Genomic DNA, 288,358 nt, shown 5'->3' with positions numbered 1-288,358 from the left:
ACAAAGAAAGCAAATGTTCTGTTCGGTCATCAACTGGGTTCATACTGTGCAGGGGGTGGGGGTTACCAAAGACATTTTCCCAAAGCTAGGCCTGCTCTAATTGACTTATTACATGTTAGAATCCCTAGGAATATTATTGCATGTGGCCATGAGAACTCAATCAAGGAATTGGTGTGGTGAGAGAGTTAGGGATGGCTGAATGGAACTGTGAAAAATAAGGGTAAAGAAATATCATTTAGGGAGAAATAATTGATTTATCACATCGATAACTAAACTACTCTATTAAGAGTTACCAGTTGGGATGTTCAACTGCATTTCCGTTTCAAAGTGGAAGGTTTCCCCAAACTTTGTGTTACAGATATGCAACTTACTAAGTGTGTGCACGCACACATTTGTGGTTTTTTGGGGGGGATACTTGGGGGTGTGATTTGAAGAGCGGGTGGAGTGAGGAAGAAAACAATTTCTATTTTATAAATCACTGTTTGGAATTTTAGCATTTAAACAGATTCAAACTATTAACAGTGGATTGAGATGCATAATCCTCTTGAAGACTAGGTTTATTCATTTACAAGGGGCAATATTAACCAATTCATGGGTAAGAAGATACGTGTAAAGCACTTTTTATTGTCTATACAGGAACAAATACATATTAATTCCTTTTTTTACCTCTCTGTCCTGATACTACTTTGAATAACCCTCCTCTTCTGCAACTTATCAAGGAAAAAACAAACAAGAAAATAATCCACAGTAACCTACTGAATAGGAGAATTAACATTTATTCTTCCTACATCTGAATATATAGAGTATTGGGGTATGGTAAAATAATGGAGAAATATATAGTTAGCAGATTGTTGATTTTCAGTCTAATTTCCAATCTATTCCACTCTGATTATTTTGATGCCCTTGGTGGCACAATAGGAAAATGCTGCTGCTAATAAATTGAGGTTTGGAGTAAAGAGAACTTTTAAAAAGCTCTACATTCTTTTTCTTGTCAAGACTATTGAGCTAATTAGTTTAGAGTACCAGCATAGAGAGAGAATTCCTAAAAATAGATAGTTATTAAGAGCCTTGGGGAAATATTCTACTATAATTTGCTTTCTGGATAAAAATTTTAAGTGGGTATACAAGAATTATTGCTCAATTATAATAAAATTCCTATGAAGTTACACATACTATGTTAATCAGTGTGAGCTCATTTTGGCCCACATGTTATTATAATGAATACCAAAGTGTGGTGAAGGGTCAGACAAGACAGAGAAACAGATGATGCAGTAACCAAGAAGCCAAAACTGAAAGTAGAGAAGCTACAGACAACAACGGATCTCAACAATGGATCTGAGAAAAGGAAGGGAACCTGGTGGTTTGTGCAATCCAACTTCTTTGTACTTTAAAGCTTCATACCCTGAAAATGTTGCAATATCATTTCCATCTCCAAAAGAGTAAAGTTCTAGGCTTGGTAAGGAAGGAGTAAATGGAAATTGCAGAAAGATCATTTTCTTCCCGGAACAATATAAAAATTTGGCTGCCTTTTCTGGCAGAGAAATGTTGAATTACAGTATATTTCTTTTTCATATAATATATGGCCTTTCTATGAGATAAGTCTTTAGGGAAATGAACCAACATCCTTTCCCACCCTCACAAGCTGTCAGATTATTTTATTTGTTCTGCAAATTTGAATTTGCTACAAGTTATCCATTGAGATGGGCCAAGTTGAAGATATCAAAGCAGTGCGCCACACACAATCACAATCAACCCCACGTAACTGCAATTTCTCAGACTGCCATTTCCAAATTTCATCCATCAGCAGTCAAAACAACTTGAGACTATTTAGTTTAATTTTATCTGCTAAACAGGGTCTCGTCTGGACAGCACCTTAAAGAGAGCTCTTCAGGAAAAACAAAGCTTAACCCAGAAAGTAATAATGTTAAATAAGTTTCACCTTTCCCTGTCAAGTTGAACCCATGGAGAGGGTTATTTGATATCCTGGATGAATGCAACAGAACTGGAATTCTGGTTCATTTTTCTTAAGACTCCATGTCTCCGTGTGCTTTCTGCCAGTTTTTTTTTTTTTTTCAATACTATCTGAAACTCATTCCAAGTGGTTACCCATATTCAAACCAGAAAATTCTATATTCTTTGCACTACTGGTCCACTGCTCTTGTACAATGATTTGAGGGTTTTGTTTTCTTTTTCTGTTTACAATGCCTCTAAGTTTTATACTAAAATACTCCCCAGAAAGCTCCTCACATACATTAGACATGCTTTGAGTTACTCTGTCAATAATGATGTAAAATAACCAACAAAATAGTTTTCTATTAATAACTGAGCATTAGTAATAAGATGTGCATTAATGGGAGACTCATGACTAGAAATCTCAGAACATTTAATCCTTTAGTTATATCATAAAAATTTATCTGCAGTTTGATTCATCATTGGAACCCCTAAAAACAGGCATAGCATGTCATTGGGTCTTAATACATATTAGTAGAGTGAGAACTTGTAAGGCTAAGAACTTTAAAATGCTGTTTTGTGAGTTGCCACCAAATTTGTCCCCTAAGTGCCCTTTTCTACAACAATGCATTAGTTGTAGATAATGCCTGATTACCTTTCAGTGTAGATGGAGAGAAAAGACATAACTACAGAATTAATAAAAACCTGAGTAGCAAGTTGGCATTAGAGAAAGCTTAAAGGTAGTGTGAGGAGAGTTCCGCAAAGAAAGATTACAATTAGTTCAGAGAATCAAGAAGGAGAGGATGTTTACGAACAGTCTTGAAGACTAGGTAAGTGTGGTGAAAAGGCAAGGATGAGGTATAGCCTAGACTCTGGAGCTGGACACCTAAGATCAAATGGTAGTTTTATCTAGTCAACTTAGTCATTTACCGCTGCTGAAGCTATTAACCACCCTGAGAAAAATGAAGGTGATAATAGATTTTGTTTTACAGCATAGTTGTGGAGATCACTGAAGTTATCATATGGATCTTCCTAATAAAGGCACAATATCAGGTTCACCCCTACTAACTGGTGATCTTGTTTTTATAATACTTAGCTGACCGTCTTTAGTGAGATGGTATATTGAAATTATTCAAATGACATCATTAATGGCATATCTTAGAAGGAAATGAACATCACATCATCTTTGGGCGTGTGATTCCGGACTCTGCAAACAGCTCCAGCCGCCTTTTGAGGGACACTCTTCCCTGCATACAGTGTCGACAGATCTGGTCCTCAGCAGTATTTCTATCACCTGGTGGAAGTCATTACAACATTTGCAGCCACAGTAGCACTCAAATGCTTCATTTGGCAACTAGCACACTTGACAAGAGTATAAAACCCCAGTGATGATGGGAGCTGGGGAGGGGGGAGTGGGGTGTCTAGTGTTCAGGTTTAGAAACCTGTGCTGCTCTTTTGAAACATCTCTCCAATAAATATATGTTCCCTTTGTGCCTGCAGGAAACATTTTCCACAGGACGTAAAGAACCCATAGTGAAACCCTCCTCATTTGAGATTCCAGGAGGCAACCCTGCAGGATCCAGTGCATTTTTACTTAAAACTTTTAAGGAACTGCAATTGAAATGGCCTAAGGTTTCTGAAACCAAAGCAGAGCGTTCCTCACCAGCCTCTTTGAGTGCTACCCAAATGACCGTGCTGTTCACTGAAGTTCTTCTGACCTACCTGCAATTTCCACCCTAATTTGGCCTTTCATACCTAGCACAAAGAACGGTGTATATTTTGTCCACTTGTAACCTCCTGAGAAAAATCAGAAGGCTAGAGAAATGGTAAGTAAATGTCCTTTAAAATTCAAAGAACCATAGCATGTCCTGTTGTGCCGCTCCATTACTGAGCAGCAACCGGGGAAATTACTGGCTCCAAACAACAGGCATGTTTGTTGGTTTTCCTTCAATTGTTTTTAAAAGAGTAAAACTCAGAATATTATTATTTATAGATTTAGCTCTCCGGGAAATTAGAATTTGTTTACAGTGCAGTCATTTCAGTCAAAATAAAAATGAAACACATTTTAAAAGTCAGATTTACTTGAATTCAATGTACCCTCTCAGATTAAAAAATAAATAAATTAAAACTGGTGTCAGTGTTGTATTATAAAGGCTATCATTTTAACTTTTTATAAAAAAAAGTTGTGGTTCATTTTAAACTTAATTTTCTTCCAGTAAATGCCTCTTTTCTTAATGAAACATCATGTATTTATACACCATATTTTCAAAGAAGGAAGACAAATAGTTTATAATATTAGAGGTGGCTGATTTTGTTGCCTGCTATAGAAAGAAAAGTCTTTGTTTAGTAAAACTGGGTGGATATAAGGGAATGCATGTATTTTATTTATAATTGTGCATAATTCTTTTCAACTGCTAAGTAATTGATTTTAAAAATCCTTCATGCATTTTAAAAATACTTTTTAAAAATGGTTTAAAATGTATTTTTAAAAATGTAAAACTAATAGAAACATTGGTATAAACGTACCATTTTTTTTTATCAATGAAAGCAAGCAGAAAAAGAGAATTTTTGGAAGATTACTATAGACACTTTATTACTTTAAAGAGGTTTGACAAGCAAATTCAAGTAAGAACAAACAAAAAATCTTTTCTACTCAGCTTGATTTTAATTCAATAGAAAAAATAAGCACTTAAAAATACTATTTGAAAAGAATAAGAAAGACTTTTTTTTAAATCAGAATTTGACAGAAGCTATATTTTGACTTGAAAAGAATGTTCTCAAGCTGAAAACCTGGAATCAAAGTTGCTAGCATTTATAACGGAAAAGAATGGGGTCATCTCAACTCTGCTTTTAGGAGAGGCCTGCACCCATTCCCAAGGGCAACATAATCCTCCCCGGAACCAGCCCTGGAGGCTGGGGCCTGGGCCACCCGTGGTGCCACAGGTCAGGAGGGAGGTGAGAGGCAGCGCCTGCTCCGCACCCTGGCTGTGGCTGGCACTTCTCGCCCCCACTGCCAGAGTATTTCATGTCAGGACCATCTTCCTGAAGAGGATCGTGGAGTTCTGCATTTGAGGGGATGATTTCGCTTTTCCTTAAATCTTTCGGCTGCAAAGGGTTAAATATAAAATCCCAGTAAAGAGCCTTTAGGAAGATATTCCTGGGGACCTCAGAAGGCAAGGAGCCCAGGGAACAGCATCCTTATTCAAAGATCAAAATGGGGGGCAAATAGCCAAAAATAATCAGAAGCTTCAAAGCAAAGGCATAAATCAGACATTTTTTTCCCCTAAAGATAGAGGATTACTCATTGTCATTTTTCCCACAAATATTTGGTTCAGAATTGGAGAATAAGTCATAACTTTTGCTGCCTTCAAATATCCTAATGTTTTTTTCTTCTTCAAGTTTTACCTTTTATAATGTTAAACACTCAAAACCACAGGGAAACAGCATAGTCTCCCAGTCAATTTCAGCTTTTATCAAGACAGAGTGCTCTGCAGAGATGCAGATACATTTGTGGGTTTGGTCTTGTCGCTTATTGATCCTTACACGATTCTCTTAAATTGTCGTAATAACAGCTATTACTTCTGACACATTATCAATAGGAAATGAGTATTCAGGACGAAAAAAATGGTAGTGATGTGAAAGCAAGATCCATTTATTCGTTCAGACCTACAACAATGGGCAGTTGGAGACAGTGAGTGAAGAGCAGTGGAGGTGATTCGCCATTTATTGAGAGAGCTTACTGAACATTCACCTATCACACCAGGTCAAGAAAAGAAGAGACCTCAAAGAGATATGAAACAGAATCGCTATATCAATTTTTGTGGCCATGATTCTCAAATTTTTGGTCTCAGAATCCCTTTATACTCTTAAAAGCTATAAGGACACTAAAGAGCTGTGGGTTATATCTATCTACACTTACTATATTAGAAAATAAAATAAATATTAAAACACTTATTAACCTAGTTTTTAAATAACAATAGTAAACATTTTCTTAGGCAAAATAACTCCATTCCCCCCAATTAAATTAGGTGTAAGAATGGAGTTGTTTTATAGTTTTGAACATCCTTTAAAGGTCCAGCTTAACAAAAAATTAGCTAGATGCTCCTTTTAGCTTCTGCATTCAATTGGTTGTGATGTGTTATTATGGTTGAAATATGTGAAGAAATCTACTCTCACACATATATTGGGAAAATGAAAGAATATTTTACTAGCCATTTTACATAATCATGTCTGTGCTTCTTTTATACTACATCAAAATTCAAAAAGTGGTAATTTCTTAAAGATAAGTTTCCATGTGGGACCTGAAGCCATAATCATGAACCTTTTTGTAGTCTGTTACATTGGCCTACTTTGCACCTTGAATGAGTTTTTTTTTAATCAATGTACGGTTTTTACAACATCAAGATTTGTTATTTAGAATATATTGGCTCATTTTTTATGTAGATCTTCCAATGTACAGTGGAATGAATACTCCACTGCATGCACACTCATGAGAAAATGTGCTTTTAGAGGCAAATAATATACGAGCATTATTACAAAACTTATTGGACTCTGTAGACTCTTTGAAAGTATCTCAGGGAGCCCCAGCGGTCCGTCTCTTGGAGAACAGCTGCCCTGTTCTTTTATTTATTTTTTTCTCTACATGGTTTCATCTCATCTGTTGCCCCCTTTACTCTTTCGCCTTCTTTAGATTCACAACATTCATGTCACACTTCTCATCAGAACTTTGGCTAACTTTCACTCAGCCTTTAGTAAAGTTTTAGTTTAGATGCTAGTTTTTCTAAAAACCATACTCTGACTTTCCTTAATCTGCACTAGATGCCCTTTCCTATAGGTATTTACCTATAGATAAAACTATGGCTTATTTACTTTCCTGAAATTTCTAAATGGACTAAAACCCCTAATGGACAAGAATCGTGACTGTGTAGACCTCACATAGGCCTTATATTTTTAATAAATCTGGTTTTTTTTCAATTTAAGAATAAAAATCAAGAAATAATGATATGGGAGTGGAAATAGAGAGTTTTCTACTGCATTAAATTCTACTTCCCTCAGCTTGCTATTGGACTCCTAATATAGCCTGAGTATGTTATGTGGAATTTTCTTTTTGTAGGTAAAGATTATCTCTCTGCTAACTCTTCCCATTTTTCAAGGTACAGGTCAGGTTACACTTCCCCTAATAAAAACAACAAGGAAACAAAAAACAGTATTCCAGCCCACCTCCATTCAGTAGCACTTACTCATTCCTTTGAACATATATAGCCCTAAAAGATTTTCATACTGCTCATTTGGCAACTTACCCCATATTCATTACCATTTAGCATTGGTTATCCAGAGTTATATTTTCCCAGTAAGCAGTGAGTTTCATGAGAGCAGCAATCATGTCCGTTTTATCTCAGATCCTGCCTTCACATGTCATGTTTCTTGACACCCAGCAGATGATTAGTAATTGGTCTTAACTGATTAATTGATTTGTCATTGGGATTTCAGTCTGCTTCTCTAAAGGATCATTCCAAAATAATATATCATTCATTTAGAACTTGCAGGAAAGCTTTATTTTACACTTTGATGTGGAAAACCTGTGCACTATACGGCACTAGCTATCTATAAGAAGAAAAGTACACTCCAGTTCAAATTCTTCTTCAGTATACCCTCATTAAGTTGGACAGGGCTGTGCCCCAAAGAATGTGTACTTTTTGTAGGCATCTTATTGTGTAAGCTATAGTTGCAAGTGACAGAAACTCAAAACATCTTAAGCAAAAGGGAAATTTATTGGCTCATGCAATTGTTAAGCCCATGGGTGGAGATGTTTGCGTTTAAGCCTGATTAAATCCAGAAGCTCAAACCATAATAGAAGCTTATCCGTCTTTTGGATCTATCTAAACATCTTTTTATGTTCTCGTCTCTCTTCCTGTTGGCTTCATTGTCTCATGGCTTAGGATTTCAAGGAAACCCAGGTTGGTAATGCTTGAAGCCTGCAGTTCACCAGGAACAGACATTCCAGCATCTACATTTGGAATCTCAGTGGAAGCACTCTTATTGGCCCAACTTAGTTCATGTGATCATCCCTTAGACCAATCATTACCAATAAGATATTACAGTTCTGTGGTCGGCCAGTCTCCAGTCCTTTGCCCACTGCTGTTATCCCAGGGTAGCTGTAACCGAACAGTGTGGGGTAAGGTCAAAGCCTAGCAGATATTGAGATGCTGGGCAGAAAATGATTATAAATACAACTATGTGAGTTTTCACAGATTTCTCTGCAATAATAGTAAATTAGTATTTGGTCAAGGCAAGGAACGTTTAAAGTTGGATACAAAAATTTTATGTTTGGATTATCAGATAAAATATTGGTTACTTGGGAAGAAAATAGTATTTGCTCTCTAAAAATAATTAAATTCTAACTTGGAAGAGGTACATTTTAATCGACATATTAGGGAGTTATAGGTGTATCATTTACCCTCTCTGCATTTCATTTTCCATTCAGTAATGTTAAAGAATTTTATATTATATTTTTCTCTTATGGTTTTAGGGAGAAAATTAGATAATGTACTTGAAGTGCCTAAAATGGACCTGACATGTAGCAGATACTCAATGCATGTTAGATCCATCATTCTTTATTATTTTCCCCTCTTTTCCCTCCTCTCTGCTGCAAAATATGAGGAATGAACTGGCCAGCTCTAGGGCATTCAAGGCCCAAATATGCCTGTGTCCGCCTGTCCCATTTACACTTGCTCTAAATCAGTGGTTTCTAACTTGGGCTACACATTAAAATCACCTGGTGATATCTTAAAACTCCTGATGCTTGGCTGCACCCTCCACAAAGTCAGCCGGAACGGGGGCAGGGGCTCCGAGCAGTACTTTTATAATTCCCCAGGTGATTCCAATGTTCGGCCAAGGCTGAGAATCACTTCTCTGAATTCTTCAATTCTTTTGTTATTATACAGATATTACTGGTAAATTGTGTTATGTTTACCAGGTTTTTCATTGTTTCCTGCATTAACCGTGTCTGTTATTTTCTGTTTTCTGATGCGTTGACATCTGGGGCTTTGCTGACTCTGGAGGGACTGCTCCCCCCAGATTTAGCCAGTTCCTTGTTGGTCTTGTTGGTCAAGAACTCCCCCGCAAGAGTGCTTTTCAAATGCAACCTAAGCAATGCAGAGTTCCCACCCCGGCCACGCCCTTCTTCGGGCTCTCTGGTCCGCTGCTTGCCCCAGTCACCTCCGGGCAAGGCACCAGACAACTAGGCACAGCTGTTATGTCTTAAAGACGCTGAAATTATTTAAATTATCGATCCTAAATCTGCTTGCCCTGCCTCACCTGTTCCCGAGCCAACCATGGTAAAGGTTCTTGCCCGCAGTTCTCCCTCGCCCCGCCTCCTTGCACATACTCCTCTGTGGGTCCTCCTGGCCTGACGCGTCCCCTCCGCTTTGGAACCGTGAGTAACAAGCTATCTTTTTAAATTGTATTTGTCTCCCAATCTTTTGGGCTTCCTATACCTCAAAGTTTCTACGAATGCACTGCCTTTTAAAACAGCTTTCATTAAGCACAATGTAAGCACTTTACAGGAAAAGACTACATTAGTATTCTCACAGTTCATAATTTATTGTGGCTAGTGTTAGTTTTTCCATGAACACTTGTTACTGGATTCAATTTAGAAACTATGGATTTAGAGTATTGTGCTAAATGGAAAATAATTCACTGGAAAGGCCCAAATATTTACTTAAACCATGTGAATTGCAATCTACTATAGTTCTTCGGGAAAATTGGTACAGAACAATGTGCAAGATTAATATTAGGGGTTTCTAATTAACTCTCTCTAGTTTTTTCCTTTACTGTAAATCTCTCTCATTCTTGCTCCTTTAAAAAGAAAGAAAAAATGAACTAGGCTCATGATTTGATGTTTTCATAGCCTTTTAGAAACAGGTTCTCACCTGCTTTGAAATCCAGCACATACATGAAGCCAAGAGCAGGTTAAAACCTGGTCACCTCATTAATACCTGTAGTGGGGGCCCAAATCGGCCCGGGACTGGGTCACCTCATTAGTACTTCATTTAGGCACCTCCAGTTTAGTAGCCAGGGAAGGTATTAATGAGGTGGCTGAGTTCTAATCCACTTTTGCCTCTAGCAAAGGTGCAGCATTCAAGGCAGATTAGGACATGTACAAAATCCTTGTTAGACATCAGAAATGCACCCCAACTATAGAAATAGTATGGTTGAAAGACTGTTATGAATAACATTAATTCCTTTTTACCATGTGTCAGACTTAAAGCAGACTGTCTTGCTGGCATTTTGCCATTTCATGCACGCAACAACTCTATGGAAGATTCTATTGCTATCATCATTTGACAGATGAGGAAACTGAAACAGAGGGAGGCTAAATAAGTTACTCAAGGTCATACAGCAAATAATGGGGTGAGGGATGGGGAATTGTCTGCCTGCCTTCCTGCCTTTAGTAGCACTTCCCATTCCCCACTCCCCAGGCTTGGCTTCTGGTTTTGAAAACACTCCCCAGGGGATTTGATGCACAGCTGGACATGAGCGGTGTTTTATCAACTGTGGATCATGACACATTTGTGTGTAATGAAGTCCATTTGGTGGTTTGCATCAACCATAAAAAAATTAAACAGAATAGAAACTATCAAAGTGCATCACATATAGTAAGGGTAAATATTTTTCATGACGCTTTTGCGTACATATAGTGTATCTGGATGAAAATGGATATCTGGTTGTGATTATGGGTTCCAAACAATTTGAACAACACTCACCTAGGGGTTATGGATTAGCAGGAGAGGCCGAAGGAGAGCAGATCGCACGGCTTTTGGAGGAGAGCACTATATCATTGGGAGAAACTCCCTAACCGTTTCTCATCAGAGAGTCTTTGAGGGGTGAGGGGCCATGAGAGCTACAGGAATGGGACAGGCTTGTATAGTAAAAACTGCTCTGTTCAAAAGAGAATGTCTCTCTCCTTTGTCCTTTAAATGTAGAAAGCCTCATGGTTTTGTGGTTACACTTCTCTGCTTATTAGGCTGAACGCTCTTCAGCCAACATGGCTCATGTAGAGACATGTGAGTTTGATTCTTACATGACAAAGCCGAGGTAGTCCGCATAAAGCTGGCTCCCTGTGAGTTACACGCTAATCCTCTCCTGGCAACAGACAAGATGTTTCCTTATTTTTGCAGCTGCCACTGACTGGTCTGAACCAAACCACTATCAGCTGCACAACTGACACAACCATAATTTTTAATACTAATAAAACTAATAGAATTCAAGAAGATGGGCAAAATAAGTTGTACCAAATGTTGCAGTTTTGGGTTTTTGTTTTTTTTTTTTTCCTGGGTAATATTCTCTGGCACTTTGGGAAGTTGGTTCACTTTGAGGTTTACTCCAGGGAATTTCTTTCCTTTATTACCATTTAAAACGGACAAAGTTGAACTAGTTTAACCTGACATACAACCCACACAGTCAAATTTTAGGGTTAATAAGGTAGCTGTTACTTTAAGACAGGAAAAAGGCCAACTGCCTTTATTTACTTCTTAGAAGAAAGGAGAAATTAAAAATAATTAAAAGTAATATTGGACAAATATTGCTATCAGTATTTTCCTGAAAGCTCTACTGCAGGTTTACAAACATGTTGCCCAATACTTGGTCACTTTGCCAAAAACTGTCTTCTAACCAGATGCATACACATACATGTTCATTCTGACCTAACCTTTTATTAGTGCTTGTGACTTGAAATACTTCTTGTTCCCTCAGCAATTCCCCTCGCCAAATAGGTACCAATCAAATTCAGGTTTTCAAGTGGTACCACAACAGGCAAAATATGGTGCCTTATTTCTCATATTCCAAAAATTGTAATTAAACTCAAAACATTAGGTTAAGGATTGTAGAGATCAAAATTAGTCTAACCTCTTCCCAAACATCCTCCCTGTCCTTACCCCAGATGATATCATACAGTCATTGAAGTTTATTAAGTTATTCCATTCAAAATTGCATTCAAGTTCTGCTAAATTAACCTGTAGTCATTTAAGCACTTTTTATGTAAAGCCCTGTTCATGTAGTGGTTCCAGACACACTAGCACACAACCGCACACAGTGGAATGGGGCTGAAGAGCCTCCACGGCATTTCTGGCCTTGCTCCACACCTGATGGTGTGAAGTCCCCTAAAACTACCTAATAGCCTAGGCCAGTCATTTTTTGGTTATGAAAAATAGATCAAAATTCTTATGAACTAAAAAATTATACAGTGTTTTTTTCCTACCATTTTGCTTCTTGCTTCTTTTGATTTAAACATTTGTACTTAAAATCCAAAATAGAATAAAACATTTAAAAGCAACAATTTGTTACTAAAAAATATTAAAACATATCAAGGTTTCAGTTTTTGTCAAAATTTCATGTGTCAAAATAGCCCAATTATAGCCAAAACTTGTTAAATAATTTACATGTTGGTGTGTTGAAGGTGTTATCACCAATTTGATCTTCTGTGGTGGTTGCCACTACAATGTGCCATATGTAATTATTACTGTAGGCGCAACACGAAAGAGAAAAGGAATAGGTCGGCTTACTTCTCAGTGCTTGTTATTAAAAAGTCACACGATAGTTTATATTTTTAAGTGGAGGTCAGCACATGTATTGACAAATGATCTTGTCGAATATAACACATTGATTGTGCCAGAAGTTTTAATTAAATGGAAAATACTTAGATCAAAAAACCTCTGCAAATAATATACAGGTTCCCTCACCATCATTATCAAAAGTGCAACTTGACTATTCATTCAAGCTTTATAAAATATATATTTATTGAGATTATGCTGTATGCTTTCTCTATCCCTGGAATGTATTGTATGTTAGAAATAAAACAATAACTAAAAAAAAAAACCCACAAGACAGCACTGTGTATATAAGGAATCCAAGACAGAAGGGAATTGAGTGATGTATTCATGGCCTAATTATGGAGTAAAATCTGCTGTTAGCTACATGCTTCTCTTGAGTTTGCTCCTCCATTATAAAATGTACCCTTAAATGTTGGCTAAAATATCTATATTCTATGCATAACTCTGAAACAGTACCTACTATACAGTATCATAATTGCTTATTTATTTGATTCATTAATTTCTTAAAGACAGAGAATGTACCTTATTATTTTTTGTATCCAGTGACTGGTACATAATTATTTTAATGGGTATTTTTAGTCAGTTAATAAGCTCAAACCAATACACACAAAGTATATGTTATATAAACACATTGTATTATACATATGTCTATATACAAATACATACTTATATAATAGCATACCATTTACAAATAATGAGGTAGCCTATTAAAGACACTGTCCCACCAGAGATTAAGGGTGTGTGTTTTTCTCAATGAGAAAAATCCCCAGCAATGTTAAGTCACAGAGGAGGATAAGAAGACTCTTTGGGATTGCTGGAGTCAGCCCCTTTGAAGGGGAGTTCTACCAATTCTGGGAAAGAGGAGTGGCCTCAGTGGAGTGCGTGTGGTTGCCAGAAAGAAAAAGGGGGTGACTATTCTAGGCTTATGAAGTGGTAGCTGCTGGAAATGTGAACTGGAAGAGGTGAGTGATTAAAGCTGCACCCTGTACCAATGTGCTAAGGAAGTGGAGTCATCCATCACAGCAGTGGACAAGCACTATCTGTTCGCACATTGCAGGGAATAAAATAGCACATGGTAGTGAGAAACAAGAAAATGGAGTAAGCCCTCTACAGCAGCCCCAGAGTTTTTAGACAATTAAGAAATGGGTGTGATACTGGATTTCCTGCTAATACAACACCTAATGACCAAAGAAATTAATTTTTTAAAAAAAGGATTGTGATTGTATTTGTAATTAGAAGGTATGAAGCTATTCATATTGGAGAAAACTGTGTGAATATTTAACTTTAGTTACCAATAGTCAGAAATATACAAAACTTTACATAACTCCTCATCATTTCCTTTGAAGAAAAAGAGCCAAGGGTGAGTTTCAAAAGTGTCTTTCCATATCATTTGTGTTTGTAAGGAAGATGGAAAACATTTTATGGCTAAATGTGGATTTTTATAATATTGGAGTCTTAATTTCTATGAGAATTGCTGAATCATCGCTCAACTATTTGAGAAAAGTTGAATTTTGCCAAAGCAGAGGACAAGTATGGGAGAAGTCTGCAGTGTGCTGGGAATCTTAATTCCCTGAGACAGAAGGGAGTTAAAGAGCTGTTCTCCTCAATATACTGACATTCCAAGAAATTTTCTAATAAAATAGGAAGCAATTAATCTATGCCAGTTATATCATAAAGAAAAAAGCACTTACACGTTTCTCAGGGCTGGAGAAAGTTGTCAAACTCAACAGTAAATGGTCTGTGGATGAAATAGTACATCTGAGCAGGAAGGAGGAGGAGGGCGGGAGACAGGGGAGTGTGGTCAAAGTGAAGCCCCAAGGAGAGCCTCAGGGCCTGAAGGAGGAGTCTGAGGCCACCTTGTCCCACAGCACACTCTGCAAGGAGGAGACCTAAGCGATAATGTCAACCAACACAATCACTTGGGCCACAACTGCCTATGAAAAGCCAGGGCAAACTGAGATGTTTACATCCAAGAGTAAACCAATTATCTCATCTTATTCCCATTTTCACTCTTCAGTTAACTCTGTCCTACTGAATGAGAGGTAAGTGTGACATGTTCAGTAACAGGAGTTCCAAATAATTTCAGGTAAAATGATACATTTACAAAAAAGTGAGTGCTGAATAAGGCATATTCCTTTAAATAACACATGGATAGCGATAGGCACAGGGCATAAATTCAGTCACTAATGTTTTAATGGAGTCAATGGATTGCTAAATATTTATTGAGTTGCCCAGTAAAATGAAGAATGGGCTAAGGTCATATCCCAACTCTGTCCCCTATACTCACAGTGAACTTCCAAATATTTTTAGCATTCATCCTCATGGAAAAAACAATTATTTGAGTCTTTCAACTAAAATATAAGTTACAGGAAGGTATATACTGTGATTAATTATTATATCTCTATTAACATATGATATGGTAATGGAGTGTTGAAGCTTTTAGTGTCTCTGAGCCACACTGGAAGACGAAGAGTTGTCTTGAGCCACACATTAAACACAAACACTAACAAAAACTGATGAGAAGAAAAAACAAAAAAAACTTTTAAGTAAATTCAGTTTTGTGTTGGACCATGTTCACAGCCATCCTGGACTGAGGGTTGGACACCCCTGGTACTGTTATACATACATAGGAACTTTTCAAATCTTTAGCAGATTTATTCAATATTAAGTGAATTAGTTTATTCTTATCTCCTAGCCCCACCTCCATTGCTGTACTATTTTGAAGTTACTCAAGTTTGAAGTATTCAGAGTAATACTAAATTTCGTTCCCCCTCCCCATCTCTTCTCCTCTCACCTCTCCCATCCCATCTTCCTCACTTTCTTTTCTCCCCTCCCGCTTCCCAAAATTTGCTAGTACTTAGAAATTGCAAAACATTTAATATTGATCTTACATTCTATGAACTTGCTAAATTCTCTAATTATTTCTAGAGGTTTTTATGAATTCCTTAGGATTTTCTTCAAGATTATTATATTGTCTATGAATTAAGATATCTTTACTTCTACCTTCCCAATCTAAGACTTCATGTACAATGCTCAAAAAGAGAGCCTACTTTCTTGATTTGTTCCTGATTATATAAAGAAAACATTAAGTATGATGCTGTAGGTTTATATTAGATAGTCTTTATCAGGCTGAGAAATTTTTCTTCTATTCTTGTTTTCTTGTATTCTCATTTACTGAGAGTATATGTTTTTCTTCTTTAGTTTTTTTAATATGGTAAATTGCAATGATTGGTTATCAAATGATACAACTACCTTGTATCTCCAAGATGAACCCCACTTAATAATAATATATCATGTGATAAAACTTATTTCTAAGTTCTACTTGCTAAATTTTCTGAAGAATTTTGCATTCTTTTAAGGTCATGACGTGTATCAGTCTGTAGCTTTTGTTTCACGTAATGTCTTTAAGTGTATTTGGTGTCTGGGTATTTCTGGCCTCATAGAATGAGTAGGGATGTGCCCCCTCCTCTTAAAGTTTCTTGTAAGATCATTTGGAGAAAATAAATTCTATTAGTTCCCTAGATTTAGAAATAAACAATATAAAGTGAGATTGGAATTCTGTATCTTATAATGCTTTACAATATACACACTCTAATGTTACCTATAAAAGATATATAAAAGTCATAAGGTAAAATTACAGATGAACATTAAATCAATAAAATATGTTACCTAGGTATTTTTGTTATTGTGTCTTCTACAGAAATGAATTACAAATCAGAGCAACCTGAAGAGAAGCTCTCTTGTGTCAACAACTTAATAGCAATATTTTGAAACCAAATCCTATATTACATCAACAAATAATAGTAAATGGGCAGGGCGTGGACAGGAAAGTAAAGAGATGTTGACTTTCTCATCTTATATAGGGTGGAGTTCTGCTAAACCTTTTCATTCCTAGCTTTCAAAATTATAGAAACAAGCTTAAAGAATGTTTTTGCAGTACTTAAATTTTATTACTAGTAAAACTAAAAGCAGTTTATATAACTACCAAATTTCTGCTGAGTTTAAAAGAAAATAAAAATGGTCCATATGTTGTTTGTACATGTGTGTATATGTGTGTATCCATCCACACACACATACTAGTGAGTGAAAAAATTAAATTCAAATAAGAACTACAATTTTAAAACTAGAATTTATTAAAGAAAGCAGTAATGAATTCTACTCCATTAAATTTTAAAAACCACATTTATTTTTTAAAAATCTATATGTTTCTTAAGCAGGTATTCTAAAAATAAATGTCAGAATGTTCAACCACCACAATGAGAACAACAAAGGGATGCTCAAGAATTATCAAGCAAAGACAAGCAAAAAGAAAACGAGTGTGGAAGTTAGATCATAAGACAACACTTAAGTGGGGCAAGAGAGACATAACAATACAATGTAAACAGAAGTGAAGAGAGAACAGTGATATATTAATAGAATAAATAACCTAATTTCAGGGTAAATTTTTTTAAAACCTTAGAGAAAACTAACCAAACAATTTGTTACATACCAATGTCATGCTAATTACATTACACGCCAATTTCAGCTTCTAACAAGTCAAACTGGCATAAAAAATATAAAAAATTGAAGTTATATAACTAGTGAAGTTAAAAGGTGTTTATGAATTTATATGTAACTTATTATAGCACAAGTTATAGCCTCACTGCCTTTACCTTACTTAAAATACAGGGTCCAGCAAAAGTAACAGCTGCCTGAGTGTGGTTAGTAAGGTAATAGTATGGGTATAATAACTTATAGGAGTTTTTTTTTAAGATTTTATTTATTTTTAGAGAGAGGGGAAGAGAGGGAGAGAGAGAAACGTCAATGTGTGATTGCCTCTCACACGCCCCCAAGTGGGGCCTGGCCTGCAACTCAGGCATGTGCCCTGACTGGGAATTGAACCACGACCCTTTGGTTCACAGGCTGGCGCTCTGTCCACTGAGCCAAACCAGCCAGGGTGTAACTTATACTTTTAATTTGAACATTTCACCTAAAATGTCATGTGGTGTGCTTGAGTGTGATATTGTTATGTTACAGAATTACATGCTTATGATTTTGTAATAAAAGATTTTATACTAAAAAAGGCATTATTTGTGCTGGACTCTGTATTTTAAATGTTTCATTAAAAAAAATAGTGAAATAAACCTCCATGTGTCCATCACTCAACTTCAATAGTTGTGGACACATAAATTACATCACATCATCCCTGGATTATTCTAAAGCAAATCATACCATTCCAGCTACTAATATCACTTTTTATCTCTAGTATATAATTTCAATAATATTATTACATTTTAAAATTAATGATTCTTATTAAATGCGATTCAATTCCCCAACTGGCTCAGGCATTAAAACAAAACATTTATTTAAATCAAGATAATTGTAAATAAAAAAAGAGCTATAATCAGAAAACCAACTAACTGTACACACATACAGGAAAAACTTTAAGAGGAAATACATCAAAATACTAATAATATTTATTTCTAGTGAAATTATAGCTTTTGAAAGCTTCTCTTTATGCCATCTAATGATTTTCTAAATTTCCTAAAGATACCCAGGAGACCATTGCAGTCATTCATCATTATGATTAAACTAAAAGTGTGTTTGTTAAGCAAGATCAGTTTAATCTGCTTAGAAGGGTAGCTAAATTGTTAGGCAGTTAACTATTGCTGCCTGTTTTCCTATGTTATTTTGTGAAGGATTTGTCTGTGTGTAAAATACAAACAAAAATAGAAGGGATTATAATAGAAACACATTTTTTTCAAATATTATTTTGACCCTAAATGTAATTTTAAAGCATGGTCCCATTAGCCATACTGTATTAAGCTTCCAGAAGTAACTCTTCTTAACCAAATGCATTGCATTTTCAAATTCATTTCAAAACAAAGTCCAGAAACTCTGACATCAGTAAAAAGTATGTATATTTGTATTACTATGCTATTTATATCCAAGAAGTTCATTTCAGGAAATAGTCTAGCTACTTTATGGTATATTTGAACCATAGGTCTATTTTATACCTTGTTTTTGCTGAGCTGATGTTCTGTATAAAACTACTGTATTTATTTTTCTCTCCCTGGGCCCTCGCTGAGGCTTCTTAAGATATTGTTATAAGGATCTGCTATGTGGTCTGTCTAAAGGTGTCTCTTATTTCTGTGGCATTAAGGAGGCAAAGTGACTTGATGGAGAGCGGAAACACAGATGCCTAGGCAGTTCTTGCCCTTCATCCCGCTTGAGCATGCCTAAACACACACACCCCTTCTTTGTTCTCTAAGGCTTTCTGAGGACTCCCAAGGACCCAAGAGTATTTTTACCTTACATTCAGCTCAAAGTTTAAGCTGAGGAGAAATGCTTCAGGGTAGAAAATAGAAATATATCCCACATATTCCAAATTCTTTGCTGGATACCTCATTTTCCCGCAATACTACTGTGTTGATAGTAATCTAATATTCTTTCTTGCCCAGATGTTTTCACATTTGAGATCTGGAGTTGAATTTTCATGACAAAGATACATATTTATAGAAATCTGAGTTCTAGAATTTGAGGTTCAGTCACAGACCAGTTGGGGAAGGAGGGCAGAGTGGAGATGGTATACTTGGGGCCAGCAGAGGGGATTTCCATCGTCTCCCCTAAGCCAGGAGATAGAAGTAGCCATCAGTTCTTCTGGACATGGGCAGGGAACTATTTTAGCTAGCAGACCCTCTGGAACTCCACTATCTTCAATATATTCAGTCACCCAAGTGCACACACCTAGTATGAGACAGGTTTTGAACAAAGACAGGCGGGTGCCTTTCCACAGCCTGTTTAAGCAATTGCTCCTGTGCGTGATTTAAGGGGCACTGGCAGTAAGTAACATTCGAGTAGCTCCTTGGAGTTATGGCAGTTCAGTCCAAATGAAAGGAATAACATTAACCTATTAGAACCAGCTGAAATACTTGTATTGTTTAGCTTAAAAGATGAGCTGACATCCATCTAGAATAAGTGGGCACAAAACATACTTTGTACACAACTCGCTTTTTCTCCCCCTATCAGAAGGGGTGTCACCAGGAGAAGCCCTAGCCAACCCAGAAAGCATGAGGGTGGTGGCTTTCTTGAGAGAGCGTTGTCTGATTAATTAATACAATGTTTTGCTAGCCTCTTTCTGGAAAAGTCAGTGTTGTGTTTCTCTCCAGATTATGTTTAAATCTTGGTTACGTTGCTCTAGTCCCATTCTCCAGCGCTTTTCTTTTGGTTTCTCAGTTATGTTTCTCTAACAGTTCTGGTGATTTCTAAGTCTCAGAAAATAGTTTGAACATGAAATGGAGTAAATATCTTGGGTTGAGCAGATTGTAAATATTTCCACATATAAAATGAGATGCTTTCATGTTTTGTGTTCAAGTTAGATGTAAATGGTATAATAAAATATAATAACCTGAATGTATATCATCTTTGTTTATACAACTGAGCTCTCAATTTGATGTCTACACAAAAACAGTTAAGTCTTAGCCGAGCAAAGACTTTTATGTTGGCTTGTCTGTGGGAAGGGATTCCCTCCAGTGTGTGTACCCGGAGAGCATGAAGCTGTCTCTCAAACAAACCCCAATGAAAGACAGGTGGTGAGAAAGGAAAGTTACCTTCCCTGGAGCCATTCCCTCGAGGAGTTTTCTTTCACATGCTAAATACATGCTTATCTGTAAAAGCTGTAGTCAAATGCCCTGGCTGGGTGGCTCAGTTGGTTGGAGCATCGTCCCCTACACCAAAATGTTGTGTGTTCAATCCCCAAGCGCACATGCCGGAAGCAACCAATCAATGCCTGTCTCTCTTTTTGTCTGTCTCCCTCTTCCCTTCCCCTCCCTTCTCCTCCCTTCTCTCTCTAAAATCAATAAATATATCCTTGGGTGAGGGTTAAAAATTTTTTTAAAACTAAAAGCTGTAATAAAATTATTTAATCCAACCCAATATGTCTTCCTATTTAAAAACAACAAAAATCCAAAACAATATATTAAGCAAGTAGTAAAATGAAGCTTTCTTCTGGCGACAGACAATAGCAATCTGAAAAAAATAGCCAATCTCATATAGTTTCATAAAATATAGTTTGATACAATATAGTTTCAATTCTAAGAGGCTTATTTTAGGATTTAATGTTTCAGAAATTAGGCATGTCCCACAGTTATGGGAAAACGTTTAACAATTTCCTGGCCATCAGTCAGAAGCCTATGTCACGTGCTTATTGTACCTGTATAGAACAAATCTATCTCTCAGGAGAATTGCTTAGTCTCTTATTTTCCTTTTCTGGCTCAGATAAAATTCTTTAAAAGAAAATGCCCCTCTGTTAGTGTCCCAAGGCTACTGCGTTTCCATCACATTGTAATTCCCGTTTAGTTGAGTCAAACAGATTCAAATTTCACATTTCCTCCTTTATTAGTAATATCGCCTTGATCAGATAATCTCACCTATCAGAATTGTAGTTTTGTCATCTTAAAATGGAGGTGCATGAACACGTATTCCAGGGATGTTTTAGTGTTTAGGAGGGATGCATTTGTGAAACATCTTGCATTATAACTGATGAGTTACAGCAGCTCAGTAAATGGTAGTCATTATTATTTCACCAGATGCTCTGCTATCATGATATGCTACAAAGAAGGGAATGATGCTAAATTATATTAAAATCAACTTACTACCTACCAAACTCTACTCATCATATCATCACCTCCACATTTTTTTCCACGGCAGCTTCATTTCTGGATTGCTTTATTCCAGCTAACATTGTAAACTTTCCATCCTTTTTTGATTTCCCCATCCCACTAGAATTCCAACATCAGCTGTTGCTAAGTCTTACCTCTTCTGTTTCCAAAATGTTGCTTATATTTGTCTCTGTGTTTTCATTTTTATTCAAGTCATCATCAACTTTTTAACCATCAGCACCTTTAACTCATTGCAGAAGCCAGCTAACACATTACCCACTTCTGTCCTCGCATCCCCAGCTGGATGCTTCCACCTGGTCTTTCACCTCTGGTCATGTTGCTGTATTCTCTCTCCAACATTTTAGAAGTTTCCCAACAAATAGTCACACTCGCCTTTTAAGCCCTTACATGTCCTGTTTACACTTGACCCTTATAATCTTATTTGTTTCCCATCATTCTCTTACAAGGACTTCATAGCTCAGCAGTACTAGACTAAGAACCACTTGACAAAAACCCGGAATTTTCTTGTTTGAGTCTTAGCTCTTATTTTCCTTCTGCCTGGACATCTCACTAAAACCAGTGACTGATACCTTTTCCTTGAGGTTTTACTAAAATGCCCATTCTTCTGTAATGCTTTTTTCCTTAATTCAGCCCATTTGACTCACCAAATAGAAGTCTGCTTTCCTCTGAAACTTCTTAGCACTTTTGACTTCATATATACCCTGCAGCCTGTAGGGATTTGCACTGTAACTTTATAATTTATATATCTCTCTGAGTCTGTGTTATTGTACAACCTGTAAGTGCCCCAGGAAGCTAATCATTTTGTGCTTGTTCAAAAATACATTTTTTTGTTTAATCCCTTCGCCTTTTTCCCCCAGCCTCCAACTCCCTTCGCCTCTGACAGCTGTCAGTCTGTTTTCTGTAACTATGAGTCTGTTTCTATTTTGTTAGTTTATTTTGTTCATTATTTTGTTCATCTAAGTGAAATCACATGGTGCATGTCTTTCTCTGACTGGTTTATTTCACTTGGCATAATACTTCCCAAGCCCATCCATGCTGTTGCAAAAGGTTAGATTTTCTTCTTTTTTATAGCTGAGTAGTATTCCACTGTGCAAATGTGGCACAGCTTTTTTATCCACTCATCTACTGATGGGAAAAAATACATTTGTTAGGTAAGCGTACCCCATTCATTTGGAGAAGAGCATGAGTGTCGCATGGAGAATGGAAAGAAGTAGGATACCGTGACTCAGACTGTTCGTGCAGCCTGGGATCCCCAAATCACATCTCACTCTGTAAGCAAAAGTCAATACCCTTATCTTAAAAATACCCCCTTGGAAGTGTTCCTCATCAGCCAAGCTATCCTATGAAAAGAGTCCCTTCTACTGCTTAATACTTCTCTGTATAAGGATCTCTGGTATACACATTTTAAATAAAAAATTTTTTTAATTGTATTACATGTATTATGCCCCATTGATAATTTTAGTAAAACCCTACATAGACTTGTATCCTAGGCAAGTACCTGGCTCCCTGGGGAACTTTCAGGTCCTGAAATAATCATTTCAAAAAAGATTCCAATTCTTTGAAGCAAAATAAATGATGTCATAAATAATTGCTTGTTTTTAGTGTATATCAGTTCAATTAATACCTATTTTGGGGGGACAGTGTGAGTTCAGTGAACATCTAAATAAGCTCTCTGAAGATAAAGCATGAGGGTGGGGGAAATCGACTTAACTGGGTACGAATTAATTGCCTCGCTTAGCAAGGCATAGCCCAACCTGACATCTTTTTCTCCTCACTGGTGGCTGCAATTTTCATTTTATTATTTGATTGTAATATTTAAGTTTCTGTATGTGAACTCTTATGCCAATGTTGCATATAAACGATCAACTATTCTGAAGGATTGTTGACATGCGCACATTCAAAATGTTTGTTTTAATTGTACTGTGGTATTAGTGTGATACAAGGATGAAAACAGTTCAGATTAATGACTCTCTCATTTCCCATTTTGACAGCCCCCCTTTTCAAAGCACAAGTATTAGCCACTTAGAAAGTGGATTGATGCCAATGCTCAGAGCACTGCTACTTCAGTATCCAGATGGTACTAAAAATTCAAAATATTTCGTACAACAGCTGTATCTTTGACAACAAAATTAATACCAGTCGAAAAACGACTGCTATGTGAAGGGCATAATGATCAGGCTCTTCAGTCTAATAAAACGAGGTACGTTATAGGGTAGAGGAAGAAACAAAAAACAACAAAAACCAAAAACCGATTTGATAATGAACTCTTGCTAGACGTCAATCCGGTGTTCTGCCAGGTATCGAAAACCAGAAGTGTAACCCCCTGTACATTTATCATGGAACATCTGCTCCTCTCAGGCTGTGAGTTACACCTTCCCCTGGAGCAACCATTAATCCATTCACACATTTTCATCATGAAGCTTTCCCAAAGAGCATAGTATTTGTAGTTTAAGTTCTAACTTTGTTTGAGGAAATAAATCTTTTAAGGAGAATTTGACTAGAAGTTCATCTTCCATTTTTTAGGTTGGAAATACAATTTTTTTCTCAAGATTTCAAAGATTTTGTGAAAAATATGAGGACTTTGAGCCTCTTTTAAAATCAAGCTCAAAATGTGTAACTGGAATCGAACGGTTTGATGAACCTTACATCTGATTTGTGCATCATCATAAAAATATTACAGATTATGAATTTGAAAGTCAGAGAATCAGAAGGTAGAGGTGATGAGGTTGAGTATTTTAGTATTGGTGCAAAGGTAATTCATTTAAAGTAATAATAAACACTTTACAGAAGGTGGAATAATAGTAACAAGGATACAATTCCTTTCCTTCACTTAAGTGAAAAAATGAACACACTAGGTAGGTGTTCCAAATGGTTGTAAGAAAATAAAGAAATGCAAAATTCTAAGCTTTCAAAGGAACAAATTAGATGGATACTGTTAGCCTTTTAAGAGAAATTTTGCTTCAACAAAAAATTAACTTTTAGGTTATTTTGTGATCTTATGAATTCAGTATATGCATGTCTCACATAAAGAAAAAGCGCATTGTTGTGGTACATTAGATAATTTCTATACTAACTCTTATCTACATAGACCCTAAAGAGAGGATGTTATAGATTATGAAAATGTCTTCATTTGTAATTTTATCACTAAGAATAAGGGAAATCAGACTTCCTTAGACATACTTTAAATGATAATCAAAAAGCAGTCAATAAAATATTCTTTTGGTGTATGGGAGAAGGCTCCAACCAACTTAGCCACACGGCCAGGGCTTGTAAAATATTCTTGATAAGGGGAGTGAAGGTAGCCAACTGCAGTCCTAAGATCCAGGTTTCTGAGCAATAGCACTGTTGATTTTGGGGCAGGGTAACTCTCTGTTGCTGGGGGAGAAGGGCTGCCCTGCACATTGAGGATGTTTAGTAGCACCCCTGATTTCCCCACATTACATGCTAGCATCATCCTCCAGCTGTGACGACAAAAATATCTCCAGGCTTTACCAGATGTCTCCTAGGATACAAAACTGTCCTCAGTGAAAAACCACAGCTTTATAATGACAGTTTGTAATTCCTAGGTATGAGTTTTATTCAGGTGAATCAAAACAATGACAATACCATCTGACTATATGCTCCTTGAGGGTGTAGACTAACTTTTTACCATGGCTTCCTGGAGTTCTTTTTTTTTTTAAAAAGGGGGCAATTAATGAAAGAATTATTAGTTTTGTAATGAGGCACACAACATATAATGATGTAATATTAACAACAGAAAAGGTGGTCATGGAACTCTGAAAGAGACTTTTTGTCTGGAACATATAGCAAGGACTCATGGACAAAACCAAAGGGGAAGAGCTGAGGGAGGGAAGGAGGGAGGGGGCAAGGGAAAGTGGTGGGGGGTAGGCAGAGACAAATGTATTTGAAAAAATAAATTACAATAAAATTTTAAAAAATAAAAATAAAAAATAAATAAAAAATGACATGAAATTAAAAAAAAAAAAGTTATTATCCCCTCCTTGGATTGATCCCTTTATCATTATTAAATAACCTGCCTTGTCTCTAATTATACCCCCTGTTTTAAAGTCTATTTTGTTGATATAAGTATTGCTACCCCAGCTTTTTTCACCTCCTTTTGCATGAAATATCTTTTTCCCATCCTTTTACTTCCAGTCTATGTGTGTCTTTCTCTATGATGTGGGTCTCTTGTAGGCAACAAATTATGCATCATCTTTTTTTTTTTTTTTTTCCCATTCAACTGCCCTAAGTCTATCAATTGGAGCAGTTAGTCCATTTACACTTAAAGTAATTATTCATAGGTATGTAGTTAGCACCACTCTATTTTCTGATTACTATTGTAGTTCTTCTCTGTTCCTATCTTGTTCTTTTACTCCCTTCTCTTGTTCTTTTATTCCCTTCTCTTGTATGTTGATGAGTTTCTGTAGTGCTATTCTTGGATTCCTTTCTCTTTATTTCTTGTATATATCTTGCAGGTTTTTGGTTCATGGTTAAAATGTATTTTACATATATCAAGCTATGTTTATAGCAGTCTATTTTAAGTTTATGGTCACTTAAGCATGAGTACATTCTAAAAATCACTACAATTTTTACTTAACTACTCCACATATATGTTTTTATCATGTTCTGCTTTTGTGTTTGTGCATATCCCTTAATTTATTATTGTAATTATACATGATCTTCTTACTTTTATCTTTTAACTCTGTACTAGTTTTAAAGTTTATTGATCCATTAATTTTATGAATTGTTTGACTTTGTTAGTGAGAATTTTTTCTTCCCTATATTTTCTTTTTTTTTTTTTGACAGTTTATTTTCTATTTAAAGAAGTTCCTTGAACATTTCTTGTAATATTGGTTTAGTGGTGATGAACTTTAGCTGCTTCTTTTCTTGGAAACTCTTACCTCACCTTCAATTCTGAAAGATAGCTTTGCAGGGTAAAGTAGGTCCTTGCTTTTCATCACATTGAATGTTTTGAGTCCCTTCTTTTTTAAAAATATTTATATATTTTATTGATTATGTTATTACAGTTGTCCCAATTTTCTCCCCTTTGGCCCCTTCTGCCTGGTACCCCCACTTCCCTCCAACAATTCCCCCACTTAGTTCATGACCATGGGTCATGCATACAAGTTCTTTGGCTTCTCCATTTCCTATACTATTAACATCCCCCTGTCTGTTTTGTTCCTACCAATTATGCTTCTTAATCCCTGCACCTTTTCCCCCATTCATCCCTCCCCGGTCCCAGCTGATAGCCCTCCAAATGATCTCCATGTCTGTGATTCTGTTCCTGTGTTGGTTGTTTGCTTAGTTAGTTTTTTTTTTTTTTATAGATTCAGTTGCTGATAGTTGTGAATTTGTTGTCATTTTAATGTTAATAGATTGGATCTTCTTTTTCTTAAATAAATTCCTTTAACATTTCACATAATAATGGCTTGCCGATGGTGAACTCCTTTAGCTTCACTTTGCTTGGGAAGCACTTTATCTGCGCTTCCCTTCTAAATAGTAACTTTGCTGGATAGTGTAATCTATGTTGTAGGTCCTTGCTTTTCATCACTTAGAATATTTCTTGCCAGTGCCTTCTTGCCTGCAAAGTTCCTTTTGAGAAATCAGCTGACAGTCTTATGGGAACTCCTTTGTAGGTAACTCTCTGCTTTTCTCTTGCTGCTTTTAAGATTTCTCTCTTTATCATTAACCTTTGGTGTCTTGGTGTGTTCCTCTTTGGCTCCAACTTGTTTAGGACTCTCTGCTTCCTGGACTGACATGTCTATTTCCTTCACCAAATTAGGGAAGTTTTCTTTCATTATTTTTTTTTCAAATAAATTTTCAATTTCTTGCTCTTCCTCTTCTCCTTCTGGCGCCCCTATGATTCAGATGTTGGTACGTTTGGAGTGTCCCTGAGGCACCTTATACTGTCTTCATTATTTGTTTTGTATTCTTTTTCCTTCTTGCTATCCCAGTTGAATATTTCTTTCTTTCTTATGTTCCAAATCATTGACTTGAATCTCAGCTTCCTTCCCTTTACTGTTTTCTTTTATTTCACTTAGCATAACCTTTATTTCTTCCTCTATGTTGTTGCCATACTCAATGAGTTCTTTGAACATCCTGATCATCAGTGTTTTGAACTCTGCATCTGATAGGTCAGCTGTCTCCATTTCATTTAATTCTTTGTCTGGGTTTTTTTTTTCTTTTCTTTCATTTGGGCCATATTTATTTGTCTCCTCAATTTTGCAGTCTCCCTGTGTTTGTTTCCATGTATTAGGTAGAGCTGCTTTTACTCCCTGTCTTAATACCATGGCCTAAGTAGAAAAGGCAACTGTAAATTGTGTTGGGGTGGAGCCTTAGGTAATTGCCAAGGTGAGGCAACTGGCTTTACCACTTTGTAGCTCTGTGTGGGGGGAGGGTTTGAAGAAGGGAGAGTGCCACTACCTGGTTTCTAGAGGTTTGCCCAGTGCTGGCTCTGTTTCTAGTTACTTCACTTACTCCCTGTATGCAAATGGTGCCCTTCTAGCTGTTGTCCTGGTGCTGAATTCCAGAGGGGCATGGTCTGCATACGTTCTAAGTCTGTGCAGGCCCTTTAAGTGGTGTCTCCTGAAAATCCATCAGTTTCTTCTGCCATTCCAACCCCCACTGGTTTTTACAGCCTGAATTTAAGGGGACTTATCTTCCTAGTGCTGAAACCCTTGGCTATGTGGTCCAACCTGGGGCTGAGGTCACTGGCTTCCAAGGTATCCCTACCGATTTTTATCCACTACACATGAATGTGGGACCACCACCACTGCCTCTCTGTGCAACACCACATCTCTGCACCTCTCCACCCATTTCTATGCCTTTACCTGTCCTACACATCTGGATGAATATGGCTTCTTTAAATCCTTGGTTGTCGGACTTCCATACAGCTTGATTTTCTGATGGTTCTGGGTGTTGTTTTGAGGTGTAGTTGTAATTCTTTCTATGGTTGTGCAATGAGGTAAAGTGTGTTTACCTGTACCTCCATCTTGACCAGAAGTTTCTCAAGCCAATCCCTTCTGACCTGAAATGTTTCTGTTGAGAAATCAGACTGTGGTCTTAAGGGAACTCCCTTGTACTTGACTAATTGCTTTTTTCTTGTCACTTTTCAGATTCCCTTTATGTCTTTAATAATTGGCTTAATTTTAATTATGATGTCTTGGGGTAGGCCTCTTTGGATTCTTTTTGTTTGTAACTGTGCACTTTCAAGACTTGTATGTCTATTCCCTTCATCAGGTTAGGGACACGTTCAACAATTATTTCTTCAAATAGGTTTTCAATACCTTGCTCTCTCCTTTTCCTCATACTCCTATAATGGGAATACTGCATGTTTGATGTTGTTGTAGAGGGCCCTTAAACTATCCTCATTTTTTTTTTTTACTTTCTTTTTTCTGTTCAGATTGGGTGCTTTCTGCTATCTTGTCTTTCAGATCACAGGTTGAATCCTCTGCTGCTTCTAGTCTGTTGTTGACTCCCTCTAACATGTTCTTCATTTCAGTTATCATATTCTTTATTTCTGATTGGTTGATTTCCCTCTCTGTGAGAGTTCCCTTCCTGCAGAGTATTCCTGGCTGTAGCAGATGAAAAAATGAGTCATTCCAGACACACTTGGTCTGCCAGGAGAAATGGGTGATGATTCCATCTAGTGAAGAATGCCCTGAACCCTTCCCTGAAGTTGCTTTTTTGGAATCAGTACTTTCAGGGGCATAGAGCATGCATGCAGAGCTTATCAATCAATGCCTAAGGGCTATATTTACAGAAAACAGATAGGGATGATAGATAACAGTTGAAGGAATGCAGCAATTTGCCTTCAGTCAGGGTCTGTTAAACATGCTGACAGCAGATGGTAGTCAAGGTATGGCTCCTGAATTCAGGAATTCACTCCTTCTGTTTGGAACTTAAACATCTGGTTTATATTAACAGAGCTATATAAAGCAAAGTAAGTTACAAAGGGCACAATGCATTGTCCAGGCCTGATTTCCCAGAGGAACCCTGTGTGCTAGCATCAAATCATGTCTGCCTCCCAGCATTCCCAGTTTTCTGATTGAGACTTACAGGCCACTTTCAAGGCCTGGCTCATGCTGGACTACAATTCCCAATACCATACAAAGTGGCCTCCAACACCTCTTTATTAAAGTTCTCACTGAGATCATCTGTTCCTCCCCTAAGTTCATTGAGCATTCTTGTAACCAGTGTTTTGAACTTTGTATATGGTAGATTGCTTGCCTACATTGGGTTTAGTTGTTTTCCTGAAGTTTTGTCCTGTTCTTTCATTTGAGACACGTTTCTTTGTCTTTTCATTTTGGTTGACTCTCTGTGTTTGTTTCTATGTGCTAGGTAGAGCTACTACATCTTTCAATCTTAACAGCTTGGCCTTATGTAGGAGGTGTCCTATCAGGCCCAGTCACGCAGTCTCCCTGGTCACCTTAACTGGGTGCTCCAGAGGTGTCATCCCTTGCATGGGTTGTGTGCCCTACTGTTGCAGTTGAGCCTTGATTGTTGTTGGCACATTGGTGAGTGGTATTGACCATAAGACCGACTGGGTGTTGGGGAGGCCTTGACTAAAGTGGAAAATTGTTGTATGAGGGCTGATGCCACAAGCGTGAGAGTTACTTTTGCAATATTCTGGTGCCAGCTGAGTCTTTTCTTCAGGTGTGTCATTTGTGGAGCTGTTTGGATGATTCCCTTGTGTGATCTGAAGCTGGCCACCAGGGTTATTGGTTCTATAGTCTCTTTGCAGGGGCTCTGGTGCAGACCAAATTCAGCTACTATTTGTGGCCTTCTTGGGGATGCCTGGTGGGAACTTCAAAGTGATCTGTAGTTGGTTGCTGCCTGTGCTGCACTTGGAGACACATGGCAGAGGCTGTGGTACAAACTGAAGTTGGCTGCCATTAGTTCCAGGCTATGGACTCTTTTGTGGGCTCCATGATGTGAGCTAAGGCCAGCCACCATATGTCCCAGGCTAGTGGCTGCTTAGCTGAAGCTACATTCCAAGATAAAGTGGCCATAGCTTATGTCAGGTTTGGGGCCACCAGATGGGAGTTACAATGCAAGCTGAGACCAGTTGCTACTTGTGCCAGGATTGGGGCCACTTAGCAAGAGGTACCGGGCATGATGGGGCTGGCCACTTCTTCTTTGATGTTTGTGGACCTTTGAGAGATTTTAGTCAAGTCAACAGTGTGAGCTGAGGCAGACTGCTTATGTGGAAATGCCACCAGAAGAGGTTTAGGCCTGGTGTGTGAAGAGGCTGGGGCGGGGGTGGGGGGGTCCCAGGAAATCATTAGTGTAGGTTTAACAGTGTTAGTAGAGAGCTCAAATCTGGTACCACCTGTGCCTGACCTGCTGAGTTGAGGGAGGGCTCAACAAAGGAGCATTGGTGCCTGCTTTTGCTTCTTCCCCACAAAGAGCTTCCCTGACCCTTGCCGCTTCCATCCGTGCCTTGAAGTTGGTCAGTTTAGTTCATCCCTGTGTGTCAGTGGTAGTTTTCAAGCTGGCGCACTGCAACCGAGAGTGAGTGAATGGGTGAGTGAGTCAAGCACGAGTCTCTCAAGGGGAATGCCTGGGACTCCAGCAACCCTCCATCTCACTCAGACTGAGTTCCTGCTGGTTTTTGCAGCCAGATGTTATGGGACTCCTCTTCCTGGCACTGGTGACCTAGCTGGGGAACATGCCTGGGGCTGGGATCAGTCCCTCCTCAGGGGAGACCTCCCCAGCCTGGATATCCTTTCTGATTCTTAATCCCCATGTCATGGGTATAAGGCCTGCCTGTTCCATGTTTCCGTCTCTTCTACCAGTTTTGTCCTGGCTGCTGCTTTATATCCTTAATTATAGGTCTTCTGTCCAGCTAGCCTTCGGGAGGTTCTTAAGAGTAGTTCTATAATTTAGTTGTGATTTCGATGTAGTCATAGGAGGAGGCAAGCACAGCATTTACCTACTCTGTCATCTTGACTAGAAGTTGGCTCTGTTTTATTTTTCACCAAGTGATGCAACAATGGCTTTATTGAATAGGAAGTTAAAACTGCCAGGTTACCATTGGGGAATTTTCATACCATTGGCTGAATGGGCAAAAACAGGTTTATGTTTGTTGAGGTCATTGATTCTTACCATCAGGGACAGATGGGAATCCTGGTATTCAGTGAGGGCTGGAAGGACTATAGGTGGAACACAGGTAATTTCTGGGGATGCTTTTTATTGCCATGTCTGGTACTGTAAGTTGAAGAATACACAAGAGGGTTAGATTCCCAAGCACATGAAATTATATCAAGGTTAAAGGAACCTGGAATATAAAGTAGAAAAGAAAAAGGAAGTCAAGTATGCAGCAAAGACTGACATACTGTAGAGATGACAATTATAATCACTTCATAAGTGTGTGTATATGTTTATATACATACATTTATTTGCAGATGTATTTATATAGTCATGTGCATGGATATATGTATATAAGTTCATATACAGTGTATATATGTGTATATAAATATGTATACATGGGTGTGTATGTGCATACATATACCTTCACATTTTTTCTCTGTCAATTTTGTGCATAGGGCACATAAAGGGATTGTTATTAACTTTATAATTTTGTCCCTAGATGATATGATATTCAATCAGAATCTTGATTTAACTAGAGTAAAAATAAACATCACCCTCAAATTCTGAACATGAAATTGAGTGCATCCTCTAATGAGTAATTGATGTGCTCCATTTGTAGAGAGACTGAGAGTGCTTGGGTTTGCATGAGCAATGGCGCATTTTGCTTATGAAAGAGTAATTTTTTTAAATTTGAAGTATGAATAAAAGATAATATTGTGCTAGGATGGACTGAAGTGGATATTTGTTGGCTTTTCTTGGGGAGAGAGGAGTTAACTGCACCTACTGTAGATCTAACGGTGGAAAATTTATTTGGGAAAAGTACTGTTCGAGCAGTGTTCAGTTTCTAGAAGTGAAGTACAGGAGTATCCTCAGTTACAGGGTCATGTCCAGAGCTCAGCCTCAGTGGGGCAAGCTGGGCATCTGGTGCTCAATAGCACAACCCTGCTCTCCTGCTGGCCTGCAGTTGCAGCACGGTTTGCCTGGGATTCTAGCCACACAGCCTCCCTTCCATTTTGAGGCACAGCTCTAGCTTCCACATACTTCTGGGTTCCTTTCAACATATTTTAAATAAAGTTTTTTTTTATTACTTTAACTGACCTGAATCACTGAATCAGTTTCTGATGTTTGTCTTTGGACCCTGATGAGCATAATGCTTACTATTATATTATTTTTATCCGCACCTGAGAATATTTATTGGTTTTAGAGAGAGAGAGACATTGATGTGAGAGAGAAACATCGATAGGTTACCTTCCATACGCATCCCGACTGAGGATCAAACCCACAACCTACACCCTCTTGGGGTACAAGATGGCACTCCAATCAACTGAGCCACCCAGCCAAGGCAAGCATAAAAATCCTTTATTCAAAAAATTCAGTGCCCTCTCCCCCAAATTTCTATCATAAAAGTGAAATTATGCAAGAATGTATTTGGGTTATTTTCCAGTTTTCTAGAACAGACTTTTATTTTCTGCCAAACTATATTGATGCATTCGATGTAACATTTCTATTCAAGCTCCGTTTTGCCTCATAGTGAAAATCCTTCAGAGGGAGGGATTTATATAGTTCAACTTAGCTTTTGTGTCACAAACAAGAAATGTGAATTTTGAAGTCAAAAAATATACTTAATAATATCTTTATAAACCATAACTCTACAATATGATATCTATTATATTTGGCAAATGTTTTATTGTATTAGTCATTTTTTTTCCTGGTTTCTGGAAGTCTTGTATGTCTCATTAAAAGAAACAAAAATGAGTAGGAATAAATTAATTGCACAGTTTAGCAATTAAAAAACATGCGTTGCTTCAGTAGGTGGTCTGAGATTAAGCAAAACAAGCTCCTCATTTCTGAAAATTCCTGGCAGTTTTTCTTTGACTGTTGGTTAGAAATAAATAGTAGCTCTTCCTGTCATCTGCTTTAATGCTCTTGTTTCCAGGGTCACTTTGTTGTTTTCACTGAGGCCCTAACTAGTTTGTTGTCATCGAAGAGGAGGAAGTTGTCAACATAAACCTATCTTTGATATTAATGACTGCCAGCTTTGTAAGGACTCAAAGCTGATAGCATACGAATTTTGAAATCCAGGCTATTGTCATTATTCCGGACTTAATCGCTGGGTTTAAATTATTTTCCATGAACGTGTAGGATGCCATTCTCAAATTTTATGGGTTTTTACCAGTGACACAAGAACAGATTGAGCACTTTTCAGCTGGAGGATAAAGTGCCCATGAGAATAACACTTGCACACCTGCTCTCCAGCCACCCATCCAGACAACAGGCGCTCTTTACGGGCTCATGGGGGTTTTGAGACAGAGAGTCCCCAAAGCTAAGGCAGAAATGAAGGCATTATTCTTTCCCACAGCGGATGGCATTTGACAGTGGGGGTTCAGGTGAAAGATGTAGCACACAACACAGCCCCTTTAAAACAGCTTGACAAAGAATGTGTGCTCCCTATGTACTAATTGTTTTTAGACTTACTCATTTAATAGGTTATCCTCCCAAAACAAAAATAAAAGTTCTGTTGGTCCCATAAGAATCGGACTCCTAAGTGAGCAGATGGTGAAGAAAAGTCCATATGTGGTACCACTGGAAATAATTTGCTTTATTTCAACAAATACAGTAAAGGGGAAGAAACTTTGTACCATCAATTTGCTTTTCAAATACTTTATTTTGCCCTATTCTTTCCTGTTTTTAATCAGCTTACAAACCAGTTGTCTTGACTACTTCAGTAAGTTTTAGGCAAGAGATTGCGCAGCATCTTGGCCAGTATGTCAGAGGAAAGGATCCAAAACAAAATGTGTCACTGCATAGTTCCCCATCCATTGATTCTTCTGTAATCGTGTATGAATTTATTTACTGCGAAATAAAACTTTTGGTATTCTGATCCTGCAATACATATACAATCAAATAAAGGGTGAAAGTGGATATTTTACAGAGCTGATATTTTAATAGACCAGACTAATTTGATATTGCTAGCTGTGAGTTGGCAACTTCTTTAAACTTAAACACAATTGAATTGTGAATCTACATTATTCATTTCAATTAGGTAGGTGAGGATGTTTATGTCGGGGAAAAACAGGCAACTATGTATAACTTTTTAAACTGGCTTATCAATTTCTTCAAAAATGCCTATTAGCTATAGGATTGCACTGAATCTATAGATTAATTTAGGAAAGCTTGCCTGGTTAACAAAATTGAATGTTCTAATTCATAAAAAAACAGTCTTACCATTCATGAAAATATCCCACCATCATCTGCTTAGATCATCTTTATTTTATAAGTTTATTTTTCAGTTCTGGAGATTACATTTGGTTCTGCTTAAGATTTCTATTTCTTTGCTGAGTTCCCATTTCTCCACTGAGATTTCCATCCATTGAAACATATCTTGTCCGGAGAGAGATTTATTTATTTATTTATTTATTTATTTACTTACTTTTATTTATTTTTACATTACTGAGGATAATTATAATATCACTTTAAAATCCTGGTCTGATAGTTCCAACATATAGTTAATCTTAGGTTAAGACTGAATTTTCTTTTCTCTTGAGAATGCGTCCCTCACACCTTGGTTTTTCATATTTTGGGTAATCTTGTATCCTATACATTATAAATTTTATGTTGTAAAGATTGTTATTTTTCTCTGAGCCTTGTTTCTTCTGTTTAAGAAAGTAATGTTAGAAAGTGGCCTTGAACTGCAAACTCTTCCTGGATTTCTCTTGAATCTCGTTATTTTGCCTTTCACTGGACTGTTTTGAGTCTGCTTTGTGTGTGCATGGTTCAGGGAGCGGTCAAAAAGATGAGCAAACAGAATTTGGGGATCCCATTTTTTGGTTTTTACCCTTGAAAGGTTTATCTGCTCTCTTCAGTGGGACAGGTTTTGTGGCTCCATATTTCTAGCTTCCCTGGCCAGAAGATCTGGTTCTTTCCATGGGAACGCCCTTCTGTGTGTAGCTCCTGGACCGCGCTTAACCAGGATAAAAGCAGTAGAGAGGGGAATTCACTTGAAAAGAGCTCCTTGTGTTCCCAGCTCCAAGTGAGCATGAAATCCCCACCAGGTCTGTCTTCCGTTCACTACCAATAACATCAGGTCATTGTTTTATGTGTAACTTCCAAGAATTATAATTACTTTATGCAGACATTTTTAGTTTGGTAGGGTCTTAGTTTATCATTCTAAGAAAAAGAACACCTTCCCTAGAGAAGCCATCTTTCAAACTCCAAAAATATCATTGTATCTATGAATTTGACTCAGACTTGAAATATCTTCTTTACCCTGCTGGGGATAACTCCTTTTTGTGTGAACCCCGCATGAATAAACTCTCTCCATTATTCAGTGTTGGCCATTCTTGAATATTCCAAAAATCCCTCACATTACAATTATATCTTATTCTTTCCTTCATCAGTAGGGCTATTAACCTACAACATGAAGTGGTAAAATTGAAAGAATAAACTCTTAGTGATTGTTTTTGTTTTAAAGCAAAGAAAACCTGGACAATTTTGACTGCAGTGAGATATAGAAAATTCCACAGAATCTGGTTTACCATGATACCCCTGCCCCTGTCCGTTTTTAGGGGTATAGCCTATCCTTCCAACTTTTCTTTTGAAACTGATTTTAATCTGTTTTTATTAGGTGGATTCATCTGTTTACCCATTGTATATTTTCTAAAATTTTACTTCTTCTCAATTGTATTTTTTTCCCTGCTACTTAATTCTATCTCTCACATTCACTTCTCACTTAATGGGCCACCCACCAGGACTATAGCCTATTCTTAATATAACTTCTTAATCGAGCTGTTCTTGCGTCCTTCTTTTATTCTCAAATTTCTACACATTTATTGCAAAGACAGGTTACAAAAGACTACATTTCTTCCTTTCCTTGATATCGTCCATTTTCATTTTCCTTCAACAACTGACTTAGAGTTGTTCTTGGAAAAGTGTAAATATTTGCTTAGGATTTCATCCTAATACCCCACTCAGTGAGACATCAGTGCTAATAAAACAGCAGGAACATGTCACAGAGAATTTTCTACATTCTACAACTTAACTACTCAAGGGAATCTTTATTTAATTAAAATTTTATATCTGTCTTATTTCCGCTCATAAACAACACTGAATTTCTCAGGGCCCTTATTTGCATTTTCCATTTCCTTTACATTAATGATGCCTTGAATTTTTGGCTAGACCTCTTCAGAAAAGTCATTTTCCCTTGAGTTAAGTAGCAAATGGGGTGTACCTCTTAGACATAGTCTAGATTTCCCAATAGTTTCAGGATGAAGCAAGTTGCTGCCAGGGTCATTATCCAGAAGTATCTAAAATACCGCAGGTCTAGACATTTAATCAGAGAAGTCAGACAAAGTACAAATTAGCTGTCAATTTTTAAAATAGTTTTTACCTGTAGGTTAAAAGAGCAATATAGTTCTGCAATAGTTACTCTGTGTCAAACCACTGTTCAAGCAGTTCACCAATATTTACTCAACTGCGGCGGTTTCTGTTATCCTCATTCTGCTGAAGTGCAGGAATTTGTGTGCATTATATTATATCACATCCCTAGATTTTGGCCAAATGAGAGGTTGAACCCTGGTATTCGGCTCTAGAGTCTGTCCCCTCAACCGCTGCAGAAGACTGTGCTGTCTTGGTAAAATGTCATTTATGTCCTAATAGAGGAGTACTCCAAGAAAGAACTCAAATCCAACAATAGAGAAAATAGAGATGCCAGACTAAAATAAGTGGCTTAAAATATCTTAGAATATATAGGTAAATATAAAGGGATGATAAAGTGAATGAGAATGCATTATGTATTAGATTAAACCATATGAAATGGCCATTTTTGTATATAAAAATATCTGAATATCAATGATTTCAAAGGGCTCAATCAAATATTAGATCATGCACAAAGGGAAACCCTAGTAGTAGCAGGTTGAGATGAAAAATATTAGCTGATTTAGTAAGATCTATAGGGTAGTGAGATGTGGCTGGGTGAGAGGGCAGAAGGCAAACATTCCCACAGGCCTCCTCTGTCAGCGAGGAGGCCTGGGGAAGTGTTGGGTTGGCCAAAAACTTTGTTTGGTTTTTTTCTGCAAGATGGCTTTAGTAGTGCCTAGTCGTCTTTAACTTCATTCAAAACAATCTTGTTAGATTGTGTTATAACAGCTGTCATATGAGCATGCATTTAAAAAATTATCAAAATTTATGAATTTTTGTGTAGCCATTTTAATATTGAAGATGGAAGAAAATATGCAACACTTTTGGCATATTATGCTCTATTATTTCAAGAAAGGTAAAAATGCAAAAACAAAAACCCACATAAAAAGATTTGTACAGTGTATGGAGAAGGTGCTGTGACTGAGTGAACTTGGCAAAGGGGTTTGTGAGCTTTTGTGCTGGAGATTTCTCGCTGGACAATGCTCCACAGTCAGGCAGACCAGTTGAAGTTGATAGCAATCAAATTGAGACATTAGTTGAGAACAATCAACATTATCCCACGCAGGAGGTAGCCAACATGCTCAAAATGTCCATATCAATAAATTTACTGGTGAAAATGAAAAATGTCTTATTTTATGGAAGAAACTAAATGGACTTTTTGGCCAACCCAATAAAAATGCGCTGAAAGTGTTATCTTAGTGAGGAGACACACAGCTGGGAAAAAGAATGCCTTAGTGTGGTGGGCAGTGGGTCAGTATCTTATTTTTGTAGAAGAGTGAAGAAATATGTGTTTGATTACAAACTTCAAAAAAGGAAGAGTGTTTCTGGGAAACTGACCTTCACTGCAGGCATATGCAGCCCAGAGCCTGCAGAACAGGGCAGGTCAAGAAGGGTGGTGGGCGTTCAGGACCCCACCCTGTACAAACCCCTTTGGGAACAGCAAAAGGAATTTCCCACACCTGGTCAGAGCCTCTCTCTCTCTGTGGGTGGTATCACCCACAGCTGTACATAATCTAAGTATGCTACTGTCTTTTATGAGCTGACTCTGGTGGAACACAACATGAAAATATTGTGACCTAAAGAAATTGCCATAGCTTTGAACTCTAGGCAAAGTTGTAAACATTGCTGACATTTCTTGATGTCATTTTGATTGTACTTTCTGACATTCTTTCTTAATTAGTTTTGACTGGACTGAAGCATATTTATGTTTAAAGTATTCTTAATAAGTACACATCCACAATTGTCCAAAATCTTTTAAGAAGCTAGAGCACACTACTAAAACTGCTTGAGATAAAAATTTAAAAGTGACTTCAATGCTCATGGACATGAATAAATAGAAGAGAGTTTTAGGTAAAATCTGAAGAACTGTATTTCCTGTTATGTCCTTTCCCTTTCTCTTGTCTGTTGAGCAGGGTGTTCCCTCAGCTATCAAGCATTCTATGCATGTGTAGTGTTTGGAGTGTACTTGGCGAGGGCTGGAATTTCTCTTTTTTTCCCCACACAAAATTAGCATATTTCATGGAATTGGTGCACCTACATCTAACTCCAGGGTTATTGAACAGGGAAATGGAGGATTCAAAATTGGGGAAAACACTAATTTGAGCACATTGTTTCCTAAGCCTGTTTTAGCATGGCAGACCAAATTTAATGCAAGGAGGAGAAATGTATAAACTCCTATAATAGAGCAAAATAAAATAAGAAACTTCCTTGAACTGGAAGTAGAAACATGGCTTATGACCTTCTGGAAAAAGGGACTAATTGGAATTGACTGGGCGTGTAATAGGTTACATGTCCATGAGGATGCTTGAAAAAGAAAAAAGATTATAATGCGTGCTGAATAAAAGGTATACCTAGTGATGGGAGTCAAGGAATCAGTGCCCAGTTTTTACTCAAGATAGCAGTGGTTCAGAAAGGACAAATTGTTCTATTAATAACAATGATCAAATACTTTGATACATCATTCTTCCTATATGCTTTTGCTGAGATGTAGTAAATATTGAGGAAACAAAGAGAAATGTATTAAGGAGATAAAGAACAAAGAGAAGGAAAGGCCTGCTGAGGTGACCCAGGTGGAATTTTCAACCCTGGGCTGAATAGAAAGAGCTGACTACAGACAAACCAAAGCCTGAGTAGCTGAGGAGTGCTCTGGGTTTTTGAGAAATTGATCTTTGTTTTACCTAGTATCTCAGTAAACATTCTGGAATGTGCTAGAATTCTTTATATCAGCTACTTGCTTCTGATGAGCAGGCCAGTCTTCAGAATAGCCAGATGTGAGGGAGAGCTAGGAAAAGCCCTCCTTGAGAACTGCAGAAGGAGGTCCTTATGCCTAGCGGAATCCTCACTCCTTGTTTGTGATAATCATTCATGTTCCATATTCTTTCTCATTAAAGACATTTTGAATTTTCTTCTGTTGGAATTTCTCCATCAAGTACCCCATTATCCCAGGGTAACAAACATGATAAAGTTTGCTAGTAGAATTGATAGCAGAATTAACTTGTAATTCTGCTTTTAAAAATTTAATATCAATGTCAAATAAACTAATATAATAAAGGAAGAAATAAAATCAAATATATTTGAAAAAGTAAAAGTGACCAAGATTCATTTCCCTCTTAAAAGATGGAGACTAGGAGATTGGGTTTTTTTTAAAAAAGTACATTTTTTTTTTAGGTGAAATGAACTAAAAACTTAGTAATAATGAATAGATGAAAATCATGAAATGGACAAAAATCTATCTGATAAGTATTAAAAAGAAACAGAAATGGCAATATTGATAACAGATAAGGTAGGACTTTGAGTTCAAAGCATGAACTAGAATAGTGGCATCATGTACTTACCAAAAGTCATAACCCATATATACCGCAAAATGGAATGTAAATAGCAAAACAAAAACATCAAATATATAGGTAGAACTCGATAAAAAATGAACTTATAATGACATTTCATACAACTCTTTCAGGATCAGATATACTTAGTAGAAAACAAAAAAGAAATGGTGTAAGATATATTTTTTTAAATGCCAACCTACTTGACTTAGTGGTGTGTATGGAGAGAGGGAGAGAGAGAGTATTGCTGCCTGATAATCAAGCAATTTAGTTTTTACGTTTTACTGATATAGACACAAAATCAATTTATTTTGCCACAATGGAAACCTAGATGAAATCAAAACAGTCGAGATTTTACAGACGCCAACTCCTGACTATATGTCATAAGTCAATAACATATAGAAGGTAATGGGGAAATAATTATGAACTATTTAGAAATTAATAATTAATCTTTCTAAAGAAATTTAAATCAAAGCTAAACACTGAAATTATAAAACTATGTTCAGTAAAAGATAAAGCATTATACCAAAGCCTTTGGTGTAGCTAAAGCTGGAACACCTTCTAATTTAAAGAAGGAATACAATGTAAATATTAGAAAAATACCAGCAACATTAATCAAAGGAAATTGCATAAACCAAATTAATAAAAGTTTTGGAGAAAGAGAAATGGAAACAAAATATTCAAGATAGTAGAGTTATACCCAAATTGCATTATTTGAAAGGCCAATAAGAAAACAACAAATCCTAGTAAACTTGATTAAGGAAAAAATACAGAAAAAAAAATGATACAAGTTTAGAAATGAGAAGAAGACCTAATGCAGTTGGTAATATAAGAAATATATAATAATGCCATTTATAATTTATGGTTGGCATTTTTAAGACCCAGAGAAAATAGATGATTTCTTTGAAAAATATAAACATTTGACCAAGGAGGAGTAGAATGCTTGCATAAACTGATTACAAAAGGAAAAAATGTAAATGCAATGTACAAATTCTTCATGCTACATATATCCACGCCATGGTCATTGTGTACTTCTTTACCTCTCGACTTGAGCTTAGCTGTAAGACTTTCTTTAACCAGTAATACATGGGTGAAGGGAGAGTGGGATGGTCTACGCCTAGCCTTTCAGAGGCTTCAGGTGTTTCTTTGCACCCTGTCTTTGCCTCTGACTTAACCATGAAAATAATATGCCCTGGCTAGCCACCTCTCTAAGGAGGGTGTAGGAGACATAATACAGAGGTGCCAGCCGAGCCCAGTGGACATTAGTGATCCCTACAGATGCGCAGATGAATAAGCGTGGTCCACGGAGATGAGTAGAGCTGCCCCCGATGATCTGCAGACTTAGAATAAAACAGTTTCAAATCTCTAAACAGGAGGTTGGTTGGTTATTCAGGCATTAAAAGCAAATACTTAGCAACATTATTAAAGTTCTTCTACCATAAAAGGCACAAATGCAAGAAGGTTTTACAAATAAGGTTTTACAGCAAAAGAATGTAAAGCCTTCTTAGTTAACTTTATTAAATCAGCCTTCTTAACACCAAAACCTGATATTGTACCAAAACAGGGGAATTTGTTTTGTACCAAAACAAGACAGACGGGGAAAGTGAGAGTGATGGAAACAGACTCTAGAGAGAAGGGAAGAAGGGAGGGAGAGACGAAACTATAAGTCAAACTCATGTTTTAATATAGAGCAAAATTTGTAAATAAAATATTTGTTTTAAAAATCTGATTAGTAACTGTAGGGTAAGTGGCAGTCTGGCTTCCTCACCCAGGTGCGTGGGTGACTAGGGGGAGCAGCTTCTCACAACCCTGAAGGAGTCTGATAAAGCAGTGTTCTCATGGCCTTGAGCCTGGGTCTCACGGCCTTGAGTCTGGATGCAGTAAACTGCCCCTTAGGCTTTGGTAGGCTCGCATGCGCCGCTCTTCACTTTTTGGCCTGAAGCTGGCTTTTTTGGGGGGCTAGGACTTAAGGAGATAGGGACTTCTCAGAGAGAGAGAGAGAGAGAGAGAGAGAGAGTCATGGCACCGACATAGACATGGGCTTGTGACCTGTGGGACTCTCCCGAATAAAGGCATGCCAAGCGTCCCGATGGCTCCACGCATCATCTTCTGTCTACCTGACTCTCAAGTGAACCTGCCCAGCCTAGGGAGGCTGCAACACAGTAACTCAAAAAATGAACATTTCTTGACCAAGAACAGTTTGTTACGGACTGCAACATTAGTCCAATCCTCTCTCCTTCTGACATACCGATTCTATGTTTATTTGACTGCCAATATTGTCCCACAGCTTTCAAATGCCCTGTCCTATTCTTTTCGATAATGTCTCTTGACCTACCTTGAGTTCCCTAACGCTTCCCTTAGCTGGTTGAGTCTACCACTGGGTGCTCCTCAGAGGCATCATTCTTTACTGTTACCATGCTTTTTATCTCTATCATTTCCATTGATTTTACGTTGACAAATGTACCATGTATATACTTGAAGAAAATGTGATTGTGTTGTTGTTAGAGGTTGTTTTCTATGTGTGTAAACTACTTCTTTACCTTCCAGATCTAATTGAGAAAGATGCATTACAATCTCCCACTAAGGTTGCAAATTTGTCTATTTATGTTTTGAAACTACATTATTGCATGCTTTCTGCAGTAAGATATCATTATAAAATGTTCTTCTTAATCTCCAAAAATGTTTTGTGCCTTAAGTTGACATTTTCCATTATAAGTATAGTCCCATCAGCTTTTTGGGGTAGTGTTTGCGTGATACAGCCTTTCCCCCCCCCCGCCCATCATTATCTTTTTGAACTTTCTGTGTGTTTATATTTAAGAGGGCTCTTGCAAGCTGATGTAATTATCATTTGGATCTTTATGCAGTCTGACAATCTTACTCTTTTACTTGAACGACTTAGTCCATTCAGTGACAGACACATACATGTGTTTCCCAGATCGTCCCAGGCCGTGTTGCCCTGCTGTAGGGAGTGTTATCAGCAGACAGCCTCCTGCTCAGCCCCTTCAGGTCTGCTTCAGCTCCAGAAAAGCAGTTTGCCCCACATATTTCTGCTTTTTCTAGGGCAGCATACATCCAATCATTGAGCAAGTTCCATAGACCTGGCCCGCAACATAACTGTAATGGCAATACCTGCTCCCCAGCTCCCTGCCAGGTTAGAAGGGCACATATTGGACCTGAATTTCAACCTCTCCTTCTGCCCATATAATCTACCACTGGGTCTTCAATATTCCTAAGAATTGGCCTATGATGAAAGCCTAACGGGTCTGTCACCTCAACCCTGGCTATTGGGAATCCAGCTCTGCTGTTCAGAGTTTGCAGCCCCTGCCCAATGCAGCTTCACAACTTGTCAACTCTCTTGAGGGGGAGGCCCATGGAATGGTTTAAAGCAGGTCTTTGTTTCCGGAGCACCAAGGTACTGCAATACTTCATTCTGCCCGTAAAGTCTGTAGGTCTAGCTCCTGGACTCCTGAACAGAGCAGAATTCAGCAAATATGCTCTCTGCTTGGGTAGACTCTCAGTTTACCTATGGCCATGCTCAGAATCCCCAAAATCTGCTAGCAGAAACAAAGAAAATAACTAGAGAGCATCGGCTCACTTCAGAAAGTTTCTTCCTCTGAAATTTTAGTTGTTCTAATAATTCTCACTTATAGATGCCTTTAAAATAGAATTTTAAAAACTATACAGCTTTTCTTGTTGTTACAGTAGGAGCATTGGTTTGCTGTGACCTCCTACACCTGACTCAAAGTGCAAGTCTCAGTAACCTATTGATCCTCCCTTTATTCTTCTTTCTTCATCCATTCAGCTGCCAAGTCCCCTTGATTCCATTTCCACAAGACTGCTTGGCTCTTGTCCTGTCTTTTTCTTTCCGTGGCCACTTTCCACCGCTGTGGTTTGGTTATTCCAGGGTAAGAAGTCACACTAGTCGCTCTCTGGCACATCCCGCTAGTCTCCTCTGTGGACTCACCATTATTAAGCACGTTCTCATGACATGAGTTTCCAGTTAAAACTTTTCTGTGTCTTTTTGCCACAGTTTAATATTAAGTTTTGTCCCAAGAGATCTCTTCTTTTATGATTCTTATTGCTTCTGCTTCACCCAAACAAGACTATTCAGTGCTCCATTAACATGCTTCACAAATTGCCACTATGTGCCCATTGTCCATGCCACTTCCTCTACTTGACAAGTTATATTTAACCACTTTCCCTTTAAACATCTGCTTGTAGAAATGCTACCCATTGTTCAAGTCATCATTTAAATCCTGCCTCTTCCATGAAACCTTCATTTATGCTCCAACAAATCTCATAATCTATCTGCCTCTAACTCTTCCTCTTATATAGTTTTACCTTGTCTTTTGGAGCTGACTTAAATTCTATCCAAACTTGTATTTTTTGTGTGTATCTCCATGACTAAAAATGTAAAATTTCAAGGTCAGGTACCTACTTGTCCTATCTGGTAAAATATACATTTATTGAGCGCATTTTAGACAGCAAAGTATAAACATTTGTATATGAATGAAAGAGTGAGTCACATAAATGATCAAAAATAAGCTGATGTTTGATTGTATAAAGAGATGTTCTAATGTGGGAACCTGTTCTCTCCCTTTTCCATTTTTTTTACATCCTATTTCTGCAATATTGGGGTGGGAAGTGTTGAGATTACCTGTAATGAATGCTTGGATCAATGTAGGCCTCCTTCTTGTCTTTTCTGTCTTAGCTTGATCACATTCAAAGCCACTGTGTAGAGAGACATGATTTGGACAAAAGATTGCTCTAAACAGCACATCGTATGTTCGTTTCTTCATTTACAAGTCCATTTTAAAGTTTAAAAGTGCAGTATTTGTCCATAGAGTGCTTTCAGCAATTTAGAAGAAAAATATAATTCAAATACAAAGTGCCATTATGTTGTTATCTTCAGCTCCTTGGTTTATGAGATCATGCTTGTTACTCATGTAGTTGGATACTTTACATTTCTACAAATCTTTCCCAGAAACAGTCCTACCCTAAATAAAACTGTTCAAAGCGAAGATCCTTAGTTTTAGAGTGAAAATAAATAAATGATGTAACTGGGTAAAATGATCTGTTAAACTTAATTTGGAACAAAAGAGCATCAATGAGAAACTTTATAAATGATGCAGAACAACATTTGTATGTCAGTTAACTCCTTCCTCTGTCGCCTACAAATTAGCAACTATCATGTTCTCTAAATCTCTGTGAGTCATGAATTTCCAGAAAGCACTTATCATTGCCCATCCTCAGCCTATATGGACTTGGGGAAAACAAGTATGAGGGTCTCAAGCTTGAATTGATTAATAACATGGTTGAAAGAGATTATAAAACGAGGTGTCTCTACTCTACTATCATTGGATAATCTGATATAAACTATTTTGGTTATATACACATAAGAAAAAAATAAAACTTATTCAGTAAAATCTGGTTTAGAAATGGATAAATTAATAGGTTATAGAAGCTGTGCAGCCTATACTTAATACATGTAAATAATGTAACTAAAACAACATATATGTTGTGATATGCTTAATTTTAAAACACACATTATCTCTAAACTCCAGGACTAAACTAAAAAAAAGCTGAGGGTTAAAGAACAGGGTCAAGGAGTACAGACTCTATACAGACTACCTCAGTTCAAATATCCAGGTCAAAAATTAGCAAGTTAATTAAAATCAAGATTTCTCTCTATCACTTACATTGATTGGGGTGTTGGTTACTGGGTATATTCATTTCTCAAACCCCATTAATGGAACACTTAAGATCTGTGAATTTTATATAAATTATATTTCAATAAAAAATTGTTTGAAACTTGGCATTCCTGTAAGAAGGGAAAATCACAGTAGTTAGTGCATATGTTTGTTGTATGGATTAAATAAGATAATGCATATAAATGGCCCACGAGTCATAACTATTATCATTTGAACAAGTGATGAAAATCTTCAAGGTAAATATTACTATCTTTAAAAAAAAAAACTAATGGGACAAAGAATCTCAGAAATGTGTACTAACTTGCCAAAAATTTGAAGCTGAGCTTTAAATCCTGGTCTGCTGAATGTCAAATTTCTCCACTGTAAGGGAAAATTACAGTGTGGACTTTTTAAAGGAAGTTTAGCTGGATTGAATGAATATTCAGTATAGATCCTGTTCTTTTCTCATAGTTTAGCCAAAGGAAAAGAGCTCAAATGATTCAAACATTTTAATTTTAAATATTCTACATTTAGAACTGGTGCTTTTCAGACTGACAGCCTAATAGATGGTACTATAAAACATATAAAGAGACATTGTGCATGTCTTCCTCAAGCATGGTAGGGAAATATTCATAAACATATGAAATTGGCTGTAAACATGTTGGTTATATGGTTTGAATAAAAAGAAAACCATTATGAACTATATAGTTTATCTATGTCTACTATTTCCAAATGACTTTGTAGGTTATAAAATATTTACCTAAAATTATCCTTTCTATAGGAAATATTTTTATTAAAAAGTTTCCAAATTTCTGCTAAGTCACATTTGAATTTAGTTCCACTTTTTAGCTCATTACCTTTGCCATATAATGGATGTAATCTTAAAAATTAAGTAACATTTTAAGTAATGACTCATCAGCTTTGATTCTTTGTATTATAAACTTATTCCTATCTTACGATTCATTTCCTCTGATTTTTGAAATTCCAATGTTTTAAAGAAATTGTGTAAAAGGTTGACTGTTCTTTTGGAAAATATTTAAAATACTTAAGTAGCAAGCATCATGGGCATATAGCAAGCATCATAGGCATATAAAAAAAATCAAGAAAAATTTTTTTATTTACTAAAATAGGACTAATGATCACATTCAGAAAGAAAAATCCTGTGCAAAGTGTACTTGCTATACAAAGGCACTCTCAGAGAACTTTCAGTTTGGCAAAGGGAAATAAAATTTATGCAAAAGTGACTATTATGTAAATCAATATATAAGGACATCTTAAATATTGTTCTAAGCAGTGGTTCTCAAAGTGTGCTCTAGGAAACCTGGGAGGCACCATGAGACTTTCAGAGAGTCCATGAGATCAAAATTTTTTTATAATAATAATAAGACATTACTATCCATTGTCACTCTCATTGTCTCTTGGTCTCTGGGGTTTACACATGTATTATGATATGTGACATAACAAAAGGCTGACTACAGAACAGATACATAAGAAACCAGGAAACCAGGTGTCTTCTCTGAAGCCAGACATTAAAGAAACTTATAAAAACAAACAAATGCTATTTTATTCAATAACAATGTTTTTGTTTTGGAGAATAGTTATTTTTCATAAACTATATTATTTATATTAACATGTAATAGTTTATTTTAATTATTATAGTTATAATATATTAATAAATATGTTTAGAAGTTATTAATTTTATTTTTGGTTTGCAGGCCAGTGCTCAATCCACTGAGCCACACCAGCAAGGGCATCAGTTTTATTTTTAATACTATTTATATAGTATTATACAGGAGTTGGCAAAAGTAGATTAAATTACTTATGATTTCTCATTACCTTAAACATAAATCATAAGTAAGGCTACAAAATAATAAGACAAATAATACAAATAAATCATAAAATAATAAATAATACAAGAATAAACTGTTTCACATACAACTGTAGACCCAACAATGCCCACTCCTGTACATATATCTATATCTCTCCACCTCTAGCTCTATCTCAGTAGATATAACTCAGTAGATATAACCTAAACAAAAGTTGTTTGAGGGACTTCATTAATTTTTTAGGAATTTAAAGAGATCCTGAAGCCAGAAGGTTTGAGAACTAGTGCTCTAATCATAATCTGGCCTTGAAGTAGACTCAATCATGACCTCTAGTGGATACATACTACAGTTTTGATTTAGTCAGTTTGACAAGGACATCATTTGAAATCCCACTGTCAATTCTTTTTGAGACTTCATTCAAGCTCTTCTATAGGAGGTTGCCAAATCCCGTTTCAGCTGGATTGGCTTGGGCCAGGGTATCCCATGCTGTCCTGGGGCTGCCTGCTTCAGAATCACCTGTAGAGCAGGCTTCAAAGGAAAATTCTTGGGTCTTACCCAGAACTTCCAATGATCTCTTGTGGTAGATTCCATCTGCTTTCTATTAAGGGTCCCACGTTGTTCCCAGGAACACTGCCCTTTAGGTTTCTTGTTTTAGTATATTTGTGGTGTACTTAGAGTTTAAGAAGAGGCACCGTAAAATGGTGGGTAAATCTCACATGGAGTCAGACCTTTCCACTCAGCTGGAATTTCTGTTGCCACAGACATAGGTGCTTTTCCATTAGAAGGTATCTTGTTTTCGGGCAAAAATTGAGAACCTTGATGTTTATGGAGTTTGTCCAGGGAAAAAGTGCTAGTGCGTCCCTGGTGAGACCTTAATTCATCTGCAGGCACTGCTCTGCTTTCATGGACGAGAAAAGTGTGCATTAAACCTGAGCTTGTTAAGACTTTAATGTGCAAAGGGATCACCAGAGTGCAAAGCCTAAACTACTTACTATCTGGCCATTTACAGAAAAAAAATTTACCAACTCCTGTCCTAGTTCAGTACTTTTTCACCTTTAACAAATTCATCTTCTAGGATCTTGCTAAAATGCAAATTCAGATTCAGTGGATGTGAGGTCTCATTAGCTCCTAGGAAATGCTGCTGGCCCACTGGCCACCACAGCGCAGGTTTGAAATGCAGGACCTCAGGCCTCACCATAGTCCTGCTGAGTTGGAAGCGGCAGTTCGCCAGGATCCACGGGTGATCCTCATGCCCATTCATGATTACACCAGAAGCCCTGGTGTACGTTACACATAAAGAGCGTGACTTTAGACTACAGACAGAGCGGGATTGGAATCCCTCTCTAACTTACTAGGCCTGGGAATGCCAGCATGCAATTTAACCTCTCCAAACCTCTTTAACTTTATCTCTAAAGGGGGAAGAGAATACTTTGTTCACTCACCTCATAACTGTTGTGAAAATCAAATGAATCAAGAGAAATCATTTCTAAATAATAGCTAACACATATTGAGGATTTATTAGATGTAAGCAATTGTGGTGAATAATTATAGAGAAATTGAGGTTCAGCAAGCTGAGACAGCTTTTTCAAATTCACAGCACAAGCTAGAGAAGGGTAGAACTGGCCAGTAGTTGCCGGCTCCTGAACACTTTTGTGACCACATAATTGCGCCACCTTGAGGATTTTTCCAGCCCTATTCAAGTGTCTGTGTCGATGACTTCTATTTTTTGCAAACATATTCCAACAAATTTCTATGTGTAAATGAGAGAAATGTATGACCTGAGCCAATAGGAAAAATTTTGCAAACCATACTACACACGCTTGATCTTGTCAAAATATTCAAAAGCAATGAAGTAAATCGAAAGTTGTCCTAACCCATATCCTATGTTAGAGCAATGTTGTTTAATTAAGATTAAGCTTCCAGAAATCCAGGAATGGTTGACTCCTATGATGACTAAATCATATATTGAAGGAGATAGCAGTGTACAAGTGCCTCAATTATATAGTTTCCTTGTCTTTAAAATCACCTTAGAGTATTACTTCCAGGACAGTTTTGGCACCAAAGCCTCCATATGCTTATAATTTCCCTTGCATTTTCATAGCTTTTTCAGTCCTTGCTGTTTTGCTCAACAGGAAGTCAAATTGTGCGAATCACTTCGTCAGGCAGTCCCCACCTCTGGAACTCACTTTCATTTTCCCTTCTTGCCCTTACTAGAAGGTCACAGCCCTGGAAAGCTTTCTTTGAAAGAACACTTTATAAGAGATGCAACAGCATCCTCTACTGACTGTGGCTCATAGTGTCAAAGGGGTACTAGCTCACTTAAGTATTTGAATAAGGTACGCATTGCTCCTGTAATGCACTTATCAATGCTATTTATTTCCTTATTTTATGCCCTTTTGGAATAAAAAAATGCAATGTTTGTGTTTAAATTAATTTTAAAATTATATTTATACATATTTAATGTATACATCTTGAGGAGTTTGGAGATAAATTGTGGTGATGTTTTCATAGATGTATACTTATTTCATAAACGTATCCATCTCATCCAAGAGTTCCTTTTCTGCCTTTTTTGTTTTTTATTCATGATAAGAATATTTAACATAAGATCTACCCTCTTAGCAAATTTTTAAGTATACAACATAGTATTGTTAACTATAGGCTCTATGCTGTACAGCAGCTCTCTAGGATTTACTCATCTTGTATAACTGATTTTGTACCTTCTAATACCTTCCTTTTCCCCCACCCCCACAACCAAGCCCTGGCAATCACCATTATTCTGCTTCTGTGAGTACAATTATTTTAGATTCTTTCTGAGTGGTATTTTGTAGTTCTTGTTCTTCTGTGCCTGTCTTATTTTACTGGGTTGGCCAAAAATTTCATTTGGTTTTTTCAGTAAGATGGCTCTAGTGCTTAGTTGTCTTTAACTTCACTTGAAACAATTTTGTTAGATTGTAATTTTGGCAGCTATCATATCAGCATGCATTAAAAAAATCAAAATTGTTGAATTTTGGGGTAGCTATTTTAATATTGAAGATGGAAGAAGATACACAATGTTTTCAGCGTATTGTGCTTTATTGTTTCAAGAAAGGTAAAAACACACTGAAAAGCAAAAAAAAAAAACAAAAAACAGATTTGTGCAGTGTATGGAGAAGGTACTATGACTGATCAAATGTGTCAAAAGTGCTTTGTGAAATTTAGTCCTGGAGATTTCTTGCTGGACAGTGCTCTACCCTCTTAGCAAAAATTTGCTAAGTTGATAGCGATCAAATTGAGACACTAATTGACATCAGTCAATGTAATCCCATGTGGGAGATAGCCAACATGTTCAAAATATCCAAATTAATAAAGTTACTGGTGAAACTAAACTGGGTCTTTTATTTTACAGAAAAAAACATGGAATTTGTGGCCAACCCAATACTTAACATAATGTCCTCCAGGTTCATCCACGTTGTTAACAAATGACAGAATTTCCTTCTTTTGAAAAGCTGAACTACTATCCCGTTGTACGTATATATCCCATTTTCTTTATCCATTCATCTGTCAGTGAATATTTAGATCACTTTCATGTCTTAGCTATTGTGAATAATGCTGCAATGAACCAGGTGTCATGACTGGTAAATTCTACCAAACATTAAAGAAGCATTAATAACAATCCTTCTTAGACTCTTCTAAAAAAATTAAAGTGAGGAAACTTTCAAACATTTTTATGAGGCCAGCATCACTCTGATATCATATCCAGAGAAAGAATCCCAAAATTACAGGCTAATATCCCTGATGAAAATGTATGGAAAAATCCTCAAGAAAAATATTAGCAAACCAAACTTAACAGCACATTAAAAGAGTCATACACAATGATTAAGTAGAAATTATCCCTGGGATGCAAGAACGGTTTAACATACACAAAGGAATCAATGTAATACACCATATAACAGGGCAAGAATGATTTACTGATCATTTCAATAAAGGAAGAAAAATCATTTCACAAAATTCAGCACTCTTTTGTGATAAAAACTTTTAACAAATTATGTATAGAAGAAATTTATCTCAACATAAGGACATTATATGGCAAGCCCACAGATAACATAATTTTATCGACAGACATTTAGGTTGCTTCTGTACCTTGGTTATTGTAAATAATGCCACTGTGAACATAGGGGAGCATACATCTTTTTGAGTTAGTGTGCTGTTTTCTTCAGATAAATATCCTGAAGTTGAATTGCTGGAATGTAAGGCAGTTCTATTTTTAATTTTTTGAGAAACCTCCATTCTGTTTTCCCTTGTGGCTGCACCAGTCTGCATCCCCACCTACAGTGCACGAGGGTTCCCTTTTCACCAGATCCTCGCCAGTACTTGTTATTTGTTGACGATAGTCACTCTGACAGGTGTGAGGTGATGTTTCATTGAGGATTTGATTTGCATTTCTCTGATTAGTGATGTTGATTGTCTTCTCATATATGTATAGGCCATCTGTGTGTCCGTTTGGGAGAAATGTCTATTCAGGTCCTCTGCCCATTTTTTTAATTGGATGTTTGGGTTTGGTTTTTTTTGTTGTTGTTGTTGTTTGTGTTTTTTGATATTAAGCTGTGTGAGTTTCTTCTATATGTTGGATGGTAACCCTTTATTGGGTATATCATTGGCTAACACCTTCTTTAATTCAGTAGGTTGTCTTTGATTTTGTTCATGATTTCCTTTGCTGTGCAAAAAATTTTTAGTTTGATGTAGTCCCATTTGTTTCTTTTATTTTCCTTTGCTTGAGGAGACAGATCCAAAAATATATTGCAAAGAGCAATATTAAAGAGTTTACTGCCTATGGTTTATTCTAATTTTATGGTTTCAGGCTTTTGCTCACTTTAAGATCATTGATTTCTAATTGAAATACATTGTCAGAGAAAATGGTTCTGAAATATTGATCCTTCAAGATTTGTTGAGACTTTTTAGTATATAAGTGGTAAATATTGGTAAATGTTCAATATACACTGCAAAATAATATTCTCTAATTATTGGGTACATAGTTTATTAGCTTATATTTGCTAATGTGCCATTCAGAATTACTAATATAATTTTTTATGACAGCTCAAATGGTTTCTGAAGAAAGTATGTTAAATTTCCAGCCACCATTACAGACCTTTATATTTCTTGTCAATTCTTGTTCTTTATACAGTCTGGCACAAATAACGCCCCTTTTTATTTTATAACGAAATCATAAGCATGTAATTCTCTAACATAATATCACACTCAAGCACACCATATGACATTCTAGGAAAAATGTTCAAATTAAAACTATAAATTATTACACCCATATTATTATCCTACAACTACACCCAAATAGGCCTTATGTCTGCCAGACCCTGTATTCTGAACCTATGACGTTTGGTGCCAAGTTTCAGAGTCGTAATTATCTTTCTGATAAATATTTTCTCGTTATTTGTAATAACTGTCTTTACCTTTTAAAATGCTTTCTGCTTAAAAGATATTTTGCCTAATTTTAACAATGGTACCCAACTTTGTTTTGGTTAATATTTGCCTGGTATATCTCTTCTCACTGTTTTATTTACAACTTTTTATAGTCAGTATATTTTAGATGCATCTTTTTAAAAGTTTATAGGCTGGAGGCCTTTTTTTTTTTTTTTTTTTTTTAACCAAAGAGCCCTTTTTATTCAACAGCTCATTTCAGATCAGGTAAATTACTATAATTTTTTATATATTTTGATTAAATTTTATCATCTATTTTGTTTTTTGTCTTTACATTTCCTATGCTTCCTTTAGTTTCCTCCTCACCTTCCCTCTTGATGAGGTTTTGTTTACTTATTTGTCCTATCCTCACTTAGAAGTTAGGACTTTTAGTAGTTACCCTTAGAATTTTAAATATGTCCACTTAACTAAGTCTAAATTTGGTCTATTTTCTCTCCAAACAAAATGGGATCTTCAGAACGCTTTCATCTCAAATCGCCTTCCCACCACTTTCAAGCTCATTGTTTGTCTGCATTTTAATTTTAAAAGCAAGATTTTTTTATTTTTTTATTTTTTTATTTAAATTCTTTCCCAGTTTTATTGATATAATTGACATACATCTCTGTATAAGTTTAAGGTATTGCATGATGACTTCACACACACTTATTTTGAAATGGTTACTACAGTAAGTTTAGTTAATATTCATTTCCTCATATAGTTACAAAAGATTTTTCAGGCTTTTTAAGAAATAAAACATTATTAACACAGATGAAATCTCTAATTTTCTTCAATCTTATTCCCCACGCCCTTGGAGGAAACCGCTATCTAAATTCTGCCTATACCTTCCTGTGCAAAGTTTTATACTTTCATTATGTATGAATTTATCCATATATAGTAATGTTTTATGTATTTTATTTTTTCACTGAATTTATTGCATGGATCTGTCCAATATACCCAACATCATTTACTGAATAGACTACATTTATACTTATTGTACATTTCTGCCTCCTGTGTCAAATATTAATTGACTATAAAGGTGTGGATTTATTTCTGGGCTCTCTAGTCTGTTCCAGTGATCTATGTCAGTTTTTATGCCAGTAGCATGTTGCTTTGATTACTATGGCCTTGTAGTATAGTTTGATATCATGTAGTGTGATTCCTCCAACTTTGTTCTTCTTTCTCAAGGTCACTGTGGCTATTCAGGGTCTTTTATGGTTCCATATAAATTTTGAAATTTTTTGTTTTGTGAAATACATGGTTGGTATCTTGATGAGAATTGCATTGATGCTATAGATTGCTTTGGGTAGTATGGACATATAAATAATGTTAATTCTTACTATCCATAATACTATAATTATAGTTAATTTTGCTACTTGTATCTTTTAACCTTCATTTTAGCTTTTTAAGTTGCTGATTTACTGTGTTAATTCTATGTTTCCCTTAACCTGTAACATATTTTTTTTTTGTTTTTTTTTCCCCTTGTATTTTCTTATTCCTCGTTATGGACTTTTCTTTCCTTCGTAAAGAAGACCCTTTAACATTTCTTGTGCACTGTTTAAGTGGTGAAGAACTCCTTTAGTTTTTGCTTCTCAGAAAAATTAAGTGATTCTTCCAAGGTCACAAAGCTTACATGAGCGATAGAGCTGGAGTTTATACTCTCAAAACCTGCCTTCCATCTACGTTGCTTTCAAAGATATTTTCTATATTTCAAATAAGGAAACTAATCTGGCACTTTCTACTATTCAAAACATTTTCACAAACAAAAACTCATTTAACCTCATAATTTTTATTTTAGGAACAGAAGCAGGGCAATTTTTATTCTATCCATTTTAACAATTTGCAATGTTGAGGTTCAGATTGTGCACTTCGTTATGAGATCCCACAGCTAGAAAATATCAGAGCATGTAAAAAACTCAGGTATCAGGTCTTCTTAACTACGGAATAATAGATATTAAACTTAAAGAGGAGAGTGGTGATCTATGCCCTCCAAGAACTGTTTACATTGAATACTAAATAGCTTTGTTTATGTAACATACACGAACTGCAAAATAATGCACCAGCCACAACTTAAAAATATAAACTTTCAGAGCTGAAAAATAGCTTAGAATTTTTTTTCAAATCTCTTAATTTTACAGCTGAGGAAACAAACCTAAATTTAATGTGACACTACTTAATATTAGTGTTTGGTCTACAAGGCTGGATGTCCCCAAGCACTTGCTCCCAATCCAAGTCTCTCCTCTATTTATCGCATAAAGATTATCCCCCCAAAATTATTGCACTAAACTCTATTTGGTCCTGGAGACCAAGAAGGGTTTTATATTGTCAAGAATGTTCCCAGATTGAAGTAGTGAAAAGAACACATGTTTATATGACAGAGATATTGAATATGATATAGATATAGGTATTAATGTTTTTATTTGGATTAAGGAAAACACAGACTGCCTACTGCATTGCAAGCAGTTGCTCCTCATGCTCTTCTGGAAATTACAGAGAAAAATTATTTTCAATGATTTTTCTTTAACCTACTGAGGAATAGTTAAGAGTGGCCAGCAGATGCCACTGTTGTCAGGCATAAATAATTTTTCCTGTTTTAAACAAAGGTGAGTCATTACAGAAGAAAATGTGGCAAGTGTAACAAAAATAATCATGTCATCTTAAAATAAGTGACAAAACTAATGCACAGTTGGGTCTTTCTACCTTTAAACAAAACAGTTAATTAGACAATTGGCAACGAAAAGACAAACTAAATTATTGGAAAAAATTAACAAGACTAGACTGAGTCATCTATGTTTGAAAATAATGTTCACAAAATATAATGTTAAGTAATAGCTATATTTAAGAGCAAAAACATATCCTATCCTGATGAATAACAGCAAGGAGAAATAAATAAAAATCAATTCTGTTCTTTTTTAATTATTATGACAAATTATGTAGCAGCATAAAACCTCTGTATTTACCAAACTTAAACTCTATTATGAATGAGGTATCACCACAGAATTTGTTTCTATCTTCTATTCCTATCAACATTTGCAGGTGTTAAACCTTTATAAAAAAATTTAAAACATACAAATTAAAGTAGACCCACAAAATTAACTCCTTGAGAAAAAGTATGCATAGTGGTTATTGTTTACTTCTAGCCTGACCTCAATATTTCACTCTGGGGCATGATTAAACTCTCCAGAAATACATGTATCTGTATATACATGTAAAAACAAAGGGAGAATGACATAGAAAATGTGACAAAATGTTAAAAATTTGTGATTCTAGCTAAAGGACACATGGTAGCTATTTGTACTGTTCCTGAAATTTTTAAAATTATGTCAACGTTTATAAATAAAGTTAAAAATATGAAGGTTAATTAAAGACATTCTGATAAATGAAAGCTGGATTCGTGCCAACAGACACTGTAAGAAATAAAAAAATTCCTCAAGCTAGAGAGAAATTATAGAAACTCAAATCTGTAAGAAAGTATAAGGAGAGTAGGAAATTATAAAAATGTAGCTCTATATAAAGTATTTATTTTATCTTCACCCGAGGACATTTTTTTCATTTCTTTTAGACAGAGAAACATCAATTGCTTGCCTCCCATACAGGCCTAAACCAGGGGTCAAACCCACAACCTAGGCATGGGAGCAACCTATTAGTTATGGGACCACCTCCAACAACTGAGCTACACGGGCTAGGGCTCATTGTAAAAGACACTTGACAAACAAAAATTTATCTGAAAATGTATTTGGAGTTTATAACATTTGATGTAGATTTTGATAGGTTACGATATATACTGGAATCCCTATTGCAAACGAAGAGCTATGCATTGTGTGTATGAGTGTGTGTGTATGGTCTGTCTGAAAAAAGTCCAGCTGTTAATATGAGAAAGGTTTGTGCAACACTGATGTAACCTGGCAGCCAGGGAGAGCGGACTGCTATGCGCATGTGTGAACAATGACAACTTTACTGTACTAGTCAGTGACGGTGGTAGACACGGTTCAGTGGGCATGTGTACTGTGTGGCCATTGCATTCAAAATGACTGTGCAAGTAGAAAAATGAATCTGCATCAAATTTTGTGCTAAGCTTGATCCTTCTCCTGTGGAAACTATTCAGATGATTCAGAAGGCTGCAGGTATGGGCAACTGGTGATCGGCAGCTTTATGGCGACTTGCCTGCTTGTACATCATGTCTTGTGCAGAATTTTTTGGCAAAATATCAAATCCCCCAGGTCACTCAGCCCCCTACAGCCCAGATTTGGCGCCCTGTGACTTCTGGCTTTTCCCAAAATTAAAGTCATCTTTGAAAGGAGAGAGATTTCAGAGCACCAATGAGATTCAAGAAAATACAATAGGGCAGTCAATCGTGACTGGGAGAACTATGTGAGGTCCCAAGGTGTCTACTTTGAAGGGGACTGAGGTGGCATTGTCCTATGTGGAATGTTTCTTGTATCTTCTGTAAACATCTGTTTTTCATATTACATGGCTGGACACATTCTGGAAAGACCTCTTTATATGGTGGGTATGCGTGTCTGTGTGTAAATGTATTTAGTATATTTTCCTGCTGTACTAAGACTAGGTCATGTGATTTGATTTGGCCAGTTAAATATGAGTAGACATTGGTAACCTCCCTGCATGAACAGGAGCTTTTGCAGGCATTACAAGTTTTGTCAGCCTCCCGCCATGTTCCCTTTGCCATCAGAAGGGTGAACTCCAGACAGCTGTTTCCATCCAACTGCAGTAATTTCCTGAAGTAATTTTACAGTTACACTTTTTTAAGGAAGGAAAATGAAAACAAGGTGTTAATATATCACACAAATGTTTATTATTTAAATGTTTAAAGATTTTAATTATGAATGAAAATTTCTAGAAAATGTTACACATTTCATATTAATGTTTATAATTCATTTAAGGCACATAGTGCAAAATACTTCATTTCTGATACAGAGATCCCTAAATGTTTAACCACATTGGCACAAAATTGCTTCAGCACCCTATATGGTACAATATACCCCTAATAAATGTTTGGGAAAAAAACTTTGTGGGTAAAATTACTATACTATATTGGCAAAAGTCTATTAGTAGATTGAGTTTTGGTTTACAGAGCAGGTTTCCATAGAAAAATATTATTTGTCTGTGATTATTTTAATACCACATTCTATAACACACAATTATTCACCTGAAAAAAACCTCAATACCTGAGAATTTGTCCATGAGTAGTTAATTTTACTTTTTTATGTTCTGGCTTTGAGAAACCTAGGATATAAAATAACTTGAACATCTGTAATAAAAATTTTGCACATGTAAAAAATAATTTTGTTTATTGAAACTTCAAAATTTTAATAATTCTCATTCTTCTATTTGATTAAATACAGTACAAACCTCTGAGGAAATAGATTTTTAAGAGAAGATATATATACATATGTAAGAGTTATAAAAACAATGTATTGCTCTTATAAGTACAATTAGAGGTAGCTGTTTTAAGTCAAAATCTATATCTTCTGTATTATACCCACAAAAGTTCTAATCTATTTAGTATTTAACCCAAGCACACATTTTTAATACAAAATTATACCACATTTTTAGGACTTTTAAAGCACCATAATCCACATTTAAAAATTAAAGGAAATATAAAACAAGGTATCTATGCTGTATCAGTAAGTATAATGGCTATGTGCTTTTTCGAAGTAGTTATTGATTTACTATTCACCTGACATTAAATAACATTTGTAGTAGTTTAAATAAGTGCATTTTCCTAATTTTTACTTGCTCTATTTTAACAAGTAGAATAAACATTTCATTGTAAAGTAGGACACCAAATAGAGATTTACATGTGTGTTTATAGGAATAACTGTGGTCCAGTTCAAGCTGTTAACTGTAACATTATCTTGGTATAATTCATTGAAACATATCTGTATACTCTACCATAAATTATGTCCTTTAGAAAAAAAAAATCCTGAGTAGAGTCCATGCCTGTTAAGTTTATTTTGAAGGCCTTAAAAAAAAAAAAAAAGGTCAAGCAGGGATTAGACTCCCTGATGAGCCCCTGAAAAAAAGGCACAGACATTTCAGACATGGAAACCTCAGGAAGGAAAGAGTGAAGAAATAGAAATGAGCACCAGTTGTTAGCAGGTTCCAAAGCTTATATCCTCTTGGGGACATAGCGTACTACTTTCTTGCTGAATGTTCATAGTACTTGAATTGGGAGACCAGTAGTCAGGTGTGGAACACACTTTCCACAAAACCCTCCACATCTGCCGTAGACTTTGGTTCCATCCTGAAAAGAGGGAGAGGCAGAGATATAGGAGAATCTGACACAAACTGGTGTCTGCAGGCAAAGGCAGAAAAAGCAAATGCTTTGAATCATGTGGCTGAAATTATTAGCCAAGGTTTCCTATAACAATTACATTTGAGATCAAAGGTCATACCATTTCAGTATTGGCTGAAATTTGTGGTTAGGGCAATTAGAATATGTAAGATTAATTTCTTGATGATATAAACCACACCTTAATTTAGACAATTCATTTCAATCCACATTTCAAGTATCTATTTGCTTTAGTGAGTTTATTAAGATTTTCATATGCTAAATTAAAAAAATATTATACAAACCTGATTTTAACTCTATACAAGTCATATTCCACCCTGTTAACCTCAAACATCACAGTGGAGTATTAGAAACACAGCCTGAAGAAACATATGGAAGGGAACAAAATTGGACTGAAAGCAGTAATTATAATTAGAAAGGAACCAGAAAGGTTTTTTTTTTTTTGTTTTTTGGGTTTTTTTAAAGAAAAGCAGAGGTGAGTGAAGGGGCCAGTCAGGGCAAGGTATTCTTTCTAGACTGCCTTCCATCTTTAGGTCCACAAGTCAGAAGACTGAAAACACTTGACAGGATGAGGCAAAAGTAGTTTCAACTCCTATAGTTTTTGGAGAAGTTATTCTGTTGTTTTTGTGGTTTTTCTTTTAACCTAAAGGGAGGGAGGGTTCCTGGACCATTTGGGGATGAATGTTTTGAGATTAGGAGCCTTTGAAGTTGGCTTTTCTTTTAGAAGTTTTTTTAAACTCTCAAATATCTGAGTAAGCAGGGAACAAGGGAATGGAAATAAAAATTCCAATTTACATACATTCCTCTCCCAGATTGTTTTAGTTAAAAAAATTAACATTGATTAAATTTACTGCCAAATGAAAATATATCACCTTTCCATAAGTATACTTGGGCTTCCGTTTTATACCAGGCATCAGACTTCAGGAAAGATTTTCATGTGCAATGTTTTGATTAAGGTAGAAATCCTCAGCTAATGAAATAATTAATCAATCTTTAGACTAGGACTTATATAGAGCAAAGAAATGACTGTATGAGGTATTCATATCCACAGGTGACTTCAGCCAGATTTCAGCCTTTACATCTAACCAAAGCTATTACTGGATTAATAAGGTCAGAATATTTCATTAGCTCTCTGTGTTTTTACCTGCTCAGAAAAGTAAGTAATTTATTTTCATTCTTCTACCAAAATGGATTGAATCTATATTTTTAAATATTTACTTGATATATAAAGAGCAAAATTAAATTCTTAATTAAAACAATTTCATAGTCTTCAGAAAATTGAATTTTATTTACAAGTATTCATATAAATATGAGCAAAGCAGAAGTCATTTATATCAAAAGAAAACAATCATAAAACAGAGTGGGCACAGGCTATTGAGGGTGTTGGTTTATGTACAGATGAGAACAGTTATAATATAGATTCTGATTTACTGTAATATATAGTCGTGCTAAGACATGGTAACTCTAAATAATAGGAGTCATCTCCTAAAGTGTATGTGCTAGTATACCACACAAGCAGCAAAATTAAGTAGATTCTATTTTACACGATATACAAGGTGAGGCAAAAGTAGGTTTTATGGTTGTGCATACACGAAATCGAGTTTACTCTTGTATTTTCCATTCGAACTGTAAACCTACTTTTGCCCCACCCTGTATGCATTAGAGATAAAAGCAAATATCATTGTTTTCCAGATAGAGGAAAATATGTATAAAAACCATAAAAATAGTAGTTTCTTTAAGAATTAGGACTCTGTCATTTGTATTTTTGTTAAATGACAAATGGCTTTAGCACTATCCCATCACTAAATCAAAGCAGTGAGGTAAATAAACCAAAAGTTTACCTCACTTTGAAATATGAAAACCTACAAACTTTTACTAATTGAGGCATAGCTAAAAGCACTACCCCTTTCTGAAGTACCGCATTTCAAGTCATTAGCCCCAAACTTGAGCTAGATAAGATTTATATGCCCTGGCACTTGATATTTCATATTTAGATGTCTGTAGCCTGTGCAAGAATTTGAATGTATGCAAAACCTTAATATGTACATAAGTAAAATCTCATATCCATAATTTCATAAATTAATGTTATACCCAATTATATGCAATAACTCCTTAGTCACTGACCTGATAACTCTAAATGTAAGGCAGAGGACCTTTCATGCTAGTTCACAGAATGGAAGTATTTCAAACAGGCTTTTTTGTTCCGGCCAGACTTACTTGTGATCTGTGTATGACGACAGAGGCATAGCTCCCCTGAGCAAGCCACCTGGCTGTGCTGGATATCTTCAGCCCAGTTCCTGCCAGGTTAATGCTGAACTGTCCCTGGATTGTAAACAAGACAAATAAAAATGGATGGAATTTATAAAATATTTAACAATGTTCTTTGGCCGGAAACACCTGAATGTGAAGTATATAAGAGAAGACTCAATGTTTTTTAAGGGTCTTCCTTTATGAAAGAATATTGATACAACCTTGCTCTAAAGAAAAAGAACCAGCTACAAAAAAAAAAAAAAAATGTTTACATTGATTACAAATAAGTCTTCTCATATAAGAGACACGTGAATTAACACCACATAATGTTTGTGTAAAAGTAATTCGGTCCAGCCTGAGGACTCTAAGGTGTGTTAGCCAGAGCCCACGTTCCTGCAGCAATAGGCAAGTCCTGGCAGAAGGGATCTTCTCAGAGACTAATACCAGACTAAAGTTTCTCAGTTTTTGACCTCTAGTTGCTGACTTTCCTGATAAGTTACACCTGTTTATGAATTTTCTAGAATCTTCTATTACTGTGACTTTTGTGTTAAGACTATTACTTCCTAACCTACCACACAAAACAACTGAAGGTGGTATGACTGTCCTGAAGTGTATGTGGAGGTTATGCCCCATGATTTATGCGCATGGTGTGTGAGCCCCCTAGTGGCTTTATGGTCTAATTCTTTTCCGGACACAACCATTTAAGTCAATGTATTTGACTATCTTTATTAAAATTTAAACTTTAAATATCTTAACTGAGAAATGCATGAATAAAATGGGTAAATTCTGTGTCACATTTACAAGATCTTGCAATATAAAATTATACATTGAAAAAGTAAGACATTCTTGGATCACATGATACTATACTATCACAATATCCCATGGCTAAGACTCAATGATTCTTGAACAAGGCTGATAAAACACTAAGGGTTATATTATGTAAATGAAGATACTACCTTGTCATGAAAGCAAAGGTAAATGTATTTTAAATATACTTATAATACAAATTATTACTATTGCTAAAACAGTTATATATCAATTTATTTAGATTTCTGAGCAATTTTATATATTTCTTATTTAAAACCAAAATATAGATTCAAATACATTTTAATATGATAATAATAATAATATATGAAGAATTTTCCCCTTAGCAGAGATAATTTGTTTTAAATTCCAAAGAAAATTTCTTATTACATATATGACCTGTATTCTTGGAGCCCAGAAGAGGCATTAGGTAGGTACTCAGTGTTTTTGAAAGGATGAATTGAGTGCAGCATTAGAAAAATATATTCATACACATCTAAGCCATTTATACTCCATGGTGAATGACAATAATGCTAGACACATTGATATTCTATATTGGTAAATACTTGAATGAGAAAAACTGAATCTAAGGATGCATTCTATTATTTGATACTTAGTCAAATACAGGCTTTGCACTGTTTACCTCCAATTGATGTAAACTAATAATTAGAGTTCTCACCAAATAATATTTCTTAGAATATATTTCCATTTTTGTGATGTAGGTTTCCTATGATCAATCACTTACTGAGTGTCCCAATTGGGCCATGCAGTGTTTTCAAAACCAAATATCCCATTCTCCTATTTATTATTTACCTCCCTGCTCAAGGGTTCTGGGAAGCATTCAAATATATATGCACTGGAAGTGAAAGGAAAAAAGACATCTGACTACTGAGAGACTGAGGTCATCAGTAACAATCAGTTGGGTCTAGAAATAGCTGTCTTTCCATTTCTCTGGAATAATTTTCATGAAATTTACTTATGCCCTTGTTAAAAAGCAATCTAATACAATCTCAAAGAAATGGTAAAGCAGTTCATCTAAAATTTGGAATGATATTGCTAGAGGTAAAAATAGCTTTCACTCATTCAAAATTCATTGAGTGGCAAACACGGTGTGAAGTGCTGTGGAAGCAGAGAGACGTATCTCACTATAAATCTGACAGTGAAGAACAGATGGGCTGTTGCCGGGATAGGGACGGGAGAAACGGGCAAGGGCGGTCAAAAGATACAAACTTCCAGTTGTAAGAAAAACTCTGGGGGTGTAATGTTCAGTGTGATGATTGTAGTTAACAGTACTATATTGTATATTTGAAAGTTTCAAACAGAATAGCTCTTAAAAGCTCTTATCACAAGAAAAAATATTTTGTATCTATGTGAGGTAATAAACGTTAACTAGGCTTATTGTGTTAATCATTTTATAATATATACATAATCAAATCATTATGTTGTACAGCTTAAGCTAACAAAATGTTATATGACAACTATATTTCAGTAAAACTGAAGAAAAATAAATAAGTGAAACAGCATAGGTGTGTTAATAAATGTAATGCAATATATAGAGAGAATTACAGGTGCCATGAAGATACTGGCACATTCCTATGGGTCTTAGTAAGTGATTGAGTAAATACTTCCATTCTAAATACTTAAGATTAAGGAAGTGTACATTTTAAACTTAACTGTTAACTTGAAAAATTAGTTTGATACCGGAGCTGCTTAAAAAATGTTTTTTAAAAATAGTAAGAAGTTTACCTCCTCTTCTACTCTTGACACTTTTTAGACGAGACCACAATAAGAAGTAAAATACTTAACATTGTTAAAATTCACAGCAAATCTACCCAAAGCAATCTACAGACTCAATGCAATCTCTACCAAAATACCAGTGGTGTTTCTTACAGAAAAAAGAACAAATAAACCTAAAATGTGTATGGAACTACTAAAGACCCTGAATAGCCACAGCAATCTTATAAAAAGAACAAAGTTGGAAGTATTGCACTATCTGATATCAAACTATACTTCAAGGATACAGTAATCAAAGCAGCATAGTCCTGGCATAAAAACCAGAGACAGAGATCAAAGGAACAGGATAGAGAGTCCAAAAATAAACCCACACCTATTTGGTTAATTAATCTATGACAAAGGAGGCAAGAATATACACTGGAATAAAGACACTCTCTTTAATAAATAGCATTGGGAAAACTGGCCAGATACATGCAAAAGAATGAAACTGGATCAATTTCTTGCGACATATACAATAATAAACTCAAAATGAATAGAAGTCTTAAATTTAAGACCCAAAACCATAAAAACTCCTAGAATAAAACATAGGCAGTACACTTGTTGATATTCCTTTCAGCAATATGTCTTAGACTATGTCTCTTTGGGCAAGGAAAACAAAACAAAAATAAACATCTGGGACTGCATCAAACTAAAAAGTTTTTCACACTGAAGGAAAAAATTAACAAAACATAAAGACAACCTACTGAATGGGAAAAGATATTCACCAATGATTCATCTGATAAGATTAGGAGTTAACATCCAAAATAAGAAACTTGTACAACTTAACATCAAAAAACACAAACAATCCAATTAGAAAAATGAGCAGAGGACCTGAATAGACACTTCTGCAAGGAGGACATACAGATGGCCAACAACATTTGAAAAGATGCTCAACATCACTATCTTAGGCAAATGCAAATTAAAACCACAATGAAATATTATTTAATACCTGTCAGAATAGCTATCACCAACAAATCAAAGAAGTGCTGGTGAGGACATGGAGAAAAAGGAACCCTTACGCACTCCTGGTGGGACTGCAAATTGATGCAGTCATTATGGAAAACACAACTACCGTATGACCCAGCAACTCCACTCTATGGATTTAGCTAAAGAAATACAAAACACTAATTCAAAAAGATAATGCTGCAGTGAACATAGGGGTACACATATTTGCAATAGTCAAGATATGGAAGCAGCCTAAGTGTCCATCAATAGATGAATGGATAAAGAAGAGTTGGAATATTACTCAGCCATAAAAAAGAAGGAAATCTTGTCATTAATGACAATGTGGATGGACCTAGAGGAGTAAGTGGAGTCAGTCAGTCAGAGAAAAGTCATTACCATATGATTTCACTTATACGTGGAATCTAAGGAACAAAATAAATAGAGAACAAATGGATGGTTGCCAGATGGGAGGGAGTTGGAAGGACAGGTAAAAAAGGTAATGGAATTAATAAGTATAAATTGCCAGTTATAAAAAGTCACAGGGATATAAAGTACAGCATAAAGAATATAGTCAGTGTTATTTTAAATACTAGTATGGTTCAGATGAGAACTAGACTTATCCATGATCACAATGAAAGTTATAAAAACATCCACTCACTATGTTGTACACCTGAAAATAATATTGTATAATACTGGGTTGGCTAAAAAGTTCATTTAATTTTTTCTATAAGATGACTTTAGTAGTGCTTAGCTATCTTTAATTTCATTCAAAACAATTCTGTTAGATCGTATTGCGACAGCTGTCATATCAGTGTACATGTAAAAGAACATCAAAATTGGTACGTTTTTGTGTAGCCATTTTAATATTGAATATGGAAGAAAATATGCAACATTTTTGGCATATTATATTTTTTATTACTTCACAAAAGGCAAAAACACAACTGAAACACACAAAAAAAGATTTGTGCAGTGTATGGAGAAGGTGCTGTGACTGATTGAATGTGTCAAAAGTGGTTTGCAAAGTTTCGTGATGGAGATTTCTTGCTGGATGATGCTCCACAGTCAGGTAGACCAGTCGAAGTTGATAACGATCAAATCAAGACATTAATTGAGAAAAATCAATGTTATACCACACAGGAGATAGCTGACTTAATCATAATATCCAAATCAATAAAGTTACTGGTACAAATGAAAAATGTCTTTATTTTAAGGAAAAAAATAGATTTTTTTGGCCAACCCACTACATCAACTGTGATTGAAAAATTTTAAAAAATTTAAAAATAAGTGAAATCCTAATAGCCAATTCAAAAAGAACCAGGAGTTCAAGGAAATGAAGTATTTGCCTTTGAGTAATTGGCTGCATCAAAGAAAAAGTTAGTTATGGATATAAATAAGATAGAGGAGAAACATATAGGCATAAGCAAGTTATAATATTCCACTTCTCTGGCTGACTTGTTGGTCTATGTTTGCTCCTTTTATCATTATGCTTTACCATTTTAAAATATGTTATACATATTTTATTGTAAATGAGATCTAGACCGATAGATCTACTGTAAATTATTTTTAAAATTTGTAAAGACAAAAATTAAAATAATTACACAAATTTCAAAAAATAAAGTTAAAAGAACCACACTACCTTATTTTAATACTCATTATAAAAGTATCATAACCAAGAGAGTGCTGTGTTGGTAAGAAAAGAGATAGGTAGATCAAAGTAAGATAATAGAGTCCAGAAATAGATCCACATAAATATGACAATTGATTTTTGACAAAGATGGAAAGGCAATTAAGTGGGGAAAGTATTGTATTTTAAACAAATGTTAGGACAATTGGATGTCTATATGCAAAAACTCAAACTTCAAAATCAATCATAGGTCTCTCTGTAAAACATAAAACTATAAAAGTTTTTTAAAAAACATAGGAGAAAATCTTCAGAACCTTGAGTTAGTCAAAGAGTTCTTAAATATGATACTAAATGTAGAGCCCATAATGAAAAAACAATAAATTTGATTTCATTAAAATTTTTCCTTTTGGAAAGACACTAAAAAGATATAAAAGATTAGGTTCAGACCAGATGAAAATATTTGCAAATAACATATCCAACAAAGCACTTGTATCCAGAATTATAAAATCCTCTGAAAACTAAACAGTAAGGAAACAACCTGGTTTTTTAAAGGGGCAAAAGACGTGAACATACACTTCACCAAGGAGGGAGATGGCAAACAAACACAAGAAATATGCTCAACACCATTAACCATCAGTGAAATGCAAGTTAAAACCACAATGAGATATTACTGAAGATGGGGAGACAGACTAAAAACTTAGCAATACTAACAAAGCAAAGCAACTGGAACATTAATCTTTGCTGGTGGGAATACAAAACAGTGCAGTCACTCTAAAAAAAACAAAACAAAACAGTATTGCAGTTTCTTGTCAAGTTAAACACACACATACCATATAACCCTACAATCCCACTTATAGGCGTTTATCCTAGAGAAATGAAAATGCACATTCACACAAGAACCTGTACACAAATGTGCCATCAGCTCTATTCCTACTTTCCAAAAACTGTAAACAACCCATTTTCTCCCAATGGATGAATGGACAAACTGTAGGATAACCATACCATATCAATATGATGGAGTAATCCTCAGCAATTAAAAGGAACAAATTACTGATTGGTGCAACACAGATGGATCTCAAAGGCATCATGTTGAATGGAAGGATGCCAATCCCAAAAGGTTACCCACTATATGATTCTATTTCTATGACATTTGGATGATATTCCAGAAAAGAGAAAAGTATAGCAACGGAGGACAGATCAGTGCTCACAAGGATTTCCATGGGAGGAGAGGGCTGACCGCAGGCAAGGGGTGTGAGGAACTGTTCTATATTCTGATGGTGACAGTAACAGGAGTCTGTACATATGTTAAAACTGTATACCAGAAAAGGCAATTTTACTATTTTTTAGAAATGTATTTAATGTAAATGGCTATGACATCTATTTAAAGAGAAATATTTTCCAGTTGGTTTGCAAACAAAACCCAACTCCACACTGTGATAGAGACAAAGTGATTCAAAAAGGCTATAGAAACGCCCTAATAGGAAATTGTAATATATCACTTTTAGTAACAAGACAGATCAAGTGGGTAAAAATAAGGAGAAAGATGATCAAAAGAATATAATTAAAAGGGTAGATAATAAAGAATACACGTTCAAAATCCTTAACAACGACCTCTGTATACTCAGAATGAATGCTGGCCATGATCCACCAGCACTGGCTGAACGAGGTTATTTCTCTTGCTCTTATGTAATCAATATTAATTACAAAATAGCTAAAAAGCTACATTGTTTTTATTGTTGTGGATCTGTAAAAAGTACCAAATACTTTACTTCACTTTTGATATATGTATTCTAAACTCACATCACACTCCTTAAACTTCATCTTATATTGCAATGTGGCAAAGTTTATTTTCCCTAAAGAGTGCCATATGCATCCCTTCTCTCTTTAGCATTCATGTCCTGGGGTGCCCTGTCATATGCAAACACAGAGGATGTGGTTTTGACGAATCCCAAACAACAGAATAAGTTCTTTCTCTGACATCAAACATCTGGAGAGTATTCATGCAAATGTTGTGTAACTTAACACAGAATCTGGTTTATATATTTGACAAAACATCTCTAAGAATACATGGCAGTGTATATTTTTTGTAACACTAACCTCAGGCAGTTGAATACAGACTGAATGAGCATAGCTCCTCTTGGCAACACACACCTATGCCTGATACCATCTAAATAGAGCTTTGTGTTCCACAAATGGCTAGAGAACTAAGGAGCCATCTCACCTTACTGGTTCTGCCTCTCACTTTTTAAGGATCTGGGACAGGTTGTTAATACGGAGTGTCTCTTTCTCCAACTATAAACTAGAATTACACAGTTTACAGCTGCATAAATTCCTCCTCAGGGTATTGTAGGGGGAAAATGTAGTCACATAGAAGTTGAAGAAAAGGATTTAGAAATTAATGGAAATAGCTGTCATCATTTTAAAACCTGATTGTACTAATACCTCTTAATCAGATTCCATGCTCATTGAGAAATTTTTTGTTTATAAGAATTAGCTTTCTTTTTTGTTTTAAGGTTTTATTTATTTTTAAAGAGAGGGGAAGGGAGGGAGAAAGAGAGGGAAAGAAACATCAATGTGTGGTTGCCTCTCACATGCCCTCTACTGGGGACCTGGCTCACAACTCAGACATGTGCCCTGACTGGGAATCCAACCAGTGACCCTTTGGTTCACAGGCCCCCACTCAATCCATTGAGCCACAGCAGCCAGGGCTGTTAAGATATTCTTATAAGGAAAGTTCACTACTGAGATAAAAAGTTTGATTCTACTTGACAGTTGTATACCAATCTCCCATGATTTTTGTTGATGTCTCATTGACCAGATGTTACTCAATTCAACATGTAATGAAAAGGACCAGAGTCCCAGAACTTGGCGATCTTTCCAAAGTAATGACAACTATGTGACCTTGGAGCCTCCTCACATCTGTAGGTGGTATTCTTAATTTACTTTTCCCTAATTACATCTAGTGAATGACCAAAAGGCATAAATTAGAAGGAAGATGAGATGTTGGATAAAGTTGACCAGTCTTGGCATGGGTTGGTCTTTGAAGAATGAATAGTCTCTATTTAAGTGGGTCAAAATGAAAGTGTTATTATATTTAGAAATCCATATGTGAGGGAAAAGATTGTTTAGAATGCTGTAAGTTTTATATTGCTCATCCTTGACTTTAGAACAGGTGTCCAAAGAGACACAGTATAAGATTCAGAAAGGGGAGTTCAGGAGCAGAAGGATGGTCCTGGGAAGGGAAATGAATAGAAGATGTAGATCAGAGAGTCACCATCAGAGAGACAATCCTCTGGTAGACCAGTATGACTGAAGTAGAAAGGGAGAAAAACGGACATGAACAGAGTTCACTAGCCTCAAAAATTGAATGAGATTTCTTTGAAAAGTTAACTACCTTTAAAAATATAGCCAGTTAAACAACCATAACTGGTAACAGCGATAAGATACAACCATTTAAAGTCTCAGGAAATTATCCTAAGGTTACATAGCAAATGGAGAAAAATTAATGCAAAAAAATCTATGAACTCTAGATAAGAACAGTGAGCCTCTATGACCTTTGAACAAAACCTGTCCTCTCCTCCCCACCTCAACGAGGTGTTTAAAAGAATAAAGGAAGGCAAGATAGCTTCTCATCAACTACAAAATATCAGTGAAGAGATAGAAATTTACCTACCAGAAGAGCTGAAGGACAATTCTGAAGTTGAAAAGTACAATGGCCAAAATAAAGATTTCACTAGAACAAACAGTGGTTGGAGTTTGCAGAAGAATCAGCAAACTTAAAAATTATCAATAGTGATGATAAAAATCTCAAGAACAGGGAGGAAAAAAATGAAAAATAAACTCAGAGAAACAGGGACACTATAACTGCACCAGCATATGCATCATGGGAGTACCGAGAGGAGAGGAGAGGAGAGGAGGAAAGTGTATTTGAAGAAATAATGGTTGGAATTTTCCCAAACTTTGTGAAATGCATTAATCTAAATAACCAGGATGCTCAATAGGTTCCAAGTTGGGTAGACACAAAGAGATTCACAGCTAAAATGTCACAGTAAAGATGTTGAAAGAAAGAAAATCTGAAAACCTCAAGAGAAAAATGAGCACATAAGTGAGAACCCCGATAAGATAAGTTGACTTCTACTGTTTACCCGTAAGCTGGAGGATGGTGGGATGACATATTTAAAGTGCTCAAAAATAAAAACTGGAAATCAATAATTTTATAACAAGAAAATCAATCTTTCAAGAATGAAGGCAAAATAAAGATATTCCCAGATAAACAAAAGTGAGAGGATCTGTTACTAATAGACCTGTCTGACAAGACATAGGAAAGAAAAATATTTAGGTTATAACCAAGTGACACCAGGCATTAATACAAATCAACACAAAACAACTACAGAGTACTGGTAATAAGTATAAAATATACTATAATTGCATTTTTTCTCTTAACTGACTTAAAAAGCAATTATATAAACCACTATGTACATAATTATATTATTGACCTATAATATATATAAATGTAATTTATATTTGATCTCAATATCATAAATGAGGTAGGTAAAAACAAAGTTGTTTTAGAGCAAGAAAATGATACCAGCTGATATCAAATCTACAGGAAAAAATGAGGAGAATCAAAATGTTAAATAAAGAAGATTCATTAAACTATGGAGTTTTTGAGAATATGGCAGAAGAAATGAAAAAAAAAGACCTAAATTCATACATAGAGTAATAATATGTAACAAACTGAACACATTTTTATAATATGGAGATAGTATATGTTTAACAAGCAACGCAAAAAAAGGGAAGAGAAAATAGAGCACATATAGGACTACTGTTTCAATATATCACTGATATTACATTGTATAAATCTGAAGTAGATTCCGATAAGAGGTATACTGTAAGCCCTTGAGCAACCATTAAGAAAACAATTCAAAAAAATATAGAAAATTAAGGGAATTAAAATGTTTCACTAGGAAACATTCACTGAAAAAAAATATAAAGCAGTAAAGAAGGAAGAGAGGAGCAAAAACAAGACATATAGAAAACAAAAATTAAAATGGCAAATATAAATCTAGACATATCAATAATGACATTGAACAACAGAATCAAAAGACAGAGATCCAAGAAAGTGCTCACTGTAGGAGACAAAGACATAAACAGGTTAAAAGTAAATGGGATGAAAACATACATACCATGTACTATAAGCAACCTTGAGTGGCCATTCTAATATCTGATAAATTATATTTTAAGACAAAAAAAGGTATTACAGTTAAAGAGGAATATTTTATGGCAACAGCAATTATAAACATGCAATCATGTACAACAAAACCCCAAAGTAAATGAATCAAATATAAAGTAAATAAAGCAATTAGATTGAAGTGAGAAACAGACAATTTAACAATAATAATTGCAAAGTTTCAGTGTATAGAACAACCGGACAGAAGATTAACAAGGAAATGGAAGAGTTAAATGATACGTTAACTAGGCCTGACAGACTTCACCCAACAACAGCATGTACATTCTTTCCAAGCACACATTGAACATTTTCCAGGATAGCCATATGCTATGCCATAAAACAAGCCTCAATAGATTTAAAAGGATTAAATATTACAAAGTGTGTTCCAACCACATTGGAATGAAAGTAAAAATCAATAACAGAAGGAAATTTGGGAAATTCACAAATATGTGAATTAAACACCACACTCTAAAATCACCAACTGGTTAAAGAAGATGTAAGTGATCATAGAAAATACTTTAAGAAGAATGAAAATAAACACACAACACATCAAAATTTCAAGGATGAAGCAAAAGAAGTGAAGTTGTATAGCTGTAAATGCTTATATTAAAAGAGAAAAAAGATCTCATTATCAATAACCTAACCTTTTACCTAAAGACACTGGAAAAAGAAGAGCAAATTAAATCTAAAGCAAGAAGAATGGAAAGAAATGATAAAGAATAGTGGAGATTGATGAAATACAAAGTATAGAAAAGTAGATAAAGGCAACAAAATCAAAAGCTGGGTTTTTGAAAGGAACAACTGACAAACCATGGAAAAAGAGGAGACTCAAATTACTAAAATCAGGAATGAAAGAACATGACTGCAAATCTTAGAGAAATATATAAGGATTGTAAAGAGAACAATATGAACAACTGTATTCCAACCAATTAGCTAACTTTTATGAAATGGACAAATTCTTAGAAAGACAAACAACCAAAACTGACTTAAGAAGAACTAAAAACTCTGAATAAATTTACAATAAGTAAATAGATTGAATTACTAATTAAAACAACTTTTACAAAGAAAAGCCCAGGCTCAGATGGCTTTGCTGATGAATCTATGAAACATTCAAAGAATTAATTCTTCTCAAACTCTTCAAAAAAGTAAAGAGAAGAGGAAATGCTTTTCAATTCATTCTGGAAGGCCAGTATTTCCCTGATAGCAAAACCACACAAGGATATCACAAGAAAAGAAAACGGTAGACCACTATCACATAAATATAGGTGAAAAATTTCACAAAACAAACTAAATGTAGTAACATATAAAAAGGATTGTACACCATTACCACATGAGATTTTCCCCAGGAATATGAAGTTGTTCAGTGTAATGCACCATGTCACAATAGGAAAGGACAAGAACCACAGCATCATCCCAATAGATGCAGAAGAAGCATTTGACAAAATTCAACACTCTTTCATGATAAAACCACTTAAATTAGGAATAGAAGGGCACTCCCGCAACCAGATCAAAACATCTACAAAATACTCTCCATTAACAGACTTTATGATGAAGGACTGTTTCCTGCCTAAAATTATAAGCAAGACAGGATTGTCCACTCTCACCACTTCTATTCAACACTGTACTGGAAGTTTTAGCTAAAGCAATGAAGCAAGACAGAGAGCTAAAAGGTATCCGGATTGCAAAAGGAAAAGTAAAACTATCTTCCTTTGTAGATAACATCACCAGGTATACAGAAAATCCTAAGGAACCCATTTGAAATACTATTACACCTACTAAATGAGTTCAGCAAGGTTGTAGGATACCAGATCTGTTTATAAAAAAATATAGGCAAACATTAGTGATTTATTTGGGCCTCAGATTCGGGCGTCTCTTTGTGGGCATCCCTCTCTGTCAAAAGCCTTCTTTATCCTGAGCTGGACCCTGGTCCCCTGCTAATGCTGCCTCATGTAGCACACACGGACTCCACTCCTGGTTCCTGGATCTCTTGATTATTTAAAGATAGTAGAAGGCTTAAAGATAGCCACCTTTTTCGGTTTCCTCATATGACATGATTTAAACCCCTTTTTCCCCCGCTGGTTGCCACCTCCTACGCCTAGGTAACATAGAAGTTATTTTTCCCAACAGAAATTAAAAAATAAATATAATACGAATAACTCTTTTGGTCTTGATATTGTTCTGTGGTGCCTTGTGATTGTATTAGTTTGTTTAGAAATCATTGCATGCTCTCAATGAGTTATCATGAACTAACTCATGGTGCTTGAATAAAACACCTAAGTCTTTCAAAACATTGCCAAGATCTATCTGCATTTCTGGACCTAAGATTTATATGTTTATTCCAATTACATTTTCCTTATTTGCTTCAGCCCATAGTTCTAGTGTCCTTTTATCTCAAGCCATCTTCTCTAATATAGAAAATGCTCTTTCTAACATAAGCATACCTCCTGCATCATCTAATGAAAACTGTGAATGGAGATTTCAAAAACAGAATCCTATGACAAACCATTAGCTACTTTTATTCAAAATGATATCAATAATATAATTACTACCACTTGTGCATGATTTTTAAAATGAGCTAGGAATCTACCTGGCAATTTTATATTCATGTAAGCTTTATGTCTCTCTATCTTACCATAAAAATGTTGTTCACATGGACTTATAAAAATCTCCTTTAAAGGAGAATCTCTTTTCCGTTCCAGAAATCACAGATGCCAGAGAAGGGTATGTATAGAGAACTCCAGAAATAAAGGAATAAAACAAGAATAAAGACATGGAAATGTACTGTACTATTTCAGAGATGATAGAAAAGAATTCTGGGAATGCTACAGACCCAGGTCACTAACATAACTGATCTTAGCCGGGGTGTAGAAAGTCACATGCTTGTGATCCATTCATTTCCATGGACCAAGCAGAAAGATTAAAAATAATACAGCATCATAGGAGACGAAGTAGAATCTGAACAATTTAAAATTCTTGTTATTATACCTTTCAAACAAACCCAATATTGTCACCAAAAAAATGCTTTTCCTCCAAAGCTTACTATAACTTTTGAAATAAATTTCATATACGAAGTTTGTATTTTCTGACCACTTACATTTCTTGTAATATTATGATCAAGAAAATGAAGAGAAACTATCAATTTTTTCCTAGTTAGGGAGAAATAAGCATATCTGAAATACCTGTGGGCACCTGGCGGCACTGTAGCAGTCTCCAGCTGTAGCAAAGGGGACTGCTTTTCCATACATCGTCTGGGCAAACAGAAGGTCTGTAGCTAGAATATAATAAACAAAACTCTTTAGCACTGAGATGGTATATGTTTCAATCTTCTTTGCAAAACATCCTGTGCCTATTATATTCTTAAATACATTTATAGAATTCAAAATTTTAAGCAAAATGTGATAAACTTTGGGACTGTCATCTAATAGATGGTATTTGAAATCTATAAATTGAATAAGATCCCTAAGAGAATTACTGAGCCTTGGAATTCTTTAACACTCACTTTTGTGGACGATGAAGAGTAATTAGCCAAGGTGAGAAAGATGGATGAAAGAGTGGCCAAGGAAGGGGCAAAACAATGAGTGTGGTTTCCTGAAAGCCAGATGCTGCTGATGGCTCAAGTTAGATGAAAACCAAGAATTTGTCATTGGCTTTAGGGAACTTAAGGAAGGACTGGAGATAAGAGAGAGAAAGGAAAGTTTGCTGAAATAATGTTCTTGTGTAAGCACAAAACGACAAGCCTAGAGCACAAGCAGAGAGGGTGGCCTTACATGGGAGTGGGAACGGCTCACCCGCAGTAACCAGGTTAGAAGGCAAAGTCTATGGTGAACATTCAGGTAGGTTAGTAGAAGTGGCAGTGGTAGTTGGTGGAAATTCCCTTCTGGCTCTTATTTTCTCAGTGAGATAAGAACAAGATCATTAGCAATGAGTGACTTAAGTGGAATATTAAAAATGTGAAGGTTGCCGCTAGAACATAAGATGTGAGACTTTTAGGAAAGCGGGGGAGGGAATGGCGAAGGAAGTGCAGCAGAATTACTCAGGAGTGTGAGGGTCCTGTAAGCTCAGCAGTTACGCATTTACAGTGAGATGAGTCGTAAGGGCAATGTATTATTTGCCACAGAAAATTCATGGCGCAACTGCGAGTGGCTGAAAGGTTTAACTCAATCAAAACTGGGTTTTTGTCACACAGGTTTGAGGAAGGAAAAGAGACTAGCAAGTTGAAAATGTACACATTAAACATTGCACCCTCAGGGCCCAGCCCAATGCCTGGAAAAATGTCAGGGTTGGTTTTTTGTTGTTTGGGGTTTTTTTGATAAATTAATGAAAACCAACAGCTTAATAAACAGCACGTAAGTTACTCAGTGCCCATCATGTGCTGAGCAATGCAAATTACCTGACACACATACATTATTAAATAATAACGATTATTTATAGAGAATTTACTGTGTGCAAGGCATTCACTAGATATTTTACAAGTATTATTTCTTAATCCTCACTACCTCCCCCCATCCCTGAAAAAAACCAGGGGACAGAAGGAGGGAAAAATGAAAAGAAAAAACAAAAAGCCAGGAGGGTTTTCTCTCATTTTACAGATAAGGGAATTTAAGCTTAAAGACATATGTCCAAGGTCACATAACTAGTAAATGAACACGAAATTTCCACCCAGTCTAACTCCAGAGTTCATGATCATGGCCGCAGTAGCCTAACGCCTCCCCACTGCAGTAGCGGTCGGGTATCATCAGTAAACGGTACCCATTAGTACTACTACTAATAGTCATTATCATATGACTATAAAACAGATTATGTATTCATGCATTCACTATGAAAAGACATTTTTTGTTTCTTTTTATGACTTACGGACTATGCTAGGCATTGGTGATTCAATTGTAATTTAGAGTTTCTACCTCTAAAACTAACTTCTTTGCCTTTTCCTAGAGATATGTCACCTCCAGGATGGTAGACTGCTTAGTGTATGAGGTCTGTTTGGAAAAAGCCCAACCACTATAAATATAATGAGAATAGTTTGCCCAACACTGATGTAACCTGGCAGCCAAGGACAGTGGACTGGAATGCACATGTGTGAACAATGATGCATTTGCTGTACTAGTCAGTGGGGGCGGTAGATGCCGTTGAGTGAACATGTGTATTGTGTAGCCATCACATTCAAAATGACTGAGTGAGTAGACCAATAAATCTGCATCAAATTTTGGTTTAAGCTTGAACATTCCTCCACGGAAACTATCTGGGTGATTCAGAAGGCCACAGCTATGGGCAACTGGTGATTGGCAGCTTCATCACGACAACACACTTGCTCGTGCATCGCACCTCATGCAAAATTTTTTGGTGAAACATCAAAGCACCGTGGGGACTCAGCCCCACTACAGCCCAGATTTGGCACCTTGTGACTTTTGGCTTTTCCTAAACTAATATCACCTTTGAAAGAGACAAAATTTCAGACTGTCAGTGAGATTCAGGAAAATATGACGGGGCAGTTGATGGCAACTGAGAGAACTGTGTGAGGTCCCAAGGCGCCTACTTTGAAGGGGAATGAAGCATCATTGTCCTATGTACAATGTTTCTTGTATCTGGTATCTTCTTCAATAAATATCTCTTGTTCTTTTTCCTTTTTTCTTTTAATTTTTAAATCATGTTTATTCTATTACAGTTGTCTCAATTTTTTCCCCCTTTACTCCCCTCCATCCATCCCACTCCCACCCCCTGCTCCGTTTTCCATGCCCATGGGTCATTCATACATGTTTTTTGTCTAGTCCCTTCCCCTTCCTTCTACCATTGTCCTCTTTCCTCATCCCCTCTGGTCACTTTCAGTCTGCTCCATGTTTCCATGCCTGTGGTTTATTTTGTTCGTTACTTGTTCTTTGATTTTTTTAAGTAGATTCCACTTATAGGTGAGATCATATGGTATTAGTCTTTCACCAACTGGCTTATTCCACTTAGCATAATATTCTCCAGTTCCATCCATGTCATCGCAAAAGGTAGGAGTCTTTCTTTCCTTCCCTCCTACCTTCCCTCCTTCCTTCCTTTCTTTTTTAAATGCAGATTGATTTTACTTTTTAAATGTCAAAGTCAATTATAAAATATTTTAGAAAATTAAATCCATTATGAAGTCTCAGCAATTAAAACAACATGACACTAAATGTCTCCATTTTTCATAGTAGTGGCTGGATACTTTCTGGACAGGCTTCATCTATTAGGTTTCATAAGCATATTTGACCATATTATAAGCTGCTCCCTAAAAAGCCTCACCTTAGTCTGGGATCTGTGAATGAGACTTAATCTTCCTGCAATGCCAGTTACTAACTGTAGGAATTTGGACAAGTCACTTAATTTCAACAAATGCATCTTAGTTGCTTCATTTCCAACAACATGATGCAATTCTGTCTCAACTAATTGTTAAAAAGATCAAATGAGAACATTTATGGAAAAATACTTGACAAGTTGTAATCTAAAATTACCTTAAGCCCTGAAATAGTTTATACAATTATGTTGATGTTAACTTTATTCTTAATGTAATTGGGAAATTGAAGGTAGAGGGTCATATCTTGGAAGGGCACTAGGTATCTTATCACTAGCATTACCACTACATTTTTATTAAGGGTCCCCAAGGTCCATGTCATTGCAGGGGAAGTATATAACTTAAATTGTTTTTTTTTAATTATTAGCAACTATTGCCCCATGCTAAGCCCTTGGCTATATCCTAGCTATTATATATACCAGCATATTGTTGGACTTTCATTAGCAGAGAGAGGCTTTTCATTTTACAAATAGAGATTCAGCACTTACTTTTAATTTGCATAGATGTGAGATCAATCCGTATTTTGCTGAAAACTGTGTGTCCTGCAGCCAGGTAGTCATTTGTACATTCACAGTCTTGCCTCCTACTTCCATTAAAAGGACATTCATATGGATTTTGTAGTCTGTAATGATATTAGAATATTTTTAGTATTAGATGTAACCATCAGCCTGCAATGTAGGTAAACCTTGAAAATGGAAGATAAAAGATCCACTCTTCAATATGACAGTGTCTACAAGTTGTTAAATGAGAAAGAAAAATCACTCAAGGTGAACTTATAAAATTATCAATGGGAAAGGCAAGACTAGTGGAAAAAAGATTTCAGCTCTAGCTCTCCTAGCTTTTGTTAGTGGAATTAATATGATTTGTATAAAAATATACATAGCTCTTAAATTTTCTTTAATGTTTCCCCACTGTTCACCCACAGTATGGCTCTTAGTCCATTTCTCCGTGGGTATATATTATATGATTGAACAGATACGGACAACATTAAGTCCTAATATGTCCACTTGCTTATAAATTACTTGTGGAAGGATTGAGTAAAAAGGAAAAAGGACTCATGGACATGGACAACAGTGTGGTGATTGCTAGGTGGCGGGGGGTATAAGGGGACTAAATGGTAATGGGAAAAATACAATAAAGATTACACTAAACAGTAAATTACTTGTCCCACTTCCAGTCTATTCATGTATCACTCTGAATGCTGGACTTTCTGATTTTCTTGAAGAAATATTAAAAAACACACTGATTAGCCAAAACACATCTCATACCTAAAACCATACACTTCAGAAAAGTTGTCTTCTTCGCCTTTGACCAATGATATATATTCTTTTGGGTTCTCCAAGTGCATCCCTGCACAATAGACCTAAAGGGAAAATGCAAACATCTAGAAAAGCTTTTTTCAAAGTCAAAAATCAGTGATAAAATCAAACAGGAACTGTTTTCATAATACCTTTATAATTCTTCCCTCAATGTTAAGGTAATAGTCACCATCTTTAGTAGTGTTGTTTTTCCCTTGGATTTCTTTGCAGCTGGTAAATGTTTCACCTTCAAAGACAATTGAATACAACTTATCAACAATGAACAAATTACAAACACGGCATGAATTTAACGCAATTATACAAATATTCTACTTTCAAAAATAGGCACTTCATTTTGCATAGCATGACTACTACCAATATTTATCTTCACATTTTAACTGAAACTTTTTAGGAACACTTAGGTATGAGGTAGATTTTTAAGTCTATTACTTACAGTCATTGACATAACATTTCTTTCGAGCATCTGGCTTTAAACGCTTTAAACATAAATCACTGGACCAACCGTCTTCAGCCATGCACTCCACTCTTCTCTCCATCATCCCAACTCCACAAGTCACTGAGCACTGCAAACAGAGTAAAATTTGAAAGTAAAGTATATAATGGGTAATAAGGCCAATGAATCCATCTCTCTTCTCAGACTAGGTCCTTTGGGAACAAACTACTGCTCAAGAGTAACTAGACCTACTGCACATACAAAAATACCCTGGAGACTGGAATCCTTACACATTCGCCTAAATCTGATATTTCCCAGTTTTTGGCTTATTTTGATTTCTTTTGTATAGCTAATTAAACAGCACAGTATAAATACTTTATAAACATTAATTCATGTTGCTATTTAAGACCATTTAGTTTCTTTCTCATTGTTATTTACTGTTTGTAAAGCAGTATTTGTTTTCTATCCTTTAAATTGGAAATGGAATATAGTGCAAGTAACTTTTATTACTTACATATTAAATTTATTTACTTCTTCACCTAACCAATAAATATTTAAGTATCTACTCAGAATGCAAGCCACTGTGCGAGGCTCTCTGAGCAATAGATATAAGTAGGTTATAGTAAGCATAGAAAAAGAGATAATCATACAAGTAACTGATAAAGTGATTTTTAGACAACAGCAGTATGAAATAATTCTGGAATCTAGTTAGCTGTGCAGATACATCAGCATCCCACACCTAGAAAGTCTCATTCAGAAGGTTTTAATTCATAATTATATACTGACCTTGCTCCACTTTCCAGCTTTCCAAGTGGCCATGTGCAAACAGCTGCTAAAATTGCATTTGTAAACCTGAGGCGAAGGTAGCACAGGGCATTCTGGATAGTCTATAGGCCAAAGCTGACTGAGCTTGTCTAGCTCAGCAGATCGGATCCTAACGCAATATGTAATCCTCTGTGGGTAACTATATCCACAGTTACCGGAACACTGAAAAATATTTACAAGGGGAAAACAATATCCTTAAACTTAACCAGGGCCTAATATTTACCAGATGTGTACACACACACACACACACACACACACACATAAATATAAACAATATACACACATTATGCAATTTTATCCCCACAATAAGCCTATTCATTAGCTTCATTTACAGATGAGTAAACAAAGGTTAAGAGACATTTGCTAACTTTCTCAGAGTTGTACCAATAAATGGAAAGGATCCACATCCAGGCTAAATTGACTATTTGTACTGCCTGTGGGGTTTTTTTGTTTTGTTTTGTTTTTTGCATTACACTATTCCAATTCCATTACACTACTAAGACCATCTTAACTGAATAAAAATTTATGTCCCAAATAGGCATAGCTTTGGGGAAATAAAACATGTGTGAAGGTTATTATCTAAAATAAAGGACATTTATTAGGGAACAGCAGACTGACCAGTGCATACATACATGTGAAGACACCAACTGAGGCTAAGGAATGAACCAATCAAAAGAGATAGAAATTACTTCATCTGGTACTCACAAGCTGACAAATCTTATATACATGCATTCTACAATATATAGAACACGCAGGAGGGTTTTGACACAGCAGGGGGGAATAAATTAACCCTAGACTAAACACTGCACTGGTGTGATGTAACAAAGCTTAAGGGTAAGACAAGAAAGGTTCAAACTGTCTCCCTACAGATTACTACATTCCAGAATGAAGGTCAAAATATATGACTAGGAATAAAAAATATCCAGTAGCCAAAAAAGGTAAAATTCCTGTCTGACATGCAATAGAAAATTAAATGTCATGCAAAGGAGAAAATACAGTCCATCATAATGAGAAAAAATCCATCTATCCAAACAGACCAAAAGGGTGAGTTAAAATGGCAGAGAAAGGCTCTCCAAAAATTCCCTCCTTCATAAAAGCCATGAGAAAACTGGCAAAATTTGTCAGAATTAACTTTTTCAGAACTCTGGAAATTAACCAAAGGCTCGCAGCAGTTCAGGAAGCATTTATTCAATAAGTCTCAGAAGAGGGAGCTTTGTGATGTTTTAACTTGCCCTATCCCCATTCTCCCCTCCCCAGCTCCACAGCAGCCTTGAAAATCAATAGCCCCACAAACATGGTAGAACCAAAGGGGCAGGCCAGGATTGGCCATCTTTCAAAGATTTCATTGCAGAGACTTATTCTTTGAACTGTTTGGCGGTTTTCTAGAAGAACCCACTTGCAAGGCAGCCTTTATTTAACTTAACTAAAGCTAACCCAGTGCTGAAAGACTTTTCCCTCCAGGGGCAATTGTTGAATTAAAGGCCATTGTTTAACTTTGCAGAGATCATATTTGGGGTAAACAATAGGCTAGCTGAAAGAGGTTTCAAAGGAAAAGCTGGGAAATGAGATGTTATTCAGGGCTTTGAAAAGATTCAATGTATTCATAGGACTCTAGAGTGTCATGGACATGCACGGGGTTGTGCACATGTCTGGGGCTGTACACATGTTCAGGAAGCATCTGAAAAGGGCCTACAATCTCACCTCTGGCTGCTGTCAAGGCTCTGTACAAGCAGGACCTGAAGGTTAAGAGATGTCAGCTGCCTGGCTGAGTGTTAAAGGTGCCTTACACACGCACACAGAAGCCCCTGGCAAAGGCTGGAGATTACTGTTTCCAGATATCTAAGGGAATCACTGTCCAGTCATCCACTGAAAACCAAACTACTCAAACAGAGACTTTACAGTTAGTTCAGAAAAGTTACTAAACAAACAAACAGTAACAAACAGCAACAACATTAAACTCTGGGGAGGAGGAAGAATCTGAATAGACCTGTAAAAAATAAAAAGGTTGAATTAATAATCAAAATATTCCACACAGTGGAAAGAAAGCCCAGGACCAGAGGCCTCGCTGGTGAAGTCCACCCAATGTTTAAAGAAGAATGAGCATCAGCTTTTCCAAAACGTTCCCCAAAAAAAGAAGAGTAAGGAACACTTCTTAATTCATCCAGTGAGGCCAGTTTTTCCCTCATACCAACAACAGACAAAGGTATCACAAGAAAACTATAGACCAATATCTCTTATGAATGTAGATACAAAAACCCTCAACAGAATACTAGCAAAAATGTCCAGAAACATATAAAGTGGATTATACAGCATGACCAAATGAGATTTATTACAAGAATATAAGGTCATTTCAATATATGAAAATTAATTAATGGAACACATCTATTCTGCTTATAGAATAATAGACAAAAACCACACAAGAATCTCAAGAAATGAAGAAAAAGCATTTGACAAAATAAAACATGTTTCATGATATAAATGCTAAGTAAAACAGGAATAGAAGGGTAATGGTAAAGAGAATCACCAATAAAAAAAATCTATAGCTAACATGTATTCAACATACAAAAATCCATTCTATTTTAATGCATTAGCAGTGGACAATCAGAAAATGAAATTAGGAGTGCAATTCCACTTACAAAAGCATAAATATTTAATATTTAGGAATAAATTTAACAAAAAAATGGCAGTTCACTTGTACACTTAAAATTATAAAACGTCCTTGAAAGAAATTAATAAGACCTAAATAAATGGAAAGACATCTCTTGTTCATGGATTGGAAGACCTATTAGAATGGCAGTATTTCTCAAATTTATCAGAATTCAATGCAATTTCTAACAAAATCCCAGGTGGCTTTTACATAGAAGATGACAAGTTGATCCTAAAATTCATAAGGAAATGTATGGGACATAAAATAACCAAGTAATCTTGAAAAGGAAGAAAAAAGTTGGTTCCCTCACACTTCCTGATTTCAAAAGTTACTGTAAAGCTATAGTAACCGAGACTGTGGACCTGACATAAGGATAGACACATAGATCAGGGACTAAAATTGAGTTCAGAACAAAAAACCATACATTTATGACCAATAATTTTTGCCCAGGATGCTAGGATAATTCAATGAGGAAAGAACAGTCTTTTCCAGACATCCGATTGAGACAACTGGGAAGCCACATGCAAAGGATTAAGTTGGATCACACCTCACATCATATACAAAATATCTACTTGAAATGTATCAAAGACCTACATGTGAGAGCTAAAATTATAAAATAAAATTATAAAATTCTTAGAATGAAGTATAGGTGTGAACCTTGAATAGTCAATAGTTTCTTAGATATAATACCTAAAGTACAAACAACCAAAACAATACATATATTTAACTTCATCAAAATCAAGAAAGTTTGTGCATCAAAAAATGCTATAAAGAAAGTGAAAGGCAATCCACAGAATGGGAGAAAATATTTCCAAATCATATAGATGATAAAGCGTGGTACCCAAAAAGTCTATAAAGAATTACAGCTTAACCATAAAAAGATGAATCACCCAATTTAAAATCAGGCAAAGAATTTGAAGAGGTATTTTTTTCAAAGGAGATATACAAATAGCTAAAAAACATAAAAAGATGCTCAATATCATTAGTAGAGAAATGAAATTCAAATATGCAATGTGATACCATCCATAACCACTTGGATGGGTATATTCAAAATGACATACTATAATAAGTGTTAATGAGGATATGCAGAACTCAGAATCCTTAAACATTTCTAGTGGGAATGCAAAGTGATGCAGCAATTGTGGAAAACAGTTTGGAATTTCCTTAAAAATTAAACATAGAATTATCATAATATTCAGCAATTCTACTCCTAGCTATATGCCCCAAAGAATTGAAAACACACAGCCATACCAAAATTTGTACACAAATGTTCTTAACAGTAGTCATCATAATAAAAAAGTAAGCCAAACCAAATGTCCATCAACTGCTGAATGAATGAGCAAAATGTACTACAGCCCTACCTACAATGGAATATTATTCATTTCTAAAAAGGAATGAATTACTGATATATGCTATACCAAAGGTGAGTCTTATGAATATCATGTTAAGTGAAAGAAGCCAGATACAAAAGGTGATATATTGTATAATTCCATTTGTATGAAATGTCCAGAACAGGCTAATCCATAGAGGCAAAAAAACTGGTCGCCTGGGATTGGGGGAAGAAGAAAATGTGGAGTGACTACTAATGGGGATGAAGTTTCTTTGGGGGGCAATAAAATGTTCTAATATTAGAGTATGGTGATGTTGCACAAACTCGTGAATATATGAAAATTCGCTAAGTTGTAAGTGCACACACATGGATGTTCAAGTTAGAAGAGAAGGACATTAAAAAGTTATTAATAACTTAGTATGTTTAAAAAGTTAAGTAGAGACATGGAAGATATAAAAAGTGAAATCAAATTTCTAAAGATGATTCAATACCTGAGTTGAAAAATATACTGGATGTGGATAATGGCAATTCAGACATCATAGAAGAAAAGGTGAGTAGACTTAGAGATATCCATAAGTGAAATATTTAATAATAAAAAGAAATAAATTAATGATACATACAACCTGACTGAATCTCAAAATATTTATGAGACATCACACAAAATAGTATATACTGTATTATTCCATTTATATAAAAAGGAATGTAAGTTAGTATAGCAAAAGATCACTAAATAAAAACAGATTGAGTTACATGTTAGGTGAGGAAGGGAGAGGGGGAGAGGAGGAAAGAATTACACAGCAATACAAGAAAATTTGGGGAGATGATAGAGATGCTCTTTATTTATGGTAATGGTTTTATGAGTGTATCCATACATCAAAATTTATCAAGCTGTACACTTTAAATTCATGCAGCTTACTGTTTGTGAATTACACTTAATAAAGCTGTTTTTAAAAAGCAGGCAACTCTGCAGGGTCAGTTAGCCAAACTCTTCCCAGTAGCTGATTTCACAGTTGGCACTAACTGACACTTTGGAACTGCACTGTTTAACATCCATGTTGCTATTATTCTATCTGTACCATCCAATTGCCAGTGGTTTTATTCCTTAGATTAACAGGCACACTGTTGTCTGCCCCCATTATCAAATGTAGACCCAGATTCTCCTGCATCAAATTTTAGATGCAGGTGTTTCCCACCCCCCTACCCCAGGAGCAAAACTTCTCTACTTCCTTTCATTGCCTTACCTGAGATGACTCTCCAGTTACCACAATATACTTGCAGGGAAGGTTCTGGCACCTTTTGATCGAAAGAGGTCTGGTTGAAGGATCACAGAAACTTTCATTGACTTGGATGTTTTGTGCATCGATGCACTGCACTTGCCGACGTGTCTCTTTCTTCTTACATGATGTTGAGCACTAGAAATGCAATGACGGAATGAGTGACACTAGCCCTTATGCAGCCTCTTTGAAAGTTTACCTGTCAATACTCACATCCGACCAGTGTCCTGCCACCCACTGGTACTGTGTGCAGTCCTGGCGCCAGCAATGCCTCTGAAAAGGAGGCTGGGTGGACCGATCGCACATTTCTTCAGCCACGCGACCAGCGCCTCTTAGTCTGCAGTGCACATCCCGCTGCTGAACTCCAGGGCCACAGGTCACAGAGCACTACAGAGAAGCCCAAATGATTTGAACAACTCACTAACAAACATTCAACTAAGTCAAAATAGCAAAACAGTGCCGTGGCATTTTCTTATTTCATTTAAACTTAGCTTGATATTATATCGTGCATTTGATAAAAAAAAAAATACATGCAATAAGTATTCTCAAGGTTGTCTAATGGGAAGCATCTCTACAAATATACAAATAGATTTTATTTCGCAAAACCTAGTCAGGTCTTCTGGGAACTATGACAGGTTATATGACACATTATACCAGGCACTCCAGACTAATTAGTAACCTTCTCTTCCGACTTAAACATACTTAATATCTATAAAACCACTCAACAAAAACTGTTCTACATTGTTTTTAAACATCATTTAAATCCTTACAATGTATGCATAATCTCTCTCAAAGAAACAATTCCAAGATTATGTTATGTTCATCTTTATACTTGCAGTACCTACTATAGTTTGGGGATCCAATTATTTGCTAATTTGTTGGTTCATGATTACATCTCAGTGGACAAGTTTTGAGAAGCTGGTTGTGTAAACATAGGCAAACTTGTCTTAACCTCTCCAGGCCTCATTTTTCTTATATGTACAATGAAGATTTTGTGTGATTTGTAAAATCTCATGAAACACTTCCCAGTCCTGGCAACAGCTCTACAGTGGAAGTACCAGGGCTGAGGACCTGAGACGCAGAGATGCGAAGTCACTTGCCTGAGCTGCTGCCCCTAGTTAGTGGGGATGCGCGTTGAAGCTCAGTTGTTTCTGAGCCCAGACTCCGAGTTCGCCCTAGGCTACTCCTAGGGGCAGGGAAAGGACTTGGCAACCCCTCAGGCTCTTTCGGCTCTAAAATGCCAGTTCATATAACAGCAGAGCTTGGCCATACGTAAGCTGTGATGCCAACATTAATAAAGTATGGAGAACATCCAGCGATATTATTTATTTTGTGAGGTTTCTTTTTTCTTCATACTCCTTATTCCAGAAGGGATTGAAAGTCACCTTGAGTGATATTTGGGGGACGCATCACTGTTGCCAACTATGGTATGATAAGGGTGAAAAAATCAGGTTCTTTATTAAGCTCTCTCTTTCTATAGGCGTTCCAGGGTAAGTCATTTCTTTTTCCACAACAGTAAATATGCATCTGCAGAATATGGTTTTACCGTGAATGAAAAGTAAAATCCCGCAAAAACTAAGAATTTAGTTCACCTGATAGACTCAAATTCTTCTTACAGATGGGTGCAGCATTTTTATTCTGAAGGCACATTAGAACTGTTTTCTATCTTGTATATATAAACAGAAATGGACTCCAAAGATAACTTTTATTTAACCTATGAACATTAAACATTTCTGTAGAGCTTATATTCATTTTATGTTTAAGCAGTTGAATTGTGCCAACCCACTGAATGTTTTCACAAAAAAACATACAGCTCCTTAATATGTTGACAATAATAACATTATGTGTGTTTTGTGCAGGGCACAGTATTAAATAAACTAAACTATCTGTATGTAGTTTAGCTTATCTGAACCTCTTGCGAAAATGTTTAACCTCCAAAATAAGGCTCCTGCAAACATTTTCCAGGGGTAATTTCAAAAATATAAATTACATTTGGAAAACTTCCTGCCTCTAAACCTGGAAAAAAATAACTCACAAAACCCAGCTTAGTAAGACATTCTATCAGACAATATAATTTTCTATAATTTAATAAACCACAATGGTTTATTGCTCCTTTGATCACAGTATGCATTTAGAAAAGCCCTGAGACCATGGGTGACTGCTATTGGGGCCTCTTCCCTGAAAGGAAACAGAATGGACTACTGCTTTAAAAAAAAAAACCAGGAATGTTTGTTTTTCAGTTTTTTAGAGATAAGAGTATAAAAGTGTGAGTGGCTGCAATTTTAGATTTGAACAGATAATTTATGACTTGAATGAAATATTTCTTAGCCTGATCTTATCAGTGACTGTAATTGCCAAATCCAATAAAAACATTTCAGATCTTTTCTTAATCCCACGGACACATTCAGTATCGCTGAGCACCTTCTGTAGAGTCTTTCTGGCTCCTGGGAATGAAATCCCCCTGGTTCCAGAGCTCTCTCCTCTTCTGAGACTGCACCTTCTCCAAGTTCCTAACTGACTCTATTTTCTCTGTTCAGCCTTGAAATGTTAGCATATTTCAGAGTTCTGTTTATAACTTGTTTCTCTCTACACACTCTGAGTGCTCTCTGAGCAATTTCTTCTATGCATCTATTTCTAAATAATTTAGAAATGTTCTCTCCAGCCCTGATCATAATTCTGAGCTCTACATTTATATTTTCATGCATTTTCTACATGGATATGTCAAAGGCGCTTGAAATTCACCATTTCCAAAGCAGAGTGCATTGCCCTTGCCCAGCCCATTCCTCCCACAGTCATGCTGGGAAGACAGATCACCCGCTCTTCAGCACACTGACTTACTACCAGAACCTCCCAGGGTGCATCTCTAATCCCAAAATACGCATCCTTATTTAACAGCCGTACAGAGCTGTATATATATATGTATAAGCATTCAGTGTGAGGCTATAGTTACAAGTATAACACAAGTAATTGATGGGAATGCACTAACTCACCAACACTATAATTTAGTTCAGGCAGGAAAAATCAGCCAAGTAGACTATACACAAATATACTAAAACAGTGCAAAGACTGGCACTTTAAAGATTTGACAGTGGAAGTGGAGAAGGCGAATTTTAGCCAATTCATACTTACTATAGTTAACTTGGCTATATTGTAAAGGTACCGAAATGTTAGAATATGCACTACAATAGTTTCATCAAAGCTGACTCCCTCTGCTATTTAATAAACAATTATTTAAAATGTAAATAGTGCCCTGGCAAAATGGTTCAGTTGATTGGAGTATAGTTCCATGAACCAAATAGTTGTCAGTAAGATTCCCAGTCAAGGCACATGCCTAGGCTGCACGTTCCATCCTAGGGGGGTAAGTATGGGTGGCAACTTGTTGATGTTTCTCTCACACATCTGTGTCTCTTTCTCTATCTCTTTCTCCCCTGCCCCCCGCTTCCACTCTTTAAAATCAATTTAAAAATTTAGCCCTGGCTGGTGTGGCTCAGCAGATTGAGCGCTGGCCTGCAAACCAAAGGGTCACCGATTCAATTCCCAGTTCAGGGCACATGCCTGGGTTGAAGGCCAGGTCCCCAGTAGGGGGCACATGAGATGCAACCACACATTGATGTTTCTCTCCCTCTCTTTCTCCCTCCCCTTCCCCTCTCTAAAAATAAATAAAATCTTTTTAAAAATCAATTTAAAAATTTAAAAATAAATAAAATGCAAATAGTGGCATCGTCTGTCTTGATTCATTATAATTTCTTATTAACTGAGTAAGGTTTTGGTGTTATTATAATTGCTTACTTGTAACTGTGGTTTATTTCAAGTGAATCAATAATGTATCAATATATTAGTAGTAGAGCATTTTGAATTACAAAAGACTTTTGGAATATCTAATCCCAATTTTTCTTCAATTCTGAATTCCCTTCTATACTTTAAAAAAAAATTTTTTATTGTTGTTCTAGTTGTCTCCATTTTCTTGCCACCACTTTCCCCTGCCCCACCCACCCCCCTCCCACCCCCACTCCTTCCCCATTTTGGCTTTGTCCATGGGTCCTTTATACACATTCCTTGACAACCCTTACTCTTATTTTCCCTCATTATGCCCCTCTCTCCTCCCCTCTGGTTACTGTCAGTCTGTTTCTTCTTTCAATGTTGCTGGTTATATTTTGCTTGCTTGCTTGTTTTGTTGATTAGGTTCCACTTATAGATGAGATCATATGGTACTTGTCTTTCACCCCCTGGCTTATTTCACTTGGCATAATGCTCTCCAGTTCCATCCATGCTGTTGCGAAGGATAGTAGCTCTTTCTTTCTATTGCGTAGTATTCCATTGTGTAAATGTACCACAGTTTTTCAATCCATTCATTTATTGATGGGTGCTTAGGTTGCTTCCAGCACTTGGCTGTAGTAAATTGTGCTGCTATGAACATTGGGGTGCATAGGTTCTTTTGAATTGGTGTTTTGGGATTCTTAGGGTATAAACCCAAGAGTGGAATCGCTGGGTCAAAAGGCAGTTCCATTTTTAGCTTTTTGAGGAAATTCCAAACTGTTTTCCACAGTGGCTGCACCAGTCTGCTTTCCCACCAGCAATGTACTGGGGTTCCCTTTTCTCCACAACCTCACCAGCACTTGTATTTTGTTGATTTATGATGGCCATTCTGACTGGCGTGAAATAGTATCTCACTGTGGTTTTTAATTTGCATCTCTCTGATGGCTAATGATCCTGAGCATCCTTTCATATGTCTCTGGGCCCTGTGTATGTCCTCCTTGGAGAAGTGTCTGCTTAGGTCCTTTGCCCATGTTTTAACTGGATTGTTTGTCTTCCTGTAGTGGAATTGTGTGAGGTCTTTATATACTTTGGAGATCAAATCCTTGCCCAAGGTATCATTGGCAAATATATTTTCCCATACAGTCAGTTCCCTTTTCACTTTTCTGATATCTTCTTTAGCTGTGCAGAAGCTTCTTATTTTGATGAAGCCCCATTTGTTTATTCTTTCTTTTATGTCCCTTGCTCTAAGAGACATATCAGTGAAAAAATTGCTGCTTGGAATAAGAGTTTCCTACCTATGTTCTCTTCTAGGACTTTTATGGTGTTGTGACTTATTATTTAAGTCTTTTATACATCTTAGGTTTATTTTTGTGTGTGGTGTAAGTTGGTGGTTGAGTTTCATTTTGCTAAAATCCCTTTTATATTAATAATGAATAAATGACCATCAGACCCACTATACTTTTATAACCTCATTCTCAGTATGTTCATGATATCATGAAAGCTGTTATTCCATTTTTGGATAATGCTAAAGTTAGCAAATACTTTCTTCTGTTGAGCTGAAATATGCCTTAAAACTTTTACCTACCATCCAGAATTTTTCCTTCTTACCAACCTAGAACAAATACACATTTACTTTCACATGAGAAAGTATGAAGGTGAGGCCTGAGACTGCGACAGCTATTTTATGACCATTAGGAATTGCCCAATAGAATCACAGACACACCAACCCAGCACCGTTAAACTGTGGAGCTGCTGAATTAAACTGAAAGCCAGCAACCTTCTAGCCCCCAGACAATACATTTGTTTGAGATTATGACACTAATAATCAGAGCTTTTCCTACTTGCAACAGAACTCAACAGAACTGACCCAGAACAGTACAGTGGTCACCATTTAATTGTTCTTTTCTGGGGATTTGGTCATTTGTTAAGACTTTTCTTATAATATGGGTTGCAGAACAGGTACTGCTCCAAAACCCTGACCAAGATTATTGGTGCCAAAAATTTGAGTACTATTCATCTGTTAATGTAGTCTAATATGTTGCTAGTGATTTGCACTATGTCATATTTAATATGTAGTCAACTAAACCCCCATTTCCTCAAGTCCTGTGACATCTATCTATATATGTTATATTTGTGCAACAGACATTTTAACATAAATCAGCATGCACTGAGTTCAGTACAACATACAATTTACATTTCTGTTGAGTGTGTTATTATATGTCGTGCAATAACAGTCTACAATTGTTGACTTCAGGCGCCCTTGTAAAAGGGACAATATGTTCCTAAGGAAATAAAGAATGAGCTATGTGCAATGATGATAATGAAATATTTATGACAGCAACTACAGTAAGATAGTTCAAATAGACCTGTGTTTTAACGCCTGTCCCCCACCATTTCTGCCTTGTCACCTGCACAAGCTCGTAAGCTGTGGTTTCCTTGTCTGCATAAAGGCTGCAGTAATGCCTGCAGCTATGAGGAATACAGAGCTCTCTCCCACAGTGTCAGGAAGTGACTCTTCCTTTCTGCTCCATCCTTACTCCCATTTTTTTTTGCTTTTCTTAGAATTATTTCTGCCTTGAAAAGTTTCTTGATACATGTCTCAAACCAAAAAAGTGTTAGTCTTCTCAGACCACTCAGAGAAACGTCCTCTTAAGTATAAGAAAGATGACAAAGGGAGTTCACAGGTAGCATAGAACTGCAAAAACAGAATTGATGGCACAGTCTAGAAGAGATTAAGGACAGACCTCCCCGCCATCGCAGGGCTCCCGCCTGTCTTCACTGGTATAAACAACACTTGACATAGGTGTGGAGATGAAGTCCTGGTTGGGGGCTGTGGGGACTTAACATATATATATACAACATGCTAGAATTTAGCATATTGTTTGTTTTTATTTTTCAAACTAGGCGCTTTGGGAGAGGGGGCGCTGGTTAGTAGATTTGTGAGATTTTGGAATTTGTACCACCTTTGGTTCCAGCTTTGATCTTAAAATACTAGAAAGAAGATGATGGGTCTCAGAAAAGGAAAACCATGGAAATGGCTGATGTCATGGGCTCTAGATACAGTATGGTGTCCTTTAGGTAGTCACTGAGATTTTTAGGTGTCTAAGTTGTCCAACATGTTTGCCATGATTAAGGGAAGGTGAGAATTCTGGGTGTTTTTTTCTTTTTTTAAACATACAGATTTCATTGGATGGCACTAAACTAAGTAGACAAGGCATGAGACAGTGAAGAATCTAGCACCATTCTAGCCTTAAAAATTTGAACTTCCAGGTGAAGCTGGCATTCCAAAACAGGTAAAATTAAGTGGAAAAAAATAACCTTTTTAGTTCCAGGAAGGAAGGGATACTTTTTAAATAAATAATTCTAGTATTGGATTTTCCTCTAAAGGTACACATGTGGACCCAGAGGACAATGTTGGTTCCTGTTTAGCAGCAGTCATTAAAATGCATTTTTAAATCCTTTTCATTAAAAAAAGAAATGATATCAAGTACCCAATGAAAAGTGTTACTTCAAAACTCATTTGAGTACCTCTGTGGCCACATTACACTAAATGAGTCTTCCCATTATGTAAAATAGTATAAAAATAAAATTATTTTATAGCGAGTGATTATTTTAAAGCAATGTCACAACGTATGTAGTCAGGACACAGTATTCAACAGCAACCAGTGATTATCTCCTAACTACCTCTGAAATTACACTTCTATGAATATATTATTATACGTAGTGCAATGACAGCCTGCAATTGTTAATTAACTTCATGTGGGTGCTTTTTATAGAATAAATCAAAAGCCAACAACTTCACAAGTGGTCATTTGTTTCTGGCAGAGATTTGGGGGCTGTGTGGGCATATGAAGCTAATTTCTGTGACAAGGAAAACCAATTCAGAGAGAAGAAAGCAGACTCTGTACAAAGGCATCTGTGTTTTCATAGCTTTTGAATATTCATATCTGTATCTTAGAAACCCCTGAAATACGTTCCTGTAGTGAATCGATAGAATTTCATACTTGGTGGTAAGCCAAAGCCAGTTTGTTAGCACTGATGACTGATCCCCTGTTGCGGGGCTGGAGGTTAAGCTTCAAAAAGTGTCCCTCCTGAATACCAGCCACAGCAGCCGCGCAGCGGCCGAAGGCTGGCCATGAACAGGAGTGCTGGTGGCGAAGATGCGAAGCCTCTCGCACTTCTACTCCCATCCCCCGCAGCTCCTGCCTGAGGTCAGAACCGGGAGGGCCTGCCACAGGCTGGGCTCAGTGCCTTAGGAGTGCTCAGCCCCCCTGGGAAAGCCCATTTGCCTTTACTCTGCCACGTCTTGGTCCAGATAAAGTACTGCAAACCCCACTTTAAGCAAAATCCTAATATGACAAATATAACTAACTAATTGAGGCGGCAAGTCCTTTTTTGTAACTAAATCACAACATTCAAAGTAGGAAATATTCAGCTAGATACTGAGTTAAGCGCTTAGAGAATAGGATACCCATTGTCTAAGGTTTGGTGGCCCAGGAGAGTGTGGAAGAAATAAGCATGGGTTAGGGTTTAGACTTACTCCTGAAGACAAGGGTAAGTCATGGAAGACACCAAGTGACACAGTCATATTCAAGTCTTCTGGAGCTCACATTATATGCAAGTAAATAATAGCAAAGATATATGTAAAGAGACCTCTGTACACCTGGGAATGGATAATGATAAACTAGACAGGGGTGGGTGTAGGAAGATTCAAGAGTTAGCTTGATAGAATTGAGAGAAACTGTTGGGAGACTAATTGTGGGGTGAAGGGGAAAGGAGACAGGCTGGTTTGGTATTTCTTGCTTGAACAACTTAGTAGGTAGTAGTGGCACTCACTATATAAAACAGGTTAGTAGGAGATCATTTAAATCATGACCTCTGCTAAACCATTAAAAGTAGTATTACTTTACTGAAGTTAAATGTAGAAGCAAATGCTCAAGAATATATGTTTTGTGGGATTGAAAACCAGATGTGTTTGCCCTTACTTTTCAGTCAAATGTTAGCCACACCTCTTGGTATCTTAACACTTGACAAAGGCCGCCTCCTTTACAAAGGAGTCTGCGATGTTCACTGAATCTGGCAGCTTTTTTATTCAGTGACCATAACACATTGACACCATGGCACTCAAAACCCTGTGCCCTGCACCTAGGCTCTGAACTCACAGAGTAAATGGTCATGACTTAGAAGTCCAGGGGAACCCCACTTTTTCTAGCTCTTGTCTGAACACCTATTTTTCTAGTAAACATAGTTCTAACATCAGACAGAGACAAGAAAATTGTATCAGCAGATAATAGGCTTCTTTTTCCCTTTGCAGGACGAGGCCCTGTAAGACATGGATGAGCATCTTAAGGTCCTGCTGAAGAGCTGCCAGAAGGCTGAGTTGAAATCAGGCCTCCGGAAGTTATTCTACTTACTGTTTCTGACTTCACTGATGGCCTCAAATTTCCCAAGCTGGTCTTTGCTTAACAACCAGGTTGAAAAGTATGCCTCCCCAAATTTAGATTTTCAAGCTTACTGCCCGGAGTATGCCAGGGCAGGCAGGCATCGATCACCCTTCTTTTATAAACTGAGTTCTCTGCCTGGATTTCACTTATGGATCAGCTTCCTTGTGGTTGAGCTTTTTCCACGTGTGTGCGCTTTCTAGCCTTAGTCAGGGCTGGGCATCTAGTTCTGACACTTAACTTTCAATCTCCGATTAAAATTCCTTAGGGAACTTAACAGTCCCTTTGCCGAGATGAACCATTACCTCAAATCCAAGACTGGTATGAAAACAAAGCAGTCACTAAATACATCGTCGTATGTGTTTTACTGTCAGAATACCTGGGACAGTATTACGATCATCAGTAGCCCCCCTAGTATTAAGTAACAGAATTTCTTATAAACTTGACAGCCACAAGACATTAAATGACTAATTTAACTACAAACTTAGCAAATATGTTAACATTGTACAGCATTCATTCAGAAATTAGTGCAAAAATGTGTAATGATAAAATAAAGCACATTTTGGTGCAGTGAAACATTCAAGGTTACCGAAAGCACAGATAATGAATTAAGATATTTATTTTATTTTAGTATTAAGAAGTTAACTTTTTGGCTTTTTTGTGTATATCTTCTTTAAGTCTACTTTATAAATTATGGTATTATAGTTGTCTCATGTTCTTCTCCCTTTTCTCCCCTTCCACCCTGCACCCCCCCGTTTGCAATACATATAATTATAAAATACCTCACATACCTCTTTCCATCTATTGGCTTTCCATGAAGGGCATCTGACAGATCTACACGCTTTGTGAGTTCGAGGTTTCCGTAGATGACTGCAATATCTGTCTTCTAATTTCCCTTGAACTTGGTCAATGCAAAGCACCTCACGGTACTTTAAACCTTTACCACAAGAAGCTGAACACTAGAAAACAAATATGAATGCACTTGATTCATTTTATCTTCATTTAAATTTATGTACAAGTAGTAGAAAATGAAGCAATCAAAACATTATTTTTTTTCTTTTTATTAAGATATCCTTTGCTATTTCTAAAGAGAAAGAATTTAACAGTTGCCAATCTGCCCTGGATTGATGTTGATGTCATAAGGTATCCTTTTATTCTTTTAAAACAATATTGTCTGCAATATACCAAGCACTTTCCTGGCACATAAATGTTTTTAGATTTTTTCAGGTTAAAGACTATCTGAAGTTAACTCCTGTTATCACACATAATCCAACAAAACTTGCTTTCAATTTTGTGTGGTCACCACCTCTTCTATTTGTCACAATGCAAAGTATGTTTGGGATGTTAAAAAAATTTAGTGCTCTCTCCATGGAGGAAACAGTCATTGAGCAATCTGAAAATACAGTTTTTAAAGTGCAATTGAGTTTGGGTATGTTTTTGCATCCATCTGGAAGCTGTAGCTCTGTACCATTAACCTTCCAATATATGTAGTAAAAAAACAAAATAATTAAAATCTCTGTAAAAACAGAGGTACACAACGATTTAGATTCATTTTCAGCCAGTGCAATGCAGGGGAAAGAGCAGGACTCTGGCGTTGAACGCCAGCTCTGCCACTTATGAGCTGTATCACTTTAGGCACATTTCATCTTCTTGCCTTGGTTTCCTCATTTATAAAATGGAGATAATAACACCAACATCACAGGTTTATTATGAAGATTTGCATAAGAGGAAGAATATGAAATATCTAATGATCTATCCCATGTGGTGCATCTTCAATAAATATAACTTTCCTCTCTTATTGTTTTCCTTAATAGTCTGAGAGAGGATGTGGACAATTGTAACCATGATATATGTACCAGGGAAAAGTTAAGCAAAGAAGACATGAATTCCAAACAAGTTCTCTCATAACTCTGAGACAGCTGTTCACATATGGTTTCATTTAGAAACATATACTGAGTTCTAAGAACATTAGGTAATATATTATGCATTTTATGTATATTTTGAGTTCAAAGACTATTAGACTAATACAGATTATTAGATTATTTTGCTAAAACTTTGGGAATAATTTAGCTTTTATATTATCTGCAATACTAAATCCCATTTGTGCAGACAATTAAATTGGCATCTTAATTATTAAGGCTTATTGTCATGTATCTGAGATGTTCTCTTCCCATTAATACATGCAGCCTTTACATTGCACTTAACACACTTAACTCCATGAAAACCTCTACAGGTCTTCCTCTGCTGTATCGTGTACAATCTTCCCTACTATTGACTGTCTTTTTCAGATCTACATACCGGTATATGATCTACTCTTTTTTGGGCACTTCCCTGCCTGTTTCTTTACTTCACTGTTTATTTTTAAAAGAGTATAACATTTTATACACAAAACATCATTTATCATCAAGTGTGAAGCATATACTATCAGGTAGTATATGTTCATATTCACACATAGAATGTTTTTCTCCTAAGATGTATTATTTTTTTTTCTAACTTTTAAATTGTGACTATCTAAACAAAAGGAAATTCATGACCCTCCCTGTTAACCCATTTTAAAAAGTAATTATTATTTTAAATATTCATTATAACAATACAGTAGTACTTGTGAAAATGGAGAAATATTTTATTCATTATGAATATTGTTTTCTACAATATACCAAGAAGTGCAGATTCTTTAAACATCTCTTGCTTTTGACCTTGATTTATTCTCAAAGTACTTATAATCTGAATGACACATACCATCTATTAAATAAGTAATGCCAGAACAGATCGTAAATATTAAACCCAATAAAGATCAGAGAAAAATACAAGACACTAAAGACCATTAAAATAATACAATAAATAATTATAATGGAATTAAAAAATTCATGAAAACTAGTTATTTCTCTCTGGGCTATTTCATAAATACTAAAGGAGAATGTGACATTTAAACTCAATCTTGAAGTAGATTTGTTGATGCACAAAAATGGATGGTTTAATGTATTTTCATGTATCTTATCTAGACATCGCTCATGTGTCTGTTTTGTAAAAGTCAGTTCTTTTAACGGTGCCAAGAATCCAAGAATCACTCAGTAAATATGCAGTAAACTATTAATAAGAATAACCAATTAATTTACTAAATGATATATGTAACATAAGAGATGACATTAAAAATTCTACTTTAGAATTTGGCAGTGTGTTTTCTCTATAAGAAGTGTCCGTGAAGGAACTGTAAACTTGGACATTGTAATACACTATGAGAGTTAAGATTCTTCTTCACAAAACTGTATATTTTAACTAGAGGCCATTTTGGATTCATTCTCTTCTTCATTGCTCTCATCCGTAACAAAGACTCTTAAACATAATTTTAAACATATTGCTTTTTTTCAATCAAGAACTGACAATGGCTCTCTTCTTTGATTTCTTGATCCACCAAATTTCAGTCAACATACCTTTCCAACCTTGCTTTCTGTTACTTTTCAACATGTGACCATGGCTCTACTTAGGAATAATATAATCACTTCTATTTAATGTGACATATTCACTCAACAACAGTGCCTTATTCATATTACTTCCTTTTACCTCCACTAATCACTTCCCCTGGTGCTTTCTAAATCTTACTTATCCTTAAAGCTCTGAGTCAACTGAACTTCTAGGGTAAACACATATCAATCTTTCATTTCTCTGAACTCTTCTGAGGCTCACTCTGTTTTTAACACTTCATCATTTTCTACTTTCGTCACATGCTTTATCTACCCAGCCTTCTGTAGGTCAAGGACCTTTTAGATCACCCACAAAGTGGCAAGTATAATAAATATCAGCTGATTAATTGATGTTGATCTTTGGTATAAGCAATTCTTATTTGTTTTTAGTAAACTATAAAATAATTTATTAAAACACTCTAAACTCCATGAAATATGTTTATTGGTTAATAAACTCAAGTGCCTCTAGGAAGGAGACAAAAAATAAAAAAAATCAAAGGATTGCAACATAAATTATGCCTTCATAGAACCTTCTTTCCTCAATATCTGAAGAAAAACAAGTAGATTATTTTTATTATGGCTGATTAAATCCATTGGGATTTAAGTAAAAAAGAACATATTATACCAAGAATTATGTATTAGTTGAAATGAGGCAATACTAGAGTAAAAAAATAGTGCTACCCTACTTCTCTCAAACCACAATACATTCTAAGTTGTGAAGATTCCACAAAAAGGGCCCATTTGATAGGAATACCCAACATGTTGACTCTTTTCTCTGGTATGCCAGCAACATTTTCCCCCCCTCTATTTTATATCTCTGATACCATCCTACTCCCTTGAGGTTTTATTAATACTGTAAAATTCATTTACAGTAGCCTTGTGAAAAGAATTTTTCTTAAAAATCTTCTCTATATTTGTAAATTGACATTGTCTTAAATTCTCAGATTGTTTTTTATTACTTCTATGGAACAGCAGATATACACTCCAGAAGTGACAACATTAAATACAAGTAACCTAAATTAGCCATTCCTAGAAATTAGGTGAAGACAATTAAGAAAACAGGGCATTTGAAAGAAATAGAGAATTTGCAAGCCCCAAAACTGAAATAGATTCTCCAGTTATTTAGTTTGGCTGGCACTTTTAATGCCAAGGTGACAGAAGAGATCAATTAGTCCACTCTAATATGATCAACTTTGGAACAAGTCTATTCTTATTTTAAAATTTCATTGTGTATAATTGCAGAATAAGATTACTTCTGATATTTGAGATGTGGGATTACTACGCTGATTGTTTACATATAAGAATACTACATAGGAATGAATGGACAATTTGTGAGACACTTGATTAACTCTGGAAACTTAGATCACGAAACAAAATCAGGAAATAAGGTTTATTTCTCCTCAGTTCTAGGAAATGGAAAACCTTGTGTGTGTGTGTGTGTGTGTGTAGGCTTTCATAAACTATTGTTTATCTGATTTTCTGTCCTCTCTGAAAGTAGTGGGAAACACACCAAGAGAACTAGTATGTACCCTAATAAGCAATACAATGGCCCTGAAAAGCAATTATTTCTCTATGCCTTAGTCATGCATAAGCAGGCTTCATAGACCTTGCAAGCTGGGTAACCACGGGTGGCTTATTTAACCTCACTGAACCTCCATTTTTCATGTGTAATATCAGTAAAATAATACCTATATCATATAAATATTTAGGTAAAGATAAGAAGAAAGGAATTTTTATAAAGAGAATGGCCAAACTCAGGAAACTCTAAAGAGAAGGATGCCCATTCTCACCATTCTATTGAACATAGTATTGAAAGTTCTGGCAACAGCAATTGGATAAGAAAGTAAAATAAAAGGTATCCAAATTGTAAAGAAAGAAGTAAAACTGTTCCTATTTACAGATGACATAATACTATATATAAAAAGCCCTAAAGATTCCACAAAAAATTATTAGAACTAATTAATGAATTCAGTAAAGTTGTTGGATATAAATAAATATTCAGAAATCTGTTGCATTTTCATACACTAATAATAAATGATCAGAAAGAGAAATTAAGAAAAAGATCTCACTTGTAATTGCATCAAAAAGAATAATATACCCAGGAATAAATTTAACTAAGGAAGTGAAAGACCTGTTCTTTGAAAAACTGTATATAAGATAATGAAAGAAACTGAACAGGATGCAAAGAACTGGAAAGAGATATTATGCCCATGGATTGGAAGAATTAAATATTTATGCGAAGTAATCTATAGATTTAATGCAATCCCTATCAAAACATAAATGGCATTTTTTTACATAATTAGAACAAATAATCCTAAATTTATATGGAACCACAAAAGACCCTGAGTAGTCAAAGCAATCTTGAGAAAGAACAACAAAACTGGAGGTATAGGACTCCCTGATTTCAAACTACCCTACAAGCTATTATAGTCAAAACAGTATGTACATAGATCAATGGAATAAAATAGAGTGCCCAGAAATAAGCCCATGCTTATGGTCACTTAATATATGACAAAGGAGGTAAGAATAAAAAATTGGGTAAAGGCAGTCTCTTCAATAAATGATGTTGGGAAAATGAAACAGATACGTGCCAAAAAAAAAAACAACAAAAAACTAGACCACTTTCTTTCACCATACAGACCACTTTCTTTCACCATACATAAACTCAAAATGGATTAAAGACTTAAGTGTAAGACCTGAAACCATTAAAGTACTTGAAGAAAACTTTGATTATAAACTATTTGACATAGGTCTTAGCAATTTTTTTTTGGATATGCCTCTAGGGTAAATACAACAAAGTAAAAATAAATGAGGGACTACATCAAACTAAAAAGCTTTTTTTTTTTTTTTTTAACACTGTGAAGAAAACCATTAACTAAAGAGAAAGAAAACCTACTGATAGGAGAAGATATTTGCAAATGATATATCCAATAAGGAGCAATTATCCAAATTACAGGGGTGGGAAAAACTAGAGTTGTGAGTACACAAAACAGAGTGTATTCTTTTATTATTATTCATTAATTATTGTATTACTTATTTGCATTACACAACTGTATATAAAGAACTCATACAACTTAACATCTAATAATGCAATTAAAAAGTGGGCTAATAGCCCTGGCTGACATGGCTCAGTTGTTAGAGCGTCATCCCATAGCAGAAAGGTTATGGGTTCAATTCCTGGTCAAGACAAAAACCTAGGTTGCAGGTTCCATCCCTGGTCCAGGCACTGGCCCAGGTCCGGCATGCATGGGAAGCAACCAATCAATGCTTCTCTCTTGCATCGATGTTTCTCCCTTTCCATTATCCCTTCACCTCCCTCCAAAAGCAATGGGGGAAAAGAAGTCCTCAGGAGATGATAAAACAAAATAAAAAAAATAAAAATAAAAAAACAGGCTGACAATCTGAATAGATATTTCTCCAAAGAAGACATAGAGATGGTCAACAGACGTATAAAAAGATGTTTAACATAACTAAACACCAGAGAAATGCAAATCAGAATCACAATGAGGTGTCACCTCACACTTGTCAGGATGGCTATTGTAAAAAGACAAAAAAGAACAAGTGTTGGTGAGGATGTGGATAAAGGGAACATTTGTATTAGTTTTGGGACCGTGAACTGGCACAGCCACTATAGAAAAACAGTACGAAATGGCCTCAAAAAGTTAAGACTAAAATTACCATATGACCCAGGAATCCCACTACTAGGCATTTATCTGAAGAAATCCAAAACGCTAATTAGAGAAGGTATATGCACCCCTATGTTCACGGCATTATTTACAATTGCCAAAAATATGAAAGCAACCTTAGCGTCCATCAACAGATGAATGGACAAAGAAAGTGTGGTATGCAAAACAGAATATTACTCAGCCATAAAAAAGAATGAAGTTTTGCCATTTACAACAACATGGGTAGACCTAGAGGGTATTATAATGAGCGAATTAAGTCAGAGAAAGACAAATACATGATTTCACTTATATATAGTATCTAAAAAGAAAAATGAATAAACAAAAGAGAAAACAGAGAACAAACCGATGGTTGTCAGATAGAAGGCACATAGGAAAATGGGTGAAAAGGGTGAAGGGAATTAAGTACAAACTGCCAGTTATAAAATAAGTCACAGGGATGTATGTAAAGTATAAGATAGAGAATATATTCAATCATATCATAATAACTATGTATGGTGCTAGATGGGTACCAGGCCTATTGCGGTGATCACTTTGTAAGGCATAAAATTGTCTAATCATTATGTTGCACACCTGAAACTAACATAATATTGTATGCCAACTATAATTTTACAGTAAATTGTAAAAAATAAAATGAGCAGAGGTCAGTCAGTCATTCAAAGTCAATCAGAACTGTGTTATAAATAAAACAACTGCTCCTTGAACATTCCTCTTTATTTGCTGATAAGGAAAATATTTAAAATTAAACAGACTATTTCAAAATGTGATGTTATTGTAAACAGTTTATTCAATATTGCTTAGTCATAATTTTATGTATGCTTAAAAAGTATGGCACTTAGTTCTTCACCTGTCTTAAACACTCTAACTAGACATAATTTTTCTCTCTCAGCCATTTGACTTAAGTTTTCTAATGTTGCTATTAGACAAAACATCACCTACAAAAAAATGCTAAACCAAATAAAATAGGGATTACTATTAATTTCACTTCGCTTTTCAAAATACTTGGAATTTTCCGATTGCTTTTTTTCAAAATATAACCCTAATAAGTCATCAAACAATCAGGCAAAGAAACAAGTTTTCTCTTTCTAGATATGACATCTGTCATAGGTCCACAGTCATCTGTTGAAAATGTTAAAAAAAAAAAAAAAAGCTCACAAACATGTGGCTGGGTGTCACATCTCTCTGACTGTTCATTGTACAACAGGTACTAGCTAATTTCTTCAGACAACCAAGGAAGCCCTACTATGAAGAGACAAAAGAATTGACACGATTTTTGCTTTAGGAGAGTTAAAGTCATAGAAACGCAATCATTACACAGTGCAAATCTAAACCTTCGCATTACAAACCAGAAATGATTTCCATCAAAACAAATGCAACTGAGTAAGAAGCATCAATTTACAATATATAAAATGGAGTAATTTTGATTTAAAAACAAACACATTGTAATAGCTAAAACTTAATTAGGTATTGAATGCCTCTCTAGGAATAATTTGAGAGGATTAGTTGTGTTTTCCTTAGTCTTCAGAATAGGTCTAATGAATTTCTTAATGTAGGAACATGTATTATATATATTTGTTTTGATCTTTTTTAAAACTGAGTAATTTTATGTTCTCTAGCAAAGGTTATTTTTTAATGGGAAAATTTTAATTGTAGCTATTTTGTTATTTTGGTGATTATGTTAAATGTCTTTATAATGCTATTATGAAACAAAAGATTTGTCAACGAAAGGACATACTAAGTAGGGAAATGATAGACTTTCAGGTCAAAACTGACCAGAAATTAGATATTCTGTGGAATAAAACACTATTGTATTTTTGCATTTTGTGCATATGTTTTATTTTCTTCTTATTTCAAAGAAACCTATAGTATTCTCTAAACAAAACAGAGATTATATCTGCACCTTAGGAACAGCATGGCTTGTGAAATCTTCAGGAAGCTAATGATACCTACATATTTAAGAGAGAAGCCTTAATACAGTGAAATCTTAGATATAAGTTCTGCACAACTACTTTGTAATTAAGGGCATTCTCTACAATGCTGGAACACTATTTTAAATAGAGCTTCTCAATTATTAAAGAAGTAAAACATTAAAGCAGTTAGAATACAGTAACATAACCAGAATAAAGTATCCTTCTGTTTAAACAAAAAAAAAAGACAAAAATGCATATTAAGAGTGGAGTGTCAACTGTAAAATACTACTGCTACTGTTCCCTTAATTCAATGCATATGTGCACTAAGGAGTGACCTACTAAATCTATCAACAGGGACCCAATTCATACTATTTCCTGAAAGATTATACTTAAGAGTTTTATAGTTTAATGGAGTTTGAGAATTTCCTTTTTAACCTGTTACAGACATTCTCTGACTATGCAGCTTTAATAAACCAGGACAGCATTTGGTTTTAAAGGTATTTACTATTGAAATATTTCATTCTATTGCATTGCATCTGATTATATGCAAAATTTGTACCATCAGATATTTTTTAAAAATTTTAAGTCAGATACATTTGCAAAAATGTTGAGTTCCAACTTAAAGGACAGAGGACTATATGCTTAATAACAAACATATGCTGTAAACTTTCACTTATATTATATCTTTATAATGATTGTAACATTAATTTCTATTTTGTTCTAAAATTTTACTTCTGAGTATATATATGTATTTATGTACATGCAACAATAGATTAAAGTGTTAAGCTAGTCAGTGCAATATGGCTTATTCAATTGGAAGTAATATTTAAAGATAATTTACTATAATTAATATTTTCTAAATTATGACTTCAGAAAAGTTTTGTGATTATTTTCACTTTCAAACATAAAACCTGGATGAAAGCTGCAATAACTCATGCAAGTACTTTACACAGAAATTTTCACTTACATTATTTTCCACATGTAAAATATTAGAAAATCAGAGTGAAAAACCACCCAGTTAACGCATAACTACCCAATTATTGGGTTAGTTTTGTTCAATAGTAAGATTTGATAAAGTTATTAAAACCTGCAAAGAGTACTGAAATCAGGTTTCTTTTGCTAGAAGCAACAGTAAATGTGATTTGAATTCAAAATGTTAAGCACTACCTGTAGCAAGAAATACTCAGGAAAACTTCCGATAGTTTAAAACTTGTAATTTATTATTTTACCTTTCTAATATTATATAGCTTGTACACAAAGGAGTAATGCACATTTCAAACTCCTATATAAAAATCTGTTTAGCAAGTAGAACTCATCTAAAGAGTTCCTGTTTGGAGTTTTTATTGACTCTCTGACACAAATCTTTGAAATTATGTGGTAACAGGAAGAAATATTATTGTTGATATGAGAATAATATAAATCGTGTCTAGTTTTAACTATTCTTTTGGGGCCATTGTTGTGAATCTAATTTTTCTGGATGTCTTTAAAGAAAAAATCACAACACATGGGACTCATAAGACTGTATGGCACATTGCATGATGAAACCCCCTCCTGCCTGATCCCCTGGGAGCAAACATCAGACTCATGAGCGTCTGCCTTCCTGTGAGGAACAAAACACATCTATTCAGGGTGGACAGACCATAAAAAGGTGAAGAGATCAGAAAAATAACTAAAGCACACCTTTTTTATTTTTATTTTTTTAACTTTTAAGGCACTACTCAACTATGGTAACATTTACAAAATTCTTAAAATCAAGTGCCAGCAGAGTAACAGGATTTACCATTTCAAGTTTCTAAAATGTTTTTGTACTAGCTGTGGGAGTTAACAGAAATGAAGCCAAGAAGTTTGCTTTTAAGTAGGGTTATAAAGGTCTGAAAAGGAATATGCACAGAGAACTCTCAGAAGTAAAAATATAAAGTGTGCTCTATGAATGCTTTGATAAAGTAAAAGTCAGAGTTGAAATTAAAGTGCCCATTACACATCCCTATGTCTATTTATCATATGTGATAAAAGTTTTGAGGCAATGTTTTACAGATTGATTTACTCTTCTAATGAATTTAAGCTAATGTTAAAAGTATCTGAAGATAAAAATAAATTGTTAAAATTTAAGGTGTGGTGTTATAGTTTATACTGCTAAGGACTAGAGGATTGAATAATAAGGGCATGGGACTGGAATCAGAGATTTTGCATTTGACTCTCAGCTGTCAGTAGCTGAGCAAACTTGTACATGCTTAGCTTTGCTGATCCCCAGTTTTCTCATCCTAGAATGTCAACAATACTACCTACGTTTTGTGTAGGTGTGAGATTAAAGGAGATAATGTAAGACTGAACCTAAAACAGTGCTTGACTCAGTATTCCAAATGCATATTAAATCTCCATTCCTTGTGTCTTTTTCTTCCTTTCCCAAATACTGAGGTAATATAACAGATAGTGAAAATACAGGTGTGGATTTCTCTATGAAATGCTTGAATAGGCCACAGGAATTCTCAAGACACACACAAACTGAGCCATCGTCCAGTAGCGACATAAGGAAGGTAAACACCCCAACAGAATTTCTGCAAGACCCTATCTTGTTTCCCCAGGGGGGAAAAAACCCCAAAAAACTGTGTTTTAGATGGTAAAAAACACATCAGACATACTTCAAGTTATTTCCAGAATTAAGATATGATGGAGAAAGTGGAATAGAAGGTGAGTAAACGTCTAGTTAAAATAAAAAACCAGTTTTGGTTAAACACAGTGGAATGACTTCCTATATGTCTTCCTTTCTTCTGTTTTTTCAACCCACAAAGTAAAAGTAAATAAAATAGATTTCAATAACTGCAGAAGATGCAAAGAGGAGAACAAGAATGGAGAAGATCAACGTGAAGCAAGGAGACTTGTGCCTGCAGAGCCCCTGCGAGGCTCAGCACCGGGACACAAGCCGTGCTGCGACTCCTCCGCTGCCCTGGCCAGATTGGGGGCCTGTTTCCAGGAGAAATTAAACTGCTTGAGCTTCCCTTGGGGGTGTTAGGGTAAAAATAAGGGAATTCCTCACCTTGAACTCTTGACCTGTAATCTCTCTGCCCACACCACCCTTTCTCACAGGCAGGGCATTAGGCATCCTTCTCTGAGAAACTGGCTCTCCCAGAAAAAAACTGAAAATATTGATTGCAGAGAAAATCATCGGTCACTAAACTCTATCCAAATGCAGAGTTTTCAATTCTTTCGTGCTTTACTTTTAAATAAGAATGAGCTGCAGAGCTTCATCAACTTTTGAAGAAAAATTTCAGTGGGAAAACCAGAAAATCGCTTTCATCCTCACCCTAAAGAAAGGGTCCGAGGGATAAGGAAGCAATCAAGAGAATTTCCCCTCAAAAAACAAACTGTAATTAATGAAAGAGTAGATGTTGTATGGATAAAGCAAGAATAGATAACTGCGAATTATCAGTACCAAAGCAATCAGAATGCAAGAAAAATCTTTTGTTAAAAATATTATAACTAAAATAAATAATTCACTAGATGGTTTGGTATTGACAGTTTCTCATCAAGTCAAGACAAATGACAGAGATACACACGGGGAGAATAAAAACAAGAAAATTAGGGAATCCAAGAATCCTAATAATTAACTAGAAAGAGTTCAGGAAGGAATAACAAAGAAAACATTTGCATAGAAATTATCCAGGAAATAATACAACCAATTTCTCAACACAAGGCTCCTTAATGAAAAGACCTACAGAATGCCTACTGAACTAAAGTTTAAAACATTAAGCCACTTCATCATGAAATACCAGAAAAATAGGGATAGAGTACTAAATGATTCTGGGACATAGGCATGGAGACAATGGAATATGCAGCAGACTGGGAATCAGATTTCCAAACTTCATAAGAGCTGAGAATGCTAAAGGATAAGGTAATGCCTTAAAATTCTGAGGGCAATTATTTTCAAGCTAGAACTCTATAACCGGCAAAATTATTAATTAAACATGAGGGCCAACTAAACACATTTTTAGATTTGCATGGATGGAAAAATGTACCTCCCATTTTTCTTGGGGGGGGGGGGGTTTTGTTGGGTTTTTTTTTTTTAAGATATAGGGGAAAAGGAGACTTTCTTTTAGAAAAACTATATGATTGTTGTTCTTCATTTCGAGCTGAAACTGATACATACATATATATATATATATATGAAATATTCATCTGTAATTCTCATTCTGCACCTTAAAGTTAGAATACATCAAATTTCCCAGGGCAAATATTTGAAGACAGCTATTGCCTTTTTCTGTTTTCCTGGTTAAATTTATCTGTCTAGTCCAACTCTTTAATTATCCCAACCTCCTTTCTTATGACCCTCTCAAAATGTGGAATCTAGAGTTTTGTTCTTAGCACAAAAAAAGGGGAGGAGGTGTCTAACTGTAAAGAATATAGCTGTAAAGGATACCTCTACCCTTGTTATGAACATTGCACTTAAGACAGTCAATATTACATCAGATTTCAGTCTTCAGTAGTCACCCAGTTTTCTTATATGGTCAACTAATAGTTGACAAGAACATATAATGCGGTAGAGACTGTCTATTCAATAAGTATGTTGAACAAATTGGACAGATACATGCAAAAAACAAAACTAGACCAACCTTCTTACAGCATATACAAGAATAACCTTAAAATGGATTAGAGACTTAGATGTAAGACTCGAGAAAATAAAACTCCTAGGAGAGAACATAGGCAATAAAATCTCAAACATTTCTCTAATATTTTTTCTGATATATCTCCTCAGGCAAGGGAAACAAAAGAAAAAATAAACAAATGGGACTACATGAAACTAAAAAGTTTTTGCACAGCAAAGAAAACCATAAACAAAATGAAAAGACAACCTACTAAAGGGAAGAACGTATTCACCAATAATACATTTGAAATTTATGAAGAACTTATATAATTCAAGACCAAAAAACTATCCAATTTAAAAAATGGGCCAAAGACCTGAATAGGTACTTCTCCAAAGAGGACATACAGATGGCCAGTAGACATGTGAAAAGATGCTCAATGTCACTAATCATCAGAGAAATACAAACCTCATACCTAATAGGATGACTATCAATCAATCAATCAACAAACAAGTGCTGGCAAGGATGTGGAAATAAGGGAACCCTAGAGAGCTATTCCTAAGAATGCAGATTGGTTCAGCCACTATGGAAAAGAGTACGGAGGATCTGCAAAAAAATTAAAAATGCAACTGCCTTATCACCTAGCAATTCCACTTCTGGGAATATATCCAAAGAAACCCAAAACACTAATTTGAAAGACTACATGCACCCCTATGTTCATTGCAGGCCTAATTACAATAGCCAAGATATGGAAGCAATCCAAGAGCCCATCAGTGGACGAGTGGATTAAAAAGCTGCGGGACATATATGTACAATGAACTATTACTCAGCCATAAAGATTAGTGAAATCTTACCATTTGTTACAGCATGGATGAACCTAGATGGTATTATGCTAAGTGCAATTAGGCAATCAGAGCAAGACAAATACCTTATGATTTTACTTACATGTCAAATCCAAAGAATGAACACAATAGAAAGACTCAAATACAGAGAACAGAGTGATGGCTGCTAGAAGGGACAGGGTGGAGGAATGAGTGTAAAGGGTAAAGGAATTGAGACATACAGATTGGTAGTTACAAAATAGTCTCAGGGATATAAAGTACAGCATAGCCACTATAGTCAATAATATTGTGATAACGACGTGTTGGTGCCAGGTGACTACAGGAAATACAGGGGGGAGACACTTTGTAAAGTATACTATGCTGTACACCTGAAACTAGTACAAAATAATATTGAATGTAAACTGTAATTAAAAAGAATAAGAACTAAAAAGTGTGCACATGAGTTGAGAAGGTTGTTGAAATAATGTATTTTTTTGTGTGTAAGATGAGAAAAAAAAATTGGAAGTTTCTCTCCCAATTATAAAAATGGTATCAAAAACAGAAAAAAAACAGTATTTTTAAAATATTTCAAGAGTCACAATTTACTTCAGATATATATATTTGAGTTTATAAAAATACATGTGTTGTTCATTCAAATGAGAAAATGCAAGTTTCTGAGTATCTGATATATGAGGTATCCTTTAGTAGGAAAGTATGTCATCCTTAAACATTATCAAATAAATCTGTTTTATAATGATTCTTTTATGGTGACATCAAGTAACTAAATGAAATCCTAAAGTTATTCCCATACCTTTACATTTTAGTTTCTGATAGATTTCCAAAAAGCAATCTGTTTTACTAAAATTTTTCCAAATAATTCCCCTTTTAAAAAATTTTCTAGAGTCTTCTTAAGCATTAAAAAATGATAAGGAAACATTTTCCCAGTCTATGAGTCTTATTCATAACATGGTTTTTCTCCATATTTTTATTTCAAAAGTAACTATAAAAATCCTTCCGATTTGATAGGAAAACTTGGAGATAATGTTTAATTCCATAACACACACAAAAATCTCTAAATCACTCCTCACTATAGACCATAATCATAAATGGCATACTTTGACATATCTAAATAAATGGAATACATCATTAATACAATAGAAATTTGGATATTAGGATGATTTTCATGTATAAATTATGTATCATCAAAATAGCTAGACTTTCTACAAAAAAAGGCCCACACATTACAGCTGGTGAAATGAATATAAATAGAATTCTAAACCCAATAAGGGCAGAAGTCACATCTATAAATGTTCACTGAATAAATGAATGAATAAATGCTATGTAGAAAAAATATATGCACAAAGACCTTTTTAGAAACATGCACTCTGTTTTGTCTAAATGAGGTAGACTTGAATGATCATTAGTTCTACCAAAAAAAAAAAAAAAAAACCCACAGGAAGTAAAGCTCTGTGTAATAGATCTTTAAGGTTTTTGTTGGAGTTCTGATTCTATGGGGTGCCTCATAGAGATAAAAAGGGCTTTCTCATGGTTTCATCTAAGATTGAGATTTTGCCAAGTTTAAGGGAGAAATGCTGAGATGGAGACCGGAACGCATATGAGCTACTATTTTTGAGCTTGTTTCCTGACTCTGAAGAAGTGTCCAGGAGAGAAGCAAGTGTCATGCCTGACTGATTGTCTCCCCCACCCCCGGATGTGAAAACTCTCTTAAGGCCCACAAGTAAACAGTGAAGAAGTTTCCCTCAGATGAAAGGATCTGAACTCTCTCTGGTGGTAGAATATCAGTTTTTATTAGTGTGGCAATATAAATTTCCTTTCATTCTTTCAGTTACCTAAAAAGAATATGTTCTCACAGAGTATACATTGTCATTTATACAGTATAAATTTGCACATTTTAATTCTCACACTATACTGAATGATATCCCAAACAGGATGATTAATTATTAATCACACAAAATGCTTTCTGGTTCCACCTATCAAATATATTTGGATTTGTTTATGGGTAAAATATACTGTATTAGAAGAAAACTTTTCTGAATATATGTCTATACCCCTACAACTCAAAATATTACAGGCTAGAAATAGAAATGGTTCTACATTAGGCAAGCCTTTTTCTGACAATTTTAATTATTGCACCCAAATTTTCTTTCACAGAATTCTGACTTTTTGATACAGTATATTCAATTATGTTGTTATATTTTGGAACTAGTTTAGAGTACTATTTCTTGCTATTAATAAATATCTCATTAAAGAGAACACTTATCTCAAAAACAATTTGATTTTCATTTGTCTTAATGTATGATTTTAAAAAACACTTTACCAGCTATACTGTGACCTCCATATCCTGATTTATTCATCTTTTCATTCTTCACACTTAGAACATGCACAAATGCACAGTCACAGCTATCTAAATATCTACTGAATGAATAAACAGAAATTCATGAAGATTATAAATCAGAGATTTTTTTTAAAAATACTGGAGGAGGGATTGGCTAATCTTTCTTCTCTAAATTAAAATAGCAAAGTAGCAATTTTCAGCTCCTCAAAATTATTCTTTTAAGTCATTAAAAATAAATATTCACTGTAGACACAAATTATTAGCCATAGCGTTCTCCCCATATTTGTCCATTTAAATTCTCTCTGAATCTCCCCATCTACATACTTCATGGTAAGAAGTGGAAATTCCTGTACTATTGCCATTTCTCAGGAGCGATGGCTGAGCCTGAATGACAGTAAAAGACTGAAATGTCAAAGAGATATTCTTCAATACATATATCTTGCAAGGGACTTAGCGCAAAAACTTAAATCTTACAAATCAGTAAGATAAAGCAGAAAATTCAGTTAAAAGATGGACAAAGTACTTCATTCAATAGGTACTTGCAAAAAGAAGAATTCTTATGGTAATAAACATATGAAAAGGCACTCAGCTTAATAGGGCATCACAAAATGCAAATTAAAATGAAAAATAATACCACTACACATCTACTAGAATCACTAAAAGTTTGATAATACCAAGTGTTGATAAGGATGTGGAACAACTGGAATTCTCATACAACCACCTTAAAAAACTGTCTGATAGAATTTACTACACCTGAACATATGCATACACTAAGATCCTGCAATTCAACTCCTGGCTACATATCCAATAGACCCATGTATGCAATGTTCACCAAAAGATGCAGGTGAAATGTTCATAACAGCACTATTTGTACATTCCAAATTAAAAACAATCCCAACTGCTTGTCAACTGCTTGAAAATGGCCATACAAATCATATTCATTTAATTCATACCATTAATACTAGATTGCAATGAGAAACTAAATTTACATATTTAAATGAATCTCATAAACCTAATATTGTTACTCTTACAAGCAAATGATCAAAGTTCTATTTATCTAAGTTCCATTTAGATAAAGTTCAAAGGCAGGCAACTTACCTACAATATTTGATGTCAGAATAGGGGTTACCTTTCAGGTGACTTTTTGGGGCTGCTGATGTTCTTGCTTTGGGTGCAGGCTATACAGGTGTGTTCACTTTGGAAAATTCATTAAACTGTACCTTTATGATTTCAAATTTTGCTGGATGTCATATTTCCATAAAAGTTTAAAGGGAAAAAAACAAACTCCAGTCCAAACTTATTTCTCTCATACTGAAGATAACTTGCTTCAGTGCACCGCATTTCAGATTTTTTTGATGTGTTACTAGCTTTATCTACTGTATTTGGATTTTTAGCTCCTTGAGGAATTCCTAGGAAATACCTATTTATTACAGGATAAGTGATAATGACAAGCAAAATATGTTGAGCTTTTATGCAGCAGACTCTATGCCAACCACCTTATCTATTGTTTCATTTAACTCTAAAAAAATGTCCTCCTTAGGTAGCCACTATTTTTATTCTAAGAAAATAAACTCTAAGAAATGTTAAATAACTTGTCAAAGGTCACTTAGTTAAATAATAGCAATCGAATCAAACCTAGGCATTGTAACCCCACAACTCAACCACAAGATCTAGGATAGGCTTAATATTTAACATTTCAGCAAGCCTAAGAATAATGTATCTTCAAACTCTTTTGGTAAATGAAAGCTTACATTTCTCTTGTTGAAATCAATTTTTTTCCTCTTTCATGAGACTAACATAAAATTAGGTTAAGTTCCATCAAATTGGTTCTGGAACCTGCAGTTTGTTATCTGCGTGCTCACAAATTAACTTCTTGGCTCACTGCCCGAGCATTTTACTCTTTGAACACAAACTTTACTGGTCTCATACTTATCATGACTTTTCTAATTTTTTCTACTACAAAAAGAGGCTTGTTCTATAATTGCAGTTTTTTCCTATAATAGTGATAAAAATGTGACATCTACTAGAGAGTTAAAAAACTAGACCCATCATCTATCCTTTAAGGTAAAAGAGATACTTAAGGGCAAATGAGAAAGCGTCTGCTTTAGGAAAATCCTACTAATTTCCAGTATTATGTGATTTTCTTATCAGTGATAATATATCAACTATAAAAAGCCACAGAAATGTATATTTTTAAAACTTTGAGGCAAAATTTTCTAATCTGCTCAATTGGCTTCCTAATGTTTTAGTTTTATTAAGCATCAATACCATTTGTTAAAATATTAAAATATAACTCTTTCCAGTACTTTTCAAGAAGTGAATGACATTAGGGAAAATAAAATTTGTGAGAAAAATTTCAACAGAAGTTTTGAATAATTAGTATAATGGATTTAAAATCAATTAATAGTATATGAAAGGAACATCAGTGATAAACTTTGCTAGATGAAAGCATGTATTTTTGCAAAGTAATTTATTCACCTAAGGAAGCTATTGATATCCCATATTGAAACAACCAGATTTTTGAACTGCTGTAAGAAGGTTGATCTAAGATTTTCAAAACTAATGAAACATTCTACCACTATTTAAAAAGTGAGATGATTATAATAATAGTTAAGTAAGATATTATTCATAAAATAAAAATTATGCTTAATATTATATATTTACCTTATACTGTTAAATTCATGTTTTTATATGTTCTACAACTCACAACATATTCTTATATATTAGGTATGTTTGTAGTGTATAAATATAAGAATATATAAAGATACTTGCTCAAAACTTTTTACTGATAAAGGTATATATATATTTATTTAAAAAATTGAAGTTAATTGTCTAGAAAATCTCAGGCAATTAGAGTTAAAAATATCAATGTTTGACTTGTAATTATGTATAGGAAAATATAATTTTCTCAAACTGCACAAAATTTAAAAATTTAGGATATCCAAATACACTAACAATGCCTATCTACCTTACATAAATGGTCTCATCATACAGCACACTGACAGTGTAAAATATGTTCTGAAATATTTAAATATATTTTCCCAGAGATTCTTAAACATTCAGAAGCATTATGTATGGAAAAACTGAATAACCATGAAAACATGGTAATGTTTTAATATTTTTATGTTGTGTATGTGTGTATTATAATATACAAATATAAAGAAAAATTCGGCATATCACCATTTCATGTCAGGATGGTTTTTAGAGTTATTGTAAACGCGATACTCTGACTTTACTCACCGTAACACACTCATAGAAAGGCTCTTCATTTGTGATCTCATCATTAATCATCTACTTAAATTTTTCTTAGGTCATACTTCTCAAACCTGGAAGGACCATTTGTGTCTCCAAAATTATTTTCTGAGCACCATATATCTACGGGAAACTATAAATCCGTCTATATTTTCCCTTTTGATAAGGCATGAAAACCACATGTGCAAAATAGGAAGAAGACACAAATATGCAAAAGCTAAACTATTCTTGTAGCATAGGGTCTTGCAAGGCTACAATAGAATATATTCTACTAGTTTAGGCTTCTAGAAGGATTCACTGGCAGAACTACTGTGTTGTCAAGTATAATCCTCATTTCTAATTCTTGGATAACTGTAATCTATTAAGCCCCCAATATTATGAGTCTTCAATATTATAAATCACATGGTTGGTACTGAAATGAGACAGGAATCCCACTCCGCATTTTGTTTACATTCACCACTGAACTGCAAACTCCTTGTATACAGGAATTGTGCCTGGTTTCTCTTTAGTGACTAGCACAAAGCCTGATATGTAGGAGGTGTTCATAATTTGAGGGAGCATCAATAACTGTAACAGAAGGATATGGTAATAAACAAATGGAAGCACTTATTAATCATTATGGATTTCTAATAAATTTGGAATAAAATAGATTTCCAGCCTATTATTATGCTCAGGTGTGTTTTTCCAAATTTAAAAAAAAAATTACTACAAATGTTACTGAACACTCCACTTCACAAAGAATTGAGTTTCTGGAAACTGTTTCCCCTACACATTACCCAGTTCCCCTGGCTGCTGCCAGCCTTAGGAGCAATGGCAGAGTTAGAAATGTCTTCCTGAGTGGATTCCGCCTTGAGTGGAAGCTACCTTGTAAGGAGCAGCCTAGCCCTCTTCTCAGATCCTCAGTGTTCTTTTGTTCCAGAAAGCTGCCAAAGTCAACAAACTGCAGATTTACTGGGTGTAGTTGCTCACACACACTCCTTTCTGGAAGTCCTTCTGTTGCAGCCTGTATATATATTTAGTATATACACTATATTTTATGTATTGTAGCGATTTAGTATATAGATATATATTTTACAAAATGCTACAAAAGTCTATTCTTTTAAAAAGAAGCATTTTGGGGGGAAGGCACGAGAATCAAGAGGGTTCAAATATCAAACTTTCATTTTTAAAAATAATTTTCTCATTTTTGTGCAAAATAATCTTTAATGGAAAAAAAAATACTCCCTTCTGCTGGATCATCATCAATCTCAGACACGCTGAAATACACATTATTTTTCTTACCAAATATGATTTCATTCTATGTGGAGAATATAAACATGCAGGAAATTGACTCACTTACATGAGACTTAGTGGGAAAATATAGAGAGATTAATATGTTTATTTAAAGAACGTTTGTTGGAACAGTTTGATTATGTTATGTGTAATATCCTTTACAATATATATGTAAGAAAAGGAAAAAATAAAACTTTACTTACCTTTTAAAGACTATCTTGGTCATAAGCACATCTATTTTTAACATACTAAATAACTTTATTTTTACTATAAATTTTTATTGTTTATAATATTTTTAAAAAACTATAAAAATTCTAGTATTTTAAAATTGATGCTTAACCAACAAATCATATATTTTTAATACCAATGTTAGTTTCTAACAGAATTATCTGAAAAATAGCAGCAGCTTATATACTAGGTAACATTATAAAAACATGTACTATTCCACAATTAAATGTTTAATAAGCAAAATGAACAGCTGTTAAGAAAAATATACCACCAAAATAAAAGAGGCATTCATTACAATACAAAATCTGTTCTTTGAATAAAAACATTTTAGGTATTAATCCAAGGAGTGAAAATACAACATACACACACATGAATTATGCAAAGCACAAAGCCACAACACATGTCATTAATAAGCAAGGGTTAAAATACAATCATTTTACATTGACTAATCACAAAAAATAGTCATTAAATTAACAGACATGGGTTAATATTTATTTATTCCTTTCTTTAATCATGCTTATAAATTATTACAAGATTTTCCGCAACATGAAAATTAAAATGTACATTAACAACTTTCTTCTTAGTTACATTTTAATGATTTAGCACTTCATATTTTAATTTTGCTTTAAAATGAAAAGTGTTTCTGAAATTTCATGTCATTCATATATATGTACATGCATACACATCCATATACACATCCATACACACACATCCTTAATTTTCTAATCTAGTGTACAGGACCTGTTGAAATTAAAGTTACCCATGAAAGAATATTTACCTGATATGTTAATAAGAGGTATTCTGAAGTTTGGCTAATATGTAACAACACTGAAAGAGGTAAAAGCTTGTATCTGGCTTTAACAAAACTTCAGATCCCTTAAACCCTTTTAATATAAAAGGCTAATTTAAGGAGTAAAATTCTTCATATAAGAAAAGAAATCCAGGAACTCTAATGATTTATATGTACTTTATACATATAAAAGGTAAATAAATAAGTTTGTAAAAATTCTGATATAAACATTTGTGATTTTTAAAATTCACCTTCAATTTATCAGAAAAATAAAGATTACAATTCTTCACTAGTGCAAAGACTGAATTATTCAATGAACTTTTGGAACAGACATGTAGAAAATGAATTGCATACTTCTGTCTTACTATTTTGTAATTTGTGGTTATTATTATTTACTTGTTCATTTGTTTTTATGAAGGTGAAAAAGTCATCTATGTACAGGGCTTGAATGATCAAGGTTTTTCACTTAAGACATCATTTACATACAAAAACTAGCATGACACAAACTGGAATATGGTATCTGTATTGGATATATTCCCACACTATGTAAACATAGTGTGATGTTATTGGTGAATAAACTTATATACCATTATAAGCCAATTATATCTCAATAAAGCTGGAAAAACATTGTGTGAATACACCACAGTGAATATATAGGAACTTTGATAAATTTTAAATTGTTTTAAAATAGTAAACAAAGGGTTAAAAATCAAACTGACCACAAATGAATATTTTTAATTACAATATTCTATAATTATATTCTATGTTAAATTTAAAAAGCCTTATAAAGTTTGTAAAATAAAACAGAAGTGAGCAAACTTTTCCCACAAAGGGCCAAATAGTAAATATCTCAGCTTTGCGGACCATACAGTCTCTATTGCAACTAATCAACACTGCTTTATATTGCAAAAGCAGCCTTAGATAATGCATAAAATGTGCAGAACTGTGTTCCAACACAACTTATTTACAAAAATAGGCAGTGGGCCAGATTTAATACATTGGCTATAGTTTGCTGGTTCCTTACATAGAAAATCTGACTCAGAAACACTTAATTTTAGTTACTTCATTACCTAGCACAAAGCGGGAGACACTAAGTAAATGTTAATGCTTTGAGAATTAATAAAGTCACAAGTGAGTAGGGAAAATAAAACCTTTGTGTTCAGAAACAAATGCCATTACAGTTCAACCTCTAACTAGCGGTTAGGACTGTGCTTTCCTAATTGGAGCAAAATTCTAAGAAGGCAATCCAAAGCCTTATTAAGACCTAGGTTTGCAAACTAAAACCAATAAAATATAATAGATATAGTAAAGGGAAAGTGAATTTCCAATCTAAGATGGCTAACCAAAAAAAAAAAAAATGATACCTTTTTGTGGTGAGTTACTATAGTATTTCAAATCTCTTCAACTAGACTGCAAACTCCGTAAGGGCAAGAAACATGTCTTTACTATCTTGGTAGCACAGTGTCTAGGATATAGTAAATGAACAGTAAACATTTTATGAAGTAAACATGTGGATGCTTTCCATGACACAATATGTCTTCTTAAAATTCCCACCAAATGATGGTTATCTGATACAGCAATTTAACTTTAAGACCATCCTCTAAAGTTAAAATGTTCTGTTATTTTATATCAGTCACACTTTGACTATAAAGATGAATTTTTGCCTGAATTATAACTTGACCTGCTTTTCAAAAAGCATAAGTGGAAACTTGGTTTATGTATCATTGTAAAGCTTTGACTTGGATAAAGAAAAACAAGTGTACACATCAGAGTTGGCTATAAAACCAGAGTTATAATTATTTTCCAAATGAAGAACTGTTCAGTTTTATAAATGTAATTATAAATAGATTATATACTCAAATCAGTTTTCACCTGAAAAAAGTATACTTGGTTATTCATTATTTAAAATATCAAAAGTGTCCAAAATGCTAATTTCAATATATATAAATTAATTCATTTTCAAAGCCTGGATACTTGAAAAATACTAGAAAAAATAAACCATTCACAAACAATATTTATGAATTTGTCTATGGCTCCAAAAAATAAACAAAAAAATTTAAACATCCTCAAAACACAGCAACTCCACACAGTGGAAGAAATGAATATTCATATAAGTTACTATATAAATCATACTTTTTCATGATGTATGTAACAAACTGTAAACAATTAATTTACTTTATGTATGTAAATTTCTCTATCCTATATTTATATAATATTTTCACATTTCCAAACAAAATACTAAGGTTAACAATGATAAAAAAAGAAAGCTTTAAAGAATGTTATTTGCTTTTGGACCAGTTTCTGGACATTGACAGACAAAAGAAAGCCACATACAGTTATACACTCAAACAAGACACAGCCTTAATTTGTCATTGTTACAAGCACAATGATAACATTAGATACAAATGTAAATAGCAAACATTTCTGATTAATTATAGGGCAAGCCAAAGATGTACTAAAGTAAAATATTTCCATTAGAATAGTACTGTGGTTCAAAATTCATTTGTAAAAAATAAATACATTAAAAAAACTATTATATATATTACAGTACTTAAATGGATTGTTCTTCCAAACTTTGAAATTTAATAACACGAGCCAAGATAACTACTGGTCTCCTTAAAAAATAAGATATAGTGTGTGCATCACAATTTATAAAAAGAGGAAGTTAAAGTAAAAGGGACATAGTAAAACAGAACAAAACAAAGGATAAAAATAAGAATGCTATCGTACCGATTTCCATGGTCCCCGATGCCATGATACATCATCAGGGCAAGCATGCACATGACATTGTACCACACTGGGGGGCTTGTTTAAGATTTCACAGTTTTGCTCCTGTGACATTTGCCCATTGGGAAATTGACACACTACATATCTTGATTTTATTCCTCCTCCACATGTTTGTGTACACTAAAAATAAGAAGAAAATTCAAAACTATGTGGCTTTAATGAGAATATTATATTGCTTCATTCAATGTTTAATACATAATTAGTAAAGCTACAGTTTGAAGTTTATCCTTTCTTTATAAATTGTCAACATTACTTCCTGGGTTAAAAAAAGTATTACTTCCATAATTTAAAAAATAGATATAATTTTGAGAATTAGTACCATAAGATATTTTGATAAAATATCAAGGTGTCTATACTATAGACACTTGGTAGGTTAAGGGCCTGGCAGTTTAGGCCACAACCAAAACTGACTAAAGTAATAATTATTAACTACATAATATATGGTATCCTATCAATAGATTACTCTGTAGCCATGAATGCTAATAAGGCAGATCGAAATATATAAACATGGAAAGATGTTCAGTATATATTACATTACAGTATATATTACAGTATATTACAGCAGGCAGCAAAGTAGCAGGAGTAATATGACCCTACTTCTAGATCAACATAGAACATAAGTTTGGTAGGAAAGGTATCAATGTTAAAAGTTCTTATTTCTACATAATTTTTCATATTATTTGAATTTTCACAATAAGCATGTCTAAATTCAGAAGTAAAAATGTTCCTTGATATTTATTAGCACCTGGTAAGAAGTGTATCTTTAAAAGATACTTTCTAAATTTCTTAAGAAAAAAATGTACTAAAATCATTAAGCAAAAATAGTTGACTAATTAAACTAGGTGGTTTATTTTATTCATCCAATACCAGTACGTCTTTCTTATTCTTTCTCTCCTACAACGTAGGTGAGATTAGCATTCATTACAACCATTTAAAAAATTATCTTCATATCCAAAACAACTAGAACTATGCCAGGACATAAAGAGAGTACTCAATAATCACCAACTTCCTGATTAAGAGATTCATCAAATGAATAGTTCAGTAGTAAGATATAAACGTGGGCTATATATCAATCTAATTTTCTCTCTCTATAGCAACCCAATTTTCTAAGAAATTAAACCATTAATATACTAATTTTAGAAAGGTATTAGGTTCACAGACATATTGGCTAGTCTTATTAGATTTATTTAAAAATTTAGAGAATACATTTCCTGTCATGAGTGAGTGATATTTACCATGAGAGAATATCTATTAAAGGAACATGGTTTTACTCACTGGAGAAAAAAGCAAAAATCTTTCTGGATAGTATAGTGAAGTAAGGTTATCCACCAGTAACAGTAGGGAGTGCTCAACTTTCAGTCTTCAGAGATGCCAATCTCCACAAGTTTAAGAAATACTACGACTTACTTCTCCCCAGCTTCCATAGACCCACCGCGGACAAGGGCCTGAGTCGCAGTGCTTTGACTCTGGGGGTTTGGCGGCTGCATCACAGTAATGGGCATTTTGTCCATTTTCATCCTGGCAGACTACAACTCGGTGCTGAACACCTCCTGCACAACTGCTAGAGCACTGAAAAGACAAACACACAAACCACTGGTCCCACATCATGAAATCACATGGTGGAAAAAAGTTAGTATTGGACTTAAATTCAAACCCCCCACATTAAAATCCCCATCATTGGAATCATAATTTAAATCAAGAAAATGTGTTACAACACTTGAGTTTTACTAGGGGCTCATTAGAATCTGTTGATGAAAAGGCAATGTTGTAAAGCTTGCAATAGGAAATTCACTTTGGCCTAAGTATTAAATAAAGGGAATGAAAGTTTTAAGGTTTCAATATGAAGCAATAAATAGTGCTGTTACTTAACTTTTATACCTGTATTTTGCTTTATTTTGCATCATTAATGTCATGTAAAATATGAAATACAATTGTATCTTCAGTAGTTTTTCATGATTTTACACCAACTTGCTGCATTGCTGTCAATTTCTAGGTTTGATATTTTTCATAAACCTTCATAGTCTTAAAAGATTTTCTTTTGCTTTTATTATAATGGACTAGAATCTGATTGTTTTTAAGGGCATTTTTCTGTAAGCATAATATTAGTGCCTAATTCAATATGAATTCTGGGGACTTGTTATCCATATCAAAACTTACTTAATCCCTTTAAGATTTAAACTATTGATCTTCAGATAAATCTGGCCTTGAAAGCATTTGATGTCATTACATACATATCTGTTAAAAGGCTATAATATAACAAAATTACAGAATTAATATAACTCAATAAAGATGGCTTACTGATCCCCATGGTCCCGTTCTCCATTGATTTCCTCTGATTGATGGATGGGCCCCCCACTTTTCATTATCATCTGGTTTGTGAGTTAATGGAAAATTCCTGCCTGGAAAATGGTTTGGCTGCTCAGAGAGGCTTGGAAAGTTGCTGTACGTGGGTGGGCAGGCTGCCACTGTGCATTCTTGTTCTGCTGAAGGGCGAACTTCGGGGTCACAGTAATTCTCATTAATTGGCTGATGGTACTTCATGCATAAAACTTGTCGATTTGTTCTTCCAGGGCCACAGGAAGCTGAACACTGATCACAAATTTAGACATTTGTAATGTAATAAACTACAATATTACTATCAAACATTTTTTATTTTTTCAATTAGCTAACATTCAATATTATGTTGAGGAGTACAGCATAGTGGTTAGGCACTTATATAACTTACGAAGTGATTCCCCGCCCTGCCCCGTAACTCCAGTATCCACCTGCTAACCACAGAGTTATTACAATATTATTGACTATGTTTCCTATGCTGTATTTTACATCTCCATGACTATTTTGTATCTAATTTGTACTTAATTCTAATTAAATTTTTCATTTTATTTTTTTCTTATAAAAATACTTACAGGTGACCAATTCCCTGTTTGCCACTCCCCACAAGGGCTAAAACAGACAGAGATTTCAGCAGGTCGAGGTAAATGTGCACAGTATGATTCATCTGCTATTCCATCATGAGCATCACGGCAGCTCACATAGCGGGCTTGATTACCTCTTCCACAAGATGCAGAGCACTTAAAAAAAATTGATTTATACCAAGGTGTTATATAGTACCTCTCTGAACTCTCTTACACATGGCTGTTGCTCAAATTTCCAAAACATCAAGTTTCTTGAAAAATCACATTGTAAGTGATATTACATGGTATCACTTCTGAGTCAGTGAGAGGGCAGTGAATATCCCACACAGTTTAGATCGTAAATTTCACAAATCAAATATAATGAGAAAAAAAATTCAACTTCTTAGATACTGGTTCGTTATTTGCAAGATTAGCGATATGAAAAGCATTTTATATAAGAATATTAAGATATTTAAAATGTCTTTGAAGACCTACTAGAGTAGATATGCACCCATAATCTATTCAGAGAATATGCAAAGCCATATAGGACATATGGTTAAAGCAAAGCTTTCAGTTTAGAAAAACATGAAAATGTCAGTAGTTTAAATAAAGGCTGATAAAAGCCTCGTATCCCATCTGCTTCTCATAACCTGTGACATAGTATCCCTATTTTGTAGATTAGAAAATGGACCAAGAAAACTTAAGCTTCTCGTCCAGAGACACAGAGTTCTTGAATGGCACAGCACGATTTGGCCATGAACATTACCTCATTCTAAACCCCAAACTCCTTCTACAGCATCAGAATACCTGAGAATGAATGCACACATTAATTTGGCAAATTGGTAGCAGCATTTTGTTGATACCTAAAAGGCCCCAATAATAGAAACCCTGTAGCTCTTAAAGAAATTCACTTACTGGAGTCCAAGAACCATATCGCCATTGTGCTAGCTTTCCCACGGGAACAGCTGGTAATGAAGTGGCCCCAATTTTAGGGATAATTGGGCAAGGTGTCAGTATGCAGTCCTATTCAAAAGAAAAATTGATCTCATAATACATGAATTAACTAATCACTCTGACATATTTTAAATCTTATGCTTCATTTCTTCTTCCACAAATCTATTTCAAGGACAAACACTGTAAACATGTCTCCCTGCCCCCTCCCCCAGCTAAAGTACAAAGTACTGTCAAGGGCTTGAAGATCACAGTATGTCTCTGAGTCTTCAAGTCTGGGTCATCTGTCTGATAGATGAAAAGGAAAAGAGCAATAGTTCTTCAAAACTATCACTGAACTGAAACATCCTGAATGAACACAGATACTACCTTAAGTAGTATGACACACTTTAAAAGTTCATGATATTCATAATAGATATTGCCCTTCTGCAGTTCAAAGGATAGAAATATATGTTTAATGAGTGATCAAAAGGCAGATAAAAAATTGAAAAATCATTACTAAAGCTACAAAGTTGGCAAAATCAAGAATAAATTCTTTCTGACATGCATGCATGCGCACACATTCTTAAGGCATATAGTGGGGAAAAAATACATGTGGAAATAATTTTAACACATCAGTAATCCTCCTATATCATAAATCTTTCCTGTATAATCCATGAAGACGTGTCCTTTACCTGCCTGTCGCTAGGGCGACTAGCTCGATGGCATACTCTGTCATCCAACACTGCACTAAGTAGCTCATTGACACATTGAACAGCACGCATCTGATAGCCCTGTCCACAGGTGGCTGTGCACTGAAGAACATAAGCAGATACCAAACACTGTTATTATTTTAAAATTATGTAAACTTAATGGTTTAATGAATATGCAGTTAATAATATATGTTCAGTATATCTTTTTGTTACTATTTACACAAGGTTTCAGACTAAATATTAGTAAATTTGCTGTATATTTATTCAAATACATGCAGATACTAATAAAATACTGAACTTAAAATGGACAGTTATCTTTCTTTCAAACATTATCATGTTCAAATATCAATAGAGACCTGCCATTTTGAAGGCAGAGTCAATAGAATTTAGGAAAACTAAATACTTTTTAAAATCTACCTGATGTACATCTGTCATTTAGTATGCTAACTTAATTGAGTAATTGAAATATGGGGTTGGGGGAGAGGCCTACGGATACCCTGGATGGCCAAAAAGACAAAGAGGTGGGTCTTAGAACAAATTAAGCCTGAAATATCATGAGAGTCAAAAATGACAAAACTGAAGCTGTACTTCTTTGGGTACATCATGAGATGGTAGAGGTTTTTGGAAAAGAATAATACTGGGAAAAACAAAAGGCAGCCGAAAGAGCATAAGACCAAATATGAGATGGATTCCATAAAAGAAACCAGAGACATGTGTCTACAGCACTGAGCAGGGCTGCTGAGGACAGGATGTTGTAGGCTTCTCTCATTCACAGGGTCACCAGGAGTCAGGGCTCAGTAAATTGCAAAAAGGTAAAGAAGGAAGGTCATGAAGACAAAGTTAAAGGAAAGATGAGAGGAGGTTTCCCATCCACTGTGGCAACCTCCCACAGGATGATAATCTGCCCACGCTTATCTAGCCTGACCACGGCTCATCCTGCAGATTCCTACCTCCTCTTGGGCCAAATGTCTAAGCAATGCCTAGTCTAAGACAATTTAGAAACAGAACATGAAAATATTTATAAACAAGCTGATGAAAGGATGAAAGCATAAAATTTGTAGCATTTTGGTTAGCAAAAGTAACCTCAAGAGCAAAACGGAAATATTTACCAGAACAAATTAATAGCACTAGTGTTAAAATTGTGCAGATAGGGTTTATTATTTCAGTGGCAATTTTGCAATAAGCCAATCCAAATTTAGCTGTATCCACTGAAAGAACGAATATACCACAAGTGCTTGTGTTACTCTGTAAAGATGGATTAAATCAGAAGAACCCTTTTCATATACTCACAGAACCCCATGGTCCTACTTGCCAGGAAGCACATGTGTGAAGCTCGCATGGCCTCAGAGACTCAGGTTTGGTGCTTGGATTACAGAAGCCATCACTCAAATGATCTTCATTCAGTTCACACCACACTTGCCGCTGCTTTGTTCCTTTTCCACAGGTAACGAGACACTGTGAAAACACAAACTGACCATTATTTATTTTCAATGTTAATCAATACAATGCCTTACAAAATGATACAATGATTAATTTTTATGTGAAGATACAGTTGAAAGACCATTCCTAAAGACATTTTTCCCTTCACTCCTTTAGAGATATTCATTGGATAAGACCAGCCACCCTGACTTGCTCCAAACCCCAGTGCAACATCTATTTGTCCTAGAAACAAAGGTACAGAAATAACCTTTAAATTAGTGTGTATCTCACACTATTGTGGACAGAGGGACTTTCTTAGAAAAATGGTTATAGATGAAACAAAAGTTAAGGTTACTGTTAGCCAAATACTGTAAATGTTTCAAGCCTGATAACAAAGTTACTTACAAAATCATAAAATAAATTTAAATAGTTTTGAAATACATAAAGTATATTGCAAAGCTTTCCTATACATTATCATAACAATTCTAAACCTCGTGTGTTTAATGTTACCTCACTCCACTCACTGGTAGCCCAACGGGGACAGGAAAATTCATTGCAATTCTCTATTGTCACTTGAGGACGCTCCTGGCATTCTCTGTCAGCAAGACGGTGGCCAAAGTTACTCATACAGTAAGATTCTCGAGACCTTTCCCCTCCTCCACAACTCCTGGAACACTGAGTGCAAAACAAAACAAAACAAAACAAAAAAAGGTAGTAATAAACAGGGGGAAAAAACCACAAGTATAGTTTAGAGTAACAAATATTTAATTAGGGAAAAAAGGAGTAATATTTCCTAAGCAATACTTTTCATTTGTACCTGAGACCATTCTGAATAATGCCACCTTGCTAAGACACAGTCACCATGGCAGGGTTCTCGGGTAGGAGGTTTGAGTTGGTCACTGCAGTAGTGGTCATCTACTGGAACAGTCTGTCCTCTATGGATGGAATACCGCATGCAGTGGACGTCCAAGGACCTATATCCTTGACCACAGTGGGATGAACATTCACTTTTGCCGATGATGTGCCACCTAAAGGAATTTATTATTCTTAGGAGGTACGCCAGTTAATGCAATTTAAAAACAGATTCAGAGAAACTCATGCACATGATTCAATTCTTAAAATTTTGTTAAGAGTTGATAAGCCATCTGAAAGTATTTTATATATCATTGAATTAGAAAAGTACAAAAGTACAAAAGGTTCTTAGAGATTACATATCCCAAACTTTCATTTTATAGATGAGAAAATGAGGCCCAGAGGCGGTGTGTATCCAAATGGTATAACCACTTGAATTTTTTTGCTAGAAATACTACTTTTTCCCAAATTAAATCTAACTTGCTCTCCAAATATATAGAAATGTAGCTGGCCTGGTGAAAGCCACAGTAGGGAGCTGCACTATGCCTACTGCCACTGGCATTTGGTGGTGGCCTTGGAGGCACGTTCAAGAAACCCTGAGCTTTTCCAAAAACTTTTGAGAACAGCTGGTTTAGATCAAGATTACCCAATTTTTTAGTGGCAATAAATGGTAATTAAGTCTGACTATATTTGACTCATAAACAGGTAGTATCTCCCTCTATAGTTATGATCAGGAAATACTGAGAATCTGACTATATAGATAAAGCTTTTAAAAGTTAGTGAACTAGGGTTTTGTAGACATTTTCTTATTTATTTACATTTTCTTATTTTTTTTATTTAAATACATTTTCTTATTTATTTGTGTGATCTATTTTTTAGACATGTTTTCAGGGAAAATATTTTTTTCCACAAGTATAAGCTGCTAGTTTTCCTCATATTACTCCACTTACAGTCCCGCAATCAGTCAGGCGACAGCACTGTAACAGTATAACAGAGCGTGGGGCCCATGGAGCCCATCTCCCTCCCCAGTAGCATCCCAAGGATTTCACTGCGCTTCACTCCACTGCAACGCAGTCACGCAACTTATATAGGCAGTTCTACCACTAGGATTTCTGCGTGTGTCTTCAAACATCATCATGAATATATAAAAATTTCCACCCTTTCTGGATGAAGGAGGTTCTGACCATCCCTGAATGTTAATTGTCACCTGCCAAATGGTTATTGTTCTTAGTTTCACCCTAAGACTAATCACACACACGCCACACACACACACAACCCCTAAAGACAAGATATTTAAGTTAGAAATGCAAGCTTCCCTGCTACGATCTAGGTCACCTTCCTTAATGGTTAATGGAAGAGTGCTGATAAAATGATGTTTCTATCTATTCATTCCTCAAACTTTAAAGTTCACTGGTTCATCAAATGGGAATTACAGAATCATGCTACAAAACTTATTGTTTCAGATCTTTAAACCATGAATTTTTAGAGTTTACCTGTATATATTTTAAATACAATTTTGTTTCTATTTCCTGCTCAAAATATTGAGATCTTTATACTGATATCCAGCAAATACTATTAACTAAAATTCAAACCAGTTGCTGAGTTTCACAAGTTAGTAAGCCTGAAATTTCATAATGGCAGGGACAAAGGATAGACATTAATTGCATGTACATTCTGTGCCAGGCAGTGCACTAAATGCTTTACATCTTATCTCATTATTGGCTTTAATCTGGTTATAGCATTTCTCTTTACCTTAGTTCACAGTCAGTATTGCACCTTTCAGTCACAAACAAGGGAAGTGGTAGGTGGTCACATCTTTGATCAGGCACTACCATAAGATCACTCTTACGTATGCAAGTAATTTTTCTTCTATGAAGACCTTGGCCGAAGTCAAATGAAAAATTTAAAATAAAAAGAAAGTTCATATAAGTAGATATTCCATGTTTATTTAATTTAGCTAATAACCTAAAGAATTATGCTAAGAAAGCAAAAAAATGTCCAATGCAGCATATTGGACAGGCTAGCATGTTAATCTAGTCAGGAAGGATTTTCCATAATAAGCTCCATCCTGAAATAATGAGGGGTTTGCTTAGTGAAGAGACATAAGAAAAGTGGGACAGGTATGGCTAGAGTAGACAGAAATTTGTTATAGCTGGGTGGAGTGGTGGTTAGTGGAGAACTGAGTGGCCAGGGTGGGCACTGATGCTATGTGGTGTACTATGTTATTGTCCTCCCATTTTTTGTTCCACTTTTTCCTGTAGGAGGATTGCACATCTCCACTTGCTGCAGTGTTACTGTAACTTCCTATGGGAGGGGAATATTTCCCTGCCCATTGACATTATGCCAACCTGCGGTAGGGGGATGTGACCTAGTCCAGTTCCAGGCAGAAGCTCTAAAAGCCACTGCATGCTTCTGCCAGCTGTTTTCCTTCCCCTCTTTCTCCAAGACAGCATTTCCCACATGGCTGATCTTTCAGCCTGGAATAATGAACGAAATAGGCATGGACAGACAACAAAAAGATCAGTGGTGGTCACAGGTTTGAGTGGGGATGGAGGGAAAGAGTTTTTTGGAGAGTGGAAGTATTCTGTATGATACTGTAATAGTGGATACATATCAACATACATTTGTCAAAACCCATAGAATTTACAACAAACAGTGAACTCTAGTGTAAAATGTGGACTTTAGTTAATAATAGTACATTAATTGTATCAACTGTGCCACACTAGTACAAGATATTATAGAAGAATGGGAGGGGGGAGTGAACGAAGGGAGATTATAGGAAATTTCTGTACTTTCTGCTCAATTTTTCTATAAACCTAAAACTGCTCTAAAAAAATAAAGTCAGACACCAAAGGAGAGTCACAGACAACTAAGCAGCTAAAATGTAACATAAACAAGAAATACACCTTTGTATTTCTCATTGAGATTTAGCAGTATTTGCATGCAGCATAACTCCAGCAAAAGCAAACTAAGAGAAGTGGCTACAACAGGTCGGAGTAGATTAAACTTCACACTTTCTGCAATGAGGAGACAGGAAAGAGTTTAAGCAGCTAGTGACATGATCAAATTTCTGTTTCATGAAAGTTCAAGGGTAAACTTCCAGATAGCTGAATATGAACATACATGTTTATCTCCGCTCCTTCCTAAATACCATCTGAAATAACCATATGGGAATATTGAAAAGGCTAACCCTGAAAAAAACACAAAGAATAAAGAAAACACAGTAGGCAAGAAAAGGAAGTTCTGAATATGAAAAGTGGATGGAAATAACTGTTTAACAAAGCCAAGTAAGCTGAAACTTAAGCCTGTGAGGAGGGGGAAAGCGAATAAGAAACAAACCATTCATGCCATAGAATCCAAGAAAAGCCCAGGAATCAAAAACACCAGCTTCCTCTGAGGAGATGAATGTGTGAGGGGTAGGCCTGGAAAAATGCAGAATTTATTGAAATGTATTTACAAAGAATGGTTAGACTCCTACCCTTCTGGCTGAAAGCAGCACTGGCCAATAAAAACAGCATGTGAGTCACATATGCAATTTTATATTTTCTACCACTCACAATAAAGAAGTAAAAAGATACAGGTGAAATTAATATTTATATTTAACTCTAAATATCCAAAAGGGATCACTTCAATATATCAGTAAAATTATTGATGATTTTATATTGTTTTACATTCTTTTTATATACTAAATCTTCAAAACCCATTGTGTATTTCCTAGATAGCACACTCCAGTAGACTTAACCACAAGTGCCTAGTGGCTAATGTAGCTCCAGAGAAGGTGAGCTTGAGGGCACAGACACAGCTGAAGGAAGCTGGAGAAGAACTGTACTGAAGAGAACAGGGGTTACGTAAAAGTCCTCACACTCAAGGATGAGATCCAGGCCCAATGGACTCTCTTCATTTCCCTCGAGCTCCAGGCCAACCTGTATGGTTCCCGGGGCCTCTCACTGACCTTCAGAAGATGGGGGTGTTCCTCTCTCGGGAGACTCTTCAACTCAAGAGAAAAGATCAACCGACAATGGTATTTGGGGCTTCTCCCCCAATGACACATGGAAAGGCTACTTAATGACCCGATACTCAATAATGAGGCCCCTATGTGACTTGTCTGACCCACACAGCACTTTCAGCATTTTAGTCTTAAAAATGAAAAAGCAGAAAAGGATCAGTAGACATGTTAATAAAACCGCTAACACAAAAGAGACCAAAATAAAAACAAAATAAAACTAAAGTAAAACCGGTACGTAGGGAAGCAAAAGACAACTTATAGGCTGTGATTAATACTCTCACAGAAATAAATATTACATCCATGAAACAAAAACAAGATTTGTGAGAATGTTAAGAAAACAATGTGAGTTGATTTACTGATGGTAGCCATCCTGATTGGTATGAAATGATGTCTCATTGTGGTTTAAATTTGCATTTCTCTGAAAATTAGTGATGTTGAGCATCTTTTCATATTTCTATTGGTCATCTGTATGTTCTCTTTGGAAAAGTGTCTATTCAGGTCCTTAGCCCATGTTTTAATTGGTTTGCTTTTTTGGTGTTGAGCTTTATAAGTTCTTTATAAATTTGGGGTATTAACCTCTAATCAGAAGTACAGGCAAATATGTTCTCCCATTCCATGGTTGTCTTTTTATTTTGTGGATGTTTTCTTTGCTGTACAATAACTTTAATTTGATGTTGTCCCATTTGTTTGTTTTGTTTTGTTTCCCTTGCCTGAGGAAATATATCAGACAAAATGTTGCTGCAAGCAATGTCCAATATTTTACTGCCTATGTTTTCTTTTAGGATTTTTATGGTTTCAGGTCTAATATTTCAGTCTTTAAACAACTTTGAATTTATTCTTGTGTGCTGGCAAGGCTATGGAGAAAGGGGAACCCTTTCACACTGCTGGGAGGAATGCAGACTAGTGCAGCCACTGTGGAAAGCAGTATGGAGATACCTCAAAAAATTAAAAATGGATCTGCCTTTTGACTCAGTGATCCCACTTCTGGCAATATATCTGAAGAAACCCAAAGCTTAAGTTCCAAAGAACATAAGCGCCTCTATGATCACTGCAGTGTTATTTACAATCACCAAGGTAAGGAAGCAGCCCAAGTGTCCATCAGTAGATGAGTGGATAAAACAACTATGGGACATTTACACAATGGAATACTACTTGGCCATAAAAAAGAAAAATTTTACCATTTGCAGCAACATAGATGTACCTGGAGAACATTATGCTAAGTGAAATAAGCCAGTCAGAGAAAGACAATCACCATATGATTTCACTTATATGTGGAATCTAATGAATTAACTGAAATAACAAGGAAAATGGGGACAGCCTCATAGATGGAGAGCAGGATGGCAGCTATGGGAGGTGGTTAGGTAGGGGAGGGATGGAGCAAAAAGGAGAAAGGACCCATGGACATGAGCAACAGTGTGGTGACTGTGGGGTAGCAGGGGGTATAAGGGAGATAAATAATAATGGAAAAAATACAATAATAATTTTTTTAAAGTATAGGGCTTAGCAAAAAAAAAAAAAAAAAAAAAAAAAAAAAACCAATGTAAGTAAGGAAAAGAAATTAGAAAATAAGTGATCAATCCAGGAGGTCAAATATCCAAATAATACAAATTTTGGAAAGATAAAAGAGAAATTTGGTGTGAGAAAATTATCAAAGAAATGATGTGATAAATTTTATCAAATCAAAAAATGTTTCCAAATTGGAACAGCATCCTAATAACCTAGGAAAACAGATGAAAGGAACACCCAAATTAAGGCATATTGTCCTGATGTTTCACACCACCAGAACTAAAGAGACAATCCACAAAACTTCCACAATAAAAAGCATCACAAGAAACCGTAATACAAAGCTTTCAGAATTGTAAAGGAAATAATCTAACTTAGAATTTTATACCAGCCAAACTATCAATCAGGTGTGAAAATAGAATAATTCCATTTTCAGACATTAGAAGTCTCAAAAAACATGTTTTTTCTTTCAGGAAAATATTGGGGGATATGTTCCACCCAATGAGGGAAATAAAATTAAAAAAGAGGAATTCATAGGATTTAGAAAACAGGAAATCCAACAGAAAAGAAACTTCACAAGACTTCCCTGGATAATTATGAAAGGAAAGCACAAGATGATAGTCATGTAACAGGCCTAAAAAAGCAACACTAATCAGAGCAAGAGAAAGAGGACCACGGTAGCAACAGGTGAAGAAAAATTTAAACTGACAGATTAAACTGATAGACAAAATTTATAGGTCTCACCAAAAGTTTGGGGACTGATAACTTTCAGTACCATAACACAAGGAAACAAAACTGAGGAAATTTAACTTTAGAGAAAACAAGTTACACACACAAAAGAGAACACTGATCACAATATCACAATGTGGCAATAGACTTAATAGTTCCTTTTCCCGTGCACACAGTTGTTTAAGAGGCCTCTCCTGGTTCAGATTCGCAAACCATCTCACTATGTCTTGTCCAGCCCTCCATTTTGGATCGTGTTGTTCTTTGCTTGGTGTGTTCTCCACATTTTAGAATATTCCTTCATTCCCCTGTTCCATGGCTTTGTTCCTAGCTTCCCATACCCACTGCCACAGACCAGCTTACCCTCTCGATCCTCAAAAGCTAGCCCCAGGCTCCCCAAACCTCCATTCTCTCCTGTAAAACATAGCCGGGGTCTTTCTGTGGAAATGAACTCCTTCTCCTCCTGTATTATCAAAGCTCTTTGTTCCTACTCCTGGCATTTATCCCAGCTGGCCTTGCATCACCCACCGCAGTATCCCTCCTCTGGACACCGCCTGAACAGGAACACCTGCTTCCCACTCAGTCACTCTGGTCGCCACTGGCCCAACACCATGCAACCGAGTCTGTGGCTGTTCTGCATGGGAGGCCACAGCTCCTTTGGCACCTTGAGGCTGGTTGGTTAGTCCGTCCCTCATATGTTCCCATCCTCTGCGGTACCTGCTTCTGGCCACCCACCTGCTGTCAGCTCGTTTCCACACTGTCCTCAGTAGCATCCCCTCCTCTGACGCACTGCTCCCCTGATTCCCAAACCTTTTCTCTGCTCCCCATGGGGGCTGCTTTGCCATCCTATATAAACTTCCCTACGCCATCAGACTTAGTCTCCTCACAAACTGCTCCCTCTTCCTTTTCTGTGGGCCTCTCTGTGTCTGCCCGTGGCACTGCATTTACCATTAAAAATTAAGGTAATCTATTCAGACTCTGTGTCATTTGCTAGACTTTAAAACTTGAATTCAGAATGGAGGTCTTAGTAATCACCTGAAACAAAGTAGTCCCTCAATAAATGTTTACTAATTTGAATAAACAGTATTGCACAAGTAAGTGTCCATGATTATAGATCATTAAATACTCCAGTTTTGTCATTTGCTTTCCCTACTGTAAACTCTTCATTCCCCACTATGCTCCTTTCAGTCATTCATGCCATCAGTACAAATACAAATCTCTTGTGGCCACAAGGAGGGCAATGAAAGGCTGAAACGATGTTTGGTCCTCCGACACCAGAAGGAGGAGAAGGGTGTCTGGGGAAGCCTGTGGAGGGAGTTTTTTCACTGGAAAACAGCATCCAAGTTGGAAACGCTTTCTGTAACAGCGAGAAAGAAAATGTAGAAAGAGACAGTAAAGCAGGACGTTGAAATGAATAAAGATAAATGGGGTTGTTAAGTGTAAGGAACAGAAAGAATGAATGGGGAGAAAAGGAGGAAGAGAAAAAAGACAGGAAAGATTTATATGTCTGTGTGGTATGCATGTGTGTGGACAGTGGGGAGAATTCTGCCAGGCAGTGGAAGCCAAACTCAAAAGTAGCCCCAGTAACACCTGCATGCACAAACTTTAGTTTCTTTTAACACCAGTGTACCTTGACACATTTTGGTGCAGTCCTGCCATGGACCATACGGATCCCAAGTGAACAGGTCGTTCTTCTCCTCCACAGGGACATTGAAGGAATAACGTACATCAGGGTTGTATAAATTACCCACACACAAAACCTCAATAAAAAACACAAAGAAGCATACAATTAATTCATAAAAGATATATTCTTACAAGATATCATTTTATATTTAATAACAATCGCAAAGCAATTGATCATAACAGTTTAGTAATATGATTAAGTCTAAGCTTTATTAACAACTACTGAGAACTTACCTGCAAAACAAGTTCTTCTTCCAGCCGATCGGTGCTGTTAATTCTTTCGACGGAGTTGTTTGAACCACTGTATTCAAAAATAGCTCCTTGTACATTGATTTCTTTTTTTGCCTTACTTACAACAAAATTTCCATTCAAAAGAAAGTTCCCTTGAGTGTCAGATAATGCTGTAAAAGAATAGGACTCATGAAAATAAGAAAACCAGTCACCAGCACAAAAAAATTGTTTAACTTTTAAAAGTCAAATCCTTTTCTGAAATTAAGAATGTAAATGTAAATTAATTTTGAGGCAATAAACCATTTTACTACAATGTGGTATGTAACCAATAAGTAGGAAAACTGCAGAATATCAGCCAAAGATACTAAAATAAATTCACCCTACACTTTTCTATCTGAGGTGTCTGTCTTCTTCCCCAGGATGTGCAGCTTTGGGAGACGCAGAGGAAGCGGCAAAACAGAAGGAAGTCAGGGACCCAGCAGACACATTGGCTACAACAATCCTGCTCATCAATAGCAAGGAAAGAAAGGGCAGCTAGACTGTGGCAATATTGCATCTACACTGATCTTGGGAAAAAATGTACAAAGCTTTAAAACTCCAGGATCAAAAAAATAAAAATTTTTAAATCTAGGGGCAATGTTCGTAAAAGGCATGCAACAACTTCACGATTCTCTATATAAATGTCAAGAGGACATACAGTATTTTAAACCTTATGCTAATAAAAACCTCATATTAGTCAAATACTTTTTGCTTGCTTTACTTATATTATACTTACCAGTGGAACAATGACCTGTTTGGAAAGCATTTTGCTTGGTTTTCCAGGGAACCTCACCCAGGGAATACAAGTTACCTATGGCTAAACTTCGTAGTAAAAGCTACTCCCCCCTCAAAAATGAAACCTTGAAGTAATTACTGACAAATAAGTTTGATATTTCAATGTCTGTATGGACTATTATGACTGCCTTTATATAACACTACACTGAATTTAATGAAGAACCAATAAAGGTCTACATTTATCCTACAAAGTAGAAATTCCCCTACATAAATCTGTACTTTATTAAAAGTGGATAGGCCTATTTAAGGGAATATCAGTTGTGTTAAAAGTAAGGGAAATAAACACAACTTTACTGAGAAAAACTGCATGTATTTTACTACTTTTAGTTGCCAAAGCAAATTTCATAAATGCTTTATAAATCCCTTTTAATGAGTTCATGTTTATTTTTCTCATTTTAATTTAGATTTTGATACAGTCACTATCACTTCTCTTACAAAGTATTTTGACATTTTATTGGTGAGCCTCTCTAACTTTAAACTTGGGCAGAACCTGCTTTCAATTCCTAAGAAGATACAAATATCTACATTTGGAATGTAAGAGACATACTAACTAAATGTAAAAGGATAATCAAAATATTTACACTTTATTTTCTTTGAGAATTTGAATTTTTTTTGCATTTTTATAGAGGTAAAAATTTACATAACAAAATTAACTTTTAAAGCGAACGATTAAATGGTATTTAGTACGTTTACAATGTTTTATAATCACCGTCTCTATCTAGTTCTAAAATTTTTTCCATCATTCTCCACCCCCAAATCCTGCATCCAGTAAGCAGTTGTTCCCTTTACATTTGACTCTATAATGCCAAATGTAATTCCTGAGAGAAACTGTTCATTATAGATTCAGATCCTCAGTTATCAGCATCTATTATTTGAGCCAATATTTTGCATTTTGTGAATGTGAAGCAAGTACATTTGAATTTCAGCTTTATACCATGTACTCTAGTTCGATGAATTTTACACAAGCCAGTATTATTCAGGTAGAATGAAGAAGTTTGTAAAACCGTCTCTTCATCTTTGGGCTTAAGGAAAATCCCTTAAACCTAAAAGCTAATTTCTAAATATAAATAAGAAATGAAATCTATACTCTAGAAATAGCTAAAGGACAATATAAAGTAGGCCAAAAGTAGGTTTACAGTTGTTTGTATGGAAAATACAGTAATTAGTAAATATTAATATAAGAATAATTTGTGTTTTGCATACTGACAACTGTAAACCTACTTTTTCCCTACGTTGTATACTACAACTATATTCATTAACACTTAAAAATATGAACCCATAGTTCTTTTTGTCTGTCTTTAACAAAAGAGCTTTAAAAAAAAAAAAAGAGCTTTTTAAAAAAACTATTTAAATACTTCTGCTACATGGTAAAAAACTTAAGAAAATTCTTTAAAACATCTAACCCCAAAGAGATCTCTAATTTTAGATTAAAAGATAGAAGATTTATTCTAAATACACATGCAACTTTAACTGAATATAACCTCTGGTTATCTAAAACACTTTCATGAGAATAAATTCAAATTTACTCTTCAGAATTTAGTTCCATATTTTTCAAATAGGATACAGTATATAGCTCAGAAGAAAACATGTATCTGGAGTCAGATGACTCAAGTTCAGTATGAACTGAAGTTGCATGTTTTTTTGAAGAGGCTTTTCTTGCCTTCCAAGAATTTACATCAACCGCAGACCTCCATGAAATCACACACAAACCACATATTGGTACTATTTACTAGAAATGTTTACCAAGGTAATTGTCATCTTCTGGTTTTCCAGAATAGCTGTGCTGAAGAATATCAATGTTTGTTGCTCCTGCGGGAATCTTTACAACAACATTATAACCTGCAATATAATTTTATACATGTTAACTTTCACAAAAAAAAAAAAAACAGATGCTCCAGAGGCTATTTCTACTGAATGACTGAAACATTTCAATAGTATAGACAATTTCATTTTTGCTTTGATAAATGATACCAGTGCTTATTCTTTTTAAATCAATGCCTTATGCAAATTACTAAGAATTGAGAAAAAGTGTTTGTCATCTAGAAACATACAGAGTTTGGAATTCTTAAAGTACTTTTCCTAATTTTTCTTATTTCTAAAATTCTGAATATAGAACAATAAAACAACTATGTTAGTCCCTGAGATATTTAATAATCCATATCTTTTTTAATTTGACTATTACTTTTACATTTTATATTTCTTACTGGCTTTTTTATAAAAAAAAAAATACAGGAATCCCAATGCTATTCACAAATCCAGAAGACATCAAAATATTTGGTCATGGCTCTATGTGTACACAGAGACTTAGTAAACAGCAAAATAATATGAGTTAATGAGAAGCATATTTATCTTAAGCTTTTAGTTTCTAGCGTAAGCAGAAATCCCTACAGCTACCTCCAAAGTTTTATATTATTTTTTTAAGTCTACTAACAAATTGTCAAGAAAAAAGTAAAAAATTTACTTGAGAGAAATGAAAATAATATTGCTATGTTATGAAAATTCAACACTGGTACTGCTCAAAAGATGAAGAAACACTATATTAAACTTATATTAAGAAAGAATGGAATGTTTTTGCTATGCTAAAAATACTTATGTTACATAGTTGTCCAAATATGCTCATTTGCTCTAGTGATGTTAATTCTAAGTTTTTCCTTTTCCTTTAGGATTTTCCCTTCTATTTAATACAGGAAGAAAAGGAATTGAATTTCTTCTACTAACTTTGATATATGTGGAATGAATTTCAGAAAACAAAGTTTAAAAAAGCTTAAGTTTGCAACTCCAATATGAAATTACCTTGCATGTTTTTCGAGCAGCCTTATTTATATCTCTCTAAGGCATCACATTAAAATATAAGGTGATAAATGGTCAGATGTTTCTGTATACACAATATGGAAATAGTTGTAGGTTATCAGTACAAGAATAATTTTAATTCATGATTTTTTACCTATAAAATATTCCTATGACTTTAATATTTGTCTTTCCTGTTAATCCATTCTATTACATTTTTCAAGAAAGCAATTCCTAGACATGGCAAAAGTGAACAAGATGAAGGCTACCACCAGGGGGCAGTGATGTGATAAATGCTATTCAGACCCTGCAAATGAATTTAACATCTTTTTTCTTTTGCAAACGGATTAATTTGTTGTACAACTTGGTAAAGTTAAATATATAATACTAATTTGGTGCGTGTGGTTTCATAAAATAAAAAAATGTTTTTCAGTGAATACAGATCCAACTTTGATAAATGTGTGTCATTAGTTATAAAAAGGTATCAAATATGTATAGCTCCTGTGGAATAATGAATCATAATAACTAACAAAATAAGTCAAATCACCTAGTAACTAAGATTCATAAGCATCATCATAGTGTGACATGTACTAGGCTTTTAATATAAATAAAAACGCAAGTTTTAAAAAATTATACTGCTTTAATTGAAGCAATTCATACTAACAAACAACTGTGCTCAAACAGTTGAGTATAATTTAAAACTGAACACAAAAACTGTAACACATACAGCTTTGTTTTTCAAGGAAAGGTTTAAAGGGATGCTTTTATTACCATGAAAAGAAAAAAATGTTTCTCAGAGAATTTTAGAATGGAAAATACCTGATATATCCTAACAATTTTGAAGAAAAAGTAAATCATGACCAAATATCAATTACATCTGTAATCCAAATACTTCCTAAAAAGCAAATGTAATAATAATTCTATATCCACATTTAAGTTAATGATTTTATCCTGCACCTTCAGTCAACATTTTTCAATATATCATCAATAAGAAACACAATAGGCCAGATCATACAAAAAAAATTTGTTCCAATGATGAAAAAATAATTAAAAGCAAGCTTACTGGAAACATTATAAATATATACATTAGAGATTTTGGGAACAGCAGTAAGAACACATCTTAGTAATAGTAGGGACTATTTAAAACACCACTATAAAATAGCAGTGGATATACTACAATAAATGCACCTAATAAATTTTAAAAATTCGATTTGCCTTGAGCCAGTGAATTCATTAATTCAAGGACACATCTGGTATAAGATTTAATTTTTTTATATTTAGGAAATTTTTCTTTAACAATCATTTTTAACTAAGGGTATAGAGTAGACAAAACAATAACAAGCATTACTATTATACCTTCATTGTATACACTATTATTATGTCAAATAAAAGGGAAAACTAGAAACAAATACACAACTTACCATAGTGAGCACTGTTGAAGACCCCTGCCATTGTCCTGCATGATGAATTATCCCCACCACACACTCCACATTTGTCTTTCCTGGCTTTGGAGTTTAACACGTGATCACAGCCAGCTTGCTTCAAAATACAAAAAATTAAAATTAATATTATAAAAATGACTAATGATAAACATGGAGCTTTATTTTTAAATGTTCTTTTCACACATATTGTTTCAATTAATAGAAGATTTGATACAGCAGGATTTTTTCATACCTACTAACCTTGTTATACATCAATATTTTGACGTATCTGTTCACATGGTTGAAAAAGCAGTGTTTTCAGAGGGTCATCCACATACCTCCTATACCAAAATCACATGGGGTGGTGCTTAAGAAGGCAGAGTCCCAGATTTTCTGAATGAAAACCTTGGAGGTAAAACCTAGGAAGCCACACTCTAACAAACACTGACAATGAGGCTTATATCCATCACTTGGAAAGCCCCTCTTTAAAGGTTGTTCAAAAGGGACAAAAAGTATGACTATGTAACACATTAAAATAACTCCACAAAGATGTCTTTTGTGATTTTTTTTAACTCATGACACTGTAAGTCTAGGAATAAACTGAGTACAATTGAAACAGTTTATTTCTCCAAAATTAATATCCAGAATAAAGTGTTCATTAAAAGAATAATACATAAAGGTGAAAGTAAACAAGTAAATGGTTTGTTTCAGGAATTGAAAAGAACAAGTGCAGATGGTATCTTCTGCAATAACTTTTAGTTCTCTAGACTATTCTAAATTTGGTGATCAGAAAACTAAGAAAATTTTATAAACCTCATGAATTTTTATATACAAGGCAAGTATTTCCAAAATGAAAATTTCAACCAGATATTTTCTGAAAGTATTATGCATCTATATGTTTAGGTAACATCTATATGTTTTTCCATTTCACATGACTTTCTGCTGTTAATTTAGATAAAACAAGTTTTTCAGGCCACCGAGTGCCCTTTTTCTAGTACTTAAGGTATTCCCATTGTGTAAGTTATTATAACGTTCCTTTCAACATGTCATTAGCACTTTGTGTGCAACGCCTTTTATCATCTGGGTAACTGGTATTAAGTGTTTGATTATAGAGAGAACTTGTCCCTATTATGTTCCACTTAACCAAAAGAATGAGTTCACACAATTACACTTGTATCCCTTAGACAGCATTCACTATCCTAGTTTTCAAATTCATCACCCATTTCTAAGATTACCCTGTGCAATGTGCGTGCTTTCATTCAGGGTCTCAGTTGCTCACCTACAATCCTGCTAAGTCACCCACCTATCTCCAGTCTTCTCCTAATCCAATACATTCTGAACATTCTACCATGAAAATCACATTACGTCTTTTGCTCAATTCCAAATCCTTCTAAGAATCTCCAAGGACTTCAGGAAAAAAAGTGCATAGAACCACCACCAGCTAGCTCCTACCTCAAACTGTGGTCCCTTACTTCCCCACCTTTCCAAAACTTTCTCATCCTCAATAGTTAGCTAAGTCCTCACACCCTCCATGAGCATTCTCCAAAGCTTCTACCCACCACCCCATAAATAAGACATTCCTTCCTCAATAATGCCAAACGACCTTGCAGATGACTCAATAGCACTGCATTATAATTGTCTATCTGCCTATGTCCCTCACAGCTCTGTGACCTACTTGGGGGTTAGTACTCTGTTCCATCCTTTTATCTAACCATCTAGTAGATATTTAGTAATGTTTGATACATGTGCCCAAGAAGTAAGAGAAAAGGATGGAAAGAGGGAGGGTATCACTGCATTTAACACAGAGCAGGTGAAAGTCACTACAGAAGGTCCATCTGAAGAATCAAAAGGCCTTTACAACTCTTGTGTCCTAATCGTTATCTTTTCAGAAAGCAGACCGCATCCATTGCCTTCATTTTGAGTACCAGACCCAAAACAAAATTGGCAGACTTACCTTAATGCTTCATAAGTTATCCTCGATGGCAGAAAATCACCTAGTAAACAAAGTCTCCTAATGATACTCCTACAGACAGTATTGACTATCACCAAAGGTTGCCACATTGGAATCCACAAGAAAGTACTGTGAAATAATAGAAGTAGCAGTCTTCTGAAAGCCACTTTAAATATAATAAGTTTACTTACCCTACACAGCCCTTGAACGCAGATGTCATTAGTTTCAGTTCCACATGGGGTACCATCAGCAACCCTATCCTTCAACTGGTAGAAGTTAGTGGTTCCAGCAACCCGACAATAGAGTTTACAGCGATCTTTTATGGCAACTGTAAAAAAAAAAAAAAAAAAGTCAAATTTTCGGTGAACAATAATAGAATTGTGCATTCGTATGTCTCAAAAAAGATTCACACCAAAAATACTCTAATTACTTACTCCCACTGTACTTTGGAAGCCATCTCACATTAGGGGGAAGACCATTGATGTTGAAATGTTTACCATCAAAATCAGAGCACTGCTTCTCACGAAAGTCTTGCTTGCCTTTTGGACATGAATCAGTATTACATGACCGAAATTTCATCCTGCGGCCCACACAGTACTTTCCTCCGTTTCTTGGCCTAGTCAAATTCATTACATTTTAAAGCACATCAGTACAATATTCTTTCTGCCATTTACTTCCAAAACTGTTCCATTCCTTTCCAGGATGTCCCACTAACACTGTGTATATAACAGAAATATGTAGCATGGTTTTCAAGCAAGTCTAATTAGCAAGGCTAATAAACTAAAAACATCCATCTGAGTGGATACTGTGGCCTGGAGGGCAGAAATGATATCTGCTTCATGACTTGATTAACTAATAAGGAACTATAATGAGAATTTATATTAAAACTTCAAAGAAGTTTTGTTCATTTTATGGGGGGAAAAAAGACATAGTGAGCCAAAGATGATAACATAGAAAGATAATACCACATTAAATAAAAAAAGAAATGTGTGCCTTTGTCATATATATCCTACGTATCACTCAGTTCAAAGAGTTTCATGGCATCAATCTATATTTATCCATCTCTATTTCAATTTATGCTGGAAAATAAAAGTTCTTTCCTCAGCATTTTTCAACGTAAAGACTTCTAGCATAATTTAGTTATTCTAAAATTCAAATGAACTCAGATTTTATTCAGAATGTCATATTTCTGCATTAAAATTTTTGTCAATAGACAAAGTAAAATGTGTCACACTGCTTACCAAAATATATATCACATAACAATAAAAACATTTCATAATTGTTATGGAATCTCTAACTTCTTTTAATAATATCGAGGGGAGATATGCTTTAGTATTTATTCATGCTAAAGACATGGCTGCATCTATAATATAAGAAGCAAAGATAGAATATATGACTTGTCAAGTTACGAAAAGAAAACGTAATGAAACTATATATTTTGTCCAGGAGAGACAAAACATGCTTAAAAGGAGAAAGTAGCTTTCAACAGAAACACAATAACTATAAAAATACCATTATATTACTGTCATTATTTAGAGCAATGTCTCAAATACACACTAAATTGGGAAAAAATGGCTGTGTCTCAACTCAGATTCTAGAGATTATTTTTATCTATTCAGTTTTGTTAAGGTCTGAATCTACCAAGATATAAAGTAGTATGACTTAAAGTGTTCTGAAGTTTTCTGAATCTCAGAAACTTACAGACTGACCTCCAGTTTAGAAGTGAGTGAAACTGATGTTTAGTTTCTGGTGCCTTGAGATAATCTTAATTTACAGTGACATAAAAAAGACATACTCGGGGCGATTACAGAGCCTGGATGTGCTTTTGATTCCACCTCCACATGTTCTTGAACAAGAACTGTAAGGTCCCCATGGTCCCCATTCACCATCTACAGGACGTGTTTCCATTTCTTTGTTTACACATAGCCCATGGTGGCAATGCTATAAAAATAACACAGAAAGAAGTGATTCATGTAAATCTAATCAGAACACCACAGCAGCATAAAGATCAATAGAACAAAACGTATACAATTTAAAGCAAAATGTTAACTCAGATGTGATTACATTTAACACCATGTTATGAATATTTACTGAGTATCTACTGAGTAACTAAGAAAACCTATGGAATGCAAAAAGAATTAAAAATTTTCCTTTGCCTTTCAGATTTAGTCTCTTTAGGGGAGGGAAGATCTATACACACAAAAAAACTTAATAAAAAATATTTTTCAAAAGAAGCAAATATTAGATTAATACAATATATATATCCATGCTTGTTTTTATGCGCTTATCCATCATTTTCTTACTCTTTTAGCTTTTCTACTGTATTTCATCCAAAAGTCTTAATAATCACTGTGTTTCTTACTTGCATCAAGAAAATGGAAGCTCACAGAAGAATCTGCCGCAATCTCCCACAACCCTTTCTACCCACCCATCAGCATCTCAGTACTCAGCCTTTCTGCCTGTTTGGATAGAGAGAAATCCAGGATCCTAGCCAAAGTCAATCCCTCCACCCATCCACTTAATCTCAGTCCTTCTCATTTCTCAAAACATCACTCAGCAATTCTCTCATCTCCCCTACATCATCATTGTCCTAGTAAGCATTTAGAAACCTTATAAGAGTTTACAGAGTAATTTTATGTTTATTAAAGTTAATAAGTTAGAAATTAGCTAATATTTAATTTTCATTTTCATTGTTAACATAAAGTTTCCCATCTTAAACCATTTTCAAGTGTCTAATTCAGTGGTATTACATACATTGATGTTATGCAACCATCTATCAAACTGAAATCTTCACCTTCCCATTAAATAATAATTCCTCATCCTCCCTTCCTCCCAGTCTCTGGCAACCACCATTCTCTTTTGTTTCTATGAATTTGACTACTCTAGAAATCTCATATAATTGAACTCATACTGTATCTATCTTTATGATTAGCTTAGTTCACTTAGTATAATGTCTACAAGGTTCTCACATGTAGCATGCCCCAGAATTTCTTTCTTTTAAAAAGACTCAATCTGGGTGGTAGGAACACAATACAATATACAGATGTATCACAGAAATGGACACTTGAGACCTACGTAATCTTATTAACCAATGTCACCCCCATAAACTAAATTTAAAAAACATGTTAAATCAAATATTATTGTATGTATATACATTTTGTTTATTCATTCATCTGTTGATGGACAGTCGGGTTGCTTTACCTCTTGGCTACTGTAAGTAATGCTGCTGTGAACATGAGTATGTAAATATTTCTTCAAGACCTTGTACTCAATTTTCTGGGATACATGCCCCAGAAGTGGTATTGTTGGACCCTATGATAATTTTACTTTTAATTCTTTGAGGAACTGCCATTTTTTTCCCAGAGGAACATCTGTCTTACATTTTGAATGTCATCTTTTATTTTCCTAGTCAATCATTTTTATCATTTGGTACCAAAAAATGATCAGAAATTGTAAAAAAGAAGACTGGTCCTTTACTAGAAAGAGTTTGAAAATACTCCACTAGAATATTCTCATTGACATTGAAGCATACTCTTGTTTCTCCCACTTCAACAAAAACTTTTCTTAGATCTCACTTTCCTCCCAACTACTATCTTACTTTTCCTTGAAAGTGTTGTTTATGTTCATTGTCTAACTCCCTCTGCCTATTTTTTCATAACCCCACCCTAGCCAAGCTTTTATAACCCAACCTCCATGAGTCTGCTCATGTGTAGGTTTCCAGTGGCCTTCCACAATGTATAGCCAGTCAATGGCCAGTTCTCGGTCTGCTTTCCTTGACTTAGAAATACATGACGTAGCTAATTATTATTGTTTGTTGGGAAACACCCTGTCTGGTTTTAGGAACTGTAAATCCCACCGACAAGCTGGAGAGCCCCAAGGCTGGAAATAATCAGGGAGGCCTTGGAGAAACAGGCTCCTGAGGAGACATAATCTGTTCCCCCTGGCAGGGGCATTAGCTCCTGCCTCTCTGCTTTGCCCTGTAATGGTTGGTGATCCATGATGGTTAAGTTATCTCATGCAGAGATAACAACCTAAGAAAGATATTGGCCGGTATGGGCAGCAGACAAGAAATTGGGGGACATGGAGAAAAGGCAAAAAAGACCCTGAAACCTTGGCTCAGCTTGGGCATGGTTGGAGTCCTCATTCTATCCGAAAGAAGTCTCCTTATCCCTTGGCGGCTTCCTCTCCCCACCTGGCTCAGGCTCGAAACAATACTAGAGTCAGTCCTAAATCAGATCTGGCGGTTCCCAGGGAAATCAGGCCTAAAAGTAAATTCTTTAAAGTGTGCTTTGTTTTTCCCTCAGAAGCTACAGCCAGCTCACGCTGGGAAGGAAATTTACATTATTCACAGACCCTCACCCTATACCTTTAGGCATTCTTGTATTTACTACACTCTTGTGTTTAGTCATCTCTCTTGTTTACTAGTCTCCTCTCAGACCCATGTAAACTGGTGTGTTCCTATCATTTGTTTTCTTCAAAATAGCCCCCATTCTCTGTGAACATTAACATATGGATGTGATGAGATAACCTGTGCATTCCTGTTACCTGGCCCCACTGATAACCTTTTCAATAAAAGCCTCTGGAAAAAGGGGCTAAGGGGGCTTCTCAACTAAGAGGGAAGTGTCCCTGTCCCCTCTCTGGACAGAGAAGTGTTTGCAACAACTTGTGTTTCTTCCCCCCATCGGTGACAGCCTTGGGACAGGCTCTGCGGAATTCAGAGTCCCTGATCCCATCTCAACTGGGCCCGGATGGTAACCCTCAGATCCTGGAGTGCCATGCTCCCCGTGACGCGCTCCGTCCCCCGACACTACAATTCTTGATGCATTATTTTTCTATTCATTTCCAGGGCTCCATACTCTTGGTTTTCTTTCTTGTTTAACACTTTTTTACAGTTTCTTTTGCTGTTTCTTCTTTCCAACTTTTTTTTATCTTTTTTATTGTTTATGCAATTACAGTTGTTTCCTATTTTTCTTCCTTTCCCCACCTCCACTCACCCTTACACTCTCCCCTCCCTAAGTCAATCCCCCAATCGTTGTCCTTGTCCATGTCCATGGGTCACGTGTAAGTGTTCTTTGGTTAATCCCTTCACTATCTTTCACCCAGTGCCCCACCTCATTCCCCTCTGGACACTGTCAGTCTGTTCTATGTAATTATGCTTGTTTCTATTTTGTTCATTAGTTCATTATATTCATTAGATTCCACATATAAATGAGATCATGTGGTATTTGTCTTTCACTGACTGCTTTATTTTTCTTAGCATAATATTCTCCAGGTCCATCCATGCTGTCACAAAATTTAACAGTTTCTTGTTTACTGCTGCATAGTATTCCATTGTGTAAATACTGAAATGTCCCCAGGCTCAGAATCTGGCCCTTTATTTTTCTCTGTCAATAATCACTCACAGTCCAGATCTTTCTCCTGATCTACATACTACATATACAACTGCTTCCTCATCTTCACTTGAATGTGTAATAAACATTTCAAATGTAGAAACCCCAGATCAAATTCCTACCCTGCCCCCTCAATCTCTTGAGTTGACCTAAGTAGCAGGCCCTTAATAAATCTTTTTTGAATGAATGAATCCCACAGGCAAGTTTATTAGAAGAAAAAAAAAATGGTTTGGGCCTTCCATTAGAACAAATCATTCAATATAAGAAAGCCACATTAGGAGTGAAAACAAATTCACAGAATGGAATGTACTATGTGCATGTAAATATTATTGGCATCTTCCAGAAATATTTCAATAATCCCTGCATGCACTCGTGTGTGTGTATACATATGTATGAAATCAGAGCATGAAAAAGTTAAAATGTTATACTGTTGACCATTGAGTAAAAGAGCCATTTAATACTGGATATTGCTAATGCTAATGCAATATAAGAGCTCACTACTTTTAATTAATTAAAAAAGGGAATTTATATCTATCCTGGTCCACCTGCAATTACCGCAAACACCACCACTGTTTTCAATCTACATGAGCTTTAAAGTAGGTTTCCATGTCTCTAATTCTAACAAATCCATGCCCACTATAACATGTCATTGGGGAAATATTCAAATGGCTAATAAGCACATGAAAAGATGCTTAAGACTGGTAAAAATCAGGGAAATGTAAATTAAACCCATGATGAAACTCCGTGTTACAGCCACTAGAATAAATTCTGTTAAAACACTCACAATATCAAAAATTGGCAAGGAATGCAGGAAAACTGGAACTTTCAGATATTTAGTGGGAGTCTAAAATGATACACATATTTTGGAAAATTGTTTGGCACTCTCTTGTGAAGTTAAACACACACCTCCTCTATGACCCAGAAATTCTACTCTAGGTATTTGCCCAAGAGAAATGCAAACATATGCCCATAAGAGGACCTGTAGAAGGATGCACACTGCAGCTTAATTCATAACAGCCCAAAACTGGAAATGATCCAAATATCCATCAACAAAAGACTAGGTAAACAAATTATGGTGCACTTGTACAGTTGAATTATACCACATCACAAAGGAATGAAGTACCGATGCATACAACAATATGGATGAAACTCAAAAACATTATGTTGAGCAAAAGAAGCTTGACCTACCTCCCCTTCCCAAAAGGGTATACTATAAAGTTCCCTTTATATTAAATCAGGAACAGAGAGACTAATCTATAAAGACAGAAACATGGGCAGGAGCTGTCTCTGGAGAGAAGAGAAATTGTCAATAAAGAGCCAAGACTGAACTTTCTTGATAGAGATGTTGGCTATGTGTGCATCTACATTCAATAAAACCTATCAAATTGTACACTTAAGATAAGTACATTTACTCATATAGCTCAATTTTAAAAAAATATTTCTGCCTTGCCCTGGCTGGTCTGGCTTAGTGGGTTGACTGCCAGCCTGTGAACCAAAGAGTCCCTGGTTTGATTCCCAGTCAGGGCACATGCCTGGGTTGCAGGCCAGGTTCCCTGTGGAGGGGCACTTGAGAGACAGCCACACATTGATATTTCTCTCCTCTTCTTTCTCTCTCTTCTCTTCTCTCTAAAATAAAAATCTTTTAAAATAATGTTTACACCCAAATTGGATTTAGGCTGCTCAATGAATTAGTTATACACAGCGTACCTCTTAATGTTTATCAATCTATCAGTTATTATTTTAGTCACATGAATTCAAGCCTGAATGTCCATGGTATAGAGTAACTTTAAAATTTGCTAAGAAACTCAGGCCCAATCCTATATTTGAATCAGGTGAACATCTTGAAGCAAATCTTCTAATATCAAAAGCCAAGTGTTCAAACTGCCGAGAGGTCTTTTTCTCTGCTTACCCTCAGATCATCAGTAACGCTCACAAATGCCACCCCCACCTCCCCCCCAAAAACACAATTACTAATACTAGTCACAAGAATTGAGAAAAATAATCTTTTTACTAATTCTTACTTTCCAAATAGAAATCTTAAAGTTCAAATTTTAAAATTCAGTTCCAGTTTAAATCTATAAATTGAAGAATTTCACTAGATTTTTGATTTAATGAGTACTTCAGCAACTGCAAAAATTGCTGAAGCTCCAGATAAAACTTTAGTAATTCATTTGTGATGTGAGTGAAAAAACACATACCTTTTGAAGGAAAAGTGTTGCAAGAAAAGGTCAGTAGCTGGTACAAACATTTCAATGACACAGAAGGTGGTCAAGACACAAGTTCAGCTAGTGAACTGAACTTAAAGTTTTGACTTTTGCCTAACGTGAACTTGGGCAGCACGAGCCAACCCGTTGCTAAGCAGTGTTCCCTTTGCACTGGGGTAGCTCAGAGGAGGCTAACAGATTAAAATTTATTCAGTACAGACAGTATTTGCTACCATGGCCAAAATAACTTGACTTCACCCTAGAGCACCAAGTACAATCTGATTGCGTCCTCACATACAGCACGAACCTTTATCGCAGTGAGCCCTATCACTCGACATCATGTTGGCAGATTTACATAAATTCATGAATGATGTTAGAATGGTAAAGATGTAGTATGGTAGGCAGTTTATTGTAGGGATTTAATATGTACTTTAATATTTTTAGAACTAATAAGATCCAAAGGAGACACTTAAAACTTTTTGTTATACTTAACTGAATTTTATGGGAGAAAAATGTATGAAATGGTAATAACATCTTTGAATTCGGGAATTTGCTGAAATATTAGGACCTTTATGTCTATGCTCATTTTAATTAACAAAACTATAACAAACATGAATAACTACACAAACATGTAATTACTTTATGATAACTATATGTAAATTTAATATTCATTTGCTAGATCTTGAAAAAAAGGTAAAGTTATTCTAATTTACTAGACACCACAGTACATTAAAAAAGAACAAAACATGGCAATAACATTAAATCAACGAGCAGAAGTCGACAGCAAATGATGAAGAGCACTGAAAGGCAGAGCACCACATCCCTGGATAATCTCTTGACACAAGACTCACCCTTGGAGAAAACCTACCATCCCAGGACCACAGTTTGTTCCGTCTGCCAGGGGCATGTGCTGAGTACGACAGCCCTTGTGAACTCCTTCTGCACTTGTGCACCAGAGACGTCTGCATTGTTTCTGCAGAGTAACAAAGGGCAGGGGAGCAAGAGGAAAAGTAATGCCACAACCGCCAGATCAATTCAACATAATGCAGGTCATAAACTGATCTTACACAGTTCCTGGCTTCATGGTCAGAGCTGGAAATAATCAACAAAATATCTTTACTAAGTTGTAGCCATTGATTTTCCTCTAAATACATAAAATAACAGTAGTTAGTTTTTTTAAAACTTTTAGATTTTCATCATAGATTGAACAACAATGGGAGAGAAGAATTGGAGTGTAAGTATTCAAAATTATGTGAGACATTTTTCTCTCTTTGCAATACATTTTTCTAAAGGACTTTTTGTTGTTAAATGTTATTCACAAGGAGTTTCCAAAAGCCCCCTTTGATCCAATGGTGGAATGTATGAATAATGTGCATAGAAATACTGTATAATGTATACTGGTTTCCTATTTTGTGAATATAATGCCGACATTCAACTTTTGAACAAAGGGTTCTGAAGTTTTCACAAGAAACAAATCTATGGAGGCTCACTGGAGCTGTCCCCAAGGTAATTCTTTACTTTTTCTGAATTTAAAATCAAAGTTTATTTAGTGTCCAACTCAGGTAGGAAAGGGAAAGAAATGTATCTTTCATGTAAAAAAATAAAGTAAACTTTACACCCTCCATAGTGGGTGCTTAAAGGCTTATTAAATTTTGTAACTATGAATTTAAGACATTAGGAACAATATTCACTATTGGAGTATGCTTTGTATGTCCCTGCACTCACTGTGAAGTAACTTTCATTCATTCATTCCACAAGAATTTATTCTATGGCACCTATTATGTGGCAGATCCTTAACTGAACACTGGGAACATCTTTAGTTAAATGAATAAATAAGGATGTATTTCTGGTCCAATGATTCTCAGCACTACCAAACCTATAAAAAATTCTAAAAATAACTTACAAATAGTTTAATGAACACTAAATAACAGGCCCCAAATTTGATTTGTCTTCATTCAAATCTATGTAGATTAAAATGTAGTCTATTACATACCTGGGTCCTTTAATACAACTCATTATCAAAATATGAAAAAGTCTCACATAATTTTCTCCCCAATCCCCAAAATAATATTATTTGAAAGTAAACATTTAAACCCCTTTAATTTTAAAAATCTCCATGGCTTTATTTCTAAGTGGGAATACTTTGTAGGATTTTGTGAGTTAACAAAGATATTTTTTTAAATACCTAACATAATACCTGACATACTTTGCCATTGTTTTAACCTCTTTCTGACAAACACCAAATTTTTCTAACATTTAAAAACTTTTAAGATATATTTAGTTTACCTCCTGTTTAAGAGAATATATATTTTTAAATATATTTTAACTACAACTTTATCGTAGTTCTCAAACAAAAGGAGAAAATTTTTCTTACCAAATAGGGACACACTTGGGATCCAGGACCAAACATAAGTTCACACTGCTTGTTTACATCATACATTAATCCAGGAAGTTGTAAAGACAGATCATAGATTCTTCCATTTGGTTTGTCAAGGAGGCAATCCCCATGACCAGTACTGTACCAGTGATGAAAAATAAAATATTGTGACATATATAGGTGCATGTCTGTATAAGATTCTTTATCACATTTTCTGTAGTTCTGTACTTCCAAACAGAATATCAATATTTTTCATAATTTAAAACCCAGCTCAAATCAAAGTCAGTAAGAAACCCTCACTGTTTACAAAAAACTTATGTTTGTTCTTATTTGAATCCTACTACTGTCTTGAAGGTACAATTTTTTAAAATCCATCAGAATATAACTTATGAAACATTCATATGTTGACCATATTATACTTTTGGTCTACTTGGCTATCCAATAGTAATGCCTTATATCTAAAAGTCAAAATGTAAAAAAGTTTTCAAATCATTTGAGGAAGTACATTTATAGTTCTAAACAGCAACAAAACAAAGGAATTTCAAAAAGTATTATGCCGTCTCCACCTCAAAGCGGTTTTTCAAGAAAGGACTATGACACAAAGTCAGGAATGGCAACTTCGGGACTTCGTTTATGGTTGCACCACTTCCCAGGATGCATGAGTGTTGACAGGTCATTTAATCGCCCTGAGCCCTAAGTCTCCTCATCTGTATATTGAGAGTGATAATATCTGCCTCGCAAACTATTAGAGTACACAATACATTTAAAAGTGGTAAATGGCAGGGGAAATGCTAGGTCTGAATTGCAACACATAAAAAAATTTTTAGGAGTAAAATGCAAACAACTTTCCATGGTTTTGAACAACCATTTGTACAGAGAATGTAAGCTCAGAATTAAACAATGAAAAATTAAACAGAAATTGAACCCCCTTGAAAGAACATACAAATTTCAAATTTTATAACCTAATAAATGTTCAGTAATTGAACTAAAATCGCATAAAATCAGACTTACTCCAGGAATTCAGTGATATATTTCTGACTACATTTTGACCATGTCCAGGGACTTGTATGGTAATTTAAAGTTGGAGCCATCACATGATATTGATGTTTAATTCCAGTTTCCTTACATTTAAAACTATCATCATGTGGAACATTAAATCTAAAAATAAAACAGACACTTAAAAAAGAATACTAATATATGTATACAATATTAGTAACAATCTCTTGAATTTGTATTATAATATAAAATTCAGATAAGTCTGGTTACATCCAAACTTGTACTGTTGATCTCTCCATAAAGTATTCTATAATTAGGTTATCTTTATATTAAGAAGCACATAATCTCTGAGAAACACTAAATTATAATTTCGATCATTAGAAGTCTGTTAATACAGTATCTGACTCTAAACAATCAAAATATTTTAATTCTCACTTACCTCATCACAATATGAACAAAGCATTCACATAAAAATACTGGCAGTTTTCAACATGCATATCTTAGAGATGTGGAAAGATTAGGTAAAGGCAACACCATGCTAAATTCCATACCACTGATTATTAGTACAGTATCAAAAGGACTTGTTCAATTACTAATTCCATGTCATTCTATAATGTCTACATATCTTATATGAAACAGTCTAAGTTTCTGGTCTATAATCAATAAGTGATGAGAAATAGACTGGAGTAATGAAAACATTCCTAAAAAGCAACCAAATCTTCACAACAAGAGTAATATTAAATAATTAGCTGATTAGCAACAGGTCCTATGCATCCTTCTGAGGGCCCAAGTACAAACTCGCAGTTAAAGGGAATGTTGAAACTACTTTGCAGGCTGAAATTTGTACTTAAGTCAGTCTTTTAATTCAACTACTTACCCATATTCTAAAGACACCTAAAAAGTTTCTCAGAAAGAAAATTAATGTCTAAGATGGTGCACTCTGCAAGAACATTCTTCTAAACCAGCAAATGGTGCTTTTCAGATGTCACTGCAATGTGTCTACGGCCCTCAGTTACACTCCTGATCCCATACCCTCACTTCAAGAAACAATTTAAAAATATGAGTGTGCATCTTGCCAATGCTCATGAGACATAACCATCCTAAGTGGGAATTGAAGAGGCACTCATCTAATAAAAATGATCTCCACTTGGAGTTGTCCCAGCAGAACACTCTAATTATGCCAAAGCATGACCAGGAAAAATAAATGCAGTTAAACTAAGAGGCAACTCAAGCCTCAGTTCCTTATTAGCCATTAACCAAGAAATCCCAGGAGTTCTGGGGGTGTGTCAGAATCATTCTGCACAGGATGAGTTTGTATAGAGCTTTCCAAGGGAGCTCTCAAGGTAACACTGGAAATCGCGACCTCCATTCTTATAGTCCCTTAGTAGAATTTTTAATAATATAGGAACAAATAAATGAATCCCACATTTTTAAAAAAAAAAAAACAACAAAAACAAAAAACAGCTATGGATCTGGGAGGAAAAAAATTTATAAATCTTTTCATTATTAAGGAATTCCCATATACCACATTCTCTGCTGAGGCTCTGAGCTATAAGAGCAAGAAATGACTTGGTATTACAAATATTTTTGGGAGTTGCCCATAAGCAGGAGCCCCTGTAGGCCCTCCCATAAGATGGTAGAGGACAGTACCTGGTCATGTATAGGATAACAAGGGATAGAGGCCAGAAGTGCTTGTCATGTAATCCAATACAGTAAATGAAATAAAAGAATTCCCAAGTTCTAGTTCTTTGTTTAGGCTGTTGATCTGTGCAGCCTGTCTGACCTAACATAAATCACAAAAGAGCCCGAGTTAGCATTTCAGAGATAAAAATTACACTAAAAAATATTTTTTAAGACATAAAGGTGCTAATTATTCAATGGAAGATGGAATTTTAGGCACATTAAGTAGAATGAATAGAAGACATGTACTGAGGTGGCAGAAGGTACTTACACGTGCCCAAGCTCGTGGGCTATGGTAAAGGCAGCGCTGAGTCCATTTTCTTCACTAATAGAGCAGCTTCGTAAAGGATCACACAAGGTACCTAATTCTGCTAAACCTGAAAAATTTCACATTTGTATTTCATCAAAAGGGGAAATACCAAATCATAAAGAATTAAATTTTAAAGCATTCACCATTGGCATCACTACTTAGAAATGAATGCAAAGTTGGCTGTTAATAGTACATGAACGTTTTATAAGGTAAAGAAAAAAACAATGATTTGTTTGCAGCTGAAATCTTTTTAACAAATTTTGGTTTCCTTTACTAAAGAAATAATCCAAAATATGAGGTGAGCAAACAATTTTTATAAAAAAAGAAAAGGATATTTGTTGCAGAAAGGATACATTTTTAGACCACATTAGTGTCGATTATAAGAAAAGCAATGAATAAAATTGGTAATAGAATAACTAGTAAGAAAAAGCATGGGTCCCTATAGTCTACGAATTTCTTTAATTTTTAAAGTTTTCAGGCAGCATGTAATTATTCAGTTGTCACAATAATTAAATGAATAAATATAAGATAGGGGAAAAAGTAGGTTTACAGTTGTTCATATGGAAGATACAATAAAACATAATAAATACAAGAATAAACTCTGTGTTTCACTTACAACTGTAAATCTACCTTTGACCCACCCTGTGTATGTTACAGGCTTGTGACAAGAATTATTACAAGCACTTAATTTTGAAACTATTTCAGCTATCATTATTATCATTACCCTTGACTCAACAAAGAATACTAAAAACACTTTCATTTTTATCATTTATGTTCCTAAATGTCATTATGATTTATGTACACTGGAGTGGCTGAAAACTACAAAAAAATTAATGGGACTAGGAGACCACCCACTTCCACATGAACATTCCAGAATGTCCAGCATTAAATCAATTAAAAATAGTAAGATGTGGCAGACATATTCATACTTAACTTTTAGTATAAAGATGTATCAACGGGGCATAGTTAATGTAAGAAATATATTCGATGGATTCTTGTTAAATGATTAACTGATAAAATATATATATAACAAAGCCAAAGAATAGTTTGCAGGAAGAGAATGGGGTCTGTTGCAATAATGAAGAGCAGCAGGTGTCTATTTCCACATTTGTAGATTAGTTTCTAAAGGGTCCTCTTAATATAAAGAAATTAGACCATTAATAAAAATTACTTTTTAATGAATACTGACCTCACATGTTTTACAAGAATGATCAAGTCCCAACCTCCAAAATCTAACACACATATTCTTTCTGAGCCCCTCTCTCATCCAACATGCATGCACACCCACACACATTAACACTTGATATAAATCCTAAAGGGTAAGCAATGAATAGTTAAAGAAAGAAGACACTCTGAAGGCAAATACTGACTAAAGCAATATGATCCAGTGCTAAGGGCTTGCTAGAGAAAGCTGCAAGATACAGGGTCTGATGCTGATTTTCCACATTAAGTCAGGGACCCTGGTTTACACCCTTTGGATAACAGCAAAAACAAAACAAAATAAAAACAGAAAATCCTCTCTGAAAGAAGTACATTCTTTTTAAGCAGTTCACTCCTAATCTCATGGATTACTATTAAGTAAATATGAGCTCATAATCAAAGATAGCCAAACACACAAACAAGTCAACACAGGAGAAAGCAGAAACCACATATTTGGCCTTCAACGATTTAAGATACGGAGAACTGTCAGAGATGGTTATAAAACTCCAAGTGAAATGTTTGAGTAAACATGAAAGGCAATTACAAATATGAGCAAATATAGAAAGAATGTAAACAAAATGAATACAGATTTTGAAGAAGAACTAATCAGGATCTATTAAAAGGAAAGATATCTTGAAATGGAAAATTCAGGGGATGGTTGAAATATCAAATTAGAAGCAGCCAAAGAGAAATAATAAAATGCATGTTAGAGCTGCTTGGATGAAACATGAGGGAAGAAAGTGAAAGCATGGAAAACATAATGAAAAGACCTCATACAAATGTAATTGGGGTGCCATGAGAGAACAGATGGAATGTAAGGACAAATGATTTTTAAAAATAGATGAGGATGGGAATTTTTTAAAGTTGAAGATATTAATCAATGGCTATAGGGGTCACAACATATCCCAAGCAGAACAAATAAGACATCTATATTGATATAATTTTAATAAAACTGCTTTCTATCCAAAATAAAGAGAGGATCTTATATGCAGCCAGAATAAAAAACTGATCACCAAACATCTACAGTTGAACAGACTACAATTTCTCAATAGCAAAAGTCAAAAGGGCAACAAAATGACCTCAGAATCAAGGTTTAAGACATAAGAAGAAACTATGAAAATTTTGTAAAAATGGGCACAAATCTTATCAAATATTAAATATAAAACATTACCTTTAATACACATAGTTTACAAAATGGTAGAAAATAGACAATATCATGCAAGGCAGATGGAAGGTGAACCAAGTTTAGGTAATCTAAGATAATCTGTTTAGGAGAAAGCTTTAGATAACATTGAATATGCTAATAAAAAGCCAGAGTCGCCTCAAAAATAATAAAATAGTTTATACAATTTTCAATCCACATAGAAAATAGTAGAATAGGAAAACTAAGTTAAAAACATAATTAAAGTTCAAAGAAGTGAAGACAGGGAAGAGAAGCACAGTACAAAATGGGATAAACACAAAGCAAAACCAAAATGGTATATTTAAGTCAATATATAACAATAATTACAATTAGTGTAAATGGACTAATCTTGACAGTTAAACAAATTATAAATGTTATTTTAAATATCCAAATATATGTTGTTTTCAAGTAAAACACCTAAAGTATAAGGGTGTTGGAAACTTGAAGGAAAATATATATCCAACAAATACTGCAGAAAAAGTTGGGATAGGTACATTATTGTCAGATATAATATTTTAAATATATAACTATATGGACTTTATTTAAAAAGGCATTATTAGGTATAAATAGTCACTACACAATTGTAAAAGGTTCAATTCAAACTTAATATGTATTAAAAACATTAGCCTGAAGAATTGTAATACTCTATGAAGACAGTTAACAGATATATACTTATGTTTCAAGTCAGTGACCTAATAAGCAAAAAATTAGTAAATATATAGCTGATTTGAACAACACAATGAGCAAGTTTGATTTAAAAAACAAAACTCTGTGTACCATAGTTAAAGAATATACATTCTTTATTTTAAAAATACATAGGGCATTTTTTAATTGACTACATAATAGACCATAAAGGTAATAGCAAACAATTTCAATGAATAGGTATCATATAGAGCATGTCCTCCAACTACACTAAAATTAAACTAGAATTCAATAATAAGAAATTTTTAAATGTTTTTCTAAATAAGTCAAAGAAACCATGGTAGAATTTACATCTACTTAGAATTTTTTATAATTTGGAATGACATAAAAAATAACTATCAAAATTTGTGGGACACAAAAACATAATACATTGAAGTAAATTGATAGTCTTAAATTTTAAAAAAATTTAGAAGATACTCTGAATGTTAATCAGCTAAGCAGACAATTTACACTACAAATTAAACAGGAGTAAATTAAAAGAAATAGAGCAGAAATTAATGAAGTAAAAACAACAGATAAAAAGCCAATAATTGGCCTTTTAAAAGGATAAAAGTGATAGACAATTATCCAGTTCGAATTTATTAGTAATCACAGAACTAAACAGTGTTACTGCAATAAAATATATTACATTCAGATTGGCAAAAATGAGTAATCTGAAGATAGGAAATTATCAAAGGAATGTTGATGCACTCTTTATAAAGATGCAAATTGGTACAACCACTTTAGAAAATCATTTGGTAAAACTTTTAACATTGAACATTAGCACATTTACTGACATAGCAATTCTAACCATAAGACTATACCCCAGCTTTTAAAGTTCACAACAGAACACAGTTGGAATCAGCCCAAATAACCACTGATGGGATATAGGGTATGTGAACCCTGGATAAAGTATTATTATTCAGCAGTGAAAATACATGAACTGCAACTACGAAGCTCACAGAGAAGCAAAACCAAACGGTTTATTTTAGGAACACATACATACGTAATAAAACTTTTTCAAAAAATGGAAAGATCTGGTACATAAAAAATTCACTGTACTGGCTCCCTCTTGGAGAAATGCAAGGGGACAGATTAGGACTTAACACAAGCCATGTAACGGTATCAATAAAATTCTAGCTCTTAAACCTGGTGATGCATTCATGGCTATTCATTTTATTACTTTGCTTTAAATTTGCATATAGGTTATTAAGCATTAATTATATGAGTCAATTTTGTATTATAAATTAAAACACCTTAAAATATGTCAAGCTTCACACAGCAATTGATATTTAGTAACTGACACATATTATACTTTAAAATTTATAGAAGCAGAATCAAATAATAGTGACAACTATAATCATTAATCAAGACAACTTATCAAAATAAAAAATAAAATAATCTAAACATCATCTTAAATAATTCAGTAAGTAATTATGTAGGCTATATTTAATTTATAAAATAACTTACCTAATGTGTCACATTTCTCTCTAGCTCCACAAATGTCTTCCCTTTAAAAAAAAAAAATTTATTTTGAAGCATTTTCAGAAAATATTTTTGCAACAAGCCAAAACAAGGATCCAGAAGCTTTAACTATTGCCACAAACTGACTTCTGAAATCCAGTTCTTAATAAGCTCTCGATAAGTTTAAACATACAGCTGTACATATCAGTAAGCAATGGGTGATATATAAAAATGATTGCTGTAAATAGATGATGCTTATCCAAGTTCAATGAAAAGCTTTCAAAGTGTATTTTTCACCTATCTGCCTTTACTTATACAGTATATATCATATAGTTTACTATTTTCTTTTTTTTTTTTTTTTTTCACAAAATGAAAGTTTATTTTAATGAGGAGACATTTACACTGTAGTTTTTGGTGTTTTTTGGAAAAGCTACATTTAACTCTATTCTGAAACTCTTCATTTTTAACAAAATGTTACAGGTAAAAACAAAAACAAAAACAAAAACAAAAAACAAAAAACCTTTTTGTCCAAAACAATTAATGTCATTCTGAGTAAAAAAAAATTATAAATTTAAATTTTTAGCGTATTTTATTTTTTTTATTTTTTTTTTAATTAATTTATTTACTTTTTAAATACATTTGTCTCTGCTTTCCCCCCCCTCTTTCCCTTGCCCCCTCCCACCTTCCCTCCCTCAGCTCTTCCCCTTTGGTTTTGTCCATGAGTCCTTGCTATATGTTCCTTGACTTTCCCCTTCCCTTCCCTTTCCCTGCCCCCCGCTTCCCTCTTGTCTCTGTTGATTTCTTTTCCTTTCAGTGTTGCTGGTCATATTTGCCTTGCTTCTTTGCATTGTTGGTTAGGTTCCGCTTATATAGTTTACTATTTTCTTAATGTCTGAATGTCATTACAAGCCTCACTGATTATTCTCTGCTGTAAAATAATGATGTTCTCAGGTGTTACCAAAACTGAGATTCTCTTTGGTAACACCTGAGAACTGAGATGCTTTAACTATTCTCAGATGTTCTCAGTTTTTGTTTCTTTCTTTCTTAGTCTTTAGCCATTTAACTTGACAGTTCCCTTGTCTCTTTCCTTACAGTCTCCTCTTACAGTCCCTTTCTCTCTCCTGTCTTTAAGCTATTATCTATTGTCTTTGTTGCTTGACCTCCAACTACAGTCCAGGGCAGAACCATGCACATTGATAATAAAATACTATGTATAAAATTAAGTCAATTCTGCTTTAGTTTTGCAAAGACTCAAAGCACATGGACTATATGTCTCCAGTTACATATGGACTAAAAGTTTTCATTTCAGGGTTCTATGAAGCTGAGATTTCACCAAGTCCGACCATCAAGTGAGATTTATTTCCTTTCATCAAACCACCAACAAAAAATACCCAACAAACCTAGAATTTAAGTATGCTGCTAGCTTCAAAATGGCTGAAATAAAGGTGTGAATTAACAATGTATACTGGTGCTTGTAAAATGGATAATCATTTTGTAATAGCAGAAGCTGTTTTTCAAATAGTTAAATAAGCTTGAGAAAAACCCTAGCAAAAGCAGCCTAGTAACTAAGCTTCAAAACAAGAAAATAAGAAAAAGATAAATTTTTTTAAGTAGAAGGACCACTTTTATTGGACAATCAAGTAAATTTAAAAGCCCTTCTAAGTGACTCAAAGATCAAGTGGGGAAATTAACAAACCTGTTCTCAGTTTCCTAAATTAATTTCTAAGTATTTTCCTAATTCTCTTATTCTGCCACTAATATAGTAAGGTAATTATTTTGTCTAGGTTACACCATAACTAAACAACCTAACACTACTGATTTCCTAGGAATCGACTAGTGTACTGGTCTGAAAGAATAAAAGAATGCTTTTTCATTCATTAATACCTTTTGTAATACAAGTTCTCATAGAACTGCTGTTTAATATTAATAAAGAATTAAGGCAACAAGAAGTATCAGGGATCATGAAGAAGAGACAGGGCAAGTAATTACAGTTAGAAGTGCTATATTTCTAAACTGTACCTAGTGATAAGAACGGCAGTATCATGGTGGGAAGGGTGAGTATCATCAAGAACATTCTGAGTTTGTTGCCACAAACAAAAGTTGCGTAACGTGGTAGCTGCATTAAAACTGACGACTGGTCCTTCCTGTGCGGAAAAACAAAAAAATAAAAGCAATTCAGTATCATGCATAATATTCATGGTGTCTTTTCCCTCAGAGCTTGTCAGGGTCCATGCAATTTATCAAATAGCATTTTAATAAGCAAATGAACTGGTATTATCTCTCCATCGCGTGTCAAACTTTTTTTAGCAATACTTTCAACATTGTGTTCAAAACAGAATCTATATAGACCTTCTCAATATGACCATCCAGTACTTAGGATCAAAAAACAACCTTCTAAAAATTACCTTATTTTAAATCTTTCAACCAAAGGTTTATAAAATGAATGCCTGGATGTTTTTAAGCTTACATTTTTAAGTTGTTTATTAACATTTGTTACTTCCTCTGCTGTTATTTCATTTTATTTCTATCACAAGAGAAAAAGAATCAAGTTTTTTAAAACAAATTTTTATTATTTAAAATATCTAATTTATAATAAGTAGCTATATATTCATGCTAGGAGCCTACTACAACTAAGATTACTAATTTTAGAACTTTTTTTACCTGTTCATTATGAATTACAATTAATTTTACAATTACTATGTTTATAAGATTTCCAATACTTGAGTCCTTGTAGATTGCTGCAACCTGCAAGGGTAAAAGAATGTAGGATTAGATGTCTAAAATGAATATTTCTTTTCAAAAGTAAATTGAAACCAGTCCAAGAGCATCAATTCTCCAACTTAGTTGCAGATTGGAATCTCCTAGGGAGCTTTTCACAAATCCTGAGGCTCAGGCCACATCCTTTACCAATTAAGTTAGAATCTCTAGGGTTGAGATTCAGTCATCAATATCTTTTAAAATTCCTCAGAAATTATTTTTTAGTGATTCCAATGTGAAGCCAACTTTAAGAACCAGTATCCTAACCCTTACTACTGAGATTTGTCCATAATCAGGAGCATCCATATCACAGAGTGATTAGAAACACAAAATCTCAGGCCCTACTCTGGACTAGTCAGTCAAAAGTCTGCATTTTAATAAGATTTGAACATGCATCAGAGTTTGGAAAATTCTGTTCTGGATGATTCAGCAAGAAATTCACTTCTGTGTCACAATTCACAATTTATGTGCCCACAATACCACATAATAAATAAATAGTTTCACCCATTCTTTTCTGGTAGTTTTACCTGATCTCTTCTGCCATCATTGCATATTTCCAATTCTGAGTATGCTTTACAATTTTTAATGTTTAGCATTACCGGAGATCTATTCATCCAGAATCATATAAAGCCACAGAAGAGGTTACGGGTCACAACCTGGTTCTTAATTCTCCAAAATTGGAGAATGCAGTCTATCAGGCACTCTGCAAGGGCTCAGTTTGTGACTCATAGTTAAGATGCTATCCAGTTCACTAATTCATACCCTCTTGTAGCTATCATGGAAGTTATAACTGCAGTAGGAGTAGCTTCCATGGCCAATGCCTCTGACTTGCTCTCCTTTAGTGACATAATTCTATGGACCTGGACTACCTATGCAATAACTTGGCTTCTAAAACCTGGATCACCATCTCCTGGGCACACGCCCAAACCAAGACAGCAATTACTTCCTGAGGTACTACTTTTTTTTAGTTATTTAATAAATATTCAGCACCAACCCCTTGCTTTGTTGACTGGAAGACATGGTCACTGATGTTGGGGGGAATGCAATTTGCTAGAAGTATCAGTAGTGGACCCCTCACTCCATCAGCCAAAGCTGCTTCAATACAATGAATAACATACCTGTTCCTGCTGCTTCCGGTGCCATGCAAAGCACGACCAGAACCAGGGCCACGAGCATCCCTGCAGGGTTGGCGTGGGCTAATACATTCCTGTGCCTTTGCTATTGTTTTAGCAGTGTAGCCACAAACACAGGTTTGCCATCTCCCCTTGAAGTGATGACTTTGGCTTTGGGGGTGGCATTTTTTGGCAAGAGTGGTGGTCACCCCAGTGGGTTTGAAAGTTAAGATGAGGCCAATCAGATGATTGGTGATTTCATGCAGGTCTGTTAGCACTGCAGTATTGCTCCCTTTAAAATGGAAGCTGTGGAAATCTATCATCTGAATGGATAAATAGTCATTTTCCATGCAACTTTTAAAAATATATCTACTGTAGAAAACGAAGTATACCCATATTTGTGACTTCAGGGTTATACTTTGATTCTGTGAGTATAAAAGTAAATGCATTTCTAAGTCAAATTACAAGATAAATAGAGTGCCTCAAAGGTATGCACAAAGGCTTTTTCCCTACTAAGGATAAAATGGTCATGAAGACTTCGTTGTCCCAGGTATTCATACATTCGCAGTTCACCAGAGAAAAGAGTGGAAGCACTCTGAGTATAGAAATGGCTTCTTTCTCTACTCATTGCCCCAAATGCTGTTGACCACAAATGACAACTTGGATGTTATAATATTAGCTATAAAACATATAATCAAAAAATATTTACAGTTCAGATGGAAACAGATGCTGCACCTTTATTGAAAAGTGACCGACCAACTGGCTGGAATTTGGAAATATACTCCCGGTGTTCTGAGAGCATATTTTAAAATATATTAGTACAGCAAAATTTCCTTAAAGTATAAGGGAAAAGATAATTCAAAATAATTATTACACAATACAGATAATGTTACAAAGCACCGTCTTTAAGTTAAACAGACCCAGGTTCAAATTCTAACAGCCACTGTTTGATGATATCTATGTATCAGGCTGTCATGAGAATTAAATGAAATGGTGCACAAAAGCCATTTAGGTTAGGACCGGGTCATAGGTGTCAATGCTAGTTATTGTTATTACTACTTATAAAAACTTTTTCAGAATAAAAGGCCTATATTATATATAAGGCTAGTTTCAGTTCATGTGTTTCAAATTAGTTATCATAGTATACCCAAAAGTAAAGCAAAGGATCTAAGAGTATCAGTTTCATTATTTCCTGCAATATATATTCAATACCTACTGCCTGTCAAACACTGTGTGTGTTGCTCACTAGATATAGAGATGAATTAAGGCATGATCTCTACCCTTAAACTCATTCTTCTCAGGGTAAAAGATGCAAACACAAATTTTTCAATGTAAATAATTCTCTATAAACACACCCCACCAAAACACCTCAGAGACTGATATTTTGCCTTTATATTAGAATGGTGTTTCTTTAAAAAGGCTGTATCTTCATTTAATTGTATGCACCTTCTATTGTTTCATATACTGACCTTTATTCTATATGCTCATACTCAGTATATGTATTTTATTATATCTGAAGGTTTAAAGATGCTATTACTGAATACCTAACTAAGCTTAATTGTGAATCAGGCAGATGAATGATCACAAGCCTATAAAGCTATGTAATATTGTTATATTACTGTAATTACTGCATTTGAGAATGCTATGTTAGAATTTTTATTGACCTAATTAAAATGTATTGAATCTTATATTCTTTAAGTGTGTGTTTCCCAGGCATATAGAGTTCATTTCATATTTATTCAGGTTTAAAATAGTAAGCATGAGTTCATAGGTATTTATTGAAAGGTATATAAATGATATAAATTATATTTAAATATTTTCAGGAAAATTCTATGCACAATATACTTTATGCAAAGCATGAAAAAATTACTGTCATTATACTGACAAATAATTTTGAAATAATTTCTATATAGAGTGTCAGCAAATGTTCATATATGACATACTTAGAAGCCACCTTCACTTTTTTATGATTTTAGTCATTTTTTAAATTAAGAGAATTGACGTAAGATGTATTAGTTTAGGTGTACAGCATAATGATTTGAGATATATATATTACAAGATAAGTTTAGATAAAATCTATTACCACACGTAGTTATAATTTTTTTTCTTATGAGAATTTTCAGGTCTATTCTCTTAATTTTCAAATATACAATACACTATTGTTAACTATAGTCATCATGCTGTACCTTACTTACACCCCCAGGAAAAATTTATCTTATAACCTTCAAAGTCATCTATTAAAAAACTGACTTAATAAACAAATTTTGCTTAAAATGATTGCTACTCTTGTCAGAAAGACCATTTTGTTTTTAAGTTAGAAAATGATGACATTCCACATATTTACAAAGTAAATAGATGCAAAGAATAAGGAATAAGACGTACACTGAGTTGAAGAAAGGAAAAGGAAACATAGGTGCTCATACAGTGTGAAAGTAAACCATTATTTTTATTTTGGTGTGGTTGAAAATTTCCCCATTGTGAATAATATCAGTAAAAGCAACACAAAGAACTGAAAGCAATAATGTTAAGTCAATGTAATGAAATGTAATGCAAGTGAGGGTTTTTAGTTGATAAATGCCTCAAAATAGCACTATATTTTAATAAACAGGGCTAATTTCTGAGTATCATATGATACTCAAGTTTATATTATTAAATGTAAAACAAGGTGAATATTAAAGTCAAACCTTTATAAGCACTTTGGAACATAGAGGTCTCTGACATAAATATTTTCAAGGTTTGTTAAACAATAAGTCATTGAATATCAACATGAATATCCTGAAGAAAATAATTGCCTTAGTTTATATATACTTTGGTGGTTTGATAATGTATGCATAAATGCCATTTTAATGTGATAATGTCACCTAAATTCTCTAACAATAGAAGTTTTGGAATAGCAAGTAATTGAACATTTCTGCTCATTTAACACACTTATTTCTTTAGATATACTATACACCCACCACAACTGTGTTTGTCCCAGCTAATTTCATGTTAATTCCAAAACCCTTAGAGATCACTAAGCTATTTTTACAACATGAGTATAACACTAAAGAGTGAATTAAATCCCACACATCATTTCTCTATAAATGCATTCATTTTGTTAAATTGTTGAAAGCAATTAAAAATTAAGATAGCACAGTTGTTTACTTCATGCAGGATGGGTAAGGATAGAAAATCTCTCTTAATTATAATCCATTCGTTCAAAGCTGAAAATATTCAGCAATTCCCGCCTTATATCTAGAGTTTGACACACAAAAACTCTTTTTCATCACTTCGAACTTTTCTATAAATGGCTCTCAATCATATTCCAAGTCTAAACAACATTTTCTTGGGTTTTTTTTCCTAAATTACTATGAACAACAATATTATCAATATCCTGAGTGTGTTTGAATAAATGCAGTTAATGCCTTCTTATAAATTAAGACAGAATATGTAAAAACTTGAATTGGCCCCTTCCTCAACTACAAACATCTGGGTACACTTAGGTTGAGACAGCATTCCTCTTACCTCTTTACAGCAATTTTGGAAAAGACTTCACAAGTGGAGATAAAACAAGCTGGACTACATTTTGCAATCTCTCTGTAGTGTGACCAGCAGTCCCAGTTAGCCCGGGACTGAGGGGTTTTCAGTGACATAGACTTTAACACTAAAACTAAAAAAGTTCCAAGAAAAACATGTCACTTTTTCTCCAAATTTACTTTCATCTTTAACTTGTTTATATCTACAAATGGTGATCAGTTATTCACTAATAAAATAATCACCTATGTACAAAACCCAAAAGTCTGCTTTCTTATATACTTATCTGAACATTATTTCAATGAAAGAGGAAAAAAAAAATAAAACACTAAACCCAGGTAATTCAGAAGTCATCTGAAATTTGACCTCTGAGGAGGAAACAAAAGCATGTACAAACCCCAAACTACCTCAAAAGAGAGACTTAGCCTCCTAAATTTTCCCTGCTGCCCCAACTAGCTTTGGAATGCTCTCCTCTTCCTCAATCCAGCTGCAATATCTGTCCCCCGTGAATGCAAGCTTCACACAAGCCAGCTGACTGCCTCTACAAACATTATGTCTTCAGTTATCACTGGCCCCCTAGTAATGAGACTGAAACTCTAAGGAATGTGTGTGTTCATTGGTCTGTTGCTTCAAGGAGCCTCAGAAGCAGATTTGATACTTTCCATGAAGTCAAAAGGTCTGCTTTTGCCTTTGATAAACCCTGGCTTTAAAACCCCCATGGAAAACTTCAGTTATCTCAAGGTACGTCACAGTATCTTCTAAACAGTGATTATATTAATTGATTTTTAATGTAAAATAGATACAGTGATGATATTAATTGATTCTTAATGTAAAATATAGATAATAAAACTTTTCGAAATATGGCATTATCACTAAAACTGCATGTACTGTTCCAAAATTACCCTTGGAAAATTACTCTTGTGTTCTTTGATTCCTTCTAGTTAGTATTTCCAAAGCACTGATACCAGAGTTATATGTCCTCTAATGTGATTCAAAACCTGTTGTGCTTACAAAATCTAATATTTTTCTTTGGTATCACTACCCTCTCCCTAATTTTCTTAAAGAGTATCATTTCCTTTAAACATTTAAAATTGCAAACTCTATCCCAGTGTTCTATATAATTGATACAATTTCCTACCTATCAATTCATCTTCTATGTCAGTGTTCTCATTAGAAGCCCTTCATAATGAGCATGCCACACCTACATCTAGATAATTATACATCTAGATAATTACATACCTAGATAATTACTTCAGATTCAGAAGTAAAAATAAAGTGTCTTCAGGATAAATTTCTTTGTATAGCTCTGTTGTCATTTTAAAATTCAATTAAACAAAACAAGTAGATGTCTACAATATACGAATTTCAGAAAAATATTTTGGATTATCTCTTTTTGTCTACTAGGTAATTAGTTTAATTACCTAGTATTACTTTAATTACCTAGTCATTCTTTTTTTTTTTTCTTTCAAGAACTATTTATTGAGTGCCCGCTTTGTACCAGATACTATGTTTAGGCAACATAGACCATGTACACTTGGCACTGATAAGAATTTAAGATAAAATGTTATATGTAAGAAAAGTAACTGGGTCTTAGGATCTTTAAGTTGCAGAGAACTTAACTGGGGATTTCTAGCTATAGATGTGTCCTGGAGAAGTCTTTTCAGCCAAGTGGGCTGAATTTCCTGTATGTGAATAAAGGTATTTCCAGCCATGAGATAGGTTCCAACACCCTGAATCTGTATAAATAAGTGACCATGTAATTCATCAACTAAACCAGGATACTTATGAGCATGCAAGGGGGGTGCTTTTAGTAATTACTCCAAATCAGCAGGCCCTAGATCTAAAAATGTACAAAACAGTAGATGTTTATATGTCTGTATGTATGTATATATGTATGTGTGTATATATGGTATAAAGTGATACTACTAATACAGATATGTTTCTCCTCATTGACATTAGAATTCTGTTCTATGGATATAAGCACCACTATAGCACAAAAGAGATTTTAACATCAGATAAGGGACACACAGCTACTGTGATCTTACATCCCAAATTTGTTAAAGCAGCTCTGTTAGTAATAGCCTAAACTTTTATCCCCAAAAATATATTTATAACTTAAAATATCATGCATCCCAATTTCTGATTTGACCAACGTAACAGTAGTAAAAATAATGTATTCTCCCCTCCATGCAAAAATAGGGTGAAATTTTTAAAACTCAAAGGGCAAAAGATCAACGCGACTAGGATCTTCCCTGTCACTAGGGGGCAGAAGCCATTCATGTGATGAAGTAAATCAGGCATTTTCTCTAAGTGGCTTCAGAGATTTTTAAATGTTTTAGAAAGTTGTCCAACTAACAGAACAGGATACTTGCTATACAACTATCTAAACTAAATTTAATTAATGATTTTTTTTTTTTTTTGCCTTAAACCTTGATATAATTTGTTTACACCTAGAGTTTGGGAAAACTTTTTAAAAATTAAATGTGAGAAATATATTATGCCAAACATTTTAGGGAATAAAAAGGACTTAAGTTTACTTACAATTGATATCAGAGTTAGCACATAGTGCTGCAAATTCTGTCCATGGTGATGAACCATTTTAGCATCAGCTGTCACCATAACTTCCACATATCTTGGATATGATAAAAAACGTTTTCTCCTGGAATGTAATTGACTTCTTTCATTTTCCAATGATATATTTGAAGGGTCTCCTAAAGCTGTTTCCTTTTGTATATTAAGATCTTCATTCATGTTGCTGTAGTTATGAAATTGTAATGTGGATTTCTTTATTTGACTTTCTGGGGGAAAAAGAATATAGTATATAATCAGTAAATTATGTGACTAAAATATGACACAAAACAGTCAAAAATATTTAATATGCACAATAGAAGGGAAAATTTAAAATAGTGTTATATAGCATTATCATGAGCATTACTATTCATATGAAATATAGTGTTCATATTTTCATAGATCACACTAACAAAACTGTGGCTAAGTCTTATTTAAACAACTATAATTATTCAAAAATATTAATCACTGAATAAAAAATAAATCAAGGAGTCCCTATGTTTTTCTCAGTAGGCCCTCAATTTACCAATGACATTTAATCTCAACACAGAGTAATCACACTTTGTAGGATGAAATGTCATAAAATATAGAAAACATACTTGTGTCATACAATATGTCACGAGCACCAAAAATAACAGAAAATCAACCCATAACTATAGGTAGCTTTTCAAACCTAGAAAATCAAATGTTGATATAAATTTATAATACTGAATTATATAAAATACCTGATTACTTACTATGTTGGCTTATATAAATACATGAAAATTATTGAATATTGGTGATTACAACTTTTAAGTCCTATGTATTTACAGAGCCATTTCTTTTTATCTTTTTATTGTATTTTTTCCATTACCATTTAGTCCCCTTATACCCTCACTCCCCCTACCCTACAATCACTATACTGTTGTTCTTGTCCATGAGTCCTTTTTCCTTTTTGCTCAATCCATCCACACCATGCCTCCCCCATCTTAGCTGTTATCCTGCTATCTATGAGTTGTATCTATACCGCTTGTTAGTTCAGTTTGTTCATTAGATTCTACATACGGTCTAAATTCTTGAGTATTTATGCTAATGGAAAAATTCGTAGGTAGAATGGATGCTTGTCCTATTTTCCTTCTTCAATTTGTTCCTCTGCTATCCTCTACTTTCTTATTTTTCTTTTTTACTAACAACTATTTGGTGAAAGTGTTGGGATGACCAAAAAATTCATTTGGTTTTTTCTGTACAGTAGCTCCAGTAGTGCTTAGTTGTCTTTAACTTCATTCCAAAAAATTTTGTTAGACTGTATTGCGACAATGTCAAATCAGCATGCATTTATGAGAAAAACATCAATATTAGTGAATTTTTGTGTAACCATTTTAATATTTAAGATGAAAGAAAACAGGCAACATTTTCCATGTGTTATGCTTTATTATTTCAAGAAAGGTAAAATACAACCAAAACACAAAAAAATATTTGTGCACTGTATGGAGAAGATGCTGTGACTGACCAAACATGTCAAAAGTGGTTTGTGAAGTTGCTTGTTACTAGAGATGTTTTGGCAAAATAATTCTTTGCTGTGCAAGCTGTCTTAAGTATTGGAAGATGTTTTATCAGCACCCCTGGCCTTCACCCACTAGAAGCCAATAGCAGGAGATAACCGACATACTCAAAATATCCAAATCAGTAGTTACTGGTGAAAAAAGGAAAATGTGTCCTTTATTTTATGGAAAAAACTGAATGGACTTTTTGGCCAACCTAATATTTTTGAACAGAAAAATGAAACAGAATATTCAGGTAAAGAGAAATAAAATGCGCTGGATACTTAATAAACCAAATAATGAATATCAAGGCAATCAAGATTTAGTTGTATAAAAATTAGAAATCAATATAAGACTGTACATCTTTATAATACAGGAATCATTTCATTTTAAAGCAAAAAAACCTATTATTTTTTATTACTTTTTAATACTCACCCAAGAACATGTTTATTGATTTTATACAGAGAGGAACGGTGTGAGAGAGTGAGCAAGAAACAAAAATCAATAGGTTGCCTCTGGTATGTGCCCCGATCCAGGGATAGAACCTGCAGCCTAGGTATGTGCCTGACTAGAAATTGAACCCAGAACTTTTTGGTATATAGGGCTCCAACCAACTGATCCATACAGCCAGGGCATTCTGCCTTTCAATGTTACTATGATCTTGGGTTTTAAAGTTTTTTCTCAGTGGGAGATTCTGGACTTTTGACAAACTGAGTGTATAGTACTAATACTTTGTTCTACCATTTTTTTTTCTCCTGAGGTGATTCAACCACTAAAATATCCATGGTCAACTACTGGGCCCTGGAGAAGATCCCAGTGATGCTTATGAATGCAATTCTTGGCACTTTCAGGAAAAAAGTAAATATTCATGTTTTAATTTATTCATTCATCTATTTCATTCATTCAAAATAAACATTTATTGAGTACCTTCTATGTGTTAGGAAACATTTAGAAATTGAGGCACAAATAGCATCTCATATAGCTTATATTAAGATAAAATAAATGAACACATATTTAAGGATAAATTTCAAGTAACCTAAAGTGTTTCAATAACAATTCAACCAAGATACAAAATGACTCTACCTATCCAAGTGGCTAAAATTTAAAAGATCTATAATACCAAGTATTGGTACAACCACATTGGAAAGCTCTCTGACAATTTCTAAGTGAAGTCATCAGACATGTATCTCTCCCCCTGTAACTCTGCTCCTATTTATATACCTAAGAAAAGGAAAATATGCGTCCATAAAAAGACTTGTATAAGAATGTCTGACAGTATATAAACCAGTGGAATAGAACACAGAGGTTAGAAATAATACCTAATGTGTTTGGTTAAATGATGTTCACAATAGGTGCCAAAACAATTCAATGTGGGAAGAACAGTCTCTTCAACAAATGGTGTTGAAAAAGCTAGCTATCCACATACAAAAGAATGAAATTGGACTCTTAAATCATTCATAAAAATTAACTCAAAATGGATGAAAGACCTAAAAGTAAGCCCCAAACTCAAACTCCTAAAAGAAAGCAGAGGAAAAGAGGAATTGTGTCTTGTATATGCCACACAAGCACAAGCAGCAAAAGAAAAAAAAATAAATGGGACATCAAATTTTTTAAAGTTTGTGCAAAGGACACAATTAGAGTTAAAAGGAGATAAATGAGAGAATGAGACTGAATGTGAGAAAATATTTGCAATCATTTACTGGGTAAGGGGTTAATACCCAGAATGTAGTTAAAAAATAATAAATCTACAACTCAACAAAAACAACAAAATAACCCTATTAAAAATGGGCAAAGGACCTGGACATTTCACCACACATAATATAGAAATGGCCAAGAATATGAAAAGATGCTTAACATCACCAATCATTAGAGAAATGCAAATCAAAACTATAATCAGATATCATTTCACACCCATTAGGATGGCTACTATAAAAAAAAGAAAAGAGCACTGGTGAAGGTGTGGGAAAATTAGTCCTTTCAATCTGCTGGTGGGACTATAAAACAGTGCAACCCGCTGTGAAAAACAATATAAAGGTGTCACGAAGGATTACAACTCAAACTGCAATATGATCCACAAACTCTATTTCTGAGTATATTTCCAAAAGAATTGAAAGCAGGGTCTTGAAGAAATATTTGTATATCCATGTTGACTGAATTATTCACAACAGCCCAAAGGTGGAAGCAACCCAAATGTCCATCGATGGATAAATGGATAAATGAAATGCGGTATATATGCAATGGATCATTTAGCCTTAAAAAGGTGGAAATTGTTGCATATTATGCTAAGTAAAATAAGTCGGTCACAAGATAAATCCTGTATGATTTCATTTGAGGTATCTAAAATAGAAAAATTTAAAGTAGAGGGGTTGGTTACCAAGGCCTGTCAACATCTCACTTTCTGAGGAATCTCTCATAGTCTGTTCTGCCTGGATGCTAAGAAATCAACTATCGCCAGCTAACATGAGCAAGTAAAAGAAGAACACAATCCAATAAAGGAAACACTGGGGCTTGGAGCAGTCAGACTGATAGAGAGTAAACTAGAATAGAAGGCTCTGTGCTAAAACAAAAAACTAAGAACTCCAAACTGGAATGAAAACATTGAAGAAGATAATGCAGCAAAGCAAAAAAAGTTTCTAAAACAAAAGAATATATAAATTTGAAATTTAAAGATCCAATTCTATAGGAATTAATAAAAAAAAAAAAAAAGGAAAAAATAACCAGTATCAGGATCCTATGGCCATTAATGGGACATAAGCAACTTGATGCAAACAAATGTAGAAATGTTCCCAAGAACATGTTTAAAGAAATAAACAAAACTGACCCATAAAGAATTATGAAGTCTAAATACCTACATAACTCTCAAAAAAACGAATCCTAATCAATAATTCCTTTAAAAATCCAACCTTAAATTTCTTTACCAATAAATACTAAATGTTTAAAGAGCAGTACTTTTTCAAATACTCTTAAAGAATTGAAAAGAAGGAAACAATCCCAAACTTGTTTCATGAGGTTTTTAGAAAATGCTGTAACAGAGTATCTTCATGATCTTGGTTTAAAAAAAGAAAAAGATTCCTTACGAAACAAAAAACATTAATTGTAAAGACTATTCATTTGACCAAATTAAGACTTTGAACTTGTGTTCAACAAAAAACACTCTATTGGAATAGGAGAAGGTATTTGCAATATATGTAAAAACAACAAAGAACTTAAATACAGATTTTATAATTAATAATTACAAATCGATAAAAAAAGATAATAAAGAGACTTGAATACACCACAAAAGATAAAACTTAAAGGCAATAAATGTTAAAATAGTGCAAAGTATTACTGATACCCAGAAAAATGCAAATTAAAACAATAAAACATGATTATATACCTACCAAAATGGCTAAAAGTAAAAATATTGACAAAAACAAGGCATGGTAATATAATGTGGGACATCTGAACTTCTCATGTATGTACCACTGGTAACAGTAAAAATTAGCACATTCACTTAGAAAATTGTCAGCAGGGGAGGAAGGCATATAGGCCACATAACAGTGCAAAAAGGGATATAGTTATTGTTTACTTTTAAATCTTTCAACATAAGTGTGAATATGACTCAAAAATAAGCACCATAACAAAGAAAAACAGATACTCATAGAACTTCCCATTTTAAGGAGGAATGGATGATTTTTAAAAAAAGTCAGCAATAATAAGTTAGGGAAAAAAGAAACAACATTAGAGCATCATTAATATAAATAACATCTAGCACATATTGCTTACTGTAGGCCAAGTATATTTCTGCTAAATTTACTTGTATTCACTCATTTGTATAGCATGAGTACTATTGTTAATTCCATTTTATAGATGAGTAATCTATAACATAGAAATTATAGAACTCACAAACAATTGATCATTAATGGAGCTGAAAAATAAATGGAACAAAACTGTATAGATCATTTATTGTAATAACGGCGAATAGTGTAATTTTGCCCACCAAAAAAACAAAAGATTTCTAGAAATGGGTTGATAAAATCCAGCCATATATTAACAAACAAGTAGCATATCTGGAGTTTAAATCCGGGGATCTTGCTCCAGGGTCTGTGGTTTTAACAACTAAAAGGTTGACAGTGAAGGTTGTTAAAAGGGAAAATGAAATAATTTAACAACAACTACAATGTTAACAATACACATAAGAGTTTAATCTCTATAGAAAATGAAATAAGAAAATATTCTATGCAATTCTTTGTCTAAATTTAGAAGAAAACTAATTTCATACTTCAACACCCAACATCTTCTCACTCTCAGTGATAAAAATAAATTACAACATTTTTATACAGTTTAAAAGCCAAAATAAAAAATTTTTACAAAAACATGGATATAATTAACTACATAATAAGAGTGAAAAAATGGCAAATGAGAGATTTAGAATGTTCGTCAACTCAGGTGACCAAAAGGCAGGTGGACAAAATCAGAGGTCACATGGAAGCAGGATTACGTGGCTGCATATCAGTGGCTGTTCAAGCAGTATTTCATATTGGCTCATATATTCATAGTATATATAATATTATTAAGTTCTTAGCAAAGAGTAATACACAAAACTAAATGCTGTTAAAACAATATGACAGCTCTCCTTACTATCATTTGCTATTGTTTCAATAAGGAAGACAATAAAATGAAATATGAAATACAATAAAATGAAATACAGTATGACTATTAGAAGCTATTAGAAGCTTTCCATGATTTTTCAAATGAATAGCTTTTATAACTAAAAAATACAAGAGACTCAATTTAAAACTTTTTAAATAATTCTCAGCATAGGAATAATTAAATAATGGGATGCTATGCAGCTGTTAAAATAAAGAAATTAGGTACCACCTCACACCGGTCAGAATGGCCATCATAAACAGATCAACAAACAACAGGTGCTGGCGAGGCTGTGGAGAAAAGGGAACCCTAGTACACTGTTGGTGGGAATGCAGACTGGTGCAGCCGCTGTGGAAAGCAGTGTGGAATTTCCTCAAAAAGCTGAAAATGGAACTGCCTTTTGACCCAGTGATTCCCCTGCTGGGACTATACCCTAAGAACACCAAAACACTAATACAAAAGAACCTATGCACCCCAATGTTCATAGCAGCACAACTTACAATAGCCAAGTGTTGGAAGCAACCTAAATGCCCATCGGTAGATGATTGGATCAAAAAATTATGGTACATATACACAATGGAATACTACACAGCAGAAAGAAAAAAAGAACTACTAAACTTTGCGACAGCATGGATGGAACTGGAGAGCATTATGCTAAGCGAAATGAGCCAAGGGGCGAAAGACAAATACCATATGATTTCACCTATAAGTGGAACCTAACCAACAATACAAAGATGCAAGGAAAATAAGACCAGCAACACTGAAAGGAAAAGAAATCAACAGAGACAAGAGGGGAGGGGAGGGAGCGGGGACAAGGAAGGGAAGAAGAAAGTCAAGGAACATATAGCAAGGACTCATGGACAAAACCAAAGGGGAAGAGCTGAGGGAGGGAAGGAAAGAGGGGGCAAGGGAAAGTGGTGGGGGGTTGGCAGAGACAAACGTATTTGAAAAAATAAAATAAAATTAAAAAAAAATAAATTAGGTCTATGCATTTGTGGATGTCCAGAATGTTTTTAAATTAAAAAAATAAATAAATAAGTGGCAAACTAATATGTATAGTGTGATCCTATTTTTGTAAAAACTTTCACTAAATGTACAAATGTGTCTTCATAAAATTTTATATAGTGAGCCAGAAGGTATGGGAGTGTACACCTCCAAGAGTTTTGGCTGTATGAGGTACAGCCTGAAGAGGGGGGAAAAAACAAGACTATCAAACTCGAACATCGCAGTGCACTTTCAATCACTGCAATGAACTTCTTTTATTAGTAGTTTTCAAATTATAGTATTATTTTTAAAAACAGCATGTATAACTATTTTACAAGCCAAACATTTAATCTCATCTTTTTTGATGTTTATACTTAAGCAGAATAACAAATGATGACAAAGTGACCTTTCCAAATACCCTAAATAAATAAGCATATTCAAAGCTCATTTGTCAATTCACTTACATCATTTCTATGGAATGCTTTTCTTTCTATTTATGTTCCATCAAGTCAAGTGCTAAAATGATATCATTTATTAATAACGAGTGTAATATAACCCAACACTAATTTAGACCAAAACAAACCATCAAATCACAAACATAATGCAACAATGATAATCAGTGAATAGAACTCCTATTATTAGATACTGTGGTCTTAAGTGCAAAGAGATTGTTAAAAGTTAATACATAAGAATGCAAATTACTAAAACTTATTAAACAATATGTAATTAGAAACACATAATTTTACTTAAATGTCCCACAATTTGAAAAAAAATTTTGACCAATTCCCTAGTATACGTGGTTCAATACTATTTTAAAATAGATCTTCAGTTATTAAAGGAAAACAAAGAAACTGGACATTTCAGCTATCTTTGGAAATTTATGGTCCTCTACATAAGTGGTTCAAAAGTGGTTTACTTAATGTCCTGTTAAGTTCAGTTGACAATCTTCCATAGCAAGATTTCCTTGATAATGAGGGTGGTATGTTGAGTCACATTCCACTATGAACTCCTTATCTCATTGCAGATGGACTCTTCGATGAGCATGGATCTAGCATACCACCAATAATGTGAAATAGCTATCAGTCACTCTCCTAGACTAAGAATCTGGTTGGCCTGCTTGAACAAATTACTCTAAGTTACAATAGGATCATGTACTAACTTCAAGTAGAATTACAATGCATGAAATGAGGTTCCTAACTAATTTGTTACAGAATGTACTCAATACTTGGCCTTATTCTCCATCGGTGGCCTGGGACTGAGCTAGAAACTGACATTAGAACTAAATACAATATAAATCTAACTATCTCTGTGTTTCTGACTTAAGGATTTGATGACAGTATTAATAGCTAATATAACAGATTACTTATTTTAGGTGTAGGCAACCTATTAAATAGTTTTCCTGCCTCCCTTAAATTCACTTCTCACTATTATGGGAAGAAATCATTAACATAGCCACTTTATAGATGGGCGGGGGGTGGGGAGAATCTCGGCTTTGTCAAAAAAGTTATTGTTAAAGAATGTATTTAGAAAGCCATAAGTATACTCTAAAATCCTAACATTACCTCATATTCAAACTATACAAAACTGATTATGGCATTTTTTCTCATATTCCCAGTTTCCCTATTTCTACTACTACGAGCAATAATCTTCTACTATCCAGAACTCACACTAAACTGCCTACTCCCATGGGGGTCTTCTTTACCCTTTGTATCTGGTCACCAAATTTCTCCTTTAAATGTTCCTAGTATTGCACCTGTTGTCAACAATGACTCTAAACTCATTCAGGTCTTTTTCACCTGTTACTAGAATCGTGAATGCAAAATTAGAGAGTCTCCCAACTAGCCTCACCATCTTCAATCTCTTCTCTTTTTATTCATCATTCATTTATGCCCAAAAAATCGTTTTTTGGAATATCCCTTTTATCTCATCCTTATTAAAAACTGTCCATGAATCTTCATTGTGCATAATATAGAGTCCAAGCCCTGATCACCACCAACCCACCACTAAGCACGATCATCACCATGACCACCGCCAAGCTATAAATTCTCTACAGACTAAGAACACTGTTGGGCAATGTGTTCTGCCTTGGCAAGTGCTCAATAAATGGTCATGAAAAGAAGCAAAAAGGATTAAGAGTAAGAAAGTAAGGATGATAAAAAGTTGGGAGGGAGATGGAGAAAAAGAATATATTGAGGAATATGGCAAAAGAAGGTTTATCGGACCAGAATTTCAAGGTAACACTAATTGCAATATACAATAGTAGCAATTAAAAAATGAAGAGCTTGCCTTTGACTTTTCTCATATCAAGCAAGAAGTTCACTCCAGTCTCTGTACAGAAGCTAGAATTGACAGTAATGCTCTGTGTTTGACCAGATGAGAAAACAAGCTTTATACTTGTCCAATAGTATGTAACCACTCATTCCAATATGAGGGCGTAAAATCAAATGAAGCATATTCTAGACCATCAACGTTTCAAATCACTTGTTAAACGCCCAACCAGATTCCCCACTCAAAGAATTGAGTGTGCTATGAAATAAAGAATGACTATATTAGATATCTTGTGAAATCCAACTTGTTTTCTTACAATTTAAACTGTTTTCTGTATCTATTGTGTGATATGTTGTAACAATCAACTTGGTTACCAACACTTGTATCAATAATAAACACAGTACTAGTGTACTTCACATAAGTTATCTCCTTTACTAGTAATAACTCTATAAGGTAGGTACTATTATCCCCATTTTATACGTGAAGGAAATGAGAAACAAGAATGTTAAGTAAACTGTCCATGGTCACATAATAAAATATAATTTGGAACATATCAAATGTTTAAAACAGTACTACTCTATGAAAAATTTCTAGAGACGTCTATGATTTGTCAATATTATTAGAAATCTCAACCACAGAATTGAAGCACAAAGCTTATAAAATGTTTTATTTCAGAGACATTTACAAGTCAATTATTAGAACTGCACCTACTCCTAATAAATGTGAAGAAGAGTGTGGACTTGCCTGTGACCAGCTGCAATTTGAAGCATGAAGGAATCATTACATCATTAGTCCTCATTTCATCCCTGAATCAGTTACTATTACAGTGCACATTTTGAAATTCAGACATGTGACACAGGTTACATGAAATTTCATCAGCCACCAACTGAATAAGTGGCATAACAAAGAAATGAATTCAGATTTCCTCAATATCAATTATTACATCTGAATTCTACATCACAAGACTCTTATAAAGGTCATATGTGACAATACATGTAGAATTCCAAGAATTTAGTAACCAGGATTATAATAGAAAATGCTGCCTCCTACAAAGCTAAAAGAGCAACTAGCTACTCATATTCATGAAAATATGATTCTAGTTCTCCCTGCATTACAGAAATAAAAATCTGAGTCAAGAATTTGATACAAGTGCATTTCGCTCCACAATGCATAGACTTGAGAAAGACCTGATACTTTCCTTTTACTCTGGCTGTCCCAAAAGAAGAAAGGAGGGCACTGGAAACACCCCAAAGTACTCCCATTAATTCTACATCCAGCAACAAATTGTAGTTCCTTCTGCTAAGTGTGCTGAAAGGGCAAACAGTACACTGGTCAAGTATTACAGAGTAAATACCCTTTCTTCCACATTCTCAAGAAACCAGCCCATGGGAATTGCTCTAAAGATATGTAAGACAGATTTTCCTAATAAGCTAAATCAAGGATTCTTGCAGAGATCATGAGTTGAAAATAAGCACTAATTCATTCATAAAATCAAAACCTTTAAATTTCTTTCTTTGTGGGAAGAAATATTCACTAGATGTCTTTCTCCAGCTTTGGGCTTCCCAACCTCTCCACTTTAAAAGCATAGAAAAGGAACTGTGTACCCCTTTGCATTTTACAAAGGGCCTTTCCATACCTTCAGATTTTATCCATTTTCAGATATTCTAAGAAAAATGAGATTAAGACAAACTAACCAAATAACACAAAAATCAGAAGAATTTAGATGCACAAGTATACATATGACAATGTGTATTCCAAACTCCCACTCTATTTCTTGAAAAGATGTTTGAAAATCGTATGAGATAAATTCATTCTTTAAAGAAAAGTCAGTTAGTCAGAATTCATGTTGAACACACATCTACCAGGCTTATTTTGCAAGCATGTGTGGTTGCTGAAGTTGGAATATAGCATAATGCTATTAAAATTGACCACAGTAGAGAACTTTAACTTATCAATCTTATCTTCCTGTTTTCAGATAAGCCTTCAAGGCAGTCCATTTCTAAACAATATCCACTTACCGTGATTTAACAGACAACATATAACTCCCTTTGTTCTCTAGACTTCTACAGGAGCTGCTCCTGAGCTAGAAGGTTCCCACCTTATCTGACAATCTGTCTCATGTCAGTGGAATGTTTCCAAAAAATGCTTTGAGATAATTTTAAGTACTAAACACTCTAAAATGCTCCCAAGCATTTCAGTCATAGTATTTGCTTTCTGCCAAGATAGGGAATATGTCACTCTGCCAGAGTATGACTTTTTACAGATTATTAAATAAAGCTGTATATGTCTCATTGTAAAAAAAATAAATAAATAAAAATAAAATAAAATGCTCCCAAAATGCAAAGTTAGTTCAAAGTGGCAATTTACAAATACTATAATCTCTTTATGTGCTTTGTCAATTCAAGTATTGGTATAAAACTATTTTTGCACATGAAATAACTTGAAATGAGTATAAGCATTTGCTATTATGTTATTAACTATAATTTCTACTTTTTTATTGAATATTTTTGAAAAATAAAGTTAAAACTCATGAAAATCTATAATATAACCTAAGCTTATACTTCATTCATATAATTCATTCTTTATTCTGTTATTCCTGCACTGTAATTGACTCCTCCAGGCTCTGTATTGAAAACACTTTTGACTGAAAATAGAATTCTCATGTGAAATATTCCTCTATTAATATTCACTTAAAAGGTTTTCAAGAACAAAAGGTATTTTCCAAAGTAAATTTAACATTAAAAAACTTAGATCTAATTAAAGGCAGTCATTAAATGGATGTAAAATGTGAAAAATAAAAATAGTATGTGGTATCTTACTTGCACCTAGTATCTTTATTTTTTTTTCCAACAGTAAAGATGTGGTTTATTAAACTATGCATAGTATGCAGTTGATAAAATGATATTCATAACAGGGAAAATATTGAATAATGTTTAAAAAGTTATAAATAAAATATAAATTTATTTTATTGTTGTTCAAGTGCAGCTGTCTCCATTCTCCCCACATCACTTATGGAATCAGTTTTTCTTCACATTGCTTTTGTTAGCTTTTATTAAGTCCACTCATTTTAGCTTTTGACAAGCAAAAAAATCAAACTCTGAGATCACTGATAGACTGAACTCTCATTTTCAAGCAGGTATTTTGTTATTTGATTTTATGCTACATCTCAGAATAAAACACAACTTTTTAAAAGAATGTTTTTGTCAATCTTACTTAACACCATGTTAATCTAACATCCAGCTACATTTGTGTATGTGCAAAAGAAGTTGCAGACTACAGACTGACAGATCAGACAGGGAGTTTTTTCCCTTCAGTGTTCTGGCTTTCTTCCAAAGAAGAAAAGCCAAAGGAAGCAGCCTTTTGGGGCAGGTCCAGAGGTCTGGAAGTTCTCCACATGAAATAGCGTATCTGTCGCCTGACCTGGCAATGGGCCCACCTCTCACTCCAGCAGTAATGATGTTCACCGAATGAGGAGGAACAAGGAACATCCTCATCCTCGTGCAGTTTTCTCTGGCATTCTACTCACTGTGAGAGCAGCCCAGTCTCACGCCTCAATGTCTTTAAACAGGGCTTGCTTCTGAATGCTGCAATACTGAATCAGATTCTAATTGCAAATAATTAAAATCTTTGCTTCCTCTTCTAGAGGAAAGCATCACATGGTTAGCAGTAGGGAGCCAAAGATTAAAATTTACTTCACTAAGCATTTGCAATTAAGCTCTGTTTGCTAGTCCAACCAAGGGAAAACTGGAAAATGAACTATATGGCTGATTAATCATCTAATACCTTAGAGAGAAAAATTTACATTTATTGCTCTCCACAAATATATAGAGCTCTTTTCTCTTAGGTCCTTAACCTGATAAGTAAATCTAAAAGAATATTAAGTATATAAAATAAAAATGATGGCGTCCTTACACAATTCATATACAATGATCCATTATTTCAATCACTCTCTTCTAATAGGCACTCATCTTCTTTGCTCTTTTCCTAACACAATCAGGGAAAAATTTCAAAGCTAATTCAATTGTGAACATAAATGTACAAATTCTAAAGAAAGTATTACCAAATCCGGTCTGGTTAGAACTCGAGGTGCACTTGCCATTTGAGAATCAATCAACTGAACAAAGGGTAGAAATACATGATCTCCTTGGTATATACAAAGGAAAATAGTTTTAATAAAATTTAATACCCCCTCATAATAAGTCTTAGGCTAGGAATTTAGGGAAATTTCCTTAGTCATATAAAGGGGACCTAAGGAAAACCAACAGACTTGTACATATTACAAAAGGTTGGAATCTTTCCTTCTAAAATTGGTGATGAGGCAAGGATTTTCTTTACTGCCATTTCCATTCAACATTGTTTTAGAAATCCTAGCCAGTACAATAAAAAAAGAAGAAAAAAGAAATAAAAGATGGAAAGGTTAAAAGGAAAGAAATAATTGTCTACATGACTGTTCATGTACAAAATCCAAAATATCAACAGATAAACTATTAGACTATTATGAACAAAGTTGCTAAACATATTATAAATTCCCTGCATATTTATGTAGAAGTAACAATTAGGAAATGAAATTTTAAAAATCATACCACTTACAATTAAATGACTAAATACCCAGGAAGAAATATAAAATATTATGTGGGAAATTAAGGAAGAATGGAGGATAAACCACATTGATGGATTAGAAGATATATTGTAAAGCTGTCATTTCGCCAAACAGATCAATCAATCCCATAAAATTCAATCATATTTTTTCCTATTATGGAAACCAAAATCTGATTCCAAAATGTGTATGTAAATGCAAAGGGTCAAGAATAACCAAGACTGATGGTTTGTGTGAAGAGGGTGTGTGAAAACGATAAAGGGATAAATAAGTACAAATTGGTCGTTACAAAATAGCCACAAGGATATAAAGTACAGCATAGGGAATATATTAGTCAATATTATTGTAATAATTATGTATGGTGCCAGGTGAGTACTTGAATTATCAGGGGGAAAACAGTTTGTAAGTTATATAACTGTCTAACTGCTATCCTATACACTTGAAACTAATATAAAATAACTGAATGTAAACTGTAATTGAAAAATAAAATTTTAAAAAAAAGAAAGAAAAACCAAGACACTCTTGAAGAATAAACTCAAGGGCTTCTTCTACCACATTTCAGGACTTATAATAGAGCTATAATATTTTTAAGGCACTTTTGGCACAATGATAAACAGACCAGTAGAAGAAAAGACAATATCCGAAGCAGATCCACATATAGAAATACTTTTCTGAATAAATGTTATATACTATATATTTTTAATTCCTATAAAGTATTTCAATTAACTTTTACAAAATATGGTTTTATTGACTATTGCTTATGACAGTTTTTAGTAAAACTATACACTGTTTTTGGATTTTGCAAAAGAAATAAAGTTTAAAATTATTGATAGATGAGCTCTTATTTCAAACAAGCATTTTATTTCATTTTATTTAATGCTAATCTCAAAGTTTAATATATCACCTTTTTCTAATTAACATTTTCACCACAACAGGATAACTCCCCAACAAGAAAGGCCTAAAAATAGTTCATCTAACTGTCCTTTATTAGTTTTATAACTTTTATTCATGTAAACATTCTTGAAAAAATTCCAATCAGCAAAACATTTGAGGTCACCAATCATTCCTAGTTTGCAAAACTCAAAAATCAGCTCCAAATCACATTCTTTGAATTCCCAATGCCACTTAGCCAATCAATTAGTCCTACCTTTTTAAAAATCTTTCTTTAGGTTTTGGGGCACACATTTCCCAGTTGTCTTACTATCACCACCCTGGCACTTATTTCTTAATCTCCTAGTCTTCGCATCTCCCCAGCTGCTAAACACTGAGATGCTCACAGTTAATCCTTGGGTATTTTTCTCTTCTGTAACTAACTCTTTCCCTATACAATTTCAAATAGTCTTATACATTTAAATATGATTTATTGTCTGACTCCTAAATTATTATCTCAAGTCCAGACCCCCATACTGACCTTCCAGCTCATATATTCTATTATTTGTCTTTTCTCCCTTTAGATTTCTAATTGGCACCCCAAACTCAAAATGTCTCAAACCTACTCCTGATGCTCCCTCCTAAACTTGTGGTTCCCACTGTCTCCTCCATCTTAGTAAATGACAACTCCATCCTTCCATTTTCTCTGAGAAGGCAAGGAGAACCACCTTAGAATACTGTAACAACTGTCTTACTCTCAGCCCTTAAAACCCAACCTCATCCACACAACTATCAGCTTGACCATCAAACTATACAGTGTCAGGCTACTTCTCACTAAATTCATAGCTACCACCGTAATTCAAGACTTCATCATTTCTCCACATGATTACTTCAGGATCCTCCAATCTCTCCTTGCTTATTATACCCTTGTTCAGCTTGTCTTTTCTCCATCCAACAAAATGAGTAATCCCTTTATAATGCAAGCTGATCATGTCACTCCTCTGCTCAAGATCCTACAGTGGTTTCCAGTGTTAGAGTTATAGGCAAAGTTGTTATTGTGACTTACAAGGTCCTATGTGTCAAGGTGGATTTACTATGAATCTAAAGCAGCTTAAAATTCTTGTCTCTCTGTCACAGTCTTTTTCCAAGGCCTTGGACAGAATCCTAGAAATTTTGTCTTCATAATTTTTCTATTATTTTTCTTAACCTCACCAATTTGTTTGATCTTCAGGCCCCACACCTGGATTCACCCACAACTACATGATCTAGCCTCCCACTACCACTCTGACTTCATCTCCTGATACCCTTTCTCCTTCCCTCACTGAACTTGTACTTGTACAGGCTGGTCATGGGACATGTTAAGCAGGCCCCAGAACCTCTGGAACTCCAGTGAAGGAGGTACACAAATACTTTGTAAATGAATGAACAAATGGATAAACAAATCCATGTTGGGGCAAGATGGAGACCTCATCCTCCGGAGTTATTAATGGGGAACAAGAGCAAGATTCTCCTCTTAGCAGTCAGCTTTTTTCTTCACTTATTCAATGCCTGACCCCACCCCAGAATGTGAATCAGGGATAACCACGCATTACTTGGCACTCTTGTGTTCCTGCTCCTGGCCCACCATGAGGTGGGAAACAAAGGGCAGGCTTTTGATTTATTGACCCTATACCATATTTTTTCTCTTTCTAGATGAAGACTAGGACTGAGTTCACCAGGGATAGCAGTGGATATATTAAAAAAAGAAGGAGCATTCAGAAATTTCTTCAAATTTCTTGCTGCACAATCAGATTTTAAAAGTCACAACCTAAACATTGCCTTTAGCCTTTCTATTTGCACTCTCATTTAAAAAAAAAACAAAACTGAGGGGTAGTCATCAGATAATCCCAATTTTCTGGAAAGTATATAAAATTATTAAATGCCACAGCAGTGGAAAAATAAGTTAACTGAAAATTCTGGACAGTTTTACACTAAGAATAACAGTACCGGTTCTCTTTCTTTTACCATAGTCTGTATCTTAGTTACTAATATCTCAAGTCTTCTGTCCATTTTACCTCTCTCAAAACACAAATTTGGCTGTTAATATATTAATGTCAAACACATCCCCTTGATTCCCTTGTTGGCATCTCCGTTTGCAGTGCTCAAAGGCACCTCCAGCTCTAGCAAGGGTAGCTCAGTTGGTTGGAGCATCAACCTATAAACTGAAAGGCCGTGAGTTGAATTGCCAGTCAGGTAATATCTAGGCAAGTGGGTTCAGTCCCAGTCAGGGTCCATGTGAGAAGCAACCAATCCATGTTTCTCTCTTACCTTAATGTTTCCCTTCTCTCCCCCTCCCTTCCCCTCTCTCTAAAATCAATAAGCATGTCCTCAGGTGAGGATTAAAAAAATAAGGTACCTCGAACACACATTTTTAAACACCAGTGTCACAACTGTCCATCCCCTTGTTAGCACATGTTCTCATTTCTCTACCCAGCATCCATTCATCTAACTTCTCACAACAGTACCTGATTTTTCTTTGGGTACCTACCCCCATTCATTCCTAGCCTATAGTTCATTACATTGACCTGACCCCATGGGCATGGTGAGGCTGGCTCCCTAAGGCTCTGTCTCCAATAACAGCAATTAGCTGAGGCTAAAGAAAATAGTAATCAGACCCTGTTTCAGGGCCTTCCTTTAAACTGCAGGGGGAGGGGGATGACTCCCAACATTCACTGGGCTGGTGTCAAGTTAATGCCTAAATCCTTTAACAGGGCTTAACAGAGACCTTTATAAACTTGCCCCTGCTTACCTCTCCAGCATATCATCTTACCATCTCCTAGCATCGCATGCCTTTTCTCAAATACTTTCAGTTCCCTTGGCGGTACAAGTCCCACCCCATCTCCAGGTATTTGCACATGCTGTTGCTTCTATCTGGAGTATTTCTCACCCTCTCCCCTTCCCCTGACTAAATCCCTCTCATCTTTGGAGTCTCAAAGAATGAGTTTTTTCCTCAAGTAAGCCTTCTCTGATTTCCATGTCACAGTTGGTTTTCCTGTGAGGCCCCAAATCATCTGAATAAATTCTGCTTATGCACCTGTCAAAAGGGTGATTTTGGCACTAACAATTCAACTGTTTACACAACAGCTATATTCATAACATTAGTTGCTATAAAGAATGTGAAAAATGAAATAAAACATAACATTTAAGGAACAAAAAATCTTAAAACTAATAGGTAGGGTAGCAGAAGCATATAACAAATTTTAAAACAATGCAAGATAGTGTACATTATATGCAAAATAAATAGTAGGTCCCCTAAATTGTTTGTAGTCTTTGGTCAGTGATTCCAAAGCCTACACTCTTAATCTTATAAAATTATGGGCAGGTACATTAGCCAAAGGAGAATGAATAAGATGCTAATTATAAAACAATCAAATTTTCAGTAAAGCAAGAGTCTGTAATAAGGTACGATTGATAAAAGAGCTAAAAACTAATGACTCTATTCACATGTTCATCTCTGTAAGTGAAAAGCACCTTAAGTACCTAAAATAAACTCATTTAGAGAAAAAGATTTTGTTTGTATTTTTTTTAGTTTGAGGAGACATATCTCACTGTGGAAGGAAAAGATTAAGGAGAAATTTCTCAAAGGATAAGTGACATAAAAGCATGAAACAAGCCAAAAAAATATATACAAAGTGGCAGACAGATCACCGAAGGGTAAATGGAGATGTATTTGGTTTTAGCCATGGAGGCTTACATTGCTGTCCAATAAAAACACACAGGAACTTAACCAAGTTGCAAAGTGACTAAAAACCCTATGTATGAGTTTCAAAATAGGAACTGGACCAATATAAAGCAAAGGCAGAAAAATTCTTAGTGGGGGTAGAACAGAAAACCAGATGTACCAAATATTTCAAAGGAAAGTTAGTAGTCTCAGTCCCTCCTCAAACGTAAACTTGATAAATACATGAACTAGGACAAGTTGACATAATCAGAAAAAAATTAAAATTCCTAGCAACAAATGAGAAGCTCTAATTTTACAAACAGTGAGAGACAATCAAATAGGAAAAAATATAAAAGTGGTTTGACATCATTGTATTCTGACACAACATAGCTTATTCTTCAATTAGGGGTTATAGCTGTGGCATAGCTTCTTCTATACTTTAAGATTCATAACCCTCTCCTATTCATTTCTAAGCTTGCAGAGAGGAAACATTAAAAAAACTTGCCTTAAAAACTTAAAAAGAATGAATCATTTCTACCTGTAAAACATTCTCCAGTTTAATGATGTAATATGGAAAATATAATTCTCATATAAAAAAAGGAAGGTTTTTTAAAGATTAAAGAATATGTATGTATGTATGTATGTATGTATGTATGTGTGTGTGTGTATATATATATGATCCATGGATACAGACAACAATATGAGGATTGCCTGAGAGGGGCACTGGGTGGAGGTGGGCAAAGGAGGGAAAAGTGGGAACAACTATACTAGCATAAACAATAAAAATACAATAAAATGCAATAAAAATGTAATCATATAATAAAAAAACTTCAGTTCTTCAGAGTAGGTAGGTAATCCTCCTAAAAAGGAATGTTGTTAACACACCTAAAATGTAAGGCATTAAAAGTTACCTTTCATGTTATATATTTTCAAAATGCACCTGACTTGGTAAACATACCTCTGATTCCTGCATTTTGGTTCCCTTTCTCATTTGCCTGTTTCACATAATTCACCCAATGTGGGAATCAGCAACCTCATTAGAAATAAAACTAGATAATAAAATCACAAATAAAATAGAACTTCAAAGCTCTGGGACATTGCCACAGACAGAATGATAACACAAAGCAAGCACTGTAAATGAAAGATTGGTTTTTCTCCGTAGAATGCATTATTAAATAAATGCACACTTCACTATTATGGCACACAGTACAATTGCCAAAATAGGTCAGCTGATAAAATAACCCTGCCTGCATGGAACAAACAACTGTCACACTACCACTAGATTTCTTCCTGTCACAGAAAACATCTGTAAGTTGAGGAGAATTGTATCTCAGAGTTACTCTAGGAATCAATGAGTTAAAACTATGAAGAGTACTTTGAAAAATATAGAGCTTTTCATAATATTTATGAGGTAATTCTAAGACCACAGGATTCACAATCTCAAAACTTCAATAGGTCAAATTTCACAATTTAAAATTGTTCTTTGGTTTGGGACGAAATTTAACTTAAGAACATTACTAATACAATAAGACTGAAAATAGCTCCTTAAGAAAATAAAATACCATATGATTTCATCTATAAGTGTAACCTAATCTACAGAGCAAGCAAGTAAAATATAACCAGAGACATTGAAATAAAGAACAAACTGACAGTAACCAGAGGGGAGGCGGGGATAAAAGGGGGAAAAAGGGGACAGGTCACCAAGGAATATGTATAAAGGACACATGGACAAAGCCAAAGGTGGGTAGGATCAAGGGTGGGAAGTGGGGATGGGTGGGGCGAGGGGAAATGCAGACAACTGTACTTGAACAACAAAAATTTTTTAAAGAAAATAAACTGCTCTCATGCACTTTAGAATACTGATTAACAAAGCAAAAGGATAGGCCTGAGTAGTTGAGGCAAATTTGTTATTCGAATCTAAATCAGTCTTCTCTAGGTAACAGAGTAGGATTTTTTTCAAAAATTAACACTTAAGTTTCCACTATAGCAGGTGCTTGATTTAGACAAAAATTTGGACACCAAAAGAAAAAAGGCTTATTTAGGGGATATGAATGAAGATGGTGGTGGAAGAGAAAGGATGGCTTCAGATTAAATGTATCAACCTAGGATGCCACAGGGACATCCAAGAACCATGAGCATATCAGACACTTGTAGACCTGAGATCTCATTTCAAAACAAGCTAGATTTAAATCACTTTCAAATATGTGTCATTTAAATTAGCAGTTAAATTATGGAAGTACAAAACATAAATCATGTAGACTATATAAAAAAATGGTGGCCAAGAAGAACACTTTAAAAATGCTTAGGAGATGGGAAAGCAGTAACATCGACGAGGAAGAGAAATAGGAAAAATAGTAAGAAAGAAAAGCAGCAAAGTTGGAAACAAAGTATGTCAGAGAAGCCAGAGAAAGGAAAATTCAATTATGAGGAGCTGATCCATAGTGAGAAATATTCCCCTAAAGTGAAGTAACAGTAAGACACAGATTACTGCTTTTGGCAAGTAGGTCATAAGTGATCTTTGAGAAAGTGGTTTTAACAAAAGACGGTCAGAAGAATGAAATCTCTAGAGTCATTTCTATATATACTTAGAAGCTTGAGCTGACTCAAAAACACTATTAACAAGTTATTAGTTGAAAATATTGACGATGGTCATGGCCCTATTTATAATCCTCTGCCTCTAGATTGATGGCTTCCCCTCCTCTGCCCACAAATTTATAAAATGTTTTAAGTGGCAGGGAACTTAGAAATCATTAAGTAAGAGATTGCAATTTGGTGGGTAACAAGCCAAATTCAGCTCTCATGTATCATACTTTTTTCCCCACATTTTTAACGTCTCTATAAAGAAGTCAAAAGATCAAGTAATACTGATCCCACATTTCCAATGCACCTTTTGCGGGGGCGGGGGGGTGTTGGGGGGGGGTGGGTGTGTGTGCACGTGTGTGTGTGTGTGTGTGTGTGTGTGTGTGTGTGTAAAATTGACCTGTTGCTACCTGGACGTCCTAAGGACATGTCACTTCACTCATTTCTGGTAACTGTCTGGTCCTTGTAGCTGTGAGGTATTTAAGTTAGAAACCCCTACATTAACATTTATGCAGGAAATATTAAATCCATTTACTATCCACTATGTATGCTATAATTAAGACAGAGAAGCTAAACTCTCAAAATCAGTAACAGAGCCAGAAGAGAACTCTATTCCCTGACTCCCAGCTTCCTAAGTAAACTGTGACCTCTGCTGACATTAACGATGTCAGATTTCCCAAAACAGATGCTGATTAAATCATCATCTTTAAAGACAAGGGAAATGATTTGTATATGAATATGATTTTATTAAAAAGACAGTTCTCATGCATACAGAGAAATATCCAAATAGATGACTGACATACAAAAAAATATTTACAAATCTCTAAGTTGAAGAAAGAGATTTAAGGAAATTAATTTACTTCTTCGTGTGCACTTTACTTGTTTGACATTGAAATCCTTTGCTGACAAGAGAGCTGTTTCCTTTGATTCAGTCCCCCTGGCCTTCAGTCTCTTCTCATTCAAACCCTAAACTACCTTTAAAAAAGAAAGCTGACAGCTGAGTAATATAATAGTAATAGATCATATGATGTCTCTGAAAACTTCTTTGATTCCCCAATGCCTATGGGGTAGCTTACAAAATCATCAAAGTCCTTTGAGGTCTATCTCTGTGTGTCCTCACAGCCTCATCTTCACCTGCTTCCCCCACGCTTCCCCACATACAGCAGGACTTTAAAGATAGAAGTACTATTCCCACTCATCTATAGATCCGTTCCAGCTAACCTTCATAGATTTTGAAATTGATTTGTCATTCATTAAACACAGGCCCAAATGAATAGCCAAAGTTGTTTACATATGCTCCCACCGTCCAGCTTTCATGGGTACACTAAAATCATATTGCAAACCCTCCAACTGCGAAACTCCAGGATCTGTGTTTTACTTCTTGTCCAACAGGGGCCTCCCACCTAACAACTTTCGGCCACTGTAGTAACAATGCCTTTTGCCCATGCTTTCCCCTCACTCCTCCCACCTCCTAACCAACCCAGATGCTACTCCTTGTGGCCCTGTGTGACATGGCATGTGCCATTTTCTTGGGAAATGTAAGAAATTTGTTTCAAGGCAATTATCTCCATGTCTGTCACCTTCCCATACTTCACCAAACAAATCCTGGGTACATTTTTAATATAAGCCCTCCCTTCCCCTTTTGCTTAGAAAAGGCCTACAAATCCTTCTTATTGGAGATTAAATGGTTTACATATCACTCCCTTGGTAAAAGCCCAGGGCAGTTTGTTGCTCTGCCCCTTGAGCTACATACCCTATCATTCCTAACACAGCTAGGGCTGCCTTGACTCAGTTTTATAAAATTTATGTATTTGTGGGGTTTTTATTTACACCTTTGGGCCTCATGTAAGAAAGACTCAATTTACCCAATAAAATCCTTTATTTATATTAGGGACTCAAAGACTATAAGAATGAAAAAATGTTTTTTTTTAATTAGAAAAAGCACAGAAATTCTAAAGCTGGCCAACATCTTCTCAAACACATTGAGAAACATTTCATTTTCACTCACAGCAAGTGAGCAAGTGAGAAAGAGCATTCTCACTCTTCTTTATTGCTCTGCAAACATTCTCCACTCCTTCCCCATGACACTAAGATGAGAGGGACAGAGTGGCCATGGATGAGAGGGAGCAGGGCTCACCAGGCATCCTGAGGAACACACATCAGCTCTGATCTGCTCTCAGAGGATAACCAATAATAAAACTTCACTTACAATCCAGGAATATTTGTTCATACCTGTCAGTCTTTTTCAGGGCTTCCTTCCACTTTGGTTTTAATTTTGTTAGTGTGTGTGGGGTTTTTTTGTTCTTTTTAGGTTGTGTGTGTTTTGCCATTTCTACTGGATATTATTTGGAATATGTCTGATGTGTACATCGGTGCCTGGCATCCTCTACGGCGAGGTGTAGCTACAGAACATAACTTGTTGGCCTCAAGACACATGGTAAAATCTCATGTTGAAAATAATTTAATCTAATTCATCAAAGCTGAAGCCACTATGAATTACAATATTTTAGGGTCATAATAAATTAAAACCATCAGTAAATATATGTTTTGATGACACTTCCTTTTCCAGTTAATCATTGTGGTTCATTTGCTATCTCTTTAAGCCCATCTATTTGAAGAAATCTCCTGGATGAAGGTTCACCTAAAGAACATATAAGATCTTACAAGTGTTTCTTACCAACAATGTATGAATTAGGAAAGAAAAAAAGCTTTTGGTAATATTTTATGAAATACATTCAGAACTCTTTATGAACAAAATGATTAGCAACTAGTTACTTTAGGCCATTAATTGATTGATTTTAGTGATTAAAAATATGTATGGTAATTGTACCTAAAAATTAAGGTAATTTAATTGAAAAGAAGGATACTACCTTTAACATTTTAGTAGATAAATGTTGTGAAAAAATATATTGTGAATAAAAGAAAACTAAACCCGTAGCTTTCTATTTGTTTTTTTATTTGTAGTTTTTATAACAAGTCTTTAGTATAAAAAATTTTAAACAAAAGAGCCTGGCTTCTCTTGAACCATTTTCTTTCTGATAATGAACACTGACTGTGAATGCAAAAACCCTGCATATCATTATGTGAAACATTTATGCATTCAGAGTGTCTACTTGGTGGTTTTCTTCTTAAGAAGCTAAACAATTCATTAAACAAGCTGCTACTGAATGGTAGATCAGAACAAGCATAAGCTGCCTTCTGTAGAAGTCTATTGTGAAGCTGTACCCATTTGTGTTTTCTTTGAAGCCATAAAAATGAAACCCTTATGCTCATATTAAAAGCATAAGAAAGGCATCTATTATGTCAAAAGACTTAAAACACGGCCTTAGACACAGTGAGAACCACTCCAAAATGGCACTCTTATAATAGCAAAGGTTAAGAAGTGCACTCCCAGGGAAAGCCTTCAAAGGCCTACATATCATTATTTCCCAAAACAGATGGCATCTCAGTGCTTGGAACTATAGTTTATGGACACCTAAAATCTCAAATCCTTTCTAATCCAACTCTTTTGTTTAGATTTTGTACTTTGATGGTAACGGCAGGTGCCTTTCTCCATTCTTCATAGGATGTCACACAATGATATGGTGAAGATTCATAAACATATATGGACACAACTCTTAATATGACTTCTACACAATGTACAAATATCTTACTAGCAACAGATTTATACTTTAAAGAGATCTATGATTCCTAGGTTCTAATCTATTACAAGTCTTCAACAGTCTGAATTTTAGGGGGAAAATGATGAAAACCACTTTGGAAAACAATGTGGAATTACCTAGTATCCATGTGTATACCCTGGAGAAACTCTCAAATGCAGGAGATGGAGACAAGAATATTCATAGCAGCATTGCTTATGATAGTGAACAACTGCATACAACCCAAAAGTTCAACAGGAAAATGGACATATGAACTGTGATATACCCAAATATTGTACAGCAAAGGAAATGAATGAATGGCTGCTGCAAGCACCAAAGTAGGTGAACCTCAGTCACCAAGCACAGCAAAATGGGTAAGTCACAGAAAACTCTACACAACGTTTCCTTTACATAAAGTTAAAAGCATGCAAAACTGAACATGTTATTGTTACGTAGGTTCCCTTGTAATTATCTAAAATTTGCTGAGAAAAATTAAATCACACTAGTATGATTAACACATTGAGTAAAAAATTTTCATGGTTATTTGCTACATATCCCATATGCTGCATACTTTTTTGGATTTAAATTCAATCTGCTACAACAAAACTGCAAACAGACATTAGATGATTACTAGTGAGGCAAGAAATTTGTTTAATATAGCAGATACTTCAACATTTAAAGAAAATATATAAATTCTAATCTATAAAAAGATTTAAATAGTATCTTCATTTAACCCAAATACTTTTACTTCATAATTTACCTGAAACATCACAAGGCTTATGAGAATGCAGAAAATAGTTCCTCTTTAATTCCTGTCTGTATATAAGATGTGGCTTGTTATGGTCATCTTCGTGTTCACTCCCATCTGCCTTCATTATAGGTTCTAAGAAATATTCACCATCATGTGCTTTAAATGTTCCCATCTGAAAATTTAAAAAAATAAAAATTTACTTTCTTTATCACTAAGAAAAAATACACTGCGCCATAGGTTAAAACGAGCACACAGAGCAAGACAGCCAGGAGTCTGCCCACTGAACGTCATCAACTGAACACAAAGTTTCCTTTCCGTGGCTCACCTTTCTCAGCTCCTGTAAAAAATCATAAACACTGGACACTGGACGGTATTCCAATGGGCAGAGAATAGATGACAGGCATTCCAGGCATAAAGAAAAGTACATGCAACACCATCAAAAATGGTAAAAATGTCTAGCACATTCTAGAAATAAGAAAATTTGTTTGCCCTGGTCTATGAAAAGTAATAATGTGAGAGACAAGGCATAAAAGGCAGGCCAGGGTCAGAAAAAGGAGATGTTAAATGTGATGCTAACAATTTAGATTTTCCAAGCAATGGGGAGCCATTGAAAAGTTTTTACAAAAACTTGTCTTCTGAAGTCCAGACTCCTATATCCAACTCACTATTCAGTTTCACCACTACTTAGATAACTAGTAGCATTCACAACATAACACGTCCAAAGCCAAACTCTTGATTTCTGGTTCAAACCTACTGTTTCTTCAAAGCTCTCTATTTCAGTAAATGGCAACATTATTATTTAGATTTCTCAGGCCAAAAATCCTCAGATAAATCGAGGATGGCTCTTCCTTTCACATCCCACATTCAATCCACCTTCAAATCTTGACTGCTTACCCTTTAAAGTATAACTGAAAACCAATCACTTCTCCCACACTACATCCATGATCTCCTTCTCAAGCTAAACTGATCATCCTTTATAGTCTAGGCTCTACAGAAGAGTCACAGTAACTTCTCATAAATCTATACCATGTTACTCTTAAAAAACAAAAACAAAACTAAAAACCACCCACTCTAATGACTTTTCATGTCACTCAGTAAAAATCAAAAATTCTTACAAGGGTCTACAATATCTTGTGTGATTTGCCCACCCCTTTTCACCACCCATCCCTCCAAGCACACGGATGACCGACCAGTAGTTCTGAATTCTCCCGCTTGTGCCTTGGCTCATTCTAGAGCTGCACTTCTAGCATCTCTGCTATTCCTCAGATGTGACAAGCGTACTCTCACATCAGCACATCTGTACTCTCTAAACCTTCTGTCTCAAGGATTTCTCCCTGATGGCTCTCTCTCTCACGGTTCATATTTCTGCTCTGCATTCTCACCCTATATAAAATGGCACCCGACATCCTATCTTTATCTCTATAATCCAGTTTCATTTTTCGTCATAGTATTTATCACTACTGGATATTTTCATTTGTTCCTTGCCTGGTACTCACTAATATATAAGCTCCGTGAGAGTAGAACTTTGCCTGCACTCTTTTCTTCGTGCCTCTCATGCCTGCCACGTACCAGATATTGGATAACATATTAAATTAATGAGTAAGACTATAAGGTATGAAATTTAACCTAGTAACATTCTGTTATGGATGGTTGCAAGGAAAAAAAAATTCCAACAGTTGTAAGAGTGAGGCTATAACCCAGAAGAAAGATCACAAAACTTGAATAATGATGAGAGTGATGGGAGGACAGTTGAAACAAAAAGTCTACAAGATACAAACGTCTGAGAAAAGCAGAAAAACAGTGAGAGAAAGATTTATGATAGAGATGACTTTCTGGGAAAATATAATTTACTAAAATAACTCCAGAAATGTTAAACATCTAAACGGACCCCTTTGCTATCAAATAATATAAAAGGTTATCAGTCATATCACAAAACCTCCTGGCCTTGACAATTTCACAGAGAAATTCCACCAAACCTTGAAAGAGCAAATAATTCCACTGCTATTTGAATTGCTCCAAAATATTTACAAAACATTCAAGTTATTTTTATGAAATTAGTGTGAACTTATAGCAAAACATGGTAAAGACAGCACCAAAATTAAAAAAAAAAAATTCTGATAAGCTCATACGTGAATATCAAAAGTCCTAAATTGTGTTAGCAAACAAAATTCAGCAACACATGAAAATAATACATGATGAGATGGAATTTATAACAATGCAAGTATGATTCATTATGGAGACCCTATTAATATTTCATTAGAATCACTTAAATAGAAAAAAGAAATCACATGGCTTTTGAAAAAAATTCAATGAATTTGGTTTTGAAAATATCAATAAAATATAGTTAGATTGATGCTTCCTTAACAAGATAAATTATATCACAGCCCAAAGACAGTATCACGAAAAACAAAGACACATGCAAGGCATTCTCACTTAGGTCAGACACACACGGATGCCCAGTATCACCCATACTAGACAGAATTAAATAGATTAGAAATATAAAAATATTGGACAAAAAGAGTTCAAACTGTCATCTTCATGAATAATATCAGTACATAACTTAAAAGAAACTAACTGCAAAACTACTATAAACACTAAGTGAATTCAGTGAGACAAAATACACAGGCTTCAATAGCTTTCACACATAAAAAACAACTAAAAGATATTATTTATTTACAAATAAAAGGATTAAAAAACCTGTAATAAAATAAGAATTTTAAGTGTCTGTAAAACAGGAAGGTACTAATAGAGAAGTATAAAATAAAAAAACAAATGGGATCACTTGCCTTGTTCTTGAGTAGTAGGCATCCCCAGATAAATCTATAAACATGAGACCCCAATTTAAATAAAATACCAACAGATTTTTAATATGTAAATTGCTTCTAAAGTTCATATGGAAAAATAAATAAAAATACCAGATAATTTTAAGAAAACAATGAGGTAGGGCTACGACTACAAGATACTGAAATATTATAAAGCCACATTAGTTAAATACTCCCAAACTGGCACATGGAGACCAAACCAATGAACTGAATAAAAAAGCAAACAATAAATCTTAAATCATACAGAACTTATAATAGCACTGCAACAAGTAGACAGGGATCTGGAAAAAATAATTTGGATACATCCCACAGTCTAAGTTCTAAAGGATCAATGATATGAATTTTTTTTTAAATCTTATTGAATTTACTGAGGCGACACTGGTTAAGTTTCAAGTGTACAATTCTATAATACATAATCTGTATACTGCATTGTGTGTTCACCACCCAAAGTTATCTCCTTCCATCACATTTATCCCCCCATACCCTCTTCTACCTCCCCCCACCCCAATGATGTAAACTTTTGGAATAAAACCACAATAGCATTGCGGGATAACATGAAATAATTCTTTTATAATTCTGAAGTAGGACATGTTATTCTAACCATGACTCAATACCCACAAAAAAAGTTAAACTTCTCTCAGAAAGAACAAAAATTTGTACTAAACTGAGAAACTATTTTCACCCATGACACTTGAAAAATCTTCATCTTATAATATACTTCAGATATGTTGTCTGGAAAAACAGGCACCCTCATATGTGGCTGTTGAAAATGTAAATTAGTACAATCACAATGCAAAACACTTTGACAATACCACAATAACAAATGTATTTGTCCTTTGACACAATGACCCCCTTCTGAGAATTCATCCTATAGATACTGTACATTTGCACACATGTGAAATAACATTTACAGACATGTTAACTATAGCACTGGTTTTAATAGCACTGGATATCTTGTGATTATAGACAAAAAGAGAATAAACATTCTATGTAGCAATACAGAAAGATCTCTGACACAATTAAACCAAAATATATCACTGTAAAACAGGATGAATAGCTCATGATCACTTGTGTAACAAAGGAAGAAAAACTAAATATTTCTATTTGCCTAGCTGCTACTAAAGAAAATCAAGGATTACAAACAGTACATATAAAGGAAGAGAAGAAAGTAAGTGGATTCAGGAATGACTAGGGATAGCATCCTTCTTATATGCTGTTCCCTCTGCTTAAAGTATTCCAGTTCCCACACTTCACCCCACATCCCAGTCTCATCTCTCTCCTGGCTGCCTGTCATCCCTCAATTCTCAGCTTAGATATCAGCTATCCAGAAAGGTTTTCCTTGACCAGCTATCTAGGTAACCACATCCCTATGCCTCCTGCTGAAAATGTTACTTCTTTATAATATATTACTGTTTGATTTCTTCAGAGAACTTATTACGTTGTACTTATATATTTCTTTACTGTTTATAATTATTCTCCCTCATTAGACAGGGGGCATCATGCAGGCAGAGATCTAGCCCTGAATTTCCATTGCTTAATATAGTACCTGACACACAGCAGGCATGGGGCACAGTAAATACTCGAATCATGAAAAGCTATTATTGCCTACTCTGTACACTCAGCTGCTGTTGAGCAGGATACAAATCTGGACACATTGGCTGAAGCTAGAATATGGAGGCTGTTGCATGTGGGATGTCTTAATCAAGAGGGTCCAGAAACTTGAGTGACAAAAAAAGTTACATCCTCGTTGTTACCCTTTAACTGAAATTGAGCATTTTCTTCAGCTGTGAATGTAGGCAATCAATCCCAGCGGTATTGTGCTAATAAGTAAAAATTTACATAAGTATTTTTTAAATTATATTTTATTGATTATGCTTTTACAGTTGTCCTGATTTTTCCCCCTTTGCCCCCCTCCACCTAGCACTCCCCACTCCCTCAGACAATCCCCCCACCATTGTTCCTGTCCATGGGTCATGTGTGTAAGTTCTTTGGCTGCTCCATATCCTGCGCTGTACTTTTACATCCCTGTGGCTTTTCTGTAACAACCTATTTGTACTTCATCCCTTCACCTCTTCACCCATTCCCCCTGCTACCTAGCAATCATCAAAATGCTCTCTGTATCCATGATTCTGTGTCTGTTCTTGTTTGCTTAGTTTTTTAGATTCAATTGTTGATAGCTATGTATTTCTACCATTTTATTGTTCATAGTTTTGTCTTTTTCTTAAATAACTCCTTTAACATTTCATAGGATAATGATTTGGTGATAATGAACTCCTTTTGTTTTTTCTTGTCTGGGAAGCTCTCTTTATCTGCCTTTTGATTCAGGGGAGAGTAATGGGAGGGAAATGCAGACAACTGTAACTGAACAATTAAAAAATTAATATAAATGACAGTTTTGTTGGGAAGAGCAATCTTGGCTATGGGTCCCTGCTTTTCATGACTTTGAATATTACCAATCCTTTCTAGCCTGCAAAGATTCTTTTTTTTTTTTTTAAATTAATTTATTTACTTTTTAAATACATTTGTCTCTGCCTTCCCCCCCCCCCCTTTCCCTTGCAAAGATTCTTTTGAGCAATGAGCTAACAGTCTTATGGAAACTCCCCCTGTAGGTAACTAACTGCTTTTCTCTTGCTGCTTTTAAGAATCTCTTTATATTTAACCTTTGCATTTTAATTTAACAACTATTTTAAATATCTTGATAACTATGTTTCTATTGAATTGACTTTGTATTTTACCTTGGCATTTTAAAATATTCTGAGAGGGGTTCAATTGTTGAATTATTAAAGGGTTTGAAGAGAAGTGGAGGATCAAGTGGCAGTCAAGGCAATAAATTTAGAAGATTAAATAATACTGTACAGCTAGGAGAAGACCAGCATGGGGGATGTTTTAGCGCTCACAGTATGAACTAAGAAGGGCTGGCATCTGTTGGTTGTCAAGAGAGTGGAAAGAAGCCCTCAAAACAGCCAGCTGCTTTTGTAGATAGATCCCTTTTTCTAGCCTGGTAAGGCTAAATCATCAAGGGTAGGCATTTATAATAATTAACTGATATGTACAGAAGACATCATTTATACATATATAAATGTTTTTAATTAATTTTAACCTAACAGTAACTTTTTGAAGTAAGTTACGTTATTATCCTCACTTTATGGGCAAGACAAGTAAGGAACAGAGGCTAAATAATTTGTCCAAGTCATATCTAGTGACAGAATGAGGATATGAACCCACATAAGCTGGCTCCACAAGTCATGTCTTAATCCATTATACTGTATTTATTATCACATATCAATTTTTACAAACCCTGTAAAATAGTTGACAAATATTTAACGAACACCTATACTATGTTCCCAGCACAGTTCTAGGGGCTAGGTACACAGAGATAAACAAGACAAAAATCTCTGCCCTCAAAGAATTTATACTCATATGGGAAAAGGCAGACAACAAAAATATAGTATGCCAGGTGGTAATAGGTGTAATGGAGAAAATATATGGTGACAGAAGAAGATTGACTTTGGGTGGTAAGTGCACGGTGCAACATAGAGATGATATATCAGAGTTGTACACTTGAAGTCTATGTAATCTTAGTAACCATTGTCACCCCAATACATTTAATTTAAAAATTTGAAAATACAAAAATAATAAGACAGCAACAGAGGATGCTGTGGGCAGGCTGAAGCTCAACTAATGAGGAGGTAGCCATGGGAAACTCTGAATGAGACAACATTCCAAACAGAAGGTGCAGTCACTGAAAGGCCCAGCGATGGGGAAAGGCCTGGCAGGCTCCAGTGACAGACAGGGCAGGGAGGCTGAAGCTGCACAGCAGCAGCAGCTAGACAGGTGGGGGCGGTTGCACTCTCCGTGCTTGACGTCAAAATGTACTCATCGCACTTCAGAATATATAGAAATACATTCATCTACATCTAAATCCTTGCAACTTTCTACAACAGAAAGCATATTTCTGTGAAGAAACAACTCAGAAGTAAAAATGAATTACTGAATTATAGGTACTATGATAAGCACAAGTTTCGGTGAATGAGGCTTCATTTTCATTACTTAACTTTAAATATCTTAAAATTATTTAAAGATAATGATTTTGAAATCATTGCTGTAAATTCATTGTCAGTAATAAATACATTTTAAGTTACTTTTAACTGAATAACCACTTAAATGCATTTAAATGATTGTGGCAATTATAATCATAAAGTTCTCTTTTATATTCATAACTTTTACTAGATATGTCTCCTCAAAATGTAACAAAGCCTTTTCTATTTTTACAGTTCCAAAACCTAAAGAATGTTACCTGAAACATAGCAAGCACTCAATACCTATCTGTAGAAATAAACATTTTTCTAACAAATATGGTAAAACACCTGTATTTCCTACCATAAACTCTTTAGAAATCCCTTTGTTCCATCTAACATTCTTAAGTGATAGTAGTTAGGACTTACCTGAGATAGTAACGTAATTTTATTTCAGTGCTAAAAAGTAAAATGTCTAGGCACTCCTGGCTATGTAATGTGATAATATGTTAAATTACACATTTTTAAAAGCTAAAAAATAATTCAATTACATATACTGAAATTATAGTGTTAAAGATTATATATATATGCACATACATATATTCAGAATTCATCTGTATCTTGCATGCCTTTCTAGTGTCCTATATATACTTTAGTGTATTTAATTCTGCCAGTGCCTGTTTTCTAAATATAACTACAACCACTTCTTTCCAATGTATAGTAAAATTCCAGCTTCCTCTGTCTTCCCAGAAAGATAATTTCAGCTATCCTTATAAATTACAGAGACACTGGTTTTGAAATGCCAGTAAATGAACCCATGAAAAATCACTTTCTGCCTGTTTAAAAAGCATGCTGAAGATGGGAAATGTGATAGCATCTTGCTAAAAGATACAAATAGACATGAGGCAACTTGTTACTTATCTAAATCCACCCAGGAAATTACTTTGAAATAATGTGACAATTTTCCCAAAAATATTGAAAATATTTCTACCTTGGAAATTTTTTGCACCCCTTTAAATCAAAACCTAACTACAAGCTGATTCTGATATAATGTTTCACTAAAGTTGCACATGGGTCCAACCTGTAATCCCATGTGAGAAGTGAGTATAGTTTTATCCAGAGACCATCGGCATCTCCTTGTAAGTCATGCTAGAACACCCTAGCCTGCTAAGAATGTTGCTTTTATCCCTCAAAGGCCTTTTCTTCAACAAATTTGTGATTCAAAATACTAAGTTAAAGAATAAATGGCAAATAATTTGTCCTCAAACTGATTTTCCTGTATTAATCAATGAAGGAGTTAAAAGTATTTTACTTCTACCAATTTTTCTGTAAAACCACTCCACTGCAGATAACTTTCTGTTCAAAGAAAAAAAATATTAAGAGCTCTGCTTAACGGCTCCTAAGGAAGCACTTTTTTTTTTTTTTTTTTTTTTTTTAACTTAGAAAAGAACCTGGTAAGGAATTGAAGACTTAACAAAACAGGTGGTTCATAGAATTCTATTTAGATCATGCCATATTTTTAGCAACTGCCTATCTGCAGATGGGTACTACAATTTGATTCATGAGAAATGCCAATCAAATTCCACACACTTTCTTTTGAGGACTATTAAAAGCAGCAAAACTAGTTTTCACTTGGGCAAGCGTTTCCCAATTATTTGGAGCAATGATCTTCTATTTGCCAACTGTTTTGAAAGGCAGTGATTGCACAACTGGTTTTAATTTACTCTCATAGGCAAAAATTTTTATATGTTTAGAGGATTTTTATACAATTGTTTTTCCAAAATATTCTTATTTCAGTATTGTGGCATTCACCCATATATTTTTTTCCATTCATCCATATATTTTTTTCCAAATACATGGTGAACACATGTACTGTAGCAACAACCAATAATGTACTCTCAGATTTCAGTGAAGGGTAAAAACAAGCACAAAATATAAACCATTTGGACTCCTTTCCCAGATCATTTACAGCTATTACATTAGGTAATTAGAGAACAACATTCACAAATACAGTACTACTGAACAAAGCAATTAGAGCCTACACTGAGAGCTTATTTTAGTAACAAATTCCTCCCAGCTATTAATTAAATTGGATTTTCACTTAAGGGCTGGATCACTGGTAATTACTACCATGAAAACTAAAATACTTAGTTTTTCAATCTTTAACCGTGTCATATAGTGAGAATCAGTGATGTTATTTGAAATAAGAGAGCTTAAGTATGAGTCTTGGGTTTGCACTAGTGGAATCTTGAGCAATTGATTTATATTTTGGACCCTCAAGGTCTACAACTTGTAAAACAAAATAGAAATAATTCTATCTACCTAATTTCCTGAGAAAGGCAATGTGTGCTAAAATAATGTCAATAACTTTTAAAATTGAACATATTTTGAAATGGGTAAAAAGTTCTCCATTAAAAACAGATGTTATAGCCACGCTTTTTACCCTTGGCAAATTTTAATTGTTTTGTAAGAAAAGTCATGAAGATTAACTGAGCTTCATTTTTATTTTAGGATACTTTTTTCAATGCAAAAGTTTTAACACCCTGACAGTTTCTCATTATACCACTACTGATCACACCTAGGAAATACCGTATTGTATATAAGCCCACATTGAGTGAATGATCATATGAAGAAAATATTGGCTTCAGAAGTCTAAATTAAAATATTCATTGTAAGATTTTTGAAAAGACAAACCTTCTCTAGCAGCATTCTTTACTCCCCATTCCATAGCACAATTGCAGATCTCCAGTATAAAAGTGAGAGGAGACAATAAAGAGGATGTGAAACAACAGGTGCTGGCGAGGCTGTGGAGAAAAGGGAACTCTAGTCCACTGTTGGTGGGAATGCAGACTGGTGCAGCCACTATGGAAAGCAGTGTGGAATTTCCTCAGAAAGCTGAAAATGGAACTGCCTTTTGATCCAGCGATTCCCCTGCTGGGACTATACCCTGAGAACACCAAAACGCCAATACAAAAGAACCTATGCACCCCAATGTTCATAGCAGCACAATTTACAATAGCCAAGTGTTGGAAGCAACCTAAATGCCCATCAGTAGATGATTGGATCAAAAAATTATGGTACATATACACAATGGAATACTACGTAGCAGAAAGAAAAAAGAAGTACTAAACTTCGCAACAGCATGGATGGAACTGGAGAGCATCATGCTAAGCGAAATAAGCCAGGGGGCGAAAGACAAATACCATATGATCTCACCTATAAGCGGAACCTAACCAACAATGCAAAGAAGCAAGGCAAATATGGCCAGCAACACTGAAAGGAAAAGAAATCAACAGAGACAAGAGGGAAGGGGGGGGCAGGGAAAGGGAAGGGAAGAGGAAAGTCAAGGAACATATAGCAAGGACTCATGGACAAAACCAAAGGGGAAGAGCTGAGGGAGGGAAGGTGGGAGGGGGCAAGGGAAAGGGGGGGAAGGCAGAGACAAATGTATTTAAAAAATAAATAAATTAATAAAAAAAAAAAAAAAAAAAAAAAAAAAAACCGCTGCTCTCTCCCCAGGTCATTCCCAATAAGGATCAAGAAAATAAATACTTGAGACTCACCAGCCCAAGATTATATTGCCAATGATTCTGAGTCAAATAGTGTCCCAGAAACATCAATAACAAGAACTATATTCTGTAATATCTCTTTGTTGTAGGCACTGAAGTATTTCTGAAGTCATATGAACTCACTAAAAGTGGAGAAGGACTGGCAAAGAAATGGCCACAGTCTTATGGGGTCTGGGTAGGGATTCTCAGGGAAGCCTCTCCTAACCTCTTAAAATACCTCTAAAGATATAAAACGTCAAGTCATCACAACAAGTAGAAATTTAACAATAAACCATTAAGAACTAGTTTGTAGGTGTACAATGAAAATATGTTCATAATATTGTCAAATGGTGTAAGTCAATATTACTTGACATGATGTATAATATCTATAGTGACACAATATCATGTAACTACCATACCATCTGTCATATATATAATATTTTCCTAGTCTCTTACATTATGGTTGTTTTTACATATGGTACTCTGATTATTAGACATTTTTCATTTGTTATGTCTCCCTTTGTATTTATTCCTACCTAAAGGTTACAATGTATGTAATGTTGTTCTACATCTTGAACACAACTAAAGTAATATTATTTGGTTTACCGATAAGATGAGAATCCTGTATTTAGCTTTTTATTATAAGATATTCTTGGCATTTACAAATTTAACAAATGCCTTTTAGGCTTTGGCAGCTGTCACAGGAAATTAACTTGAAGCAATTGTCAAAAATTGATCTGCCATTAGAAGTCAACCAGGTTTTTGAGGGATTTTACAAGGTGAGGCAAAAGTAGGTTTTCAGTTGTTCAAATAGAAAATACAATTAATAAATACAAGAATAAACTGTTTCACATACTCACAACTGTAAACCTACTTTTGCCCCACCCACTGTTGTCCAAAAAAAACCATGAGCCTGGACTAAAAAAGCCTTGACAGCTTTTGTTGTAACCAATAGACTCTCAGAATTACCCCAGCATTCCTGAATTCCCCCAGAACCTATTTTAGATGTGGTCATGGAAGATGGGCAAGAACCCCTCAGAGAACAGAACCAGGGACCTTAATGACTGGACTTCCCAGAAAGATAAATCAAGATAATCAAGAAACTCTCCTCCTGCCAGGTTACTGGGTCTCCACAATCTCCCACCCCCAGAAGTATAGAAGTGCTATAAATCAGTGACTACTAAATATCTCCCTCCTTTCTATAAGAAGTTAAGATTAGTTTCAGTCATGCTGATCATGCTGTACATGGGCTTGGGGAGGTACAAATACCACCTTATTAATTTATTAGTTGCTAACCACAAAGAGCCACATCTGAACTTTATGAAAAAGGCTGTATTACCCAGAGATCCTAGAATTTGAGCCACAGACACTGCCCCTTCAGAGCTGCCTCATTATAGACAAGATGAGCATGTTTGATGTGTAGGCAGAGAAAGCAAGTGGGTATTTGGGGAACAGAAGGACTGCCTGTGGTAGAGACTTTTTTGTGATCACCAGTATCTATTCTCCCCTCTTCCTCTTGGACATACCGCCATTCCTCCTTTCTAGCCTTTCACATCTAAGTAGAGCCAGGCAAATAATTTTCTTCAATAGAATGTACATAGAAATATGTCATCTTTGGATTGATGCAGTCAAGAGCCTATATACCTCCTCCATGCTATTACTATGGTAATAAAGCATTTTTATAGCTCATGAATATTTTTAATTAATAAATTTAATACACTTGTAATAAGGACATTATGCACCAATATCTAAAGGTGCTGGCACATAAATGACTGATAAGTATTTGTTGAACAAGAATGAACAATTTGTATCTTTCTCTGTACATTGATATAAACCAGACAGCTTAATTAACTATATTTTATGGAAAACAGTAGTTATAAGCAAAACAAGAATAAGCCACAGCAAGAATGCAATGTGAGCCTAGATGAACACAATTAACTTAGCTATCATCTGAAAAAGACTTAATCTATACAAACTTTTAAGTATATCCAAGTACTTAAAATAAAATTGCTAATTAAATTTTCTTGTACTGAATGATGTAAAGAAGAGTTAGCCTGTTTGGCATGTATTAATAAATGTTTCTTTAGCTGATTCATTCATACATGTACTGAGAATTTGTATATGCTATATCAGATGCTAAAAAAAAATATGACTAACCTCTACACTTAAACTCTACAAATTAGATAGGAGTGAGGACAAGTAGCTACAGTTCAATATATTGCATATAAAATGTCCAGTGGTAAAACAAAGCAAGGCCTGGTCATCTCTGACTAGAGAAGAATAGAGGACGGAAAAAGAAAGGCTCAAAATGGATCTGGAAGGATGGGTAGCATTTTAAAGGGAAAGGACAATCTACACAAAGTAAATATAAATTCAAACAATTATGACCATTAAAGTAAACCTATGATAGAATCAAATAAATGTATCTAGGATTATCTCTTTCTTGCCACGGGTTCCTCTGTCATTACCATTCTTGGTTTAATAACCACAGGATCACTCAGTAATTAATGTCAGAGTCATTAGAACCATCTGGTCTCCTCTTATGGTCCTAAATTCTTATGAGTCTCCTAAAAGTTTGCTCAAGTTCAACTCTACTGATACTTTGATAATCCTTTGCTGAAGGAGACTTTTGTGTAGTAGGTTCCCCTTCCCTGCACAACTGTAACACCCAAAAATCTCTCTAGGCATTGCCAAATGTCCCCGGGGAGGCAAAACTGCCCCCAGTTGAGAACCACTGGTCCACAGCAGTACACCTTCCATGGGAACCCACTCTTCACTAGTAAAACTACAGTACTTCAGGTGGCCTCTCTTCCTTACCCATAGGAGACTACAAGAGTAGTCCTCGTAGCTCACCGCCTCCCTTGTATCCTGAATAGTGTTGCATAAGACCCCCTCCTCACATACTGAACTAACCCACCATCTGCAGTCCAAACCCTCACCTTTCACAATGCATTTCAGGCCTTGATCTAGTTTCAACCTCCCCCTTTCATCCTACTTTTCAGCTGCACAGACTCACAAAAAGCCCTCAAGTTTTCCTGTCCACATATGTTTCTTCATCCCTCAGTCCAGCTGAGAAGCCTCCAACACAGGTCTTATAACACTCTTATTTGCTCCTTAAAGTCCACACAGCACCTCCTGTACCCTCGACTCTTTTCATTGTGTGCCTGGTGTCACTACATGGTGGCCCTGAGAATGATGGGCACACTTGGTGATGGGCCTAATTGGTGGGCTTTGAAATGCATAATTCTGAGAGTCTACAAGTTACAACAAAAGAAGTCAACACTTTTTTAGTCCAGACTCATGGTTTCTTTGACAATAAAATCCCTCAAAACCTAGTATTTGTGCCTCAGCCGTATCTCCCAAGTGCTACTCCAAGTCAGAACCTGTTTGTGGCAAGGATGCTAAGGGTAAATGCATTCTTAGGAGAAATGGGACTCTTGTTTCAGCCAAATGTGGCTGAAGGCATGCTGTGTTGAGCCTTACTTAGACCACCCAGCAGCTGGGGGTGTTTCTACCCAATAGTCTCATCTTCTTGCTTCAGACCGATTTCAGACTTCACCACTCTCTCCTTATTTTCTCTAATACAGACATTTTCCCAAAATAAAATTCCTGCATATTAAATCCCCTCTTGCCATCTGCTTCTTGAAAGACCCAACTAGCACTCGATTGTTAAAAGTAGAGGCATAAAATATTCTCCCTAGTATTGTTTGTGTGCTTGACTGCGTACATGAATAACTAAAAGGAGATCCCTATGAATTTTCCCAACCAAAAAAAAAACAAACAAACAAACAAACAAAAAACAAACCATAATGACATGTGTAATGATCTGGGGCTATATTAGTTCAAGGCAAACAGGAAATTTAAAAAATAAAATTAAAATTTTCCCAGAATAGACAAAAAAAAAAACCAGTAAAGATACTGATAGTTTCCATGTACTTATTTTTTTGTCTGAACAAAAAGTTACTAGAGCAACTCAATAATCAGTCATCAGTGAGCATTAGTGTCTGACATGCTGCAGAATGGTTCCTGTAAGAAACTTCAAAAAAAGAACACACAGCCACTGCAAACTACTCTGTGAGAATACTGTATAAGCCAGATGCAATGTCTGGTGTTATGACATCTGGAAACTGTTTCTTTCAACCAAAGGGATTGCATTGCTTTAAATCCCACCAAGAAATAGTGAAGTTTACTGTCTAGGTGGTCAGGTTAGTCCCTGAGGGCCTTCAAAAGGAGGAAACCTACCAGGTAATATGACAAGAGGGGGAGTGGAGCACAGGGGTTATGGCCTCTGCACATCGTACACATGCTGTCATGACTAGTACACACCAAAAATACACCGACTTAATAAATACTGGCCTTTACTTTGGCAAGAGCATACCAACATTATGAGAAGATCAATAATATGACCATAAAAATGAAATTTAGTAGTTGAACACAGGAATATTAAGACTTGATAACTATACATTTTGTTTCAATGTACAGGGTCTGGGACAAATAACACCCCTTTTTATTATATAAAAATCTTTTATTACAAAATCATAAGCATGTAATTGCGGAACATAACAATATCACACCCAGGCACACCATATGACATTTTAGGTAAAATATTCAAATTGCTGTCCATTTCATGAGAGACATTCACATACCCTAAAAACCACACTCAGTGGTGTTACCTCTGCTGGACCCTATATATCAATGGACTAAAAGCAAAGTCTCGTTAGCCATTATATTACTAATAGGTAATTCTAGGATTCAACTCCATTTTAACACCTACTATAGATTTTGTAAATGTGTAAATAAATTTCTATTCAAAAATATTTGAATTATGTGATAAATACTTATAAGAAAAATAAGAGATTTTAGAAAAGCAAACATTATACACCCATGAAACAATTTCGGGCAGACTCTTAGCCCCTTCTGGTTCTTGGGCCCAAAGCACTTAAGAAAACTAAACAATATTAGTTATGGTTCAGTGATTTAATGAACAAGAAAAACATGTAAATACCAAGAATTCTAAAAGTAGAAAAAATATCATATACAAATTAAAACATTAGTTCACATATTTGGAGTTAAAGCAACATTAACAACTAAAGAGAATCTACCTATATGTTTCTAAAATGGTTTTATGTAAAGGGATATTTTGAAAATTAGTTTATTATTTTCCTCTAAAAGTCACATTCCTCAGCAGCCACCAGAAGAAAGGATAGATGCTACATCAACTAGATACCTGGAAAGGAGATGCATCAATAAATGAGATGTAAAAAAGGAACTCAGTGGATTTGGAAGAAAAGGATGAAGGAGGCAAAGGAAACAATTGGAAAGATGCATATGTGCTAACTTTTGCTTGAGGGGGTTAAGGTCTTGGAGGCAGAAGGCATATGAGACAGTTTAAGGGGATGGCCAAAAGAAGTATTTCTGCATATGGGATTCAGGGAAGGAACCCTCTGAAAGAGTCCCCCTGCCCCTCCACACATATACAATGCAGAATTGGCAAATTGAGGAACCAAGTCCCTCTTGACTTTCAAATGCCATGGAAGATTTCAGGCCCTCAGAGTGGTCTGGAAGATTACCAAAAGTATCACCAAACCACCCTACATGGGGAGGGTGCTGCAATAGGAGTCAGAGGGCACTTACGTGTCAGGGTTGCACAATGAATACCTCAGCCAGACAAGAAATCATACAGGTGTTGCAGCCAGAATTCGGAGGGATACGCATCACCAGTGAGAGTCCGAGAGAGGAGTGGTCAATGAGCCCAAACTGAGCAAAGAAGAAAGATCACAGCTCTCAGGCCCAGAATTCAGCTGCTGGTAGAAGGATGCAAAGAAACCAAGGCACAAAGGACATCAGAAACTAGAAGAACTAGAGGACAGTAGGATTTTCCCACCTTCCTCCTAAACAAAGATGTCAGAATACTTAATGGCCCAGTATGGTGACAGTTTTCAACAGTGGTCAATGCATGCTTAAATCCAGCAATGCTTACGTATTAACATAAAAAAGTAATCACATGATTATTTCAATATATTCAGGAAAATTAAAAACAAAGCTAAAATAAAGCAAGAACAACTACAAAAAAAACTTCTCTTAGCAAGACTGACTAAAAATCCTTCAGTAAACATCAATCTTAGGGTTTAATGGACTGACAGAGGTCAAAGGTAGATCATCACAGACACAAAGTCACAAAGGTAAGTCAGGAAGCAAGCAGGAGAAAGGCAAGAAGGCTAGCATTATTGACTTCCAGGATATTGTATCAAGATTAATCTACAAACAGCTCACTTGGGACCAGGTTGTGGGTACCACAATTTTATATGCATCTGAAGTTTATTCTGAGACTAAAAAAGAGGAATCTAATAAAATTTTTTAAAAAAAGGACTCTAAAATATACCAGAAGTTCTGCTATTCGATGAAACTATTAATATAAAGTTATTGACAGAGTCAGGGTAGAAATAAAATACACAGTCAAGTTTTATATATAATATATATTACATATATTATACATATACACACATATACATATACATGAGAAAGATCAAAGAAATGTCACAGATCTCATTAATACTTTCCATTATAATCGGTGATAATCACACTAATATTTTTAGACACTGGTACCTCTAATTTGTTGTATTACTGGAAATTTTCTATCTCTACTATGACTGATGTACCCAACATAGTCTTACAAATATAAAGAAATTAAGATAAAGCTGAGTTACGTAAGTATGAAAATAAGTTTTTTTAAATGTTAAATCAAATTCTGATATATCAGTAAGTCTCTCACAAGCAAAGTACATATAGAAATCAGGTTAATTATACCTAATAACTTAGGCCACTATATCCAAATTGACAATGACAAGAAAGGATGAACTCCTGTTAAGACTTAAATATTTCCAACTGTTTTCTGATTTCAAAAGGGGATATTGAATAATCATTTGAGCTACGTCAACATTATGAATCAACATGAGTAGAAACATCACTCCTAATAATGCTTCCCATCTGGAATGTTTTTCCATGCCACAAAATTCTAAATCAAGAAAACATTGAGATTCCAAGATGGCTGGAGAGTGTGTGGACGCTACGCTCAGCTCCTCATGGCACCAAACTGGACTTACAGCTAAATTATAGAGCAATGAACCTGATACCCAACTGCAGGGCAGCTAAACAGGAATATTATAACCAAGGATTTACAGAAGCAACACATAGTGACTGGTAAGAAGGGTGGAGACACAGAGTGCTGGCCCCTGTATCCACATGCAGTGGCTGAGAAGCCAGAAGAATAGCTGCAAAGTTTCCCCCTGAGGAGCATGGGGTCTCAATCTCACCACAGGACTCCCAACCCAGTGCACCAGAGCCAGGAAGATAAGTCTGCATAGCACCTAGCAGTGAAAATTAGCAAGAATTCTGTCTACCTCAAAGAGGAAGCAGTCTACTAGAAACCCATGCTTTCTCTTAAATGCACAGGATCTTGCTCTTGGACACTCACCCAGGGCTCTAGTAGAGGGAAGGTAACTCAGGGCAAGCAGGAGTCATAAAGAGAAGATCTGGGTGGTATAGCCCAGAGGAGAAATCTGGAGGGTCAGCTACTGAAGTCCCAGCCCTGAGGACTTATCTCACACCACAGTCAGGCACTATCTTCCCAGGGTCAAGTACTCCTATTCTTACAGCACCAGCCTAGGGAGTGTACTAACCCATACCTCCAATTACTGGAGACACCACCCTGCCAAGCTCAAGACCTGAAGAAAGGTCTGTTGGCTGTACCCAACATGGGCCTTTGGTGCTCTCTTTCTATAGGAGCTCTAGGCAGACACTCAGCTAGCCAATGTGCTGCTTGGCTTTGGAATGGGGGCCTGTTTTGCCTCCCTTTTTCAGGCTTGGCTAGCACCACCCCCTAAGGGAAACTGTTTTGATCTATCCTCCCAAGTCGAGTGGTCCTGCTCTGCTGAACTCACTTCTGTGGGGCGGTATGTGTGTTGGGGGGAGCGGTGTTGATTGCTGCTCAGAGCTGGGAACTTCACAGCACAAAGGCCCCTCAGCGGCTCCTGCCTGGGACTTGGACAGGCACTAGGTTGGGCACTGGGTTGTGTGGCTGTGGAGCAGGGAAAGGCAAAGTGCTTGCCTCCCTCCTGCAGGAGGGCCAGCACCACCCCCAACAGCAGACTCTTTTGATCTATCCTCCCAAGTCTGGGTGACTCAACCTGCTGAACTTGCTCCTGAGGTGGAGACAGCTTGCTGCACTCAAACTGAACCTGCAGCGCCCTCCTCCCGGGGGATCTAGAGTTGGAAATTCTGGCAGATATTGAGTGGTATAGCTCTGGAGTAGGGGCCACTTTCTCCCCATTGTGTGCCTGACCATGCAGCCTCCAAGTAGGGAACCCACTGGCGTCATCCTCCCTACTCCAGTTGCCCTACCATGTTCATGCATTGTGGGAGGGTCTGTAGGTCATGAGCAGCCTGGGTCCAATCTACAGTTTTCTTTGGAAGGCTCTGAAGGAAGTCCCAGCAACCTCAGGGGGTTGTAGAATAGCTAACAGGTAGAAAACAACCTCAGGAAGACTTGGACCTTTTATTGACCTGTCCCCAGGTCAGAGCTGGAGGAAGCTGACCCTTGTACATAGCTTAGCCCCTCCCATGCACACCCAAGCCCAACAGAAGTAGACACAAACAATGAATAGCATGGTAGATCCAGACAGGTAGCTCAAGGCCAATTATACACAACAGCTGTTATCTACCTGTACTGCAACCACATACAAATGTACCCAGAACCAACACAACCAATGGTGGGCTTCAGACCACACCAGAGCTCAACCCAACTATCCACACAAGCAGCACATCCAAAGGGGGATTCTGGTAGGCCTTAACACAATGATCAAGGTCTATCCTTATAGTCATCCAGCCTGAGGGTTAACTCCACCCATGAACAGGCAAACAGCATTCCAGACCTAACTACAACAAAAAGTCACATAACCTACACAAGAAACATTCCTGAAGTACCTAGTTCAGATGATCTAGAAGGTTGCACCACTGAAACCTGCAAGATTCTGATATCATAAAGCCATCAAAACAAGTCTGGGAGTCATAGCAGATCTACCTAATAAACACAAACACAAAAAGGCAGACAAAGTTGGGAAACAAAGTAATACGCCCCAAATGAAAGAACAAGAGAAATCCCCAGAAAAAGAATTAAATGAAATGGAAGCAACCAAGGTACCAGATGCAGAGTTTAAAACAATGGTTATAAAGATGCCCAAGAACCTTGGAGGAAGAATGGATGATCTCAGTGAGAAATCAAACAAAGAGATAGTAAGCATTAACAAGGACATAGAAACCATAAAAAAAAAAGTCAGAAATTAAGAATACAGTATCTGAAATGAAGAATATACTAGAAGGAATCAACAGCAGGTTAGATGAAGCAAAGGATCAAATCAGTTATTTAAATGACAAGATAACAGAAAACACCCAAGCAGAGCAACAGAAAGGAATTTCATAAAATGAAGAAAATCTAAGGGACCTCTGGAACAACATCAAGTTGAACAACATCCGCATCATAGAAAAACCAGAAGGAGAAGAGAAAGCAAGGGATCAAGAGCCTGTTTGAAGAAATAATACAGGAAAACATCCATAACCTGATGAAGGAAAAAGACACAAAAGTCTAAGAAGCAAAGAAAGTCCCTGTCAACATGAAATCAAAAAGGCCCACACCAAAACACACCATAGTTAAAATGATAAAGGTTAGAAATAAAGAGAGAAACTTAAAAGTAGCAAGAGAAAGACAATTAGTTACCATGCTCATTAAGTCTTTCCATTAAGTCTTTCAGCTTACTTTTCAACAGAAACAGTTCAGGACACATGGGATTGGCATGAAATATTCAAAGTGATGGAAAGCAAGGACCTACAACCAATAGTACTCTACCCAGGAAAGCTATAATTTAAAACTGAAGGCGAAATAAAGAGTTTCCCAAACAAACAAACAAAAAAAGTTAAAGGGCCCTGACTGGTATAGCCCAGTTGGCTGGGTGTCATCCCACAGATGGAAAGGTCACCAGTTCAATTCCCAGTCAGGTCACATGCCTGGGTTGCAGGTTCAGTCCCTGGTCAGGGCATGTATGAGGGCAACTGATCAGTTTCTCTCACGTTGATTGTTCTCTCCCTCTTTTTACCTCTCTAAAAATAAATTTTTTTTAAACTAAAGGAGTTCATTAACACCAAACCAGTATTGCAGGAGGTGTTCAAATGTCTTCATTAAGATGAAGGAAAAAAAAGGGGAGCAGTGGGAACATTAGTTTAAAAATAAAATGGCAATAAATAAGTACCTATCAATAACTTTAAATCTAAACAAAGGGCTCCAATCGAAAGACATAGGGTAACTGAATGGATAAGAAAACCTGACCCATATATATGCTATCTATAAGAGACCCACCTCAGAAAAATGATACACACAGACTGAAAGTACAAGAATAGGAAAAGATGCTCCATGAAAATGGAAACCAAAGAAAAGCTGGGATAGCAGTACTTACATAAGAAAAAATAGACTTCAAAACAAAGGCCATCACAAGAGACAAAGAAGGTCACTACATAATACTCAAGGGGTTGATCCAATAAGATTTAACTCTTCTAAACATATCTGCACCCAACAAAGGAGCACCTAAACCTATAAAGCAATTCTTGGTGAACATAAAGGGAGAGATCAACAAAAATACAGTCATAATAGGAAATTTTAACAGCTCACTAACATTAGTAGATAGGTCTTCCAGCACCCGCCCCCACCCCACAAAAAAAAAAAAAAAAAAGGCAACAGAAGCCTTAAATGACACACTGGACCAGATGGATTTAATTGATATTTACAGAACATTTCATCCAAAAACATCAGAATATGTGTTCTTTTCAAGTTCATGTGGAACATTTTCTAGGATAGAGCACATTAGGACACAAAATAAGTCTTAATAAATTCAAGAAGATTGAAATCATATCAAGCATCCTCTCCAACCACAATGATATAAAACTAAAAATTAATTATAATTTTTAAAAAAGCGAACATATGGAGGCTAAACAGCACATAACAAAACAATGAAGGCTTAACAATGAGATCAAAGAAGAAATCACAAGTTACCTTGAGACAAATGAAAGTAAGAACACAACCACCCAATATCTATGTGAAAGCAGCCCTAAGAGGGAAATTCATAGCATTATAGGCCTACCTTAAGAAGCAAGAAAAATTTCAAACAATCTAACTCTACACCAAAAAGAACTAGAAAAAGAACAAACAAAGCCTACATTAAGTAGAAGGAAGGAAATAATAAAGATTAGAGTGGAAATAAATGACAAAGACTTAAAAACAAAACAAAAAAAAATTGGTGAAACCAAGAGTTGGTTCTCTGGAAAAAAAGATTGATGAACCTTTAGCCTGACTCAAAGAAAAAAAAGAGGACTAAAATAAAGTCAGAAAAGAAAGAGAAGGGACAACAGACACCACAGGAATACAAAAAATTGTATGAAAATATGATGAAAAAATATGCCAACAAACAGGACAAATTGAGGAAAAATGGATAAATTACTAGAAATGTACAATTTTCCAAAACAGAATCAGGAAGAATCAGGATATGAATAGATGAATTACAACTAATGAGAGTGAAGAAATAATTTTTTTAAAAAATCCCAGCAAATAGAAGTCCTTGACTAGATGGCCTCATAGGTGAATTTTCCCCAACATTCAGAGAATAATGACACCTATCTGTCTCAAACTAGACCAAAAAATTTAAGAGAAGGGAAGACTCCCAAGCTCCTTTTATGAGGCCAGCATTATTCTAATTCCAAAGCCAGATAAGGACACTCAAAGAAAACTACAGGCCAATATCCCTGATGAACATACATGCTAAAATCCTCAACAAAAATATTAGCAACCCAGATCCAGCAATACACTGAAAAGATCATACATCATGAACAAGTGGGATTTATTTCGGGTATGCAAGGTTGGTACAATATTTGCAAATGAATAAGCATGATATCACAAACAAAATGAAGGACAAAAATCACATGGTCACATCAATAGAGGTAGAAAAATTATTTGATGAAATCTAACACCCATTTATGATTAAAAAAAAAATCTCAAAGTGGGAATACAGGAACATACAGCAAGGTAACATAGGCCACATATGACAAACCCACAGCCAACATCACACTCAATGGGCAAAAACTAAAAGCGTTCCTTTTAAGATTTGAGAACAAAATAGGGATGTCAACTTTCACCACTCCCATTCAACATAGTACTGGATGTCCTAGCCACAGCAATCAAACAAAAAGAAAAAAAATAAAAGGCACCCAAATTAGAAAAGAAGTAAAACTGTCATTATTTGCAAATGACATGATATTGTATACAGAAAATCCTAAAGACTCCATAAAAAAACTACTAGAACTGAAAAATTTAGTAAATTAGCTAAATACAAAATTAATATTCAGAAATTGGTGGCATTTTTATACACTAATAATGAACTATCAGAAAGAGAAACTAAGGAAACAATCCCATTACAGTTATATAAAAAATAAGTATCTTGGAATGAATTTAATCAAGGATGCGAAAGACCTGTATTTGAAAAATTATAAGACATTGACGAAAGAAATTAAAGATACAAGTATGTGAAAGTATATACCATGTTTATGGATAAAAAGTTATCATTAAGATATCTATACTACCCAAAACAATCTGTAGGCTCAACACAATTCCTATTAAAATACCAATGACATATCTCAAAGAACTAGAATATTCCAAAAACTTATATGGAACTACAAAAGACCCCCTATAGCCTCAGCAATCTTAAGAACAAAATAGGAGGAATTATGCTACCTGATATCAAACTATACAAAAAGGCCAAAGTAATCAAAATGGCTTGGCACAAAAATGGACATATAGATCAATGGAACAGGATAAAGAGCCCAGAAATAAACCCACACCTTCATAGTCAATAATCAACAAAGGAGACAAGAACAAACAATGGGATAAAGACAGTCTATTTGATAAATAGTACAGGGAAAAACTGGACAGATACATGCAAAAAACAAAAAAAGGAAACTAGACCACCTCCTTACACCATACACAAGAATAAAAAGGATTAAAGGTCTAAATGTACATCACGAAACCCTAAAAATCCTAGAAGAAAACACAAGCAGTAAAATCTCAAATATTTCTCATAGCAGTGTTTTTTCTGATACATCTCCCTGGGTAAAGGAAACAAGAAAAATAAGCAAGTGGCGCTACAAACTAAAAAGTTTTTCCACAGTAAAGGCGGCCATCAACAAAATGAAGACAGCCCACAGGATGGGAGAACATATTCCCCAATGATACATCTGATAAGGAGTTAATTTCCAAAATCTGTAAAGAACTTATACAACATCAAGAAAACAATCCAATTTAAAAATGGGCAAATGACCCGAATAGATACTTCTCCAAAAAGGACATACAGATGGGCAATAAACATATGAAAAGATGTTCAATGTCTCTAATCAGAGAAATGAAAATTAAAATCACACCTGTCAGAGTGACTATCATCAATAAATCAACAAACAAGTGTTGACAGTTGGTCAGGGTGTGGAGAAAAGGGACCCCCCCCTGCGCTGTTGGTAGGAATGCAGATTGGTGCAGTCACTGTGGAAAACAGTATGAAGCTTCCTTAAAGAAAAAATAAAAACGGAAATGCCTGATGACCTAGCAAAATTCTACTTCTGAGAACGTATCTGAAAAAACCTGAAACACTAACTCAAAAAATATATGTACCTTTATATTCATTGCAGCATTATTTATAGTCAAGCTTTGAAAGCAGCCCAAATGCCCAACAGCAGATGAGTGAATTAAAAAGTTGTGCTACATTTACACAATGGATTACTACTCAGCCATAAAAAAGAAGGAAATCTTACCTTTTGCAAAAGCATGGGTGGACCTGGAGAGTGTTGTGCTGAGTTAAATAAGCCAGTCAGACAAAGGCAAATACCACATGATTTTACTTATATGTGGAACCTAGTCAACAAAATAAACTAACATACAAAATAGAAATTGGATCATAGATACAGAAAACAGACTGATGGCTTTCAAAAGACAGAGGATGAAAAAGGTAAAGGGATTAAGGAAGAAGGTGGGGGGAGACCCAGAGACAACAGTATAGTGATTGATTGCCAAAAGGAAAGTTGTGAGGACTGGAGGGCAGAGGGGATCAGTGGTGGTGAGAAGAGGCTTGGCTTTGGGCGGCCGGCACAGGATGCAGGATGCAGGTGACGTAATATGAAATTGTACATTTGAAACATGTATGGCTTTATTAACCACTGTCACCCCAAGAAGTTCAATTAAAAAAATTGACCGTGACAAATTTGTGGTAGGAAATACGGAATTTTCCAGGCAAACATTTAGAAAGGTTCTGTAAAAAGAATATTTTTCTTTCTTTTGATGTATAGGTGGCCACATAAATATTAGTGTTTCTGCAATTCTGATGTTGCAAGCATTTTACACTTACCCATGACAAAGAAAACTGTTAAAGGAATTCCATGTAAACATAGCTCAAAATAACAGCATGAAAAAGACCAAAGAGACTTTCCAATTTTACTCAGTAATGACCAACATTCACACCCAGAAAGACATCTTACATCAATTAACCTGCAATAAAGTATTACATGTGACGTGTTATTCATTTTTACTTAAAGAATGAACAGTGTCGATGTTCTACAACTATTTTTTTTTAATTTTCCTAAAAACAAAACAAAACGAAGAAAAAAGCTAAACTGCTTGAGACAAACACCAGAATCTGGTAACCAAAGCCCTAGTTGTTACCTCTGATTGAACATGTATTTATCAGAGGAGTTAATGATTAAATGAATGCATATATTTTAATGTGTTATCTACCTTGGGTTTCATGAACTCGGATCGGAAAGTGTAACATCTTTATTTCCACCAACCTCTCGTAATTAACATTTCCTACAATTATGATTGTAGGAAAAACCACAGACATTGTGACTTTGTTACCAATAAAGTGATACTTTTGCATTAGGTAGAGTTGATGTAGTTCTCTGGATCTTTTATAGTCATCACCACTGGAAAAGTATAATAAATACACTGCACCCCAATAGATATTTAATGCATTATTAAAGAAACATACATCCATCATGGTACCACAAATTGTAATAGTCGTAACTTTTTTTTATTACTGTTAGTATTTAAAAGGAAGCCACTTAGATAGTTTTAAGTGTGTAAAATAACATACAAGTTATTTTAGAAGAATTTAGAGACGACTGCTGAGGAAGTTCATGGCAAAAAGATTTAAAACCTGTTTTAGAGAAACAAAACACTGTGTCCAATGTGTTTCACTTAATTTCCTCTCTGCACCATGAGGTTGCGTGTGTGTTTGTTTTTGTTTTTAACAAAATCTCCATCTTTTACTCTTGTCACTCTAATGACCATTCGCTGGCACCAGGCCATTGTAGATACTCCACATTTTTTAAATGCAATGCATTTTAAACAGGCAGATTCAACCTCTTCCCTATTCTGTTCTTCACTGACTAATGACCACCCACACACAACTGAAAACCAACTCTTCCTTTCAAATCCTTCATTAAAGGTATATTCATTCTTTTCCTTCTATCATCCTAAACTGAAGGACAAATTGAAGCAAATGCTTGGGTTCTGCCTCAACAGATGGCGGGGAATGGATGTGTCTGAGTGAAACCACACTTCACTTGCAGCAGAGGCCAGAGGGCCACTCCCTGACTCACGAGCCCCTGTCTGACACGTTCAAGAGTCTCTCAGCTTTTCACAGTAAGAGTTCCTTTTGCCCAGCAGGTAGACTTGCTTTTCTTCGCAGCCCCTCTCACTGCAGGAAGGGGTGCCACGAGAGGGGCTGGGGTTCATCTAGGTGTTAATCCCGCCGGTGACCCACTCTGATCTCGTGGGTCACCCACCACCAACCCCGAAAAAACCATTGCATGGTGGCTGCCTGAACGGCGCCGTCGACTGGATCCAAAGAAAACGTCAAAGGACCCGAGAACACTTACCAGGCCTCCACAGAGGCTGAAGACAGCTGTGTGATCCTCCCGAGCGTTGACCTGGCCGCGGTAGAAGCAGTGGCGCAAGTCTGCGGGTGCCGCGTTGCGTTCCTCGGCCCCGCGCGCAGGGGCTCCCAAATGCACCTCAGTGTAGCCCGCGGCCAGAAAGGCCGCGTCCGCGCTCAGGTTCAGCTGGAATAGCTGCCCGTAGGCACTGATTCGGTAGTGCGTCCTGAACGGGGTGGGCTCCAGCGCCTCCGAGCTGCGCTTCCTCCGACTGAAGTGGTGGCTCTGCGGGAACACTTCACCGAACTCATTGACCCGCGCGGGGGTCACCACTTCGTACGAGGCCAGTGTCCTCACCAGCGCTTCTGCAACCACAGCGACATGGCCACTGAGTCCTCCACGTGTTTCCAACTCCTAACCCCAAACCTCTTTAAGCGAACGTTAAAAGATCCGAGGTCCCAGGTCCCGATACACCCTGGGGAGCGACGAATGCACACAGGATGGCGAGCGCGCGCGCACACACACGTGCGTTCTGTGTGAGTGCTCTGCTTTCCCACACCCCCGATTTGCTCCACCCTCCCCAAGCAAAGACGCTGACATTCACGGCCCTGAGCAGCCCACCTCCTTCCCCCATCCCTCTTCGCTTCCCCGCCGCCGCTAACCCGTGCCCTACGGGCGCACGCGCCACCCTGCCCCACGCGCCCCCACCGCGTGGTGCCGAAAGGGAGTCCTGTCCCCCGAGCACGATTCCTCGAAACCCGACGCAAAGGCAACCTCTGGGGATGCTTGGGAGGATGACTAAAACGGGGGTTTCGGAGCCCCTGCTGAGCCAGGGTTCCCCAACGGGCTAAGCCGTTCACTCCCCCCACTCCGTCTGGCTGTCCCACTCGGGCCCCGAGCCCTCACCTCGCTGCTGAAGGCGCCGCGCGGTGACCTTACCTTGCCTGGGGTGGAAGTGAACTTCCCAAGACCTGGTGATGAAGAGCGAAAGCTGGTAGAGCAGCCCCGCCAGCCACTTGGCCACCCGCATGGTTCCACCCGGGAGATCCCAACCCGGGAGGCCAATCCCAGCCAGCCGGCTTGCCGCGCGCTCCGCTGCCTCTCCTCCCTCTCGCCCGCCGCTCTCCGCGCTGGCCGCCGCGGCGCCTCAGCAGCCCCCGGAGCAGCAGCCCCGGCCCCGGGCCGGCCCGTCTCCCCACACCGCCAGTCTCCGCTCCCTGAGCCGCTGCTTCATCGCACTGCAGCCCCGAAGCCCCCTCCTCGCTCTTGGCAGCCTCGCTCCGCTTCCTGCGCCAGCACCGCCCTCAGAAGCCCTGAGCTTCAGCCCAGCTCCGCGCGTTGAAGCGACCCGACACAGCAAAAACGGTGCCAATATAGCTACCCCGAGCCGGGCCGGAGCGGGGGAGAGCCCGCCCCCAGGGCCCGGCCAATCAGCGGGAGGCGCGGCCCGGGCTCGCCCTCAGGCGCGCAGCCCACCACCCCCAGCCCCCAGCCGCACGCGGAGTGGCGGAGGTCCACAGATGATAAGTGTGTGAGGTTTGAAGTTCTTATAATGAAATAACAAGCATCAGATGTAAAGTTTCTGTTATTTATGCTTCACGGTAATTTTAGGCTTCTCAAACAAGATAAAATAAGCTACAGCGGAAAGTTATTGTAGGCCAGGCCTCATTTGCAAGGGCTCCGATGTGTTTTAGGAGTTGTTGGGGATTTAAGAGGGTCGTTAATCGCTGAGGGGAAGCTGAGGTTGCAATCGGCGAACACTTCTGGGTGGGAATTTCTAGAAATTGACTAAAGAAATTCGAGAAGAAAAGGATCTCATTCTCCAAAGTCCCAATAACTGGCTGTCCTTTTAATATTCATAGTTTGCGTTTAATGAGTATACAAAGGAGCCCAAAATTATGTAACGTCGAGCCCCACAAAACTTGAACCTACCCCTGACCGTTTGTCAGTATTTTTATGAGACTTTCTGCTGATGGTTTTGCTTTTTTTTTAAACCGATCGTATTTTCTTTGTGTATAATATCCACGTATCCACAATTACCTTCCTAAAGAATTATTGTAGCTCTGAATCCAGTTGTGTCACCTGTGTCTATGAAACTGGATGGCTCTCAGGGGCAGCGGAAAGCAATTACCAGTTCAGAACTTTCTCATTTCCCAGATCCACCTGTTTGATTTTAGGTTTTAAACATCAGTATGAAGACAAAGGGGAAAGAAATAGTCAGCTTGTCTAGAAATTCAACCAAGAGAGAGAAAGAATATAAAAGAAAAAGTAAAGGGATATATGCGCAAATCTTCACAAACACAAAGGAATACACTCTCAATTTAGTCCCTGGCTGTCATTCCTCCTGTGAGCTCTCAACAATGAAATTTCTGTTTGCTTTCAATTGACCTCTCCTGACATGCCTCTTTACTTTTACATCATACTTGGTCCATCTGTTGTTCACTATAAAAGTGGAACAACGTTATAGAGAGAAGGGAAGTTTCATCTTACTTTTTGCCAAGGAAATTACCCAGCTTGGATGTTAATTCTTCTACAATTAATCCCCTTCTTTTGTACACCTTTCTCACAAGTGTCATTTCATTCATCACACAATTACAAACTTCTACTGCTGTTTTTCTAAGTTAAACATACTGTTACTCTAAACAGAAGAAAAGTGGACCTTATCAACACCTGTCTGTTTAGTGGTTACCTTCAGTACATTATAATTTAGAGTCATTTTAATTACATTTCAGCTATGAATGCATCTATACATTAAGAGCCATGCCTTCCCTCATACAAATAACAGAAAATAGAACTGCACCTGTTTAATTGGCTGTCTGACTGCTGGCTGCAGGCAAAATAGATATTTCATTTCCATCAGTGAATGTCACTCAAAGTAGTATTTGTAATGGAGTATTTGATTTTCAGCCTGCTCTAACTTTTGAAGACAATGTTGAAGAATACAGTTTTTTTTCTTTTTAAAAAATAGGACAATGTATGCGATGGGTATTCTATGTCATAATAATCTTTACAACATTTACAACAGTAAAGAGCATTATTTCCCTCATTTAATAGATGTTACATTTTCATATAGTATCTAAATAACTAAGGTGGAATTCCACAATCCTTTCTGACTCCAATGGCTTTTCTTTATATTAGACTATACCATTAGGATATTCACATTTTTTGTCCTCTTCCTTTCTCATCCTCTACTAATGAAAATGCCATCAATAAACTAATCTATGCCATTTATATCAGGCAATTTCCTCTCATTGATCATCATAGGTACCACCTATGACATTTTATTAATAGACTAAGCACTATACATGGGACTTCAGAAAGGTTAACCCACTTAATTTGCACATTCCTACATAGTGCTAATAGAAATTGAGTAATTCACTCACATCACATATCCAGTTAGATTTAAGTCTCTGTGATTTTAATTTCTATACTATTTTTTAAAAAAGATTGTACTCTTCATGCATGCTCAAATCTGATGCAATGCTCTTGTAACCAGCAACCCAGAAAATGAAAGCCATATTTATATAAAATGTAATTTTGTTTGGTTTATTATTCCAACAATCATCATTATAAACACAAGTTATACTATGAGGTTGGCACAGTGTAGAAAAAATATTTTCAATCTTGGAAAGCAGGAATATGCACACTGTAGTCACTATACACAAGATAGATCTAAATCTACCATAATCCTAAATCTACCATAAACCAGCTGTGCAACATTCAGCAATTTACCTAATCTTTATAAGCTTACATCCTATCAGTTGTAAATGGAGATAATAATTTTAACCTCATGCAATTGTTAAGATAATTAAAAGGGATCATGCAGGTAACATGCTTGGCATAGTATTGAACAAAATATGTACTCAATTAATATTCATGCTGATTATGACTGTTATTACAACAGGTGACTGAATGTTTGTACCGAAAGGAACAGCTATTTGAATACAGACTGCTTTTCTAATATTAGTAAGCAGGAGATGGGATGATCAATCTTCACTGTTTACCTGAGACTAGAGAGTTTCCTAAGATGCTAGACTGGCAGTGTTAAAACTTGGGATGTCCTGGACAAACAGGGGTGAATTGGTCACACAAGCTCAGGGTGTCTCAACCAAGACACAATATTGACTTTTTGAGCTAGGTGATTTGTTGCTATGGAGAGCTAGCTGCTTTATGCACTGGAGAACGTTAGGCAGCATCCCTGGCCTCCACTCACTTGATGCCAGTAGTACCCCAGCTGTCATGATGACCCAAAACATTTCCACATTGTCAAATATCCCCTAGAAGCAAAACTGGCCCAAGTTGAGACCCACTGACCTAATAGGGAGAGAGAATTGGGAAATGGTAAACGCACAGAAGTGGATTTGGCGAGGGACCTCATAGATGTTGCTCCATCCTGAATTGCAACAGCCAATTGTTTAATAAAAATGGTTTATATATCGTAGCAGGTATGGGAAATCATTCATTATTGTAATTCAAATGTACAAGCTGTGGTCATGGTGTTAATGATTTTTAAAGCATTGTTGTTTCCAGGCATGCAGGGGAGAATCAAATTCCTCTGCCCAAGAATTCTGTTCTAAGTTTTTTTTTATTTACTTATCTGCATTCAACACCAGATTGTAAGGGTCATGCGAGGAGGAACTATAGACAGCCTGTTTGAGGCAGTATCCCCAGCACCAAATGCTGTGTCTTCATTGAACTGAAATAAATTAAATATTCATTGGATGAATAAGCACTAATATTGAAATGTATATAACCAAGGAGAATTGGGCAAATTTCCAGCCAATCCTACCATCTCTGTCTTTTAATTAGGATATCAATACCATTTATATTTAATATAATATGTTTACATTCAAGTCTATTATCTTGCTATTTATTTTATATTTTTCCTATTTGTTATGTTTGTTCATTTTTTGCTTTCTTTTGGATTAACTGAATGTGTTTTATCATTCTATTTAATCTCCTTTGTTAATTGTAACTATTTTGTTATCTAGGTGGTTACCCTAAAATTTGTAGTATAATGCTTTAACATATCTCTGCCCACCTTCAAGTGATAGTGTGACAGTTCAATTTCTTTTCTCCCAACCTTGTGCTGTTGTCACCATACATTCAGTTTTTGTGAATGTTATGATCCTATATTGCATTGTCATTATTTAAAGTTGTTTCCATCTGCTATCACTTTCCTTCTGCTTTCAAGGCTTTTAACATTCTTATAATATGCACGGTGGTGATGAGTTCTTTCAACTTCTGTATGTTTCTAAAATTCTATATTTGATCTTTATTTTTGAAACTTTTGTTTGGAGTATAGAACTCTAAATTGGGGTTGCTTTTCTTTTTTTCCTTTTAGTACTTTAAAGATTTTAGTCTACTTTCCTCTTGCTTGAGTTTTTCTAACGAAAAAAAAATTTGTTGTTTTTTTTTTTTAATTTTAAAGTAGTCCCTGTGTATTAACTCACCAGATTACAAAAATAACCGTGGTAGATACCTTAGTTCATCTTTCTAATAAGCCTGTTGATCTGGTCTTCCCTGTTACCAGCATCTCCACCTTCTACAAAATGAGTGCTATTTTTCTTCATTCCACCTGTGGATAAGATAATTTGAAGGGCCACACGGAGTTGTTTGCTTCTTTGAAGCATTTTCCAACAGTATAGATCTCATGAATCATATCCTCCATGCAGGTGATATCATATTTACCAATAGATTGAGCAATCAATGCATTATCTGTCAGGGCAATTAGTTTTTTGTTGATTTTGCCATAACCATGCTCATAGATCAATTCATTTACTGACTTCAGGTTTGGGCATTCCCATGCAGTACATGGTTCCACAGCATATCCTCAGCATGGTTAATCAAAGCCTTGTTGAACTTAACAAAGGTGTCATTGAAGATCTGGCAAAGGCAAAGAGGCTGCAGCACCTTTCAGACCTTTGGGCTCACGGCATTGATACCTCTGATCCTGATGACAAATGCCAATTTGGGTTCCACAGTTACATAGAAGTTCCCAGGTTTTCTTGTCATCATAGCCATTGAATCTTGGTGCTGTACATCTGCCCACATTCCTTGTGATAATGCTTAGCTTTTTCATAGGTAAGCTTCCTCCTTGCCTTTCGAAGCATCTTGTGTGCAAACTTCTTTCTTAGGAGCTTGATCTTCAGCTCTGCAAAATTCTTTCACTTTTTCTTAAGGGTTTCTGACACAGCAAGAACATGCTTCTTGTTCTTTTCTACACCCTCCATGGTTCCAGCAGAAAAGAAGACTTATCATGCTTATCTTTTGTACATAGGACGTCTCTTTTTGTAACTGTTTATATGATTTTTCTCTTCATGATTAGTTTTATGAAATTGTTTTTTATGGTGGGCCCTGACATGACTTTTCTCTTGTTTCTTGTGAATGGAGTTCCTTGAGTACTTTGAAACTGTCAGTTTATTATTTTTATCAAATTTGGGACCATTATTTTTTAAATATATTTTTGTTCACCTCCCTATCCTCTCCTTCAAGATCCCCAAATATGTACTTTTGAGACTGCATGAAATCGTCCTGCAATTCTCTGAAACTCTCTTTTTTAAATTCTTTCTTTCTGTGTTTCATTTTGGATAACATTTATTGCTGTCTTTAAATTCACTAATTGTCTCTTCTGCCATGTCTAATTTGCAATTAATTCTAATCAATTTATATTTCATCTCATGTGTTATAATTTTATTTATAGAAATTTAGTTTAGGTCTTATTTGTATCTTATGTGCCTCTACTTAACTTTTTAAACGTATGGAATACAGTTATAATAATTCTTTGATGTTCATTCTAACATATAGGTCATTTCTTGGTAAGTTTTTTTTTTAATTTTATTTATTTTTAGAGAGAGGGGAAGGGAAAGAGAAAGAGAGGGAGAGAAACATTTATGTGTGGTTGCCTTTTGCATACCCCACACTGGGGACCTGGCCCACAACCCAGGCATGTGCCCTGACTGGGGATTGAACTGGCAACACTTTGGTTTGCAGGCTGGCACTCAATCCACGGAACTATACCAGCCAGGGCAAGGAATACGGTTATAACAATTCTTTGAATGTTCATTCTAACATATGGGTCATTTCTTGGTAAGTTTTGATTTATTTATTTTTTCCCCATTAATATTGGGGAAAAGATACTTCCCCCTGATTCTTTGAATCCCTGCTAATTTTTGACTAGGTGTCATGCATTGCAAATTTTGCCTTTTGAGGTGCTGATTAATTTTGTGTTCTTATATATCTTCTTGATCTCTGCTCTTAGGTGCAATTAGGTTGCTTAGAAACAGATCCTTTCTTATCTTGCTTTTGCTTTTAAGATTTACAGAGTAAGAGTAAAGCAGTTCTCAGTCTAGGAAAAATTATTCCTCACTACTGAGGCAAGACCCTTCTGTTTACTTCACCCAAGTTCGCACATCAGAAGGTTTTCCAATCTGGTTAATGGGAACAGACCTTATTCATAGATCTGTAAGAGGCAGGGGCACTACTACTTCCAATATTTTGGGGTGGCTCTTCTCCTATTCTTGTGAAATTTCTTCATTTATATAATATATATAACTTAGTCTATATATATATAGACTAAAATATTATATATTATTCAAGTGTGAAAAGAAAATCAACATAAAAGATTTATGTTGCTATATATATTGGGATAGTTCATCTTCTCCCCCTAGAAATTGCTTTTTTTTTTAAAAATTTTTAAAAAGGAAATGATAACTCCCAGGTCATATTAATAGTTACTGTATACAAGTGATGTAGGAGCTATGTAAATAAGATAAAGAAAATATTCAGGAAGGAGCAATAAAGATCAGCAGGGGTAGATATCAAATAACACCAGAAAAAAATATATTTTCTGAAGGTTCTCACCTATTTTGTGAGAGCTATAGTCCTCGTGTAGAACATCAGAGATTAAAGGCATGAGCAGGTCTGTTAGCAGAAGTCCTCCTGGACTGTGTTTTTCCAGAGAAGCAGAAGTAGGCTATGCAAATAATAACAAAGAGGAGCCAGAGCTATCGGAGGCATCTGTCTCTGTGACAGCAGAGAAAGAGAGCAGCCAGGAGGTTACTCCGCACCTCTCAGCCCCAACAAATAGCCAGTCCAGGGAAATTCAGTTGATTCGGGGATGATTTTTGGTGTTTGTTGTCGTTGTCATTGTTGTTGTTTTACTAAAGGATTACATACACTAAATGCAAATATACTCTAAGAAACAGATGTGGGCAAGGGCATCAGAACTTACCTGCAGGTGAAGAAAAACACTAGAGGATTGTTGCCATGGAGCAGATGGATTTTGAATTAAAGAAAGTGAGAGATTACTTTTGAAGTAAGACCTCAGAGCAGAAATAAGAGCTCATGGAAGATACAGAAAGGCAATGGGAAGAAATAAAATATAATCTAGCAGAACTCAGGAAAAAGTAGAGGGAAAAAAAGGACCTAAGAAAGTTGAAAATAGCATAACAAGGATTAAAAAATATAAATTAAACAATAAGGAATGTGGGAAAATGGGGAAAGTGACCACAGTGAAATGAAAATAAAGACAGGAAGAAATGAAGAGAGAAAGGAAGGAAAAAAGGCAGGAAGGAAGGAAGGAAAGGAAGGAGGCAAAGAGGGAGGGATGGAGGGAGGAAGGACAGGCAGACTAGGGAGAAAACAATAAATGGAAAAGATATGTGTTGTAGATTCACATATTGGAATAGCCACTAAGGAAAAAAAGAATCAAACAAATGAACAGAACAAATGTAAAGTTATAATTCAACAATGCATTTATTGAAATAAAGGGTTTGAATCTACATATTGGAAAGACTCAAAAGAATTGACCAAGAATAATCAACATCAAAATATATCCTAGTAAAGCAGTTGGGCTTTAAAATAAAGAATTTTTAGACAACCAGACAAAATAAATGCGATTTATAAGGAAAAAATAACTATGTTATGTTCATATTTCTCTACAGCAACATTCAACATCAGAAAAATGTGAAATGACCTCCTTATTATATACAGGGTGGGGGAAAAGTAGATTTACAGTACTTCATATGGAAAAAATATAATAATTAATAAAAATAATACAAAAATAAACTGTTTATCATGCTCACAACTGTAAACCTACATTTGCCTCATCCTACAGACTCGAGAAAAAAAAATCTGAGCCTATGATTATATCCAGCCAAGTTGTCCTTCAAGTTTAGATTAAACACAAACAGTTCTGGATATGTAAGAACTCAGAGAATATTTTTCTGAAGAATTTTAACTTAGAGATAAAAACAAATGTTGAGTAATGGAAGAAAATGACAATTTTATAGAGTAAAATGAAAGATAATTATATAAATATATGGCAATTATAAATGTGTTACCACATAGCATAGCAACCACCTCCATGTTGCAGAAATTGTATTATAAGTAGATATAAAAAAAACAGATTAGTAGTGGGAGATTTAAATTCACATCTATCATTTCTTGAGAGAAGAAAAGGGCAAGAACATAAGTGAGACTATAAAGGACCTAAATAACATAATTAATAAAATAGTTGTATCTTGAAAACAAACCTTATGTATGTCTTTGTGTAATATTCAAGACTCAGAAAAAAAATCTATAATCTTAGAATTTTAGATCACCTTTTAAAAAGGAATGAAAATTTAATTTAGCAAATAATTCAAATATCAGGAGAAATTTAAAGGAAAGCAGAATAAAAGAATTAATAAAGATACAGTGAAAATGAAAGAGAACAAACCACGGGCCTTCAATATAATAAAGATAATGTGTTTAAATTACTTCAGTGGGAAAATTTGCCACAGGAAAAGGAAAACTCAAAAGTTTGCTTGAGAAGTTAGCCTGTAATATATGATGCTTATAATAAGAAGGTACTCATTTTCCAAGAGATACCTGCGTTGTGTTTTGTCATGAGTGATGAGGGTAAGGTTCCAACAGAAAGAACTAGGCATCTTAGCCAGTTTCAATAATTGAGAAAGATAAAAAATAATAACTTTTACAACAGTACTAAGCTAAGTAATAAAACTAATTAATGATAACCAAAACAGTATGCAAAAATATACACACAACAGTGTCATTGATGATATTCTCAGACAGTAGATCATAAATAATACCTATTCCACACTTTTCTCTCCAATGAGCATGTATTCCTTAAGTAATAATAATTAAATTGTGATTTAATTATAAATATTTAATTATAACACAATAATTATATTAATATACCATAGAAATACATAATGAACATTAATAATATTAATATTTAATACTACATACTTTCAAATAAGTTAAATACAAATTTAATAATGGAATTTAATAATAAATTTAAATGTAATTCCCTACTTCAAAACATACCCAAAAATCATTTCTAGATGAATGGCACATCTAAAAGCGAAAGATGAAGCAATACTGTGCTTAAAGAAAACATGGGATAACATATATATGATCTTAGAGTAAACAAAACTTTCTTTAAAAGGATACAAAAGTATCAAGCAAAAATGGTAAAGTGGACTGTACTAAAATTAAGAATTTTCTTTAATCAAAATATACCATTAGAATAAAGAGTGTGAAATTATATACTGTTCATATATGTTACAAAGAACTTGTTTCTAAATATATACATGTAAAAATGACACATGGAATTATAGTAAAATTAAGAACTACTACTCAAGACATCATTAAGAGAATAAAAATTGTGAGAGAAATTATTTATAATACATTTATTTTACAAAAATTTGTATCAAGAACACATTAGGGAAAAAAAACTTCTTTAAATAAGAAAAAGACAGCCAAATAGAAAAAAATAGTCAAAAAACTTAAAAATACATTGGTAAGAGAAAATATCAAAATAGCCAATAAACATAGGAAACATGCTCAACATAATTAGTCATCAAGGAAATGCAAATAAAAAACATAATTTTAAATTGATTCATTCTACCAGATACCCATATCGATCAATTTGAATGAAGGAACATACCAAATGATAACAAGGATGTGGTTCAAGGAACACTCTCAGACACAGCAGGTAGGGATGAAAATTGCTACAATGCTTCGGAAATTGCTGATATATGCAAAGTGTATAACTCCTGAGTATACCCTCACAAGAACTACACCTCTAACTTCAGGAAGAGACATATACAAGAATGCTCACTGCTGTACTACATTGTAATAGCCAAAACTAGAAACTACCCAAAAACCAATCTACAGTAAAACAGGACTGCAAGTTGTAGTATATACACACGATGGAATTGAAGGCAAAATGAGAATGTATAATCTCCAACTATAACCTATAACCTGTTGTTGCATAATCTGTATGCAACAACATAAATGAATTTCACAACAATATTCTTTAGAGAAAGACTCAGAACTTCCACCACCAAAAAATACAGACAGTACATGCTACTATTCAATTACATGCAGTGTACAAAACTATTCAATGTCGTTAGAAGACAATGGCTAACCCTTAGGGTGGGGAGAATAGAGAGTGGAGTAAAGATGAATGGACTTCTAAGGTGCTGGTAGCATTCTGTTTCTTGCTCTGGGTGCTAGTCATACAAGTGGGTTTAATTTGTGAAAGTCTATACAATTGCACTTTTAAGTATTTTTATATCATAGTGTATATATATATATATATATATAATTTTCTATGTGTATGTGTACCTATGCATAATAAACGGTTTTTAAATTTAAATATCTTAATATAAAAAACCACTAATGTTTTACTGTATGGAAAAAGATTAAAAGAAGTTCAGATTATTAAATATGTTGGGGATAAATATTTATTTCCAGACACAATTTAATTCAGTAACCAGAATTTATAAGTAGAATCTCACAAGCCGAAACAATCAGGAAAATTCTGACAAAAATATCTTCCATGGCTATTATCAGTCACTTAATTATATATTCAATTTTTATTTTTAAAAATAAAAAAGGAAAGAAAGAGGCATATACATTCTTCCAAAGAACAAGTTTATATTTAATTAAAATACATTGCTAACTGCATTGTATTTAACTCATAAGTTAGAAAGGAAAGGAATGAAAAGCAGAAAAGAAAGAGAGGAGGAAGGAAGGAGAGCGGTAGGGAAAAAAGGAAACCTAAAAACTTTCTCTTGATTTCTTGAGGGATTCACGAATAATCCACTGGTTTTCTTTTAAACCACGCAGTGCTAAGCTTACCCAAGAAAATGTAGAATTCCAAGGGGTCCAATCATAATTCTGCATTTTATTTATAACTTTTTGACCTTTTATACTCTACTGCATATTAAGGTCCATAACCTGTTGGTTGTACAAATATTAGAGTATTATTTGATGGTATTTTTCTGACACCAAATTCACACTGAATACATCAATTGACTTTCCACACAGAGTAGTGTTAGTAGTCCATGAAAAATGAAATATAATTGGAAGAGTCAGCTGCTCTAAGGAAATAAGTTTTCCTAAACAATTATACTAGTGTTTCTGTTAAAATTATCTATATTGGAATTCTGTAAAGTATAATGGACTGAAGTGTCTTGTTCTTGAAAATTGGTCTTTTGGTTATATGTTCTTGATAGTTTATGGTCTAAGACCCATATAAATAAAATGCTTCCTTCCTAAATAAAGTATTTAGTAAGTAATATAGTCTGCATTTCATTTTGCAATGAGACAAAATTCTAGCAACCTATTAGGTATAGAAAAGATCAAAAGAATTTATTACCGCTAAGATTTTTTAAATCCTATATCAAGACGACAATATACTATATTTAGGAAAAGCAAAAATAACTTTCTTTTAAGGAGGTGTTAAATTGAAAATGGACACTGACATTTAACCAGTAGAGCTTTTCCAGGAAAAGAAATGGCAAAAGATCAGAGAACAGGGGATCCAGGCTTGAAGTTTACCCCAGTGACACGACTGAATGCCAAATGAGGTGGAATACCACCAGAATGGGGTGAAAATAAGGCAAGGGGCCTTTAGCAAGTCAATGCAGAGAAGGATGGCATCATCCCAAGGGCAGAAGAAAGAAGTGCTCTCTGCCTGTCTAGCTTAAATTATAAAACTCTGAAAGCAATGGAAGGAGCTAATAATGCAAGTCTGTTCTAACTGGGGAGGTACCTGGAAATTTTTCAGGCTAACATGATGATGGTTGAATAGCTTAAATAGAATACTCTAGTCATGTGTGTGCAAAAAAAAAAAAAAAAGTGAATGTCTGCACTCAGGAGAATAAGACAGTGAGCAAAATTTTATCTAAGTTTTTTATTCTAATATGTTTTACCACATTTTTCAAAAATTAGGACTTTATTTTATAAATAGATTTTCTTCCCTCACGTGGTTTTGCAAATTACAAATTTGTAAATACAAATTAAAAAGTTAGATATTCTAATTTTCCCTTCCTTTTGAGATGATGCTAAGAACAAAGATTGTGCTATCCAAAATAAAAGTGCTGCTGAAATGTAGACCAGAAATTATCATCTCTTAACATCATCTTTTCGCCATTCTTCCAGAAGGAAACAAAAATTCTAACATGCACACTGAGCTTGTGCCATATGGACTTGGAAATTTGAAAACATCTACATCCTCATTTCCTTCAATAAATACAAAGTAAGGAATGATAGACTGAGTTATCTATTTTTGGCAGTGGTTTTCCAGGATATGGACCAGATTTTACAACATTGAAATATTTATCAATTATTCTTATTTTTGCTTTGATTTATTTCATGTTAGCTGTAGTGAATGTAGAAGTAGCAGGGCTGGGAGCCTGAGCTATGTATAATATCACCATGGAAACCACATTTATGACTAATCACTGAGAATTGGCAGGCATGATTCTGCAATTATTATTACAAAACCCCACATGTGAACTTATTTAAATCCCCCCTCACTGTGCCTCTTTTGATTTAATATAATACTCAGGATTTTAATTTTTCCAGAGCAGTTCCTAAGTGCTATGTAACCACAAATCCCCACCAGCCATTCTCTCAAAACTTGATCCCAGAATCTTGTTTTTTTAACCCTCACTCAAGGACATTATTTTCATTGCCTTTAGAGAGAGAGGAAGGAGATAGAGAGACGTCAATGGCTGTCTTCTCATACCTGCCCTGACTGGGCATCAAACCTGAAACCTGGGTATGTGCCCTGACCTGGAATCAAACCCTTGACCTGCTAGCAATACTCCAACCAACTGAGCCACATGAGTCAGGGTGACCCCAGCATCCTGAAGAAATCTTTTATCTGTTCCTCTCTCTCCGCCTCACTCTCTCCCCTCTACCCCAATCTCCATATCTTTTCTTTCTCTTTTTAGGAGAAGAACAAGAATAGAGATATACCCACCTCTACGGGATTGGTTCATCACAGCTAGGATGGAAATAAAAAACTATTAGGGTAGTTCATTTCAAGCTGTTATCTTAAAGAATCAGGCAAAATGTTAAAGAAGAAGACAAAAATAGATTATTTAAGAGTCATATATTTTCTGGAAGGACAGGTATAGTCAACTAATGACTGGGGAGAGGTTAAATAAAATGGAGAGTAATAAATATCTATCTCAGTTCATAGAAAGGAAACTTGATGACCTTGGTAGAAGCATTGATAGAACGAGAGTGGAGCAGTGTATGAGAAGGTGTAGAGAATGCGCTTGTACACCTCTTTCAAGTAACTTCATCAATGTAGAGAATGGTTTCTGATAGATACGTGGTTGAAAAGGGCTTGTGTTTTCTAAACTTTGTAAGGCAAAAGTGTCTTGAGCGTATTCATAAAGCTGATGGGATAGAGCCAGTTGAGAGAAAGTAGTTGAAGATCGAGAGAGGAAAAGGGAGCAGGACGATCTCCTGGGAAGTGGTGGAAGGATTGGTCTGGGAATAGAAGAGATATCCAGCTGGCAAAAGGGTGGGTTACAATTTAAATAAATATGTCCGTGTAGTAGCAGGAAGTTAAGGGAATTCCACTTTCAGATTTCTGTTTTCTCTATGATGTAGACGACTAAATTACCTCCCAAAAACGAAGGTCAGGGAAGGGGTAAGAGGCTCCAGGTAAACTGAGAAAGTTGGAAAGGTCCCTTGGTCCTAATGAGGACACAGAAGGAGATAGTGGGGGAAACATTAGGATGGCCAAGGAGTATTCAGAAGGCACCGAAGGTGGAAAGAGTTTGTAGTGGCACCAGACTCATGTTTAGACTATAATCTTCAGTAAAAAAAAAAAGTACTGAGAAAAAAAATAACCTTCAAAGGATTCCTAAAATTATACTACTTAATGAAAATTGCATAGCTTTGCCAGCCTTTAAGACTGATTTAAATACAGGAATACTGAAGCTTCCAAAGGACATCCAGGATTACTCATATTTCCAGATAATATCACTGAAAGCCTGATGAAACCAGAGACCATGTCTTTCTGACATTGTATTTCCAGGACATGGCAGATTTATTAATTGTTGATAAATACGTATTGAACTCAAAGCTAAGTGGATGGATGTGAAAAGAAAACACTAGCATCTTGTATTCAGGACAAAAAAAAATCAGTATAAAGTAAAAGGAAGGTTGATTATCTACTGGCAAATTGCATGTGGAAAGGCATAAATACATTTTCAATTTGTTACTTTTTCAGGAGAATGTGCATTTGAAAGAGACTCAAGAACACTTCTTAAAAGGAGATCATTGTGTTTAATTCATGTAACAAACAGGTGAACTAGAAGGAAGCAGTAGGCAAATGACAGAGGGCTGACCTTGGGAAATGAATTCAGTACAAATACATATTTCCTTAATTGATGGTCAATGGACTTAATCATAAGGCCAAAAATAATAGTAATTATTCATTATTAAAATAGCATTTTGAGATGCTTATTATATGTCATGTTCTGGGCTAATTACTTAGATGAATTCTCCAATCTTCACAACAACCCTAAGAGACAGGTATTACTGTTATTAATATACCCTTTCACATATAAGGGAATGGTACTTAGGTGAAATAACTCGCTCATGATTACAGGCCTGCTGAGGTGCAGAGCTGCTATGCACCCAGTTCTCTCTGTGAGCAGAAAATCACACTCTTCACCACACTGTCTTCCCATCCATTGGTCAAACACCTTCTTTTGTCAAATGGAGAAAATGAGGCCCAGGGAATAAAGTGAGTTGTCTATATTCACATACTCTGTTAATGCCAAATCATAAATTGAACCCAGGCCTCTTCATCCCCAGCCCAGTAATCTCTTGACTATTCTTGAAAGCCATAAGCCCAGATACAATAATTCTAGTATTTGAAGCTTTACCCAACTCCAATTCATTGAATCAACGAACAAAATTCACCCTTAAGGTAACATCTTAACCCCTTTGACCAAACTGAAATGGATTTATTTTAACTCATCACTTAAGTGGAGAGTATAATCTGAACTCAGATATTTGGGAAAAATTATGTGTTAATACTGTTACAGAAGAACCTCCCAGAAACTCAGTTCTTCTTGCTAATGCAGTAAAGAACTAAAGATGAGTGAGTCTATTGGTGTGCAAGCAGGGTTTACTGGTGATCCGTTCTCATGGAAGGGAACTGGCCTAGCTAAGGTGGGGGTAGGGGGATGAAAGACATAGGTTCAGGGTGAAGCAGCGTAAGGGTGGCAAACATAAGTGTGGCCAGAGGCCAGGGAGGCAAGCACAGGGGTGGTGAGGACCCCCGGGGTGGCAAGTGTGTGTGTGGCCAGAGGCCAGGTGGCCTGAAGACTAGTGGCCAGAGAGCCAAGAGTGCCAAATCCCGGAGTCCTTTGTCCTGAGGACTTATGTAGTTTGTGGGACAAGGGGTAAGGGGATTACAAATTGATCGACAGGAAAAGGTGATGCCAGCTTTTGAGGGGGAGGGGGTTGAATACCCAACACAGTTTCAAAGGCTGTCTTTCCCAGAGCGTGAGGAAGACACATATTTCAAGAGCCGCTTGCCCCGCTTCCGGGTTAGCATGGTGTTTCCTGTGATGTTGGAACACCTGGCAATATTACCCAACAGGCTCAGGACTGCGGAGTCAGTGGACAGAGACGTGTCTCCAGCCTCCTCCTGGCCTTCATTTCCCTTTTGGTTGCTCATTATACTGTAAAATTCCCCCCTCAAGTATTCAGAACCCAAATCTTTGGGGACTTTGGGCTCAGGGTGGCTGAGTTAGTGGGTGAAACACATCCCCCTCCTCCTCCCTGCGGTTGCTCTCTGTCCTACCTAACAACACTCTTCACTATTTCCCTACTGTCATAATGTGAGAGGCACATTAAGCAAAAAACACTATAAAAAGAATTTGAACAAAAAAAAAAAAAAAGAATTTGGGGGAATACTAAAAATAAAAAAGTAATGATAGCTAGATATTAGTATCCCCAAGCAATACCTAATCTCTTTAAATTTATTAACTCCTTTAATACTCATAGTATTATATCACAGAAAATAAATACAATTAGCATTCCCATTTCCAGTTAAGAAAAATGCATTACCGAGAGCTGCTGTCAGGAAGTGGCAGGCTCTGGAATGGATCTCAGCTCCCTGGCTCCACAGTCCACATTCCTACTGAGAGCCTTCATTCATCCTACTGAGAGCCTTTCTATTCATATTCACACCTATGAATATAAAAAGATGTTAAATATGACTTCTCTGGCTTTCTTGAATTTTCAACTGAGGCATAAGATCCAAGGTCAATAGATAAAAAGTGCCATGTCTATGAACTGAAGGGCACACCATCACAGAACCTACTAAGTGCTTTCCAGCTGTTCCAAAAGCCATCACCTATAAGTCTATGGAAGATAAGGCTAGCGATTCATTGGAGAGACGTTCCTTCTAGGGGAATTACGAAAATGAATTCCTAGCAATAGCGGGCAAGGGAGTATCTTTGGATAGATAGATGGGTTTGGCATACCCATAAAGAAAGTGAACTGGCTCCTCATCCCCCAACTGGATGCTTCCTGATCTCCATGGACTCCTTGGCTCATTGTGGGCTAGGATTCATACTTCATACAAGAGTGAAATGAATCCTTGACAGAACCTAAGGTATTCATGGAGTTTGGAGGGCAGAGCATCTAGATAACTCACCTGGAACAATCTGGAGGTGATGTATGCCTGCTAGGTGAGTAGAGAGCAGAGGGCAGCAATGGGAAAAGGCCAGTTTTCATTTCCAGAGTTTGGCAAGACCTGAATGACAGAGCTCTGGTGGCCTAGATGAGTATCAATGGAGTAAGCCAGATTCTGGCCTAAGAGAATTTTCTGCCTGTCTCCTGCCTAAAATGGGGTAAAAGGATCGACAGAAAAAGACTGGATGGGGTCTACCTTCAGGACAGAAGTCTGAGAAGCTGAAGGTTGCCGTGAAAGGTAAGCTGGAGAGGGAATCGCCCATGACAGGGAATGGCACAATGTGGAGGTCCTCAGACCTACAGGGGTGGGTCTCAGAGGCAGTTACAAAAGAACCTCCCCAGAGGCAGAGCAGCTTTGGGACACATGCCTTACAGGAAGCCCCAGCAGCCTGAGAGCAATAGCAGCATCAGTCAAAGACAAGCAGACCTTCCCCTTCTCCTGACCTCCAAGATCATATCCTGATCCATTTCCTCTCAATTCAAGCAAGTTAATAAATGAGTTTACTCTCAATCTGTGGTACTTTCCTAGCTGGCCACCTTATTTTCAATCTAGCAGATTTTATCCAAAATTTACATTGCTATCAATATTTTTCTAAAAAATATTACTTTACTCAGGCCCTTTCATGATACCTACTCCATCCCAGTTAAGACTGAACTCTTCAGGATTCAGGGATGGGATTCAATAATCCTTTTTCTATATTCACTTCTCAACACATAAATGTTTTAACTAAATTGTGGGCCCACTACGAAGGGGAGCTCTTTAATGGATCTCTGAGAGTATGTTGTGATCCCCCAATCTTCTGTGGCTGTGTACTTTTATTTTCCCAAACTACTATGTATGTCGCAACTCTTTGCCTACGCCGTCTTTTAATCTGAAATGCTCCATACCCCCAATCAAAATCCAACCCACCCTTCAAAGCTCAGCTCAAATATCACCCTTCTTAAAATTGTTACCTGATTCCCCCAGTTGGAATCAGTTAGTCCTTTGTCTGTATTCCCCTGACCTTTTCTGTATTCTTTTGGTTTTGATCTTATTTCATTCTGTTTCATATTATAGTTAGTCATGTAGCAAAAGGGTGCAAGACAAAAGCCCCAAAAGTGCATTCACTATAAATTTCTGACACATCAAGGAATTAAAAAAAAAAGAACTTGGAAGATTCTAGTTGCATGCAAGCTCAAAGAGTCTTCTAGGAACAGCAGTGACTAAGATCCCTGAACAAGTCAGGGTTAACCAAATCTCCTGAAGTGCAAGCAGTAAGGTCTTGATATGAACTCAAGTGATAAGTGTGGAGAGATTAGGACTTAGTTCTGGGGCACTAGCCGATGTGTCCCAGATACAGAACTTGAGGGATCTAAGAAATTCCAGCCACCAAAAATTGAGTTTAGAAGGCTCATGTGAAGAGTTTAAAGAAATTGAGCCTAAGAAAGGGTTTTTGTCTCTAGGGTATGGAGAAGGATGCTATTTGGGAGCCAGTAAAGAGTTATTCCACTGGAGGAAAGAAGACTGTCTCTTACCTCAGCTCACTATTAAAGTGATGGAAAAAAGAAAGTATCATCAAGCATGAGAAGGTATGCATAATATCAAAGGGAAGTTGACAAGCACCCAGTCATGACTCGGTCAAGCTCCATGAACGAGGTGAGATGGCAAGCAGCGAGGTGTGTGGGGTCAGGGTGCGCACAGGCCAGAGGAAATGTAATCAGTAGGGCAGCCATGACTGTGACCTGTCAGCGGCAGTGGCCTCTGATGAGTTACAGAATCAATTCAGAATTACAGGAACAACCTTTTGTGGCTGTAGGGGGGACACACTATAAGCCACAGGAAACGTGTGAACAACTCCACTAGGGAAAGAGGTTTGGATTTGACTTTCACCCATTCTTACTCCTACATCCCAGCACAGGAGAAACTACTTATCAAGGGTTAGTTGTAGACACTTAAAAAATGCCTATAACTAATGAACACATTGTCATCTTCATAGAATACCTCATGACCAGTCTTGCAAAACAGGCCTTTCTGGCCATTCTCACTATATCCTCATTTTTCGTATAGTACACGTTGATATTTTTGTCCGCTGAGCATGTCCATTTTCCCTTCCTCTAGTAAACACAACCTCTTCTTTTGGGGAACTGATCCTCTCCTGCTCCAATTTTTTGACACTAGTGAGGCTGCTAATCACAGGCCCATGAAGCAAACTTGCCATTCAATGGGTCCCACTGTTTCGGCAACTGGGATTGGCACAAGCCTCAACCTTGGTTCCTCAGCATTATGCTATCGAGGTGTTACCCACAGAAGCAAGGAGAGAGAAACCCTGTCTTTTCTCAAAGTCGTGAACCTACCATGTTTACAACATTAGAGCTGCTGCTCCCACCCATGTTCACCATCATGAGGAGAAAGCCAGTTTGGAGGAGAGAATGGAGTCAAAGACAAGCTTAGAAGTGTGTGTGCACGTGTGCACGTGTGTTTGTGAGAGAGACACACACACAGAGACAGAGAGAAAGCAGAAAAATAAAGGTTTTATTAGGAAGTAGTAATTATATTTTCCAGTTTACATCTTCCTTATTAACATCTTCATGCTGTTTGAGTAAAAATTATTTTCTTAAATCAGAAGAAAACACAAACATATATAATAGAACACATATTGAGGAGACACATGTGAATGTTTATCATCATTTAGCTGATCCAGCCTCACCAGGCTTGCCTGTTTTAGACTGTTCATTTCCACCCTCGCACCATGTGCGACACGGATGAAGACTCCAGCTTCGTAGTCGTTATGCTGGAAGCTGCATTGTTTCCTGTAACACTCCGGAGCCCCACTTATCAATATTTAAAGCACGTCAAGCTTGTTATCTACAAAGGAGATTCCGGGCAAGGGAGCTTTAAAGTTCTCTTAGAACATTTGCGTGGGGTGAAATCGTCATTATAAAATCATAAAGCTTTGTAAGTTTCGGGCTGACTTCTTATTTTAGAAGTTGTTTTTGATTTTTCTCACATATCTTTCTTTCACACATCCTGTTTCTGCCTAGTTTTGCTTAATGATTTCTAAAGGAGATCACAACTCTGATTCCTAAAATGAAAGAATTTAATAAGGCAGAGGAACAAAATAACTAGGGATGAAAACTAGGCAAAGAATAAAATATTAAAGTGAATCACAATTGTCACGAACCACGAACAAATTTGAAAGTTGAATTATTCAAGGCGGCAAATTTTCTGGATTCCAGCTCCATGCTGCAAGAATTGGAAACAGATAACAGAGGCATTGTTATATATTTTTCACTGCCAGCCTTCTGCTGCCACCACAAAGCACTCCAGTCTCTGCCTCTATTGCCAGTCGGCAAGAACCTCGCATGGTAGATAATGGGCAGGGTCCCTGGTTTTCTTTTTAAGTGATAAAGATGCACATTTAGACTTTTACAGAGAAGTTACTCCATTCAAAGTCTATTAACACATCAGTTAAGATTTGCTTTAGTAATTTTTTCCATGGTTAGGCACAGTTGCAAATATAAAAACTGGCTATAACCAGACAGATACATTTGAAATATGCATGCAGTTCTCTTCATTTTTCTCTGACTTGTAATATTTAAATTGACATTATCTACATTTATTCTAAGTTCATCTAAATAATAGACCCTCTCCAACTTTAACTATACTACGAAGTTGGAAGCCTGCTACCCCCTTCCCTTTTGTTAAATAATCAAGACTTCAACAAAAATCAAATGAGCTCTTCATTTTTAGAGAAACTCCTTTTGTTTTTCTTTTTGAAATTGTCTACCCCTCACTTCAACAACACTATCCATAAGATTTATTTCTCACATGAAGGCCGGACTAGTCTCTGTGCGATTTGAGGAGCCTGGTCCACAACAGTTCTTTTCTCTCTCCTCAGACTACTTTGTATGAAGTCCTGTCTCTCCGGGAAGCCACAGTCATGCTGCTGGGAAATGCCTGAAAGGAGAGAGAAGAGCTGGAGGGGGCGGTCACTGTCCAGAAAGGCAGGACTACAGAGAGGGTATCATGCCAACACCCAGCAAAAAAATAACTGAAAAGGAGAGGTGAATTTTTCTCCAGAATTCAATGGTGCAGCATATGAGAAAGCACTACTACAGAGCCTGGCGTAACAAGCCCTTGTCCAAGTGCTTCCTTTCTTTCTTTGCTCCTTCCATCTTCTCCAAATAACAGAGAACAAGACTGACGTGGGATGCCAGTAAGACCCCGGAAGACACTTAAATGTCTACATCTCCAACAATAGATCGGACTTCATCAAACTCAGTCCTCTGCTCGCAGCAAACTTGTTCTAGACAATGCATGTCTAATGAAATGAGTTTGGAAGGACTAAAAGTTCCCACTATATCTCTCAGCTAAAATTACATACAGATGCTGCTCAGTGCCTGTATTAACTTGTAACTGTGAACAAATTATAAGGTTTTAAGATCACAGAAAAGTTTTTGAAGTTGAAAATAACCACCATTACAGACAAAATAACCTGTCACTTCTTTTAGAGTTCAGGGAAATAAAATGTTGGTAAGAAAATAAAACATTCTGGCCCCATGCCAGAACATAACATTATGCTCTCTTATGCACTTCTAAAGTGCTTATCTTAAGTGTCAGCAAGTAGCTGTTTGTTTAAATCAATCTCCCTTAGAAATATTTAAGATCCTTTTGATTGACAAAACAGAGTGTCTGGTATATATAAGTTTACATGTTAACTTTGCTCTAAAGGGATAGTATCCAAACCTATATTTCATCTGAATCGAACTTAAATACATTGCAAAAGTCACCCACAAATCATGGAAAGAAAAATATTTCATACATTTAATGAAAGGAGTGATAACTACCTGTATTTTAATTCTGTAATTGATTATAATTTTCTTGATTTTCATTATTTGAAGCAAATATTCGAGTTTAGAATCTATGTAGGTTAACTTTAAATTTGTCTGCAGATACTGTATCTTAGTAAGTTCAGAAAAATGAGCCCTAATTATAATTTTATCCTGTGGTTTTGAGAGTAATGGTTTAATCATAAAGAATTAATAACTTATATAAAATTTAAAGGGAAGTTCCTTTCACCAAAACTGATTAATCAGAAAATATGTAGTATTAGCTCTCAAAGGGGAAAAAAAAACAGATCTCTTGAGATTTCTCATCTGCAGCTGTATTCTACAGAGGCCTAAGAATCAAAAATGAATTGCCCCAAGGTTCAACCCAAGCTTTTTCTTTGAAGGGCACATTGAGGGTAAATTTTTGAGACTAATTATTATGCCACTTCAAATACACTGCTTCAGCTGGATCGGTGGAACAGAGCCATCTGCATGCAGGTTCAGCATCTCAAACGTCTACCCTCCTGACCCTTCTTAGTTCCTCTTCTTCCCTGCCAAGCCATTCTGGCTTTTATTTTCATTATTCTAACTTTCCTGCTCTCAAAGATGAAGAACTAATGTGAAAGAAACTGAACCATGGTACCAAATGCTTGGCCCATATTGATAAACAGATATATGGAATCTATCATACATATATTCTTTAAAAAAAACTGCACTGTTTACTTCAATAATGAAAATTGGGAAAATAATTTCTAACTATTAATAGCAATATAGCATCCAATACGATATGTCAAATATGCCAGAACATTCAAAGTCTGAGAGTACCTTCTGAAGAGTAGAATTCATATATCACACCACTTAGCAGATACATTATAATTTAATTTTACCTTTGTGTTAATAGGACTAATGCTTTTAGCTATTTTGGAATTATAGTAGTTGGTCTAAAGGTCAGGAGCTCTAGATTCTACCCTGCTCTTAAAACTCTGTAATCTTGAGTCTTTCATATAAATGACCTGTTCCAAATCATTGCACCCTCATTTGTAGAGCAAGGAAGTTGAACCAAATACCTGTGGGTCAAAAACCTATTCACTGGAATTTTCTGTTTTTCACAGCTCCCAAATCTCAGCTCTCTGGCTCCCTCTGAACAGCATGTAGAATGTTGAAACTTCCCTTCTATCTATATGACAATTTCTTCCAGGTAGAATCCATGTTTTCCCAGTGAAACTGCCATTTTATCATCCCTGATTGATTTTAGGTCACTCCCTACTCACATCTGTTGTACTCTACCATCAGGATTGTCTTTCTAGAATACTTACTTAGCTTAACAACCTTGTCCAGGTTTCTTTTTTAAATCTTAAATTACTCCCGGTTCCCTTAAAGACAAGTTTCACTCCCCATTTAACATAGCTTACAACTTTTCACCACCAGAATGTAAACCTGCCTTTTTTAGTCTCATCTCCAACCAGCTGTACCTTACTTGAATATATTATGGTTTTTTTTATAACTCACTGTTTTTGCTTCTGCTACATACTGTGTTTAGATCATTCTCTTTCTAAAGCCTCCCTACTTTTGCTCCTATTCCTGCCAAGCTTTAACTTATTCTTCAAGATCCAGATTACATATCACCTTCTATATTTAGCTTTCTTTCACTCCTGTCTTCATAGTAGAATTAATTGAATCCTTTGTGCAACATTAACTCAATATCTGTGTATGATATCATACTAGACACGAGGGTACAAGTCCTTGCCCTCAGTAAAAAATACAATCCTATAAGGTAATAAATGCCATTTAGTTGTGTTAGTTCTATGACAGAAAGTTGTGTACAGTGCAGCTGAGCACAAAGAAGAGAGAAGGTGGTTAGTTCTACCAAAGGAGAGAAGAAATGGATCAAGAAAACCATCAGAGAGGAAATAATTCTTGAGAGGAATGTCGAAAGATCAATAAATATACAACAGGAGATAAATAACAATCAAGAGGGGAGGGAGAGTCTAGTCAGTCATTTAATTATTCATTCAACCAACATTTATTGAGTACCAGAATATGTCAGGCACTGCACTAAATGCTGAAAACATAAACATAAGTAAAATATATTCTTTATTTTGTGAAATACAAACAAGTAAGCAAGCAATTATACTACAATGGATATAGTAGACAACCTCTAAAATAGCCCCTTGTAATGAGGAATCTGACTCTAACTGCATTTTTGATGTTTGACTCCCGAAGGGGCCCTAATCTCCCTTTTCCCTTTTACCCATGAGGGCAAATCAATAAGAAAACCTTAGAGTTTCATCTATTGTTGCTGGTGGGAAAGTTCACACCACCCAAACCTCATTTCCACAGGAACCCTCACTGAGACCCTAACCCCACACCATAATAAAAACCAAAGCCATCAGATTATCTCCTTTCTCAAGATGTATTAGACTAGCTTTTGTGCCTGTCCCACTTTCTTCAAAAAGTCTCATAATGTGAGTAATAATTATTTTCATATCATCTTGGTGCATGTGTGGTACCATCAATCTCAACGTGTCAACCAATTATGGGTGGGGGTTCTTGCCCTCCACAGGACAACCCCAAAACAAACCTCAGTGATCCCAGCCTTCTGATGTTCACAGCCTTATATAATCCCCTCATTTTGAATCTGTGCTGAGCCTAGTGGCTTGCTTGTGACAGAATGCAGCAAAAGTGATGTATCTTATAACTGGTCTTAGAGAAGATGAAAAGATGGTAATAATAGTTATATACACTGACTATTTACCTAACTTTCCAAGCACTAGAGTAGGGCTTCAATCCATTCTTTGTATTAACCTTAACACTACTAGGAAGTGTTTTGATTATCTTCATTTTTTGAATGAATAAACTAAGGCATATAGTAGTAGGAGTCAAGATTTGAACCCAGGCAGATTAATTCCGCTTGCTTAATCACTACTATATATTGCTTTTCCGAAGCCTGGGTGGTAGCCCAGAGCATCAGAAGAAACATCTGTTAGATGGAGGGAAAGCAATAAGTGTGGGTGGCACATGGTGATTTCATAATAAATATTTGTAGAATGAATGAAAGAATAACTGAGTGCAGATATAGATATGTAGCTATAAAGGCAGGAAGTTGATGGAGGTCACACTTTATAGAGCTGATTACATCACCCTCTATGAATGTGTAGCACTTCATACATGAACAGTAAAGCACTTGTTTCATTATATTACAATTCTCTATTCCACTTCTGTCTCCTCACTTATCTGAACTCCACTTCTTCAGCAATGAGAGGGTCTAGGGCTGACCTATCCTTTAAATTCCTTCAGCCAGAGCTGGAAAAGCCTTCAGAAAATGTCAGAGGTAAAGAACAAGCAAGGCTCAATGAAAAGCTGAAATCCAATAAGCTGAAAATCAAAGATCCCTAACCAGAAAAAAGGAGCAGAAGCAGGTTTGGAATTCAAGAATGCGGAGCCAGGGATTTGAAATCCTGGGAGTCAAGAGCCAGAGCAGAGGCCTGGAAAAATGATCTCAACAGATGTCGCTTTCTGCATCTTACTTTTAGCTATCAGTCACGGTGATGAATGGCCAAACTGACTAGTTTAAAGGATTGCAAGAGGTCAATACCTCCAGGTAGTGAACATCTTGGGGTCAGGGGCTATGTCTTTTTTACCTATAATTATGTCCCTAGAATCTGACACAGTTCCTGCTATAGAAAATGTGTTAAAAAACATTGAAGAGAATGAACACTAGTCATTTGTGGGTTCAAACTAAAATCTTTAATTGGAGTGATTAGTGACTATTTAAATTACAACATATTTGAATTTGAACTTGATAATTATGTTATAATGTCACTTGAATTTGCATTATGTCCCTGACTTGTCATTAGACATTACTGACACATGTAATATATAGTCCTATTTAAGATGATAAATGATTATCCTTCAAAGGGAACAATAACAGAATCATGATTCATAAATGTATTAATCATTCTTTCTAATTGCAGACAGTCACAGTATTTCCAAATATTTTTACTGAGTACATATGCAACCCAGATGCCTCCCTTAGTCTTCAGGTATCCCCAAGTGTAAGGATTTGGTCAGGGAAGTAGAAATGAGCAAGATTATGCCTTATAAAATTGTGGGATCTGATGAAGTTTTTGGAAAGCCATTGTTTCTGCCTCTGGTGGCTGCTCTGAAGTCACTGTAGGTCAACAGAGCAGACAGTCTCAGTGTGAAGTTGGGATGTGTAAAGATAAACTGACGCTTGGGGACAAACTGGAGATCACGAGTACAAACTAGACCCCACACCTGTCTTTCACTGTCTCTAAACTTGAGAGGACGGTGACCTGAGGAAAGAGCCCATCCCCTTCTCCTTGAAACTGCGCAGTGGCATGGCCCAGGACTCTAATGAAACTGAAGGAAGACAGGGAAGGAGCCAGCCAGCTGGCCCCACACCAACAAACTGGGCAAGTGGCTCAGCAACAATGCACACAAGTTTCACCAGGCTTCCCTGACCTTCAGGGCATAGTTGCAGCTGCTTCACTTATGCCTTCCAAAAATGACACAAATTCTCCTCGGACAATTCTAACCTGGAACCACACAGGAAAGTGAATTCTGGGAAAAGCTGTTTTAGATTAGCTGAGTTGACACAACATAAAGCCATCTTACTAAGTAATGCTGTAATGCTCTGCAAATTTGTGTTTGCCTCTCGCTCAGGGCCTTTTCTCCTCTAGAGCTTTGCAGGTCACCCCTCTCTCCCTCCTAAGTGCTTTGCCAGGTTGCTGGCAAAGTGCTCATGTTATCCTGCTTCTATCCAAGGGTAGTCACGACAAAATCCCCACTAAAATTTTCAGTGCCCTGGAGCAGTGGAAACATGACACAGCACTGGAAATGCCTGAGGCCAACGGCTCCTTTGGCTTCCACCCACCACCAGAAAACTCTAGATGTCAATGTCACCTTCAGTTCCTAGATCAGCCCCCATAGTACCAGGGAAAGGCGAAAGATTTCAAGTTCCTAGCTTCACAGAGCTCCATACCCAGCTTCCATATTCTGCCTCCGCTCCCTCAAAGCCCCCATGGGGACATGACAGTGGGAACACACATTCCTTCAGGGAGAAAACCCCCTCCTACACCTGCCAAGCGTGCTTTGGCCCCCCATGGCCCAGACAAGGAAACACCAGTGCTCAACCCAGCACATTTCTCAAAGCCATCTAAATTAGTCTTAAATAACACCCTTTGTGGGACGCTGAAGTGAAGTCAAGGTAGTGTTGTGCAACATGTAGCCTGGTTATTTTGTTAGCTTTTCCTATAGTAAGATGAAAAAAATCAAGTCTGCATTTCTTCTCTGCTTCAGTCTGGTCTCATGACCACCTAAAAGCAATGTTTGGGCAAAAAGAAAATAATTATTCTCCTCCACCTCCTCCTCCTCCACCTTCTCCTCCACCTCCTCTTCCTCCATCTCCTCCTCCCTCTCCCTCTCCTTCTCATCTTCCCATCCTCCTCCCTCTTCCTCCTCTTCATCCCTTTATCTTCTTCCTCCTCTCCCTTCTCCTCCTCCTCCTTCTCCTTCTCCTTCTCACTCTCGCTATCTCTTGCTCTTGCTCACACACACACACACCCCCAAGAATAATGGATGCTTTTAGGCATTTGGCAGCTTACATCAGATTTGGTGGGAGGGAGAAAAGATTCTCTGTCTTCCATGTGGAATGGTCCTGGTAGAGATTACTAAATACTTATTACTAAATAGAAGTTCTAACATCTCCTCTAAATATTTGTTTTCAAATTCGTGGTTGTTTCATGGTTTTCTCGATGGACGATAGGTCAGTATTGTCTAACATTTGCGTAATTTAAGTTCCGCTTCGGTGATTCCCACAACCTCCGCCACCAAATCAGAATTTCTTCCACTGGTGAATTGACACCTCCAGATAGAGAATGCTATAAGCAGCTTTTCAAGGATTCTTCTGAAGTTAAAAAAAATGTTAAAGTTCAACCAGACATTCCACTGCCTATACCGTGTACCTCCCCATAAAGGCTGTGTAGCATCTCTGTTAATGAAACAGGGATAGTACCTTTCTTAAAGGGGTACTATAAAAAAAAAAAGTGGAATTTAGTATCAGAGTCTCTTGACACAAACTTTAGCATATTTTAAGTACTCAATAAGTAGAAGCTATTACTATTACACATTACTTAGAATATTCAATTCACAAACATATGTGTACAAACATGTGTGTATGAATGCTTATCTTTATACATCATCTGTTATACCAGGAAAAACTAATTACTGTTCCATATTGAGCACATATGTGAAAGAGAAAGAATTCATCTATATAATAGGGGGTGAGAAGTGAAGTGAAAGACAGAGAGGTATTGAGTGAGGAAAAGTTCAGTGAAATAAAACAGACATTCTCTAAATTAACTGTAGCAAAATCTCATTCTTATTCCAATTTTGGACCTACCAACAGATATGCTCGAATAATTTATATGATATCAAGTAAACCAAAAAAATATATCTTGACCTTTATTCTTACTGTAAAAATAATACTAAAACTTTTGAGGACAGTGTGTTCTAACAATTTTCTAAAGTTTCTCATAAAATAGGTGTAAACTGTCTAATTTTCACCTCATTTTAAACTACTAAATCATTGCAAGTGTTTATTATGATTAAATGTGCAAAGTTGGAACAATTTTACTTTTTTTCCTGGCATTTCATATTCCTCAAAGGTTTTTATTGTTTTCCTATAGAAGGCTTTTTAAATCACATAGGGAAAATCTCTGTATTTACCATGCTTTTCTCATTTAGTAAATTAATACAAATAATCATTTGACTCACGTTGCTAAGAAATTCCCTTGTGAGCCCACACTCACTGAATAATTATTGAGATTCTACTCTCTGACACGTATTATTCTAGACTCTGGAGAAATGGAAACAAGACTCGGTTTCTGTTGTAATAAATTTACTGAAATCTGCTACCAGGGTGGACAAACATTTTTTTTCAATCCCTATTCAATGTGATCAGAGATCAATGTAAAGTACTATGTAGTAAGAAAGGAAGTAAAAAATATCTTGTGGGGAACAGGAAGAAGTTAGAAAATAGTGAAATAATGGAGGTGATGTTTTAATTGGGCGTTAAAAGATAAATAGGAGTGGCTCAGACAGAAATAGTACAAGAGGATTTTAAGCAGAGAGAATAACTTAAACAGCGGCAGAGGTTGTGAAAAGACCATGAGACGTGAAGGCTTAAGGTGATCGCATTGCTGGATGGGAGCATAAGGCGCCCAGGGAACAAACACAGCCCGTGAATTTGAAAAGATGATTGGAAGAATTTGGCCTTTGTCCTGTTAGCATAGGACCCTCCAAGGATTTATTTTCAAAATATTGTCTTAGCTCAAATGTTCAAGAAGTGAAAATCAAATAAAACGGTATAGAACTCATATTTTTGTGTGTGTATTTCTTCTCAAATCTGGGTACCACCATATTATACTGTCTCCAGCCAATTTGGAATATATTTAAAAGGTCCGCTAGTGAACTGTATAATAAGAGTTCAAAGTAAAGAAAGTTGAACTGATCCAAGTCTGGAAGTAAGCTCAGACTAGAATCCTGCTTCCAGTTTAGGGTTCACTGCCATTTCACTGAGGAAAGACTTAGATCTGGAATATCCAGGAGTCTTTTTCTTCCATCTTATTTATCATTAGTGAGGGTAGCTGTAAAATAACATACTTAAGGATCCATTTCTGTAAAAATATAAATGAGTATTTAAAAATACATAAGAAAGATAAATTTCTCAGTTTGGGGGAAGGGTGGCATCTGCACCTCAAGGATGGAAATGAACAACACTTGAAATATCCAAGAGCCCAGGGACAGATTCTTCAGAAGACATTAGGAGTAGATTTGTAGGTGGAGGTTTACATAGTGATGCAAAGTCTTTGAACAAATAAACAATAATTCTAAGAGGTATTTGAAACAACTCTAGAAGCTAACACTCTCTAAAAAGAAGTAACATTGATAGTAGGAATACAAATCTGCAGAACATGGATTTTCAAAATATCATCATCAGATCAGAGAGGAAGAGGAGAGAGAAGAGATCACAAATTTTTGAAATTTCAATGTCAGAACTTCTAAGAGTTAAAATAAGAATTTCAATTTTATAAAAAGAAATAAAAAATTTCAACTTATAATTACATCCATTGGCTTCTATTAATTGAAATAGATATGTTTTGCATTATTATTAAGCTGTCCATTTATTTTTTTAATTTATAAATTATGTTTATTCTATTACACTAGTCTCAATTTTTACCCCTTTACTCCCCTCCACCCATCCCACCCCTACCCCCCACTCCCACAGTCAATTCCCACTCTGTTGTCCATGACCATGGGTCATTCATACATGTTCTTTGTCTAGTCCCTTCCCATTCTTTCCACCATTGTCCTCTTTCCCCATCCCCTCTGGTCACTTTCAGTCTGCTCCATGTTTCTGTGCCTGTGGTTTATTTTGTTCGTTAGCTTATTTTCTTGAATAGAGTCCACTTCTAGGTGAGATAATATTGTATTTGTCTTTCATCAACTGGCTTATTTCACTTAACTTAATATTCTCCAGTTCCATCCTTGTTGTCACAGAAGGTAGGAGTTATATCTCTCTCTCTTTCTTTCTTTCTTAAATGCAGATTGACTTTATTTATTTTTTAAATGTCAAAGTTAATTATAAAATATTTCAAAAATATAAAACCACTATAATGTCTCAGCAGTTAAACCAACATGTCCCCAGCACAGAAATAATCAAGTAGACCAATGAAATATAATGAGTATTTTAGAGACAAATGTATATATCTGTCTAACAATATATGATTAAGTTGATATTTCAAATCAATGGGTAAAATAAGGCTTATGGATATTTCTTATATAATTTCTTGTGTGAAATAGGGCTCTATATTTTTTTTATTTCAAGTAATAGTGGTCCATGAACTTTATTTGTTGAATAAGCTGTCCATTTAAATTTGTATTTCTATTCACTATTTCTCTATATACTTATATTTATTTACAGTCACTTTTAATTAGGATTCTAATTGGGACTTCTGGTGGGACCAATGATGTATGTGAGAGGGAATTTCTATAATCTGCAAATCAAAAATCACAACTTCTCATAATCAAGTAGAATTGTATCTGAAAGTACATTAGACCATAAATAAAAGACCATATTTTAGTCCCAGCTTTACCTTTAACATCCCAAATAGCTTGCTGCAAACAATATTACAGGTATCCACACACTTTTGAAAAGTTTACTTTTATAAAAAACTTATATTACTATGTATCTGTTTTTGTTAACCAGTAGAAATCTGAAGAGGATTTTCACTCTGATGAAAAAAAAGTGCAGAGCAAAAACAGCGTTCAGCCTTTGCTTTGCAGTGAGCCATACAGAGGCAGCGCACCCACCAGCTCCAGCTGCCCCACCGAGGTTCTTCCGTGGAACTGCACTCAGCATCTCCGCATCAAGCCGCCATAGCTGTGAACGGTGAGCATCTGTGTTTTATCTTAATTTATTGTGTGTATCCTTTAGTAAGATGTGTCCTAAGGTATCAGAAAAGCCTAAGAGTTTGTAAGAACATTATCCTTAGCATAAACCGGGACATAATTAAGCTTTTCGATGATGAGCATAGAAAACAAAATAAAGACATTGCATGTGTGTGTTTGACTTGCCTATGTTTACCATTCATGCTATTTACATGCAGAGAGAAAGCTGCCAGTTACTATTGGTTCTGCTCTTAGCAAAGTGGTCTATTTTAGGTGACATTCAGTAATGAATAAAATAGAAAGTTTACTATTTGAGTGTATTGATGGATGTACAAACTTGGTACGTATTTATTATATCATTTCTGCTTTTACTATATTTTAGTGTTATTCTAGTTTTTCGTGTGTTATTTGGTATGATACGGTAGGTTATTTGGGGTGACTGAGAATGCTCAAAAATTTTCCATGTAAATTAATGCTTCTTTGTTTTAACACCATTTAGGCTTATAAAATGTCTTAGAAGAATGCTCTGCTCTTGGATAGCAGAGAAATCTGTACTTCCTTCAGACTCCATTTATCCGACTGTAAAAAGAAATGGTTGGAAGGAAGATCTAGCAATCTTTCCAGCCTAAGATGCTGAGATCCTGAGAAGTGGCATTCATTGATTGATTCATTCACTCACTTATGTATCCATTCAGTTGGTATTTACTAGGTCCCTTGTCTGTGTCGAGTGCTAGAGGTATAGGTATAGTCCCTGGAGGTACTGCCATGCACAAGACCATCAGAAGTCCCTACTCTAAGAATTTACATATCCATGATAGGAGACAAACAATAAACCAACAAGTAGAGGAGATATTTTCAGAGAGTTGTAAATGCTGGCAATGTGATGAGAATATCTGTGAGGAACAAGGATTTGATTTTCATACATGTGTGCAAATTAATGTACAAAGCACAATGTACTTTGCTCTGTAGTGCTTCATATTTGAGTAATGTATCTTGCAATTAAATTACCCAGGGACACAAATAACAAAAATAAGATGCTTACATAAGTATGTATTTCTATAAGCTTATATTAAATATAACATGCTTATATGATGCTTATATTAAATACATTTCATAAATTGTTCTTTATAGATAAGCTGCCAAATTTAGGCAAAAATCCCTTTTAAAATGTAATTTTAATCTGGGGCAAGAGAGTATTAATATGAAAGTAAGACATATAAGTGAAAAGCAAGTAAGAAGAGGGGAATTCAATTATTCCTTCTTGGGGCACCATGACAAACCAGAAACTGGGCAACATTGCAGTATCCAGAAGGGTAACTCAAAGGAAGAATCAAGAAGACTTTGAATCCTAGGTTTCCTTATATAATTTTCCCCTAGATTATGAACATCTATGTTTCAATTTTTTACTCAGTGACAAAACTATTTTTCTCTTTCTAGTTCATATAGAGGACATAAAGACAAATTTATAGTTTCCCTGAATTTGAGACACTATTTGATGCCCTGTGCACACTGAATTTACAGAACTATTCATCACTTCGACAATCTTCATTTTATTAACAGTCAAGTAGAGCTTTGTTAGGATGAATTTTGAAAGCATGCACCATGTCACTATAGAGTGTTCATCATTTTTTTAAATAAAAATCAAGTTTATGTTTAATATCATAAAGTGAAGAAATCCTAAAGTTGTTTTTCTCTTCATTGTTTTGGTGAACAAGTTCTACATCTTTCCAACATCTCACCTGTAAGGTACTTCAAATAATGCTACACAAAATTTAGCATAATAGTAAAATAATGAAAACATAGGTCAAACTGTGAGTGATGTTAGATGTCTATTTCACTGATATATTTGTTCACAATGTTAAATACAGCCCATTCTCCCAAGAGTCTGAGAGGTGAATCAGGATCTTCCCTTTACATGGATTTCATATCAAATGTAAAAAAAAAAACCAAAAACCCTTTTTAAAAAATAGGCGAAATTAAACCTCCCCTGAAACATGGAGGGCTTGTCCCTCAGAATGCTGATCCCATCAGTTTTTTGCAGAACAGCTGCTGCCTGTCCAGGAGATCTGGGCAGTGTATAAATTGTCCTCAGCCAAAGAGCCTGTAACAATGTAACTAGAAATTTTCCTCCCAGTTTCCCGAAGTAACAAAATCTGCTGAGAAATCACTTCAAAGTCAGAGTTAAAGATACTACCCTGTTAAAACATTTAGATGTAAATACTTCTTATTTACATCTCAAATTTCTCTTTCACACTATGGAAATTAACTGATAATGTTTTTCATGATCCAGTCCTGTAAAAAATGCATATGAACACTTAAAAATATATAAGAACAGTAAATGTGAACCAGCTGTACTGACATAACTGGGAGATTGCTAGGAATGCAGAATCTAGGGCTCGATCCCGGATATTCTGTATTGTAACAAGATCCCTAGGTGATTCTAATGCATTTTAAAGTTGGAGAAGTGCTGTTTTAAATTATATTAAGCAATCAATTATCGGATGGAAGGAAGATTGATCAATCCTGAAGTATTTGAAAATAATGATAGAAGAACAATAAAAAGCCAAAAAAAATTGATAGAAGAAAATGAACAGTCTATTCTAGTGCAGGTTAGGGGAAAGAAAGTCAATCTGAAAGCATTTGCGTGTGCAAAGCATTTCTACTGGAGCTCGTCCTCCATAAGCATTTCTCTAAAAGATCCTGCCCTAAAGAGGTGAAGCAATGAGGACTCATAAACCTGTTTATGATACAGTAGACACTTATGGACCAGATAAGGGCATCTTCTAGAATTGGTTAAAGCTCATAAGTTCTCTGTTCACTCTATATGGTTATTCTTGTTTTAGAAAAACACTTATTCCAGTCCCTTTATCCTTATGGGCTCAGGAGAGACTCATTTAATAATCTAGCAAAACTTTGCTCCAATTCTGAACTCCTTTATTAGATTAATCAAATCTTATATGGCTCTATCTGCCCATAGAACTTGTTATCTTGGTTATATATAGATTAGGAAAAACTCAAGCCTGTAACAATTTATGGTATTTGGATTTTCAGTGGCTTTGTCTCTCTTTCTCTCTCCCTCCTTATATAGTCATCCTTCTTTCCTATGAATTTTTCATTTTTCCTTCCTTCCTTCCTTCCTTCCTCCCTCCCTTTTTTTCCTCTTCCATTACTTGTAAACCATTAATACAGTATCCCATAAATATCTCTTTGTTAGAACTATTGTGCAACCTACATACTTAGGAAGTAAATATAAGAAATTCCCTTGTGTATTCTTCAGGATTGGCAACCAGTATCTTAAGAAAGCATGACTATAATTTTCCTTGTATCTTATGAGTCAGGATTAACGAATGTCAAAGAGTTAGGATCGGGGATAGAATATTCATTTGCCAAAGTAATTGTAGGAGTTTTAAATAGGGCAAATCTTTGTGTTGGATCCAGTGTTCATTCATAAGTAACAGTAGATCTTTTTTGATGGTATAATGGTGGAAATTCCCTGCATCTTGGCCAGCAGTGAAGAAATGTTGCTTTAAGCAGAATTACTGATGCCTTTCAATCATACCATGGAAGGCTGTTTATGTAAAGAACTAGTTCAAATAACCAGAAAAAAAAGAAGAAATCATGTGTTGTGGAAGCAAGTAAGGTAGGCCAGAAAGGTATGTAGTATTAAGCTATAAGTTGGGGACTTAAGAGGTAGCCCTGGGCTCTATCTAGCAATTTTAGGTGAGTTACTTCATGCCTTAGACCCTCATTTATTCAGCTGAAATGGGAACATTGGGTTAGATGTCCGTTAACGTTCCTTCCAACTGCAACAGCCTTTGTTCTGTGGTTCACCATGAATATGATTTTCAAGAAAGAAAATAACAGTGGGATTTAAGTGAAATAGATAGGAAAAAGAGGAATAGAAAGTATCATGGGAAGTCGGATGGGATGAAATAGCTCCGAGCTGCTTAATTAAATAAATACAGCTATTTCTTTATGAACAAATGAGATCAATTTAACTGAAATTCTTGCCATGGTTGCAGTCTATGAGTACTCTAAGCAAGGCAGTATTTTCCCACTGGCAGATCAGAACCTGCTCTGGCAGCTAAGCGGAATTTCAACAGTGAGCTTGGGACTCTACAGAATATAAAGGGCATGTTTTGGGGAGATTTTGTGCACTCTTAGGAGCTCTCATTAGAAAGGGGGAAGAGTTCTCAGTTCTGTTTCTCAGAAGCTGCCTGGTAGTAAATTCACAAGCATTGAGCATATTGCTTGTCTTTTTTCATGCTTTTCTACGTGAATGAGAGAATCAAAAATAGAACCTAACAACGAGAACTCTTTTGATAACTCCAAGATCGATGTTTGTCATTTGATTTTTTAAAAATTAAGTTTTCAATTTTATCATCCTATTTTTAGAATCTTGGAAGAATGAGAATTGAATAGGAAGAGTGTCCCTTCTCCTTCTTGTTCTTTCATTGTGATTATTTAAGGAAAATTAGTTTGCAATGCTGTTTTAAAACTTTCCCACCTAACAGCTCTTTCATTTCTGCAAAACCTGAACAACTCCCAAAGTTCAAAGATCACAGCTCTCTGCAAGGCAGCCCAGTACAACATGACTGTGTCCACACAGAGCAATGAACTGCAGTATTTCATGCTCTCTCAGAGTGGTAACTGTTGGCAGGGCAAAACTGTTGGTAATCCTTTCCACAGCTGCAAAATAGCCTCTGTGTATTGTATCACTAGATTTAATGGCAATCAAAATATGGGCTAAGTTAACAAATCTTTATCAAATTGAATTATTGAGACTCAAAAACTCACAATGTCTGGTTTCATGGGCTAACATCAAGTGACCTTATTTATAGAAGGTGCCTATTTAATTTGTTTGCAACATGAAATATGCATTAAATTTAACTAATTTCATCTGACAGTGGTTTATTTGGCTAGGATGCACAGTACTATGTATGTGCCAGAAAGATTGCTGTTTAATAAGCAGAAATAAATGGAGCTTATAAATGTTTGTGGAGGACTGGAATGTTCTACACTAAGACTGAATTTCAGTGACGTATTATTTAAAAATTTTAACAACGCTTTGGAATTTGAAGTACTTCATGTACTCTGTACCACTAGGCTGTATACAAATACCCTCTTTTGAGACAAATCCGGTAGCTCCAGCCTCTCCACTGCCACCCAGAGGAGCTAAAAATCAACAAACAACAGGGACGTTTCCTCCAGAGCTAGTATTAGGAAGAAATTGTTCTGCTCTACAGTTTCTTCAAAGTTTGTATTTGGGGATCAACAAAAGGACAACAACAAAAAATGTAAGAGAAAATTTCAAATGACTAAGACATCCCCAAATGGAATTCAAACTTAGCTGGGGTAGGGTTTCACCTAGCAGCATAACACAGGTTTTCTTGGTGTAGGGCAGAAAATAGAGCATCTCTAAGCATGTCCCATTACTTAAATGCATGGAAGTACTGACTGGAACAGCTGGGCTTTTTCAAAGCTTTTGCCCTTCAGTTAGTCTGGATAAAGTAACTTGTTCCAAAGTTAATTGCAGGTTTCTTTTAAATACAGTGTAAGGGGTCTCCAATTTATGATTCTCTTTTTTGTTTATTGCAAAGATAAAAGTGGTGTGTGTGTGTGTGTGTTTGTGTGTGTGTGTGTGTGTGTGTGGTGTTTCAGTTGAAAGGCTTTTATAAGTTCATGTCCTGAGAGTATACTGATGGTCTTAGCAAAGAAATTTGGCTCTATTGATATACTCCTGGGTAATTCCCATTCTTTCTTTGTCTTAATATATATTTTATGCATTTTTGCTCTTTTAAACCATCTTAAGCAGATCTTAAGCTGAAAAACTAGAAGAATCTGCCCCAACCTTTTTATAACCTAATAAAAGATGTTTTCACAAAAAGGCATTAAGAGCCCGTTACTGTCACTATACAAGGTCAATCAGTGGAAGATAAAGATGCAAATGTCATGGTCCTTACCTCCCAGAAGGCTTATAATTTAATGTATAAAATAAACATTAAAAGTATATTTATATTAGTGAGACATATATACATATATATGTATATTTAGGGGAGGAAATTCAAGTCAGTATTTTAGTATCAAGTTCTATTTCACTTTCCAAGGGAGAAACCAGGTTTTGCTTTCGCTTAGTGTAGAGCTGTAGGACATGTCCATCCACATATGTTTATCTTATAACTACATTAAGGTATAAGTGTGGTATATAAACTTCACATATTCAAAGTTTATAATTGGATCAGCTCTGACATAGGTATAAACCTATGAGATCCTTACAGTATTTCCATCACCTCCAAAAGTTTCTACTTGCCTCCTTGTGGTCTATCCCTCCCTTCACCTCATCCCCAGGCAATTGATCTTTCTATCTCTCTGTATTAGTTTGCATTTTCTAGGATTTCCCATTAGTGGAATCATAGAATGGATACTCCATTTTGTCCAGCTTTTTTCACTCAACATAATGATTTGTGATTCACCAATGTGACTGTGTATTAATAATAGTTATTGATTATTGCTGAGTAGTATCCATTGTCTGGCTTCACCAAAGTTTGTTGATCCATTCTATTTAAAGGCATATGGGTTGTTTCTACTATGGGGCTTTTATAAATAAAGTTACCATGAATAGTCACGTAAAAGTCCTTATATGGATATATATTTTTTATTCAGAATATTCTTAAGAATTAAAAGATCAGGTGACATTTTATATGTATGTTCACTCTAAAAAAAAAAGTGCCAAACTCTTTCAAAGTGGTTTTACCAATTATGTCCCCTGCAGCAGCATATGAGAATTTCAGTTGAGCCACATCCTCACCAACACTTAATATGGTCATTTTTTTAAATCTTAGACCTTCTACTTTATGAGTTATGGTATCTCATTGCGGTTTTAATTTGCATTTCCCTAATAACTAGGCTGTTTGTCTAACTGTAGTTTCCACAGCTTTGCCTTTTCCAAAATGTCATAGTTTCTCTAGTTTTCCCTTTTCCAAAATGTCAGATAGCTGTAATCATACAGTATGGAAAGCCTGGCAAGAGGCTTATCAATTTTATTCTTCTTTTTAAAATCAGCTTTTGTTTTTATTGATTTTTCTGTTGATTTTGTTTTTAATTTATTAATTGATTTCAGCTCTGATTCTTATTATTTCTTCTGTTTACTTTGGATTTAGTTTGCCTTTGACAGGTGGCTCCCTCGTTCAGGGGTTTGAGCACTGGTCTTATAATTTGCCCTATTTTTCTGGTTTCCTAAGGTAGAAACAGATTATTTATTTATTTTTTATATTATTGATTTTAGATCTTATTCTTTTCTAATATGTTCATTCAGTGCTATATATTTCCCTCTAAACACTGCTTTGACTTCATTCCACAAACTTTGATAGACTGTGTTTTTGTTTCCATTTAGTTAAAAATATTTTTAATTTCTCTTGAGAATTCTTTTAGAAATGTGTTGTCAAATCTCCAAGTATATATTTTGGGGTTTTCCTGCTATCCTTTTTTTTTTTTTCTGTTAACCTCATTGAGATTAAAGAGCAGACACTGTGTGATTTCTATTCTTTTAAATTTGTAAAGATGTATTTTATGGCCTGGAATGTGGTCTGTCTTGGTGAATGTTGAGCCTGAGAGGGATGCATATTCTACTCTTGCTGGATGAATTATTCTTTAGATAACAATAATTCTCAGATGATTAATGTTGTTGTCGAATTCAGCTATGTCCTTACTGATTTTCTACCTGTTGGATCTGCCCATTTCTGAAAAAAGGGGTGTTAAAGTCTCCAACTATTATAGCAGATTCATTTCTATCTTGGCAGTTCTATCAGCTTTTTTGCCTCATATATTCTGAAGCTTTGTTGTTAGGTACATAAATATTAAGGACTGTTATATCCTCTTGCAGAATTGACCCCTTAATCACTATGTAATTCCTTTTTTTATTGCTGATAACTTTCCTTGCTTTGAAATCTAATCTCTCTGAAATTAAAATTGCTACTTCTAATTTCCTTTTGCTAATGTTAGCATGGTATAACTTTCCTATCCTTTATTTTAATCTGAATATATCTTTATATTTAAAGAGAGGTTTCTTGTAGAAAACATGTAGCTGGGCTGCATTTTTTTAACTTCTTTGACCAGATGTGTTTTAACTGGTGCATTTAGACAATTGATATTTATAGTAGTTACTGATATAGTTGAATTAGAAACTACCATACATGTTACTCTTTTTTATTTATTATCCTTTTTCTATGTTCCTATTTATATCTTCCACACTTTTTCTGCTATATTTTTGTTTTAATTGAGCATTTTATATGATTCAATTTTTTCTCCTTTCTTAGCATGTCAATTTTTTTTTTTTTGCTTCTTTTTGTGGTTACCTAGAGTTTACAATATACATTTACAACAAATCCACTTTAAAATAATACTGTATACCACTTCACAGGCAGTGCAAGTACCTTATAAAGAAAAACAATCCCATCTGGGCTGGTGTGGCTCAGTTGGTTGGGTGTCATGTCACAAAATGAAAGGTCACTGGTTAATTCCTGGTCAAAACACATACCTGGGTTGCAGGTTAAGTCCCCAATCAGAGTGTACACAGAAAGTAACAAATCAATGTTTCTCTCCCTTTCTTTCTTTCTCCCTTCTCCTCTAAGTTCAAAAAATTTTTTTTTAATTAAAAAAAGAAAAAATATCCCAATTCCTCCCTTTTGTCCCTTTATTATTGCTCTCATTCATTTTGCTTATATATAAGCATATTTAAGCATATATATGATAAGTACATAGCACACATACTAGAAAAACATTATTTATTATTATTATCACTTTGAACAAATTATCTTTTAGATCAATTAAGAATGAGAAAAATAAAAATTTATATATTACCTTCACTTCTCCCTTCTTTGATGTTTTTCCTTTCTTCATGAAGAACTGAGTTTCTGACCTATTTCCTTTTCTTTTTCTCTAAACAACCTTCTTTTAACATTTCTTGCAAGGCAAGACTGCTTGTAACCAATGTCCTCAATCTTTGAGGATGTTTTTCTCCTTCACTTTTAAAAGATAGTTTTGCAAGGTACAAAATTCTATATTGGTGGGGGCTTTTTTCTCTTAATATTTTAAATATTTCACTTCCTTCTCTTCTTGCTTGCATGATTTCTGAGGAAAACTTAGATGTTATTCTTATTTTCACTCCTCTGCAGACTCTGGATTTCTTCGAGAGTTTTTTCTTATCTTTCACTCTCTTGAATTTGAATATGATATGCCTAGATGTAAAGTTGTTTATTTGTTTTGACATTTATCTTGTTTGGTGTTCTCTGAGATTCCTGGATATGTGGTTTGGAGTCTTACATTAATTTGAGGAAAATTCTCAGTCATTATTTCTTCATATTTTGTTTCTGTTCCTTTCTCTCTTGCTTCTCTTAGTAGTTCCATTATATGTTACATCTTTTGTAGTTGTCCCACAGTTCTTAGGTATCCTTTAGTTTTCAGACATTTTTGTCTTTATTTTTCAGTTCTGGAAGTTTCTATTGTCATGTCATAAAGATTAGAAATTCTTTCCTCAGCTATGTCCAGTGTACTAACAAGGCCATCAAAGAATTCTTTTTTTTCTGTTCCAATGTTTTTCATCTCAAGCATTTCTTTTGTAATCTTAGAATTTCTATTTCCGTGCTTACATTATCTATCTATTCCTGTATGTTGTTTACTTCTTCCATTAAAGTCCTTAACATATTAATTGTACTTTTTAAATATTCCTTTTCTGATAATTGCAACATCCCTTCTGTATCTGACTTTTGTTCTAATGCTTGTTGAGTTACTCTGACTATATTTTTGCCTTTAAAATGCCTTGTAAATTTTTTTTTTAAATGCAGGCATTATGTACTGGATTAAAGGAAGTCTGTAAATAGGTCTTTAGTAATATGGTAATAAAGTGTGGGGGAAGAGGAAGAATTCTCTAGTCTTAAGATTATGTCTCAGCCTTTTGGTGAGTCTGTACTGCTGGACTCTGAACTTTACCAATGCTGCTCAATTCCCCTTCCCTGCAGATAGCGCAGGATAGTGAGAGAGGTCAGGAATTGGATTTTTCCATTCCTCTACTCTAAAGGATAGAGTAAGCTGATATAGGGTAATTCCCTTCTCTCAAATGGAAGGCTATAACTGATTAGATTTGTGTATTTCCTTTCCCTCAGTCAGCTAGGTTACATTCTGGTAAAATCCATGTAGGTTGGGCTCTAGTAAAATAGTTTCTTTGAGAGCAGGCCTTATTAACAAGGACAGAGTACTCTGGCATATTTCAAATTTTTTTCCTTTTCTTCCTGCTGTTGTCACTAGGAGATTTTTCTCTAGTACTTACTATGAGGACCTAGTAAATGTCCTGGAGATAAAAGTCACAAAAGCGTGGGGACTCCCTTATGACTAGATCCTCCGGTCTTTTTAAATCTCAGACTTGTTCACACTGAGTCTGAAGCAATTCATCAATTACAGTTCAAGTTTTATTACCATGCAACTGATTCTTGTAGAGGTTTCTGCTCGAGGCTTTCTACTCCAGTAAATTGTGGTTCTATGTGTGTGCCTCTCCGACTCCACAATTTTGGGGATAGCAGTTTGTCCTATGATCTCACTTATCTGACTGACCAAGAAAAGTTATTAATTTTTTGGTTTGCTTAGTTTTTTTGCTTGTTATTAGGACAGAGTGGCTCTTCTAAGCTCCTTACATATCCGATCAGAGACTGAAGTCTCCTTTTTCATTAACATTTTTGAAGGGTACTGTCACTGGGTATAGGAGTTTAGATTGACAGTTCTTCTAGCACTTTCAAGATGTTTTGCTGTCTTCTGACCTCATGGTTTCTTATGAGAAACTTGTCATCACTCAAAGCATTGTCACCTGGCCCAGACCAGTGTGGCTCAGTTGGTTGGATGTCATTCCATGAAACGAAACGTCACCAATTCGATTCCTGGTCAGGGCACATGCCTGAGTTGCAGGTTATGTCTCTTGATGGGGTACATAAAAGGAGCAACTGATCAATATTTCTCTATCACATTTTCTCTACCTCTCTTACCTTTTCTCTAAAAATAAATAAGTGAAATCTTTTTTAAGAAATACCAGAGCTTTGTTCCATATATGAAATGTGTCATTTTTGTCCAGCTACTTATAAGATTTTTAAATAATTTTTGGTTTCTTGAAGATTGAATATAATTCATTTAAATTTTATTTTCTTTGATTTTATCTTGTTCAAGGGTTTTCAGAACCTATTAAATACATATATGTTTATCTTCTCTCAAATTTGAAAAATTTTCAGCCATTATTTCTTCAAAAATTTTTACTGCCTCATCTTTATTTTCTTCTTCTGGAATTCCAATCGCATGTATGTTTAGACTTTTTGATATTGTTACACATGTTTTTCTTTTATTTTTTATAATATTCAAGTTAAATAATATTAACTTATCTGTTGTCAACTTCTTCTGTCACCTACATACCATCACAGAGCCCACCCAGTAAATTTTTATTTTCAAGATTCTATTCTATTCCATTTATTTTTCTTATAGTTTCTATTTCTCTGCTATGAAACTTTATATTTTGGTTTATTTCAAATATGTTTTCCTTTCTTCATAAAACATAGTTTAATAAATGCATTAAACTTTTGTCTAATAATTCTAATATCTTAGCATCTGTTGATTATTTCCTATGGATAATTGCCCACATCTTCCTGGTTGTACAATGAATAATTTTGGATTATATACTGAACATCGTGAATGTTGTCTAGACTATAGTTTCTGTTATAATCCTCTGGAGCTTGTTAATTTTTATTTAGTAGGCAACCAACATGATTAGGTTGAGACCACAGATTCTCTCTTGTGTTTTGTAGGTGATTCAAATCTTGGTTCAGTTTTAAAAACATTTTCTCTGCTTGTTTGAGCTTGTCCACAATAAAAAATGAGCCAGGGATATCTGCAGATTTACATACAGAATTAAGGGGATTTCTTCTTTGGCTCTCTCTGCTCTGAGATTCTCTCTAGCCCCCAGGAGCTCCTTTGCTGGTTTCTTGGATTGTAAAGATGGGATTTCTACTGAAGTCTTAACCCTTCCTGCATCCTCTGCTGATAAGCTATTCTGTGGCTGTAGCTGAGGCCCACACTTGGAGCAAAGTATAAATGAAAAAAAGGAAAACACCCTATTTTGACTTTTTTCCTCCTACTTTGTCTATTTTTCAGAGTCCTCAGGTAGTCTTTTATTTTCCCAGATATTTTAGTTGTAATTAGTAGGAAATATGGGCTATAGTCTGCTTACATGATCATGAGGAACACAGAACTCCCATCCTTACTGTTTAAATTAATGTTTCTCAAACTATGGCCTATGACTACTTGTGGGCAATATAATCAAGTTAATGAACTGTTGATTCACATTTTTAAAATTGTGTTAGGGAGTAGCCTAGATTATATCAGACTGCAGACATGTTTTAAAAAGTAAATTGTTTTTTAAATTTTTACTTGTTTTTTAGTCAACAAATACTTTTTGAATACCTACTATGTGTCAAAGACCGTTTTAAATTATTGGAATATGGTAATAAACATGAATTTTTATTGTTGACACTATTACAAAGGTAGCCTGGTTTCCTGCTTTTGCCCCCCTCCACCCAGCCCTCTCCACCTCCCTCCCCTCTGAGATCTGTCAATCTGTTCCATGTATCCAACATGCACAATTTTTAAAAAATGGTTTGGAGAACAAAAATATTTTTTAAAGATTTCATTTATTTATTTTTATAGAGGAGACGGGAGGGAGAGAGAGAAACATCAATGTGCGATTGCCCCTTGTGCACCCTTCACCAGGGACCTGGCCCACAACCCTGACTGGGAATCAAACCAGCAACCCTTTGGTTTGCAGGCCAACACTTAATCCACTGAGCTACAGCAGCCAGGGCTAGAGAACAAAAATGTTTTTAAAAATGAGTACAATATACAGTATTTTGGACAAATAGAAGAAAAAGGGCCTGCCAGACCTGTCCAGTCTTATGTGAAGGGATTCTGTGGGGAATTTTGGGAAAGTGTGACCTCCCCAAATTTACCATTCTACTGACATCCATGTGGTGATAGTGGCACCATATCCCAAGAAAAATAAATCTGTTTTCTAGGCAGTGATCAGCAGCATGTAAACGGGAGGCCAAATTAGAACCAAGAGTAAACAAAAATATAGCTACAATGTGGAGTTTTTTACAGAGCTTACATAAACAAATTTCTTTCCCCCAAAAAATGTACTCGTAGTTTTTTACACAGATTATTACTGAAGATGCAGGTGTAGAGATTTTACGTCATATCAAAGAATGAAAAAGTTGAATAGTTGAAAATTCTTCTATCACCCCCACATCAGGAATTCTCTGTTGACTGCATTTATCTTTAAGCTACAGGCCCCTAAATGGTGCCTGATCTCTGTTTCCTCTCTCCCAAGTTCTCCCTTTTGCTTCCTCCCACCATCATCACATTCCTGTTTCTTTCTTATACAAGACAATGCCAGTGTTCCTTTCTTCAGTTTCTTGCCCACGAGCTGATACATAAACATTAGGGCCTATTCTATAGTTACCTATCACTCTACCCTTCCTTTTTCTTTGGCCTTTGGGATTAGGTCAAATTTGGTGTCTTGGTAGGCTGTTAGGAGTCTTATTTTGAACAGTGTACTCGAGAAAAGAATAGAGGAAGGCCCTATGGTCCTCATGTCCATGTAGCCCCCAGGAGTAGAGGTAAGAGACACGAGGGTGTATTTTTCTCACTTCAAATACCTCTGGCAACTGATTGGATAGCTAATAACTAAATGGATCAGGGAATTATACAGTATATGGCTGTACACTGTTTTTCCTATTCTAAACTTCATTTGTTACAGACATACTTGTTTTTAGTAGAAATGTTACTCACCTGTTTCTGATACGGCATTAGCATTGGGATGGATGCCACACAGCATGGCTCCCCACTCTGTGCACAGAGCCGAGGTCATTGACTGAACAGCTCTTTGTAAGCCCTTTCCTCCACCCTCACAATTTTTCTCAACTCAGCCTTAAGGCAGCCACTACCAATTAATCAGTATTGCAACAGGAGATAAATTGTGTTTTCCCTTTCTACTTTTGGTCATGACAAAAACTTTCCCAGAAAATTGCGTTTTTGCCAGTTTTTACAAATAAATTTGCTGAGAAAGCAATGTACTTTCTAAGTCTTTCAAGTTTCCCTAGGCACCACTCTCAGCCATAGAAAAAATTAACTGAACATATATAGTTTTAAAAAAAATATACATTGATGCAAACACAAAGATTCTTTTTTAAAGAACAAATATTTCTTCCCAGTCTGCTTCTTTTTTTTTTTCAAGGCAAATCTGGAAGCAATTTAGCAAATTTACTCCATGTAAATTATAATTAACGTTACACAGAAATCATTTGTTTTCTTGAAAAGGGGTAGATAAACTCAAGGACAAGGAGATCAGGTTCAAATCTTAATCTCAGAGTTAAGTGAGGCAGAAAGAGACCCAATATGCGATGCCAACTATAAATATGTACTAGGCTGTATGAATTGCTATGTTACTGTCCACAATGCTATGTTACCGTTTTGCAGTAACAAAATCTTACACATTTATAGCTTTGATTACACAGAGATTTTATGAATATGATCATTTTAAATCAATCTGCTCATTATATAAAATTGAGATGAATTAGAATTTATACCCACAAGCACCAAGCCTGAAAATGCAGTATCAAATTTAATCATAGTTTTTACATATGAATATTAATGAAATTTCTTAAATAAAAATAACTGTTCATAGAGTAAAATGGGTAAATTGAAGCAGAAATTAAAAACCTGCTTTAAAAAATGGTGCTTTGGAATGCCTCCTGTGTTCACCCGCTCTGGGAAAATCTGTAGCGCACAGATTTTGCTGAGTAAACTATGGATCCTATGCTTCTATCTCCTCACTCTATAGATGGCAAGAAACATGTAATCTAATAGAGGGGTCAAAATAAGTATAGTAGATCTTGAAATTATGTCACATATGTCCAAAGATGTTGTAATCCCCATATATAAATACTAGTAAAATAATTGTATCAGTGATCTTATAGCTAAAATGGATATAATAGTACAAACATCACAGGGTTGTTTTAACAATTAAATGAAATAAGATATCACACAGAACATTTGTTGTACTGAGTAATGCAGGCTCTTCGTGTTCATCTAGGCTCTCTTCCCTGCTCTACAACTCACGTTCACACACCAGCCTTGACACACTCAAAATTCAAAATGATCTTACAGCAAATGTGACATGCCATGGACTTTTAAGTCTCCTTCAAATTCTTCACATGCCATGAGTTTGCCCTATACAGATGGACACCCTTTAAACAAGAAGGGGGATTCAGAGGAAAAAGAAATCACATAACCTTGAATTAGAAGACATTGGTTTAAACAAAATTGAAGAGCTTATTCATACAAGAATTTAAGAACTTTAATATGTGAATGTGAATCATGGATATTTATGAAGGGCTATAGTGTTATAGAACTTTCCCAATTTGTAGGACCACAAAGATATTTTTCACAGAAGATAACTGATGGAACACAACAGCTCATAGAACTCAGCCTGTGAAATCTGACTTCCAAAATAAGTCCTTAACTCCTGAGCACAAAAACCCTCCCAGCATTGCTCAGTTCTATCTTATTATCTTCCCTTTTGTTTACCCTAGGTGTGCAGCCTGCTCTGCATTTCCACGACTCCACCTTCTTGTTCATTATGTTCAATCTGCTTGGTCTGCCGTGTCCTCCCCTCCCCTCCCCATCAGCTCTTCCCAGTACACAAGAAGCTCCAGCATGTCACTCAAGACACTGAAAAAAAATTCATATTTTCTTTCTTTTTCTGACTTTCTGTAATCTCCAGACAGAATTATTTCTTGCTCTTTCTTCCTCTATACCATAACTGAACATTGAAAGTATTTGCATTCTAACACATTTCTTGGGTAGAAAATTATTCCTTTGTGGCTATTTTCCTTATTAGACTGTGGCCTTCTCAGAGGCAAGAACTAAATCTAACTCTTCTTTCAGCATCTAGCACTCAGGACAGTTGTTGGACCACATATCTTCTCAATCCACACTGATTAAATGAAAGAATAACATGACTGAAGTTAAACAGCACAAACCATAGGATTCATCAGTCAGATTTTGACTATCGGTGATTGACATCTAGAGAGGAAACTGAAAAAAGGAAATGATAGGACCTGACTATCTATTGGGGAAAGGATTTTAGAGAAGTTGTAAATGCCTCACTGAAATAGCTGGGCATTGGAAGCAGACTGAACAGAGAAAGAAATAATTAAAGAGATAAAGAGATGAGAGAGTTAAGGGAAGTCAAAGGATTCATAAATCAATGAGTACTCAAAGAAGGTTCAGCGGTCCCAAAATTATAAAGATAAAGCACTGAGGGTCAGAAATGTTATTTGTAGGGTTTAAAATTTAGAAATGAAGGTAAGAATGCAACAGACCTGTGTAAAAATCTGGAGATGCCATGGAAGTTAGGACTAATCAGTGAGAATTGAAGGAGAGGCAAATACCAGCTCAATCCAAACAAGAGTTATTCAGGATGTATGTGCTGGATGGGAAAAATAGGGTGGATATGTAAGTCATTGCAGTTGGTGAGATTCCAATGTAAGAAAAATATACATACATATACTAGCATATAATGAAGAGAAGTACATTGTGATCTAAATACTTAAATTACTAAGGAAGGAAAGAGATGATCCTAGAAATCAATAGATAATGTTATTGTCAATAGGAAGACAATAATAAAAGAAAACTGTATAAACCTCTAAAAGAGAGTTGTTTATAAATGGTGGCAAGGATCATGCTGTTCCCGTTTTCTTCTTCAGGCTTGATGAATTACTTGAAAGAGGAAAATAACTCAGTTCGAGGACTCTCTCAGTCAAAGGAAAAAAGAAGCTGAATTAGTGAAGCTTCTTTGAGGACGTGAGAAGAGACGCCATGAAATAGCATTCAAAAGCACAGTAAAACCTTAGCAGGTTTGCGTGAAAATGGCAGACTTACTTAGATGAAGTTGAAGTACTTCATTATTCTGCATCAAAATGAAATATTCACAGGTTAATACTTTTCTTGATACAAGTATAATGCAGAATATCAGAAAAAGTATTCTAATACTTAATTATTTTCAATAATTTAATAATTATTAACTTTTAATAATTTTTATTTATAAGTTATTTTAACTTGTCCATTACTTTAAAGTTGAAACACTTAGATTCTTTGAAATATTTGAGCTTGTCAAAAAAATTATTTATAAAAATCTTTTATCATAAATTTAAGAGAAGCATTGACAAATTGGGAATTGTTCCAGGTAAATATAATAAAGGTTGGAAGGATCCAGGAATCAATGTTACGTGAAAAGTGCTTTTGAAGTATGTATGTATAATATAAAAGAGAAAAGTCCTAAGAGGGGGCACAATATGTATTATCACATGTTTAAAGGACTTTTTTGGGAGAGAGATTAGAGTTCCACAGATTCACAGAAGGTAGAACAAAAATTGATCTGTGATAGCCTCATTCCTGTAAGCAGACTTGGCTTGATAAAAAGAAAACTTTCAACATGTAGCACTAAATAATGAATTGACTGTTTTGTGAGATAGCTGGCTTCCTGGAAGGAGAATTCAGACAACTGTCTAACAAAAATGCCAAAATATGAGGGTTTTATTACTATGTATGTCTTGCATTGGAAGATGGTTAGACTGCTAAACTCCTTTCAAACTCAGTTCTAGGTTCAACAGTAATGTATGTTTAGAGATTTATTTTATATTTTAAAAAAATTAAATCAAGTCAAGGACTTTAAGGAGCAAAGCACATATTTTATAAGCTCTGTTTTATTTTAATGAAATGTTTAAGCAGGTTGAAGTATGAATAAGTCTTTTTGAAAGATACTTGATTTTTAAAAGAATGGTTTTCTCAACCATCCCTCATTCCTAAAAGAATAAGAAATATTAGTGACTGAGATTTGTTAACTGTATTTGGAGGAAATCAACTTATGATTCATTTAAATTTGAATTTGCAAGAGGTTGACTAATGTTTTCATACCTTCTGTCTAGACTAGAAGCTTAAAAAGCACACCTGTGACTCCCAAAGCCTCTGATAAATCATGTGTGGTAAGACAGTTTTACAAAAAGAATAAAAAACTCAATACCCACAGTACCCACAACTATGAATATAGAGACTGGGGATGCTGAGAGACATCACCGTGTTAGAAACCCAAGTGCTGTTTACATGTGACTCCCAAAAGATCTTCCAAAGAGCTTTTGGCCTTTGTGCCAGTCCAGAGTGTATATTCCAGAAGTAATTGGGGTGGGGGGGCGGTAATTGTGGGAAGAAAAAAAGAGTGTGAGCCATCTGTTAGTTTCCACTCCATAAAATCTCACCACCCTTCTTCATAAATCAATTCCAAGGACCCTGATTCTTTCTCTCCTCCCCTGCCACTCTCCTGCCACCGACACTTGAGGTTCTGTTACTGTCCCACTTTAATGATTCAGAAAGATTGGTATTCAAGTAGTAATACTGTGTCTATTTATTGTGTTTTAAGCTAAAATGCAGTACAGTTTTTTCTTTAACATCTCATGGGGTGCTTACTTTTATTCATTTATTCATCTACTGGAAAACCGTTCATTTCAATTTTGCCACAATAGAGAAATTAATCAAATAATCCATTCAGTAATTTAAAATATTGGTAGTAATCTTTAAACTTTGTTTTTTAGCAGTTTAACAACTATATCAAAGAAATTGTATTGGTTCTCCTCAATATGTAACCTCAAACCTGAGCATCTCTGGTTAAAATAGCAATTAGGGGTGTGAATTTTACCTGCTCTACCTCCCCATGGCCCTGCCTTTGAATTGCCTTTTAGTTCCAGAGGCAACTCTGTGGCTTAATAAATGAGACAGGTAGGCAAAAAACTGATACAATTCAAGGCAGAAATTGGGAACAGAGAGAAATGAAAGATTAAAACCTACCAGAAGTAGTTGAACAGACATCACAGAAGAATGGACATTTGCATTGTACATTGAAAAACAAGTAGAGTTTTGACTAAAAATGTGGAAGAAAAAAATGGGGGAAGAATGTAAGTGAAGGAAAAGTTTGGTGAAAATTCATAGGAGCTTAGAGGTAGAATTGTGTCGTAAGAACAAATCACAAAAGTAGACTCCTGGTTCTCTCTTTCTAAAAGATCCCCATTTCTCCCTCACTCTATCATGATCATTTGGCTGAGAATGAGGTTGCACTGCACAGGTTCACAGGTCATAAAAGAGGCTTTACCTCAGCTCTGAGTAAGCTTCCCATTCAAAGAGGAAGATGAGACAAATATATTAAATACAGGCAAGTGAATATAAATACACAAGCATTGATAACTAAATAGTGAGCGTCGTGCAAAGGTAAAGATTGCAATAGCCTTACCAATTTGCTTTGCTCATTTTTCTTTTACAATTTCTACTCTCATAGTCACTGATCCTTTCCCAAATTGATAAATCCAAGAGAATAAAACATAACCAGATCACGAACCACTCTGGAGCTTTTTGCCTCTCGTATAAAATGCTAGTATAGAAGAGGTTAGATTAGAAAGCCATAAATGTCCTTTCAAGTTTTAACATTTTTTGATTCTATGCATACAAATTAGTCTACACAAAGGTAGTCTCCCTGTCACCTTCCTCTCTCCTTTCCTCCTCCCCTCTTGTTCTCTCTCACTCAAACATATGCAATAAAAATGACATATTTTTTAACAACAATTTAAAAATCTGCCTGAACCTTAGACTAGTCTGACATTTTTATCCAGAGGTATTTTGTCCCTAAGTGACTATTCTTATAGTATATTTCTGTATTTTCTACTAATTAATATAAAATATATGTCATGTGTATCATTGTATTCATCTGGCATTGTTATGAAAAGTATATAACATAGAAGGGTTAACATCAAGTGTGAGTCAACATCACTGTTCAGCCTGGAAGAGAATGTGAGATCTAATAGGTCACTTGGGTCAGTAGCCTTCCTAAGGCTCATCAGAACTCTCCTTGCCTCCATCATTCAGATTCAGAGTAGAGGTTGAGCCAAGTCTAGGGAATTCATCCTAATAGACACTGACTACCCATAACTCTTCCTCAGGCCACACAGAAACACAAGGTAAATTCTCACCTCCCTTGAAGGAGTGGAGATCCTGAACCCAGAGGTCGTAAGGGCCCTGTGGAACTTTCAGGACTGGTTTCAGGGGTTTTGGGACCTTTTAGGGTTAGTCTTAAGCCAAGTGCCACACAGATTAGTTCCACGTGGAACTATACTGGCCTGAATATTCACTCTCCTGGTAGGTTGGACCCCATGCACTCACCAAAGTTTGTTTTATACTACTTCTTAATGCTGAATGTTTGGAAAGAAAGGGAGAGTTGAACTGTGCAGAATTATTTGGACATGCTGATCTAGCTCATTAATTATCAAGTCCTGGAAGGTTGTAAACCACAAGGATTAATCAGTTAAACAATCCATACGAGCTGAATCTCAAATAATTTTGCATTTCATGCACAAAAGGGTATTTATCTTCTCTCATACATGTTAAATGTTAACACATTAGACCAATTTGGATAATATCGTAATGGGAATAATAAATAAATAACTTGGTCTTAATTAATAACAGTTGTCTGGACTATGACACAACAGGCTCTTACACAAAGGCACTAGATAATCTGTTTACAGAAAAGTTCATAAACTTCAGAAAAGTCTTACGTAGTAATGTTTGTTCCACTATGGAAAAGAGGGGGTCATATAAAAACCTTCATTCAGCAAATCTCAGTAGTCAAAATACTTGTATATGTCTTGAATTTTCTGACTCTGAGGGTTTTAACAAACTTTGCCTTATGTTCTCACATCTTGTACATTGGTAATGATAAATATTCCTGGGAGAGATATTTAAATTGCACTGCAGCAAAGCAAAGAAAGCTTTTCTAATCAAACAAACCACACTATAAACATGTTCTTGGAATTAAACTAAGCAAATTTTATAGAATTGTTGGATTAAACTAGCCTTTAATTATACCAGAACTATTAGTTCTGTGATGACTAAATTGCGGGTTGTCAGTATTTCCTTTTAACTGCTTACATTTAGTAATTAATAACTTGATCAAGAAATTTTACTTTCAGCTAAGTCTTGATATGGAATGGCCATAATTTGATTATGAAAAAAGTAACAACAACCTCAACTAAGACATGGAGAGCTAAATAGAATTTTCTAGGAACTCAGCTTTTATACCTTTTTCAATGGCATCTGTGTCAGACTTGTATTGGTTAATCTTAGATCATTAGTGCTTAATACAGATTGTATTCATGTGTCATTCCTATGAAATCAAGTTTAAAATAACTTCACATGCAGGCTTTTTTGTTTCTTTAACATTGTGTACACAGAAATGGTAAGTTAGTCACAGAGTAAAAATAGATTACATGCACAGCGATTATAGAGAAAAACAGATGATCAATTTTTTGTTTCACAGTTACAGTCAATGCACTGTTTATTTAATGAAGAAACTGGCTTTGAAGCATTTGTTTTTTTTTAAAAAAACAATTATTTAAAGAAGTCAGCATGATATTTAGAATAGATCGCTATAAATTTTAAAGCAGAACCAATTTTAAATGACAGAATTCTTCCAAACTATTGTGGTTTTCTAGATATATATTCCTATATATATAATTGCTTGTTAATATGTGAAGACATTATATTCTCCCAATTAGAGTGAAGTATTGACGGGATATTTTAAATTGGCTTTAATAAGGATTAGATTAAATAATGAATAACAGAAAAATACAACTATGTCCAAAGGCAAGGGAAATTATCTTTCAACTTCTTCATATCCACAATGATAAAGAATGTCTCATGGTACTATCAAGTACTGCCTTATAGAAATATTAACTGTCTTATAGTCATGTATATACTTTCCTACTGTAATATATAGTGACTTAAATATCTAAATCTTATAAATTTTGTGGTTAATTTTAAATATGGTTGCCCTAAGCTCTGAAAGTATATAATTCAGAAAATTGAGTGAACCACCCGAAATCATTCATTGAATGTCCCCTCTATATGGAAATGAGATGTAGAGCTTGTCCTCTCGTCCCAAAGTTTGCCAAAGTATCTTGATCATGTAGTTTAATTACTTAGCAATTTCAGGGAATTAATTAAAGATAGGAAAGAGAAAACCCCAGGAAGATATTGTAAAATATCCCATGCTAAAAAGATTATGTGGTTTAGGCTTGACAAATGTGAAGTGACATCTGCCGGGCCCTTTTGTAAAAACAGATAAAGGAACTGGTTCATCAAGGAAAAAAAGAATCCTTACCAGGAACCAGTGAGAGGAACGACACATCATCTAAACAGAAGCAGAGCTAAGCAAATGATTCACACATATTGCTCTCGGGAGATGAAAGGGAATGGTTTTTAATTCATTTTATATAGACCACAGATAAGGAATCTTCTAGATCAAAGCCTAGCAACATAATGGAAACTAGCTGAATACAACTCAGATCTAAAGACATCTGTCAAGGGTTTGATGTGCAAAAATGAAATACTCTGGCTGTACTAGATGATCTTTAAAGACTTTCAGCTCTATTGTTGTATAATGCTGTATTATGAAGCAAGAACTAAAAGGACCTGTAGCCCTTCATGTCAGTACTTTCTAATGCGGAAAAAAAAGTGCGCCCTGCCTAGCCATGTAGAACTGGGCTAGAGCAAATGGCTAGAGTATAAGTATTTTTGAGTTATATAAGAATTTCCAATGCTATATCATTTCAGACAAGAATTCATGAGTTTTAATATTCAAATGTGATAATTATTGAAGAAAATGTTTACTATTTTAATATTCATTGGGTAATTGAGTCTATTAAAGCCCAATAACTAAATGTGACTACTAGGCTCCTATCTTTGTAATATTATCCTCATTTTATTTCAATTTTTTTTTTCTTTTACACATGTAGCAAGGAATCCTGTCAGTGGTGTTACCCACCAGATAATAGGTTGGTAACTCTGTTTTGTGGAGACTCATTTGCTGGTCTCCCACAGTGAGGAAAGTATAGGGCCCATGGCCCCATTATTCCAATCAAAGAATAAATAACTTTAAAGAGATTGACCTTCCTTATTCTCTGAAAAATCGCTTAAATTTCCACCCTTAGGTATGTAAATGTTCACCTAGCAGTGCCATTGTCCTGTGAGAAGCATATGATAAAAGCAGTTTTGGTTTTGAAGGATGTTTTGAAAAGCTGCCCAGCTCAAGTGTAGGATAAGTTAGATACTTGGAAAGATCTGGCCTGCAAGGAAGCCCCCAGGATATTGTTACAATAGGACCCCGGAATGATACCGGGGAAGAGCTGGAGCCTTAGAGGGAGAGACTGGACTTCTGGACTTCCTGCTTAAAGGGGCTTAAATGCTGCAGCTTGGAGACAGGCTGGAGAATGGTATTTATAGTGCATGAGGGCAGAGTAGGTGTTGCAAACTCAGAAGCCCGAAGATGCTAGACAGATACACTGATACTCTCTGAGTGATGGTCACTGGAGGGCTTGCCTCATCTAAAAAGGGCAGCTGCTTAATTTTGCCATGAGGAAGTGTTCTCACTTGAATTACCAGAAATTTTCATAGAAATACTCTGTTTTTAAATAAAGCAAATTAATTTAAAACTCGATTAAAACACTGTGAAGGCCACACCAAGCAAATCAGGCGTGGACTCAGCTCAGGCTGGCTTGTATGCAAAGCCTAGGATAAAGGACACTTTGGTTACAAATAGACTGTCTCCTCAATTGGACTGTGAGCTCCTGGAGGGAAGAATCTTGTCTTCAATATAAAAATTAAAACAAAACAAAACAAAAACCCACCACAGAACATGCCCAGTACCACAGCAGGTACTTAACACAGAGTTTCAATACACACACACAAGTCTTCTCATATATATTTTGATGCCACTGAACGGTTCACTTGCAGGGGCATTACAGAGGAGTGTTTGGCAGAAGGAACCTGCTAGTTTCCTGATTTTCAGAGCCCACAAGGGCCTACGTTGCGCTTGCTCGCTTGAAGACTTGGAGGCATGTTCAAGCCGCCTGCCCACCCAGAGTTTCCTTTCTACTCCCTTTCTGTCCGTCTGTGATCTTCATTCACAGTCTCCCTGCTGTTGTGGGAGGGGATGGGGTGTGGGGCTGACAGATAACAAAATAGGAAGCCTCAGGGTATAGGTAGAAGCGGGGGTGGGCAGTCACATGTCTTGGGTAAGCCCCTTCCTTAGCTTCCATTTGATTGAAAATTGAAGTAAAAAATCTTTTCCAATAGCTATCCTAGCTATCTCTGGAGCCCATGCTTAGAAGTCTCAGTATGAACTAGTAATGATCACCTCACCTACAGTCAGGCAGAAGAAGTTAGGAGGGAAAATGCCTGGGTGACATCTCGCCTGGAGCTTGTGAACAAGCCCTCTTATAAACAATTAACCCTGGGTCCAAAGGAGGCAAAACCTGCACAAGTCATTATCAGGAATCTTTGGTCTGGCTCTCTGGAAATAGACTCCAATCCCTAATATGTAAATCTAGTGATCAATTTTCAAATACATTTCCATAATACATTTCCATAAGTAAGACTGCCTGTGAAGACTGTTGCTCATTAAAAAGTTTGGTTGCACTGAAAGTGTTCCATTAGAATAGGACATACTAAAATAGAGAGAGAAGAAATCCATTACCTTGAGGTTTGTCCGAGATGTCTTTATTTTTTTCCTATCACACTATGCACTTTCCCTCAGTGTATATTCCTTACTCCCTTGGGTCCAGTTTCTCTCCATACGCTTGTGGCAGCCTCTGTCGCATAGACCAAACCACACGCTAGATCACCCTTGGCCCACACATATCCACATGGCTCATTTCTGCTCATGCTTCAGACTGAAGTTTAGTAGCACTTTTCTTAGTGAACCTTCTGTAACCTTCTTAAGACTGGTTCTTGCTATCCGTCCAATGTACTTCTGTTTTATCTGTTATTTACTCCTCTCACAGAATATACCCCATTCTTGTGTTTAATCAGTCGATAATTATTAAATGCTAGGTACTTGGAATATAAAAGTAAATACAGACAAGTTCTGTGCTAAGAAGTAGTCTAGTATTAAATGAGCACTACAAAAAGGGAAAAGTTACAACAATCATAATCAGTACAAAAAAGAGACACATGATGCAATGAGACAACGAAATATGGGTATTTGAACTAGCCAGGAAGGTCAGGAAAGGTAATTTGATAACTATGAGTAAGAATAAGAGTTGATTGGACAAAGTGGAAGAAATAGAATTCTTAGCAGATAGACCAGTATGTTGTGTTCTTTTATAAGTCCTGATTTATGTATTAGCTTTTCCCACTACACTGCGAACTGCTTGGGAGTAAGGATATTGTCTTATTTAAAACTGTAGTGCCAGTGTTTTTAAAAGTGCCTGGCACATAGGAGATGTTCAATAAATACATGTTTATTCTAGGCAACATCTATACTCAAGTGGGTGCTAAATGATGGGTTCTACCAACAGAATTCTACAATACTACTCCAGGCCAGTATGTATGGAATTGTGATCCACAAACAACCTTCTGAGTTCTACCTCAGATCTACTGAATCAGAATTTCTGTGGGCAAAATATGAAAGTAAGCATTTTTAGAAGTACCCCCCAAATGGTTCTAAGCACATTGATGCTTTTTCTCTCTTTTGCTCTGTTTTTACCTTAGCTCTCAGGAGAGGAAGAAAATGTGGTTATTGGCAGTAGGGTTAGCTATCTAATGAAGTAAGACCTACAGTAAGGTAGCTAACTCTGACTTTAATAAGCTCCTTGAACGTAGTACAAAAATTTTAGAAGCTTTTCTTGTTAGCTTTTGGACTTAACAGAAATTCAGGTAAAAAAGCAAAAATCTCACTTGACATCATTTTATAAAAGTTTATCTTGTGAAAAACATAGAACAGATTGAAAGTGACCAGAGGGGAGGAGGAGGAGAATAATTATAGAAAGCAAGGGAACGGACTAGACAAAGAACATGTATGAAGGACCCACGGACATGGACAACAGTGTGAGAACTGACTGCGGGAGTTGGGGGTGGGATGGGTGGAGAAGGGCGAAGGAGTAAAAATTGGGACGACTGTAATAGAATAATTTTTTTAAAAAAAAGGAAAAGAAAAAAATGCTTCACCATCTTATCATATCCCATTCTTTGACAATGTATTGAATTCTAGAATTTTATAGTGATAAAGTAAACTGTATACATCGATATTTTATATTCCCATCTTTATTTTGCCGTTATTTCCTAAGTACAAACACATCTATGATGATAAACACGTGTTATTGGAGAAAAGTTGCACCCAATCTGTTGCTGGACAAAGAGCTCCAATTCAAAGCTGCCATGAGGTTAAGTAGGAGGCCACTTTCCTGGATTACCTTCCTTCTCATTGAACATCAGCGGGTACAAGCTCTAATGAAATCAAGTCAAAATCAGTAAGAACAAAGCCGCTGTGAGTGTGGCCTGAAAACAGGCCTCTTTTTGTGGAGTGCCTTGGCTTAAGAAAATTGCCTCCTTTAATATCAATTCTCCTTTCGAGGTCAGTTCACATCCGATAATTAATTCATATTATTAATTCATATCATATAAAATTCAGCCTCATTGCTCCAACTCTGGATAATCTGAACAATGACCCCAGATCCAGGCTCCCCAAGTGTTGGCTGAGGCCTTCTTTGGGACCACCTCATACCTCAGCTTCTTTCTCTGCCCAGTCCTGCCTCTGTCACGTCCCTTCCTCGGTGTGGATTCCAAGAGTACTTCCTGATAAATATCCCACGTTAATCTCTTTGGAGCTCCTGGGGAACCCAACCTGAGACATGGGTAAAGGTCAAATTGATGCAGTTGCGTTGGTTTCACAGGTTCTTTTATTTAAATTCCTAGGAAATTATTTAAGGAATTGTTTATAAGTTAAGATGACAATAGTATTTATTTACTTATTTATTTTACTCTTTTTTAAATTGAATGTATTGGGGTGACATTGGTTAATAAAATTATATAGTTTCAGGTGTGTAATTCTATAATACATCATCCATATATTGTATTGTGTATTCACCACCCCAAGTCAAGGCTCCTTCCATCTCCGTTTATCCCCCCTTTATCTTCTTCTTCCTCCCCCAAAATGAAAAGTTTAGAAGTTAATTTTAGGGTCTGAAGAATATTTGGTTTAGATTTAAACTATCCCAAAAGTAATTATGAAAAATGGAACAATTAGATTATTTTTAAATGATAGAATTCTGTATGACTTCTATGACCTGTTGCTTTCTTTTGCTATTATTTGTGTGGTTTTTTTAAGGAAAAGATATTATATGTGTATTCTATCAAATAAATTGAAGGATTAATTGCTGATGGAAAAATCAGAAGAACATGTATGAAGGAAGAAGCAGAAGAACATCTAATGTTGGCTCAGAAGAGAGAGCAAACTTGGTAATAAGAGTTGCAGCTTTATGCTGAGATCCACAGCATAAAGCCAATTGCAGATCAGTATATGTCTCTCTCATTTGATTGAACACAGTTTGGAAACCATATGAATATATTGGGATGACCTATTTTTCTAGCTATATTTTGCATCTAGGAAAATATAGAAAGAAAGCCATGCTGTTTTAACACTTTTCTATTTATCCATCAGAAGTTTATATTAATTCTGTCCAAGTAGGTCTAACAAAACTACTTCAGTGGCACAGTGAAAAATATTTCTAAGTAAAAAAACATATTTCTAAGTAAAGGCATTGGTACAATAATATATTGGTTAAATTTTCAGAGGATATATTACAAATTTGACATTATATCATACAATATAGCCCCATATCTCAAAAAAAGGAAGAAATTTGCCTGGCCTGTATGTTTATTTCCAATCATTTGGAATTTTACAAATAGACAAATTGCATAAATTTATAATTTTACATGCTTCTTTGATTTATGTTTAACTGTAGTTATAAGAAAAACTGATAATTAAGCAACTTAAATATAATTTCCTGAAATAACTTAGGTTTGTTCCTGCACCTTGGCAGTTTGAATGGCTTTTTATCAGATGCTATTTTCTTCAGGCACTGCTCAGAAATACTTTCTTTGAAAGAAATTTAATCTATCTACTAATTGTGTCATTTAAATTTATTTCTGGGAACAGTTTTCCAGATTTTCTTAAATGATTGTCACCTTCATAGTTCCTAGAAAGGCATAAATAATTTTTTTAAAAATGTGAAATTCTAGCTTTAATACAGAATTAATTTTTTTTAAATCACACCCCTAAAATTATGATGGTATTATTAATTTAATATGAATATTAATGCTTAGTAGTTCATGCATTCTTCTAATTAAAATAATTTGGTTGATATATGTTATGAAAAATATAATCTTACACTTTGGTGTAGAGTAGTAAAGACATGGCTTTATTGAAATACAGTGAGCAGATTAAACTCTACTTGCACTGTTTACATATTTGTGGTATTTATGAGTGATTAATTTTAAATGAGATTAAAGGATTTGTTATTTAACTTAAAAGATAAATAACACCGAAACACAGTGGAGTTAAGTTTACTGAGTACATTTACTTTTCTTATAACATCAGATACACTATCTCTTGAAAAAAGAAGAGAGCTAGTGTGTCTTGAAGAAAAAACTTCATTACCTAATAGCTCTATGAATATGAGCAATTTTCCTGAGTTCTACACTTCAGCTCCTTGAAACAGAGACAATAGTTCACAATGTGATGGTGAGATCAATCAAGGAAATATAAGTAAAGCACTTAGCACAAACAAAATTTCTGGCACATAGTTAGAATTCAGAAAATTATAACCATCATTAATATTTTTCAGCAAAACACCTGGATTCCTGTTTCTCTCCTCTGCTATGATTCTTGAGCAAGTCATCAAAGTCTTCTCACTTGCATTTTCCTCATAAGTAATACAGCGTATTCATAATAACTGAATGGTTTTCTATACCAGGTTGATGAGATAGTTTCTACGAAAGTGAAATGTTTATCATAATGATCTTAATTTTTCAGAAGAGGAAACTAAATGCTCATAGTTGGAAGCAACCTGTCTAAGATCACGCTATCAGCAAAAAGAGCCAGAATTTGAAACCAAGCCTTCAGTTCCTGAACCCAGGATCCGGTTCAGTTTATTCTAACGCACAGCTGCCTCTCATAAAGTTTTTAAGAACTTCCTTTGCAAAGGTCGAGATTAGTCTCAGAACTTGGGATAGGATTAAGCCAAAAAAAGAAAAAAAGAAAAAAAGAGGAAAAAGCAGCAGCAACAGAGCCTCACCTGCTAGGGTGAAAGGGCACAGGAGTGGCGAGTTAGAACAGCCTGTATGCCAACCGTTCCGTTTCTAGTAATAGTTCTCTCAGTTTACTGAATTCAATGCCCTCCAGTCAATCTTTGACTTTTTTTTCATCACGCCACAGTTGTGCCTCCAAATCCCACCATTGCTTCCTTTCAAATGATTCCATTATGCACATTTTTATCCCGTTTCTACTGCAACCACTTTTTGCATGTTGCTTTATACTTGGACAGAGCTAACAGGCAGTCTGCTGGAGTACTATCTCTGCTAAGTTACCTTCAGCAATCTTGAGAGGACTCTTGCTGAGATATCACTTTTAAGATTCATAAGAGCTGGGGTTTTCCAGTGGTATGCTGGAGCTGGCTCGCACCAGCTGGCAAGAGCAGATTGTGGGAATCTCTTATCTACTCTGAATTCAGTGATGTCATGTCGATATCTTGAAATTGGCCGTGGTAGGGATACTAATACCACAGAAATCACTAAAAACTAAAAAGCAGGGCTTATTTTCCTCTGGGGAGCCAGTTTTTAGGCATTTAGCAGCACTGATTACATCTGACATAGTCATTCCTTACAGGCACTATGTACAATGTCTGACACAGAGTAGTACTCAATATATATCTGCTAAAGATATTAAGTGAAATTACTTTCCTCTTCAAAAATTTATACAGCTCATTCACCACAATTTATAATCTAACTCTGCTGCCTAACACCCTTGACCTTTCCAATTTTGTCCTTCCTTATGAAGTTAATATTGTTTTCACTTGCCTGTAAGACCTGTCCCACTTAAGCTAGTAAAGCCACCACTGGCGTTGGCATGATGCATGTATGATTAGTCAACATCCTCTGTGCCTCTGGCCATGCTCTTTCCCCCAACTAGAAAGGTCTCTCTCCTTCTACCTTTTCAAATCCTACTAGTTCTTTATAGTCCAGATCAAATATCACATCTTCCTGGAGGCTTCCCATCAGTCTAAAAGCATCTGATGTCTGTATGTATAGTTCACTTATGTGGCATGTAATTCCTTTGTATTATTTCACTCCTCTTAGTTTTATTTCTGTTAGCTATATTATGAACACCTTAAAAGCAATGTCTAAATTTTTAAAAGTTTATCTTCCCCAGAGTTGGGTAATTTGCAGTAGAAATCAAGAAGCTCATTAGCTCAATGGTTTCCAGGCATTTTCTATGGCTTTATATTATTATTATGGTCCAAAACATTCTTCTTATACAAATTCTGGACTCTGTCCCTTTTCAAGTAGTTGGTGCCTTCCCTGCCTCAAGCTCCCAGTCCTCAGGGGCAGGAGAGCTCTTGGGCCCCTTCCTGCAGCCCTCAGTGGCCAGTCACCCCAAAGGTGGCCAAAGGCACGGGGCAGTCATTGCTAGGCCTCTCTCAGTTTTCTGAGAATATTCCGAGTAAAATAAAATTGATTTTTTCTATTTTTGGTCAACATTCCCATGTAAAATAGTATTTTCTAGTTTTATCTGTGAAAAATAATGTAGTTTAGGAAAAAGTTGGATGGATAAGCTCTACTTTGTGGCACACATACATAATAAAATATTGATTTGTAAGTTGACAATTATTCAAGACAAAAATTATATGTAGAAATGCCAGAAAATAAGTTTTATATTACAAATTTATGCATTTTAATGATATTTTACTGTGTGTGTGAGTGTATGAACATCTTTTTGACATTGTTATTCTGTAATTAAGTCCTTCCTCCTTTTTTGCTGATAAAATGGCCTTTGTTTAGTTAAATGATGGTGGTAGGTGAATATAGTTGTTGATATAGTAGTTTTATTTACAAAGTTAAAAAGTTTATAATTCAATGATTTTTCTCCTAAACTCGCCCTCACCAAAATCTTACATATATATATTTGTGTGTGTGTGTGTGTGTGTGTGTGTGTGTGTGTGTGTGTGTGTGTGTGTACAGAAAGGGCTAACTCAGTCCTGGTTTGTTCAGACCTTACACATTCCAGAAGTCCTCAGGACCGGCCCTTGACTGGCTCCTGGCAGATAACCTCTAAGCCCTGGGAGTAGTCTGTCTGATCAAAGCAGCTCTGTATACATGGGCCTTGGGCCATGCCAGACTTTCTGCTAGCAGTGTGATTTATGGTGCATGCTTATTTTTGTTTGTCTGGAACCCTCCTCGATGCTGCATACTGCATAAGTTTGACTTCTAGAAGGAACTGGAGACTGGTTACCTAAGGTCCGTCACAGTAGCACTCCATGGCAACATGACTCACCCCCCAATACTAACCCTGGACACCATGGATCCGTGAGCTTGCTGGTTACCCACGTACTTTGTCACATGTCATGAGTGGGAGCATGAAGCATTGCCTGCTGTCTGTGTGATTCCCCTGGGAGAGGACAACTAAAAGCATGTCTTGTCTCTCCTACTCTCCACTCTACGCACCTTTTTTCACTGCTGATTTTAATCTGTATCGTTTTGCTGTGATAAACCATAACCATGGGGAAAACAGCTTTTGAATTCTACGACCCTTTTAGTGAATCATCAAATCTAAGGATGATCTTGGAGATCCCAAATACAGCAAAATGTGTATTGTATATGTACATATACACATTTTACTGCTTGTGAAATACAAATGCTTGATAACCACTAATCTCCTGTCATCTTCCTCCATCCCCACCTCCCAGCCCTTGGACTCTACCTTACCTCACCCACCTCACCTCTGCTTCCTCATCTCTATTTAAAAATGAGGAAACATGCACCCTGGGAGATTTAGTAAATATCAATATATTAAACATTCTATAATACAATTATTATATTTATAATACTTTTAAATATAGTTAACATTTGTTGTTTCCATACTGAAAGGTAGGCACTATTCTAAACACTTTTCTTACTTTAACTCATTTAGTCTTCACAAAAATCCTAGGAGGTAGTAACTAAAAATCCCATTTACAGGTGAGGACTTCCTGAAGCCTTGAATGATAGACTTGTCAGAGGAAACCAGCTAGTAAAGAGAAGAGTCTGGATTTGAGTCAGGTATTCTGACTCCAGACCCCAGTTTTAACCACTATGTTAGTGTCTTAGTGAATGAGTGAATTACTCAATTCAGTTAACCCTATTGCACCCCCTGTTCACTGTCTGGGCATCACTAGCATACATTATCCACATCAAGGCAGGCGTTCATAATTAATGACTTAGGCCAAAGAACATTGGCTTGTACAAAGGGCCAGTGCACTTGGCGATGTAGGTTGTACCATCGCCATGCGCAGTATATGAGTGGCATCTCCTCAAGATGTTCAATTCAGTGGCCTTACAATGAATCAAATTGCTAGGCAATTATGCAATCTGTGAAGGTAAAGACCTAATTCCGGACAGTGCAAGGTTTATAACAAGGGATGATTCATATATCTGCAAATTGTATTTCATTCAGAGTAAAAATGGTTAAATGCTTACAGTGTGCTTTGCTAGAACCTCCGGGGACACAAAGATCAGATGTTTCTGTCTTTACATTTCTTACAGTTTAATGAAAGAGACAAACCAGTATGCTTCATACTAATTGTAAGGCGAAGAACTCCCTTTAAATACAGATTCACGAGGCCATAATTTTTTACTTGCAATAATACAGTAAGTTCTTCATCGTTTGCTGAGATATAGCACAAGCAGGCAGTTAAGAATGCAGATTAGACAGTTTGAATCCCAGCTCCATTGCTAAATGTTTTGTGGTCTTGGCCATGTTACTCAACTTCTCAATGCCTAAATTTCCTCATGTGAAAATGTGGGTAATAATATTAGCATCTACCTCCTAAGGTTTTTAGGAGGCTCAAGATAAGTTAACATTTGGAAATGTTTAGCACAAGGTCTGACACATGATAACTGCTAGATACGTATCTATTAAGTTAGTATTTTGGTGTTTAGAGCTATCGTTTTATTTCTATCCTGACTGATTTATTGTTTTAACATATCTCATATATTTAAAAGGTTTTAGTCAGTTTATGTTGTTTGGTCTCATTTGAGGATAGGATGAAAGAACAACAGGAGATAGAAAATAATCCGTATTTATATCAATGTCTTTTCTCACCATCAGAAAAATGAAAATCTCCTTGGGATGCAGAGTTTCTGGTTCCAGAGAAATCTTAAAAACACACTGGAGGAGATTCACTTCACAGAAACAGTCACCACAAATGTTTTATGAACTCTTAACCAATAGGTGAGGAAATTCAGGCCAAATTTAAAGTCTATGCGGCAAAAGGTGTGAATGGCAATGCAAATTCAGTTTGCTTCAACTAAATCAAGTGACTTAAGGGAAAAACTGAAAATTTCAGGGGCTCACAAACAACATAAATTTACGTTTCCAGTTTATCTCATAGTTATTTTATGCACTACAAATATATTAACAGAATGAATCAAAATTCTAATATGAAGTAACATTTAGTTACCCTGCTTCAATAGGTACAAATTTTTTTTATAAATTTGCCTAGAGTCTAATAGGAAGAAACACTGAAACAAAAGAAAGACCTCTATATTTGTTTCATTGTCCTAAAACTGACTATTTAATAGAGAAAATAAGAACCAAGACACACAATATTTGTCTCTGAGGTATTTACAGAAACAATTGCCCTTCACTGATTTCACTTGAAGGCACTAGAAAATGCTGTGATAAACTGTCCAAAATAACTTCTCAGAAACTCTGAGCAAAATAGACACATTAATTTTTACATTATCCATTTTAAAATATAAGGATAATAAAAATTTTTTAAATGTGCAAAGGACCTGAACTGACATTTTTCCTGAGAAGACATACAAACACCCAACAAGAATGTATGAAATAATACTCAACATCACTAATCATCAGGAAAATGCAAATCAGAAACACAATGAGATATCATCTAATACCAATTAGAATGGTTATTGTCAAAAAGTCAAAGATAACAAGTGTTGGTGAGAATATAAAGGAAGGTAGCCTTTGTGCACAATTAGTAGAAGGGGAACTTGGT

General features: G+C 35.5%; 1 protein-coding gene and 1 pseudogene across 1 annotated transcript; both read right to left on the bottom strand.

Moving 5' to 3' along the window:
* Nucleotides 1-59,189: 59,189 nt before the first annotated feature.
* ADAMTS20 (ADAM metallopeptidase with thrombospondin type 1 motif 20) lies at nucleotides 59,190-222,777 on the bottom strand. The gene is made up of 39 exons (XM_054591215.1): nucleotides 222,687-222,777; nucleotides 221,751-222,112; nucleotides 195,357-195,519; nucleotides 169,784-170,040; nucleotides 162,522-162,605; nucleotides 161,880-162,004; nucleotides 159,867-159,907; nucleotides 155,294-155,399; nucleotides 153,358-153,504; nucleotides 152,344-152,485; nucleotides 150,838-150,942; nucleotides 144,171-144,316; nucleotides 142,810-142,991; nucleotides 142,567-142,703; nucleotides 140,425-140,542; nucleotides 137,960-138,055; nucleotides 135,386-135,552; nucleotides 135,099-135,228; nucleotides 128,986-129,112; nucleotides 127,199-127,409; nucleotides 126,892-127,056; nucleotides 126,253-126,417; nucleotides 124,945-125,064; nucleotides 124,235-124,342; nucleotides 123,332-123,496; nucleotides 122,724-123,014; nucleotides 121,833-121,994; nucleotides 120,369-120,545; nucleotides 96,080-96,247; nucleotides 86,305-86,478; nucleotides 86,059-86,229; nucleotides 80,802-81,002; nucleotides 80,016-80,145; nucleotides 79,714-79,808; nucleotides 79,532-79,626; nucleotides 78,752-78,885; nucleotides 75,133-75,224; nucleotides 61,545-61,649; nucleotides 59,190-59,279 (listed from the first exon to the last, which is right to left on the bottom strand). The coding sequence occupies exons 1-39, from the start codon at nucleotides 222,775-222,777 to the stop codon at nucleotides 59,190-59,192; spliced, it is 5,745 nt and encodes a 1,914-aa protein (XP_054447190.1).
* Nucleotides 222,778-227,230: 4,453 nt separating this feature from the next.
* LOC129084692 (60S ribosomal protein L7-like) lies at nucleotides 227,231-227,983 on the bottom strand (annotated as a pseudogene).
* Nucleotides 227,984-288,358: the final 60,375 nt, after the last annotated feature.

Source organism: Pteronotus mesoamericanus, unplaced genomic scaffold (assembly GCF_021234165.1).
Source record: "Pteronotus mesoamericanus isolate MK-2021 breed Mesoamerican mustached bat unplaced genomic scaffold, CSHL_Meso_final scaffold_21, whole genome shotgun sequence".
In the NCBI taxonomy this organism is placed as follows: domain Eukaryota; kingdom Metazoa; phylum Chordata; class Mammalia; order Chiroptera; family Mormoopidae; genus Pteronotus; species Pteronotus mesoamericanus.
This window is presented reverse-complemented; position numbering and strand designations above follow the sequence as displayed.

Bases quoted from the DNA above. Each gene is read 5' to 3' on its own strand.
- ADAMTS20 (XM_054591215.1), bottom strand. From the start codon at position 222,777: ATGCGGGTGGCCAAGTGGCTGGCGGGGCTGCTCTACCAGCTTTCGCTC. The intron at 222,113-222,686 runs GTAAGGTCACCG...CTGTGGTTGCAG, and splicing joins TCACTTCCACCCCAGGCAAG to AAGCGCTGGTGAGGACACTG. The intron at 140,543-142,566 runs GTAAGTAAACTT...TGTATTTTGAAG, and splicing joins GCGTTCAAGGGCTGTGTAGG to CAAGCTGGCTGTGATCACGT.